This window comes from Neovison vison, chromosome 9 (genome assembly GCF_020171115.1).
Source record: "Neovison vison isolate M4711 chromosome 9, ASM_NN_V1, whole genome shotgun sequence".
Taxonomy (NCBI): Eukaryota; Metazoa; Chordata; class Mammalia; order Carnivora; family Mustelidae; genus Neogale; species Neogale vison.
In genome coordinates, this window is record NC_058099.1 from 1,443,094 (window position 1) to 1,720,428 (window position 277,335).

Below are 277,335 nucleotides of genomic sequence, written 5' to 3' on the forward strand. Positions count from 1 at the left end.
ACCTCACTCCCTTATCTCTAAAACAGGGTTGCAGGTTCGCCGCCGGTGCCCCGCGCACCCTGCTTGCCTCTGCCTGTCTGTGCCCCCAGGGCCCCGACCTGAGCTGGGTAAGCCACAGGCTTGTGCCAGGCCCCAGCGTATCCAGCGGGCTCCTCCGGAGGGATGCAGGGCTCCGGCCAGCGCCAGCCCGTCCAGCTGCAGCTTGTTCCCTGCCCGCCCAGGGGTGCTCACGGCCCTCGGAGGCAAGCCGGGGCAGTGCAGCTGTCTACCTCCCGCCCTCCAGGGCTGCTGGCCCCCTCCATCGATCGGTCCCAGCCTCTGGTCTGCCCACGGCAGGGCGCCCTGCTCCCCAGGCCAGGAATGCCTGCCTCCATCTGACTGCTGGGGAGCCCTGGGACCAGAGAGGGAGCCAGCTTGCCTCCAGCCACACAGCAAGCCGTGGGGGCCAAGGGCATTCTGTCTACTATGCCCAGAGGAGACACCCGGAGGCAATCCATGAGCAGGACGTACTTATACCTCTGGGTGTGCGAAGAGTCAGGACGGGCGTTGGTATAAAAGTGGGCCTCCTCTTCCCATGGATCAAAGGAAGAATCTGGTTAGCAATAGAGCAATGTTGGCTACTAATAGAGGGGAACCGCGAGCAACACACTGTAATTAATACCAATGAGACAAATAACTGTGCTCTTTTTTTGTGTTCTTTATTTCAATTTCTTAACTGTCCAACTGTCTTGCTGCCAGTTTCTCTGTCCTCTACATTTACTGAGCACCTACTATATGCAAATCATGGCTGGAAGACCCAGAGACAACTAAGGCCCTTGAGGGGCTCTGGGTTCTGGAAGAAGACAGATTCAGGGCGGTGGGAGGGGCGGTTAGCCACGAGGCCGGCTGGGACAGGACGCGCCCCGCAAGCTGCCCCTCCTTCCAGCATGTTGGGGGAGGTGGCCCGGCTCTGGCCTGGCCAGGTGCTGCTACAATTCTCAGTCCCCGTCATGTGGACAGAGACTCTCACTCACCTCCTGAGGAAGGCTGCCCCAGCAGCGTGAGGCCTCCCTGGCACGGTGCACAGGCTCAGGGCACAGAGAACAGCCTGGTCACTCCACAGAGGGGGGTCCTGGCCAGTAGCGTGGGGCCAGGCTGCGCTCGCTCGATGAGTGGAAGGACAGGTCGGAGAGGGTGACAAAGGAGCATGGCTGCATCCCCGTCAGAGCCCTCAACGGGAGTAGCACGGGCAAGGGACACAGGGGCCCCTACAGCCCCAGGGCAGCGGCCGAGGCAGCCCAGACCTCTCCTGGCCCCGCACGCAAAGAGGAACAGCTGGTATGGAATGGTGCCAACCCAGGCAAGCGGCAGAGTTGCCCTGGACTTCGGACGGGGGCGGTGGCTGGAAGGGCGGGCAGCTGCGGGTCAGCGCTGTCGGAGATGGGATCCATCAGGTCCCTGCTCGGACCTGGGAGGGGGGGATGGGCCACCTCGTCTCCCCTGGGCACTGGAGGGCACAGGCTCCAGCCAGGGACGCCGAGGCAGGGTCCTGCTGCCAACCTGCCGTAGCAGCGCTTGGGCAGGTCTCCTGTGGCCGAGCCTTGGTCTCCCCATCTGGGAAACAGGGACTATACCCCCTCCAGTGTCAGTTTTAGGGAAGTTTTGTCATTTACTTATTGTACATTATCTTCCACTTTCGGTGCACTTGAAAGAAAACCATGGAGCCAAGGGAAGTCCCAGTGGCCTGGAGGGTGAGGGGTTACCTCGGGTCCAGCAGGCCTCCTCCTGCCCCTGGGCCTGCAAGCACCTGGGCCAGGCGCCTCCTTCCCCAGGGCGGCCCTCTCCACAGGCCTCAGCCGCCCCTCCGCCCCCGCTGCTGGCGGGGCTTCCAGGACAGAGGGAGGCAGCTGAAGGCTGCCCTCTGGGTGGGCAGACATCCAGGCTGGAAGGGGGGGGTGGACCGGGGGAGGAGGGTCCCCTGAGGAGCTCTGTGCGGGGTCCTGCAAAAGAGGGATAGTAAATACCAACAGCACTTCGTTGACGAGGGACCCAGGGGGAGGCAGCGGCCGGCCTGGCCCCCAGGGCCTCTGCGAGGTGCCCCGAGGCCCTACGAGGGGAGGGGAGCAAGCAGAGCATTCTACAGGTGTCCGCTCAGAGAAGAGATATGACTGCCGCAGAACACAGCCAAGCGGGGGCAGACCCAGACAACTCGGGGAGCAGGGAAGTTTCCAGAACGACTCTGACAACTGGAATTATACTTCCAAGATTTTATTTCTCCAGTAAAGACCCTCAAAAACACATCAACTACCCCCATGCTTTCATGAAGACAGATGTTTCATCATCCGGGGCTCAGTGGTGGTCCCTCTCCAGGGGCAGGGGGCCCCTGTCCCCTCCCCACACACTCAGGGCTGCCGCCACCTGGAAACAGATATCCCCAGGAATGGAGGTTCGAGTGCCCCTCCACCCCTGGGACACTTACGGCGGGGTGGGCAGCCTCCCGCAGGGCCCTGGGGCCCCCACTCCACACTGCGTCTGGTTCCACAAGTTATCTGTGCGAGCACCGGCCGGGCCGCTGGAGCTGGTCCCCCCCGCTGCTCAGCTCGTGCCGGGCCCGGCCGGGGGTCAGCACCCGCAGCTTCAGGCACGACTGCCCAGCGGGGAGACAGGACGCAGCCTCAGAGAATCTTCCTGCCGAGGGTGTTGGGAGGCGAGGACGGGGAAACGGTGGCCACGGGCGCGAGACCCCCACTACCACCACCCGGACCCCCGACCCCGCCCGCCAAACCCGCCAGGCTCTCACACTGGCCGCTCTGAGGGCAGGAGGCCTCCACACACTACCCCATGATTCAGGCCGTGCTTACAACTTCCTATGTGTTACCCTGGAGATTCCTCTAAAAATCCAGGTTTGCAAGCTCTTCTAGAAAAACTGGGACACACAGGCCGGTCTGGGCCCACACCTAGCCAGAGGCACTTAGATGGGCCTGTTTTGTCCAGTTGGTCACTGTCCCTCCCCTGCCACTTCGCCCTTTCACACCCCCTGCTGGCCTCCCCGAATTTTGCTTTTTCAACCCCTGACCCAAATCTCCTGGCATCGCCCCAGGTAGAGCCAGCTTCCTCTCCCGCTCTGGGGGGAACAGAGCACCCCGTAGCCGGAACCCAACCCAGCCGAGGAAATGTGGGTCTTGCAGTGAACAGAGAGCGAGAGGCCTGTGCAGAGATGTCCTGGGCCTGGATCTGAAAGTTCTCTGGGTGCCTAGGTGGGGGGAGCCGCTCACGGTGGGTGGGGGGCTTGGTCACCCCGAGGCGGGCAGTCAACCCTCCAGGACGCTGAGCCTTCTCGGGAAGTATCGCCCCTGGTGGTCACATGTGAGTACGACACCCCGGAGACCCGGAGCCGGGACGCGGCCGCAGGACGGGAGCGGACACACACACACACACACACACACACACACACACACACACACGGGCAGGCTGGAAGGTGGCCCCCGCCGGGACCGACAGCCTGGGCTCAGTCCGGCTCTCACACTGCTCTCCCGGAACACGCCCTGGCAGGGAGCTTCCTTCCTGATGGCTCTTGGCTTTGTCCTGGTTTCCGGGAACAGCGTGGGACGCCCTCTCTCCTAGTGGGACGTGTCCATTTCTCCCTAGAATTCGCCATTTTTTCTCTTCTGTACTTTAAGGCGATGCTGTGATGTCTAGTAAGCTCAGGAGTGTAGTAGCTTCGCCTTTGATTGTCCCTTTTTGCCATGAAATACGGACCCTCTTCATCCAGTGGGGGTGCTGCTCCGTGTCTAACCCTCGGCTCTCGAGGTGGGGCGTCGGCTGGGGTCTCTGGTGTAAACATTCCCACCAGGGTCAGTGTCACGCTGCCGGCCAGGAATCACCGTCTGGAGCGGGAAAGCAGCACATGGGACCGGCTCGCGTGAGCCGGAGTTCACACAGAAGAAAGCTTTCCGCCCCGAAGTGCTTGATGTCTGAAACCGACACTGGTCTCCGCCTTCTCTGACGCCTGCTGGTGCGTCCTGCTCCACGGCTCTGCTTTCAGCATTTCTGTGACATGAAGTCTCAGGGGTGTCCAGGACACCCCTACTTCGGAGTGTGACACGAAGCTGCGACCCTCCCCAACAGGCGGCAACAGCTTCCCCCAGGAGCTGGCGGAGCCGAGTGCGGGACCCACAAACAAGAGGCTCTCACCAGGCCCGGCTGCCTGTCCCGACCCTGGGAGCAGGATCTGTCGCTTCTGTGCTGAGCCTGCCGAGGTCACTAACCAGGGAGGGAAACAGGTGCACGCACACAGCACGTGGGATAAGGTTTAGGGTTTACAGGTTGTGTCAGAAGAGACTTCTCCTAAGGAACAAAATATGCCAGACCAAAAAGTCACCAGGGTAGTTGAAATAAAACCCTCTATTATCCCCCAAGTGTGCACAGTTTTGCCCCCATACATGGCACAGGTAGAGCTCGCTTACGTGAGTGGGTGGGGAATTACTCAGGGTGCTTTTCAGGTTCCAAATAGGCTCGGATAGAGGAGAGTCTGGAAGCTCATCGTCCTTTTCCCCATGAATCCAGATTATTCATCTGTCCTAAGACATGCCTCAAGGGGGTCTGGCCACCTGTCTTTGCCCCGCAGACCCCTCACGGTCATGGGTCCTCATCGGCAAGGCTGCCGTTCACCTGCCCGCCTCCCCCACTCTCTCATCCTTCTAGGGTCATCGGACCCAAGATAAAGACTACACTTCCCAGCCTTCTTTGCAGCCAATGGGAGTTGGTGAGTGAGGCTCCCAGGTGTCCTTCAAAAGAGATGGTGACACCCCTTCCCTGCCCATTCTCCTTCCTGCTGGCTGGAATGTGGATTCAGAGGTTAGGGCCGAAGCCCCATCTTGGACCATGAGGTGAACTTGTGAGGCCACACCCAGGGAACCAAAAAACCCCCCAGAAAGACCCCTGACACGGTTAACCAGGGTCACTACCTAGACTATTAGGTGAGCAAGAAATAACCATCTCTTGTCTTACAGGCTGTCTATCCCCCACGGCCAGATCGCCACCCTAACAGACCAAGGCTTGCATCGATCAGTGAGGGGCTGCCGAGCACTGTGGCTGGGGGTCCTACTGGGCCGTCTGATTACAGCACAGTGAGAGTCCGGATGTGGAAGGATTATCCAGAGAGAATCCAGGTGAGCAAAACTCCCACAGAGATCCCACGGGCACACGTCTAGGGAAAGTAAAAGATCAAAACTAAATCGTTAGGGAATATAAACACCCAGCCATGACTAGAGAACAGGAGTCCCGAGCTGAACTCACGAATGTCAGATCTTATCACGGGACCTCCCCACCGCCATCCCTCCTCCAACGGTGGGGACGAGTCACGGGCAGACAGAACCATTGGAACGAGCTGCAATTTCAAAACCCTGTAATTTGTGCCCATTTAATACATTTGTAATTTTCTACTTGGAAAAATTACATTTTAAATAGATAATGTGAACATGCTGAACGGAGACATAAAACTATTGTTCAAGGAATCAATGCTGTGTTTCGGCCTGAAAGAAGGAAAGCCTACCTCCAGGCCTCGGCTCTTGTAATACAAGCGGTCAAGGTCACTGCCTTCAACTCAAGCTCAGTTTCAGTAGCATCCTGCAGGTTGTGTTATCAAGTACCTTTATCCTTCTAAATTGAGGGATAAATTGGAAATATTTTATCATTTTCTTTTTGGTTATTAAAGATTTAGAAGTAGATTCCTTAATTTGCCAACATACGGACATTTCTTGTGTATCTTTTACTACTGATTTTTCTTCTTCTTTTTTTAAGTAGGCTCCATGCCCAGCGTGGAGTCCAACGTGAGGCTTGAACCTGAGATCAAGAGTCGGACGCTTAGCCGCCCAGGACCCCCTTTGTGACTGATTTCTAACCTCACTCCTCATGGTGAGACTCACTTAGGATTTGAAATCCATTGAGATCTGCTTCCTGGGCCAGGATGAGGTAAATCGCCACGGAGATGGTGTGTACTCTGCAAGAAGCCAGTGTTCTGTACACACAATAGCTAATTATGTTATTCTACTCTCTATTCTTACCTTTTTTTGTTTGTTTCAAAGTCTGTTTGACTTTTTAGTTAGAGAGGAGAGAAAGTTGTATTAAAACTTCCCATCAATGATGGTTGGTTCATCTCGTTCTTTTTGCTCTTCTGTCAATTTTGCTTTATGTATTTTGGGGTTATATTATGAAGAGCATAGTAGTTTAAAATTGTGATGTTTTCTAATCAATGAGAACTCTATCATTAACATAGTAAGCCTTTAAAAACTAGTGACAACTTTTGTTTGTTTTGCTCTAAAATCTATTTGCTATGACATTAAGTTTTAAATTGTCTACATTAGTGATTTTTTTAATCTTTGAAGTCCAGGGTTAATCATTGTGTTAATTTGTCCTAGGGTATGGTACGCCTGAACATTTTTATTTCTGAAAGTTAACAAACCAATCGAAATCTTTGTCCCTTTCTGTGATTTTGATTTTATCCATGTGTGTTAATTTCCCTTTCATGATTGGGGGTGTTCCTCGAGATGCCCAGCTTTGCACAGGAACCCTGTTCTGGCTCCTGGTCTCCAAGGTCCTGGCGCCAATGCCTTGAGTGTTGGAATCCCTGGCGTCAACCCCAGAGGGCCTGAGATCCTAGCAGCCGCTTGGTGTTGGCTCCAAATATCTGCTCTGGCTTCGTGTCTCTCCTTTCCGAGACTGGTCACCTTGTTCCAAGCTCAGCCTCTTCTCCTCTTGTGTTTTGTATGGTGTTCCCATGTTTGTAGTGCAGGAGTGGAGAGAAGTGCCTGCCTCACCTCAGGAACTGGGTGGTTCCCGTGTCTTGTCCAGGGAACTTTCCTAAAGCTCCACATGGCGACCTCTGCAGTGGCCCCACTGAGGGAAGTCCACTCTTTCGGAATTAAGGGGCCTGATGCCTTGGTTCCCAGAGAGCCCCACAAGCATCAGGCCCTCTGACCAGAAGTGTGCGGCTCTGAGATGCTTTCTCACGTTCTGGGGTAACCTCAGGCAGACAGGCTCCTCGTCCCTCCTGGCCTCCAACCCCCATCCACACACAGGGCCTTGAGGAGGCCTGGGCTTTCCCGCCCTTCCTGGGTCTGGACCCCACAGCATGTGCAGTTGAGGTTCTCCCTTAAAGCTCCCCACCCCCCAGCACCCCTCAGTCCACCCACACTTCCCTCCAGGCACCGTGGCTCTCTGCTTCTTGGCCTGGGCCTCTTTCTGACTTGCTGCTCAGGGCAGCTGGAGACCACTGGCCCAAGGGCTGCTGAGCAAGCATCTGGGTCCATCCATCTCCAGCGTGGGCATGAGAACTCAGCACAGGAGCTGGCTTTCAAGGGAGGTGGTGTTGGGACAACCAGGCCTCTAGGGGCCTTGTGCCTGAGAAATTTGCTCAGAGAGGGGGCTGCTCCAGAAAAGGCAGTCTCCCCCGCCTGGCTCTCAGGGACCTTAGAGTGAGCCTGCACTCTGGAGCACTGGGTCCAGGAGAACAGGACTGGGGTGGGACCCAGCACTCGCTTGGGTCACCTCAAACACCTGCACTTGCCTCCCTGTTTTGCAACAAAACCTGACACTTGCTGAGCGCCAGCTGTGCACCAGGCTCCGGGTCTCAGTTGGTTCTCCAAACCCCAGTGTAGGTCCCGGGGGCTGGTCTCCCACCCTATCGGTATTCTCCTGTCCCCTCAGTAACAGTGAGAAGGTGTGGCCACGTGTCCAGCTTAAGTCCTGCAGTCCCCAGCTTCTGCCACAGCCAGGAGTGGCCATATGTCCCAGCTCCAGGTAAGGAGCTAACTGTGCTAACCTCTGCCTCTGCCCACAGCCTTGATGGCAGGAGCTCCAGCAGCCACTTTGGACCATGAGGCCACAGCAAGGATAGAGGTACATGCTGAAGAGGGGAGGAGCCTCCGTTGGGTGGGTGGGGCCAAGCCATCCCTGGTCAACCTTATCTGGACAAAAGAGAAGTCAGTCTCGGCCCGACTGTTCTGATTTTCTCTGTCAGAGGCCACAGACCCAGACTCCAGAGAGAATATTATTTTTTATCTCCAACATATACATAGAAAGAAACAGGCTCAGGAGCTGAAGGACATGACTGAGCAGCAGGGCTAGGGTTGAATCCCACCCAAATGGGAAGACAGAGACACTGCCCTAGGCCTGTGTCTGACCCAGGCCAGTGAACCCTGGGCTGACCGCATGTAGGTGTGGCCGTTTCTGCTGGACACAGAAGGTTCCAGCCATGCCTGCAGAAAAGAAGTTAGGTTTATTTGCAATAAAAACTGTGGTCTGAAAAAGCCTAGTGGCAAATGTACAGTTTGTGTTCCATTTGGGTCATCACCAGCTGTGGGACCCCCGGATCCCTGACCCGCATGCACCAGGCTCCTAAGTGTTCACAGCTCATCTCAGGCCCCAGGTCCAAAGCCCCTCTGGAGGGCCTCCCAGCCCCTGCTGAAACCACCCGCTTCCCAGCCTGCCCCCAGCCCCCCGGCCCTGCCTCACACAGTGTAAAGCCCAACCAACCAGATCCAGGTCGCAAAGCAAACAAAAACCGAACAAAACATTCGCAAAACCCAGGGTTCCGACGTCTGTCTCCTCAGTGTCCTTCGTTGTCGTGAAGACTTGTTTCACGATGACCTCAAATATACATCGTTTTCTTGCTATTATAAAATATCTTCCTTATTATTCACAGACATACAATGGAGCTTTGGATGAAATAATTACAAACTGTTCTCTTCCCTTAAAAAACAAACATGTCAAACCAAAAACAAAACAAGAACAAAACCTCTTCGACAACAGTAAACACGAAAGGGGCTGGCTGGCTCCCCCCACCCCGACCCCAGGCTCATGGCTGGGCCGGCCGAGCCCAGGGCTGTGCGCAAAGTGCTGGGTGCACCCTGATGATGGGGGCTGGGGCCTCCTCTCTCCGAGACCGGCTCTTTGCTTCCCTCCCCCTGGCCTTCTGCCCCCGGACGCGATCTGTTCACCTGCAGGCGGCCTTCTCTCTTGCCCTTGCTGCTAACTGTCCCCCCACTGCTCCCCACCTCCTCCGCATTCTGGGACATGGGGCCCGGGAGCCGCGCCTGGAGGCCACAAGGCTGACTTCAAAGAAAGCCCAGGAGGGCAGAGTGGCAGCAGCTCCCACCACAGCAGGAGCTAGCCCTCCCCACGCCCGGCCCTGCCCACACAGGGCAGGGCAGCCCACCAAGGGACAGGGGACGCGTGCAGCCAGGTTTCTCCCGCGGCTGTGGCACGGAGCCCGCAGGGAGACAGCGTCCCTAGGTCTCATGCAACATCCAGGTGGAGGTAAAGGATCTGGACAAAACAGCCAGAGCTCAGAGGCCAGGAGGAGTCAGGAGGGGGAGTTCAGGGGAAGGCCTCCCCCAAGAGCCCTTATTTCGAGCTGACCATAGGCCCAGTTCGTGGGCTGCCGGAGGAAGACTTGCCAAGGGCTAGAACTAACATCCTGTGCAAAAGCTGGGGAGACCCTCAGGAACCACAATGCAGGACACAGAAGACCCAGAAGGGCCGCCTGCCGGGGGGCACTGGGGGGCCTCCTCTTGGAGGGGAATGTGAGCAGCAGGGCCCAAGTGAGGGGAAAACTCCCATTTTCTTCTCACCCGTATCAGGATTTACAAAAGGTGTATCCACCTGGCAGCAGGACAGGACAGACACACTCCTAAGATTCAGGGCAAAGAACAGTACCGTTGACTGAGAGCAGGGGTGGCAACTTCGTCGTTCACTAAGGCTCCCTCAGGAGAGGGGGACCTGCCCTGGGTACTCTCTGCACACCCCGAGTGCAGAGTGCCAGGAGGGGGTCAAGGGGCCCGCACAGTCCCCCCTAGCAATGCTCTCTTCTCCTACGCCCGAGCACGGCTGGGGCTGAGCTGGGGCCGGGCAGGGGCTGTAGCAAACGGCTTGGCTCTGGTCCCTTCTGACTCTCTAGGCCCAAAGCTTCCCCCCGGGAGCAGCAGGAAGGAGGCAGGCTGAGCGTCACAGCTGAGCAGGAGGGGAGGGGGAAGGTCCCTTCTGCCGTCCCAGGCCTCCCTGGGATGGCATCTACTGTTCAAACCTAGGCTCCCGAATGCCGTCTCAACAGGACAGGGCCAAGAAGAGCTCTGGCCTCAGCTGTCATCCAGAGCCCGGCTCAGAATGCCGCTGGTGCTCCCTCTCCTTAGCGCTCTGGTGGTGGCAGCCACGGCAGGGCTGGCCCGACTCGCCTCTATGTACAAGTAGCGTACCCAGGACAGGCCCCTGATGGCAGGTGGACAGCAGGCCGGTTCCCATTTAGGATTTTGAACACCCTCCCCATCCCTACGGACTGTTGAGGACTGGAAGGTTGGCGGGCATGTCCCCTCTGCGTCACGGGGCTAGAGACAGACTTCAGAGCTGGACTCTCATAAGAAAACCCACGAGTCCTATCCATGCCGTTGCCGTCACTGGACGCCCTCCTCCTCTACGTACGTCGAAGGAAACCAGCCAATCTGAAAAAGATGGCAAGATCACATGAGAGTGTGCGTGCGCCGGGGGTGTTGGGAGAGGGCCGGCAGGGGCTCGTGGAAATGGGGGAACCTGCAAAGGGCTGGCGTTCTAAGCCGAGAAGCCGGGTGGAGCTGCGGCCCAGGGGTAGGGGTGACCCCAAATGCACCAGCCCTGAGCAGTTTAAGGTGACCAGAAAGAAATTCAGTCCTCCCTGGAGGAAAGTTACATCATCCCAAGTCTCAGTGGTGTTTTCTACACAAGCTCATCATTCAGTCAGGACGGAGTGACAGGAACTAAGAGAAAACACAGTTGACAGCAACGAGCCCACCGGCCGTTCTGGGATAGGAGTCATCAGTCAGAAAACGTAAGTAGCTGTGGCACCCATGTTCCAGACAGCCCAGGATAAAGCATAAAAACATACCAGAGAACTGAAACCAGAAACCACAGAGAAACAGAAATCCTAAAGTGGAAAATAGGACTGAAATTTGGAACCCAATAGGGTTTAGTAACAGATTAGACAGAGAGGAAGAGAGTATCGGTGAACTGGAAGATGGGCCGGTGGAAAGCAGCTAGACGGGAAATAAGGGAATGGGTGGAAAACACGTCAAAGAAGGTCAATAACATCTGGGCTAGATGAAAGGATGTGACACCCATGGGAATACAGCCCTGAAGGAGAAAAGGGAAAACAGAGCAGGTACACGGTTGAAAGAAACGTCCAGAACTGATGAAGGACATCAAGCCAGAGAGTTAAAGATCTCAACAAATGTCAACAAATGTCAGAGTGAATACAGAGTGAATACAGAGAAAACAACACCCAGGCACATTATAGTAAAACTGATAAATACCAGACCTTTTTTTTTTTTTTTTAACATGTAACCCCCCACTGGGGAGTAATAGCAAAATTTCCTGCAGAAAAGCAATACTGAGAAGTTGGCTGGCTCTTGGGGCACCTGGGTGGTTCAGTCCATTAAGCATCAAACTCTTAATTTTGCCTCAGGTCATGATCTCAGGGTCATGGGATCGAGCCCCGAGTCGGGCTCTGTGCTAGGCGTGGAGCCTGCTTGAAAGTCAGTCTCTCTCTCTCTCTCTCCTGCTCTCCCTCTGTCCCTCCCTGCCCTTAAAAAAAAAAGTTGGCTGGCTCTTTACAGAAATGATGGAACCAGGGACAATGGAATGATATTACCAAATTGTTAAAAGAAAATGCTTGCTAGCCTCAAATTTATCCCCTAAAGAGTACTATTTGAAAATGAGCTCGACATGATTCCTCATGAAAAGGAAGCAGGTCCCCCTGGAGAGATGACCGACCCCCCGGGGGATGACCAAGAGAAGGGAAGGCTGTTCCCTTACAGTCGGATGCCACCTAAAAAGTGTTAAAGAAACAATGGCTGGAAAAATCAACCATGATACGAACAACTAATGAGACAAAATTCACCAATGAATGATAAGAATAAAACTCATAGGTGAAAGTTAGATGTGGAACAGGATATTTAATAGTTTCTAAGTATTACCCTGGAAGTTACTAATTAATTACAATAACTTCACAGTGGAGGAACTCGGCAGATTATCACCTTAACCAAATGATCAAAATTAATGTCACAATAATAGGACAAACTGACGTCATATGCCTCTGGGTAAGACACTACAGTACTGAAAAGGATAGAACATATGTACTGTGTTCCTACAGGAAATACATAATAACCTAATCACAAAGAAATATCAAACCTAAATGGAGGAAAAGTCTACACAAATGACTGGCCTGTACTCTTCAAAAACGTCAAAGTCATGTAAGACCAAAAAAGGCTGAGGATTGTTGTAGAACAAAGAGAGTTGAGGGCCACATTCATTTAGGGTGGACGTGACACAGTTGGGACACTTGCTGACATCTGAATATGGACTGTGGATTAGATAATCATATTCTGTCAAAGGGAAATGTCTTTGATCATAGGACAATGAAGTATTTAGGGGCTGTGGGGAAAGGGTAGGACTTCTGCAATTTACTATTGAACGCTTAAGAGAAAGGTAAGCAGAGAGGGAGGGAAAACACAAATGATAAAGCAAATGTGTGAACCACTCTTAATTGCTAAATCTGGGCATGTGGAGCTCTTTGTGCTACAGCAGCTTCTCTTTAGGCTTGAAATTGTGTCAACATACGTTACAAACATTTTATAATGAGAACATAAAAAGAAGAAAATGAAATAAAGAGGTGTTCAGCTCCAACAAAAACTAAGAATTTATTAGTAGCAGATTCACACTCAAAAAACAACAACAACAACATACCTACAAGAGGGAATTTCAGGCAGCAGGAACATGGTTTTGGAAGGAAATACAAGAAAGCAGGAAGGAATGGGGGAGCCCTGGGGAAGGTAAATATGTAGTAACTTTAAGCAAACACTAACTGCTTAAAACAAAAATAATGTCTCACGGGGCTGAGAAATACGAAGAATTAAGATACATGGCAACAGCTGCACGGAAGTTGGGAGGAACACAAGTACGGCCAAAAGTTGTACAGTCTCTGTGTCATCTGGGAAGGAGTAAATGTACTAATTTAAAATGGCTCTTAGAAGTCAGAGTGCACACTCTAATCCCAAGAGTAACTACCTAAATAATAGGAAAAGAATGTGTGACTCACAGACCCGCCAAGGGGCCAGGAAGTAGAACAGCAAACAAATCAAAACAAAAAACTGACTAATTCATAAATAGGCAAGAAAAGAGGAGAAAGAAGAAATGGATGTGACAAATAGAAAATAAACAGAAAGATGACGGCTTTAACTCTCAGCAGCTCAGTAATTACATTAAGTATAAACGGGCTACATGCCCATTAAAAGGCAGAGACCGCAAGATCAGACTAGCTCTCAAATTCTGTTTTAAGGTAACATTTTATCTTACATCTACCTTAAACATAAGAATACAAAAAAGCTGGAAGTAATACAAGAGACACTGAGGTCTGCCACACACAGCACTAACTTCCCCCACAAAAGTCGGCTTGTTCTAATAGCATAGTAGCCTTTAAAGCCAGAAGAACTGCCACAGCCAAAAAGAAACACTTCAAAACAGGGTCAAAGCAACAGGACTATCTACACCAGCAGTTCTGAGTCACCTGGGAAACTGGAAACCAAGGGCCACTTTGACAGCCAGTGGTTCAGCCCTTCAGGTCAGCTGCCTAAGACTCGATGGCCTCACACTGCTGAAGGGCTATGGGGTGGAAGATGGATCTGACCCCAGGCCTCCAAAGGGCAGCCAACATGCTAGGAGGAGGTGGATGGGATGCCGTCACCCGGCAGCAGAATGGTGGGCAATGGGGCCAAGGCAGGTGGACCTTCCACAGCCCAGCGTGCCTGCCTGCGGGCAGCGCGGCCCCAGGGATAGCTGCACATTCCCAACTCTGCCCCACGTGGGGCTCCAGTGCCCAGCTGGATGAGTACTGACAGAGCCAGGTCGAAGCCAGGGCATCCAGACAGGGCTCAGCAATAGGGAGCCATGGCGTGTTGCAGGGTCACAGGGTGGACAGGGAACAGAGAGTCATCAGGAAGAGCAGGGCAGGTGGGAACACGGTGTGCCCCTCCCATCTCTCCAGGGTGCAAGCGAGGCCAGTGAGGACTCCTGGGCCCCGCTCGCATCCCGCGGTCTCTCGGCTGCGCTGGGGGCTCGGTAGGCACGAGTGAGCACTGCCTGGGACGCGCTCCCCTGCCGTGGCCACAGAAGACCCCGGGGCGGGACAGAGCACAGATACGGTGTCAGATGGGTCTGGGTCCAGCTCCGACGGGGACAGCCCAGTCTGCGGCTCAGAGGCTGTGGGCACGGTGCTGGGGCAGGAACGCGGGGACGCCCGCCTGCCCGAACCTGGCCCAGGCTGCGCCAGGCCCCTGTGCCCCACTCACCCGTCCGTTGGCCTCGCCTTTCCACCAGCCCTGGTCCCCGCCGATGCGGCTGTAGATCTTCACCACATCGCCCTCCCGCAGCGAGAGCTCCCGCATGTCCCGGGCAGCAAAGTTGTACCTGGCCACGGCCGTGCCGATGACACGGGGTGTGAACACTGTTGGGGGAGATGGGCAGGGTCACACAGCGGGCGGCGGGGCCAAGCCTGGACCCCTGGTGCCTGACCCTCTGCCCACAAAAAGGTTCTCATGGCACAGACTGCTTTCCATTTCCACCCAGACCGACAGGCAACGGCCTCTTGGAGCCTCCCGTGACGGCACCCGGGGCAGGCGCCGGCCACAGTGGGGGCCGTCGCAGCCAAGTGCGATCACGGGATCGGAGCAGAGGCTCGTGTTCTGACCACGACCACTCTCGCAGGGCCTCCCCCTGCATGCCTGCTGCACTGGTGTCACCCGGCCAGCGGTCAGCCGAGTGACCGCTGCCCAGCTCCCAGCCTGCGCTCTGATGGAGCCCCTGACGCCAGACCCCAGGGTCCCGGGGCCCGACTTCAGGATCCCCAAACCAAACTGGACACTCGCTAGGCCAGCTCAGTGGGGAACCCAGGAGTCCTGAGAGCAGGGGACGACGTCTGTGACGGAAGGGACACACACAGCGGCTGGGGAGAGGCTCTGACTCGGGCAGCGGAGGGCCGTCGGGGCAGACTGGGACCCCGTCCCCCTACCTCCAGGGCCCGCCCAGTGAAGCCCGCCCCATGTGCGCCCGCCTTCACCCCGAAGGTGGCCGCCCAGCTACTTGCCACCACCAGAGGCAGAGCTCTCACAAGTGAGGAGGGGCCGCGGCTGCCAAGCTGGGGCGTGGCCGTGGGGTGCGCAGCCTGAGAGGCGATGGCAGCGAGGGGGGCCCCGCCTGACCGTGTCCGGCCCTGCCCCCGTGGCCAGCCCTTCCCTTCCCTGGCCCCGGCCCCTGGGCCCCGCCCCGGGCCGGCTGCGGGCAGCTGCGGGCGTGGGCTGCGGCCGGCAGGCGGCGGGCCGGGCCCCCCCACGCCCCGAGCACCAGCGGTACCTGACCAGAAAGGAGCGGAGGAGCCCTGAGAAGCAAAGCTGAGGCCCTGAGGACTGAGAAAAGAAAAGTTGTAGGAGGCGCAGGAAGCTGCAAAGAGGCGAGAAAGGACGTGAGAGCCGGGCGGGAGCAGGCAGGGCGCGGGGCGGGGGCGGCCGGCGGGGGGCAGCCCGACAGCCTTGGAGCAGCCCCTCCCTCCGCCTCTCTGGGCCTGTTCCCTGCAGAATCGGGATCTCCTCCCGGCGGGTGGGCGGCCTCCAGGGTCTCAGACACCCCTCATCCAAGGAGCCCGCCCAGCGCACACCGGTGCTTGCGGGAGGTCCACGGTTCCTCTCCCGCCCTGCTCTGCCCCACCGCTGGGGCCGGGGGCTGGTGCGACGGACAGTCACGGGCTGGACGTCCAACACTCTAGGCTCGCCCTGCCTCTAGCTCCAGGTGGGTCTGGAGCGAGGTGTTCTCCTGTCCTGGGCGGTGAGCCTGGCCCGCGGACCGAGGCACCAGCTCCGGCTCCCTCACGGGGAGGGCCTCGGGGGGCTGGGGTGCAGAGGGAGGGACCGAAGGACAGGTGGGACCTGCCTCGCTCTCTGCCTGTGTTGACTCTGCACATGGGTGCCAAGCCCCGGAGCCCGGAGCGGCCGCCAAGAGCCCACACTCCCCACCCGTCCTGGGGACCAACCGGGACACCCCGGCTCAGGAGGGTCCCTGTGACGGGCTGGGGGGCCTGAGCCACTGCTCCCGGGGTGGGGACTGGACAGGGGCTCCTGGCGTCAGTCCCCCAGACAGCGTTCCTCAAGCTCAGGGATGGAGTGAAAGCCAGGGCCGTGGGAAAAGGGCGGACCGGTCGCGTCCGGGTGAGCGCGGGCGTACCAGGAGGTGCGGGCATTACCTGGGGACCGGCTGGAGGCCCTGGAGGCCGCGCGCTCCTTGGACTTATAGGGGTACTTGAGCGTGGTGTCCAGCTGCTTGAAGCTCTCCTTGAGCGAGTGGCACTGGTAGTACTCCACCAGCTCCTGCGGGACACACGTGCTCACTGCTGCTGCCACCGCCTCCAGGAAGTCCTCCCAGTCCTCCGGGAAGTCCTAGCCTCCCTCTCCTGCCTCAGTTTCACTTGGTACTCGTCCTCTCTGCCCAGCACCCAGCCAGGTCTGTATCTTAAAGACCACCGAGCCAATGTTTCTCTCCAGATGCCGCTCAAGGAAAGTCAGGGGTGATGGCCAGGACCAGGACTCAGAGGCTCGGTGCTGCTCTCTGATGGAGACGCCTGAAACCCCACGCGTCCGACAGCAGGGAAGGGTTCCCAGAAAGAACAGCAGGTGCAGGTGACCGAAGGCCGTGTGGCTACCAGCCCAGGGAGGAGAGGGCTGTGCCAATGGCAAAGTCTATCGCCTTGAAAAGCAGGCTGACAGCTCAGTATAGCCAACGGTTTTGTTAGAAAGCCTGGCAAAAACCACACGTAAGCTACTCTTCAAGGTCGGGAGGACTCACCCTGGAAGGTTCACACTGGGTTTTAGGGGGTGGGAGACCGTGGAAACGTTTTACTTTGTGCTTTTCTGCGGCCACGGCGGGCCATCTAAGGGCTCAGGGGCTCAAGTCGGATCCTCTCGGTCCGCGGGATACTCGCAATTTAGAAAACGCACAATAGGTCTCACTTTAAAATCAGGTTAAGGTGGCCTGTGCCTGCCTTCTGGCTGGGGAAGGGGGGGTGGGGGAGCAGGCTGGGCCCTCCCCTCACTGTGCACCCCAGGGAAGCCAGGAGTCCCGACGCGGGGGCCGTCCCGAGGCCCGAAACTGTCCCAAGGAGCCTCCAGACGCATTTCCCTGGTCTTCCCCAGCGACGCAGAACCCCTCGGGCCCTGGTGCTCCGTGAGTGCAGCCTTCTGGGAGCGCAGTGCAGGAAGCCGCTCCTCCTTGCTCCGGTGTGGAGGCACCCGGGCCCTCCCCTCACCCCGAGGACCAGGCCATGGGAGCCACAGGACCACATACCAAGAGGTTTTCAAACTTCTTCGCTTCCGTGATGTGGACCCAGCTGTCCTTCTCCACAACCTTGATGTGCTTCACCTCGTCGTGGAACCTGGTAAAGGGTCCGGGCCGCCGAGTCACCACTCGGGCCAAGCGCCCGCCCGCCAGGGCTGCCCCCGCCATCCTCACCTCCTGGGCTGGCGTCCTCCATCCAAATGTGACCTTCAGAAAAGCCTCCTCATGCCCCTCCTCCCCTAATACTACTCTAGCCCTCGCCGCGGCTACCGAAGCCAGACAGACATCGCCAGAGAAGGAAACACCCCAGCACCCACTGAGACTCTAGACACGGAAGTCCTCAGTAAGCCCCGGCGAACTGAGTCTCTGCCCTGTGCACGCCTACATAAACCCAGTATTAAGAAGGAGTCTAGGGGCGCCTGGGTGGCTCAGTGGGTTGAGCCTCTGCCTTCGGCTCAGGTCATGATCTCAGGGTCCTGGGATCGAGCCCCGCATCGGGCTCTCCGCTCAGCGAGGAGCCTGCTTCCCTCTCTCTCTCTCTGCCTGCCTCTCTGCCTACTTGCGATCTCTCTCTGTCAAATACATAAATAAAATATTAAAAAAAAAAATCTACCATAATGATTTAAAAAAAAAAAAAAGGAGTCTACACCGCACCCAGTGGGCCACTCCGCGAGGCTGGTTTAACAACTGGAAATCCACTAATGGAACCAACAACCGGCAAATATTCCCACGCCGGCTGGCCAGCAGCCCCTCCTGGGGGGGTACTGGCTGACCACCCAGTTTCTCCGGGACTTCAAGTCAGCCGGGCCAGGGGGTGCTCACCCCACCCCCAGCTCCTGGACGGCTCTCCGCCCCACAAGGCAGCCCTGCAGGCCAGGCTCCCAGCAGGTGCCGCACGAACTATCAGGTGAGGGACGTCTCTGCCACTTCCCGGCTGGGTGCCAGCCTGCTGCCCGCACCACGGACCGGCCCCACAGCCCGCACTCCACTCCAGCCCCTAAGCTCTCAGGACATCCCTGCCCCACTCCGGCACTGCACTTGGCTGGGCAACCTAGAGAGCCGCGGCACCAGGCCCACCGAGGCTTCGGGCAGGTCACATGTGTCCCGGGCCTGCGACCCTGTGCAGACCCACGGGCACACTTTCACCTCCAAAGTGTCCTGCTTCGGGCAACGAAGTCCACGGCCACCGCAAGCCCATGGGGGCATGGGCTCGTGGTCCAGAGTGGCCCCGGGGAAGGGGTCTCCCTGCCCCCCCGGCCACCGCGTACTTGATGCTGATGGCGAAGCGCTCCGCCTCGGCCGGCCGCTCCCTGATCAGGTAGGTCCCGCTGGCGTGCGACTTGAGCAGGTTGTCCGTCTGCTGCCTCTCCATGTTGCCCGCAAACCTAGCAGGGGGACGAGGCCGGGTGTCAACGGGGCGCCTCCTGGAGGACGCCCAGGCCTCTGCGACACGCTGACCTGCACCGGGAGCCATGGGGGGAGGAGGAAGCTGAGCCCCTGGAGGGGGGCGCACACGGCGTGATACCATCCTGGGGAGGAATGAGGTCCCCGGCCTCAGCCCGGCCCTGGGGGGTTTTCTACAGAACCCGATGTGCCAGCGAATCTGGAAAAGCTGGTCCTAACGACACACATGGGTGTGGGGCTCTGACTTCGCTGCTACACGCGGGGGTCCCCGCTCTTCTCCGTCACCGGGTTTCGGGCAGACTGACGGACGGGCAGCCCAGCCCAGACACAGTCAGGCGAGCGCCACCGTCCCCTCCCAAACAAACCCCTCCACGGGCACCACCGCCAGGCCGACTGGGGACTCGGTGCACTACATGCAGCTGGGCTGGAACCCGCACTGGGAGACGAACTTGTCTGTCAGTCCCTCCCATGCATGTCACAGGCCAGTCCTGTCCCTCGACCCCAGACGGGAGTGCGGGACGCACGGCACCAGGGGGATGGAACTGCGGCATGTTGGGCTTGGAGGGGGCGGCCAGGCGCAGGGGTGGAGGAGGCCCGGACCCCGAGGGTGCGGCTGTCACACCCCTGGGCATGGGGTGAGCCCCCAGATGGAAACCCCGAGGCCAGACACCCCCGGGGAAGGGGTTAACCACATCTGAGCTGCCCGTGGCTCCGCGGCCATGCAGGGCACGGAGCACAGGGAGTCATGACCACCTAGGCCGGTCCCTCGTCCAAGACAGTGTGGGGGACAGGCAGGCCGAGCCGTAAAAACCGGCCCCCCGAGGTGACCCGTTCTGTGACTCACTCCCAGAACGCTGCCTGTCAGGCTCTCGTTAACCAACCGCCCAGGTTCCCATCGAGCTGCCCCTCGCAGACGTGCGTGATTTCACGTTTGGCCCCACTTTCCTGTATTTTCTATGATGAAGCTCACATAAAAAATAAAGGGGGGGCTTCACTCTCCCACGATAACCCGATGATCTGTTTTCCGATGGGGAAAACCTGCCTCCCCGGGGCCCCGGTCATAGGGCCAGCCAAGGCTCAGCCCTCCCCAGACACAAGCGTCGGGCAGCTGGGGCCCCCACTCCGCCTGCTCGCAGGCTCACGGGACCACTGTGACCCCCCACTCACCAGGGGTAGGCGCTATAGTCGATGTCGCGGGATGGCGGCCGGCTGATGGGCGGCTGCGGGAGACAACATTCAGGTTAACGTCCCCCGGGGGGGCTGCCCCGAGTGGGGCCGGGGCGGGCACGTCCTGATCGAGAACCTGACCCTCGGGCCCAGCATGGGCTGCCGTGGTGTCTGTGGACTTAGCCCCAGAGCCCTGGCGACCCCGGGGGGTTTGATGGACTCTGCAGCGACCAAAGGCTAGGGCACGGGTCCCCGCAGAGACGGGAGCACGATCTACAGCGACAGGTCTGTGCCACAGACGGGTTCACGGCCCCGGGGCCCGGTGTCCTCTTGTGGGCAGCAGCCTGTCCTCCAGGGGGCGGGCCACACACTGGCCCAGCAGCCTTGAGACCCCACACCGTGCCCTCACCAGCCAGAGCCCCCAACCCTGGCCTCCCCTCACTGTGCCACAGGCCAGGCAAGGCCTCGTGGACTGCCTGGCCCCTCCCACCCCATGCACCATGTGGGGAAACTGAGACCCAGGGCAGGGATGGGACCTGCTCTATGGTCCAGTCCCCTTGACACGGGCAGACGGGGCCAGAGGCTGGCGGGGCCTAGAGGGTGTACCAGGGCTCCCGTGGTGTCCCCTACCCCCTCCTGCTCCCTCTGGAGAAATTTCCCTCTGGCACTTTTAAATGCCCTTTTTAGAGGGCGGCGGGGTGACTCCATGATTCGCGACTGACGGCTTGACGCCTTTTGTAACAGGAAGATTCACTCCACGCTACTCAGACGAAAGGCCTTTTTTCCAAACATGCTTAAGCCTAACTCTGAATCCTAATGTCTGGGGGCGCTCTCCCCTGTAAGTTTCCCCTTTCTGTAAGGCCCAAAGACTGAGTCCCTAAAATTTGAAGAAAGGCAACATTTTTGGTCTTCTGTCCATTACAACGGCTGCAGAAATGCCCAATTTTGTGTTTCTAAAACCATGAAAAATGCAGCACCCAACTAGCTAGCCCTTCAGGCTGACGGCAGCCCCTGCCCCTCGGCCCCCCCAGTTCCCAGCTCTGGGGCCAGCTCACGACGGCCACCTGGCAAGGAAGTGCTGAACAAGCCCAGACGGCCCTGGGGGACCCCTCGGTCTCCCGGCCACGTGCTGCAGAAGCTTCTGTGGGGAAGTGCTCACCCTTCCGTCCACGGGGCAGGGCTTCACGGATGAGCTAGGAAAGTAGCCCGACTTCCTGGTTTGCACCAGCCGACCCTGGAAGGAGACAGACGATGGGGCCAGGCCAGGCCAGCGGGAGCGCGTGGGGCGGCCCAGCCGTGCGGCTCAGCTCGCTCTAAGGACGGGGGGATGGCAGGTCCTAAGACGCGCACGTGCTGGCAGCACCCCTGCTGCGGCCTCAGCTGCCCTCCTGACCGCCGGGCCGAAGGCTGGGGGCGTCCCCACTTCTCAGAGGAGAACACTGAGGCCCAGGGAAGTCCTTGAGAGACACTCGGAGCTGGGGCTAGAGCCCCGCCCCCGCTGCCCTCCAGGCCTCGCAGGGACAGCTTCTCAAACGGAAGGGGTGCGCCCACTGGGGCGGGGGGCGGGTAGAGGCCGGGGAGGGTCTGCAGGGGCGGGGCTCGGCCTCTGCTCCCCCCACCCCTCCCCATGCCCTCCCGGCAGCTCCACTTCGGCCTCCCCTGTGCACGCCGGCAAAACCTCTCTGCAAGGCCACCCAGGACTGAAGGCTCTGGGGACGCGTGAGCCGGGCCACGGGGGTCAGCGTGGGACACTTAGGACCGCAGACCGTCCTCCCTCCTGCGCCTTCTGAGCACCCGGTCACACGACGGCTTGAGCACAGCAAACTCATCAGGAAGCGGGTAGTGACAAAGGACGGTCACGAAGCAAGTGACCGCACTCACGGCCACGGCAACACCAACAAATATTCACTCTAAGCAGGTCTCCGTCCCCCGGGTCGGCCAGGCTGGACCGAGCGCCCCGAGCTCCCGTGGCACCACAGGGACCCCGTGGGTCTCGGGGGCCAGGGAGGTGGCACAGGAGGGCTCCGCCTCTGAGGGCCTGTTCACAGAACAGGGTCGTGGCTCCGAGCTGTCACCAACCCGGACACGACCTGTGTCCACGGCTGTCTCGGCTCCCCCCACGCGGCACCTCCTGGGGGGAAGGCGGTGGGTCTCGGTCCTGGGGTCTCCCCCCGCCCCACCCCGGAGCCGGCGTGAGGCCTGACCACCCCGTCGCCGCAGGAGACCCACGGCAGGGGACGCTGCGCTCCCCCCGTGAGAGCGGACACCCCGAGGAACACAGGGCTGGGGACCCCCGGACTCCTGCCCGGGAGGGAGCGCAGGTCTTGCCGACAGCCCGCCTCCCTCCCCCCGCGCGTGGTCCCCTCCCCAGCCCCGCCCTGGGGCCCCGGACCCACCTCCCACCACTGAGACTCAGGGTCGCCTCTCAGCAGCTCGATCACGTCGCCCGTCTGGAGGGTCAGCACCGGCTTCCCCGGGGGGGCCGGGTTGCCGTGGTAATTCTGCACGGCCACCATCTTGGGACCTGCGGGCACAGGGCGGCGTGGGGCCCGCGTTCGGTGACTCAGTCCTGGTGGCAGCTGGCCCACCACTGACCTCGGCCCCGGAGGGCTCCTGGGTGAGGGACCCTGCGTTCTTCCCGGGAGACTCCAGGTCCCCTTGGTAACTGTCGCAAGGAACCCGTGGGACTAACGGGTTCGGGGCCTGTTACGGTGGCGGCCACTTACTTCAGGTGGCACTTGCCGTGCTTCCCCAGCCCCCATCCCAATCTGTGCCTGAGTCGGTGTGTGGAGCAGGACACGGGGCGCCCCTGAAGGCAGAGACGGGGGGCCAGAGTGAGCGAGGCCCAGGGGCTGGCTAAGGCCACCTACAGCTGGCTGGGGTGGCTCCGGGGCTGAAATGGGGGTCCTGGCTGGGCGCTTCTGGCCCGAGCCCTGCTCTGACCCTGCCGGCCGCATGTGGGCCCGTCTGCAGGCCGGTCCCGACACGGGCGTCCCCCGGCCACAGTGTGTCTCTGTGGCTCTGGTTTTGCTTCCTGACATTCGGGCCATGGGGCCCGGCTTAGGCTGCGGCTCGGTCCGTGATGCCTTCCACCCTCGACAGCCAGAAGCCACGCTCCAGGCACATGGTGCATAGCAGGGGGCACGAGGATGACGGGCAAAGGGACAGCAGCGGCTTCTCTGCGGCCCACCCTGCGGGGGGGGGGCTCTGACTGAGGCCCCCCCCTCCCAGAAGGACCCTGACCCTCTCCATGCTGGGCAGTCATCAGACACTACGACGGCCCCCGGGGACATGGCTGCAGAGAGAGCACGCTCCCTGGGAGCCTGGAGCCCAGAAGGCCGGGTGAGGCTGGGAGGTCACAGTGGCCCAGGAGTGACCATGGACCTGGACGGCAGCTGAGAGGGGCCGAGTCCCACAGACTCACCAGGTCCTGCTCCGGAGGCGTCCTGTGAGGATAAGGACAGACCACAGTGATCAGGGAGGGCTGCCCCGGCACTGACACCCCCTGTCCGCCCCCTGCCCCCACCCCCCGAGAGAGAAAGGTCGTGGCAGGAACAGGGGGAGGAGAGGGACCCATCGCAGACTCCCACGGGCAGCTGTGACACGGCCTCACTCTGGGACAGCCCCTCCCCCATTCTTACCTCCACCCTCCACCCTGGTGCCCCTCCATTGTCCTAGGACATGTACCCATTACCATGAACTCCCACCTCCTCCAAGAAGGCTGCCCTGATAGCCAGCCCTGGGAGGTGTCCATGCTCTGAGCCTGGGGCTTGTCCTCTGTCTGGGACACGTCCTGCTGCCTGCACGCAATGCTAGCTCCTCCCTCCTCCCCGAGGGCATGTTCGTACCACACGCAGCCTCCGCAAACACCCCGTAAGTGCTGGTTACTTTGACTGAACCCAGTGGGGACGTCTGCCCTACGTCAGCCCTCAGAGGGCTCTCGGCCCCATCAGGGTGGGGGCTGGTGGGTGGACGGCTGTCACAGAGCTGGGTACCCACAAGCCCGGGGCAAGCGAACAGGTGGGCAGCCGGGCCAAGGTGACGCGGTCAGGGCCTCCTGTGACACGGGGACCCACTTCTACTGAGGGCCGTGAAGGAAACCGAAGGCCCCAGGCGAGCACCAGAGGCCCGCGTGCCAGCAAGGGCGGCCGCGGGCCCGGAGAGATCAGGAACAAGAGTGTCTCTGGCTCGGGGACGCAGGGCTGCGCGGGGTCAGAGTGGCGGGAAGGGAGCCGTGCGGAGGACTCACCAGGTCTGCAGGGGAACCTGAAAAGGAAGCATGTGAGGCGTCACCACCAAGGCCCCGAGCTGGGGGGCCCCACCCACAGGCGCCCGGCCGGCGACCAGGAGCGTCTCTCCGTTCCGCCGGCACGTTCGGAGCGCGGGCTGTCAGGGCTCCCGGGGAACACAGACGGGCAAGCGGGCTTCCTGCCTGGGCCGACTCCGCTCGGGTGGTGGCAGGTGCCGAGAGGCGTCAGGACGCACACCACCCGTCTGCCTGCTTCCAGACACGGATGTCCCAAAGGTTCTTCCTGCCTGCCTTGGGGTGCCCCCGGGGAAGAGGCAGCCGCTTGGCCCAGCCATCCACGAGCGGGGCCGCCACTGCACCACCGGACAAAGCAAGGACCCCAATGGCTAACGCGCGTGGCTCACGTGACCATAACGCCATGCGACACGGTGGCAGACGGCTTTTGACAGACGGTTTCGGACAGTCCCTACGGCCCCGTGGGCACTGGGCGGGGAGGGCAGCGCGGTCACCGGGGCCCACAAGGAGGGCAGCAGCTAGGTTCCCGGGGAGAGGCTGTCTGGGGGGGCAGCGCCGTTCTGGGACAGCCCGGCTCTGGCGGCAACGGTGAAAGCCGACTTGCTGTGGGTCACAGGCACGGCCCGGAGCCCGAGCCGAGCACGGACGGAGAGAGTGCTGGACTAGCACGGAACTTTCCAGAATAAAACCAGGTGCCCACCGTTGTCTTTTAATGACGTGGGAGAATGCCCATGAAAACTTCAGCTTAAAAAAGATACGAAATTGCCCGTAAGCGTAGGCGACGAAAAACACGCGAGCGTGAGAACAGACTGGGTGGGGGAGGGGCGCGCCGGAGAACGGCGGTCCCGCTGGTGGGGGGGTGCGTGGACGATCGGCTCCTTCGCCCTTCTCTGTGTGTCCCCAACTTTCTGTGGGAAATGAGTATTTTTAATCATCAGGAGACTAAAAACCCAAAAGGTTCATTCCGCAACAGAAAACTTGAAATGTATCACAACGCCACATTTGGTTATTTTCTTAGAAGTTTGGGGGTGCTATTTATTTTCTCCTTTATTCAATTTCTTCTCTTTTTGTCCCCAAATTTTCAATAAGTAATTATGTTACCTTTAGGATCAGGGGAAAAAAGCCAAAAAGAAACGGTCCCGTCGCCCGTGTGAGGGACCGCGGCCACCAGAGGGCAGTATCGACGGGCAAAGCTGAAAAGCCGCATTTGTGCCCGCGGGCTCTGGCCGGAATTTCCAGCCCAGAGGAGGTCCCTGGTGTGGAGGGGGCTGCATCAGTCAGGCCAGCGGCCGCAGAGAGGGGTCTGCCTGACCTGTCGGACCCCCCTCCCAGTCGGGGCGCCGGGCCAGAGGTCACAGTAAATGGAGAAGGGACAAAATCGTCTCTTCTGCGGGTGGTGTGTGGGGACGAGCGGGCCGGACGGTCGTCCATCTGCCTGCAGGCAGCTGACCCTGTCTCCGAGGGCAGCTTCCCCGAGCATGGACACAGGGCAATGGACTGTCTCAGGGGCCTGTGGGAGGATCGGGGGTGCCCACGTGAACTGTGGGGGGCAGAGCTGACCCCCGGCAGGTACCCCGGCTCCCAGGCTCACGCCGCAGCCTCCCCACCCAATCCAGCCAGCCCTGCCTGGGGCGGCTTCAAAACCTTCAGAACCGTCTCGGGCTTTCTGGCTGCCCATCCAGCTGTTGCAGGCCAGGCGCTGCCCCAGAGGCCTCCCCCCCAGAGGAGCCCGGGCAGCCTGGACGTCAGTTGGGCAGGCTCAGGTCGCCTCCCCTCCCCGAGCCTCAGCTTTCCCCCGACACGCAGGCACGAACAGCACGGGAGCCCTGTAGGTGCCATGTGTGCGTGTGTGCGTGTGTGTGCGTGCCCACGTGGGCACACTGACGTGGCCGTAGCCGTGGCTCAGCAAGGCCAGACCCGTCTGGGTGCAGGAGAACCAGGGGTAAGGAACAGTCACGACCGGCGTCGCTCTGTGATCAGAAACCACGCAACTGCCATGACCGCTCCGTGCCCGTCTGGGGTGGGGGCCCTACACGTGTAAAGCCGGAACGGGGCCGGGTGCAAAGAGGCAGAGAAGAGCGCGGGAGCCCCCGGTGAGGACCGACGCTACGGCAAGGAACGGCCCCACTGGCGGGACCCCGGGTGCCGGGTGAGCTGGGGCAGGTGTCCTCCCCTCTCTGGGCCCTGGTCTTTCTCATCGGGCCCCTGCCCTGTGGGGTCTCGGTGGTGGGACAGGAGAATGCGCAAAGAAGGCGGGGCCAGGAGCAAAGGACAGGGGCAGCTGTGAACCAGGGGACCCACAGCTCGGGGCGGGTCACAGGCGCTGTGTCAGTCAGGGGCTCGCGTGCGGGGGGCCGGGCGGGGGAAATACTCACTGATCTTACAGGGGGGCGTCACTTCCAGACACTCCTTGTGAGCCCCGACCCCGCACCTGGTGCACAGGTAGCCCTGGTAAAAGGTGCCCCTATGGGGTCGTGGGTGGGGGGGCAAGAGCACGACTCTGAGCCAAGGGCGTGGCCCAGAGACCACCAGGCCCACCTCACCGTCTGCCCCACGGATCGCCCGACCCTCAAAGCCCTGGTTCCGAGACCCTCGCCCTCCTGGGGGCCCGGTACTGGCTCCCCTCCCGGACCTCTGCTGGCCTTGCCAGGCTGCTGTGCACAGCAGGATGGGGTCACTGCGGGGACAGCCCCTCCCTTCCCAGCTGGATCCAAAACACCCAAGGGCCCGGATGGTCGGACACCAAAGGGACCCTCCCCAGCCCCTCTGGGCCCAGCACAGGGCTGGCCTGGGGGACGGAGGGGCAGGGCCAGGGGGACACGGGGCAGACACAGCACCAGGCTCCCTGAGGGTGGGCAGGTAGGGGCTGGGCCAGAGGGCCGCCTCACCTGAGGAACATTCTACAGGCTTTGCAGTTGGTGGTCTTGTCAAACGTGTACATCTGGAAGCTGTGGTGGTTGGCATTGGCTTTGTCTGGCTTGATGTTGGACCTGACCGGAGGGAAAGAGGCCCGGATGCCCTGAGCGACACGGAGCTAGGGCGGACCTGGGGGCCAGCCAGGCTCAGGGGCAGGTCAGGCTGGACGTCAGGAGGCCAGGCCTCAGGCTGGACCTGCCCCGACAGCCCGGGCAGAATGAGGGTCTGGGTGGGGGCTCACGGGCGTGCCGCGCGGGCACGTGCTCCTTCGGGGAGGATGGTGAGGGTTTCTGGCAGACAGGTCGCCGCTCGGCCACGTGCCCTTAGGGATCTCACCGTGCGCAAGCCAGAGATTTAAAATCTGAACAGGCAGAGCGCTTAGCTCAGGGTGAGGCGGGAGGCTTTAGGGGGCATGCGCGGCTGCCCAGCGTTCATCCCCTCCAAACACGCCCGCGGCCAGACGGCGCGAGAGCTGGAAGCACGGGAAGCGACAAAGGCAGGCCAGACGGAGACGCAGAACCCGAGCGTGCTTCCCAGGGAGGGGGGCACTCCTGCCCGGGGGACCCCGGCCTGCCTGACCCCAGGACCCACTGTGGCCTCAGCGGCCGGTGTGTCTGGGGACCCCAACGATCCCTTCTCTGTTGGATGTGCGGGGGCTCCTTCTAGATTTCGTGGGAAGAGCCCCGAGCCTTCCCGAAACGGTGGCCGTCGCGCCGCCCGTAAGGCGTGGGGGACGCGGGTCACCCGGCGTCCCCCGGTGCCGCAGCCGCCCCTGCCCCTCACTTCCTAGCTGGCCGGCCGTGCCAGGCTCCGCCTCGGGGCTGCAGGGGTCCCAGGGGAGGGGCGCCGGCCCCGGGCAGATTGACAAGCAGCGAAGGTGCTACCGAGGTGAGCCCGGGTCTCGGGGTGACGCGCCCCGTCTCGGTCCCGGGCATCTGAAACCGGCCCGGCCCGCGGGGGCGCCAGGGCGGCACTCACATGGCCATCTCGAACTGCTCCATCCACTTCCGCTTCATGTCCTCCGTCTTGCAGAAGAACTGGAAGCCCTGCTTCCCTTGCAGGTGGATGAGGTAGAAGCCGTAGGACCACTGCGGAGAAGGCGGCAGGCTCGCAGCTGGCCTGCGGGGCACGCGGACGCACGCGCACCTGTGCACCGGGCCCTCGGCCCACCCTGATGTGCCCACGCGTGTACGGGACACTCGTGCCCGCGCCTGCCCATACGTGTGCGTGTGCGTGTACACACGTGTGCACACACCCTCTAACGAGATGTCGCGGGACGCCGCTCCCACCCGCTCCAAGCTGTGCCCTCCGCTGAACTCTGTGGGCTCAGCAGGCCGGTCTGCGGGTCCCCAGGGAGCCTGTGCTCCGAGCCGCGGGGGCCCTTCTGCCACCTCGGTGCACCCGCTTTCAGTTCCTAACTGGGAGCCTGAGAAACTCCCTGCTCTGAAGGGAAACGACCACCAAACCAGGGCTGGGAGCGCCTGCGCTGGAGCCGGCCGTGGCTCCCTGGACCGCCCGCCAGGCCTGGCCACCTCCAGAGGCCTTCGAAGGGGCCTGGGAAGAAGAGCGTGGAAAGTCTGAGCCCGCTGGTGTTGGAGAAGATGGAAGGAGAAAGGAAGGAGGGAGGAGACGGGGAGGGAGACAAGGACTGGGGAGGGAAGCGGGGAGGGGAAGGGGGAGGAGGGGAAGGGAGAAGAGGGCCTGGAGGAGGAAGAGGGGAAGGCGGAGAATGACTGGCAGCGACACAGCCTATGGCCTGTCGTCCTTCGCCTCTGGGGAGTGGGAGAGGGCGGGGCCGGGGCGGGCAGGTGGCCCTCCTGTCTACCCTCTGTGACCGCAGCGAATGCACAGCCACATCCTGATGAGGGCACAGGACGCAGGACGAAGGAAGAAGAAAGCCAGGAGCCTGGCCCTGCGCGGGCCTAGCCGGGGTCCCCACGGCCGTTCAGGCTCGGAAAGGAAGGGCTGGCTGGGCCCTGAGGGGGTGAAGGCCGAGGAGGACCCAGGCGCTTACCATTTTCCCGTGAGACTAGGAGGCATGAGGAGAGGGAGGAAAAGGGGAGACAGGTCATTAAGAGTCTCAGCCTGGCCCAGCGCCAGGTGCCACAGCCCAGGACCAGCCACCGCCCAGGGCAAAGGCTCCGCCTCCCCGAGGAGAGGTGCCCGGGGCCGAGACCCAGGAGGGACTGTGCCTGTGGCCCCAAGGCTTAGCAGGTGTTTCGGACATCCGAATGTCTGAAATGTCCATCAGGAGGGTGGGGTTGAGTGGGTCACTCCCGACAGCCCTTCCAGGTGGAACCTGCATTCTGTGTTGCGAGCTCTGAGGTCCAGAGTCTGGGATTTTTAGCACATTGGCACCTGGACCCCAGATCTAGCAAGGGATCTGCACAGCCGGTGCTCAAGCCCTGGGGCACAGTGGCCTCTGCTGAAGCAGGACTAAACCAGAGGGGGAGGCAGCCGCACCCAGCATCCCTGGTCCCACCTCCCAGAGTCAGGGTGGCACTCTGCAGTAGCTGAATGTCGCCCCCCACCCCGCCCCTGGCCCCACCCCTGGCAGTCACAGCCCCGCCCCCAGAAGCCCCGGCCCCACCCCAAGAGCCATTGCCCGCCCATTCCTAGCAGCCATGGCCCCGCCCCCAACAGCCTTGGACAACCCCCCTCCCCCACCAGGCTGGACGTGGAGTGGAACACCCCACAGTCAGCCCTGCCCAGAGCCCCTGTCCAAAGAAGGCTGCTTCCGGCAGGGGCCAATGTGGGCTGCAGTCAGACGGCCCCAGTGTAAACTCGGGCTCTCCGGGGCCACCCTGCAGCCCCTCCCCCATCCCATGATGCCCACCCCAGGCGAGAGTCAAAGACACAGGGCCTGGGGCAGCCCAGAGCCGGGGGCGGTCAACAGAAGGCACAGTGACGTGAGGGTGACAGAAGGCGGTCCCTTCACTGTGCAGAGCCACCAAGTCGGGGTCCGTGCTGACCTCCCTTCCGGCTGACCCTGCTCTCGCAGCCACCCCGCGACAGCCCCCCGGCCCCAGCAGGCGCCCCAGGGCCCACCTTCTTGACGTCCTTGTTGTTCATGGGGTCGTCGGTCATCTTGTGGAACAGCAGCTCGATGACCTCCTTCAGCTCGTAGCTGTAGCCTCTCCTCTTGCAGACGATGACCACCTTGTCGAACAGGAACAAGTACCTGGCCCAGCGGAGCGGCCAGGCGGCCGTCAGCGTGCCCCAGCGGGGCGGCCAGGGGCCCGTGCTCTGAGGCCCCGGGGCAGCCAGCGAGCCCCTGCGACGGGCGGTGGGCGGGCTGTTCCCTCCCCCCGCCTGAGTCCCATCCCGCTGCCTGGCTCAGCTGCCTCCTCTGAGCCCCCAGCAGGTCTCAGCGGCTCCATACACCTCCTCCAGGAAGCCCTCCTTGGCTTCCCACCCCCACGGCTCAAGGTTCATATGGGCTCCTCAGGCCTCCATGCTCCATCCCCCCAGTGCATGGGAGCCCCAGAGGGACGGGCCCCCTATCGCCCGTGGCCCCTGCCACAGCCCCAGGCCTTGCGCAGAGCAGGTGCACGTGAAGGGCTCTGGACAAGCGGGGCCACGCTGGCTCCTGCGGAGCCTTCGCCGTCACCTGCCGGGGCAGTCCCTCGCAGGCACGTGGCCAAGAGCTCATGTGGCCGCTCTGCCCCTGCCAGCCCCGGGGGAGCCTGGGAGCTCACCGGCCAGGGCTCTGGCTGCCCTCTAGCCCAGCCCAGGGCCACGGACAAGGCAGCCTCTGGCGGACGTGGTGGGGATCGTGTCAAGGAGCAGGGAGAAAGCGAGTGAAGCAGAAGCACACGGGGCTGGGCGGACAGGCAGCTCTCTCCATGGGAAAGGCTGCTCCCAGGCCGCTGGGAAGTGGGGCCCGACTGCAGCCCGGGGCCAGCCCGCTCACCTGTCTTGCTTGGTGTGGTTCACGATGGACCGGACCTTCAGCTCCCCGTCGATCTTCGGCCTCCCATACTCCTCCAGCTTCACTTGCTGGAAAGAAAGGGCCCGGCGGTCAGCCCCAGCGCCCCAGTGGGGTCCCACCTGCCCCGCACCTCCGCAGAGAGGAAGGGTGGCAGCCCAGGGCCCCTCCAGGTACGCTGCCTGTGGACGCAGATGGCAGAACCGGGTGACGCGAGCCGGCGGTTGCTGGCTTGGGTGCAGGTCGGGGCGGGAGAGGACGGCGGGGACGGGGGAACGGGCCCTGCCCCAGCCATGCTGCGGGAACAAGGCGCGATTGACGGCCTGGGTCGTGGCAACAGGCCGCCCTTGTGTGGAGCCCAGAGCCGGGCCCCAGTAAGAAGGGCCCGACGCCCAACCCTGGGAAGCCAAGCCGAGGAGAACAAACGGGGCCTCTCAGAGGGAGGGCGGCTTCCAGTCCAAACCCCCTCTGGTCTGCCGGGATGCCGACTGGCTTGCCTCTCCCCCTGCTCTGACTCAGAGAAGGCGCGCCTTGACGCCTTGACTCATGCCCTGCATGGCTTGCAAAGAAACCGCCTGTCGGGACAGGAAAGGGAAGAAGAGAATGTTCCAGCACACGGACAGGGAGGGGCCCGTGGTGCCATGACGGACAGTCCTCAGCGGATGTCTGGGTTGTCTGAATTTTGCAGGAGCCGCGGGGCAGAGGCTGAGAGCTGCACAGCTCCGGGGTCACACACGGTGGGGTGAGCCCCCGCCCCGCTGTCTGCCTCCAGGGTCACACATGGTGGGGTGAGCCCCGCCCCGCTGTCTGCTCCGGGGTCACACACAGTGGGGTGAGCCCTGCCCCGCTGTCTGCCTCCGGGGTCACACGCGGTGGGGTGAGCCCCGCCCCGCTGTCTGCCTCCGGGCCCCTGCTCCATCTCCTCTGCCGGCCAAAGGTGGGCTCGGCAGAAACCCGCGGGCTGAGCGTGCACCCTGTCCCCAGGACCGGTCTGCACCTGCTCGCCGCCACTGTGTTCTTTTGGTTATTTAAAGAACACGATGGCTCACATCTAGAAACTTCAAGAACACCAAGACTGGCATCGTGTACCCCTTAGAAAGCATCAAGGATCCCCGGGGAAAACATGACAGCTCCGGACCCCGCCGGGGGCTAAGGCCACAGCCGGGGTGCTGGGACACCTCTATCCTTCCCCTCCTTTACACGTGGGCATTTCTAGCTCTTCCTAAAAAGACAGAACAGTGGGATCCCATCGTAATGCTGTTTGCCCAAGCTTCCTTGTCGATGTGCCCCAGACAGACTCACCCAGACTCTGCCAGTTCAGGGGGCCAGGCAGGGAAAGGGTCAGGGGCAAACCCAGCGGGCTCTGCCGGGTGACTCTGTACTCAGGCGATGCTCGGGGAGGTCTGGGATCCCCGAGGGTGGGGTGCACACACAGGGGTGCTCAGTCCCTGCAGTGCACGGGCACAAACCCCACAACAGAGTGCAGCCCGGCTGCCGAGGTCAGCGGTGTCGGGGTGCGGAAAGCCGACACACCCGGCAGACCTGAGACCTTGCCGCAGGCTGGCAGAGAAGCAGGAGTTTGCTTTCTGGGACCACCCAGCTCCTCCTCCTGGCAGGCCACAGTGGCTCGCCCGATGCCCCAAGGCTGAGCTTCTGATGAACCAGGCTGGGGAGAGGTCCTGGGAGGCCTCAGCCCTGACTAATGAAGGGAGGGGGAGGGGAGAAGCCGAGGGCTGCTGGGAGACAGAGCAGCCTAACCTTCCCCACTGTCCGTCCTGGGGACAGCGGAGCTCAGGGCGGGCAAGGCGCCTCAGGGTCCCCCAGGAGCCACAACTTCTGTCCTCCGTCAGGCCAGGGAGGGCGGGAGGGGTCGGCACCATTCCTCCCCCAGCACCTGCCCCTCGGCGAGAGGCCGCCTCTGTGCATGGCTGCGCCTGCTTGCCCGACCGGGACGGGGAGCGTAGGGCCCCCGCCGGCTTATTTAATACGGAGAGCGTGGAAGTTACTTCTGAAACGTGCTGTGGGGCCCTACTTAATCTCCACTCTGGAGAGTCGGCCACACTTACCAGGTTTTCTATAGAACTCTGGAACTCGCTGATTTTCTTCAGGGTCTCCTTGTCCCGTTTCACTTCGTTTATGTACATCGCTAAGTCCTGAAAGCAGCGGAGGCGGGGGAGGGGTCAGCGGCCGACCGCCAGCCCCGGCCCCAGCCCCACGGTCAGGGCACCGCCACCAGCCACCGCGGCGGCAGGCCTTCGAAACCCCACCCGACACACCGGCAGACTAAGACCGGGGACCGACCCACAGGCTGCGCGTCCAGGGGTGAGAGCCAAGCCTCCGCCGCCCGGAACGGCTTCCCTCCGCCCGGCCGCTCGACGCCCCCAGCTCAGACTAGAAGAAAACAGCGCCTCGACCTGAGCAGCGTCTCGGCTCGGGGGTAACGGGCACCCGGCAGGCCCTGAACTCCCATGGAGCTGCGCAGACCTGGGTGACCCCGCGGTCTAGCTCTGGCTGTCCACGCGCCGCTGCCCTCCCGCCGGCCACCAGGGGGCGGTGCCCGCAGCAACCCGGGCAGCCAGCACCAGCCTGGCGGCTAGGGGACCCCAAGCCCTTGCGGAGAATCCAGCCGGAGGCACTGACCCCCCAGCCGGGCAAGCTGCCTCGGGCGGAATCCCTGAGCCAGGCGGGGGTGGGAGCCAGTTCCAGGCTCGCCTCAGCACCTCCTGCCGTTCCTACACGGAGCGCCGCTGGGGCAGCCTGAGGCAGAAACGTTCCCAGATGGGCCCGGCCCGACGCAATGCCAGGGATAGGTTAGGGGACAGGGTCCAAGCCACAGATGGAGGCGGACGCCTGCCCTCTGGAAGGAGCTCACCCAAGAGGGCACAGAGGTCAGCATTCCCCCTGGGAGGTGCGGGGACATGCTCGTCCCCCTGCCCAGCAGCAGCACAGACGGGACCTACCCTTGCTGGGCATTGTGCTTGGCTGGGGACACAGGTGACCGTGATCAGGGAGCAAAGAGCACAAAGGGGCGATGGCATTGTCCTGGCACAGCCACCCCGAGGCAGGGGACAAACCTCCTGGGAAAGGTCACCTTGCAAAGACCGAGAGTGTGCAGGCAGGACATGGCCAGGTGACAAGGAGGAGGTCCAGCCCGAGCCCACAGAGACAGAAGAGGAGGGGCACATACAGGAGTGTGGGGGTGGCCGAGCCTCCCTGGGATTGAGGGCATGCGTGGCAAACACAGCTGCGCAGCCAGGCACGTGGGAAGCCTTAGCCCGACTCGGCGGCCGTGGGGGAGCCACAGGAGGCTTTAGAGCAAGGGGGGGCACCAACGGAGCTCTCTTTCCAGGGACTTATCCGACAGTGGCTGGCAATGACACAGTGGGGAGAGGAGAGGAGGTGGCATGGCGGGGTGAGGAGGGCATTTCAGAAGCAAAAGCCATAGGCCGGGGCAGTGGGCAGCACGGGGCGGCCCAGGCGGCCCAGACTGAGTCCAGTGCCTGGGACCTGGCAAGAGCCGTGGTGGGCGGTCAGGACAGCAGGAGGAAGGGATGCGCCGGGAAGTCACCACAGGTCGGGGAGGTCAGGGACCTAGATGCCTGGGGTGAGTGCCTGAAGCCCCCACCACCCACCTTCTCTGCCCTGGGGCAGCTCCCACCCCCTACCCCTACCTCCTCTTCTCTCCCCCCCCCCCTGCCGCCCCTCTCCTGTTGTCTTCCCAGGAAAAGCTTAATCTGTGGTTACAGAACGAGGCTTGTCAGCGAGTCCCGTTCCGGTCAAAGCACGCAGACTTGGTATGTGAAGCCCCACGCTGGCCTGGACCCTCCCCTGCCTCAGTTTACCCACCTGCATGGCTTCCAGCGCTTCTTTGAGCTGCTGCCTCTCGGGCCGATCGGTGGAATGGCTCAGAAGTTCCTGCAGGGGCAAGAGAGATGTCCAGGACATGATGCAGACACGCTGCCCTCCGTCCTTGACCACCCCCCCCTTCCAGGCACAGGGTGTGGCTCAGAGCCAGGCCCTCAGGGTCACGTCCTCACCCGCCGGCCCGGATTCCAGTTCAGCAGCCCAACCCAGCACAGACAGCAAGCCCTTACCCAGGGGACACACTGCTTTGCAAGGAGGTGTCCCCAGACCTGCCGGGGAACGGGGAGCCCTTTAAAGCAGCATGAAGCCAGGCTCTGGGCTCACGGTGACGGGTGAACCCATGGCAGGCACCACCGTCGCTCCCCCGGGCCTGTCTGGCCATGTCCACCGTGGCCACCAGGAGGCTCAGAGACTGGGTGAAGCGACCCCCACCAGGCCACTCTCACTCCTGATCTGGGGACGCATTCTGTCTCGAGTTTTCGGCTCGCTCACAAAGTTCCATCCCAATTTCCCTTTGTCCGTTTCCGGTGAAGCCCCGTCCTGACAGACGCCACGCAGGCCATGAGTACGGATGTGCTGGCTCCTCCCTCACGCCGGCCCAAGGTGGCCCGTCCCCACCGCGGCAGGCAGCCCCGGAGCACGCGCACGGCCTCACCTTCAGGAGGAGGTGGTATTTGAGGACCCTCTGCATGGGGACCACCAGCAGGTCTTGAAGCTTAAACTTCCCATCCTGGACCTTCAGCGTGCATTCCTGGCAAGAGGAGAGCAGCAGGGGATGAAGACTCCGGCCCGGGATGCTGGACCCCAACGCTTCCATCCCGCAGCAGAGGCGGTGGGCAGGGGCGGACCTCAGCCCTGACCTGGGGCCCAGGTGTCCAGTCCCTCCCTGGCCCAGCTCCCCAAACAGGCAGCATGTCCTGCAGGCCCTTCCCAAAGCAGGTGCACACACATGGGCGGGCTCCCCCGTGGGCAGGCAGGGTCCCACGGCCACTCTGTAGCCCAGGTGTCTGCAGCGGGCCCCTGAGGGCTCTCGGATTCAGAGCCAGCCCCGGCCGGCCTCGGCATCCTCAGAGAAGTCCTCTTACATGAGGCAGGGCCTCCCCCAGGAACCAAGTCTCCCAACTGACTTCCCAGACACACGGGCATCACACATCTCCAGGGGTCATGTCCCCCAGCATTGCGAGAGCAAAGGGTCCCTGCGCCAGGATTCACCCTGGAAAGGTTGACTGGCTGGACGGGACACGGGCATCCCCACCTCGGGGAGCAGCTCAGCTGCCCCCGGCAAGCGGGATGAGAAGAGGGGTCCCGGCGAGGGGCCCACATGGGCGCTTGGACAAGCGTCAGAGATTGGCCCTGAGCCTGGGGTGGGGCAGTGTTGGGAGGGAGGTTCCTGGGCTCCCAGCAAACATCGTCTCCTGCGGTCCCCAGGGGTCTGCATCGGCCGGGCTCAGGGCTCACTCATCGCCCCTTGCTGCACTGGATCTGGCCCCAGGGGTCTGCCTCGGCGGCACGCAGGGAGCGCGGACCGGGACGGTGACCTGCATCTGCCTCCCCGCCACAAGTGCACAGGGAGAAAAATCCCCGAGAAAAGCACCTCCAGAAACTGTCCCGTGGCTAGCCCACGCCATGGGCGAGGAAGGGGCGGGTGAGCGGGGCAGCAGCCGGGACGCCCTCACCTCGACCTTCTGCCTGACGTCCTCCCTGCCGGCGAGGAGCTGGTTCAGCGTGTTCTGCGCGTGCTCCATGTGGCTGCAGTAGTCCCCGTAGATCAGCAGCCTGGAACAGCGAGCGCACGTGCGCAGCTTAACGAGCCGCCGCGGCTGCGGGCCGCGCGGAGGCCCCCGCGGAGGACGCGGCAGGTGTGCGGCGAACGGGTGTCTCCCGAGACGGCTCCTCACGTCAACCCGCTTCGTGGCTCTGCTCTTTCCACGTAGCTGCCTTCTCTGCTCCCGAAATAGCGCCAGGCAGGAGAGCTGCCGAGACGCTGGGAACGAGGGGCTCCCCCGCTCTCCCGAACCCAAGGAGGTCCCCCTTCTTGGCTCTCTCTCAGGTCAGGACTGGGTTTGGAATGGGCTTCTCACCGCCACCCCATCCTGCCCCTGGAAAGGCCGAAGCCGGCCAGGAGAGAAGCCCCGGCCTCCCCAGAGCTGGGGGACCCCTGGAAGGTTCCGACTCCTGCCGGCAGGCTCTGAGCACTGAGGCCCATCCTGACTCTGCGCCCACCTGGGGTGGTGGTCCCCGGGCTGACATTTCAGGGCGTGGGGACCCGGGGGTCAGTCCTTGTGGCTTCCACGTGACACCGACACTCTCCGCCCGAGTCCCAGGCACCCCCTCCCTCGGGACACGGTGACGTCAGCCCCGAACGCTGCACGGCGGGGGACGGACAAGGCCGCGCAGGCCGGGGGTGCGGGGAGCAGCCTCAGGCCGCTCCCTCCTGCCCCCAACGCGCTCGGACACCACGGCGGACCCCCCCGCAGACTTCGCAGACCGAGCCCCTGGCACCAGGAGCCCAGCGCTCTCCAGGCCTTGGGTCACTAGCCTGACACTCCGGCTGTGACGATCCCGTCGCATGACTAGAGTCGGCCTGGGAGGACCACGCGGTGACAAGAAGCACGAGAGGCCACAGACAGCGCCTCTGGGAGCGGCTCGTGCCCAGTGGGTCGCACACACCATCCTGAGCCTGTCACCCATTTATAAAGGGCGGGGCCATCGGCACCATTCTTCAGGTGGGGAAACTGAGGCCCCGGCGATCTTGCTGAGAGTCACCCGCTGATAACAGGCGAGGGCCTGGCTGCCGACGCAGCTTCTTCGGGAGGCTGGGCCCCGTCCAAGGCCTCCGGTGACACCCCCCCCAGGGAGGTGGTGGGAGAGCAAACATCCAGAGGCCACTCCCGGCCTGGCTCTGGGAGCTGGGGACGGTCTCTGGGACGAGTCCAGATGGGCTCAGGCTTCTCTGTCTGCTGCGGACACTGCCTCCTGGGGAGCAAGCTCGGAGCGTGTTTCCAACCCAGCGAGCCCGTGACTTCAGAGCGGCCCCAAGGTGGGCGCAGATGGCTCATGGTGGGGCACCCCCCGGCTCCCGCCCGCGTCCGGGCCACACTGTGTGCCATGAGGCTCCCCGGCATCGAGAGGTTGAGATTCCAGGACTCCAGCGGGGGGCGGCCCTGGCCCCGGGCCTCACACCGAAGCCCACCTTCCCTGCCGCGGTCAAGCAGAAGGTGCCACGGCCGCACCCTGCCACACTCCAGCCAGGCAGGCTTTGCATGAGAACCTGAGCCCCGGTTTCCGCTTAAATGAGCCTGTTATTCAATTGAAAATCTGAGTATAAAAGCTGATTAAATCTCATCGTCTCTGGGAGCATCTGGGAGACTGGAGACTCCAGGGTTCCCCTCAGTTGCCCTGAATGAGCAGACTGGGCGACAGCCCAGCTGCTCCCATGGAGGGAAGTCTGTGCGGCTTCTCCTAAGCACGGGGCCCGCGGCGCTGGAGCCGGCCAAGGCAGCCTCAGGGGCCCTCCCTCCACTTCAGCACACCCTGGCTCATCTCGGCCCCAGGTCTGTGGCAAAGACGGTGGATGGAGAGTGGGTCCCACCCACGCTGTCCTCACAGCACACCCCGGAGCCACACACTGTACTTGCAACCTTCTCCGGCGAGCAAACTTCTACTCAGCCCTCAAAACCCTGCCCCATCCTTTCTAGCCCTGCAGCCTTTCCCCTCCCAACTGTGTCCCTGGGTCTAGCGAAGGGAGACAGAAAAGCAAGGAGATGGGTTGGGGGCCTCAGGGCACAGGCCTGTGCTAAGTCGAGTAAGAGGCAGCAGCGGGCCATCCCCTCTCTGAGCTCCGCGGACGGGTCCATCTGTCCCCATATCCCAGCATCCAGTCTGGAGGCCTGGCCGGCTCGGGGCCCGACACGTGGCTGAGTGGCCATGGCCACACACCCCCGCCTGACCACGGGCAGTGCAGCTATGGTGGCTCCAAGCAAGCGGGGGGCCCAGCGGGGAAGAGAGCAAAGCTTGAAGGGCAGAAGGAGGGGACCAGGGTGCACACTCGCACCCCAGCTCAGCCCGGCCTCCAAAAAGCCACTTACTCAACCGTGTCCCTGAGGCTCTGAGACGTGACATGACTTCTAAGGTCGCCCAGCAAGGGAGCATCAAGGCCAGACCCCTACGTGCATCCAGGGGTCCCCCAGACCAGTCTTCTGGTCCCCACATGCTGGAGACCCGGGCCACCCCAGGGCTGAGCTCTCGTTCACCTCCGCCAACCCCGTGGGCGGCCGGAGATGGAGACGAACTGCATGAGGGCGGAGCAGAGACCTGGGCGGGGGCACAGGACAAGGGCCACCGGGAGCCACCGGCAGCTGGCAGAGGCGGGAACCCTCCTTCCCTAGAGCTCCAGAGGGCGCGCCCCCTGCCCACACCTGGATTTTGGCCCCAGAACCGAGAGGGACCATTTCTGTCGGGACCGTCAGGCGTCTCACCGCACGCGCTCCGGGCCCTGCCGCGGGCCACGCAGGGAAGCCGCTAACGTCGCGAGAGTCGCGGGCCTCAGTCTAAGCACAGCATCTTGTGCTGCCGCGAAAAACTACCGAGCTTTTGGAATTAGAGCCACACACATCCACGGGGCTTCACTCACGGTTCGAGGGCTCAGCGCGAGCGCGTATGTCCCGCGTTCCCGCCTCATTTGCGCCCCCGCCCCGCCGGCTCGGCGCGCCAGCATCTTGTTCCGTCCTCTGAACGCACGGTGTCAGCCTCCCGCCCCTGGCCCGTGCCCCGGCGAGTGACACTACCCTGCCGCGTGTCCGCATGACGGTGTCGTGAAGCTTCCTGAGCACGCAGCTCGGACCCCACTCCGGGGGCAGACGTGAGTGTGCGGGGCCGCGGGGAGACCCGCCCGTCTCCTGACTGGATCCCCGTTCCTTGTCAGGAACTCCCAACTCCCACGGCGCCCACGGACCGGGCAGAGCGGGTCGCGGACACAGGAGGCGCTCCCGGGTACGCACCGGAGACACGGGACGGAGCCGGGACCCCGGCCGAGTCGCCACGGCTCTTCCAATCCCCGACTTCCGCGTCTGGGCAAGGAGGCCTGGAACGAGGCCCAGAGCCTCTCCAGGGCAGAGGGCCTCACGGGGCTCGAGGAACTCGGACACAGGGGCTCTCCCCGGCACGCGCTGACGGGGTCACCCATTCCCTGACACGCTGGCCGGTGGGCGAAAGACAACCAGCGGCAGTGTCCCCGGCCCGACGCCCTCCGCGGCCGAGGGCACAGAGCAGAGCCGGGCTGCGGCAAAGCCTTCCTCTCAAGGCTCCTGGGACCTGGGCGGGCGGGGACTTGCCTTTTGTCCTATCCTGACGCCTGCTCTTCTTGGAAGCACTTGTGCAAGGCTCCAGGGAGTTCTTCCTAAGAGCTAGATCCCACCTTCTCGCTGGGCCACAAAGTAGCTGTGGAGGGTCCCCTGGGTAGTCCTTTGGCCTGACCCACCGACCCAGCTTGGCCAACCCCAGCCACAGATGAAAACCACGCGGCTCTCTGTTACATTCACATCTGCAAAATGCAAACCTTCCCTCCGTGAGGGCTTGTCCCCTCAGGCCATGGCCAAGAGGAGCATCTGCTTTGTCTGAGAACAAGGGCTATATTGACTGCATTAATGGAAGTATTAGCTCCAAAAAGAGGGAGGTGATTATCTTCTGCCACTCCTTCTGGTCACACCACACTTGGATGCTTCTCTGCCCTTGATCTGTGATGAGCTGCCGGGTCCTGTCCTGAGAATTCCTCAGTGGCTTCCTCCTACCCTCATAAAAAAAAATCTAAGTCCCTACCTTGGCCTTCCAGTCTCCTACAGAAGCCTCGGGTCACACCTTGGATAACCTCCTCTTGGCCCACTTCCGCGTCTGCTCCTCTGGTCTCCGCCAGTTCCTGTTCCGGCCTCACCCCGGGGCCTGCCCGGCGACTTCTGCCCCCCCCCACCTCACAGCTCCTTGTCTCTCACCCTGGTCCTCCGCACCCCACTCCTCTCCCTCTTCCCGTCCTCCCACTTCCTTTGTCTGTGAACTTGCTTCTCATTCCTTCCTGTTCCTCTCTGCCCAGTGAGAGCTGAGGCTGTTCTGTTCCGTACACAATAGGCGCTCTATAAATGCTTGTGGACTCGGTGTATAAATGAGCCTCGGGACCGTAGACTCAGAAATTAGAAGGCAAAGGGGCAGAAAAGACGGATGTGGGGACAGACTACAGGGACTGGGCATGTGAACTCCAACAGGACGCAGCCAGGCCCCTCCCCAAATGAGCTCCTACTTGATCCCGGCCCCCGAGGCCTGCCGGGTACAAATGACAGTCTTCCCCACTGGAGCAAAGCCCAAGAGCCAGGGGAGGCCCAAAGCTGTGCGCAGAGGCTGGTGGCCTTGTTAAGGGTGGGCCTGGCACGTGGAGGATTCCAGGGAAGGGCAGGTCGTCCGTCTGTCCCCTGGCCACCCAACCCATCACTGCGGCCCCGGGGGCAGGTCCACAGGCCTAAGAGGCAGCCCTGCATGGTCTGTGGCCTCCCCTCCCTCTGGGCAGAGGAGACGTGTGCAATGGGCCTGCCGCCGGGGCGAGGGGGCGTCTGACGGCTCCAGCCTGAGTTGCCCCCCACCCCCGACACGGGCTTGCAGCCAGGTCAGAGGAAAACATTGCTGTGACAGGGGGCGGGGAAGGGAATCAGCCTGCCCCCTGCCCCTGGGGCCCGCCAGCGGACTCACATCTGCCCCCTGTGCTCCGGCACTGCCTGCTCCCTCATACCTCCCGGGGACCCAGCCCACGGCCCCCAGAAAGTGGGCTCAGGGGTCCTTGCCTGGTCACGGGGTATGCAGGCGAAGCCCCTCAGGCAGGCGCCCGCAGGAGAAGGCACGTGGAATCCAGCCCGGGGACGGGCTGCCTGGCCTGGATGGCGCGTGAGCGGAGCCAATGGTCACCTGACAGTCCCCCCACTGACGACGGGATGGACCAGGCTCCCAACCGGCCGCCGCGGGGCCTCCCCCCAGACCCCGCAGAGAGGACCGAGCACCGGCATTTTTAACGAGCCCCCAGCTGGCTTTGCTGAGCAGCCGGGCGCAAGAGCCTCAAGATAGAACCTTCCGGCGCCTTCTTCAGAGCCTGAGGGCAGAAGGCAGGGCGTCGTCCCCCAAGGGTCCTCTCGCGACTTCAGTGGCCGGACCGCTGTGGTGGGTGCTCCCGCAGCACCAGCACCCGGCCGGGGCTTCACGGCATCGGACTTCGTCCCGGCTGTAAAGTTGCGGCTGCCCAGGCTCCGTGAAGAGGTACGGGGACAAAGAGCCGGCAGAGCCGTCCTGACAGCTGCCCCTGCGTCGGCTCAGAAGCTTCCAGAATCCCCGTCCTCGCCCACCGGGCTCCCACAGGACATGCTGGAGCCCCGAAGGCGGCTCTGTACCCCTCCGTCCGTCGGGGTTACACACAGAGAGGCTTAAAGCAAACAACCAAATAGCTTCGTGGGGGCCTCCGACAGCAACGTCATTCCTCTTTAAAAAGGATCCCACGCTGGCTTCTAACGAGCGGCCACCCTCCGCTTGACAACGCTTGTCAAGGGGCGCGGGCAGTCGGCGGAGCCGCGATCGGGGGCGCGGGCGGACCTCTGGCCGTAGGCGGCCCGGCGGCTTCTGCGCGTCTGGACGCGGCCGGACCAGCTGGACGCCATGGGGAGGAGAGAGGCCGCCTGACACGCAGGATATATGTCCCCTCGGGCTTCGTGGACATTTGCCCGATGCCACAGAGACGTGGAGGACCCCAGGGCGCTATGGAAGGGCCCAGGACTGCCCTCCTTGGTGCCAGGAGTGCCGTCTCCCCGCACTGGGGACCGGGGCTGGGTGATGTCAGGGCAGCTGAGCGGCTGTGCCCCCAGCCGCCACTGAGAGCCCCCCAGCCCATCCAGCTGGCCTGGGCCCCTGCCTTCCCAGCCACCGAAGCCCTCAGTGGACACGTGTAGCCACGTCTGCGGCACAGGCACGACCCTCACAACACCACATGGCACAGATGCCATCCTCCTCCCTGAGGGACGGATTAGGAAATCAAGGTCCCGTGACATACGCAGGCAAGGAAGCAGGGAAGTGGCCTTGAGCCTAGGAGCCCAGACCCCCAGAAGTGCCGTACTCAGCCCTGCGGGGACAGGTTTGGCTTTTGCCTTCAAGCGGCGGCCACCCGGGCCTGGAGCTGGAGGGGCGCGTCCAGGTGCCGGATGCCTGCGGGGCAGGTGCACTGTGCTGGGGAGAAGATCCCCAGGCAGAGGCAGAGGGAGTGGGTGGAGCCCTCAGGAGGCCTCCAGGGGACATTCCTCCAGGCTGTGATGGCAGGAAGGGTGGGCGGCTCTCGGTCTACAAGTGAGGACGCGGGTGTGCAGGGCCACAGCCACGGGCCTTGGGAACGTCCCCATGAGACCTGCACCTGAGAAAACCCCAACCGGCCAGCTCTGCCCCACCCCCAGCATAGGGCCTGTGGCCCCGCAGACGGGGAGGGGGAGGCAAGGTGGGCCTGCCACTCACCTTTCCTTGAAATCGAGGAAGACCTTGGCCAGCGTGCTGCCCCCCGCCATCATGGACACGTCAATGGCCCGCAGGAAGCTGTGATGTACCTTGATCAGGTCCTGGGAAGAACCAGCAACCCATGCGTGAACGGATGTGCCAGGCCGGGAGGGCCACGGGCTCCCGAGTTGCTCCCTCCTGGTGCAATTACAGACACGCGTGGGAGGGGCCGGCGCCGGCACACGACCCTGCGCAAACACCAGGGTCTCTCCCCACTTTATGCCGGGCACATGAAGGGACCTGCACGGCCTGTCCGGACACGGGGTTGCCAAACCGGCACAGGCCCCAGGGCCAGAATGGGACCAAGACGGCCCTGGGGTCTGTGGCTGCCCAGCAGCCTCGTCACCCTCCTGCTGTGCACAGCTGCATGGGGCGCTCTGCCCTGGTCGGGGGCTCCAGGGCAGACTCTCTCCATGGGGACACGTTTGTCCCATGTCCAGCCCATTTCAGAGCGGCTGGACAACTGGCAGGCAGCCGTCCAGGGCTCCCCACAGCCCCCAGTCCGGCTCCCACTCTGCCCATGGCCATTTGTGCTGGTGAACACACGCGACAGCACAGACTCCGGGTAGGGGACACAGAGCACTAGAGCCCCCGAGTCCGGCTCAGCCTCCCCTGGGAGACCAGCACCTGCCCCTCGAGCTCGCAAGGGGCCACGGGAGGTCGGTAGGAGCCGCCACACCTGCCGGGCACTCCTGGAGGAAGCCCACCCGCGTGTAGCTTCTGGAGCCTTCCGCCGACCCCTCCCCGCTCTGCTGGCCGCGTCAGGGTGAGCCTCCTCACAGGGCATCACCTCTCCGCGTCCGTGTGCACGTGTGCCAAGGGGTGAGGGGCTCTCCTCAGAGGGCCAGAGGGGACCCGTTGCTCTCCAGCTGCCGACAAAAAGCTCAAACCCCTTCCAGGGCACATGCATCTGAGTGACACTCCCCAGCACACACAGCAGGCTGGAGAAGCTTCCAGAAACCTCCTGTCTCCTGAGGCCAAAACTCTCAGAGGGAAGGGTGGCTACTCCCTTCCTGTCAGTCCGAAAAGCATCCCGTAGCACTAGCCAACAGGACCCCAGCAGGGACGCCCCTCCCCAGGACTCACGGGGACAGTCGGGGGGAACCTGCCGCCTGGAACCCTTACCTCCAGGTTGATGAAGATGGCGGTCACGTCTGCCGGGCTCAGCACCTGCCTCAGGGGCGTCATGTAGTTCTGGAACAGGAAAGCCCCCACCGTCAGCTCTCTTGGAGGGTACCAGCCCCCTTCGAGGCCACAGTTGCCAGTGGGGGAGAGCGGCTCTGACGACCTCCCCAAGACGCAGGGGCAGGGTTCTCCGTGGGGCGGTAAGGCAGGCCCAGAGCACCGCCGGGGCTCAGTGCCACTGGAGGACCCCTGCTCTCTAGGGAGACGCGGGCTTCTTGCTGCGGGTAAGAATGGCACGGGAGAGCGCAGGGCTGGGACGCCGGAGCCAAGCGCCCACACCCACCGCACGGGCAAAGCCCTGGCGTATCCCACGGGCTGACGTCAACCCCACGGCCACCGGGCTGGTGCCGATACAATGGTTTGAGACGTTTCAGGAAACGGAGGCCAGAGAGGTGAGCACAGCAGGGCCTCGCTTCTTGCCCGGCACTCAGATCCCTGAGCGCGGCCCTAAACCTGCCATCCAAAGAGGTGCCGCCGACCCCAGAAGCCCCACCGTGGCAGGGAGGGGTCGCTCCAGAGTCCTTCAGGCCTGCCTCCAAGGAGACATGCACGTGGCAAACAGTCAACTCGTGCCCCCGAGGCCTGGCTGGCCAGGACCTGCCACCCTCTCCCTACAGGACGTTGGCCCCTCACAGTCTCCTTGGTCACGGATGGAACCGCAGGTGGGCGGCCCTGCATGCGGCCAAGCAGCTTTCCCTGCACCCGACGCAGACTGGCCCCGGCCGGTGACTCGGTGTTCTCGCCTGTGACGCAGGGGCTGGGACTGGCAGAAGGAGGGGGACTCCCCAGGGACAGGTGGGTGGAAAGCAAGCGGCGGGGAGGGGGCTGGTATGTTTGCAGAAAGGCCAGTGGCGGGGCAGGCACACAGGGCTGGCTGAGGCAGGAGCCGGGGAAATGTCATTCTGAGGCCTGGGCAGGACGGAGGGCCAAGGGGATCCTAGGCCCCCAGCGAGAAGCTCCACAGTCACGGCCGCACGTGGCCCTACACTTCAAGCAAGAAGAGCCAGGGAGACTCCACCTTAAAGACAATGACGGATTTTCAGCCAGTAAGCACCAGCAGCAGGCACCAAGGATTCTCAAGTGACAGGGAAATGTCCCTGAGCCAGTGTCGATGGGAGGCCAGAGGGGGTGGGGCAGGAGAAGCCCCCTCGCGGGTCCTCGAGGAGCTCAGGAGGCCAGCAGGGAGAGAGGACCGACCGTCCGTCACTGAGGGAGCACAGGGTCTGATATGGGGGCTCCACAGGCTGACGTCATGGGGCGTGTGTCCTAGTGGCAGGACGCTCACAGCCACCAATTCAGAGTGGGAAGCTAAGGGCAGAGAATGCCTTAGGGGAGAGGGTATACACAAAGCGCTTAACCTAGCACCCAGCCTGCAGGACAGAGTATACAGCAGGAGCTTAGCCCGGTGCAATCAGGAGCGGAAGCCGTGACAACACCCAGCTCAGGCAGGAAGGAGCTGCAGAGACAAGCTCAGGAACGTCCCAGGCCAAGCTGAGGTCCGAGGGCTGGGACGTGGGACTGGGGCCAAGGGACACAGCCCACGAGGACACTGGCCAGCCGGAGCCCACGGCCTGTGTGAACAGCAGAGGGCAGGGGGGGTGCCTGATGACAGCCGTGCCCCAGGGACTGGTGGCATCAGGAGGGGGGGCCACACCCACCTTCTCGATGTCCTCCAGGGTCCGGTAGTACTTGGCCTCGGTCTCCTGAATCTCCAGCAAACAGCAGTTCCTCTTGTCATCCTCAGACATGCCCATTTTCTACAGGAAGGACACAAGGCATGAGCCAGGCCTGGCCGTGCGGTCACTGGGAGTGACATGGGGGGCCAAGATAGGAGACGGAAGGGGGCCCAAACCCCTCCCTCCCCGTTTCTGCAGATGAGGAGACTGAGGCACGGGGTGTGTGTGTGTGGCATGAACCTGAGCGACATGAACTAGCATGAGTGGCATGAACCTGAGGACTGGCGACAGCTTGGAGAATGACACGGAACCTTCTAGAATCCGTGCCCCCGCTGCCCTGCTCTGAATTTTACCAGACCAGCGTGGGGCCCTCAGGAGTCAGCCCCTCCAGCATAGACAACAGGTGTGGCATACTTAAAGCACCTACTATGTGTTCAAGGAAAGGCTCTGACCAGCTCCCCGGGGACCCGTGTCTGCTTACTCAGTGCCAACCTGTTACTGCAGGGCTGGGCTTTCCCAGGGTCCTCTGCCCCCCCCCTCGGGTCCTGAGGGGCCAATTCAATGGCAGGGGATACTAGGGACACACTTCTGTGACAAGGCCTGCCCGCCATCTCTGGGGGAAACGTGGCCAGAGGCAGGATTGACCAGGAACCTGTGTGGCCACAGGGATGGGTCAAGAAGCTGCCAGGGGGGCCACAGTTAGAGGCGCTCTGGATTTCCAGACCCTCTCCTTGTGTCCTTTGGGCTGAGTGAACTACATGGGTCCCTAAGTGAGGCTTTGGGGAACTGGGGCTGGGCCACACGCCACGCCACGTGGATAGCTATCGGCCCTAACCCCATCCTCCTCCCCTAAGAAAGGCCCCAGGAATTTGCTGTGCCCGAGGGCTCCAAAGAAACATGCCGAATGGGGCCCACCACCCAGGGGGGCCCAGATCAGGCTGTAGGCTCCCCAGGGCTCCTTCCCATGCCCCAGTGCTCTGGGCACTACTCTGCTGCCCTCAGGGCTTCAGGGGGTGTTGGGGGCCCACGATCCCCCTAAAACCAAGTGTAAAAACATGGGTCTGACAGCATCTCACTGAGGACAGGGTCCCAGGCTTTTCCCAAGAGATCCGAGACCCCTCTGGGAGGCGGAGGAAGACAGCGCTGGCAGAACTGACCGGGCCTCCCTCCCTCTGCCACTTACCTGCATGTATCTGATCTGAAAGCGTGGGGAAATCAATCACAGACAGAACCAGTTAGCGGCGTCAGCTCGTCACCCGGGCTGTGCTCCGCAGCACCCGTCCGCCTTTCCCCCACAGCCCCAGGATCCCGTCACAGCCCTTTGCCCACCAGCCCGAGCATCAGCCTGGCTGCGTGGGGAGGGACAGTGCCTGGCCCTTCCTCGCGTGTGGGCTCTGAGAGCGGAACCTGCCATCCTCCGGCTTTACCGCCCTTTGCAAAGGTCTCCGTCTACCTTCTGCTTAGCCTGTTCACAATGCTCCGGACATGACCAGGGAGGAAGTAAAACCCCCCGTTTTATCTCGGAGGATGGGCAGGAGGCAGAGGCCCCCCCTGCCAGACGGCCAGGACAGCATGAGCAGCAGCACAGAGCGCGGTCGGGACACGGAGCGGAGCTGGGCGGGCGGGATGCCAGCCTGTCTCCCCCGCAGCCCCCACAGGTCCTGCAAACAGCCCGGGTCCTGCCTGCTCCAGGTGCTTCAGGACCAGGGACAGCAGCAGGCTCTGGGGACAGCCCCCCCCCCACCGACCCCCGGGGGCCAGGGTCTCTGCAGGACGGACACAGAGGGGGGCTTTCTGGGCAGAGCAAAGGATCTCCGTCTGTGGGGCAACGGCTTGGCCTTCCAGCCCTATAAGTGGCCCCCTGGACCGACTCAGGGGCACGGCTGCCCCACTGCAAGGCTGCCTGGGGGAAGGGCAACATTGGCCCTGGGCAGACTTGGGGTCACAGAGAGACCCCTGGGAATGGCGGGGACCCCTCAGACCCTTCAGGAGCATGACGAGAAACCCTTTCCGTTCTAAAGAGCAGAGTTAGGGGGCTGTGAACCCCACTGTCACGTTTCCCTGTGCCTCTCCTGGTGTGATGCTGGTGAAGGGCAGGTGCCACCAGGGAGGGACGGGCCTCTCCGGAAGGCCTCGCTGGGGAGCTGTCGCCCCAGCTTTGTTTCTCCACCAACAGCTGGATCCTCCCCCACCGAAGGAAAACACTGCAATTTGCTTCTTGAGAAACTCCCCCCATTTCCTCAGGGAAAGCAAACAGCATCACAAGCCTCCAGTCAGCAAGCGGCGTTTGGACCATTGCCCAGGAGCGTGGGGGCCGGGGGTCAAGGCCTGTCATCCCTCTCCCCTCTACCCCAGGGCCCCAACTTCACCATCCCAGCTCGATGGGGCCCTACCCTCCGCACAGCAGCTGCCAGCAATAAGCCCGCCCGGCAGCAAACTGGTGTCCGAGAGATGATTAGCCAACGTCGGCTCGGAAATAAATATCCTCGCCGCATAGAGGACGCACAGCTGGCTGATTGCGCCAACGGCCGTCTCCTTGTTTCCGCACAAAGGAGTGAAGCGATGCTCGCTCGGGGCAGCTGAGCAGCTGTTTCCAGGCCCCCGGGCAGGAGGGACTTGGGATCCAGCACACACGCCGGAGAATCCCGGGATAGCAGAGTCCACCTGGCTCCTCGGAACGCCCCGTAGAGGGAGGCCTTGGCCCGAGGACAGGGAGGAAGCCCGTGGGGGCCGGGAAGAGCTGGGGTGCGGCCTCAGGAGCTCCCTCTGCCCTGGAGAGCCCCCACCCCCCCGCCCCCTGGAGACCCAGGGCTCCCAGAGCCGGGCCCTGCTGCGGGTGAGGGGCGCTTACCATGGGCTGCCGCACCTCCACCTTGATAATGTCCTCGTAGATGTCGTCCCCCTCGTCCTCGCACGGGACGCAGTCGTAGATGTCCTCCCCGAGGTCATGCTCGCTGCGCGGGAGGGAAGCAGGTCAGGCGCACGGAAGGGAGGGTCCAGCCAGGTCTGCGCGGGGATGCGGCCCAGGGGGCCTCACAGGGGACAGCTGGGTCAGGACTGGCGCGAGCCCCTCGCACTGGGCCTCCATCTTCCGGTCCGCAGCATGGGGTGGCGCACCTGCCTCCCAGGGCTTCTCAGTGTTTAGACCGGGCAGCATGGACAGCCTCCCCTCATGCTCTGCTTCTAGGACCTACGGTGACCACAGCCCCACGTCTCCACCCTTTAGCGAATGCCGGGGACTCACGCCGCCCCTCCCATGACCGGGAGCCCCGGGAGCTCTCGGCCCACCCCAGGCACCCCCAGCGCCTGCAGCGGGGGTGTGCGGGTCAAGGGGCAGAGCTCACACATGGACACCTTCCCTGCCCGGTGGTAAGGAAGCCAAGGGAGTAGAGAGGGACCCAGAGCTGATGATGCAGCTTCGAGCACGAGTGTAAGGAAATCACCGCTCACTGCATACTCCAACCTCGTTTCGCTCCTGACCATGCTCTGGTTCTGCTTCACCCAGCTGTCCCCTCAGCCGAGCCAGAATTGGAGCCTAGGACACCTCCTCCAGGAGGCCCTCGGGGATCCCCAGCCCAGGCTGTGACCCAGGACCCACTCCCCTCAGTCTTCTCATACAAAGCGCATCCTTCTTGCCGGATCTGCCATTGTTTTCTAAGCGTCTGTGGATGAGCCTGTCTCTTCCCTGGACAAAACCCAACTCCTTAACCCCTTCTGAGCACCGTTCCCGATGGACAGCAGGTGTCCCAGCACAGGAGCCAATCCAACCACATGCACCGAGGCCACCAGGCCCTGGGCCCCAGGCGGACAAGCTCTGCAGTCCGGCGTGCGGTCCCTCCTCAGGGAAGGTCGTCCTCGGGGGTCAGCCTGCCCTGGGGGCCTGTGCCGTCCCCGCATGGGCTGGGACACATCTCAGAGCCCAGGCTCAAAGCAGCACCCGGCAAAGCTGATTTCCAGAAGGCACAGAGATTTGGCTGAGCACCTCCCCTCCCCACAGCACCAGGCAGCCAGAATTCAGGGCCGGGGGCAGCAGGGGACAGAGAGAGCAGAAGGGATACCCAGCAGCTCTGACCCTGCCCCAAACCCGGCTTGTCATCGGACGGGCTGGGAGGGTGGGGGGCGGGGTAGAGATCGCTCCAGATCTTGAGATAGGGAGAGAGTCTGTACTCAGGAAAGGGCCCTGCAGTCAGCCAGAGGGGGTCTCCCCAAAGCCCCGGTGCCTCCCGTGAGACCAAGCATGACTGAGAGGACACATCTGGGCTTCCCTCTGCGGGGAGGGGGGCTCGCACAGGGGGTAAGGGAGCCAGTTCCGACTTGATGAGACCCCCACAGGCAGCCGACGACCTGGGAAGGCGAGGAGGTAGGGGAAAGGTCACACCGCGCTAGCCCAGCGCAGGGACGCCGGAACCAGCACGCGGACTCAATAACCATCGCCACCACGGGGCCCTCCTGCGCTAACACACCTGTCAGGAACCTGGAAACCATTTCTCCTTTCACACCTCACCACCCCCGGGAGGCGGAGAGCGCCGCAGTGCAGGACAGTGCCCCAGCGGGGACAAGGCTCTGCTCGGACCCAGCAGGAACCCACCGTTTCAGAGGCCCTCCCCCTGGGTGGGTCACTCGCGTAGACACAGATCACCTCCCCTGCCTCTCCAGAGCCTGTCCCCAGAGGAAACGGCTCCGGAAGCCCAGCCCGCCACATTAGCGGGTGTCCGGGCAAGTATCGGCGAGGTTCTGTCTGGCTGGGGGGTGGGGGGTGGGGGGTGATGAGCCCCCCCCCGATTTCGATCGTGCAGAGAGCGAGCCTGCTGACAAAGCCACTGTCGAGAATTCTGACAGCGTGGAACCGAGGGGAGAAAGGGACGCTTCTGGGCTGCTAAATTAGACACCTCGAAGGCAGCTGAGGCCATGGGCAGCGTCTGGAGACCGACATCGGCTTTGCTCTGGCAGGCGGGGAAAAGATGTGGGGGCCCGTGACCGTTCCCAAGAGCTGATGAAACAAGTGAAAATCACTCGAAGGAGGCCTGGAGAGGGGCCTCAAGGTCACCTGGTGCAGGGACGGCCAACCGCCCGCACGGGGCCCCTCCTCCACCCACGTCGCCACACTCGCGTTCTGCATTTCCCTGATGGCCAGACGCTGAGGACTCTCCCGCGTCCTTCTGGACATTGGTGCATCGCCCTCTGTGCAAGGCCTGCTGGAGACTTCCCTCCATTTCTAAATGCTAGCTGCCTTCTTCTTACTGAAAAAGAAACAGAACTCTTACATGTTCTCAACACGAATTTCATGTCAGGTATGTTTCATGAATTTCTTTTCCCAGTCTCTGGCTTTGTCTACTGATTTTCTGAGTGGTGTCTTTTTGAAAAACATTCATTTTTAATTTAAAAAAAAAAAAAAAAAGCAGGGCGCCTGGGTGGCTCAGTGGGTTAAAGCCTCTGCCTTCGGCTCAGGTCATGGTCTCAGGGTCCTGGGATCGAGTCCCGCATCGGGCTCTCTGCTCAGCGGGGAGCCTGCTTCTCCTTCTCTCTCTGCCTGCCTCTCTGCCTACTTGTGATCTCTATCTGTCAAAATAAAAAAATAAAATCATTAAAAAAAAAAAAAGCTTAACTTAGCACACCTTTCTCCTATGGTATCCTGACTGTCCTGTGTCCCATCTAAGAAATCGCTGTGTCTTCTCTAAGAAGGCTTTGTTTTCCAGGATTCCAAGGTTCCAAGGTTGGTGTCTTTCTCCTTCTAAGAGCTATGTAATTTTAGTGTTTATGCTCAGACCTCTGATCCGTCTCAAGATGTCCGTGCATGGTTTGGGGTAGAGATCGAGGTCCGTTTCTCTTTGGGGACATTCTGGAGTTTCAGGACAATTGGCTGAAAACTTTTTTCTTCTCCCTGGATCACTTAGATCCCCTTGACAAAACCATGGCCCACACAAGGGTGGGTGGGTCTATTCTGGAATTCTATAATCTTATTCCATCAACCTATTCACCGATGCCTGTGACAATAGCAATTTGTTTTACTTTTTATTTTTTAATAGAGAGTTTCCAAACCAGATGCTTTAAGTCCCTAGCTTTGTTCTTTTATGAAATTGTTTATGACCATCCTAAGGTCCTTTGTATTTCTCTACAAACTTTACAATAATCTTGTCAACAACAACAACAACAAAAAGCCCGCTGGGAGACCAGGCACCTTAACACTATCCTCTTCCAATCCATGAACATAGTATATACACCACCATTTTCAAGTCTTCTTTCATTTCTCTCAATATTTTGCAGTTTTAGGTAGTCTGGGCCCACCATGTTGGTCCACTGTCTCTCTCTTCTCCTTCTGCGGTTCCAGTTACACGTATGTTGGACCCCTGGCATGGCCCCACGTGTCTGAGGCTCTGCTGGCATTTTCTTGTCTCTCTGTTCCTTCAGGTGTCTTCCTTCCATTGAACAAGCCTTCCGTTGACCTCCCTCCTCTACTGTCAGCATCTTGTATTAAAGCAGATCCGTGGCTGTTCAGCTCAGCTATCGTGGTCTTCAGTTTTAGTGTCTTCATGTGGCTCTCTTCGTCGCGTCTCCTCCTCTGCTGAGGCTCCCCATCTGTTCATTCACTCTGTGCACACTTTCCTCGAAGTCCCTGACCATGTTAATAAAAGCTGCGGACTGTAACATCGGGCTCATCCCCAGGTTGGTTCCTATTGACTTTTTTTTTTTTTTCTGAATATGACATTTTTTCTGTTTCATGGCAAGTCTGATGACTTTGGACTGAACATCAGACGTGACAAAAGATCCATTACGGAGATTCCGTTATTTCTACCTAATATGTGTTCTAACAAACCGTCAATTTGGTTGGACTCAAACTTCAAACTCCGTCTTTCCAGCAGGGAGCAGCAGCTGGAATCCTGCTGAATTTTGGTTTTTGGATGCCAGACTTCCCATCCCCCTCTGGAAGCCTCAGGGTCTTTCTTGTGTGTATGACGTTGAATGGCCAGACAGGGATTTTGGTGGATTATTAGATCTGGGGGCTCTGAGGTCCCTCCTACCCTCTCAGGTCCCTCCCTCCCAGCATTTCCTTCCTAACTTTCTGGCTGCTCTCCCAGCCTCAATGTCTTCCCTCTGACACCGTAACTGGCAGGAGTGCAGCTTTCTACCTGGACTGGGGAGCACCCTCAGGCAAAGGCCACAGACTCTCTAATCCCGCACACAGTGAGCACTCCTTGAAGAACCTGGGGTTCCTGCATGTGAAAGTGACATGAGGCCCTCCCCTCTCCCTGTACTCACAGGAGAGACATGACCACACAGACTAGGACCCTGGGAATACACCCAAGGCAATTACCCCAACACATATCCATGACCACGCTCTCAACCTGTTTCCTTCCTCAAAATCAATAAAGACAAGGACCACTCACTCGTAGGGGATCCCTCTTCACGCACCCCTCCCTTTCACCTCTTCCGACTCACTCAGGGCTGTAGCTATAAACAACAAGAAACACGAGATGAATAGCTGTGTTCTGGTGTCTTAACTTGCAACAGAAAAATCTAAAAAGCGCAGCCACCATCCCTTCCCTCTGCTCTGCAAGATGTCTGTTACCCAAAGCCCGCTGAAGACCAGAGAAGCGAATGGTCAGTCACCTGCCTATAATGGCCTCAGTTTCCCCTCCTCTGGGGTCCTCATCCTACAGCTGTAGACCACTCATACTCCCGTGCTTTCTACATTTATCCTTCTTTCACATTTGAAAACACTCTCCCAAACGTTCTCTAAGTCAAGCCAATGAGCCCTAAGAAATACATGTTCTTGGTATTATTGGAAACGATAAAATGGCGTCCACTTTGTGCGTGGTGAGAACGGAGGGGAATAAAAGTAGCAGCAAAGAAGTGGGTTTCTTCTTCATTCAGACAAAATTATGGGGCTGCCTGGCTGGCTCCGTTGGAAGACCATAAGGCTCTTGACCTCAGGGTCATGGGTTCGAGCCCCATGTTGCATATAGAAGCTACTTAAAGAGATAAACTTCAAAAGATATTATGAAGGTAAATCAAACACATTTGCTTAGCTCGGCAACTAAGATAAAACAAAACACCCATCACACCTGGTTGGTTAAATCGATACCTCTCCTTGGACGGTCTCTGTGCCAGCAACTGGATGAAGGCACCTCACCATCTAGGTGGGGAGACGGACAGGGTAGCAGTTACGCCTGAAATACAGGTGCTTCTGGAATGCCATGGGGTCATCGGCGCGGGGTAACAAGCTCTGCTTCCCAGTAGTTCTGACGTCTGGCCAACGTGGGCGTGGATATCCCACTGTCACTTTGCTTTTCAGCAAAGTCCTCATCTCCAAAAGTGAGTTTCCTGAACAGGGTAGGGGACACCCAATACGTCTCAGGCATCCCTCAGAACAGATTAGTCTATGCCAAGACCAGCTGAGTCCAGTGCCCCGACAGCCACGGCTGCTGGACAGGAGGAAAAAGAAATGACAGATGTGGCTAGGGAGGGGAGTGTGAGTCCCCTGAGCGTCGGAGCATCCCAAGTGCCGCGCACTGACCGGGAGGGAGTGCCACCTGCACCAGGATCCTGGTCTCTGGCCTGCTGGGTGTCGGCTACAATCCAGCACCCGGATCTGGGGCACAGGGTCCCATAGCAGGGAGGGCCTCCCACCGGGGCCTGGCACACTTGACCCCACCCCAGCCCCACATCTTACATTCCTACAAAATCCAAAAATACCTTCCGAATCGGCAGAGGCCAATGCCATCTGTTCTGTGTCATTTTTGTGTCACACGGTCCCGATTACAGCCTGATTCTTTGCCAATCAGTCCCTCGGGCTGACAGAGACTCACGTCGGGGACACTCTAACGTATCAGAGGCTACAGGTCACAGAAAACCTCGAGGTCCGTGCCCCACGGAAGCGTGCGCGTCCCGGCCCTTGGCAGCACCAGACGACAGCTGGCAGGTCCCCACCTCCTCGGGCCAGTCGGGAGCATGCCAGGTCGCCGGGGGTAGGAACGGGACTCACCAGTCTGCCCACCTCGAGGGGAGGCCGCCGGGCGAGTATAAGGTGAATCCTGGGCTCGGCCAGTCTCTGGCTGCGTCACTCTAGGCAGGAGGACCCCAGCCTCAGTTTCCCCATCTGTGAAGTAGGAATAACCTCATCCCCCAGGCGAGGTGGTCGGAAGGATCAGCCTCGATGAAAGTGACCGGCACAGGCCCGGTATACAGTAGGCGCTCAGTAAGGGGCGGCGGCCTGTTACCCTCGAGGTGGGAGGGGAGTTCAGTGGGACGACAGCCCAGGGACCTGTGCTCAGTAAATACACAGACACCGTCCAGGTTTTGAAAGACCAGGAGGCCCGGTCTCAGCGCTGACGGGGCCTTCGCGGGCCTCAGAGACGGCCTTTCCCTGTCCCGCTGCCCACAAGCGAGCCCAGGGACAGTGCGAACGGGGCGGGTTCGGGGAGAGAGCCTGGATCAGATCAGAAAGGGCAGGTGAGCCCAGGGCCAGGGCCAGACCCCGGCTCCAGGGAGACCCTCGGGTTCCCTTCTCGCAGGGACATGGACACACGGGTGGCCCTGGCCCCCCCGCCCCCACCCCTGCTCCACCCTCCCCGCCCCCACTCTGCGCCTCCCCAGGCTCATCGTTCCCTTCCTGCCATTTTCTAACAGGCAGCCTCCCTAACAGATGCTAAATCCCAACAATTATTTTCGTCCTCACCATGGCCTGCTGCCCCCCCAGAGAGGGCAGAAACCCGCCTCCCTCCCACCCCAGACCCCAGGGCCCGACCTGCCCGATTCTGTTACAGAGTCAGCTGCTCCGAGAGGGCCCCCCCGCCAGGAAAATCAAAGAAAGGCAAACAGACCCTCTGCTTTCGGCCTCCGGGGAGCCTGTGCGTTTAGCGTGGACATAAAACACGGCTGGTGACAGGCGCGGATGTGCGTTCCGGCCCCGGGCTGTCTGACGCTGCCAAGCCAGACGCCGAACCACCATTCACTCGCTACTCAGAAACCAAACCAGACATTTCCTGACCTCGGTCCATGCTGAGCAGCAGGGAGGGGGGCTCCAGGGAGCCAGGAGAAGCCGGCTACGGGCTGGGGGGACGCACATAGGGACAGACACATGGACACACCTCGGCAGACCCTCACCCCACCCTGTGAGGGAGGCGCTGCTCTTCCTACAGCAGAGCCCAGAGAGGGCAAGACAGGAGCCCGAGGTCACGAAGCTGTGTAGGAACACACCAAGTCGAAACCACGGCTGCCGTCTGGGAGTGTCCCGGAGGGAGCCCAGTTTGCCTGGCCCCGTGCTCCCCACCAAAACTCTCTCTTTTCCCAGGACACTTTCTAAGCAGTAGAAGCAATACAACCTCACCACCCCGGGCTGGGTCATACGGGTAAGACTCAGAGGAATGTCCTGGGCCACAGCAGCAGATGGCTCAGGGGTTCAGTCCCTGCATTGTCATGTAGCGTCTGCTGTGTGACCACAGGCCAGTCACCTACCCTCTCTGAGCCTTAATTTCTTCAAATGCAGAATGGGGACAGGACCAGCTGCTTTGCAGTGTTGTGAAGGCTGAGAAGACGGGGACAGGCTCCCGGGGACCGCGACTCAGGTCCCCAGAAAGGCTCCCAGGGACCGCGACTCAAGTCTGCAGAAAGGAAAAACCGAAGGCTCAGGCCCTCCCCATGACCACCAGATACGTCCTCTGTGCCCGTGCGCAGAGCTCAGGTCAAGCTGCCTGCCCTTAGGGGGAACTCAGCTCCGGGGCTGGGGGACAAACGCAGGAAGACATGGTGACACGGTGACAAAGACAGTCCTGGTGTGCTTTTTTAATCTTCTGTGGAAGGAGCACTTCATTTGGCCTCATAAGGCCAGGGTGCCTCCCTGGAGAAGGTGACCTCCAGGCTGGCTTTTGTAGGACGCAGGTCTGTAAGCCGTTACCGCAGGTTCCATGCACGTGACCCAACCTTTCATGGAGAAACGCGGGATGTTATGTGTGTTCATGTTTTAAATAGTTTTTGTTTTGTTTTTTTAACAATCTTTATTCATTTATTTGAGAGATGGAGTGTGCAAGAGAGAGGCATGAGTGGGAGGAGCAGAGAGAGAGGAGGAAGCAGGCTCCCCGCTGGGCTGGGAGCCCGACGCAGGACTCAATCCCAGGACCCCAGGATCATGACCACAGCCGAAGGCAGACGCTTCACGGACTGAGCCGCCCAGGCGCCCCCCCTTCCCCAGGCCACCGAGTCAGGCATGTACTGAGCTCAAGGGCAACGATGTTAAACAGGCCCAGTCTTCCCACACATCCGAGAAGCAAGTACGGAGAACGTGATTCAGAGACGCCCTTATCAGACGCAAGAGAAAGCTCTCCTGGCCACGCCCAGCCGCTCCCTGCTTCCTTCCGGAACCAGACCAACAGCCCATCTTGGAAACGTCCCTTCCACCCGCCCCCCACCCCACCCCCGGCAGGGACTGTTAAATCAGGCCACAGAATCACTGCGCCCGCCTTGGTCCCCAGAGGACCCGGGTCTAATGAGGCAGGAAGAAGAAAATTCACCGAGGTCTGGGCCCTACCGGCGGGTGGCAGGCACCAGAGTACACAGCAGGGCAGAGCGGCAGGGGGGCATCGGCTCCGCCCTCGTTCCTCGGGGCCCCTTGTGCCGACAGAGAATGAGCAGACCGGGACAGGGGGCACAGAGCAGGGTTTCAAGGTCACCCAAGCCCTAGGCCAGCCGGGGCAGCTCAGGCCCGTGCGCCAAGGGGCCGAGGCGATCCAGGAGGGCGGAGGGCGGGGAGCAGGGCGCTGGGCGGCCGGTCTCGCCGGCTGTGGCCAGCTGTCTCCGCACCCAGAACGAGACGACGGCCCTACGAGCCTGGTTACCGGGCAGGGTTTGGACAGGCGGCCTTCACCCCAGCCTGTCCTGTCGCCAGCTCTGGAAGGGCCGCGGGTCTAGACCACAGGGGCAGGAGGGAGGGGCCAGGGCTCCAGGGCTGCGTGCCCCGCCCCCGGGCTGCACAAACAGACGGTGACTTTGAGGGCAGGACGGCCAGCCCTGAGCTTCTGAGTAACCCACAGAGACATAGCTGAGACCCAGACCCTCCCCAGACCCTGGCCCAAAATAAGGCAGGACGCAGCCCGGCGGGGTGAGGAAAGGTTTCCTAAATCCCACTTTGGCAAGTCCTATGCTCCCTCCAAGGGCCCTGGAGCAACACCTCCCCCAGGAAGCCCTCCCAGTCTCTGGCCTGATCCCGCTCCCTCCCGCCCCAGACAGCTTCTGGAATGAGGAGAGCAGGTCCACGGGGCCCATCACACAGACCCGTTCAAACCGCAGTTCTGCCCTTCTGCAGCTGAGCGCGGGTGCCTCGCCTCTCAGAGCCAGTCCCGGGTCCAAAGGGGAGGTCCGGGACGCATCTGCAGGGCTCCACGTGGGAACAGACCCCGCGTGGGCTCCGCGGATGCTGGCGTCACGCCTTCTACTCGGCCAGGCCCCACGGCCGGAGGCGCCTCCCAGAGCTCACATGAGGATGGAGAGACTGTCCCCAGGCTTGGGGCCCCCGGGCTGCCAAGGACACCTGGCCAGGGACCACATATGCCTGGCCGGCTGTCGGCACCCCTGTTGGTCGTACAAACGGACACCTGAACAGCCAGAGGAGAGGCAGCCCAGCCGCACGGAAGGTGGCCTTGCCGAAAGAGGGCTGTGGCGGGGGTCACCGCCTCAGCAGCCCAGAGCTGGAGCCCTGAGTTCTGGGAGGCCCTCGAGCAGGGACACCACAGAGAAAGGGGACACCTGCGCAGCGCCCAGGACTCCCCAGACTCCCCGCCCCCTCCACCAGCCTCCTCCCGCCATGGGCCTAGGGACGGCGACCTCCCAGGCTGGCCCAGGGCAGCGTCCACCAGTGCCTCAGCCCTGGGGCGGGGGGTGTTTCCTTCAACCTCCTTCAGGCTGTGGGGCCGCTGGGGTCCTCCCCACTGGCCGGGAGGGGCGGCCCACCCCACAGGCCGCGGGCTGCTCTTTGTTTTCAGCCCTGTGGAAGAGCCATCCTTTGGGGCGAACAGCCGATGTCCCCAAACCCGGCACTTCCTGACCCAACACGGACGCCCCCACGCGTGCAGGTGTCTGTGAGATGCTGAACTTTTACACCAGCGGCTCGAACGCCTGTGAACTCGGGACAGTTTTCCAACACGCTTTCCGTGCAGTGGGGAGAGGCAGACGGGCAAGGACGGCGGTGGGGAGGGTGGTGGGGGCGGGGAGGGGCCGCCCCTCGGATGAGGGTCCCAGTCAGGCGCAGCGACTGTTCCCATTCCCTGCAGGTGGGGGACCGGGCAGCAGGCAGGTCCCCGCCTCCTCGCGGAGACCAGGAAGACCCCTGCTGCGCGGCGACGGCCTCGTGCCCTTGAAGGAGCATCGGCGCGGGGCGCTCCTCCACATCACGCATCTTAAAGAATTATCCTGACGCTGCTAACATGACACGTTTAAAGCTGTGAAGTCATTTTACGATTCAGCAAAGCACGCAGCTATACATTTAGAGACAAATTATACCTCCCGCCGTGCCACAATCACATTTGTTTAAGCCCGAAAATCACTCCGACTCCCAGGGAAGTGACGGGAGGGCTGAGCCGCGGGCTCCCAGATCCTAACGCCGTGGAGCCTTCACGCTCGAAGGGACCCACACTCCGCCAGCTGCCGCGTTCCCTTCAGACCTGGGGAAACTGAGGCCCTACGGAGGACGTGACACACCCCGAGCAAGACAGAACGTCGCCTTTGCTGCTACTCTGGGTCCAGTAAGCAGACGCTCGCCAGCACGGCCCGAGTGAGTGGCATTGTGTCACCGGGTGACTGAGGGCCCTTGAAAGCATGGGAATTTTACGGAGCAAAACCAGAGCCGGGGTCGCAAGCCCCAGCGTCCGGGGCCCGTATTGCAGGGAAGCAGCCCAAGGCGACGTGCCCGTGATCTCTCTGAGTTCCTGCCGCAGGGAGCTCCCGGGGACCCTCCTAGACACGAGCCCCCACGAGTCGGGGCATCACTACCTCCCTGCGCAGCTGAGGGACCAGGCACCCTCCACATGGTTCTGCCCCTCACAGCCTGACATCTGGCACTGTGGGCTTTGGCACCCCGTCCCTGACCCCCGCCCCCCAGGACCCCCAAGCAGGGCTGCTGAGCAGAGCTGGAGTGACTATGACCCACCCAAGCCCCCTGGCCTACTGTGGGGCAAGAAACCCTTCCATCCCTTCCTAGCTCCGAACACAGAAGGGGTGTAGGTTCCAAATCTCCAAGCGGCCGTGTTAGATGCCAGGAGAAGACCCCAAGATCACAGCCCCCCCCCCCACGGCAGCAGAAGCCAGCAGAGGGGGCTGGGAAGAGAGAGCTGCGTGCTTCTCCCGCTCCACGGTCAGGGACGGCGCCCCGGGAACTTGAAATGGACCATTTAAGCAGCAATATTTCGTGTTAATTTTTTCAACCAGCTGCTCTATTATTTGATTATACATTATTCAGTGATCTCCAAAGTGAGCGTAGAGCACTAGAGAACAAAACGTTAGTCCAGCATCACCCACTCAAACGTGGGGAGGGCCCCACACCCGCTCCTGGAACCATGTTTTTTTGGATCCCAGATCTGTGCCACCCACATGGGGGCCACTAGCCACAAGTGGCTGTGAGCTCACAGGCGTGGCCCAGTGGACGGGGCTGTGCCGTTGGCATCAGGGACGCACCACACTGGGCTCTGTGCCACGGGGGAGAAGGCACATTACCGCACCAGTGATCGGAAACGCGGGCTTCCACGCTGAGTTCCTACCGATTCTGGATAGACAGGAAAATAAAAACACGTTCTTACATTTAATTTCACCTATTTCTGTTCCTACTAGAAACCCTACAACTGCACCCGTGGCTCGTGTTCCTTGCTCTCCCAAAAGGCGCTGCCACGGCCGTTTGGGAACTGGGGGGAAAAAGCCACAATTTCGGTGAAACGGGTGGACAAGAAACACCACCTTTGCCTGCAGGCTCCGTGTGTGCCCACTGGGTGCTGAGGCCCCCACGGTGTCCCTGGCGGTCTTCCTGAAGCCAAACCTGATGCCTACGGGTGACACGTAGGGAAACGGAGGCACAGAGGTGGGTAACTTGTCAAAGACCACGTAAGGAGGAGGTGACAGAGCCCAGGCCACGTCCGATGGGACGGGCATTTTGCTGCTTCAGACAGAAGACGTGGCGGCAGCAGGAAGGACGGAGTGCCCTGAACGGCCGACATGCCTGCTCCGAGGGGCCCTTCTCAGAAGGGGGTTTCCACTGTGCAGTGGTGTCCTATAGGCTGCGGACACTGGGGACACTGGGGACAGCGAAGGCTCTAGACAACCCCAGTAAGAATGACCCCTCTAAGGGGTATTCCAAAAGGGCCCCAGGGGAGACCCACATGACCCCAACCTCCTGGGGTCCTAGGGGACAGGGGGTGGGTCTCATCCCCGTTTCCAGCTCCTGACCCCGAGCGGACACACAGGAAGGGCTTCGTGTCCCGCTGGTCACTGAACAGATATGTGATCCACTCAGGGAAAGCGTCCAGGGTGCCACCCACACGTGGCGGTCCCTCGCCGGAGCCCCAGAACCACACCAGCTTCCCTGCGCTGGGGGGGCGGGGACAATGTCCAACCCCCTCAAATAGCTGCGTGTCTGAGGTCTGGGCAACCGGCAGGGCCCTTGGGAGCACAAGGGGACCATCGCTTCGGACCCCTGGCCGCGCACTCAAGGCAAAGAAGCAGCCGGCCACGCCTGGGTGGCCTGGCGCGCTCCCTGCCAACACCGGGCGTCGGATCCGAGCCAGGGCCCCAGTCCAGCCTCGGAGACCCGCAGCCGCCTCCCCTGCCCGCAGGGTCGGCAAAGAAACGGCAGGTCTGCGTGCGTCTTGTAAACTGCCATAATGGATAAATCCCAACCCCGAGCCCACGGGGAACGGACGCGAGGAAATCGTGCTTTTCGGTGAAAGGAGAAAGGGGAGAAAAGCATGAAAATTTATTAAACGGGAACCACCGGGGCCAAACCGTGAGTTAGAGACAAATTCATCCTCCTTCCCTGTAATTTAGGATTTGCGTCGGCAAGAACCACAGTCACGGGGACTCCTTGGCGAAGGACACGCACGCTTCAGGTCACAGAAAACGCTACTAGCTCGTGCCCCCTGGCCTGGACTCTCCGTGGGAGCGGAGTCAGTCCCGAGTCTCCGGGGGTCGGTCCCGTGGCTAACAGGCACCCTAGGGCCACCCCGGGACTCGGGGCCCAGGAACACGACACCGCCAGAGTGGGGCAGGGGTCCCCGCATGGCCGTGGAGGGGAGACTCCCTGGCTGGTTGGAGGACGGATTTCGCACCTGGTCTGGGCTGCCCGAGGCCAGTGTGACCCTGTCCTTCCAGTGGGCCTCCGAGCCTCCGTTTCCCCACCCTTTACAAGGTTGGGGGAGCAGCCTCTCATTCAGGCCCGCTCCCCAAGAGGCCCCTTTCTCGACAGCCATGTCCCTCTGTGATTCCTGGGGCTGGTCGGGGCAAACAGGCAGGGGTGCTCCAGGACTCGGGCACAACTCAAGAGGACCCCGGCCCCCACATGTCTCCTTCAGGGCACTCTCCGGACGTCGCACCTGCACGGGTGCCCTGAGGAGCCCCACACGTCACAGCGGGGTCATCTCAGGACCCTGGGGCCAGCCCGGTGTCAGGAAGGTGGACCAGGGGCAGTCACTTCCACCGGATGGCAAGGTGCCTGATTCACAGACTCCCCCGAGACTGGGCCGCCAGCTCGGTGCTGACATGTTGGGTTTTGGATAACTCAGACTGTTGACATAGACGGGGATCCCGCCCCACACCCCGGAGGCAGCCCCGGCCGGAGGGCAGGCATCAAGCACAGAAAACACTCTGGGCTGACGGGCTGAACGCCAGCTCTTCCTGGGTCTCGTTCCAGGCTGTGCTGCAGGATGAGGGGGACAAGCACAGTAAGTCCTCCCGGAAGGTCTGGAACAAGGCCACGTCTGTTGTCAAACGGGAACGGTGGGTCTGGTTGGCAGGAAGCTGGGAAGGGCAGGGGCCAGCCGGGTCAGGAGCCCCCGGGCACCGCCCCACACCCGGGACAGGCCCATCGCTTCACGAGCCTTCTCGCCCGCAGAAAATGGGGGTGTCCCCTCCTCCTCCACCACGGCCCCTCCTCCCGGAAGCTGCCCGGAGCCTTTCTCTGAGCCGCAGGACTCCACCCCCGGCCACAGCGGACCCCGCAGAGCCGAAGGACCTCTTCAAGAGCCTCGGCCCCAGGCTTCTCCTCGGTTCCTGGGGGCTCCGGGACCGTGAGGCAGAACAGCCGGGAGGGTGGCTGGGTGTGAGCTGCGGAGCACGGCGCAGGCGACATGAGTGTGGGGTCCTGGGACGGGGGATGCCCCCCACGGCCTCAGGTGGCCGGGTCTCAGCTCCTTGCCCACCCCTGCTGGGCCACGAGACACCCCTGAACCCGCAAACTGCCTCTGCTTGTAGCCTGAGCTCCAGAGGTCTCTGCTTCTGGAAACACCAGCTCTCCCCACCCCAGAAGATGCTGGGGAACCTTCCAGAACACGGAGGGAGGCGTGAAATGAAGAAGCACTCGTCCACCTGAGCTCCCATGGAGCCGGGGGCACCCGTGCCACCACCAGCCGCGTGGAAGGCCCCGGGCGGGACAGCAGGACGGCTCTGCCCGGAGGGGACCGCAACGCCCCCGTCCCTGTCCCCGTCCCCGTCCCCACACCGTCCCGCGGGTTCCTTACTCCGCCAGCTCCTCCAGGCTGCGGTACACATCATCGTCGTTCTCCGCCGTCTCCTCCGAGGGGAAGGGCCTGTGGAGACAGGAGAGGGCGGTGAGCAGGTCTGCACGCCCCGGTCGGGCACCCAGCCCGAGCGCCCCACGGCCTTGCTGGCCCATGAGGGAACCGGTTGGGGACAGCAGGAAGCTTTCGCGCTGGGACTCTCCTGCCTCTGCACGTCGGGGGGATGTGGGCTCCCAGGACACCCCATGGTTCGCACAGGCCGGGGGGGCTGCTAGCTCCATGCACCACAGGACAGGACACAGGAGGGCACTGTGGCAGGGACCACGGAACTCCAGGCGACCCACCCTCCACCCCCGGGGGCAGCGGCCGAGTGTGCGGTGCGGGAGGCTGCCCACGTGCCGAGCCCACGCCGGGGCTTCTGAGAAAGCTGGTGCTCCCCAGCCATCCTGCACACCAGCCCACTGGGGCCGTCTCGGGTCAGAGCACATCCTGAAAAGCGCTGGACCTTCTGTCAGGGGCTGCCTTCCCAAAGGACCTGTCTCCCCTCTGGAAAGGGAGCCATGGGGGGAAGGGGCCCCAGACGGAGCCTGGCCAGTCCCAGTAGTGTGCACTGGATGCCCGCACGGATGTTCCCTAGCTCCTGGGTCGTCCCCACAGGTAAGCCGTCCCCTGAGGCCACACCAGGGCCCCCAGCCCCTGTCACAGTCCCCTCCCGCGGCCTCGTGCCCCAGGAGCGGTCACTTCACCTCCCGTCCTCTCTCCCATGCCGACTCCTCTCCGGCCCATGAACCGACATCCAACCCCTCCTCCCGACAAGGGTGACAGTGACCTCGGCACTGTGGAACCCTAAGGCTGACGTCACACGTGGTGAACTCCTGCAGAGAGACTTCCTGGGGGTGGGGGGCGGGGCGGGGGCAGCTCAGAATCCAGCGGAACCGAGTCCGCTCCTCGGAGCCCAACACCCTCGTTCAGGGCCATGAGCCCCTTGAGAATAGAGCCGCAAACCCCGTGCGCGTCCGTCACGGCCAACGACAGACGACCACGAGGGGGGCCCGAGCAGGAGAGGGAGGGGCCGCCCCCCAGATGAGACAGGGACACACAGGGTGGGGGTGGCCTTGCCCCTGCCCCCGTCTCGTGCCCCCGTCCCCTCTGCCCCACGTCCCCAAGACCCAGCCTCCGTCAAGATTCCACTCACTCCCGCCTCATGGCAGAAGACCTGACCGGGTTCTCAGCCTGGGTCCACGTCCGCCCAGCACGGAGCCTGGCACTGAAGGCAGGGACAGACGGACAAAGGGGTGGATGGCGGACGGCTGTCTAGAAGGAGGTGAATGGGACAGCGGTTGATCTTGGGCCAGCGGACACATGAAGGAGATGGGGGTGGACGAAAGAGTGGCCAGGAGGCCAGGGAGCGGACGGATGTCACAGTCGCAAGCCGTCGTCCACAAACGGCCTGAATCAGCTACGGGAAAGCACCTTCAAGAGGGGCGCCGAGAACCCAGCGGAGGTATTCGAGTCTCCCCTGCGTTGTGACTTTACAACTCTGACCCTGGTTTGGCACCGGGGACGGCGGTTTGCACAAGGGCACCACGCGGGGCTCCGTCCGTGCTCTGTCCTGAGGCCCGAGGGGTCGCATTACGGCAAGGACCGGCTCCGTCCTCCGGCCCCAGGAACTGCAGCGAGCCCCTCAGCCTCTGGGCCTCAGTCTCCTCCTCCGTGAAAGGGGGACAGCAGTCCCCACTCCTGCTGGACCTTCCCCAGTCGTGTTGGACCCTGAGCATCCCGGCTTCACTGAGCAGTAGAGTCTACAGGGACCAGCGCACGCACTGCCGTGTGCACCACTGCCACGGCGGCCGCTCGTTCCCACAGGAGGCCGCCCGCCAGCCTGGCTCCGGAAGCAGGGGGCCGGGAGCAGCAGGAACAGGTCACACACGCTCGCTGCTGGGAGGCGCCAGGACACGGGCTGTCCATCACCGCCGCAGAAGCCGGTCCATCCGGACCAGTCCCAAGGACGGAGAGGACAGGTGACAGCCACAGTGAGAAGGGCAGCGTGGGGACGTGGCGTGACGTGTGGCAGAAACGGTCGCTTGGCTAGAAGCCCTCTGCCCGTGGTGAGAGACGCCGCCTCGGGCTTCTGAGCTGGCCCTGCGCGTCCCTGGACATGCCCAAAGCACCAGGAAACCTTTTGCAAAAGCGCCACGGTGACTCTTGCCCTGTTCCTGACGCATCTGCCTGGCACGGGGCCGTCCCCACCGCTGGGAGCCGAGCTCCAGGCCGCAGACGGCACAGCTGACCCCGGGCCGCAGCCTGTTCACGACAGTCCCCGCCCCGGGCCGCCACGCAGCTCCGTGGCAAGCAGAATGACCTCACCGCCCGTCTGCACACGGGTGCGTCCTGCCGCACGTCCTTCCTGCTCCGCCTCTGAAACGAGCCGACGCTGTCGCACGGCGGCCCTGACCCATTTCTCTGGTGGCGTCTGCTGAGACGCGGTTGCTGCTTCGTCTCCGGCGCAGCCATCGTCACGCCCCCGAGGGTGGGGCAGGACTCGCCAGGTCTCTGGACCCAGGATGTGTGGACGTGCTCACTGGCCCCAACAACGAATGCTCTGGGGACAGGGCACCCGTGGAGGAGGAGCCACAGTCCCTGGAGGGCCTCCCTCCCATCCCTGCTGACCGGCGGGGGTCTCTGAACCCCAAGACCCCCACTGCCGGCAGGTGTCCATGGCAGCAGCTGCAGGAGGACAGGGCTTGGGCTCGCGGGGACGCTGACCGGCGTCTGGGAAGGGCGGCATCAGCCCCACACACCAGGCACGCTGGAGGGGCCCCCCCATCTGGCCCCTGTCCCGGAGCCCGCTGCCCAGCCACACAGCCCATGCTAAGGTCCTGGGGCCGCCGAGGACCAAGTACCACGAACCAGGTGGCTTAAACTGGCAGAAATTCACGCTCTCGGTGCAAAAGGCCAGAAGTCCTAATCAAAGTACGGGCAGGGCCACGCAAGGCTCTAGGGAGGTGGGCCTCCTGCCCATCCCGGCTCCTGGGACCCCAGCAGTGTCCCTGGGCTGTGGCCGCGTGCCTCCAGCCTCTGCTTCCATGGTCCCACTGGCCCCCCCCTGCCGGGGTCGCTCCTCCCTGTGTCGTCTTACATTAAGGCCCTGGGGCTTTCCCCAGTGAGCCCCATTCACAGGTCCGGGGTGTATGTTCCTAAAGCCACGTTCAGCCCACACCCACTTGCACCGGGCTCGCCTTCGAAGGCATCCTCAGGCCCCACCAGAGAACCACCTCGCGGGGCTGCTCCGGTCCTGGGCCCTCACCGAGGGCTCTGACCATCAGAAACCGGGGGCCTCCCTTTCAGAGGCCGGGAGGCAGGCGCAGGGCTAAGGCACCTGCTGAAGGTTGTACCAGCAGCCCAGACTCGAGCGCCGCCGGCCAGCCCCTCACCCTGTGCTGCTGGGGCTTGGGTCGTGTTCCCCACTCACCCCACCCTGCCCCGGGTCCTACTACGACACACTCAGCCATCTGTGACCCAGGTCCTGTGTCCATTTCCCCACCTATGGGCAGAAGCCCTCTGGGTCTCAGTTTCCCCACACGTAGGAGGAGGGACGAAGGGCTGAGCAAAGGGTCTGAAATCCAGCCCATGGCCCTCATGAGTCTGCAAGGGTCACGGCGAACATGGCAGGTCCAGCCCCCCCTTGCCTCCCGTCCCACCGCCTGGCGCAGGAGGTCCCCGCCCAGGAGGCCGCTGGTGCTCCCGGGGCTTTCATCAGGCAGCAATTCCCCCATCTGGGCACCGGGGACATCTGCCAGCAAGGACAGGCCAGTGTGGGCACTGGTGACAGCTCCCTGTCGTGATTCTGAACTCGGGCACCGAGCGGCCCCAGGAAGGCCCGAGGGGGCTGGGAAGATGCTCGTGAGCCACAGATTGGAGCAGATGCTTGCGCTTGGATGCCCGCTGTCCCCTGACATCTTCTCCGAGCACCTCCAACAGAGCGGTGACCCTGGGCTCCCCGAGGCGTGGGCACCACGGAGCTCGCCCCCAGGCAGAGCCCACACATCCTCCATCAATCGGGAAGCGGGAAACGCACACAGTTCAGCCCACTCAGCCCTCCAGGTGGGCTCCGGCAGACCCCCGCTGGCAGGAGAGGAAACCGGGGCACGGAGAGACGCCCCCTCCCCTACCGTGCATCGGGGCCCGGGCTGCGAACTTCACGGAGCTTCCCTGAGGCTTCACAGCAGCCGGGGAGGGAGCTTCAGCTGTGACACTCCTTTTCCAAAGAGGCCACAGACGCTCTTTGGGAAGAAACTGACCCGGCGTCCCACCACCACGCAGGTCGGCGGGGTCACACCTCCGTCCGCCCCCTCCCCAGCGTGGAACCCGGCTGAGTGCCCGGGCTGCACCGGGGAGCAGACGGGGCCTCCCGTTCTCACTGCCAGACCCTGACCGGGCCAGAGGCCGTGAGCTTCCCCGCGCCACACGGAGACCCACCACCCCACACTGGTGTGAAACAGGCCGAGGGAGGACGGGTGGAAGACAGAAGGGTGGACGGAAAGACGGATAAGCGGACGGACAGATCGACAGATGTGTGGACAGACAGGTGGGCGGCAGGTAGGGGCAGGACAGACACACGGACAGATGGAAACACAAGCAGAAAGATGACGGACGCAGGGACGGGGACACCGAAGGGAAAAGGGAAGCACAGGCAGGTGGGCGGGTGGGTGAGAACAAGGAGGTAAGTGTGGAGATGACAGACCGACGGACAGACGGGACAGACGGGTGTGTGGAGAGCGGGCCGGCTGCACCGACAGGGGCTGGAGGGCGGGGAAGGGGAGCCCGCGGGAGTGGGGGGGGCGCGGAGGCCGCGTGAGCAGCCAGGTCAGCGTCCTCTGTGCGCAGGTGCGGCGCCCACCTGACCCCCAACACGCAGGGTCAGAGCAGGGACAGGCAGCCACACTCGGTCTTTTTAAAGGCTCTGCCCGGCCGTGGAGGCTCCAGCCGGCCATTGGCGGCCCTCCTGCCGGGCAGCCCCCTTGCTCCCTCTGACCCATTCCAGCACAACTCAGCTCCCCGCTGCCCTGGCACAAAACGACCCCGTTAACGCATTTTCAACCAATATGGGTCTCTCCAGCTCTGGGGGTGGAGACGGGCGCAGGCGAGCGTTCCTCAGGAGGTGGGCTCAGCGGCAGGGGAAGGATGAGAGAGCCCCCCCACCGGCGTCTGTGTGCAGACAGACGGACTCGCTGGACGTCAGCTGGACCCCTGTGCCGGGCGCTCCCCCTGCCAGGCCCCGTTCACGGACAGCGGCTGCGGCTCACCTGCAGGGGACACTTGGGTGTCCCGGGGAAGGACAGTGTAGGCCCTGGACAGCGGGAAAGGTTCAGAGCCTCGGGCCCCCACTCGGGAGCTCTGTCTTTGTGGTCAGTGTGGACAGGACATGGCCATGGTGCCCGCCAGGTCAGTGTCTGGTTCTCCCCTCCTCCCGGGAGTGGGTCACGGTCCCAAGTGGGGGCGGGAGGCTGAATGGAGCCACAGAACGTCCCTTCCCAGGAGGCGCGTGCCAGAAGCAGGAAAAGCAGGGGTCCTGCTGTCAGATGAATGGAGAAGGCCCCCGCGGTGCTGGTGCCACCCTGTCCCCTGCCCTGGGGGCCCCTCCTGCTTGGAGGCAAGGTCTGTGTCCACACACCTGCTGGGCCAGGGTCGGAAAGAACCAGCCAAGCAGAGCCACACCCACATGAGAGCCCCCGCACTCCGGGCCTGGCCCACACAACACAGGCCCCTTTGCCCCGCCTAGCAGCCCCCCTGCCCCCAGCAACAGCCCTGTCACCAGCCCAGCAGCCACTGGCTCTCCGATCTTTAAACCCAGTCCCTCCCTTCCCCCTGCGCTCGCCTTCTCTCCCCAACACTTCCCAGGCAGGATGGCCACACCCCACCTTCAGCACAAGGAGGGCCATCCCTTCTAGAACCGTCACAGGAGCCCCCGGGGGAGGGTCTGGAACACTGCGGGCACCCACTGTGCCAGCGGGCATGAGGCCGGCGTTCAGATTCAGCCGCTGGCACACGGACGGACAAGCTGTCAGGGTGCGGAAGCGGGCGTGCGAGGAAAGTGATGCAGCGACCACGTCAGCCACAGGCGCGCACCAGCGGACACGGCTGGCTCTGCCCACGCCTGGAGGCCCAAGCAGGGGCCGCGGCAGACGTGGGGAGAGCAAACCGCCGAGGCGGTGGGAGTGAGGGGACAGCCAGGCCGGGGCTCTGCGCTTGACACGGCCGCCATCACCGGAGCCGACACCTGACCGGGCAGCCACCCGCTGGACGGAGCCGCGCTGTGCGGCCGGGACACGCTGGGAACGGCCGGACACAACCGTGACACCCAACGGCCCACGGGGGGCCTCGTCCGAGCCCCTCCCAGAAGGAATCTCAAGTCTCCCAGGGACACTGGCAGCCCACGAGGCCGACCCCATCGTCATCAGGGAAGGAAGAGGGACACGGGCTCTTCCGACGACACGTGGCCAGTCACCAGGTGGGACAATTAAAACCATCTTTCTGGCAGAATGAGCTAATAAGCACACGAAAACAGCCACTTTCCGTCCAAACCACTCACACACAGTCCAGTCGCCTGTATGAACCCGGGGGCACCAGATGGGAAAGGGACGTGGGCAGGAGGGGCCCGTAGGGGGAGCCGGGAGTTGTGAGATCCGTGGCTGGCGTCCGCAAACACAGGACGCCTCGAGGACCGGCCGGGGCTTCAGGGCAGGACGGGACCTTTACTTGGGGACGGCCCAGTGAGGATCGAGGGAAATCGCGCTCCCTCCCCAGAAACGCAGAGAGCAGCGGACCCCCCGCTCCCACGAGACCCCGTCAGGCAGCAAGGGTGACCTCCTGGCAAGGCGGCTTTGCCTCTGGCTTCACCCACAAGAGCATCTGGGCCGAGTCTCACTCCCTGTCCCCTGGCACCCAGAAGACCCAGGAGCGGGTCCTCCACAGCCCGGGACAAGACGGGGGATGTTTCTCTTCAGTACCAGGCGCTTTCCTGGGCTCAGATTTGGATCGGGTGCGTCCGACATCCTGAACGTTCACTTCAAACTGAATAAGGACATTCCCTCTGCTGGGGGGGGGGGTCCCGTCGCTCCCACCCCTGCCCCCACCCCACTCCCACCCTGCAGCCTGCCCGCAGCCCCACCCACCTCAAATGGGGCTGGGGTCTCTCAGACTGAAGGAAAAGACCAAGCCTAAGGACCCCCAGGCACCCCAACAGCAGAGTTTTGGGGCAACAACAGCAAGCAGGAGGCAGCAGGCTGGGGCGCCCCCGCGGCCAGTCACAGCAGCCACTGCCCCGCTCGGAGCCGCCCTCCAGGAGACAGTCACCCAGGCGTGGCGCGTGTCCCCACCTCCGTGCAGCCGTCGTCCGTGCCGTGGACACCGGGATGGGACCCAGCCTCCGGCACCCGGGCACGTCCAGAACACTGGGGCTCCATGGGCTTGTGTGGGTAGAAAATTATCCAAATGTCAGAAAGCAGCCCAAAGGCCTGAGCTCAGGTTTGCCAACAAACGTGAAGGTTCACCACAGTGGGATTCCCCATCGCCAAAGGGGGCAAGCGGCCCAGCGTCCACCCGACGGGTGGAAACCCACACAGCGGGTCTCTATCCCGCGCCACAGCCCGGAAGAATCCGGAAAACTCGTCACCGCGGGAAGGGAGCAGGTCACGAGAGGCCGTGCGGCGTGCGATGACGCCATCAGGCCCATCCACGAAGCTGAGTGCCCGACCCCGGGGGAGGCATGGGGGAGGGGCGTCGGTGCTTATGAGGGACGTGGTTTCCTTCCGGGTGTGAGAATGTTCTGGAACCAGACAGATCATGGGCACACGGCACGGAGAAGGTGCTAAATGCCACGGAACCGTACGCGCTAAGAGGTTTACTGTTATGTCACGTGAGGTTTTCTTCACGTGGTAAAAAGGACAGTGGCCCAGGATGGGGGAGCCGCGACCTGGCAAGGACCCGGTGTCCCCTGCCCCTGCCACACCAGGACCCTTGTGAAGCCGCCCGCGTCCTCCGTCACTGCGGCCCCGCGCCCCACGGCTTGCTGTCCGGCGGCTTTGGAGGTCAGCAGTCTGGAACGGGGCCTCACGGGCTCAAGTCGAGGTGTCAGCGGGGCGGGGGGGTCCCTTCTGGAAGCTCCGGGGAGAATCCGCTGCCCACCTTCGCCGGCTCTGAGACGCGGCGTTCCTCGGCTGTGGTCCCGTCCCCGCGACCACCACAGGCCTCCCCACTCTGCTCTGACCCTCCCACCTCCTGCTTCTACTGACGGCGACATCTGCAATGACTTAGGTATCCCTGCGGGATCCCCTTCCCTGTCCCTCCAGGTCCAGGAGCCAGGAGGGGGCTGTAGCTTTGGGGGCCCCTCTCTGCCCACCACCCCGGCCCGCCGTGGGCATCCACAGAGCGTCAGGGGCTCACAGCGGCCTTATGCAGCAGGGGAACCTTCCCGGCCTACAGAAGATGGGACACAGGCCCCAAGAACATTCCTGCCCAAGGCCATCGGGTGAGCCGGCGCCTGACAGAGGAACCTTCCTGGGCTGAGAGCTCCTTGGCCTCCCCTGACCCCAGGAGAGGCCCGCCCTTGGCCCCCTCCCCTGCCACTGCCATTCAGCGTTGCGATGACCCCAGATGGGATGTCCCCCCCTCAGGAGAGCCAGGTCTGGCTGTGACAAGGACCCACAGTCACCCCCACACACGGCGCTGGAGGACATCCAGGCAGGGAACCACCCCCGCCCCGGACCCAACCTCACGTCTGACCCTCCAGCCGGCACCGGGTGGGCGGGGGGGGGGGCTCGGATTAAGTCCCCTGTTCATCGGCCTCTGAGAAGTATAATTAGGGCTTTTGTGGAAAATCAGCTCATTAGGCAAAGCGCAAAGGCTGTAAAAATGATCATTTTACTAAAGGAGCACGCTGGGCTCCCGTCCAGCCAGGAAAGAAACCAGAAGACTCTCTTCGGGGCCACAGGCTTGGCTGGTGGGTTCTCAAGAGAGGAAAGGGTTTGGCCGCACGGAAACCTCTGGTAAGGAAGGTCGTGAAGAAAAGCTCTTACATGAGGAGCTACCTAGTGTCACCAAGGCCGGTGGTTTCCAGAACGCCCCGCTGGCTGGGGAGCTCACCGCGTGTCGGGGGGAAGTGGGACCGCCCCACTGTGCTGCCCTCCCCTGAGTTCACGGCATGGAAGCTCCTGTCCCCGGGGCGGGGGCTTTGAAGGGAAAGGACCCCAGGAGAGCTGTGGACCAGGGCTTAGGTGAAGAAGGGAGAGTGCAGGGGGAGGTGCAGCGGGGCTGCCCCACAGAGGGAGCCCTGCCCTGCCTGGGGCTGCAGACCCCTCCCTCCTTCCCCTAGGGGCCTCCTCCTCCCCACCCCCCTGCACTGAAGGATGACGTCGGCCTGGGACTGTGGAGTCTGGAACCACAGCAGGCCCGCCGTGTCCAGGGCAAAGCTGGGGGTAGGGGAGGCGGTCACTGGCCCCAAGAATGAGCACATACCCGGCTCCCGGGCCAGGCCCCGCTTCGGGGACATGGATACAGAGCAGAGATGATGCTCCGCCCTCCCGGGAAGGAGCAAAGAACGCACTAGCTTCTGTTGCACGAACTTCACCCCTGTCCACACGGACACACGGACGCGCAGACACGCGGACAGATGAGGCTGCGCTGAGCCGGCTGGGAGGTGCACCTGGCAGCAAGCCAGCGGGCACACGGACCGCGGATCGTTTCGGGAGGAAACCCGAACTGCTTGCGGTCTCGGTATCCGGAAGTAACGCACGGCTCCTAATGAACGTTTCCAACCGTCCCTATTACAGACCTCACGAAAGCTTGGCGGGGCCGGGGAGGGGGCAGACAGGGGCCCTGAGGTGCCAGTGATGTCCCCGGGGTAAGCCGCCTGGTGGGTGCGGGACTTGACCCTGGAAACATCCTCCTGCGCATGTTCAGCACACAGTCTAGCGACGGTTTCAGACGGCCTCTCCTGCCTCCGAGGCTAGAAACCGCGAACAGACGTCCCCAGTTCAAAGGAATCTCTAAGTCCTCGGAGAAGGCAACAGACTTCCCGGATGGGGGTTTGGGGGGGCCGGTCCCTCACCCTCGTGCCTGTCCCAGTGACTCTCTGGACCTGGGCAAACAGCCCGCCCAGGGGGCAGCTCGGCTGACCTGCCTGCGCCTAGCACCACAGTCCTGGGACCCCCAACCCCAGGCATGCGGTGTCCCCCACAGACAACACCAGGGGGTGACCCCCTGCCATCATAGAGACCCTCGTGATGTGGCCCGCACCCGGGCGTCACCCCGCCCGCTCCACCCTAGGGCAGGGCTATTTCTGTCCTCCCGACCCTGCTGGTCCATGTGCCCCGGGGACATTGAGGAAGGGCAGGTCCTCCGCTGTGCTCACCCAATCTGGAACGTGGTCCCCATTTAGATGTCTCCCTGACCCCACGCCTGTGGGTCGAACGGGCACTCATCTGCTCCCACCGGGGCTGCCCTGCCCTGTCCCTGCTGCCTATGGCCCGGCCTGGTGTCAGAGCCTGGACGGACCGCAGGGGTCGCGGTATCCTCTGAGGCTGAGCTTGAAGACCAAGGGGCCTGGACATGGGGGCGGGAAGTCCTGCGGAGGGACGCGCAGCCCCCGGACGGGCCGGGCCCACTGCTTGGCCACCACGCCGCGGCCTTCGGGGTGTGGTGCGTGGGGAGGACACTTAGGTAAGCAACGATCTGTGAAACCATTAATTCGCTGACCTAGCTACCAAGATCGAAAGAGATCCTGCAGCCGTCAGTGGACACACGTGCAGGATCTCCCCAGCGGGAACCGGAGGAGCTCCTGCCTCCCTGCCCCTTCCTGCCCGCCCCTTCCTCCCCGCCCCTCCCGGTCCCGGCCAACAGGCAATGCAACACCACATTGAAAATTCATGAGAAGGACACAGGGCAGAGGACCTCGGCTTCGGACACGAACCGCGGGGGCCGGCCCGGGTGGCCCAGGGGTGGCAGGGATGACAAGGGGGCGTCACTTGGCCGCGCAGCGAACTCACCTGATTCCTTTGTTCTGAGCCACATGGTGCAGGGAGAGTCTGGACACGGCAGAGATGACCTGGGGAGACCAGAAAGACGCTCTGTAATTCCACAAGAAACCAGACAGTCATCCCTAAACGGGAAGGCAGGCGTGTGTGTTCACAGCTGTTCCCCAAGCAATTTTACTTCATAAACACACACACTCAGCGGAGCCCCTGCGGGCGGGGGCTGGGCAGCTCTCTGGCCTGTGTCGCGCTAAATGTGCCATTTCCATGCGCTGAGGGCGGCTGGGGTCCCCCCTCCCCCCCCCGCACCAGCCGCTCGCTGGGCCCCGTCCTCACCCACACCAGAGTCGGCCTGGGCAGGGCCGCGGAGAGCCGTAGCACCCACACGCTGACCCAGGGCTCCCCCCACCCCCCTGCTCTGGAAGCCGCCAGATGCTCACAGCAGGTGCTGACCCGGCTCAGAGGCCACTCAGAGGCCCAGAGAAGTGACGTGCCCCAGGCTCCCCAGCAGGGTCGACACAAACAACCAAGCGTGGTTCTCCTTCCTCGTGAGCCCCTCCTCTCCCTGTATGACCACGGACACCGGTGCCCAGCTCCCTCTGAGGGTCAGGCGAAGGCAAACCAAGAGCTCCAGGTGCGTGAGGGGACCCGAGCGGCATCTCTGCAGACGGACGGGCCCGCCCAGCGAAGCTCTGACGTGCTCGGCAATGAGCGGCAGCAACTCCTTCTCCGGCTGCCCCAACCCTCCGCCGTCCTGTCCTGCGACCCAGGGCCCACCTGTCTCCCGGCCTCAAGGGCCCCAAGACAGAGACTCCACGGGTCCTTGCGACAACAGGCAGCAGGCAGGGAAGAGGTTCCTCAGGCGATTACGGGTAAACCGAGGCAGGGAACGGGAGGCCGCAGCCCCACGAAGCCGCTGGTGATTCGCTGCGGGATTTCCGGGGCCCCCGCCGCGCCAGACGCCCCACCCCGAGGAAGGAGGCGCAAGGCTGGACCTGGAGACCTCCCCGAGTCAGGGTGCGCGAGCCCGTCTGTGTGCGTGCAGGGGTGCGTGTGTACAAGTATGTGCAGGGGTGTGTGCACCGCACGCTGCGGCTGGGGCCCGTGTGCGTCCGGGGACCAGGAGCGTGAACGTGGCCCGTGAGGACCACCGCTGAGTCCACAGACACCCGCTGCCGGCGGCCGGCGACCGCAGGACCCCAGCTCACGGGCCTCCGAACCCTCACATGCTACAAGGCCGGGCCAGCCTGGCACGGTCGGGAGACTGGGAAACTGAGGCAAGGTCTCTGGCCCAAAGCTCCCCGCTGAGACGCGTTCCGCAGGCTCCCTTCTAGGCCGCTCTCCCTCTCGCCGCCATTATTTTAGAGGGAGGGGAACACCCAAGCCACAGTGAAGGCCCTTTCTCGGCCGGCGACAGGCCCGCCTCGGCCAAGGCGTCCAGTGCTGTGGTCGGTCCTCCGGTACCTGGTCACACGCTGGGGGCCGGGGCCTGGCAGTCAGGAATCCACGGAACGGTGGGGTCCCTCTGCGGCTTCCCAGACGGGACTCCGGGGGCTCGCGGCGCAGATGGCCCGTCCGGGGCCCCGAGCTCACGTGCGACGCGGGGCCTGCCCCAAGCAGCAAGCAAGCTGGCCCTGCTCCTCCCGACGCGGGGCCTGCCCCAAGCAGCAAGCAAGCTGGCCCTGCTCCTCCTCTTGGCGGTCGCAAGCTCTCCGCGTTTAGGGCGAACGGCCATTCGAGCGCCGTTGCTGGGACACAAGTGAGCATCGTCGGGGCCTGGAGGCTTTGGGCACACACGCCTCGCCCTCCCGCACCCCTGAAGCCGATGGCCTTCACCACCTGCCCGATCGTCCCCGGCCGGCCAGACACAGGCCAGGCTCCTGCCGGCGAAGCCTCCCGGCCACCCCAACCATCGGTCAGCACGGGCACGAGGACGAAGCCTGTTCCTGCCCCGGAACACGGTGCTTCCTACACAGGCGAGACTCAGGCTGAGGGGAGATGCCGCAGAGGAGCGTCCCAAAGCCAGGGCACGGGTCCCGGTGCGTCCACGCACTGCGCTGCGGTCCACACACACGGATGCGCACGGCAGGCTCGGCCCCGCGCGCACTCGGCTCCGGGTTCCCGTCCAGCCAGAGGCAGCTCCTTATGTGGGGTTCCACGCGGCCCTCTCTGTCGGAGGGGACTGTCCCTGGGTGCATCTAGGCCAAGGTCCCTGGCTGGCGTGTGTGCAGGAAGGGGAGTGCTCCGGCCGGACCCCCCCACGGAACCCTGCTACGGTGACCGAAGGCAGGGGCAGCTGGGAGCGGGTGTGGGGGCCCCTGTCGTGGGGTCAGACGTGGGGTGGCAGCAGTCCCACGTGGGAAGACGCTGTAGGGCGCACCTCCCTGCAGGGGAAGCGAGGCCCGTATGGCTCCCACGGCACCCCTGGCCAGGTGGCCCCATCCCAGGACGGAGGGGCCGGGCCACGACCAAACACCTCCCAGCCCACAGCCCCTCCAGCTCTTCTGAAAGCACAAATGTCAGACGATGACATTTTACCAACTTTTATCTGCACTTCCTGCCCGCATCCCAGTTAACGAATGGAATGAAAACGCACGTAGTGTCTTCCCCTCGTCCCCACATACTCCAGGCTCCAGCCTCTGGGCTCAGGGATCCACCAACCCCGTTGCCGGAATGTGCGCACGGGGCAGGGCAGGGGGTGACGGCAGAAAGACGTGTCCACGGAGGGCCAGTCCCACGCGGAAGAGCCACACGCACCCCCAGTGACGGCGCAAGGAGCGGAGGTGACAGCCAGGAGGTGCAGGGTGTGCACGCCGGTGGGCATCTCTGCTCTGTGCCCACCCAGCACGGCCTGCTCTGACCCCGCGCTCTCCACCGGGTCTGCATCAGGGTGCACAGACTCCCCAACACCAGCAGCCGCGCTCGCCGGCGGAGTTTCAGAACGCAGCCCCCCAGGTCCACCCCCCCGGAAGGCTCTGGAGAGGAAGAGAGCGGGCCCGGAATCTGCTCATCTTTAAGGCCCTGCGGGGCCCAGATGTAGAGCCTGGGTCAGAAATGCAACAGCACAGACTCGGTCAAGGTGTTTCGAAGGGCAAGGAGGGTGCCCGGGAGTCCGCCTCGGGCCAGTCTGCAAAGCACGGAGTCGCTGAAGGGGGACGTGTGTGGAACGGACAGACAAGCCGGGGGGGCAGCAGGGATTTCTGGGGAAAGGACACGTGGTCTGGACCCCAGGAAGCTAACGGGGGACCCAGGACAGAGCAGGACCGGTGCAGACCGAGCTGAGCCAAGAGTTCAGATCGGGGCTTCCAAGACCTCTGCCACGGGGGGCCCAGTGCCTCCCCTCACGAGGCTCATGGTGCTGGACCCCGCAGGTCCCCGAGCCAGCGCAGCACTCCATGCTCAGCCTGAAGCTTCAGCTTATCGTCCTGCCCAGGCATGGAGAGGTGGGTGGGCAGCCCACAGGACATGTCCCCGAGGGGCCGCCAGCAAATCCTTCCAGGAAGGGCAGAGCGAACCACCCGCTCTCCCGGCCAGAGGAAGAAGCCGCTGCTGCTCCGGGGGCACGAAGAGACGCTCAGCTTCCGCGCCGGGATGCGCGGCACACTGTAGTCCCAACCCGGCCGCAGCCTGACTGCCCGCCACCAGCGTCCAGGAACAGAGAGGCAAGCGCACCCACACGAGGGCACCTGAGCCGCCAGCTGCACTGATGCTGCAGGAGGGGATCCGCTCACATAAAATACACTCATGATCCCTTAAGTGAAAGAAACAGGTTACGAAACGTGTACAATCTAGAGAGTCTAGTTTTTAAAATTCTATACTGCCGGGGGACCGGGCTCGTTCAGGCGGTGAAGCGTCTGCCTCCAGCTCAGGTCATGATCCCGGGGTCCTGGGATCGAGCCCCACATCTGGGCTCCCTGTTCTATAGAAGAGTCTGCCTCTCCCTCTGCTCCCCCGCCCACCCTCTGGCTCGTGTTCTCTCTCGCTTGCACACACTCTCTCTCTCTCTCAAATAAATTTGTAAAATTTAAGATTATAAACTGCTTAAAAGGGCCAGGCAGAAATGAAGAAAATGTAGGCAGCGACTGGGTGTCTTTGTGCAGTCTGCCTCCTGCTCTCCCTTGTCTTTGTGCAGTCTGCCTCCTGCTCTCCCTTGGCTGTTATATGACAATTTCCTACAATGCAGAGTAGGAACAAATGTTATTTTTGGAAAAAAAAGTCTGCGGGTGGCCATCCCCACTGCCACCCCCCAGGGGCAGACCTTCCCTCCATCCTCCTGTCACTAAAATATGCTATTCAAACCGAAAGGCTCGGATTCCGGGCCCTGTGGTGGAAACTCCACCACACCACGGCCGTCACAAACTGGCCAGAAGACACGGCCCTCGCACCCCACCCAGAGCACACAGCGCCGAGCCCCCATTCAGGCCGCAGCCAGCACGAGGCCAGCCAGGTCCCTCACGCTCGTGGAACCGAGGGGCGCTCAACACAGGACACGGGACCTCCTAGAGACATATCAGCACGTGAAGCTGCATCTTTGACCCTCATGTTCCAAGTACCTGCCCCACGGACGTCACCTGGAAAATGTCAACGTGGCTGGATAGCTGGACGGACGGATGGACGGATGGATGAACGGATGAACAGACAGAAGGAAAGGAGAATGGATAGTGGACGGACGGATGGACGGATGGGAGAGAGGATGGATGGATGGACAGACGGGAGGGGGCTGCATGCATGAAAGATGGATGGGCAGGGGAAGAGAAGGTGGACAGTGGACAGTGGACAGTGGATGGGTGGATGGAGGTGTCGGTGGACGGACGGGTGCACGGGTGCGTGTGTGGGCGAGCAGGTGTGTGTGCGGGTACCTGGATGGGTGGGGGGAGGAACGGATGGGTGCACGGGTGGACGGTGTGAGAGTACGTGGGGGGGTGAGCAGACAGACGGCAGAGGGACACGCAGAATCCGCAGCCAAAGTTCCAAAGAGAACCTGCCTCCGGGAGCACCTGGCGGCTCAGCCTGTTAAGTACCAACCCTCAACTATGGCTCAGGTCAGGATCCCAGGGTCATGAGATGGGGCCCCGTACTCAGCACGGAGTCTGCTTGACAGTCTCTCTCTCCCTCTGCCCCTCTCCCCACCCCCCAAATAAATAAATTTTTAGAAGAGAGAGAGAAAGAACCTCCCAACCCCCACCTCTCAACCGTCAGGACATGAGCCGGCGTTTGGGCGCTGACCGTTGGGTGCTCAGTCGAACACGACGGACGCTGCTCCTGTGCACTACGCCCCCCACCGACTCCCACTGTCAGATGCAGACTGGGTTAGAACGAGGACCTTGTCCCGGTCACCCAGCAATCAGCAGCCAACCGAGGAACTACACCCAGATCTGCACCACCCAGACCTGCGTTTCTACCTCGCGCCCCACCCCCGGGGGCCCACGTCGGGCACAAAACCACACACCCCTTCCAGGCCTGGCTGGACCACAGCTTCCAGCCTCTCCTGCAGCATCTGACGCCCACCCCGTGGATGGGCACGGACGTCAAGTGGGTCACTTGAAACCTCCCGCTCCTGGGTAGCCTCGAAACACCCATGTTAGAGGTAGCGAAGCCACCATCAGCCGGGGCCCCTGAAGGTCTTCCGGGGCAGAGGCCGTACACGCGCACACACACGCGTACACGCACACGCCCACCTAAAGGTTCGCCGTCTCCCAGGTGAGCCAACGCTGCACCACACCTCTCCCCTGCAACTCACAACATGAACCAAGGTTTTGCTTTAAAGCCTTCACTATCCTGACCATGAACGACCGACGCCCGCCAGGAGAGGAGCTCGTTACGTGCAAACAGTATTTCCTCCACGTGAACAATCAGTACCCCCAGGACGAAGGCTTCCCTGGGAGCGCGCCGTGAGAAAGGCGGGTTGGAGGCACCAACAAATGTCTCTGCGAAGAAACAAGGACACACGGGCAGTACGGACGGCTCGCGCGGGAACCACGGTAAAGGGGCCGTGTTCGTCCTAGCCTGCAGCTGGCACGGACCCCGGGAAGGCCCAGGGTCCCCGGTGGAGAGGCACGGGCAGGAATGATCCAGAAGAACAACAAAGAGGGATACAAGCCGGCCTTTAAGAGGGGCTGCTTGGTGCGGGCGATGAGGTTCGCAGTCGCAGGCCGGCCCCGGGCCCCCTCCGACCCCGCCGGCTCGCAGACGCTGTGCGGATCGGGAGGGCTCCCGGCCCACCCCTCTCGCTGCCACTAGCAGTCAATGAGCAGGAGTCGCACGCTCCGGGCTCAGGCCACAGACCCTCCTTATCAGCCACTAGCACACGTCTGGAAACACACACACACGCACTCACGCGTGCGCACGGCTCCGTGGGGCCACATGGCAAGATTATGAACCTCATTTAAACACGTTGCCCGGGAAACCCCCCTATCTGCCTGGGGGATCTACAGCGAACAGGGCTGCACGCGTCGAAGCAAATCATCGTAAACTGCTTTCCGCGGCTCAGCCCCGCACTGCCCTTCTGTCTTCTTCTTTCTTCACGGCGAGGCCAAGGTCAGAAAAGCCTCCGCGCCGGCACCTCCAGAACGAGCGGCCGCCGAGGTGGGATTCATCACGCAGGTGCCCGTCACCGCCCTGTGTTCGAGGCCCGCCCCGGGGAGGCGCCGCGGATCCGAGGCGAGTGGGAAACACGGCACTTGTCAGCCGCCACGCTCTGCGCCAGGCGGTGGCAGCACACGGGCACCTGGCAGGTGGGCCTCCTCTTCGGGGGCTTGGGGGAGGGCAGGACGGCCAAGGATCCAGAAGAAAACCGCCACATGCAGGGGCCGGCAACGCGCGGCAGCTCGGGCGGGGGGTGCGGGGCGCGGAAGGAGGGTTGGCGCGCAAAAGCAATGTCGGAGGAAAGAGAAAAGATTTTTTTTTTTAAGATTTATTTATTTATTTATTTATTTATTCATGTGACAGACAGAGATCACAGGTAGGCAGAGAGGCAGGCAGGGGTGGGGGAAGCAGGCTCCCTGCTGAGCAGAGAGCCCGACGCGGGGCTTGATCCCAGGACCCTGAGATCATGGCTCAACCCACTGAGCCCCCCAGGCACCCCAGTATATATATATATCTTGGAAAGGAGAGCCTGCAGACTCTTGGGCACTGGCCCTTTCCTTTCCTGAACTTGAACCCAGGCTCCCAGGTGATCTGAAATGAAGCCCAATTCTAGCTGCACGTCCTCAGTCTGAGCCCGGGCAGATCAAGACCTCACAAGCACGCGGGGCAGGCCCTCCTGAGGCTCGGGGACCGGCAACCTGCATCCTCACGCCTTGTACTCCGCAGGTGCCGAAGAACGTAATACATACGGACGGACGGATGGAGGGATGGGGGATGGGTCTGAACTGAACTCACCTATCACATGCCCCTTTGTGCCAGGCACGATCCAGGACTCTCCTGGTTAAGTTGCAGTCACGAGTAAACCAGAGAGCCGCAAACCAGGGCAAGATGGCAGGGATGAGGGCAGGCAAGGAGAGACCTGAGTCCACCCCAAGAAACACCTAGACCGGGCCGTCTCAAGAATCCCTCTGGGCGCTACCTACTGTCCCTGATCGGAAACATCAGGTCAAAGGCTCCGTGGTCACTGGGTGGGGAGAGGCATGAACCTCAGCTCTTCCAGGACCAGGAAGGTCTGCAGGAATTCATCAGGGAAACTTAAAATCCTTAGTGGAAGAAACTCAATGACCATCTGGCCCAGATTCTCACTTGATGGGTGGGAAAGCTAAACCCGGCGAGGAAGTTGTCCGTGGTCTACGAGGGCTGCCCGGGGACTCCAGGCAGAGTCTGCCTGGAGACGGAGCTGCCCCCCGGCACTCAGGGCTTTGCTCTCGCGGGCAGACCTCCGTTAACCGCGGCGGCTGTGTATGGAGCCCTCTCCCAGGCTCATTTCATTTCAGTCCCTCAAACCCCCACGAGACACTCCTGCTGTTCCTCCCCTTCTAAGCACGAGAACTGAGGCCTGGGGACTCGCAGCAGACCAGCAGGGACCTGACAGATTCGGCTCATGCCTCCGGCTCTGGGGCCCCAACTCTCTCTGCCCCCACCCTACCCCAGATGGGGCAGCTCTGGACGGAGGTCGGCAGCGGTGGGCAGGGTCAGGTGGGGCCAGCAAGCCCGTGCAACCACAACGGGAGCTCTGGGGAGCTGGCGGGGTGGGCTGGCGGCGGGCCACTCACCGGCTGTGAATGCACACCCCCTCGTGCCCCGGCACGCCCTGCGGCTGCGGGAGAGCAGAGACCCACCTCCCCCCCACCGCCAGACAGGTAAAAGGGGTGAAGGCATGTCATAGAGAAGCCACAAGCAGCAACACGTCTCCCCTTGGATCCTGGCAAAGCCACGGAACAAGAACCCCGTCTGCTGTGCAGTGGCGTGAACCACTGCTCAAGGTACAAGAATCCCCACGGCCCGACCGCCCTGCCCCAGGTCTCAGATGCCAACGGCATTACAGACACCACAGGGCAGAGCAGGAAGGAGCCCTGGTCCCACATGGAAACCTCACCCTGTCTGCAAGGCTCTGGCTCCAAGTTTCCCTTCCCTCTTCCCTGCAGCAGAGACGGCGAACCAAGGGTCAGAAAGCAAGCATCTACAGCCCGCTCCTCGAGAGGGTCCCCTGCCCCGTCAGCCCACGCCAGCCTCTGCCTGTTAGCACCGACCATGTCCCACCCGGGCACACGTGCCCACAATGGCATGGGGTCAGGACCGCCATCCCCACTTCCCAGAGGAAACCAAAGCCCAGACAGGCAGGGGACCTCACGGGTCACGACACAACCAGAGGCAGCCCCAGGACTGAAGCTGGCGTTGGGCTCGGCCCTGTCTAAGCACGGTCTGCATTCCCACGAGGAGGGAAAGCCCTCCCGCCTTACGTTCAAAGAGTTAACAGAAACGAGAAATGGACTCTGGTTTTCCCTCACTGTCCTGAGTGCCTAGAACCAGTCCTGGGGACACCCAGAGCTGGGAAGTGGCATCCTCCATGTGCGATACAAGGGACGCCAAGCCACAGCCCACAAAGGCTGGGATCCGCACGCCCTGGGCACTCGCACTGTTTGCCGCCCACCTGCCAATCCCGATCACGGCCCAGGAGCAGAGCTCGGGGCGCAACACCCACCCGAACCCCCTTGAACGAGCTGACGCTAACGTAAGCCCGAGACCTGACCGCGGGCCTGGCCCTGGGCCCAGAAGGAACCCTCTCACTAACTCACTCAATCCTCCACCACCCAAGGAAGTCTGTGTCCCCGCGCCCCTTGTCAAAGGAGAAAACAGGATCAAAGCAGTCACAGTGGCAGAGATGGTCAAGACCCTGGATGGCCTGATTTGCACTCACGGCTCTTAAAAAGGAAGCACCCAGAAGAACTGCCCGGCCTGCCGCGGGAGCCTCGTCCTGGAACCCCTCCCGTAACGTCTCCGGCCCAGCCTCTTGACTTGGGGCCTCACCCTCGGTCCAGCCCGGCTTACTGACGGGAGACGCGACAGTGGCCGTTACCTGGAGCGCGCCGGTGCCTTTCAGAGCTCCCTCGCTGCCTCCCTGATTAATGGCCACTTTAACGGGCAGCGGAACAAAAACTGTGTGTCTTACACCACGGCTATAATTTCTCAGCGTGCACACTTACCTCTAAAGCGGTGACTTAGTGACCCGGTCATTAAGAGCAAGTACGCGGCGCACGGAGCAAGGAGGCTCTCCCGTCGGCTCGCTCTCGCCAGCCCCTCCCTCTGGGGCCGGAGCGCCCGGGCAGCCCCCCGCAGGTACCTTCTCCCCAGCTGACTGCAAGGGAGGGCTCCTGGGTGTCTGGACATGCCCAGCAGAGCCCCAGGCAGGGGGCACCTCCACTGGCCTCCGGAGGGGGAGCGGGCTCAGGCTCAATCAGGGCCAGGGTCAGCACAGCCGCAGCCCACCACCTGCGTGAGGAACAGGCAGCCACCGCGCGACAGGACAAGCCATAAATCCAAGCATTTTCAGTCGTGAGAGGCCTGTGGGTGAGCGTTTCTGGAAAGATGGGACACGGCTGAGGATCAGAGTCCTCTAGGGCCTGACAGTCGTGGGGCGCCGCCGTCCCCAGCCACGGTGGGGAAGGGGAGGGCAGGGCAGCTCGGTCTGTGTCCTCCACTGTGAGGCCCCACGCGGTGAGGAGACCCCACGAATCCACGCCCCGTGGCCTCACCACCTTGTCGTCATTCCGGCCCCTCCTGGGGCAGCAGAGGCCTTGCTCCTGCCACCGCATCTCCGTGGCTGCCGCAGACAGCGCTCAACCTCTGCTGCGGACTGCACGTCTGCGCCCCCCGACTCCTGTGTTCGAGCCCTCACCCCGGTGCGAGGGAATGAGGAGATGGGTGTTTGGGGGATCAGGACATGGGGTGGGCCCCGAGGGCAAGATCAGTGCCGCTTTGGAAGAGACACAGAACTCTCTCTGCCATGAGTTCTCAGCAAGAAGGCCGCCCCTCCCAAACCAGGGCGAGGGCCTCACAGACCCCAACCCTCCGGGCACCCGGTCGGACGTCCAGGCTCCAGACACGTGAGAAATCACGTCTGCTGTTGCAGTGTCTGGTCCGTGGGACGTTTGTTACGCAGCAGCCGCTGCTGACTGACACAACCTCACAGAGGCAGCCCCTGCCCGCCATCAGCCCTGCTAGGACCCCCGGGAAGCCACACCTCGGGAGATTTCCGCTGCCTGGAGCAGGAGCCCCTGCCTGGGCCAACGCCCCGGAGGTGGGGGCCGGTGGGGGGAGGACCAAAGATGGCAGCCGGCGGCTGGGTGTGGAGCCCTCTCCTTCCTCCCTTCGCACGGTGGGAATTCAGCCTCCGACGCCTGCAGGAGGGAGCAGGGTGGGGGGGTCTCCCCCAACCCAGGAGTCGGCTGCGTGCCCGCCCCATCTCAGGGCAGCCTTCCAGAGGGTGCGGAGCCCAGTCTGACGTCACCAAACCTGGCTCTGCGTCCCGCTGCAGATGACCCCCTGGCCCTGGGCCCTGCCCTATACCGTGGCGTTGAGCGCCCCCAGCAAGGGGTCTCACCCCCCCACCTGTGTGCTCAGTAACGCTGGGTGAGCAGCTAGGTCCCAAGTACTGGGGACCAGAGGCCAGAGGTGGCTCCCAGAGCACTGTGTGCTCAACGCTCTAGGGCAAAGGGTCTGACTGAGCAGGGGCGTCAGGGAAGGCTCCCTGGAGGAGGTGTCCCTCGGCCTACACTGCCAGGCTGTGGGCCCTTCCCCCACCTGGCAGGGCACCAGGGCCGTGGCCGGGGAAGCATAGGGCGGCCTTCTCCAGCTCCAGCAGGAATCTCATCCTTAAAACCATCAAAGGGGAGGGCTGCCAACTGCCACAGCCCAGAGGAGCCCCAGGGGACACGATGATGAGAGGTAACGTGGGGACCTGACGAGCCCCTGGCAGAGGGATCCCCCTCGTCACCAAGCCTGAGAGGGCCAGCAGCCCGACCGGGCCCACGGCCCAGAGTGACCAAGCCCGGCTCTGAACCGGGCCCCCAGCTCGTCCCACCCACGGCGCAGCTGGGAGAATTACTTCCATCAAAGCAGTGCCGGGACCCGGGGCTCCGGGACGCGGTGAGACGGAGGCTTCTGCAGGCCCAGCATGGGCTGCCTGCAGCTGGGCGTGTGCTGGGTCTCCCGGTACCTGCGAGGCCCCTCCCAAGGGGAAGGGAACCTGCCAGCAGGACCCCCCAGCTCAGCGGCTCCGGGAAACAGCCTGGGGGACACGGTTCTCCGCACCAGGCTCTGTGGGTTCCCGCTGCAGCCCGAGTCTCTAGGTGCTCTTGAAATTCTCCTTCAACGGTTTTCCCCGGAGGTGCTGGTGGAGGTGCTGGTGGCGGGTGGAGGGGAGGGACCGCAGGACCCCAGCTGGAAGCAGGAGCAGGAAAAAAAGCAGGAGAGAGACCACAGCCAGGGGAGCCCCGGCCTCCTCACACGGCCGCTCTAGGATGTGCGCATGGGGCAGGGGGCAGATGTGGCCGGACTGGGATTGCATGGGACCCCCTGAGGGGCCCAGATCTCACCCTGCAGGTCACGAGGGAGGCGCAGGGTGGACGCAGCATGGAAGAGGGACGCAGCGTGGAAGAGAGACGCAGGGCAAGGCCGGCCTCGGGCCCCGCCGTGAGCACGCAGTCATCCTGTGCCCCGCACCAGCCCACGAGTCCGGGCTCCCCAAGGGCAAGCGCCCTGTCCACTCTGCCTTCAGAGCCTCCAAGGGCAGCCCTGTCGTGCCTCGCACAAAGGACAGGTCATCTGACCACACTGCTGTGACGGCCAACGAGGTCCGTGCCACGCCTGAGGGTCCCCAAAACTCACACCCAAGACCTCAGGTGGTGGCCTGATTCGGAGAAAGGATCACTGCAGACACAGTGACTTAAGGCAACAGCCACCCAAAAACGAGGGTCCCAAGCCGGGGGGCGTAGTCAGTCAAGCCCCGGACTCTTGACTTAGATCGTGATCTCAGGGTCAAGAGATCGACCCCGAGTGGGCTTCAAGCTCAGCCCCGAGTCTGTTCGTCCCTCTCCCTCAGCAACATGCCCCCCAACTCCCTCTCTTTCTCTCAAATCAAATCTTTAAAAAAAAGAATGTCCCAAAGTGACACTCGGGGACCCTGGGACCCCCACACACAGCAGAGGGCAGTCAGTGACCGAGGCAGGGCTCCCACGGAGGTGACAGTCACGGCCCAGACAGACAGACAGACAGATTGGCTCTGCCCGCGAACACAGGTAAGGTGGCACGGCACATCGCGGCCACCGGAACATCCATTCAGCTTTTCCCGGAGGCCCCGGCACCCCGGGTCCGAGCCGCACCCCCACATCCGGTCCGTGCTGGGCCTGGCCCCACAGTAACTCCCCGTCCCCGGGAACATCTCCCTCGGCAGCAGCCCTGCACCCCCTCCCCTCTGCTCACTGCGGATCCTTCCCCGAGTCGCAGGGCGGGACAGCCCAAGCCCGCTAACGCCCGGACGCTCGCACACGACGCTCTTCCGGCAGACGGACCCTTTGTCGCTGGCTCAGTTCACGCCCCCTCGTATCAGAAACGAGTCCTGGTGACGGTACTGCCACTCGGCGTAGAGCCAACGGCCCGCAGGACCCGGAGATGTCCCGCGGGGAGACGGCGTGCCCCGCCCAGGGGCGCAGCGCAGGCGGAGGCTAACGGCGGGAGCGACGGGAAGGGGGAGAGGGAGCGGCAGCGGCAGCTCGGGGGAGCACAGAGCCGGCTGTGGACCGGCTGCAGGAGCTCAGGCACCTACAAATTCACAGGAACGTACTGGAACAATGCGGCGACACCAGCGACCCGCGCAGCGGATGCCAGCCACCCCCAGACAAGGCGGGGGGGCTGCCAGACAGGAGGCGAGCTGGGCCTCCGTCGGAGCGGTCCACCAGGGCCCGGGCTGCAGCTGGGGAGTGAGCACCCCGTCGCCCGGAGGTATGTAATACACTGGTGCTAGCATCGTACAGGTGATCAGACGAGACGACTTCCCAGGTCGTGCTCCTGTGAAGGTCAAGGGCACCCAAACCCTCACCGGAGGCCCGCGGACCACCGACAGCGGGGTCTAAACGGATTCTGGCGCTTGCTGTGGACGAGGCGAGAGAAAAGTCAAAGCGAACGACATCACCAGTGACCGCCACGTGCACGCACACCACGCACACGCACACGCACACGCGCGGGACAGCACCAGCGGGGAGCTCAGAGAGCACAAGGCCGCATAAGTAGGTTACACACCCCTCCGTGCACCTGCTCTGCGCTCCCTCGGTCGGCAGGGTCCTCCCCGCCCCCTGCCCGGCCCCAGCTTCCTGCAAGGTGCCCCTCGAAGCTCACTCATCAGGTCCCTTCTGCCCCCCGGAGCCCCCGACCGCCCCTGCCGCATCCCCCAACCCCCTCCCCGCACTCCGGACTGACGCGCGCAGCCACCACCCTGTGGGCTGCAGTGGGAACCCGGGCGCTGGACAGATGCGGGCCACGTCTGTCTCGCCCCCAGCTGCTTACCTGGGCGGGGGGCGCGGGGGGGTTACTGACAACTCACCGAGCTGTCCGCGTACGACAAACGGGATGCTTCAAAAGGAGTTTATGTTAGAAAAAGAAAAAAATCCTCTAGCTTCACGTCTAGAGACTCTGCAGACGCTGAATCGTCTTTATGACTTGGATAAACGCAGCTCCGGGCCTCCGACGAACGGACGGCCAGGGAGGGGACGGAACTGCCCACGGGCTGGGCGGCCGGGTCGCTCAGGGCCGCCCGGGGGGCCCGCCAGCAGGGGCGCCTCACCTCCCCGTCCCGGCGCAGCCGGAGGAGCATGAGGGCAACCGCACGCGGCGGGGGGTGGACCGCAGCACGTCCCCACACTTGCAGGGACCCCCTTCTTCCAGAAGGGGCCTCGTCCGCCTCAGGCTCACCGACCGCCCGAGGTGCCCCGGGTGACGGGCAGAGGCTGGGAAGCCACAGCCATTCGCAACGCACCACGGAAATCCCTTCTGAACCCGGGAGCCCGTCCAGCTGGGGGCGGCCCAGCACGGGGAAGGCATGTGGGCCCAGCCGGTCCAGCAGCCGCGGGAGTACCCGCACCGCCTAGCCCCTGCGTCTCCCTGCTTCTCCCCTGCCATTTCAAGGCCTCCCCGTCCGCAGGTGCGGGTCGCTCAGAGCTCTTCGATTCCCCCAAACAAGTCTGGATCGAGGGCACCGGCTGCCAGCGACTCCCGCCAGCCCACCGTGAGCTCCACGGGAGTCCCGCAAAGTCGTGCGGCACGAGGAGCGTGGGAGGACCTCTCCCCGTGCCCGCGGGCGCCGTGCCCGGGTCACTCATCGCAAGGGTGCAGGTCGGATGTGACCCAGGATGGCGTGGCCCTTGAGCGACATGCGACCTTTCCCCGTGTCTCCCCCGTCCCCCACAGCCGTCTGACGGCCGAGAAACGAGCGGCCTTCATGAGCCCTCACCCCGTGATGCTTGGGAGCCCCAAGGTGCCAGCAAGCACGGGCCGCCCGCTGCTCCGATCTCCCGCGGCAGAGGGACCCGGCATGAGGCTCTGATCTGCAGCTTTCCTCCAGCCTCCAATGAGCTGCCCTGAATGTCCAGTCACCTTCCAAAGAGACTCAGTACCTTGGGCAGCTCACTCCCTGTCCGTCCCACCCGCCAGCCAAGGCCGTGCTGAGACGGGCCTCGCACAGACAGCAGATCCACAAGTGCCCGGTCACCCCCCGCAGAGCTGCCCAGCTACCAGGGCCGCGTAGGCCTGGGACCCTGGCCTGCACCCTGCTTTCCCGCGGCCTGGCTTGGAGGCTCCCCTCTTCCAGGCTGGGCTCTCAGAGCCCAGGGGAGGCAGCAGCCCCCCGACCCACGCTTGACCCAGCGGGAGATGCCAGGTCGGCTGGATGAACAGACAAGCTGGCGTTGTGCCAGGATTCCTGTGAGGCCCAGGACCCTCGGCACAGGCTCCCAGGTCAGGAGCCAGCAGAGGGGCCCCATCACCCACGGCCAGCAGCCGGGCTGCCATCCGTCTCCCGTCCCCATGTCCCAGCACCAACCTTGACCAGAAGGGGAATCTCGAGGAAAGCACACAGGCTGGGGCTTCCTGCTAACCAACCCCCCTCCATCCGAGCCTTCCATGGAGAAGGCACTGGCTGGTCCCCCTTAGCGTGGCCAGTTCAGATTCAGACAAGCCCCACAGTGACCTTGCTAGAAAGCAGACGATCCAGGACTCAGACCCTGGTCTGTCTGAGCTCTGGCCAGGGCCCAGCCTGCGCCCGACTGTGGCCGAGAGGCAGCCCCAGACGGGAAGACCCCGTGTCCCCTCTCCCTTCTGTGCCTGCGCCCGGTGTTGGGGTCTGCAAGGGCCGAGGGGCCGGTGGGTACAGACAAGGAAACCAGACACCGTGGGAAGCCAGGAAGAGCCAGCCGGGCTCCTAGGGGAGATGCAGGCACGGTACATCCCCCTTGGAAAAGTTCATCCTCTGTGGGCCACGCACTGGTCTAGATCCCAGTGGATCCATGAGCAGCTCTTGGGCACCCGGAGATGAATTCCCCAAGTTACAGAGCCTGCTTTCATGCAAACAGCCCAGGAAATCTGCTGGCGTCTGGAGCCACCTGCCTTGGGGCAACACAGAGGCGAGGTCAGGTTTCCAAAAGTGCAGAGACCGGTTTAGGGGCTGGCCTGGCCCTGCAGACCCCAAGAGGACAGGATGTCATGTGGAGAATGGGCTCTGGTGGGGACTGGGGGGGGCACAGATGATGGGGACACCAAGGCGGGTGCTGAGGACCCTGGGACCCGTCTCTCTCTTCCCCAGCGCCCGGAGGTGGGGGTGCTCGACCAAGGGGGGTTTCTGGGGCTCGGGCCCACTCAGAAGAGAGCCAGCGGGTAACCTCCAGGCAGGGGCCAAGGACCGCAGACCCAGCACTGAGTCACACCCTCCTCTGGGGTGGGGAGGGAAGAATGGGAGCCGGGTAGGGCCCATCTGCCAGTCCCATTCTTCTGGAAGTGACCTCTCCGCCCCACAGAGCCCTCTGGGATTCCCTTCAGAAGCTAATTGCCTGGGAGCATAAATAACACGGCCCAGGGCCAGCGTGGGGCGGGACAGCGAGGCCCCCACAGGTGCCCTGAATGGGGAACAAAGCAGGCCTCAGCTGCTCAGCGCCCACCCACCCACCGTTCCCAGGAAGGGGTGCCCAGAAGGAAACCAGGATTACAGACATGGGACATCTGGACCCAGGGAACTCCCTGGGTCCTAGAAACACCTACAGCAAGTGCCAAGCAGCAACCCCTGCACCACCAGACCCCACTGCCAGCCCCAAACACACACACGGGCCTCCTGGGCTTCCCGGGAGCCCACATCCCTCTGTGTGACGCCCTCAGCGCCTCCTGCGGGAGGAGCACGGGAGGCGGCCCATCCTCATCCCCCCCACCAAGTTCCCAGGAGACCTGGGGAGGGGAGAGCCCTTCCCCGAAAGATGAGGCCGGAGGTCATCCCAGGTGTGAGGGCGACAGAGCACCCAAGCCGCCCCGGGGGCCCCGCTCCCCACCCAGGCCCCGGACACAGGCCGGAGGGGTAGGCTACCATCTGACCAGCCTCCTGCCGCCTGGCTCTGCCTGGAGCCAAGCCCCGGGACCCTCAGAAGCAGAGAATGAACAACGCCCACTGTGCACCGATTACTCTATTAACGATGATTCAGATAAGGAAAGTCCTGGAAACTCCACCCCAGAGGGAGCCACACCCGGGCTCAGGTCCCGCTGTGCTGCCGGCCAATGGCCCTCTCTGTGCACCTGGGTTTCCCCGGAGACGGAAGGAACACATCCTGGGGTCCCTGTCGGCAGGTCCCGGGGGAGGCCCCGGACGTCCGAGCGGGGTCCTTGCGCCCCCACAACACCCCGGACGTCCGAGCAGCGTCCACGCCAGAGCCCTGCGTCCTTTCTCCGGGAGAGCTGTCGCTTCTGTTTCTGCGGGGAGGGCAGGGACTCAAGCGTGTGTGCCTACAATTAATGTCGCTAACGGCGGCCTCTCCGGATCTGGAAACCAGATGTTAAGTATCTCGACACGGGCTGATGGGACGCGCCCTTCAGAACGCATCAGTTAGCTCATGATGCTAACTGGGGTACGATCCCGGTTTGCTCAGCGCTGACACTTTGAAGGCCGCTGGTCTCCTCGTGGGACCCGAGGCGTGAACGCGGGGGAAGCCCGTCCGTGTCGCAGAAGGTCCCGGTGGTATCTGTGGAGGCTGCCCTCCCTTCCACGGGCGCCCCTGACGCTTGCCAGGGCCCCCCCGCCCCCGCCTGCCGGGAAGAGGCACAGCGCGTCCCTGGCCTTTGCCGCGGAGCCGGTGGGCTGCAAGGAGCAGCAGCTCTCCGTGAGGACGCGTGGCCAGTCACCTTCCGCCGCGCTGAAGGGCGCTCAGGTCGTCACCCAGCACGGTCGTCACCCAGGAGGAGCCAGACCCGGACAGTAGCTAGCGGGGAAAACAGATATCTCGGTGCTGCTGAAACAGCGGGAGAGGGACCTCGGCACAGAACCGGGCTCGACTCCGAATACAGCCCAGGCGGGGAGAGCCCGGCAGCCGGTGCAGGCTGGGGTAGAAGGTCGGTGGGGAAGGAGACCATCGCCAGCATCAGCCGTCCGAGGAGGGGCCGCCAGCACCACGCAGGGGTCGGGCCTGACAGCCACGGTCCCCGGGAGAAATCCTACCTCCAACCTACCCCCATGCGGTCGGGCAGGGGACCGGGACTCTGGGCTCGAGGGGGAGCCGTCACCGCCCATGCTCTGCCCTCAGTTTGGGAAGTGAAGGCCCAAGGAGCCCAGGGCTCAGACCAGAGGCTGGAAAAGCCTGGAGCAGGTGCCCTGGGACCCCCGGAAGGGTCACCTCCCACTGCCGGGCCTCGGTGATTCATCCAGAAAATAAGAAAAACCACAGCCCCCAGCCATCGGCCTCCGTCCGACATCTCGTTTGGAAAAACGCTGGTTTCTTCTTTCTCCTCCGCCCCCATTAGACCTCATCAGGCTCTGCAAACGCGACGGCGCTTACTAACGCTTCCAGAGTTAATATTGATACAAGGCTGGGGACCCTGCGGCCTCCGCCCAAGAACTCGGCCTGCAATATTTAGTATCGCCATGAATAATCCATGACCCGGAGGGGCCGCTCCGGGGACGACCCCGCGAATCATCATCTCTGCCGCGGTGGGGGGAGCGGGCTCCGGCGGAGGCACGGCTGTGCACACACGGAGCTCCGGGCGCAGGCCAAGGTTCTGGGGGATGAAGTGGGGTGTGAGCCAAGGCCGGGAGCCCAGGCCACGGCTCCTTCCATGACGCCAGGCAGGCCCGGGCTCGCAGCTAGCCCCGCACAGCCACACGGGGCGCGCTCTGCCTCGGTCTCCCCATCTGCAGTAAAGGGGCCGCTGGCGCCCGCCTCACCGCATCTCAAGGATTCTGCAAGCAACCAGCCAGCAGGCTGGACACACACTGGTTTCCCAGCCCCCGATCTGCTGTCAGCCCTTCGAGAAAAGCAGAGGGAAAAAACCCAAGAGCAGGCAGTGACAGGAGCCCAACCGTCCCTACCTGTGGTGAGAACACTGGCCATCACTGCCCCCGGGGCCCCTCTCCTTCTTCTGTGGGAGATGAGTTGCAGACAGCCACATGCCTGGGTGAAGACCCCACCTCCTGTCGGCACCGCGGCGAGACGTGGGATGGGTGGGATGGGTGCCGCAGTCTGGACAGCTCGTAAGAAGGCACAGCTCTGAGGCAGGCCCCCGCTCTTTCAGCAAAACCCCGCCTCTCCCTTCTTCCATGATGCGCGGAATGGAATGCAGATGCAACTGCAGAGGCTGAGCAGCCATCCTGCGCCATGAGGTGGGGCCCCACGCAGGGCATGGGGCAGCAGAACAAGGGGTGCCGGGAGCCTGGGTTTCTGTGCTAGCGAGGGACAGCGTCTGGCCTGTTCAGCCACTTTCACAGGGTCTCCTGTTTCGGCGGCCTCACCCTTCCTGCCACTGGCCACTCATCCTCTCCAGCCAGCAAGGACGGGCCATCTTTAATACACAACGTGCAAAAATGCTCAGATCTAATATCCATATGGGTGTTTTCTGGTCTAAAAAGAGTAAGTTCACTTGCAGGATGAGAGACCCCCAGCAGGACCAAAGCCATCCTTCCAAGGGGTATCCCGGGATGGCCAGCCGCCTCCTGGGAGGTGTGGACTCACCCGACCCCCTTCCCAAGGCTTCCCCAGGGGTCACTGTGCCCACGAGCTCAGTCTAGGAGGCCCAGAGAAGCAAACAAGACAACTGGTCCTATCGTCAATGGGGAACATTCCAGACATAGTGTCTATACCGCACACCAGGCCTGGGCCTCTTAGGGACCAGGAACCACAGCAGAAGCAAAACAAAGAGGCAGGGGGAGGCACATGTGGTCGGAAGAAGGGGAGCCATGGTTGGAGTTGGCCTTTCCCCAGACTCGGTGCCCGGGGGCAGCCGCAGGGTAACAAAGGGCGGACAGGCAAGCAGGCCCCGGGGGGGTGGTGCTGAGGAGGAAAAGGACAGAGAACAGGGATGCGGGGGAAGGACGCAGGGTGGGGTGGAGGGATGCAGGGGAGGGAAGACGGCAGGGAAAAAGACAGGAGATCCTATGGGAGGGCCCAGCTAGGGGCCTGCCCAGGTAGGAGGGGAGAGGCTGTCCCAGGGCGCGACTGCGGGGCCGTGCAGTTGGGTTCGAGGCCATCTGGCTCCGGAACAGAGGCAAGCGGTCTGAGAGCTGGGGAGTGTCCTCAGAACACAAACAAGCCTCTGTTGATTTTGGAAACACGGAGGAAGCTGGGGCCGGGAGGAGACACAGACACCCAGTAGAGAAGGCTCGCAGGGCAGTCCGTAAACACACACTCCGGGAGGATTAAGTCACTTGCCCAAGGTCACTCGGTGAGTTGGCCCTGGGGTCCCTGAAAGTCAGCCTGGGACTCTCCCCAGTTCCCAGCGATTCCCGCCACCTGACGCGGGGCCAGGCCAAAGGGCAGTGGATGTTAGTCCCAGGTCTCCAGCCCTGAATTAGACATCAGGGCCGAGGGTAGTGGCCTTAGGGACAGAAGACAGGAGCCCAGGACCATGGAACAGCCTGGACCGAGGAGAGGAAGCCTCGGTGGGGTCACACAGGGCCCCGAGGCCACTGGGATGCAGACACCAAGGCTGGGCTCAGCTTCGGCCCTTGAGAAACACGTCTAGGCTCCTCGAAGACTGGCAGGGTGTCGCCAGGACGGGGGAAAGAGAGCCACACTTACCCACTGCCTCCGAGCAGACCCCGAACCCCGGGGCCTCTCGCCGGAACACAGCTGCCTCTGGAGGCCCCAGCCCCCGGCCCCCAGGGAGAGAAGGAGTTCGTGGTCTGGGGCCCCGGAGGAAGACCCACACCGACCCCCTCCGGGCCTGCACAAGGGCTGGGACTGCCAGGTACAGCCACGGCTCTGAGCACTGCCCGCACAGCGGCCGCACCGGCCCCCAGGCGGGGTATTGAAGGTTCCATGGTCAGAACCAAAAAACAGCGTGTGTCTTACAGGTCAGACAGCGGAGGTGGGGGGGATGGGGATCAGGGAAGGAGGGGCGGGGGCCACGCTCTGGAGATGGAGTGTGGCTGTCGACAGAGAGAAGTAGCAATGGTGGGAAACCATCGGGGAAGGGAGGGGGACAGGTGCTGAGCTCCGAGAGCAAAAACCAGAGTCAGGAAATCAGGAGCTGGGATGGCAAGCGCGTCCCGAGTGCCACAGAGGTGACCGAAGGAGACGGAAGACAGAGCACAGCCCCGGGGGCTGGGGGGTGGGGGCTGCTGCCGGTGGCGGGGCTGGGGACGGGCCACGTCCTTCCTGCCAACGTGACTCTTCTCCTGCCCCGTGCGTGTGTAATCACTTCGGCAAAAATACCAACATCGATCAATACATGACGAACCCAACACCCGTCTGCAAGTGAACGGAGACGCAGGACGCGGCCGAGGCACACAGCGGGATGCCACCTGCACCCTGTCCGTCCCCAGGACGCCTCCATCAGGAGCCCGAGACCGCGGGGATGGACACTGACCTGCTGCACAGAGCGACAGACGCCGGACCCGGAAGGCCACGTGCTGTGTGATCCGCTCACCTGCGCCGGCCCCGAAGGCCAAGTCCGCAGACCCAGAGAGCAGACTCGCGGCCGTGGGGCCACTGACGTGCCCAGGGTGTCTCCACGGCAGAACGTCCCGGAACCACCCCCACAGAGAGCGGGGACCGCACGCCTGCAGGGCAGCTCCGTGCCGCGTGGCCCTGGCTCCGTCAAGCCGCTAGTTACGGCCAGAACAACGGCCAGAGCCGGCGCCCGGAGCCCTGCGTCCCGCTTAGTGCCCCACGCACATCGTCACAACAGTGGGCGACGGGCGACGGGCGACGTGCTCCGCTGCTGCGGGGCAGTTGCGGCCAAGCAGCCGGTGGGTTCCTGGGCACCGTCCCGCCCGGCCTGCCGCGGAACCACCGTCTTCAGGCATCTCCGCTCACACGGAGAACCGCAGGGCGCTCTGGGCAGCGTTCCCTCGGGAGCCACTCGGCCCCCAGCAGTCGTGGTGGAGACGTGCAGGGCACCCGCCACTGGACAGGCCGTGGGCCCCCCACCTCCCACCGCCCCGCTCCGGGCTCTGTCACCAGCCCGTCAAAGGGTAGCGAACGTCCCCATCTCACGGCGGGGACACTGAGGCAGGTTGAAGATGGCTGCGGAAGACTCCCCACCCCCACCCGCGCCTGGGTGGGCCCCTGACCCCTGGGACCAGGGCGGCGTGGTGCGAGGACACCCAGGAGCTGCAGCCGAGCTTGAGGAGGCCTAGAAGTTTCCACCTTGACCTCCTGGCGTCCTGAGCTCCCCACTACAGAGACAGAGAAGCCGCATGGAGAGGCCCAGAGCCCCGCGGAGGGGGACAGGGACCCACCACGGCCCGACACCCAGCTGTCCTCTCCAGGACGCCGGTCCCAGGAGACCCACGAGCTGAGTGAAGCCAACACAGACCCTGCAGACCAGACCCGCCGCGCAGTACCCCGAAGATGGCGGCTGGGCCTGGATGTACAGGCTGCTGGGTCCAGCCTTCTGGGTGTTTCTCTAGGACTCCTGCACTGGGCCTTCCGCACGGGCACAGAGAACCCAGCCGCTTCCCGCAATGCCGGCCTCTACCCACAAGCCTGGCATGGGCAGGTCACTGAGGCACCGAGATGCCGCCCTCTGACGGGGCCGGGACAAGGAATCCAGCTCCGCCCAGGGGTCCGCAGGGCTGGGTCTAAGTCTCATCCCCACCACATGTAGCCGTCCGACCTCAGGTGGTTCTGGGAACATCTCAGAGCCTCAGACCACAGCATCCCCACCCCTCGGGGCCAAAGGGACCGCAGATCCAGCAGAATGGGGGGACGCCAGATTCAAGGGCATCACCTTCGCCAGGGTGTGCCACGGACCTCCCTGAGCCTCGCCTTCCTCATCTGTCAAGGGGGACAGAAATGGGCACCGGCCGTAGGAGGACCAAGAAGGGGACACACAAAGAACACGCACGGGGCCCCGCACAAGGGAACAAGCAAGCCTCTGAACCTGCCCATGCTTCTCACGTGCAGACACAGCCGTGCCCGTGGGACCGTCACACGTCGGGATTCAAGAACACGAGAAGCAAGCAGACTCGACTGGGCTGAGACTCCCATTCCTGCCCCCGCCCTGGCTCCGGCCACTCTGTGCAGGGCTCCCTGCAGCGTCCAGGGGCCACGGTTCCGGGAGCGGCTCCCTGTGCTGAAGGGACAGGCTGGGAACACGGATGCCACGTCCAGGTAAAGGGGGAAGCGTGCATCTGCCCAGACGCGTGAGAAAGAGAGACCGGACAGAGAGAGCCGCACAGAGAAGATGTGAGGACGCAGGGCTGGGACGGCCATCGGCACACCCGGGCCAGGGGCCCCGATGCGTGAGGAAGCGAACTTGCACGGGGTCAGGCCCAGGGTCTGCGCTGCACTGTCCCGGCACCCAGGTGCCCTGTCGTCCTTCAGCACCCCCACTCAGAGAGTGCTCCCCGCTGGGCCCTGTGTCCCCCCTGCCACCCCATCATGATCATCCACTGCTCTCCACCGCAGCTCTGCACTGTGTGGCCATGTCGGCCTCGTCCCCGGGACCCCGCATGGCGGCCAGAAAGCCCATGAGAGAGCTGCCCCCCTACACCTGCACGTCAGGAGCTGTCTGTCCCTCCAAAGTAGCCCCTGGAAACAGCGAGCGGGGGAGAGAGACCAGCCCACCTCGGCCTCAGCCCGTGCGGGGCCTGGCGGCTCCCGGGGGTCACACCATGGACTTGGTTTGGAAAAGAAAGAGACACCTGGCACAGACCCACTCGGTGTTCCTGGGGGGCTGCTCTCCCACGTTGGGGGTGTTGCTGAAAAACAGCCTTGGAGGGGCTCCTGATGGAGGCGTCCTGGGGAGGGACAGGGTGCAGGTGCACAGAGCGGTCCCCTGAACCCCGCACAAATTCCCCTCTCGGGTCCCCGGCCAAGCCCGTGGAGGGGCCCAGAGGCCACAGCGAGGTGACGCCTCCCCGGATGAACAGGGCAGGTTAGGAGAAATGCATTTCACTGATTATGAACAGAAAAGAGTAATTTTATAGTAACTTGTTCTTTTTATAAAGATTATTTAAAGATTGTTATTTATTTATTTATTGGACAGAGAGAGATCACAAGCAGGCAGAGAGGCAGGCAGAGAGAGAGGAGGAAGCAGGCTCCTCGCTGAGCAGAGGGCCCGATGTGGGGCTCGATCCCAGCACCCTGGGATCATGACCTGAGCTGAAGGCAGAGGCTTAACCCACTGAGCCACCCAGGCGCCCCTTATAAAGATTATTTAAAGATGTAAATAGATAAAGCATTTCAGTAAACATTTGACCACTTCATCATCTTATAAAATCACATTGACCAAGAAATGCAAAATCCCCTCATGGGGAGAAGGGCAAGCCGGCTTGCGTGTGGCATTTCTTCCCAACCCGGCAGACCGTGGACTCCACGTCACAAGGTGTGCCCGGAGCCCGTGGCTACTGGGGCACCTGTGGTCCCTGGATTCTAATGGGGGGTCCCCACCACACACAGCTTTGTCCTTCTAGAGACTGGAACAACGAATCCTTTTCCCAGGTGCTCAAAGAGCCTGCAAAAGCAGAAAATAATCCCAAAGCTTCCCTTTCAAAACCTCAACCTCTCTGACACCCCAATAAAAAAGGACAATCCGTGCCCCAGCTTCCAAGTCCCTGTCCTCCAGGATCCCATGAAATTCAAACCAGGAAGCACCTCGGGTCACTCCCGACAGTGGCCGGTGAGCAGGGGCACGAGGCCCACCCGGGGGGCCGCACAGGCACCTGCAGGAACCCACAGCCTGGACGCGTGGAGCACAGGTCCCGTCCGGCCCAGCCTCACGGGGGTGGGGCACATGTGCTCCCAGGGGGGTCCCCTAATTCCTCGGGGGACCCTCGATCTCTGCAGCCCGTCATCTATAAATCACCTCGTGTTCCGACCATGGCCGGGGTGGGCATGTGCTCAAACCAGCTCCACACCTGCCTCCCTCACCGACACTTCAGTGCCCACGGAGGAGGCCACGGTCATCATCATTGCAGAAGACGACACAGAGGCAGGGTCCCTCCGGCCGCACACCTGCCATCCAGGCTCCCCCCACTCAAGGGGCCATCAGCTGGCAAGTCTGCGGCCAGGGCCCTCGGTCTGATCCCCCAGACCTCCTCAGTATGTCCCCTACTGTCCCTGGGCCTCGGGGCCACTGCCGAGTTAGCCCTCTGGACGGACTCGTGAAGCCCACTTCCCCGATGAACCCCCTGGACGCTGAGCTGCAGACACAGGACACTCTGGGCCTCGGGGTCTTAAAAATGTACACACTGAGGGACATAAAGACATTTCCCACAGCCACAGGGTAAGTGACAGTCCCCCTGGGGTAAGCAGGCTCCGCCCACCTTCCGGGGACCGACCTCAGCTTAGCCGGTCAGTGAGCAGCTCAGGGCAGGCCTGGCTCGGCTCCTGGGGCGTGCACACCGCAAACCCATCCTTCCTTCCACCAAGGCCCGGAACGCAGAACACCGGGGAGTCAGGCGATGGCTGCCCGGCTGGACTGCGGGGCCCGGCCCGCGTGCGGGTCTGGACCCTGCATCACTTACAGAACGTAGGTGCCGTACTCAGGCCCGTGGAACCAGCCATCCGACTCCCAAAGCTGGGGAAGGAGCCTTCCTCCCGGGAGTCCCTGAAGACCCCCTCAGGGGGGCCACCGCAGGCTGGCCACCGTCTCTGGTCACCGCTCCGGATTCAGGCCGATTGGGGACAGGTTCCTGGCACATAGAGGGCGGAAGTCCCCGCAGCCCGGGTGACCAGGAAGCAGGGTCGGCCCAGCGGGTCCAGCAAAGCCGAGACTAACTGGGCCACCAGGCGGCTCGCTCCAGCCTCGCCAGACCCGCAGAGCCCCTCGGAGCAGATTTACAGGGTCGGAGAAAACTCGCTGGCACCCCGGCTGATTTACAGACTCCGGGGGAGAGGCTGACATTTCCTAGATCCGCCGCCGTCCTCATAAATCAGTCCCCGTCTCGGCGGTCTCCGTTCTCCGACGGCTCGGGCCGGGCCAGCCTTTGTGAACAAATGCCAAGCCTAATGAGTTTCAGAACCGCCCGGCTGAGAGTAACAAAGGGAAGGACCATCTCCCAGCCGCCCCAGTCCCGGGCTTGGGATGATCCCAGGCGCAAATGAAGCGGTGGGTGGGTCCTGGGGGGAGGCCTCCCTCCCGCCCCTCGCCCCTCGCCGCCCACCCAGACAGCGGGGGAGAATGGAGGCTGGAGAGAGGGGCCCGGGGCCCCCTGGCCCTCCCGTGGGCAGGGAGGACGGGGAGCCCGGCCTGACAGTGTGAAAAGGCAGAAGAAACCCCCTCCTACACGGTCTCTTCACTGACCTGTCACCTCCCATGCCTCCCCCTCCCTGATGCCCCCAGACCAGACGAGGACCCCCAGGGCCCGTCCCAGCCCCTCCGGCATCCCTGACACCGTCTCCCCACGCGGAGCTCCCCGAGAGCAGGACGGTGTCCCATCTAAGGCAGGACAGAAGAGGCGAGTACGTGGCATGAGGTTATGAACCGAAACTGAAACCCGGAGAGGGGGAAAGCACTGGAGGCTTCGTCCCTTTTCCCTCCCCTCCATGGCCTGTGGCCTCGTGGCCCCGTGGCCTATGCCACCTCTGACACCGGGGGTCACAGGAGGGTGAAACTTCCAGCAGCGGTCTCTGCGGAACAGGACACCCGGACAGGGAGACGGCAGGAATGACGAACAAGGACAGCCCCAGTCAGCCCACTCACAGAGAGCCTGACAGAACCCGGGACGGAAGGGCCCCCCCAGGGCATGCAACAGGGAACCGTGACAATGGGAAAGTGGGGCCCGGGGGGACCTCCACGGAGCCCCAGGCCACATCCTCTCAGAAGGAACCGGGACCAAGAACGCTGGCTTCCTCCTTCCCATCCGCTGTCGGGAGCACGAAACCCAAGACTGCACAGTCGGGGGAGCCGTGAGGGCCTCTGGGCCTGTCCCGTGTCCCCGCTGCCCCTCCCAGGCCGCCACGGCCCTGGCCACAGTTACTTTCCTCTTCCAGTATCACCTAACAGCCACATCGAACCGTGCGCACAGAGAAGGGCGCACTAATCTGTGAACGGCCGAGTCGCACTTTCTTCCAGAGGCCGCGAGATCCGGTGCGTGGGCACCGTGCCCTTGGTGTCACAGAGAAGCACCTGCCAGCGCATCCCCAGAGACGAGCCACAGGGGGATGGATGTGGGGGTCAGCATGGGCACAGAGCTCCCACCCCCCAAGTATGATGCCAGAAACCGTGGGGACGCCACAGTGGCTGTCACCTCCCCCAAACGGAAAGCCCGATTCCCCAAATGGCAAATCCGTGGAGGCTGGGCGAGCTGTGCACCCAGACCACCGCCTTCCTGGAAAATTCTGGAACCTCTGCCCTTGATGGCCCAAGAAGGCTCAAGCAAGAGGGGGCTTCAGGTCAACTCTGAGCCCTGAAGGGGTCACGGGGAGGGCCCCCCAGACACCCTTTCCAGTCCTAGGTCCCTCTGAGGCGAATTCATCTACAAATGAGGTGTGGGGAGCCCCCGCCCGACAGCAGGAGTGTGCCCACCCCCTGGGCTGGCTTTGTGCCCGGGGGGACCAGGTGGGCCCTTGTCACCAGCATTGTGACGATGCGTCCGCAGCGCCCTCCTCTGCCGGGATCCCAGGACGAGCACCCTTTCGGCTAGAGGGAGGGGCACTCCAGGAATAAAGGTGGATTCTGGGAGCTAGTCCACACCTCAGGCTCAAAACTGAACTGGGAGTCAGAACACCACGACGTCGGCCCCGGTCCAGGCACCCCTAGGGATCCGTGGTGAACAGGAAGCACAGGGAAAGCCACACTGTCGGATGAGTCCACCAAAGTGCCTCCCGCGGGAGGCCGGGGGGTGCGCGGGCGCTGGGTGGGGCGTCCACACCTCGCTAGTCCTCTGCAGGGCAGGGGTGGGGGGAGTGGCTGCCTCTGCAGAGCTCCTGGCCCGAGAGTCACTCATGGCACCGGCTGCACCCTAGCGCCCAGCAGCGGGTTCAAAACCCAGTTCCTCCGCGGCTGAGCTGTGCGGCTGACAGACCCGCCCAGCAGCCGGCAACCTCCGGGCCTGTTTCCCTACCTGCAGCGTGGGTCAGAATGTCCAGCTGTCACAGCCACCGGACACCGTGCCCACGTACCACCCAGCGTATTTCTAGGTCCTTGACACGGGGGAGGGTTGGGACACAGCCAGACAACGGCACGGCAAGCGTGGAGGGGAGGCCGGGGCCTGGCGCCCCTCACCGCCCCCACCCCGTTCGCGTTCCACCCGCCCACCCGTGGCCACGCATGTCTGGAAACGCCGTCTCGCCAGGGGACCTGCCTCAACAAGCTACACACAGAAAATGTTTACAACGGCGCCCGCCGGGAGCTAGGCTGTGTCCTGTGCCCCTTACAGACCAGGGGCGCTGACAGGGCAGAGGACAAGAAGGCCTGCAGGGGGACACACGGGGCCCTGGGCCGGAGGAGCACTCGGAGCAGACCTCCCCCTCGATTCCAGAGCTGCACCTGCGGACCCTGTTTCTACTCATCGCTAAGGCCTCTTCTGCCCTGGACATGCGTTAACTTGAAACTCCTCGTGCACAGCCACACGAACGAGCTGAGAAACCCCCTCCCTGCTAAACTCAGCTGCCTTAGGGCAGGAACAGCTGGTGGCCTCCCATCTCCACCCTCGCCTTGTGCGTCAGCAGGTGCACGCTCCCGCATTGCCAGGGACAGCCCAACATGAAAGACCACACTTCCCAGGCTCCCTTGCAACCATGTGAGGCCATGTGATGACCACCAGGCCAATAAGGAGGACTCAAGCCGTGAGTGACGTTTCTGCAAAGTCTGCATGAGTCAGCTTCCCCCTTCCCCTTCCTCCATACTGCCCGGAATACAGAAGAGATGGCTGGCGCTCTTGCAGCCATTCTGGACCATGACCCTGAATATGGAAACCAGTGATGAGGAGGCAGAGAAGAAAGATGGGAGGCGCCTGGATCCCCAAAGACTCGATGGCACTGTCACACCTACCCAGCTGTCTACTTCCAAACACCCTCACAGGACAAAGTCAGTCCTCGTGGGTTTAGGCTGCTGTTGTGTCGGGTTTGTTTGGAAGCAGCCGAGTCCATTCCAGCTGGAGCAGGCTACAAACCTCCATGGATGGTTCCACAGAAGACACAGGACCGACAGCACTGTGGCATGAGCTCCCTAATTTAACCCCAACTGACCCGCCCCCTTTCCAGATGAGGGACCGAGGTCCGGTGAGTCACGTGGCCAAAGTTATAAGAAACGGGGGAAGCACATGGAAACTGTCTGACGAGAGCACCCACACCCATATGAGGGCTGGAGGAAGTCTAACCAGGTCCTGCAAAGAGCAAGGCCATCCTGAGACATCCAACGCCCACATGTAAGCCGGGTCACTGCCCCAGTGGGACCCGGGCAGAGACGAAGCCACAGCTGGGCGGGTCACGGTCCCAGGGCTGTTAGAATCGGAAGCAGCCACGGGAGGGAGGCTGGGGGGGCAGAGCCACATGCCAGGAGCACAGGGCCCATCTCACAGTCTTGCTGTTTGACAAATACACTCACACATTGGCCGTGTCACCGGAGGTACATCGCTATAAAGAAAAGCAACAAACCCAGCGTGCCTCACTGACAAACATGTCCTAGCACCCTGCTCCAGAGCGGCAGTGCCCCCAGAACCTTCTGGAATGAGGGCAATGCTGCGTCTGCGCCTCTCATCCAGGTTCCCCAGCCACCGGGGCCACGGAGCAGCAGACCGTGGCTGGGCCACTGAGAAGCGCATGGAGAAGCCGGTTTTTCACAGATTTACTGGCGTGACCAACACGCACCAAACACCACGTACTTAAAGTGTTAAATCTGATCGGTTTTGACACAGTCATCCACCCGTGAAACTGCCACACGATCCAGGCAAGGAGCCTCCCCCGCCGCCCGCGCCTCGCCCGGGTTTGCTCTGCCCCAGGCGCTCCCACGCTCCATCCTCTGCGACTCCCCGAGCATCGAGCAGGGACACTGTCTTCTCCAGATCTGGGAGCCCTTCCACCCAGGTTCTGAGCCTGAGGAGGGGCCGGTGAGAGCTCTGAGCGGCTGCCCGTCAGCCACAAGCCCCGGGGACGGTCTGGAACTGGCCGCTGGCACGCGGAGTGGGGGCCTGAGCCCCTCGCCTGTGGGGCTGCTGGGAAATGCACCCACCCATGGGAACGACCCCGCACACGCTGGTGGTATCACCGAGGCCTCCCAGAAACAACTCCTCAAAGCCCTGTCACATCCTCCCTATACTCTGGTCCTGGACCAACGCCCGACATGACCTCAGCAGACACCACGGGCCACTGCGCCAGCCTGGGTCCATGTTCCCGACCCTGTGCGGACCGCCGTGTTCACTGGGAAGGCGCCCCCGGCGCTGGCGGAGCCCCCACGGTGCCTGCAAACAGTCCTCACCAGCGGGACACAGTCCCGGCAGGGGTCCTCTGAGACCCCAGGCTCTGAATGCTCGGCCCACCCACAGGCCGTCCCCGTGGAGCTGTTTCACGTGGCCGGCGAACGGAGAGCAGGACGCAAGAGCTTCTGGAAGGCCCTGGCCAGCCTGCGGGGGCACTGACACGGTGTGCGCTGCCTCGTGGCCCTGATGCTCCAGCTGGAGCTTCATTGCCCGCATGAGACGCACGAGTCAATAAAAGGGTCTGCTCACGCTTCCCGCTTGTAGAGAGAGCGTGCCAGCCCCCCGGGGCCCGGCCCCGCCTCCTGGTTCTGCCGGGAGCCGTGGGTCTGTTTAATGAGCCCAGAGAGAGAATGGATTAAACCAGTTGTGCTTCGGAGAGAAGCAGGCCCCCGAAGGGCGCCCTGTGCGTGTGGGGAGGACAGGAGGACGCGCGAGGCCGTCCTCCAGAAACTCCTCCCAGTCATGCCTCACTCACTCGTTTCTACAAAGCTCTACGGGCCGGAGACGACATACCAGGTCTGCTCTGGTTCTTGAGATCAGAGATGGAGAAGAGACACAGCTCTGCTCTCGTGGAGTCCGTGTGCTCTGGGGACGGGGACACACGTCAGTGAACAGAATGGTTACCGTGTTCTGCAGGGAACACGGCAGAGGACACGGAGCAGGTATGGGAAGCGGCGGTCAGAACAAGGCAAGGGGTGGTGAGGACCTGAAGGAGGGGACGGTCAGGCCGTGCAGCCGTGTGGGGAAAGTGCAGTCCAGGCAGAGCAACCAGGAAGTGCAAAGGTCCTGGGGTAACAGTAGCCTGGCGTCCTGGAGGACCTGTGAGGGGCCGGCAGAGCCAGGCGGGGTGGACGATGCAGTGAGGTGGGCGGAGGGACAGCACAGTCCCCCAGGCTGTGATGCTCATCGTGGGGACGCTGGCCGTTCCTTGGAGTGGGAGAGGACCCGAGGGAGGGTTGGCGGGTTTGAGCAGAGGAGGGGGGCAATCAGACTTGCATCCGGAACAGGTTGGAGAAGGGGGACATGGTGGGAAGAGGGACAGAGTCCAGTCCTGGGAAACCGTCGACTACCAGCGGGGTGTTTGGTGCGTTGAGACGCAGGGGGAGCGGGGAGCGGGAGTCTCAGCGGCAGGTGCAGAGGGAGGCAGCAGGGGTGGAGAGGGAAGAGCAGGGCATTGAGGACAGGGACGGGAGGGACAGGGCAGATGCTGAGGGATGGGCCTCCAAGGGGAAGCCCACCTCTCCAGTGCAGCTGGCTTTCCCGGGCCAACGGCCACTTTGTCCCCCTGCAAAGCACACCCTGGAGGCCTCCAGTCTTGCTAAAGCGTTTAGTCAGTGCCTCCTGTGTGCAGATGCCGGGGCAGGTCAGGTAGAGACCAGAGGGATCTGATGTTGGTGTCCGATGTCCTGCGTGCCCAGAGCCAGTGGCTCCACCTCTCTGAGCCCTAGCGTCCTGGTCTGCCGAGTGTGAGGCTACAGGGGGCCCCACACACAGACGCCCCACGCTTCGGAGCTGGGGTACAGTAAGCGCTCAGCAGAGTATGGATAAGAAGGACAAGTTGTTACCCTCCTGGGGCCTGAAAGCCCCACAGTCCCCAGCCTGGTTTTCCTCCTTGACGGCACACAAGTGTCTGCAACAAAGCCAAGTAGCCCGCACGCTAGTCCTCCCTGCCCGGGCCGGCGAGGGGCCAGCCCACATGCTCATTCCGTTTTCTGCTCTTCTCCTCCTCCACCCCTGCCTGTCCTCCCCTTGGAGAGGCCCAAGTCCCTTCTCCACTCCCGATCAGAAACCATTCTCCAGAGAGGATCCAGCAAACTCCTCAGCACAGAGAAATAAGTGATAAAGCCTAACAGGTTACCTACATCAATAGGAACGTTAGAGTCAAAGGAATAACTCCCTAATGGTGGAATATCGACTGGAGTATTTTTTATGACATATCAGAGAACTGAAAAGTTACCATGAGAAAAAAGGAAAACTCTTTTTTTTTCTGCAAGAGGCCTTTTTATGTTCACAAGAGCTAGACCTATTATCCAGCCAGTTGCAAAAGCAAAATCTCCAAAGTGTCCTCAGCTACTCGCAAACAAAATAGTGGCCCCACTGAAAGTGTATACAGCGTACCAAGGGGCCACAGCTGTTGCAAATGCACCAGACCTAACTCTGAGCCCAGGCCCTCGAGGTTCACTTACCCACTAAGCCCCCCAGGCAGGTGCCACCCTCCCTTGTAGATGAGGAGACCAAAGCTTAGAAGGGGAGCGTTCTGCCCAGCCCTCAGGCATCTGTTAAAGAACGGAGCTGTTCTGCCCTCCCCCCACCCCAGACAGAACCCTAAAGACCCCAAAGGGAGAAGCCTGGAGACAGAAAGGGCTGGTCGAACCCCACGCCGTTTTGTCCACGGAGGCTGGGACGGAGCACCGTCCATGGACCCACGACCACAGCCCAGGGGGCTCCTAGTCCATGATCCCAGTGCCCAGAGTCCATGTCTAGTGGGGCCGCTCCCCGGCTCACAGATATGACCTCGCTGTGTCCTCCCACAGTGGGAGCGGTACAGGGGGGCCCCTCTGGGGTCCCTCCCTGCAGCTCCACCAGGCGACCTCCCCCCGCCAAGGACATCCTGACACCTTCACCTGAGGTGGAGTTAGGTTTGAACACGTGACTCTGGGGGTGACACCCACCCAGCCCAACGGCAGACACTGAACCCATGAGACAGAAGGCCCCCCCAGCCCTGGATCCCAGCCAGCTGCCTGCCGGCCACCAGCCCTCCCTGCCTGAGCCCCCAGGCCTGGCCCAGCCCCACCCCCGGACTGCGCCTGGTGCTCCGTTCCCCAACCTCCTTCCGAGGGCGTCAGCGACCCCTCATTTCCCCGCTTCGCTGCCTCCATCTTCCAAAGTGATTGAGATTCTAACACCATTAAACGTGATTTAATTTGCTTTTCGTAATGATAGGCCCACAGTATTAGGGCATCTCCTTTTCCACTTGAAAGACATCTCAGGGTGATTTTCACCAGTTAAACTAATAGGGAAACCATTAGAAATGTTACAGAGGAATCGGTGCCTCGGGCTCAGCTCGAAACTCTTACACGGAGGAGGAAAGTGGTCCTCGCTGGGGCAGAGAGACAGAACGGGGCAGAGGGCCCACGCGTCCCCGTCTCAGTCCCGCGTTTTCCAGAGCCTCTATTTGCCCATCAAACCCACGCCCAGCCGCTGCCCCCGGCTGCCTGCATCACCAGGCCGCATCTAGAAATCCGGGCTGCGGCACCTGTGGGGAGGCACCTCCAAGCACTCACTGGCTGGCACGCTGCGCCCTCCACACGCACGCGTCTCGCTCACATCTCGGGTCCCCACACGGCTGAGGTCATGTCCACTCCCGTTTCGTAGATGACGGAGGCCAGCAAGGCTACGCAGCACAACCGAGGTCCCCCAAGCCCGGGCCTGTCTGACGCCAGCCCGTCCTCAGCCCCTGGGACCCAGGGCCTCCCCACGGTCACAGTTGTGTCCTCCAGTCGTACCCCCCACTTGACTTTCCCCCCATCCCCCCGTCGCCGGCCTGCCTGCAGCCCCCGTGGGTTACAGCCGCACTGTCCACGGCGGCCTCCTCGCCGGCCTCCCTTGCTGCCACGTCTCTGCATTTCCGGTGCCGAAGGATAAAACCTCCACGGTGCCGGCTCCGAACCTTCCACGGAAGGAGCACCATGGCCACGCTTCCCCTGAGCTCTCACCGCCCACCTGCACAGCAGGTCCTCGTGAGGACCGGAAGGCCCGGCCCGGCTGCGGTGGGCCAGGGGACCCAAGGGCACTGTGGAGCTGCCTCCTGCAACCTGTCCCAAAGCCACACAGCCCTGGGCGGGGGCTTCACGGAAACCGGGCACCCGGACTCCCAGCCCAGGGCCTCCCTGTCCCCAGTGGCCGGGAGGGCTGACCGATGGCACTGCCTTTCTAACCCCCAGGGCAGATAGGGCCTCTCATTGAGGAGAGGCGCCAGGACACTGGATTTTTCCTGAACGTTCCTCCCATCTCGGGAGGGAGAAAGGGCACTTAGCCATTTTTGCCACCAGCTAAAATATTTCAGTCTCAGATCAAGAAGGAATGCAAGCCGGAAACAGCACACGGCTCCGCGCCAGACGGATCTGGTCTGTCCCAGGGAAGCAGGACAAACAGGGCGCTCTTGGAAACCCCGGGCAGGAGGGGAAAGGCCCGGCCCCTCCTTCGTCTTGAGCCCAGAACCAGCTCCTGCCAGCTTCAGACCCCAGTGTGGGCCTGCCCTCGGCCCAGGCGAGGCGCTCACACGTGTGCACCCCACCACGGGCCAGGGGCCAGGCTCCCCTAACTGCATGAGTGCCCGAGATTCAAAAAGAGCAGCGCACACCCGTGAGGGATCTCGCGTCAGAGGCCCAGCTGACAGCCTCATCCGGTCATCCTGAAAGGTCGTCCTTGGGGCCTCCCCTCACCCAGGGCCTGGGCTCCCAGGGCCAGGAGAGAAAGGCCAGGCCCTGCCTTGGACCCCCCAGAGAGCCAGGAGGCAGGCCTGTGTCCCCATCGGCACAAGGGCTCAGCCTGAGGCTGCTAAGGCCCACCCTTCCACCTCCTGCCTCAGGGACCGTTCCTCCCCACGTGCCTGCCCTCTGAGCACCCTGGCTGGCCCTCTCCGGACCCCAGGACACAGGGGTTGGCCTGGGGCTGGGGCTGCGGTCACCCTGAGCTCCCTCTGCCATCTCGCACACCTGCCAACCTGCCACAGTGCCCGGTGAGGACCAGCCGTGCCCTCCACACTGATGGGAGCCCCACCTGGGGGACCTGAGGGTCACGGTCCCCGTGGGCTCCAAGTACCCTGCACATGCCCAAATGCAACACCCCCAACTCCGAGCTTCCTGGCTGGCCAGCCACGGGGCACTGGCACCACGTACGGATCAGAAACTCTAACTGGAGATGTAACTCATAATTAGCCTTTCATTAATTAAAAATGGGAAAACTAATTACTTAATAAATGCCATTGGCTTCATTTGCGTCAAATTTGAAAACGTATTTTCCTAAGAGGAGAGAATATTCACAAGGGTCCCCGGAGGGCAAAGCCAGGCACATGGACTCAGCAGGTCCCCTGATGACCTTGGCCCTCAGCCTCCAAACTCCACCCCCCCTGCCCCTCCCCAGACAGCCCGCCACATAGGAGCAGAGGCTGGGGGTCTGTCCCTCTCAGCACTCTGTCCCCGGCATCTGGCCTGGCTGGGCACTCGCCCCTAGGTGGCTGTGGAAGAGGGGCAGGGGGTGGCTCTGGATGTCCAGGAGGAGAGCTGAGTCTCGCTCTACGGTCGCTGGCCTCTGGGTGCCAAACCCAGACACAGTGGGACCCATCTCCTGACCGCTGTGTCCCCCGGCCAGACCGAAGGAATGACGGCTGCAGCCGGGCTCCAGCCTGAGCTCGGCCCTTCTTGGACGTGACACGGAGCGTACCCGGTGCCTCCGGTCTAGACAGACCCAAGAGTACCCGCCTTCCCTGCCCCGACCTGTGACCTGCACTGCACGGAGCGGGAGACCAGGATCAAAGGTGTCCACACCTTCCATGCCACGCACAGCAGGCAGCCAGCAGTGCCACCGAGGCTGCGGTCATAGCCACTTCACTCCCAGGAGGGCCCCATGATGGCCACCGTGTTTGCAAGGCTGTGCTGAGTCCGGTACGTCCACACAGCCTGGGCCAGGGGCGCACCTTCGCAGGACAGCCGGGGACGGTCCCAGTGCTGGCTGGACCAACGTGAGGGGCTGGCCTTGACCTCCCGCACCGGGCCTTCTCGTCTGCGGACTCAGCCGAGCCCACCCTTGTTCACACTCTCTTTCCACGTCCGCTGAGCCGCCCGTCACCAGGATGACCAGCCGTCCCCGGGAAGCGGCCATCGTATCTGGCACCAGGGACCCCTGCTGCGTCTGGGGGCAGCCCCTCGGCATCCCGGAGGCCACCCCGGGGAGCGGCCCCACCGCGTTCCCACGAGCTCCTCCCGCTCTACCTGGCTCCGTGCAGAGGCCGGGAGGAAGCCCCAGGCCCGAGCACGAACAGCAATGAGCCGCTGATTAACACGGATCTCCACAGAGCCCGTCCGCCGAGGCGCTCACGCTTCATGGAAATTCAGCCACGAGCAAGCACCGGACGTGAGGGTTGTTCAGTGGCTGCAGGTAGCAGTCGCCGTGATGCTCCTAGCGCCGGCGGGCAGAGGGGCCGGGAGACGGTGAGCCTCTCTGGTCCCAACCAGACAGCACACAGGGACAGAGGGGGCTCCAGCTGCCGCGAGCCCTGGAATCCCGGGGCTCCTGGTCCGTCTGGGGCTGGTGAGGGGCCCGGGCACCCTGAGGTCTCAGCTCAGTCTGCAGCTGCTGGAACCTTCTCCTCCGACTCCTCTGTTTCTGGGAGGCTCGGGGCAGCCCCCACCTCCCCTACCTGGCTCAACTAAGGGAAAAGAATGCCCACCAGGTCATCTCTGCTTCCTTGGCTCTGGCAAAACTGTGACCCCAGAACTCTCTTCCCAGCCGGGGTCACACACGTCGGGAAGGGGCCTGACGCCCCCATGGGAAAGCAGACGTGCCCTGCGGACCAAGTGCCCCCCACGGGGAAGGCGCTGGGGGTGGGTGACTTTTAAGGATGGGGACCTTGAGGCCGGTGAAGCGGGGCCTGGACGGGCTCTTCTCAGACTGACAAGCAGACGTGGCCACCCGGCAGACACTTCTGTTCCCTTCCTGTTTGTCTTCAAAACAAACCACTGCCCTCCCTCGAACAGATGCTCCCACGACTCACTACAAAAGGGGCCAAGACCGCCCAATGCAGAGGGCAGTCTTTTCAAGAAACAGAGCTGGGAAATCTGGATGTCCGCATGCGAAGAACGGGACAGTTGGACACTGACCTCCACTGCATACAAAAATTAGCTGGACATGGAACAAAGACCCAAATGTAAGACCTGAAACTATAAGGCTCTTGGAAGTAAATGCAGGAGGGGCACCTGGGGGGCTCAATCATTAAGCTTCTACCTTCGGCTCAGGTTGTGATCCCAGGGTCCCGGGATGAAGCCCCACATCAGGCTCCCTGCTCGGCGGGGAGGCTGCCTCTCCCTCTGCCTCTGCTGCTCCCCCTGCTTATGTGCTCACTGTTAAATATGTAAACAAAAAATAAATAAATATATATATAAAATCTTTTTTAAGTAAGAAGTAAACGTAAGAGAAAAACTTCCTGACACTGGATTCAGAAATGATTTATTGAGCAAGGCACCAAAAACAGAGGCAACAGAAGAAAAAACAGCTACATCTGACTTCAAACCCTGTCTTTCATGCATCCAAGGACACTTCTTGGGAGAGTGGAAAGCAAGCCACGGCATGGGACAGAGTGCCTGTGAATCACGTGCCTCTCAGGGGTTCATAGCCTGAATATATAAAGAGCTTGTACCACTCAACAACAAGGAATGGATTAGAACATGGGCAAAGGCCTTGAACAGACATCTCCCCGAAGACGACATGAGAAGGTACCCAACATCTCGAACCATGAGGAGAATGCAAGTCAAAACCACAGTGAGATCCGACCTCACGCCCTCCGGGGTGGCTGTATCTATCTATCTCTCTCTCTCTCTCTCTCTCTCTCTCACACACACACACACACACACACACACACACACACACACTAACCAGTGCTGGCGAGAACGTGCAGAGCTTGGAGCCCTCGTGCCCTGCTGGGAATGAGAAACGGTGCAGCCGCTGTGGAAAATATTAGAGCAGTTCTTCAAAACACGCACAACCGCCATGGCATCGGCCGGTCCCCTTCTGGGCAGGCGCCCGAAACAAATGACAGCAGGAGCCCAAACAGCGACTCGCACACCCGCGTCCCCAGCTGCACTGGCCACAACAGCCGGAAGGGAGAGATGGCCCAGATGTCCATCCACAGGGGACGGGCAAGCGGCACGTGGCGTAGCCGTACAAGGGCATACAACCCGACCTTTACAAGCCGAGGGACGGGACGGACCCTGACAGGCGCCACCACGTGGGTGAACCTCGGACACGGGACGCTGAGGGGAAGACGCCGGACGCAAAAGGCCACGCGGGACGGGATTCCTGCCTCCGGAAGAGGCAGAGACAGAGAACAGATGCGTGGTCGCCGGGGGCCGGGGCATGACACAGGAGAGACCGTTCCCTCCTGGGGCACCGAACCAGTTCTGAACAAGACGGCGGTGGCGGGCGCACCGCGCCGTGAATATGCAGAACGCCTCTGGACGGAACCCAAAAATGGCTAAAATGACCCATTTTATGTTCTACCCATTTTATCACAACAATTTCTTTTAAAAAATTAAAGTCTGGGCACCTGGGTGGCTCAGTCACCGAAGTGTCGCCTTCAGCTCAGGTCACAATTCCGGAGTCCTGGGATGAGCTCCGCGTCAGGCTCCCAGCTCGGCAGAGACGCTGCCTCCCCCTCCCTCCGCCTGTGCAGGTGAGTGCACACAGCACAAGCTCCCTCTCTCCCAAATAAATGAATAAAATCTTTAAGAAAAAGAACAGATTTTTAAAAATAAGGAAAAGAAGAAAGAAAGTCAAAAAGGACCACCCAGGCAGGATACATAGCCACGGGCTCCAGCCCAAACTCCCTGATCCTTGAATGGGGCAGGGGGGTGGAGAGCCCAAACGATGCAGCCTTCTGGGGGGCGGGTAGGAGGGGGTAAAGTTTTTGGAACCGCCATGGGGCCTTTCCCCACTGGGTCCTGGCAGCCCTCCTTGTGATTCAGAGGAGACGCCCCGCCCCCACCATCTCAGACCCGACCCTGCTGCTGGTGCCTGGTCGCTGGGGGTGGCCGAGCCCTCCTTGCCTTTGCAACAAGGAACATTGCCCGGGAAGGGCCTCCCAGGGTGCCAAGAAAGGATACCTTGTCGCAATTAATTATTCACATTTTGCTACTTTTTCCCTCTCCCCTTAGCCCTGCTCTGCATTTTTTGCTGCAAACATCAGCCTGTCAGGCTTCAACAGAAACAGTGCCTTGGAGCCCTGGGGAGAAACAATTAGCCAATTAATATTTAATTAACTGCGGACAGACAAAAAAGGCACGCATGAGTCACTCCAGGCCGGGCTGAGAAAACGCTAACTCTTGGCTGCTCGGGTAGGGCTGCTGGCAAAGCCAGACACAGAGGGAGGAGGACTCCGACAGGGACAATGGGCGCGCCCAGGATGACCCCCACCAAGGGATCACAGATGGGGAAACTGAGGCCCCGATGTGCGGCCTGGGCGCTTCCTCCTGGCCCACCTCCTCCATCCCCAGCTTCTCTGTCAGGTGTGACGGAGTCCAGAGTCCCCACGTCCTCTCTCCCCAGAAATGAATCGTGAGCAAGAAGGACGTTAAAAGGTCCCCATGGCTCCTCAGCCGAGGCCCCTCTTGGAGAACTCTCGGGCCAGGTGTGGGCGCCACCCCCTCCCCGGGACCCTGCCCAGGGGTTTGGAGGCACTGTCACAAGGGCGCAAAGGCCCCGGGCCTCACGCACAAGGGCTGCCCACCCCACACCGGGGGCCCTGGGGGCAGACGCAGGCCTCCCAGCGCGGCTCCGCACACCTGTTCGTTGTCAGGACTCGGTACAGAAACCGAAACGCACCCCCCACTCCCTCCACCACCACGAAGGCGGGGTCAGCCAACAGCTGGGGTCTGGAAGCAAAGAAAACCACTTCCAGCCGAGTTAGGAGACAGCGGGTCAGCGTGTGCACAGATGTGTGCACACGTGTGCATGTGTTACACGTGTGTGTGCGCAGATGTGCGTGCACATGTGCACATGTGCGTGCGCGTGTGTGCATCTGGCTGTCCGGGTCCCCGGAAAGCAGGTGGCTCCTGGCAGCAGGAAGGGACGGTCCGCAGACAGGAGGAGGCACGGTTTGGAGCAGGAAACCGGCACCACTAGCCCCACACTGGGCCCTGCTCTGCCTGGGGCTGCTCCTCCCGCATGGCGGCCACGTCTGAACAGTGAGTGTGCAGCGGACTCGGCGTCCGGAGTGCCTTGCTGACGACACACAAGCAGTCGCCACAGGGTCACTGTCTGTGAGTCCTCAGACGAGCCTTGAGGGAGCAGCCAGGGCTCTGCACCCCGCAGGGGAGTGAACACACACCGGAGGAGCCGGGCGAGCACGTGGCAGTGCAGGGCCAGACAGAAGGGGTGTCCGATCGATGTCCTGAGGCTGCCTGCCCCTCCTCCCCTGACCAGACAGCACCCCAGGGACTCGCTCATCGATGCAGACGCTAAACAGAGAAATCAATGATGGGGCTGACGCAGCACAAGCTGGACGGGGTGAGGCTGGTGCTGGGCGACAGGAACCACCGGCACGCCCCGCCCCCGCCAAGGCCACCAGCCACCTGCTCAGCGGGGCAGGGGACAAGGGCACCACCCTGAGAGCAGCAGGTTCCAAAACCAGCGCACACGGCCGCACCTGCCAGGCCCTCCTCCGCACTCCTCAAAGGGACAGCCGGGCTGCAAACCCATTTTACAGATGGGGAGACTATGGCCCCAAGAGGTGAGGTGACTTCTGAGTCCCGCTAAGTGTCCTCTGGGCACCACTCCGTCCGGAGCTCTGAAAGCCGTCTCAATGGCTCCGTCCCCACCTGGCTTCTAGAAGCATTCGTGCTGCCAAGAAGCCCTAGGACAGTGGTGAGCGGGATTGGTGGGAGAAGCAGAGGGGGTGATGGCAACAACAGGAACACAGGGAGGTCTGGCAGAGCAAGCCGGCTCTGTCTCGTGGGCCCACTCACCAGCAGACCGCTGGGGTGCTGAGGTCTGTGCTGATGGGCTGAGTGGGAAGACACTTGCCCCAAGCACGAGGGGAAGGGCCCCTGTGTCCTACAGACAGAAGTTAAGGGGGTACGGGGTGAGGCCACAGGTCCAGGCTCTGGACCCAGCCAGGGCAGTAGGAGGGCCGGCAATGCTGGCAGACGTGCCCCTGCTTCCCATGCCCAGGACATCATCCCGCATCCCACAGCTGCAACCAGGCCTGCCACAAACCGCCCCCACCAAAGCCCCAGTCCTGGCGAGGGCGGCCTGGGCTGTTACGGACCACTGGTTTCAAACTACATTCTTAGCCTCTTTGGAATCCTTAAAGCAAAATGCCAGGCAAATGCACCATGGAAAGCAGGTAAGAGCAGGCTCACTCTGACTCAGCAGACCCTGCCCTCCCGGCCTCCTCCCGGCCTCCTGAGAGGCCAAAGTGGTTTGAAATCCCCTGCAGGACGGGGAATTGGCTGCACCTGTTCTGACCTTCGTGTGGGAAGACACGAAGTCGCTGCCCCGCGCCAGCGCTTCCTTGCTTTGGTCCTCTTGTGGCCTCTCCCGCAGCAGGACAGCCCAAGGGCCTCCACTCGGCCCCTCCGGCCTCCACACCGGCCTCGAGCCCAGCTTCCCGACGCCCCCTGCAGGCGGCAGAACCCCTCAGGGCTGACCACGGCCTCTCCCCGCGTAAGGCCGCCTCACCTGGAGGAAAGGAGGGGGAGCCAGAATCCGCCAGCAGGACCCCCACAGCCCCCGACCGCACCATCACTGTGGGGCTCGCGTACCTCCCTACTTCGTGAGGTCCCTGAGGGCTCGGGGAGCCAGAAAGCGGGGACGGGGCAGCCGGCGTCACACCCTGACTACGCAGCGGCCTGTGGGTCCACCCCAGCCTTGCCGACGGCCGGCTCTCACCACTGCTCCAGTTTCTGAGCCTAGAAAATGTCTCCGTGAACCATAAATTGGAGAATTAGGCACACGTGTCGGAGGCCATGCAGACCTTCCTCGAGGGCCGTCCGTTCTGCCCAAACGGAGGCTAAAGTGAGCCCCACTGACCGGGGCACCTGCGGGTCCCGGGCAGGTAGGGAGGCCTGGGCTGGGCTGGGGCAGCGCCCACTGGGCACTATAGGGTGTCCTGTAGGGGGAGGGCCTGGAGGGCCACCAGATGCCCAGGCCCCCCAGGCCCCTGCAAGGCAGCTGACCCACCGAGGGCTCCAGGGTATCCTGACCAGAGGCTTCCCGGGCTTCTCCTGTAAGAACCACGTAACCACACAAAGGCAGACCGGCAGGCGCCCCACGTGCAGAGTGAGATTCTGGACACCTGTGGGACGTCAGTGACCCAAGTCCCCACGGCCAGGAGGTGGACGGCGACAGGCACCGTGGTGGTGCCGCGCTCCAGGGAGCCGGCAGCGAGGGGCACGCCACCCCTCAACAGTGAGATCTGAACAGAGACCCCACAGCGGGGAGGAAAGCAGCCCTGCAGCCACGGGAGAACGTGGCGGGCGGGAGTGGGGGGCCTGCAGGCGAGCCCAGAAAAGCGAGTGAGTGCAGCAGAAGCGGGCAGCGGGCCAGGGAGGGCCATTCCCTGCGGGCTGGGGTCGGCATCCTGCTGTGAGGGGCGGTGAGGACGCCCCACGTCGCCACGCATGGGAAGATCACGTGAGCCGACCTCGGGACCCAGCGCTCTCCAGGGACCAAAACACCAGAAAAAAAATCACAGAAACTGCGGTCTCACCAGGATCTTCTCTCCAAAATTCCCAACCACCTTGCAAGCCAGGGCCGTGGCGTGCCCTGGAAGACCCAGCCGAAGCGCGCCCCCTCCGCAGCCCTTCCCACGCCCGCTCCCACGCTGGGCCCCGTGCACCCGACAGAGGCACGAAGGGGCAAGAGGAAGGGTCCACCTGCCGCAGATTTTCCTACCGGCAGGCCCCTCGGCTCACGCGCCCCACACGCACCGCCCAAACTTAATCCCTTTACGGTGAAAACACCGGGGGAGCCAGTTCTCCCGTCCTCCTGCTCCCGGGGGATGGAGCCTGCTGGGGGCCCAGCGGGAAGAGGAGGAAACCAGTGCCACCCCGACCGGGCCCCGCGCCGCCCGACCCCGCCGAGACCTCACACGCCGCGCGAGGGGCCACAGTCTTCATCCCATCCCTGCAGAAAGGAAAGCTCGAGGAGCCCAAACCTTCGCAAAATCTGGACCCCCACCCAGGTCTAGAGGACAGGAAGTCCCTCTCTCTCTGGCCGGCCACCCCCACCACCTGGCTCTAACAGAACCCACACAAGAGAAGGCTCCAGAAGGCAAGCACCTGGCCAGCTTCCCCTGGTGAGCCGACCGGTTCCTTCGTGGCTGGCCGCACCCAGGGCTCCCGCAGCCCTCGAGGGTCTCCAGGGGTCCACCTGTCCGCCACCCCCACCAAGGCCTCTGTGCGGGGTTTCGCCAGGGAGTAGAGAATCCGGCCTGCCCCTCCCAGCACTGCTCCTGGGTCAAGTACACACCTTCTGAAGCTTCGTGGGCCCCAAACGCCAGCTCCCTCTGCACCTGCCCTGCTCAGCCCACTCTGCCCCCTCAGAGAGGCCAAAGGAGAAGCCCAAGGGCCTGGGGCCGGGCCAGTCTGTACACAGGCAGAACGCAGGAACCCGCCCCAGCTCTCCAGAGCGGGGAGGGGGCTTAGTCTGCCCCATGACACAAGCCGTGCTCGCTCTCAGTGCACGGGATCCTCCCCGCCACGAAATCACAGAGAAGGTCCAGTGTCACGGCTGAGAAGTGGGCCAGGGCCCGGCATCTCCTGGGGAAGTTCTAGGATTTCCACTCTCTCCGTTCTTCTACAGTTGATGGTGCAGGAGCTAATCTGGGCCTCCCCGTGGAGGGCAAAGACCACGTCTCTCCCTTTTATCTCTACCATAGTGAGTGCTTCACAAATGCGCAGTATATTAAGTGCTTAATGGCTGGGGGGGACGGTAGATGGTGCGCGGCTGGGCAGGTAGGTGTGTGCACGGGTGTGCAAACGGCTGGCTGGGTGGGCAGAGGAATGAATGAGTGCACCAATGCCTTCTCTCCCCAAGGAATGACTCCAGCAACACTGGAGATGGGAAGCTGAAAAGCAGCTGCTTGGAAACAGCACAATGAAACCCGGACAAGGACAGGGTCCGCCTTCCTGCTGGCGGGGACTCAGCGCTCGGGGGCCAGCAGTGGGGGTCCGGGGGAGGGCAGAGGGGGCAGTCGCGTCTTCACGGTCTGACGTGAGTGAGGGCGCCCAGGCCCACCCGGAAGAGTCAGGCTGAGCCGGTGGAGCTCCTGGAGGGATCCTCAGAAGGCTTAAGCCGGGCCCATGGGAAACTCCAGAAACATCCCTGAAGAGACACACAGAACCTACGCTCCGTCTCTGTGCCCAGACAGAGCTATGCACGGGGACCTCCCTGCCAGACCCCTCAGAAGAAAACACCCGAATAAAGACCAGACGCACTCCTTCTCACCAGCATGCCAGCAGCCTGCCCTCCGGCCCGCCGCGGCGCCCCACCCAGCACCACCCTCCAGGGGAGGAAGAGTCCCTGTGCCTCTGGGTACCAAGCCTCGGGCTCTGAGGCTCTGCTGGGATTGTGGTTTTTCCCAGGGCATTCCATCCCGGGACATCAGGAGGGACTAGCCGAGCAAACACACTTGGGGCAGTGGGCGCCTACAGGGGCAGCGCATCCCAGCGCCCCAAGCTTCTGCCGGTCCCCAGCTTGGAAAGTCTAACCACAGGTTTACTTCAATGAGAAACACATGTGGGGCAGGACGAGCTAATGAGGAGACGCTTAGCCAGATGGACGGGCAGGAGGGGCCGCCATGCAGCCAAAAGGAGGTCAAGGGACCAAGGAGAAGGGACGCGAAGAACACAGGGACCCGGGGCGTGTGCGGGGCTGAGCTGAGCTCCGGAAACACAACCCCACTTCCTGCTCGGCACAGCTCGGAGGGCGGGAGTCTCACCACCCTCTCACAAGTGGGATTTGGAGAAACTGAGTCAGCCACTTGGGCACCGAGGCTTGCCGGACTCAAACCCAGCCCCCAGGCGTCCGCAGTCCGTGTGCTCAGCCCTCTGGCTCTGTCTTCCAAAGGTGCGGACTTAACGAGTAAAATAATAGAGGACAAAAATCAGAGGACACAGGTCTACAAGGGTCTAGTTCTCTTTCAGCCAAACCTGGGGCAGAGACAGTGACAAACGCTCGGCATTTCAGGAGCCCGTACGGAGGGCTGGACGCCTCGCCACCTCCCACAGGGCAAATGGAGGTCAGAGGCACCGGGGTCACCTGCCAAGTCACCCAGCCGGTGAGCAGGGCCAGAATGTCAATCAGTCTGACTCGAGGGTCACAATGTGGAAAGCAGAGGGCGGTGGGGGAGCTCTCCCCTAGCCCTGCCCCGCCCAGAGCCAAGGGGCCTCGGTGCACGGCATGAACCCAGGCCCCCCCGCACACAGCGCCCAGGTCCGAGGCGTCACAGCACCTCCATTCCTGGCAACGCCCCGCTGCAACTGCAAATGGAGACAAATGACAAATGCACAGCCCACTCCCGGGTTCCACTGCAGAGGCCGCGGCGTGGCAAAGCAGCACCGATGTCCGTCACTGTGTGATGTGGGCAGACCGGGGACCAGCGCTAGCCGCAGCCCCGACGCAGCCCCTCTGCGTGCTGCTGGGACACCGCCCTGGCGCCAAGCAGCCTCCCTGAACCTCTGAGGAGCACGAGGGCCCCCCCCCGCTGCACACTGCACGGCCACACAGTCGGTGGGTCGTGTGACGGGAGCCTGAGCTACGTGAGTGGGCGTCTGTCTTACACCGTCGTACTCAGCGGCAGCACATCAAAACCAAAATGCAATTATCGACTGTCTCCCCACCCCCCGCCGGCCGAGAAACGAGCCTGGCCAGGGTGTATCCTGCCTTGTCTTCCACGCGGTTATCGCAAACAGCAGCTCTGTGCGTGAGTATACACCACGTACGTGCGTGTGCGTGAGTATACGCCACGTACGTGTGTGTGTTCGTGAATATACGCCACGTACATGTGTGTGTGCGTGAGTATACGCCACGTACGTGTGTCTGCGTGAGTATATGCCACGTACGTGTGTGTGCGCTCCTGGCTGCTACGTACGTGTGTGTGTGCTCTCCCGGCCAGGGCACTGCCGTACACAAGGAGGAAGAACGGGAGAGCGGCTCCAGTCCCTTTGAAAGCAGCCCCGGGAACTGAGAAGCCCACTGATGGGACAGGACGCCAGCAAGACCCAGCCCAACCTCGGTGCTTCGGCCCCAGCTCACGTGCCCGGGGGCCCAGGGAGGCAGGCGGCCGGGAGCCCCAGACAGGGACATCGCAGCAGCAGGGACTCCAGTGAGCCCTTCTGGGGGAGTGGAAACCGCTCAGAAGGGGCGATCGCACAGGGATGGGTTCTTGTGGGGGTCTGGGAATCTCCTGTCTATCAAATTCCAGAACGCGGGGAGGGGACCATCAGGCCAGGTGTCTTATGGGCTACTGCCGGTGACCGCAGCGCCTCGAGGAGAGGGTCGTCTCGGAGCCCACGGGGCGGCACTCGCAGCGGCAGACCCAGAAGCCCCCCCGCCTTTCATAAATGATGCATCACAGCACATTTCCTCAAACACCCAGTCCCCGATAATGCTTCTCAGACAAATTAAGCAATAAATATCTTCTGATGTTTCCCATCAGCAGGTGGAAACGGCTCCTCGGGCAGTCCGGGAAGCGGCGGTCTGGCAGAGCCTGTGCCAGCAGCCCGGTGTGGGGGGAGGGGGCAGGACGCGCTGCGGGGGGAGGGGGCGGACACAGAGAACGGGGACCCCCGGATCGCAGGCAGCACAGAACCACTTCCTCCCTCCTGCCCCCAGCCTCCACGCAGCGGGAGATATCACGGCCCCCCATCCCAGCCACGTCCAAGGAGTGGCCTGGGACCACACGTGAATCTCACGTGGCTGTGAAGGCAGGCTCGCCACGAAGCCAGCTCAGAAAGGAGCTGAAACCCCCGGCCCCCGCCAGCCCGCAGACTTTGCGGCTGCCCCACCTGGGGTCGTCCCTTGGCCGGACCCAGCAGAGCTTCTGAGTTGTCTGCCACGGACCCAGGGGAACCTGGGGCTTCGGTCATCAGCGACCCCCCCCCCCCGCCCAACACACGCTTGCAGCCAGAGACCGCTCCGCTTGCTTCTGGCATAACCACCATGGCCCCTTCCACACGCACCCCGATAACCAGAGCACCTTCCGCATCTCGGCCCCCTCGCAGGAGCTGGGCGCCCCGTCAAGAACCGGAGATCCCGGCAGCACGTGCCCCATCTCCACCCACATCCATGCCCGGCTTTCCCTCCAGCCCCCTGGACTCTCAATGCCTGATGTCACCTTGGGTGTCCTGCTACCCTCCGCCCCCCACGCGCCCTCCTGACTGTAATGCGTCCCCGCCTGCGGGTGCAGGGCACGGCCATGTTGGAGGGGCCAGGCCTGTCCCGTCCGGCCCCCCTGCACTGAGCCAGGGCTCGGCCCCCTCCGCCCGGACCCTGGAGAAGAGAGTACTCACCTTCCCAAAGTCCCGGACGTCGAAGAGGTCAAAGGGGTCAAACAGCTCGCTGTTTCGCAGCCCAAATTTGTCGTGGCAGACTTTCAGGAACGTACGGATGTTCTTCAAGCACAGGAACTGGAGAAGACAAGAGAAGACTGAGCCTCTGGGGTCTACGAGAAGAGCCACCGTCACCGCGAGCTCCCGCTTCCGGGAGCGGCAGAGACGCGTACTCCGGCCCTGGGCAGCCTCGCCCCCGCCGGCCTGAGGGTCCAGACGTCATGGGTGCCCCCGGCTCACCTCGGCCACTCATGACCCTTTGTCCCATACCCTGCCCAGAGGATCCAGCTTGGACGATGGGGACTGGAAATATGCTGGTTTGAGTCGGCAAAAACAGAGCACGATCCCACACGCACACACACTCACCACCTACCCCGGCACAGACCTGCCGCCATGGAAGCCGTCCCGTCCGCGGCACACCCCAGGAACGGCACACACCCGTCTCGGCGGGAGGCTAGGGGACGCACCAGGGCCAGAGCCCCACAGCCACAGCCGGGGCATCTCCTCCACCCGGCAACCCCACCTCTGAGCTCCCACCCGCACTGCGGTTGGTGGAGCCGCTGGGCTTGGGGGCTGAACGGGAAGGCCGGCCGCAGCCCCCGTGGGGAAGGAGCTGGTAAAGAAGGCAGGAGGGCAGCAGGCCAGGCGGCCTGGAGAGCAGGATTCGGAGGGGGCCCAGCCCCAGAATCGAATCCCATCCACTGATTCCCACCGCAGGACCAGTGACAGCAGCTTCGGCTCCTGAGGGCGGCTTTCCAACCGCATGTCTCGCTGGGCCACGGTGAGCACTTGGACAGCCCAGCAGTCCAGCTGGCGAGGGCGTCCCCGAGGCAAGGGCAGCGGCAGGCATGGCCCGGGGTCCCGGAACCGCAGACGCTCGTCCTTCCCGGCAGCCATTCCCTAAAGGCCAAGGGCTGGACAGCAAAACTGGAGCGCGTGCCGCCCACCGGAAATGCAGATGCAGGGACAGACGGAGACGAAGGGCAGCAGAAGTCCCACGCTACGGCGGGCCCGGCATCAACCGAGTGGCCCTCACCCCCGCCGCGCACCCCCCACGGGCCGTGCCCACCCCCCACCCGGGCTGGCGGCTCCTTCCGCCCCGGCCGCGGCTGGTCCCGGTCACGGCCAGCACGGGCTCACTGGCCTTGTGCGCACACGGTGTTCTCTGAACATGCGAGAGCAAACCGCAGGCGTGACCCGTCTCCCCCACACATCCGAGGCCCCGAAGAACAAGGACCCACTTCCACAATGAGAGCACCCAGGTCGGCGAACCCACACGGACCCCACCCGTCCTCCTCGACAGATGTACTTCCCCACGTTCCCTCAACAAAGGCAACCGCGATGTCCTGACAGCAAAGGACATTCCGACCCCAAGCCCAGTAATGCTTCTTGTCATGTCTCTTTCACGTCCGTGAGCCTGCAGAATTTTCCAGAAGGATGGATGCATTCCAAGCACCTGCTGCCCAGCAGGGCAGCCACGAGACCCACGTGCCACTGAGCACTTGAGATGAGGCTAGTCCAACCGAAACGGTACATTGTCGATTTTGTTCTGATTAATTCCTGTTGAGCGGCTATGGCTGCCGGTTTGGGCCTCAGACGGTCCTAAGTCTTGTCCTCCGGGACCTGAAGCTTCTGGACCGCACGGACGCAAAAGGACAGACGGGCGGAGCCCACGCACACGAGGCCAAGGTCACTGAGACGGGCAGCACGGCGGTGGGGCGGGTGGCTGGGCGCGCCTCCTGGGGACAGTGTCCGTTTGGGACGAGGAACAAGTTCTAGAAGTCAGAGCGATGATCGTGACCAACACCGTGAAGGTGCCTAACACGGCTCAGCTGTACACATAATAAGATGCTTAAACTGGGGGCACCTGGGGGGCTCCGTGGGTGAAGCCTCTGCCTTCGGCTCAGGTCATGATCTCAGGGTCCTGGGATCGAGCCCCGCATCGGGCTCTCTGCTCAGCGGGGAACCTGCTTCCCTCTCTCTGCCTGCCTCTCTGTCTACTTGTGATCTGTCTGCCAAATAAATAAATAAAATCTTAAAAAAAAAAAAGATGCTTAAACTGATAAATTTGGGGGCTCTGGGTGGCACTGTCAGCTAAGCAGCTGACTCCTGACATCGACTCGGGTCATGATCTCAGGGTCAGGGGATGGAGCCCCCATCAGGCTCCACACTCAGCGGGGAATCTATCCGATTGACATTTTCCATCTCATCTCCCTCTGCTCCCCCCCCAACAAAAAGGTCAATCTTGTGTATCCTGATTATACTGCAATAAAACAACAATTTTTAAAAAAGGGAGACGGAGAAAGAGACCCCACAGGAAGGCCACGTGCCGGTGGGGGCAGCGATCTGGGGGCGCTCCGTGCATCGAGAAAGGCCAGCGAGGGCTGGCAAACCGCCAGGAGCAGAGAGGCGCCCAGAGAGCCCAGCCCCCCTCCCAACCAGGCGTCCAGCCTCCAGAACCGGGAGGATGCATGTCCTCGGCTTCACGCCCCCCCGGTCTGTGGGCCAGCCACAGGCCGCCCCAGCCCCCACCCCCGGGTCCCGGCCAGTCTCAGACCTTCCCTCCCGCCCAGTAGCCTCAGCCCGGCTCCAGCTTCTACTAAGTATCCACGTTGTGCCGTCCTCGGCCTCCCATTTTTAGAGTTAATTACACGGCTACAAACCATAATCGCAGCCGGCGAGGCTTCCTCTCGGGGCTCAGGACGGGCGGGCACCCCTTGCCCTGCAGGCACAGCGTCTGTCTGCCTGGCCTCTCCCCGTGACAGCCGCGTGGGCCCCGTCATTCCAGGACCCGGCCCCACGCAGCTCGCAGCCCACAAAAGGCTGTCCCTGGGGACACTGAGGGACACAGACGGGTTCAGGCCCCCGGGAGAGGGATGCGGCAGCACCGGGCCCCACAGCAAAACAAGAGGAGGAGGCCTCATTCCCGGGGCGCATCTGTGCACCCGGCCGGCTCTGCCGCTCTCTGCCACGGACGCCTTTACTCCCCACCCTCCCATCATTCACCCCACTTCTCAGGAGGGGAAACTGAAGCTCCCTAGCAGGAGGTAGAGCCCAGACTGGATCCCACATCTGCTGCGAAGCAGCAAAGGTCCTTGGAGAGGACGGGCGTCCGTGCGTTCCAACACACTCCTCCTGTCCACTGCGCTCAGCACCTGGGTCCCTCTCGCAGCCGGCCTGCTCCAAAGGAGGAGATGCATGGTCCCCCCCGCCCCACCGCACCGTTGTACAGTTAGGGGAGTGGCCGGACACGAAGAGGGGCAGAGCGTGGAAGGGCCGGCCCTGTGTCCAGACTCCTGGCCCCTTCTCCTCTTTCCACTCAGCAGGGGCAGCGGGCCTGCTGTTTCTGCAGCTCAGGTCCACTCCTCTGACCGCCGGCCTCTCCCTCCCCACCACCCCTGGACGCAAGAGGACATGTGGCCGAGGCCCGGCCCACCCCAGCAGGGACGGCTGCAGACTCTGGGAGAGAGACTCCCGAGGGCCAGATGGGGAGAGGACACCATGGGCACAGCCCAGCCACAGGCTGAGTGACCGCAGGCAAGGAAAGGTCCAGACGGTGGCCAGTGCCAGGACGGAAGCTGCCCATCCTTGTCCTGTGACCAGAGAAGGTCTGGCTGGGGGCCGTGTCCCTGTGGCCACAGGCGTGAGTGCCCTTCTCTTTGCTGGGCCCTCCAGGCCCTCTCTGAGACGCAGCCGTGGCTCCACCAGCATCTGGAGATTGATGCTCAGCCCCAGAAGTCAGCTAAGTGGCCACAATAAGTGTCTGTCCCCAGAAACTGGCCCCTGACAAGCCGCCAGCAGCTCAGAGCGGAGTCGGCCCCCACTGTGTTTGTTCAGGGCACCACCCCCCGTCCCCCCAGCCCACGGGGAGGGCCCTGGCCACTGCTCCAAGAGGCGGGCCGCCCGTGCAGCGGACTCCTGACCCCCTCCGTCCCGCCCACTCAGCAGGCTGAAATCAGATTAGCGAGAACACATGGGCTCCGGGCCCAGCCACCCCCCCACTAGTCTCGCAGGGCCTGCTGCCCACTGTCATCTGTCCTTCACCCCCAAGAAGCCCGCCCCAGCGCGGAGATCCCGGACGTGGGAGGCAGAGCAGGCCCTGAGAGCCCAGATCCCACGTCTGAGCCACGAGGCCTCAGAGCACCCCTGGGGACCGGCTTCCTGGTCCCCCATGGCCACAACTCTTTGGTGGCCCCGAAACCGACTTACAGTCGGGGAGACACTGCCTGCTCTACGGGGAGACGTGGAGGAGACCTGGAGGGCTGGTGTCCAGGCAGGCAGGCTTCAGACCTCCGATCCCTCTCCCGTGGCCACTCGCGGGCGAGCTGGAATGGGACGTCGGACACCCAGGCCCCCAGAACTCACATCCACCTGGCTTCTGCCACCCACGCCCAGGGCCGCGGCTCTGCTCTGTCCCCTCAGGGGCTGCTCATATTCTCCAGCACAGAGAGGCAGGTGCGAAAGGGGAACTGAGGCCCCGCAAGGCAAAATCCTGGGTCAGCAGGCTTCCACTGGGGATGTGCGGTCTGAACGAAGCGTCAACGGAGGTAATGGGGTAACAGGGGGCCGGTGCTCCTGCGTGGCCGGCGGCATGCAGGCGTGGTCTAGCGCACGATCCCACCCAGCGCCTGCAGTGGCCCCGGGAGGCGTGGAACGAGACAGACCAAGTGAGGCTCGGAGAACTCGCGGGGAGGAGGGGGACCTCTTAGGGTGCCCCTCGAGGGAAAGTCTCACGGCCGCCTCGCCAGCTGGGTCAGGAGGCCGGGGGTCTGCTGTGCCCCACAGCAAACCCCGCAGGGAAAGCCCCAGGTTAGGCTCCCTGGATGCCCCCGACCTTCCCCTGGCCCCCGCAAACTGCCACCAATATGAAAAGCCACTCCCCAGGTCTCCCGGCCCTGGGATCCGGGCTCCACCTGGGGCGGGGCAGGGGCTCAGCTGCAGACCGGTGTCTGGTGGGGACAGGCCTGGCCTGGCGACTCTAGAGCCACAACGCCTGTCCTCTCCGTGCCTGTCTCTCCATTTGTAAAATGCGGAAAGAAAACCCCACCCCGAATTCCTGAATGCTGGGCTCTTCCCTCCCTCGAGGTAACTGCTTTAGGCAGTGCTAGCTGACCCGGCCACCTCCCTCAGGACATCCCGAAGTCCCTGATCCCGGAGCTTCCCTGCCCTGTCACGCCCTGGGACAGTGGGGGCAGGGGACCGGGCCCTGGGATAGGCACTTGAGGCCAACCTCTCTGCAGGCCACGGCCAGCTAGAGAGCTGGGGAGCGCCCACACCCCAGGAGGACCTGGGCCCTTCGTCCACACCCCTGCTAGCCTCTCGCCAGCCTCAACGCTGCTGCCGGCCAAAGGCCTCCGGGAGATGGTGTCTGAGGCTCGCTGCTCACCGCCAACCCAGCGAGCCACAGGGGAATGTACGGGACCCTGCCCGTGCCCCCTGCTCAAGAGAGACCCACGGACACCACAGTCCCCACGGGAGCTGGGGGAGACGGGGTGTATCCGCTTCCCGCCTCCAGCCACCCACAGAGCAGGACTGCCTCTGACCACCTCTGCCTTTCGGGGGGGGCGTCCTCCGTATTCAAATTTCCACGGACACCGTGGAGTGTCCCCTAAATGTCTCTATGAGCAACAAAGAGCTGCATTTCCCCGTGATAAACCACATGCTGTCCCCGCTGGAGTGACCCTGGCCGCCCGGGGCCGCGCCCCGATCAGACGCAGTGACTGGCAGCTGACATGCCTTTGATCAATAAAAAATGGGAAATGAATTAACTTCTTGTTTTATTTATACCACGCTCAATCCAAAAGCCTTTTAAAATGGCCTCATTATTATTTAACAGATGCGGCGTGCTGGAATGGATCTCTCCGACTTGGGGCCCTGGGGTAAAGAAACAGGTGGCCCGGAGGTGACGGGCTAGCCAGACACCCCGTGGATGGAAAGGGAGACCGTCTGCTCCCCCCGGGTCCCAAACACCTGGGACAACAGAGGACCTAGGTATCTCGTGACTGAGGCAAAGAGGGCTTGTCTGGGAGGCACGCCTCGGTGTCCCGAGGGTGACCCTCCAAACGGTCCCTGAATTCCCCTAAGCCACCAGGACCCAAGAAGGCTGTAGAGCCACCGGGGGACCCCACGAGCCAACGTCCCTACGTGTGGAGGCTTCACTTCCTGGAGCTTCTCTTCCAGAAACGAACCCGGGGTCGGCACACCCACCTTCTCCCGCACTCACCAGTGGCCCCCATGGGCCCCTCTGCACTGCCCTGCGCAGGGCCAGGCTCCCCTCTGGAGCGGAGAGCGGCGCTGCCTGCGTCTCACGACGGTCCACCGGAGGCCAGCCTCGCCCCAGGTCAAGGGCAGGTCGCGTCCAGCACGGCGGCACGGTGCCCACCACCCACAGCCACTAGGCTGTGTCACCGAACGAAGTGACCAAAAGGCCGCAAGGCCGCAATGTCTCTCGCGTCCCCATGTGGCACAGGCGTCCAGCATGTTAAGTCTCGCACGCTCAGACGTGCTGGGACATCACTGGGCGGCATTTCCACTCTGTCCAGCGATGAACAGCCCCGGGGCCTGCGCCGGGCCCTGCAGGTTCACTGTCTGGCTCACTTCTTAACATGGTCCCCGAGCTGTCACATGTCCCCATTTTACAATGGAAACACAGCATGAGGGGTGCCCACCTCAACAGGTGGCCAGGGGAGGGTCCAGACCTAACCCAGGTGGTCTGGTCCAGCCCCGGGTTGGGGGTTTTCACTCCTGGCTTCTGTCCAGGCCGATTCCTACACGCACCTGGCTTTGGGGACCTCTGGCTCCCAGCAAGCTCCAGAATAAACCAAGTCCCCAAAGCCCAGTGCACCGGGCTCCCCACCAACTGCCAGGCCAGTCGGTTGGTCTGTCTGTCTGCAGCCCCTGAGCCGTGGGCAGCGGGTTCCGATCAGTGAGGAAGTCGAGCTTTCCAGCGGGAGGCACGTGACGGCAAGCAAAGCCGGGCTGTGCCGCGCCGCGGATGGCTGCAGACGGTTACCCCCTCTCTGACCTGAAGGTACTTCCTCGTCAGGGCTTGGGAGAAGCTCACCAAGGAAAGTAATCCTGGAAAAGTACCAGCTTGGAAGCCCGAGCAGAGCAGGTAGGCAGCTGATGCCCATTCAATCCGCTCAGCAGACACTTAATAGGCGCCTGCTGTATCCCGGGTCCTGGCCTGGGGTCCCAGACTCAAGGACACGAACAGGGGTGCAGCGGGGAGCCCTGGAGAAACCACAGCTGTCCGAAGGCAGTATCTGGGATTTCCGTCGGCTCCCTGGATGGAAATTTTTCCCAGCAGTCCTCAAAAGGCCGGCCGCTCCGCCGAACAGCCTGTGTGAGTCGGAGGGATAAGGCAGGTACCCAGACTTCAAGGCCAAGGTCACACCAAAGGTTTTCTACAAAGCCAGCAGGAAACTGCTTCTCTAGGAGTTCCCTGCACAGCCAGCCACCTTCCCCGAGCTTCTGAGCACCTGCGGGTTCAAATCCTGCCTGGTCCGTCCCCCCACCCCCACCCCCACCCCGGGGCACAGATTATGGCTGGGCCGCCTCGTCCCCCTCCCCCACCCCGGGACCACCGCCCCTCTTGTCTCCCCTGCAGCCCGGCCCAGACCACTAACAGCCGCTGGCAAGCCTCGGGTGACATCGCCCAGAATCCGCCCAGAGTCCGGCCGCTCCGTTTCCACCCCCCCCCCAGAGGAGCGGCCTCGGAGGTCAACTGCAGCCCTGGCCCCTCCCTCCGGCGCAACGTGGACCGACGGACTCCGGAGCGATCCGAGTGGAACACGTCGGCTATTTTCGTTTCCCTGTTGCTGCTGAAATTAAACCCAAACGCGTCCCTGAACGGGCAGCAACACCAGGCCACGGCGCTCGCGTCCGATCCCGAATCTCATTACGGCCCGACCCCGCCGGGCCGCGAACGTGGAGGATAAACAACACGGAAGGTGGAGGGAGCTTCCGCCCGGAGAGGCCACGAGAGCCTCTTCCGAGCTCCCAACCAAAGGCAGATGGCGGGGGGGGGGGGGGGGGAGCCTCCCCCTCCCCTGCAGGGGGCCCCTCGCCAGCTGCCTGTGCAGTCGAGTCCCTGGGGGCGGGGGTAGGGGGACGAGGGGGAGCCCCTGGGGGGAGTCAGTGCAGAGAGGGAGGGGGCTCTGAGGGACTCCCTTATTGAGAAAGACCCCTCCCAGCAGGTCCCCAGTTACAGCCCCTGGTGGGGCAGGCCGGGTGCACCCCTGGGGCACCCGCCTCCGCTCTGGAGGATCCCCACAAAGCCCCAAGTGTGGGGGAGCAGCGGACGCCCACTGGGCTGGGCCCAGACCCAATGGGGCAGACTCACCCGCTTCCCCCCACAGTCAGTGTGCTCCATGACGCCCATGGCCAGGAGCCCAGCCTGGACACAGGGACCGCCACTTCACCTCTCTGCGCCTTGGTTTCCCTCCATCAGATGGGGTGGTACCCCCGGCAGCCAGCACCAGGGCAAGCCACGTGCCCGGACCAGGGAGCACACTCGGACCTCAAGCTGACATGAACACGATCAGGGAAGCACGGACGTGGTCCCATTTTACAGATGAGAAGGCTGAGGCTTGGGGAAGTTAAAATCCGCAAATGTGATCTTACCCGGAAAACGGCTCTAAGCAGATTTGATTAAGGATCGCACGGGGAGATCATCCTGGGTAGGGGTGGCCCTAAAGCCCACGGCAAGGGTCCCTTATAGGAGCCGCAGCGGAGTCACAGGAAGAAGAGAGGCCGTGTGAGGACAGAGCAGGGACGGGAGGGACACTGCCCCGAGCCAAGGACACCTGGGCCCCCAGGAGCTAGGAGAGGCCGGGAGGACCCTCCCCGAGGCCTCAGGAGGGAGCACGGCCCGGACGACCGCTGGATCTCAGCGCTCCGGGCTCCGCAGTGGGCCGAGTGTTGTTGTGGACCCCGGTGTGGTCGCTTACCACGGCACCCCCAGGTCGCTGGGCAGGCCGAGGCAGCCCTCCCACCCTGAACCGCTCCTCCATGACCTCACCACGACAGGCATGGCCCCCACGGGCCCTCAGCAAAGATCTGTGGGACGGACGGAGGGACGGACGGAGGGATGACGTGGGTTTTGATGACACACGAAGGCAAGAGTTCTGTCTCCACAGGCGCCCCCACGACCCCCACTCCGGTGGGACCCCTGCAACCCACAGCTGGCACATGGGCCCCCAGCTTTGACTCAGGGCTGTGGTGGGATGCGCCTCCTCCTTCTGAACATCAAGGTGCCCGGTCCAGCTCCTGACACCCCTGAATCGGGGGGTGGGGCTCAAACAAACCCAGCCAGCTTTCAGGCAGAGACTGGGGCTCAGATCTGAGCCTTCCCCCCCGCCACACCCTCCAGGGACGCCTGCCCCCAGGACCCTAGCTCCAGGTTAAGGGCACGCCTAAGGCCTCCAAACCCCCATCCAGTGGCTGCGTCCATGTTGCTACAGGAGGGTGCCCAGTTTGAGCACCCCAAAATCAGGGGACCAAAGCAGGCCTGTGGCGCCCCAGCCCCAAGTGTCCATTCCCCCTCTCCCCCACGCTCTGTGAAAGTCACTCTCTCACCCAGGGGCTGTAGCCCAGCCGGGGGCAGCCGAGACCCCCTCTCCCTCACCCACCGCCGGCTCCCGCGAGCAGACTCCCGTGTGCGGCAACCTCGTGCCTCACAGTCGGCCCTTCGAGGTCCCATCACCTTAGGGACACCAAGGGACACAAGACATCATCCTCCGCCTGCCAGCAGGGCAGCCGAGAGCCTCCCTCAGAGCAGCACACGGTGCTCACGGGGAACCCTCAGGTGGACCCTCACCAGGCAGGAAGGGCCAGGTGTCCTGCTCAGTTGCCGTCCCACAGCTCCCGGGGGTTCCTGAGAGGACCTGGGATCCCCAGGGACTGCCACTTCCCCCACACGCAAAACTGACATCCATCCGTCCATCCGCCCAGCCGTCCACCCGTCCCCGTGCGCACAGTCGAGGCTGCCGAGTCAACTCTGTCGTCGTGGGGACCGGGGTGGGTACCACCCAGCCAGCCAGCAAGGCCCCACCAGGGGCAACGTCCACACAGCACCCAAACTGGGGAGAGGTCTTTCGGGGGCTGCCTCTCGCTCTGCAGGGGCCATGAGGCCTCGCAAGAACCCCCCCTCCCCAGATGTTAGCCAGGACCCCAAGTGCCTGGAGCGGGAGCAGCAAGGGCGGGCCGTAGAGGCAGCTGAACCTACCGCCCCCCCATCGATCGCACAGCGACGGTGAGTGGGATGTGCTCCACGTGGGGGGCACGGGGGGCGTGCGCACGTGTGCACCTGTGCGTGCATGTGTGTGAGCTGAGCAGGTCTGCAGGTGGACAAGGAAACGTGGTCTGAAGTCAAGACAGGTGGAGGGTAAGACGAGAACACGTTCCTTCTGTGTTGAAACGCTCTTGAGAGACAGCGGTCTGTAAGCCACAAAGGCCAGCTGAGCGCGGGGAGAAGAGAGGAGGGCGCAGCTGGAGAACCCAGGAGGCTCCGCCAGCCCCGGGGGCAGGGGCCAGGGACCCTCCCAGGCTCCGTCTGCAGGGAAGACGCCAGCTCCCCGGTGGGGCGGGGCGGGGGGGTCGTGGAGACCCTGCTTCTCTGAACAACCATTGTGGGCTCTCAGCCTGTTGGGAGCCCTGGTCCCTTCAGGAGCTTCACGCAGTCGAATCTCACCCATGCCCCAAATATCCACGTGTCATCCCTAGGCAGGAGGGACCCCACAGGGAGCCACCTCTCCACGAAGAAGTCAGGCAGAGGGTCCGATTCCCGATACCAACCCTGGTGCCCCCCCACTCCCCAGCCTCCCTGGAGCGAGGGACACCCTTTACACGTGAAACCTCAGCTGTGCCTTCTGAAGTCACTTCTCTCCCGACGTCTGCTCCCACCTTGACTGCTGCCACCCACGGGCTCCCCCCCAGGCTCCAAGGGACCAGCCGTGACCTCAGGCAAGAGCTGTAGCTGCTGCTCTCCATCTGGGGAAAATGCACGCAGGAACTCGCCCGAATCAGGACCTCCTGCCCCATCATGGCCACCCTGGCAGCCAGTGGGGACAGAAAGACACCGGACACGCACTCTCTTTTGGCGCACAGCTCACTGGGGACCCAGGATAGGTCTCTGCGCCCCTCAAAGCCTTGGTTTCCCCCATTCGGAGAGCCTGACTGCAGTCCCCGGGGCTCGGGGACAGAGACCTCCAGGAGAGGGGGAGGGAGGGGTCCTGCAGCTTCGACACGGGTTTGAACGAGACCCCCACCCCGCCCAGAGGGCGACTACTGACCACACAGACACACGCGTGGGCGGGCACCCCTGTGCAGAGCGGTGCCGCAGCGTCCCTGGAAATACCAACCGCGGTGAAACCAGGAGACCCGGCCAGTCGGCGTCCGGGGCTCCCCCACGGCAGCGGAAGCAGCTCAGAGACCAGAGCACGGCCGCGCTCACCGCAGCGAGACGCGAGGCAGCCCCCCCGTCCACGGACGTGGGCAAACGAAGCGTGGTCCGGCCACAGCGGCCTGTTACTCAGCCTTAAAGGGAGGGAAATCCTGAGCCCTGCCCCGGCGTGGACGCGCCTGCAGGACGCAACGCTGAGCGGAAACAGACCCGAGAGGACGCGGCGTGGCAGGACCGGCTCCCAGGAGGCCCCGGAAAAGTCAGATTCACGGGAACAGAGAGGGCGGTGGACGCCGGGGCTGGAGGGAGGGACGCGGGGTTCGTGGAGGGGGTGCGCACCCCAGTTCTGCGAGAGGAACACATTCTGGAGGCGGATGGGGGGGGCGTGCCCTTAAAAACGCTTAAGACGGTAAACCTGCGGCTCTTTATTTCACCACGATAAAAACGGGATGGATCACCAGGACCCGCTCCCGCACCCCTGCCACGTGAGTCACTGACGAATCTGGAGCCCCGAACAGTCCCTCCCTGTCCCCGGCCCCACAGGAGGGTCTCCGCTGTCTCAGGAGCAGCAAAACCAGCCTCCGACGGAGACGGGGGACCTGGGGGCCTCAAAGTCCCCATGACATGGGCCTGCCCAGGGTGGGAGTCCGGGAACTGCCCTAAATGGTCTCTTCTTTCCGTTTTTCCAATGATCGGGCAAGATGTTTAGGATTTCTTCAAGAGCCTCCCCTCTGGGTTGGCTTTGGGAGACACGTGTCTTGTGAATGCATTAATACCAGCCAGGAGGCCAGTGCAGACTTCCCTTCTCTTCTCCACCGGAGAAGCTGCACTTTCTGGAAATTCCAGCAGCGCCAGCCCCAGGGCAGAGCCCCGAGGGGGCACAGGGAGCAGGGAGCAGGGGCTCCATTGTCTGCCAGGAGCAGCTGGGCTCTCTCCCCTGAACCGGGGTCAGGAATGTTCGCAGCTGCAGACTCACCCTCCGCCCCCGGTCGGGCGGGAGCCAAGCAGGGGAGGGAGGCTGCAGGGGAGGCCTGGGGGGCAGGGGCGGGCACACCCCCAGCTGTCCCCACACGGGAAAGCTGAGCCCGGCCTGGCCTTTCGGCGGCCAAGCTCCCGCCGCGCCCCATCCCCCCACTTGCTCCGGGGGCCCGGCGAGGACAGGCAGCGGACTTGGCGGTCACCTGCCCACGGCACCCAGGAGCCTCTTGGGGCTGGGATAACCAGCACCAACGGTCTCACCCAGCGGGGAAACTGAGGCCCCGCACGCAGAGCCGGCTGACTGTAGCGGAAGGAAAGGTGCCTGGGACGGCACTCCAGGGGCAAAGCTTGGCTCTTGGTCTTTTCCCCCAAAATAGGAACGGTTTCTCCTGGGTAAGGGGGAAGTCTGGAGTAAAATGAAAGCCCACATGCGCTCCAGCCCTACAGCACCACTGACCACGTGAGGCCTTTCTGCCGTCCAGCTCTCGACCCTGTATTTTTACTGTCACACAACAGCACTGCTGGGAATAGCGCACAGCTCTGGGCCCTGGCCCTGGCTCGCAGGCTGCGTGGGACCCCCGCGCCGGGCGTCTGGGGCTGTCCCCGGGCCAGGGCCGCACACTCCAGCGACGCCCGGCCGCTGGGCCTTGGGGACGTTCCCACAGATCCACCATCACCGTCACACGACAGCGAACGACGCCGCCCCGCACGGGCCCTTCCTGCAAGCGAGCCCAAGGCTCCAAGTCTGCTACGGGGGGCTTCCTGGTGGAGCCCCCGTCCCGGACGGTCGCCACCGCACAGCCCGGGCAGCGACGGCCTCCAAGCGAGAGCGGTCGGGCGGACGGGCGCCCCGGGAAGCCCCCGGCACGGTCCCCTCCGTCCTGTGTTCACTCACGTCTCCCTCCCCCCACGTCCTCACGCCAACGGCCGCCAGGCCCCGCGCGGAGCCAGGCACAAGGGCGCCCCGAAGGCACATACCCCAAGCCCACCCCCATGGGGAGAGACGGTTCGAGCTGGGCTCCTGGGCTGGGCCTGCGAGGCGCCGCCCGCCCGGCTGTTATTTTTGAGAGCAGGGGGGCGGCCGAGGGAAGTGAGAGTGCAGCCGAGCGGCGCAGGGGTGGGGAGGGCCGCGCGGCCCGCCAGCTGCAGAGCCACCGGGTGGCCCGGGGCGGCCCAGAGCACGGGGACCCGGAGGCAAGCCCCGGCGGTCAGAGGCTGATGGAGACACACAGGGCAGAGAAGGCACGATGCAGGCAGACACGGGCGTGTGGGGTCTCGAGCCGCAGGACGCCGGGGGCCCCGGACGCCGACTGGGAGGGACTGTGCCCGGATGCCTTCGAGGGGGCAGGGCCCGGCTGACACCCAGAGGCCCGTCCTTCCCAGGAAATGCCGCTCGTGGCTGCAGGGTCACAGGGAAGAATCATAAACCCAGCCGCCCCAGGGAGACGGGGTCTGCTCCCACACACCCTGTCGCTGGAGCTCAGGGACGTCAGAGCTGCCCCTCCCAGGCCCAGAAAGTTCTGGCCTGTGGGGGATTTCATCATCCGGCCACTAAAACGCTAACCACGAGAGACTGAGCCGTCCTTCCCCGCCTCCCCGGGTCCCTGGAGAGGCCTCCACCACTGATCCAAGGCTGGTGGCCCAGGGGCTCGGGGCGGGCAGCTGCTCACCCGGGAGGCTGGCTCAGGGAGCTTCACCCCGAATCCTGTCTCCCAAGTACTGGCACTGCCAACTGCTTCCTCGAGCCAGGAAACCAAGCAGGGACCGGAGAGGAAAGGGGAAGCTAAGTGCCCTCGCTTTCCTCCTCTCGAGGAGGCGGCTGACACCAACAGTCACAGAACAGGGAGGTGCTCCTCGGTCAGGGCGAGGCACTTTCCTCTCTCCAGATGCTTACTCCGTGGGACCTTCTGCCAGCCCAGGCCCGTGGCGCTTCGTCACCCGACTAGAACACCCTCCGTTCAGTAAAGGAGTCCGGGACCAGGAAGAAGGCATCTCTGGTCAGAGAGACGGGGTCCAGATTCAGGGTCCCGGACTCTGAAAAAGGGGTCCTGGACCCAGAGAGGAGTGTCAGATCCAGGGCGAGGGAGGCTAGTGGCAGCTCCCCCATGGCTGCACTGAGCCAAGCCCCGACCTTGCCAGGCCAGAGTGTGAAAAGCCCCCAGGGCCAATACCAGCTGAGAGCGGGGAGCACCAGGCAGGGGAGGTCATGGGGAGGTGCTTGAGCCCAGCCACCCTGGAGGAGCCCAAGAAGGGGGAAGCAGCAGGTGCTCGGAGAAGAGGGCAGTCACACGGCTGGGCACCCCGGGGCCGTTCCAAGGCTGACCGCAGATGCTTGCTCCAGGAAAGGCACGTAAGCAGAGGGTTCCGCTCCATCGCCCACGCCCCGGCAGACATCACTGATACACACAGCCGCGGAGCAGCCGCATGCAGGGACCCTCCCTGACCTTCCCAGGGCCGCTCTTCAGTCAGGCCGGGCCCAGGACCAAATCGGGAACCCTCCACAGAGGGCTAAAGGTCTGTCTGTGCCTGAAAGGCCAAGGGCAGCACAGGAGGAATGGGGGCTCTCGTGGACAGTCCAGCTCCCTCCGGTGAGAACCTGGGAGGAAGAGGGCGAGGGTCTAGGGCCCCACAGTCTGGAACGCCCTCTCCCCTCTGGCCAGACCTCCGACTACCTTGGGATGGAAAGCACCAAGACAGCGAGTGCCCCCGCCCCGTCCCCAGGCCCCACACTCAGGACACGGAAACCACATTCACTGCTGGGGGGGGGGGGCGGAGGGGGCGGGAGGGGGGTCTACACAGGAGCAGAGGCTCCAAAACTCATGGGTGGGCACAGAGAGAGCACTGAAGAGCAAGGAACCGACCAGGGCCCAGGGGCTGGGTGCAGAGCAGCTCTGTCCCCCACAGTCACCACCCCCCCGGGGTGCCTGGGCTGCCCGGGGGGCCACAGGTTGGGGGGCCGCAGGCTGGGGTGGCCGGGGACGCCCACCCACACCCCACCTCTCATCTCTCCAGGCACTGGCAGGAGAGGTCTCGGCCCCGACCCTGCAAGGCTCCCGGGAACCAGAAACCCCACCATCTCAGGGATGAGTTTCCCAACAAGGAGGAAACGGAGAGGCCGGTCTGGGATGAGTGCTGCTGGTCAGTTAATTCCTTGAACTGTTTTCTAGAAATCGTCGTTTCTGATTTTTCGGGGGGGTCTCCCCTTCCATTCCTGGTTTACTAAACACGCCCTGCCGGCCTCAAGGTCACGGCGCAGGCTGAACCCACCGGCCAGGTGTTCCCCGTGCTTCCCGGCACCTGAGGTCCTTCCTGGGCCCCAGGGTCTGACGCACCTGTCCCTGTGAGGCCCCGAGGCCCACGCTGATTTCACAGCGGTCGGGACACGGTGAAGGTCTCCACTCGGCCCACGTGAAATAGCGGAAAGCCTCAGGGGACAGGCGTGGCAGTGACAAATCAGGCTCCCGGGCGGAGAGGAGGGTGACGGCCCCAGCTCCGCGGGGACGCCCACGACACCAGCCATGCGCACAGCGTCCTCCGGGCCGCAAACAGACCAGCGAACCTTCACTCTGTACCCACGTGTCTCTGGTCCCATCCACACCAGGGCCTGCGGAAAGCAGGGACCACACAGGGACAGGCCATGACCCTCCAGAGTCCTGGAGCAGAAGGCAGAGCCCAGATCCCCCTCAAGGGACACGGCACACAATCACGGTCCCCTTTCTCCTCCCTGCTAGGCACCGCCTCCAACACAGGCCCTGGTGGCTCTCGGAAGCGGAGGACAGGGTAAGGGGCATCCCGGGTCTCTGACACCAATGCACTGTCCACCAAGGGTGCCCCGTGCTCTGACAGCCCAGGGCTCAGTCTCGGGGTCCGCCCCACCCGAGCTCGGGCCTTGAGAACGAGGCACCGGGCAGCTGGCTCACGTGCGGCCCCCGGGGTCGCGGCAAACACTCCTGGCTGAGACAGTGACGAGGCCGGCGAGTGACCCTCCCCGGAACCCGCTGCAGCGTTGTTTCCTGATTAAAGCCTTACTGAATCGATAGCAATAAAGCGGTCTCAGAGAAATCGATCGAAGCAGAGCCCTTTTTAAGAAAAACCACTCTTTCCACAAGCAAAAATCACTTAAAAATAACCCACGCGACTATTTAGGGTTTTGCGGCAGTCTTGCTGGGTCTGCAAAGGCCCTCGTGTTACCTGGAGATGAATCCAGGACCCCGGAGATGAACCCGGGGACCCGCACTTCCCCAGGGAGCCGGATTCGGCCGCGCCGGCCGCGTGCTTCTGAGAAATGAGGACACCTGTTTACAACCCGAATAAACCGTGCGCTTACGGAGGCAAAACCCTTAGTGATTGAGAAGGTCGTGCTCAGGGAGAGTCTGGAATGGAGCCCCATGCTAGGGGGAGGTGTCCGTCACCCTGGCCGGGGGCCCTGGCCCCTTAGAGGCCTGCAGAGTTTATCCCACCAAGGCCAGGGCCAGCCCCTCAACCCCCAGTCCAGCCTGGACACTGACATGGTCAGCCACACAGAGACCGGAAAAAAAGCAGGAAATCCAGAGCCAGACGGAGAACGGGGCGGGGCTGAAACGTCCCCCAACCCCCGGTCAGGGCAGATTCCAGACAGACCGCTGGGGGAGCTGGGCCTTCCCGGGCCGCTGGCCAACAGCAGACCTTGAGCCCCAGGGGCGAATCTGGACAAGCCCCACCAGCTCCCCCACTGTCCGAGCCCAACATCAGGGCACCCTCCTCATCATCCCACATCCGGGCCGCCACCGGCCCGGCCCCTGACTCCCCCAGCACCCCAGAGCCCGGAGCTTCTCTCCCTTCTCCAGGCGCGGGCCTAAACAGTTTTCCTGCTGGGGTGACCACATCCGTGTCCTCCCCAGCCTCAGGCTCCCGGACTGCTGACTGTGGCCTCCGATCCCGTCCCAGCGCTGCGGCCAAGCAGAACCTTCTAGAGCCAAACCCAGGACATCATACTGTCTCTGGCCCCCTTCTGCACCCCAGGTGAAGCCTCTTGCCCACCCACTGTCCTGCCTACAGCCTGGAAGGCCGTGGCTCCGAGCTCCTCCAACCTCCCCCAGAGCTGACCGCGGCTCCCCTTGGCGGCCCCCCAGAGTCTGAGCTCCTGGAAGGACCTGCCGGGCCTCCCTCATCTTTCACTCGCCCTGAGGGCCAAAGGATCACAGGTAACAGGTGCTCGTAAATGTTCCCGGTGAGCTGCGGGGCCTGTAGGAAGAGCCCCAGGGAAAGGCCTGGGAAGAGGAGGCCCGACAGGCAGCCGGGCAGGAAGCCGCCACCCCCAGAATCCGGTTGCCGGGAAGACCACCACCCCTCCCAGAGAGGCCTGGAGCCCTATTACATCCCACAGGGACCCGTATGGAAACCAGTGCCCGTGGGTCCCCAAAGCTCCTGTCACAGGAAGCAGCAGTGTCCAAACCACAGGAGGGGCCGACCCCCAGGCTCCCGGGCCTCTGGGGACCTTGCCTGCGCACACGGCAGCACGTCTCACAGGTGAGCCCACTGGGGTGCGGGCGGGGGCAGGGGAGGGGTCACTGAGAAGCGTGTCCAGGGGCGCACGTGGCCACGTCAGCGGTGGGACAGGTCCCGGGCCCAGCCCGGTTCCCGATGCTGCCATGATGGCCCTTCTTCCGCTGAAGGAGGAAACACAGCCAGGGCGGCCCGTGGATAAGGGTCCCCTAGGCCCACGCAGGCTGCAAAGACACGGGCTTCTCCCCTGAGCCACGCACACCAGCAGCCGCCCTCGGACCCAGCAGGGCAGGGACAAAGGCTCCGGCCTGCACCGTCGCCGGCACGGGGTCCTCAAGGCCAAGCGCCCCTCCATGTGCGGGGCAGGGGGTGGGCGCGGCTGGTCCCGAGCCCCGCGCAGCGGACGGCCCGCTGCCCCGACTGTCCTGCCAGCCCCAGCTCTGCTGCCCGGCAGCCCGGCCGGCGAACAGATGCTCCATTTAAGCAGCTGAATTACCACAAGATACGCCCCGAGCGACGGCAGGCCGATTTCCCCCAAGCTTTATTTGCATGAGGAGGTAGTGGTACGCGAACATTCTCTCTTCTCTTTTTTTGACAAACAAAAAAAATTCACGACACACACGAGTTAAGAGAGAAAAAGACACCGGCGTGCGGCACAGCAGCTGCCGAGGGACGGCGTCGACGGCCCTCCCCCCCACACACACCCCGCTCACACAACTCAGGAGCCCCAGGGCGCCACGTGGGATAGGGTGCCGGGCGCAGGTGGGCGGGTGGCCACGGGTCTGAGTCCCGCGTCCATCCCCTCCCTGCGAACTCGGACCAGCTCCCGCGCTCCCTGAGCCTCAGCCTCGGAGGCTCTCCCGGCCGCCGATGGCCTCCGCCCTCCGGGCCGTCCTCCGCCGGGGCCAGGTCCGTGACCACCAAGCACCTCAGTCCTGCGACGGACTACCACCACCCACGCGCCACGGGCAGCCCGGGAGCGGCCCAGACCGGGCACAGCACAGCAGGTGACACGTCACGCCCAGGGAACGCCGGCTGGATCCCCCGCCCACCACCCAGAGGCAGGCGGGGTCCCGGCACCGGCCTGCACGTCCCCGGGGCCACCGCAGGGCAAAGCAACAGAAAGGCTGAGTACCGGAGCTGCTCCGCTGGGTGCCCAGGCCGGGGCTTGTCCCACCATGCAGGGCACAAGCTCCACCAGCTGGAGGCTCAGGCAGGAGGGAGGGCGTGGGACGGGGACCCGGGGACCCCCGTGCTGGTCCACAGTGTGGTCCCTGGCATGAACGGCAGCAGCCGGCCAGGGGGCAGCCAGGGCTCCCACAAGGAGACAGGGTGGGCAGAGTTCCACAGGCAAAGCCCGGAGCCCTCCGCCACCGCAGGAGCGTGGATGCCAGCCCCAAAACAGGGGGCAGAGGGCATCGCCCAGACTTGTCTGGACTGCGGACAGGCACGAGACGGGAGCCTCTGGCCGGACAGCCAGCCCAGACAGCGGACCGCACCTGGCCTCCTGACCCCAGCGTCCCCTCGGAATCGTTCACACTCGCACCTAACTCCAGAAACGAGCCCCAGAAATGCGGCTGGGCTTCCGAAGCCCCTGCGGGGCCGGAGCAGGTGCGCACCCGCCGCCTGCGGACAGCGGGGTTCACAGCCTGGACTCGCCGGCTCCGGCATTCACTCCCAGACACCGCGTCGGCCCCCGTGGCCCCCGTGGGGGAGACTGGCAGGAGCCCCAGGCCGGAGGGAAGACCCACGGGAGGGGCGGCAGGGAGGCTGCGGGAGCGCGGCCGCGGACGTGGGGAAACCGGCTCTCCCAGAGACACGGAGAAGATCCACATCCCGACTGAACGCCGAGGCCTCCTCTGCGTGGCTCCCGGACACCACCGCGGCCATCGCTGCTCTCCTGCCTTTGCCGGGTGGCGGCAGGCACGCGACGTGTGAGCCAGAGCACAGACTCCCGCAGCAGGCGCGGGCCGGCTTCCCGCGAGAGAGGACACGCGCGCAGACCCCCACCGCCTCCTGACACCCGGGCCGCGGGACCCCTTCTCGTTCGAGGGGAGACTCTGGGTGCCCCACGAGCCCTGCTCCCATCCACCCACGGAGGCACCGAGAAAGGACAGTCCCACGCTACGGGGGGACAACCGACGCCCGATGCCTCACGGGCTCCCTGGACCCATGTGTCTTGGCCCCAGCTCTCCCGGCCACCCTGTTTCACGGACTGTCAGAGCCTGGAGCAGAGGCAGCCGTTCCCTGACTCCTCACTCCTGGAGGGGGAAGGCACCTCGGGGCATGCCCGCCCCAGTGCCCTGCGTCCTGGAGCAGCGCGTACCCAGGGGTGCACCCACCCAAGAAGGGGCCCGAGAAACGGGCCACGTGGGAGGCCACATGGGGTTGACTCACCCTCCAGGCCCAGCAGGGCCTTTCAGGGGCCCAAATGTGTGCGAGCTCAAAGACGATATTCAAATATATGCTATTAGTATCCTGACCTTGACGTCAACCCAGTCATAAACGCAGGACTTTTAACGTCTCTTGAGAAAGGGGGAGGCCACGGGCAAAGGCGTGCATGGCCCTCGAGAGTCACACGGTGGCCCTGCGGGTCCCCACCACGGCCAGCACAGGCTCCAGGCCACGTCCCCAGGGCATGCACTCACCTGCCACGGACTCCTCCCAGCCCCACAAGGAGATGCTACTTTTCTGGGTCAAAGACACGTAATGAAATCTACGGTCAGCGACTCTGTTCCTTCGCCGTGATGTGCCACCAGTGCCACGATCTGGATCCAGAGCCTTGTGGCCCCAAACACAAGGCCACACCAGCCCGGTGCAGCCAGCCCGGGTGCCCTCTCCCCAGCCCAGCTTCCACCTGTGCCTGACACGCGCGAGCAGGGAATCACGCCAGCCTCCCCGGCCCTCGCGCTCTCCAGTCCGGCTTCCCTCCCCAGCACGATGTCTCTGAGGCTCAGCCACACTGTTTGCCTTTGCCTGTTCATCCACTGAGAAGGATGCCAGTTTTCATACCCATCCTACAGAGGGGGAAACTGAGACCCCACAACAGTGCAGCGCGAGGGCCCACCGTGGTCAGCAGGGAAGCCAGGACCCCAGCCCCGAGCCCTCGCCACCCCGACTGTGCCCGGACACCTCGGGGGGCGGGGAGCCCGGCCCCCTGTGCAGCCAGGAGCACGGAGGCCCGGGGGAGCAGCCCTGGGGCAGGCCCCCAGGAGCCCGGTCACACCCCACTGCCCGGGCGCAAGCCTGCTTCCGTTGAGCTCTGGGCTAAAAACCAATGAGACGGAAGGTTCAGAGTCAGTTCCCACGCGAAGCCCGTCATCCACGGAGGAAAACAGCTCGGATCGCAGTGGTCTCGTCCCTCCCTGAAAGGACCGTCCGTGACGTTCGCTCCTGTCCCCGCAGCCAGATGAGCCGGGGGCCGGGGGGTGGAGCCCAGTCCCCCATCCCGGGCGTGGAGGGACAAATTAAGAGTGGCAGGAGCTGGGACGCCTGGGTGGCTCAGTTGGTTAAGCAGCTGCCTTCGGCTCAGGTCATGATCCCAGCGTCCTGGGATCGAGTCCCACATCGGGCTCCTTGCTCGGCAGGGAGCCTGCTTCTCCCTCTGCCTCTGCCTGCCTCTCTGTCTGCCTGTGCTCGCTCTCTCACCCTCTCTCTCTGACAAATAAATAAATAAAATCTTTAAAAAAAAAAAAAAAAGAGTGGCAGGAGCTGAGGGCAAGGCGGGGAGGGAGGGTGTCAGGATGTGGCTGCCATGAGCACCGGGACCAGAACCTTCTGCCACCCCAGGGGCCCGACACGGGATGTGAACAGACGAAAGCTTCCTGAGGTGTCCTGTGTGCCCGGGACATGTGGCGACGCCCCCAGGAACCAGACACCTGCTTACAGTTAAAAGCTGGGATGGTCCCTGCTCCAGCCGTGACCACTGTCACCAGGGCACCTCCCCGTTCCTGGGGCAACACGGAGGCCTCCCAGCACACAGCCCGCCATCCCCAGAGGCCAACGCTCACAGAAGCCGTGCCACGAACCACAGCCGGCCCCCACGGGGAAGCCAAGCCAGAGAGGCCAGACGGGGGCTTCGGAGCTCTGGCGTGGGAAAGGCCAGGGCCGGTGGGGCCCCGCACCTCTGAGCTGGGGGGACGCTGGCAGGTGGCTTCGCCCGTGCACCTCTGCAGAGGCCCCCCTCCTGGGGCCATGGGGCCACACCACCGCCCCCGGCAACATCCTGTGTCTAGGACACAGCTATGATAATCAAGTGAATGTCGGTGCAACGTGTGTCCCCAGGAAAGGAAGGGGTGCTCAGGGAGGAAGCCAGGCAGAGCAGGGCTGGGGCACGGGGGCAGCACAGGAGCAAGCGGACGCCCGGAACCCCAACTGCCCACCTACACAGGGACGCCCTCTGGCACCCGCCCGCCCACCTTCCACGCGTCTGAGACGCACCTGTCAGGCCACGGCGGGACCTCGCATGCTTCGGGGCAGACAGCAGGAGACCGGCAGGCGCCCCTCCCCGCACAGACGGCGGCATGGGCTGGGGGGGGGGGGCAGGGGGCGGACCCCCCCACTCCTGTAAAGACCTGGAGGCTGAAGAGCCCAGCGGACAAACTGGAGGACAGGCGGCAGCCCCCGCACGGGACCACGGACGCGGCTCCTGTGAGGCCCAAAGCCCAAAACACGGCAAACCTCCAAAAGCGTTCCCAAGCTCAAGGTGAAGGTGACGCGGGGCAGACACGCAGGGGTGCTGAAGCCCTTCTATGACCTCTACAGAGACGGGCACATGAAGCCCACGGAACAGGGAGGTGCCCCCACCCCGGAGTCCCGGGGCAGTTCAAGCCCAGCCCCGCCGCCTCGCAGTCACGCGTTTGTTCCTGTTTATCTTCTGGATTCAGAAACCGAAACAGTGGAACAGCTACAGGATGAAGCCCAGAGGCTCGGGGCTCCTCCGGCTGCCCCCAGGCTCGCCCTGGCCTGAGCAGGGCAGGCCTTGTCGGGGCAGGGGACAGAGGCTCGTCCCACGCAGCTGGGGGGGGGGTCCCCGAGCCCCGCGGCGCAGGCGGTGGGCAGCGGCTGGAGCATCCGCTCCGGGCACCAGGCCTCCCCCGGTACGTTGAGAGCCCTGTCACCTCCCCAGGAAGCCTCCGCTGGCAGGCCTGCTCGATTCCTCCGCATCGGGAAGCACCATGTTGTTTCTCCAGGACCCCTCCCAGACGGTCAGGGACACAAAGTCGGGGGTCTCTGCCGCTCTCGCCCAACGCCCACGGGCAAGTGAGCGCGAACACGCAGTCGACACAGAGCGTTCCCTCCCAGCGACCGGCAGCAGGCGAAGGGGACGGCGGTGGGTTGGCAAGAGGCCTCAACCTCCACGTGGCCGTGGGACCTCAGGCAGCCGCCTCGGCCTCTCCGTGAAGTGCCCAACCCGGTGTCACACTGAGTGTCCTGACGCGGGGGCGTGCTGGCTGGGCAGCCAGGGACCCAAGCCTCCCAGCACAGGGCACAGCCGGCAGCTATGATCTAGAAGACCTGGGGGGCATATCTCTGCAGCAACCACCCATCTCCACCCTTCAGTTACCCAAAGGCATCCAGTTTCCAAGGCCATCTCAAGGGCCACCTCCTCCATGAAGCCCTGCACAGTCCCTTCCCTCCAGGATCCAAGCATCTGTCTCTGATAAGAACCAACACAGCCCTCAGAGAGGACAGCAAATCACGCGTCTGTCCCCACCTCCTGCACCGTCCAGCACTGGAGCTCCTGGGACGGAACCAGCAGAGAAAGGGGCTGAGACCCTTCCAGCAGGCACCCAAGGTCGCCGGCAGACGGAGGGGCAGGGCTGCCATCCGGTCCTGGGCCCCGTCTCCTTGGCCAAGGATCCTCCATCTGTCTGGGCGTCACCCAGCCGGGGCTGGAGGGTAAGTGAGGGGCGGGAGGGCTCGGAGGCAGGGCAGGAGGGAGGGTCCAATCCAGGCGCTGGCCGCCCACCCTCTCTGAACCTCCGTGAGGCTCTGCTGCAGCTGGGCAGCCAGAGGTGAGGGGGGGCCCACTGGCCAGGGAAGGAGGCTGGGCCAGCCAGCAGGACCACGCCGGCCACCTGGGCCTGGGGAGGGAGACTTATGGGGCCAGATGTGAGGCAGGGACAGTGCCGGGCCCACATTTTCCCACCAAATCCTCCCAGCAGCCTGCAAGGTGGCCACGGGCATCCCCGTGCAGACGAGGAGACCAGGGCTCAGCCCGGCCCACGACCCTGTGCCACAAAGACCCCCACCGCAGCCCAGGGGCCGATGGCCATGGACCCCCCCACTGCCCCTCCAGAGGCCAGCAAATGTCCGCGCCATTCCAGACACTGGGGGACTCAGCCCCAGTGGCCCCTGCTGCCTCTCCTGTGAGATGGGGCTGAGGACCGAGCCCCATCACAAGCCCTCCACGGAGGAGATGAGGTCCCGGCCCCCAGCGCTTAGCCCAACTTCTTAGCCCAACTTAGGCCAACTTCTGGCGCAGGTGGAGAGAGCTTTATCCTTGCCAAGGACGTCCAAGGGCCCTGGATACAAATGGAGATGTGACAGCAGACTCTGGGAGGGCGGGGACCAGGGACCAGGGCTCCTTCACAGGCCCCAGGACAGGCCCTGAGCCCCGCAGGCAAGCCCACCCTCCGGTTTGTAGAGGCCACCAGCTAAGGAAGGTTTCTACGTTTTTAAATAGTCAAAGGAAAAAAATCAAAAGAATATATTTCGTGACACATGAAAATGATAGGAAATTCAAATTTCATTCTCCGTAAAGTCTGCTGGCCCCCCACCCCACTTCCTCGTCTCCAGATCAGCCCGACTGCCTTCGCACCAGGAGGGCAGAGCTGAATGGTTACGACAGAGCCTGTCTGGCCCACGAGGCCCAGATATTTACAGTCTGGTCCTCGACACAAGACCAGTGCCGGCCTCTGCTCCGGGAGCAGGAGACAGGGGCGCCGCAGGACACAGGGACAGAGTCAAGGGGCAGTCAGGACGGAGGCCCACCCGGCAAAGCGGCCAGACTCGGGTCTGGGTCTCTGCCTAAACCAGGGCCCTGCCACCCCGGCCCTGCAAGCGCTGTCTGTCCCAGATATCCCACACCTAGAAGCCACGAAGCCGGGGACACAGACGTGGCCTGGACATGAGGCCAGGAGGAAGAGGCTGGAGGATGTGATGCTGCCGACTACCCAGAGCAGGACCCACCGCAATTCTGGGAAAGATGCTAGAGTCCCTCTCCAGGGTGGGGACACCCCTGGCCACCCTACCTTGTGCAAGAAAGAGCCTGAATGAATGAGGCACGGGTTAGGGCTCCCCATGGCTACACAGGCTCATCAGGCCTCCAGCAAGGCTGCTGCACACATGACCCCGGGCTCAGCGGAGCCCCCATTCTCTGCACAGGGACACCACATCCAGGGCCCAGATGGCCTCCCCACCAAATGCAGAGCACGCTTCCAGGCTCCAGCCCAGCCCAGCGACACCAAAGCCACAAACAATCCACCAACCACCACGGCCAGGCGGTGCCCTCCCATGACGTGGGCTGCTGATGCCCACGGGCTCTGCCTGACGAACCCACACGCAAGCTTCAGGACCCCCCACACACAGCCCGGGGTCCCTCGCAGCCGGTCAGGCCAGCGCCAAAGATGAGACCCCAGCACACTGGCCTCGGCCACCAGCCCAGGCCCCGGGTGGCCCACTCAGAGCCTTAATCCCTGCCACATGCGAAAGCCACGGTCAGGGAAGTCCACATTTCTCCACTTTCACCCCTAAGAAGCCTTTCTGAGCACTTTTCATGGCCGACCCCCCATACGATGCCGCAATGCCACAGAGGTACCGTGTGTCTGTTTTATACTCTGGGTACATCTGACCTCTGTACGTAAAAATAACATGATTTCCTCACCCCCAAAGAATTGATTTCCGCCACACTGGAGGCCATATCACCCTGCTGAGAAGGCAAGGGTTCGTTAAATTGTGTTATTAAAATTAACATCATGCATTTCTTTTTACCTTTTTAACCGGGTCACCAGAGATTTTGCAATATGGAAAGAATTCACGTGTTTCTATTTGGCAGCCGTGATACAGACAGAAAACAAAGAGAAACGTGCACACAGCACACCCATCTACACCTGCGCACGTGCGCACACACACACACACACACAGACACAGCACCAGCTCCCACCGCGAGGGCCGCGGGGAGCAGGGACAGCCCGCAGCGCTGTGCACACCAGCACCCAGATCTTGGCTTCTAAACACCCATCCCCACGAGGGAACCAGAGCTCCTCAGAGAAAGGGCTGACTCCTGAGCTGGGACAGAGAAGAATGCAAAAAGCCATCTTGCTCCAGAAAGTGGCTGAGAACACGGGGCGCCTGGGTGGCTCAGTCGGTTAAGCATCCGACGACTCCTGATTTCAGCTCAGGTCGTGAAATCAGGGTCGTAAGATTGAGCCCAGAGCCGGGCTCTGTGCCCAGCAAGGAAGTCTGCTTGTCTCCCTCTGCTGCTCCTCCTCTCTCTCTCCCTCTCTCAAATAAATAAATAAAATCTAGGAAAAAAGAGGAGAAGAAAGAAAGAGGGAAGGAAAAAAGGAAAAAGGAAGGGAGGGAGGGAGGAAAGAAGGAAAGAAAGAGGAAGGAAGGGAAGGGAAGGGAAGGGGAAGAACTGCTGGGAACACCTTAAAATGCATAGCAGCTGCCTTGAAGCAGTTCCCGGGTCAAACGTGGGCGTGGAAATAAACGACAGTAACAGATTATAACCCGCGGAATAAAACAGGAAATCATAACGCAAACTGGCAGGAAGAGAGGACGAGGAAAAACTGGAGGTGCGCTTTGTCTGAAATCCCTTCAAGAGAAGAGCCCTGAACAACAGGGGACAGAGCAACGGCACGGAGTGGACAGGCAGACAGACACCGCCTGGGACAAGGCTGCACGTGCCACCTGCAGGCCAGGAGCCGGAGCCGAGGCACCGTCGCTGGTCCCCCCCGGCAGGCGCACACCCGACACGGGGTGTGGACCCAGCGGTGGGATGCTCTGCCACAAAGGGTGCCTGGAACCCGCAGGGTGTCAAGGTCATGGGCACCGAGGGAAGGCTGCGGAGCTGCCCCGGACCGAGGGGCTGAGGAGGACCGCAGACAGCTCCCCTGCGGTTCCCCTTCTGCTGAACCAGCACTTCCAGGGGACACATGAGTGGGTCACGCCTGAGACGGGGCTGAGAGGCTGAGCTGCGCTCCCCGAGAACAAGGCCCTTGTTTTGCGGGCGACGCACTGAAACGTTCAGCGTGGGGGCCCCAAATCTCCCCCTCACCTCCACTGGGGCGAGCCACACGGAGCTCTTCTGAAAGTCTAAGATATTTTCCAAAATTTGGAAAAGGACAAGAGGCTTCCTGTTTCCACAGAAGCGAGGGCTCCTCGGTGCTGCGCTCTGCCCTGGTGTCGCACGGCTCGGCCTCAGGGCCCAGGCCCCGGCAGCCTGCCCTCAGGAGCCCCGAACACCTGCGGCCGCCTGCAGCCCGGCGTCGGGGCGACAGCACCACACCCTCGCTCCTCCAGAAGCGTCATGAGAGCAGGACCCCGGCCACGCGGCCCCAGCCCCTCGCCAAGCACAAAGCCTGCCTCGGAAGCCCCCGAGATGACATCCTAGAGGAAGGCTCGCCCCAGTCCCCCTCCAGGCGGGGCTCTGCAGAGGAGGCAGCAAGAGTGTGGCCCCCACGTGCTGGCTGGAGTAAAAGCACCCGAAGTGCAGGGTTAGCAACCTACCCCTGGCGCACAGGGGGCCGCAGCCAGGCTCGCCACACCGAGAGCCAGGAGAGTGCAATCAGAGGAGGCTTCCTGGAGGAGGGGCCTCTAGACCAGCTCCTCCAGGAAGAACCAGGCCAAGAGAGGGGGAGTTCGACCAGCAAGGGCACAGCTCACCATGGATGCTGACGGCAAAGGTGCGGAAGAGGAGAGCAACAGGCCTGAGGCAGGGATGGGGGGCGTGGGCAGAGGAGCTATCCTGGGGGGACCCCGGGTGCCAGACTTCCCAATCTGTTCTCCGGGGAGGAGGCCTACCGGGGCGCTCTGTGCCCTCCGGGTTCAGACCGAGGACACAGCGCAGGGGCTCTCTGCTGGCGTCAGCAACTTCAGGATGTCCACGGCCAACGAGAGACACACAGGATCTCTCGTTAGGATCAGCGATTGCGGCCATACCTAATTATCTTAATTAAACCCAAAGTGGCTTCCAGGCATTTTGGAATAAAAAAAAAAAAAATTAAAGCGCAGCCTGCCAGCTCCAGGAGGGCACGACGGAGGGGCCTCCCAGCTCTCTGCACGAACACCCCCCAGCCTCCGGCTCTGCACACAGCAGATGCCCCGTAAGTGCACACGCTCTTGTGCTCCTCTGGGGCCAATAACCCAGCTGAGTTCAGCTCAGAGTGAGGGACATTCCAAACGCCATCCTCTGAAAACAGGATGTCACCATGAGAAGCCAGCACGGGCTTCTGGAATAAGGGGACAACATGGAGGCCTCCGGGCTGGACAGGCGGATCTGAGCGTCAGCGGCCTCATCTACGAAACAGGAGCGGCGCGGCCTCCCCAGGACCCTCCCCAGTGAGAGAGGGAAGCCCCCACTGTCCTTGGGATCCGAGCATCGGGGACCAACAGGACATCTTTCGTCCCCCGCTCTAGGGATGGCAAGCTCCCTGAATCACAGAGACCGGCCACACAGAAAGGCCCCCGGGCTGTTCTCCCAAACCGGCACGGCCAGACCTGCCAAAGAGAATGATTTCCTTAACTGTGAATATACAGACGGAGCCAAGGCGTAGACCCAACGAATACAGGTTCTCACGGCGACAGAAAAACAAAGATGGGGTGTCCCACCCTAACCCCTACAAGATGACCGGTGGGCTGAGGTCAGGGAGACTAGCCCTCAGCCTCAGCCAAGACGGTGGTCCCTGCCAGCGTCCGAGGACCCACCCAGAATCACCAACGTCAGCTCTGCGCCGCACTGAGGACGGTTCCACCTTAACCTGGGGGAACCCTCAGCAGGCAGCATTAAGCCACTTACTGTTGCTGTTCCCATTAAACAGATGGGGAAACTGAGGCCCCAAAGGTGGTCAACTACCTAGAATGTGACTTCAGTGAGCACATGTCCACGAAGACACACAGACGCTCGCCCGTCTGCTTCTCCCCAGCACCGAGTCCCCCTTGATACCCTTCACCCAGGCTGTGACACGGGGGGGGGGGGCCTCAAAGGGACTGTGCTGCTGTCAGGGCTGCTGCCCCATCGATGGCTCTAGGGACCCCGGGATGTCTCTGTACTTCCAGCACAGCAGCTGAGCCGAGCCACCTGCACAGCCGGGGCGCCCCCACTTCCCCCGCCCTGCCCAAACCCCAGCTGGGAAAGGGCAGTCCCGGGACCTAGAGGCCAGCCAGGTCCAGCCTCCGTTGTGTGGACCTGCCCACCCCAGGCTGTGTCCCGCGCCCCAGCCTCCGTGCCAGCCAGCCAGGAAGCCCGCCAGGAGCCAGCAAGCCTGGGCAGCCCCTGCCGTTGACAGCCAAAGGCAGACACTCCCGCCCATGGCCGGCTCTACCCTCTGCAATCCTTCCTGTCCTCAGTTTCTCCGGCCCAGCCCCGTCCCCACCCCCAGCAGAGGACAGAGGGGAGGAAGGGACTGATGAAAGCACCATGCAGCAGGACATCTGGCCCGGGGAACTCCGGGTTCCTTGGCATGAGAGAGCCTAAGGACAGCGCCGGCGTCGGGGGAGCCCTGAGACCGCACCCCTGCACGCAGAGGCTCCCTCAATAGGCCGCCTGCCTCCGGGGTCCTGGGTTGTTACTGCTGAGTGGGACAGCAGCCCCCCACCCTCTCAGGGCTCCTCTTTGTCAGCAGCCACCCCCCCCAGGAGGGAATGCCCTCATCTCCTTGGAAACGCAGTCCCAGCCAAAGGGCAGAGGCCGTGCAGCCCAGCCTGGAAAAGCCGTGACTCACTCCATCCCCGTTCTCCCTAGCGGGTTTTCCGATGTCACACAGGAATCGCTGTTGTCCACGCGGACTTGCTGTGGGCCACAGAGGAAGGGGCTTCAGGGCTAAGAGGAAGGTGGATCCTGGACTGGGCTGGCCCCCCTTGGGCGCCCAGGACCCCTTCACATGGAGCTGGGTGGAGCGAGCTGTGTGACTGGGGGAGGGCCAGGCCCAGCTTCATTCTGCTCAAGTCTTCGCCAAGTTCCCTTTAAGGGGGCAGCCAAGCAGCTCCTGCCGGCTGCGCAGACATTTTCCTGCCCGCCGGCTGCCACACGCCCCGGCCACGACAAAGGCCACACTTGACGGTGCTGCCGAAGCCTGGGGGCTGCTGCCGCTCGCAGCAAGCGGCCAGGCCCTATCCAAGGGGAGGCGGTCAGCCAAGCCCTCCCGCTCCCTCCCGCCCTTGGGGGACGGCTTCGCACCCCACCGGCTCCCCGGGCGCCCCCGGCGGGTCCCCCACGGTCCCGCCACCAGGCCACCAAGCCGGGGGACACGACGCCCAACGAGGCTCCCAGGAGTGGCTGGCTCCCCGGGGGCGGGAGGGACGGGAGAGGGGGCGGCGGCAGCGGGTCCCCCCTCACCCGGGCGCCGCACACCCGCCCGGGCCGCTTCCCGGCGGTGCCCACGGGCGGCGGCGGCGCACCCCGGGCCGGGGGGACTTTGGTCAACTTCGCGCCTCCTGGGGCGCGCCCCTCCGTCCCCGCGACCGCCGCGCGCCCCGCCCCTCACCTGGGACATCTGCGGCCGGAAGTTGATGTCCTTGAGGTCGATGGAGCCGGGGGAGAGGTTGTGCAGCAGCTGGCAGAGCAGGACGCCGTCGCGCAGCGCCTGCGCCAGGTCGAACACCACGGCCGAGGGCCACACGACCCGGTGGTTGGGCGGCAGGACCTTGCAGTCGATGAGCCAGCGGCCGCACTGTCGCCACTGCTCCATGGCGCCCGCGGCGGCCGCTCCGCCGGTCCCGCTCAGGGCAGCGCTCGGGCCGAAGTGCGGCGGCCGCGGGGCATCCCGCCCGCGCGCGCGGGGCTCGGGGGCCGGGGCGGGGCTTCGCGCGGGCGGCCCGGGGTCCCCGCTGCGCCGCCGCGCGTCCCCTCCTCTTCCTCCGGCTCCGGCTCCTCGCGGGCCGCCGCTCCCGCCCACGTGCGGCCGCGGGGTGGGCGCCGCGCAGCACGCGGGACCCCCTCACACGCGCGGGCGCCCCCGGGCCCCGGGCCGGGCTCCACGCCGCCCGCCGCCGCAGCGCCCCGCCACCCGCCCCTCCGGGCGCCGCATGCTGCGCTCCGGGCGCCCCGCGGCCGCCGCCGCTCCTGCCCCGCCCGAGACAAAGGGCCGCTGGGTCGCTCGCTCGGCGCGTCCGGGGCCTGGGCCGCCCTCGCCGCCGCCGCTTTGTTCGCCCCGCCCGCGGGCTCCGCGCTCTGCGCCGGGCGCTCGGACTCCGCCGCTCGGCGGCTCTGGGGTTGCGGGGGCGCGGGGGGCGCGGGGGCGCGGCCAGGGGCGGGGCGGGGTTGGGGGCGGGGCCGGCGCGCGGGCCTGGCGCCGCCCCCACCCCCACTTCCTGCCCCGCCGCCCGCCAAAGTTGCGGAGGGCGGGGGCTGCGGCGCCGCCCCGGGCCGCCCACTCCGTCCGCGGGGCGCAGGGACTTTCGGGGAGCGCCGCGCCCGGGGCGAGCGACCTCGCGGGGGGAGGGAGGGCCGTGTCTCGGTGGCTGCGTTGTTCCTGCGTTCCGCCCGCCGGCGATCGGGCGCTGGCCCCTGTCGCGCTGGGCCCCTCCGCAGGGCCCTTCGGAAAGGACAGATCCAGGAGGGGGCACCGACTGGGCCGAGGGTCCCCGCGTCCCCTCCGTCCATCAAGCCGTCCCGGAGGGATAACTCGATAACACAGGCGGGGGGTGCTCCCAGGACCCCCATCCCATCCTCTGCTCTGGCAAGGGACCCGAAAGCAGCCCCCCACCCACCCCAGACCCCGGACCTCCGCACGAAGGCCGGGATTCCCCTCTTTTGTGACCCAGAAGCCTGGCCACTTGCAGCTGCCCAGAGGGCAAATCCTGGCGTCTGAGATGGAATATGCGAGATTAGTAAGTGAGAGAGAGGGCTGGTCAGCAGGCCAGAGCTGCCTAGGCCCTGGGTCCTGGCCGGCCACTGGCTGACTGCAGGGTCCACTGACCCCGCCCTGAACTCCTTCCTGAGCCGCGCCCTGGGGTGGGGGCCGTGTTTTCAGCAATTGGCCTCCCCCGCGACAGGGGCACGCTTCAAGGACATGAAGAGCCAATCTGGCAATGAAGTGATGTGGACCCTGGCTCAGCTCGGGACCTGTGGGCTCCCATTACGGGTGTGCTGGGCCACCGCGGGCGAGACACAGCCCCCCTCTGAGACTCTAGGCCATGCTGGGGTGGGGGTGGGGCCATCCACCTGGACAATAGTGGTTGAGTTCTGGACCTGTGGCCCCCAGAGCGCCTAGCCCCTCCTCCGCTGGGTGCCGCCCCCATCTCCTTGTGAGCACAGAGAGAATCCCCCAGGCCTTCTGCAGAGCTCAAACCTGCCCCTTCCCCAACTGAGGAGGAAGCCTGGGGGTGGGGCAGTCCAGGGTCCAGCCCATGGAGAGAAGCAGGAGAGGAGCTGGACTCCCGGGTACCCCCAGGTCCTGGGAGGAGTGGTCACAGCCGGAGCCAAACCAGGCCGAGTGGTCAGGGAGCTCCAAGCCACGGTGCAGGTGTTGTTTCTTTGAGGAACCCACGAAGGAAGGAACCTGCCTCCGTGGGGTGCACTGAGCCTGCGTGGCCTGAGGCAGGAGCAGGTAATTCCCCCCAGCATCACCCCAAGAAATTGAACCACGGGACATAGTGGGAACCCCAGCCCCTCCGGCCCCTCTCTGAGAGCCTTGCAGGCACCTTCCCCTTACACCGCCCCCTCCCTCTGCAGAGCCGGGAGCCCGAAACTCCCCAGAATTGTCTGAGGGTCAAGGGCACCTCGCAGGGCCTGGAGGGGAGTGGGGCACCCGCAGCCCTCCATCTGGGGTGCCCTATTCAGGGCGCCCCCTTAATGCCTATGTCTCTCTCCCACAGGTTAAGTGCCTCAGCAGAAAAGGGTCTCTGTCCTCACTGCCCTTCATGACCTTTCTGGCTGGGCAGAGACCCAACCAAGATCCGGAGCCCAGACCGCGGCTCAGGCTGACCCCGCAGACAGTCGCCTGCTGCCCCCTGGTGGGCGCAGAGGGCACTGTCGCCACCTGCCTGCCCTGCTGGACGGGGAAGCTGGGGTTTAGCCTTAAACATGGTCACCTCCGGAGACTCTGACCTGGTTGCCGCGCGGTCCTGAGCCAGCCCCTGTCTCAGCATTCCCAGGTTCCCAGACTGTGCCGACTCGAAGCACGGATCAGAAAGAGGGGACCCTGGTCCAGAAAACGCTACTGCCATCCTCATGCCCCGGGACCCAGAGCTGTTGGCCAGGACTGCCTGTGGCACACTCCAGAGGGCGGGGGGCGGGGAGCCCAGCTCCCATCACATCCTGTGGACATGGTGCCCTGGAGACGTGCTCACGGACAAGGAGATGGTTCCCTTGGGGCTGCACCTCAGCATGGCCTGCCTGTAGCACGGCCAGTGATGGCTTCAGTGGGAAGGAAAAGCTCCCGGCAGCCCACAGGAGAGGCGGGGAGCCGGGCCCTGGTCCAGGGGGCAGGGAATGCCAATACCAGCCATGTACCCCAAAGTAGAAGAGGAGGGACAGAGCCCCTCTCCCCGCCCCACCAACACCGTTGCCCCCTTCCATCCATCCTTGGCAGACAGCAGGGACCCAGGGAATTGGGTGAGACCCTGTCACTCTCCTGGCCAAAGAGGTGAAAGCGAATTCCTTCCCTAGAAAATCCCCCATGAGGTGCCCCCTCCTTGGATGGCTTCATTTCCCGCATGAAGGAAGGGAACAGCCCCACCCGGCGTGCTCCTACCTCAGGCCTTTCCACTGGCCACGCCTCCGCCTGGGGCTCTCGCCCACAGAGCTCACACCCGCACATCCTCTGCGACCCTCTCCGCCATCCTGACTCGCTGAGCCTCATGCCTCTAGTCAGTGAGCCCTGGGGCCACGGGGACCCTTCTGCCCTGTCCCCAGTTCACACCCAGCACAGCAGACTGGGCTCCGCCCGTGGTAGGAGCTCAGAAAGCACTCGCCAAACGAAACGCCAAATGAATGAAGCAACAGTTTGGCAGAGCATGGTTTTTATAAGCCCCAGAGCTTCTCTCCCGGAAGTCACAGACGTGCGCGCAGTGGATGCCAAGGTTTTCAAACCAGGCTGTGCCATCCGTGCTCGGCCGCCTGTTCTAGCAAGGTCTATGAGGATCTTTAACATCAGCACGTGCGTGTGTGGCAGCGTGCGACAGGCGTAGCCCACTCAGCCGGTTTGGCCCTGACCACACTGGTGATGGTAGCAGATGCCCTGTGTCCTGAGGGCCACGTGGCCAGCCGGGTCCCAGCACCAGGCCTCCCCTGCGCCCGGCGAGGGGTTTCCACTCCGCCGCCCTTCCTCAGCCGACTGATTTGGGCGGGTGGGTGAGGAGGGAGGAGGGAAAGTGCTGCGGAGTCTGCAACACCCAGATACTGAGTCAGCATCGGAGGGCAGGCCTTGAAGACACACACGCACGCACACAGCCCATTGCAGAAACGGGGCGGTGGTCTGGCAAGAGCATCCAGATGACCGGAAAGTAGCTGCTGGGAGTCACCTTGTATCCTGGCTGAAGTGGGGGGCAGCGGGTAGGGGGCACCTCCCGGGAGCCTGGTGGCTGTCGAGTCCCTGGGCGTCCCGGAGAGGAGGCCTGTGGAGGCTGAGCTGAGCTGAGCCCGGCGTCTGGCTCCTGGGGCTCTCCTGGGACAGTAAGTCATGCAGGGAAGGGTGGCCCAGCTGCGGTCGGTGGGGGGGGACACCCCGCGAGCCCAGCAGGCTCTGCACCGAGGCACCTCCGCCCTAGCAGGGAGGCCCTTGGACCAGACCTGCCCTGGAGGTGAAGTCACAGGACTTGCCGGGCTTGAATCCCCGTCTGAACAGGGACTCTGTCTCCTGTGGTGCCTCTAGCCGAGGACTTTCCTTTCCCTTCTGGTTGATTCCATGGGTCCAGGTGGCAGTGCAGGGGGAGTCTACCCTCATGAAGCCCCCAGACTCCCACAGAGGCGTCCTCCTCGGCTGGAGCTCGGAAGGGGAACAGCGCGTCTTCCTACCCTGCACATGGGGTGTGCCAGGCCCTGGAAGGGGCTGGGGGGCTCTCTGCCCGTCCGGACACCCGAGAGCTCTCCCTTCCACACAAGCCTCCTCGGAGAGCCACACGCAACCCACCCGGGGGCTCTCTCAGCCTGACTGCCCAGCCAGCGCCCGGAGCTGCCGCAGGGTCCCTGTGCTTCTCCTCAACAGGACCAAGGCTCAGGGGGCCTAGTCCATAAGGCGGGGTCCCAGACACATGCAAGACTTGTTCTGCAAAGGCCTCCACAGAAGCTGGGGGCCGCCTACCTGCTCTCGGCCATGCACCCACCCCTGCTTCCCTCCCTGCATCCTGCCAGCCCTCTCTCCAAGCCCCACTCATCCTGCCCCTCCTCCCTCCATCCCTCCCTCCCTCCATCCCTCTCTCCTTCCTCCCTCCCTCCACCCCTCTACCCCCCATCCCTCCAGCATCCTCTTTCCAGGGGGTTGTGTCCCTGGGGGAAGGGGAAGGGGATGTTCTGACTCTCCCCAGAGCGACTGGGTGAGGGACTCGTTCTCGTGTCCAAAACCCCATGAACACACAGTTTGCAAATTCCATTTGTGGTTACATCATGCAAATTCAGCTGTCACCATTTCCTGGGAAAGTATAGGTGTAGAAAAAGACCATCTGGCCTGCCGTGGACTCCGATTACGCCCCACTGGGTTGTTGGGTGTGGGTTTTCTCACGTTACGTTTAAAAAGGCACAACACGGACTTGACGCGGCTTGTGGTTTCAACGATCACAATGAAGTGCAAGGCCATGGATTGGACCCCAGACCGATTGCCAGATGGCCCACCTGAGACTGGTCTAGGACATTGCTGGGGATCCTCCCAAGAGGGGCTGTGAGCTCTGGGGGACAAGCTGCTGCTCCAGGCTCTCAGGAAGGAGGAAGTGTCGCCAGGACTTCCACCATTTGTAGGCATGAAACCAAGAAGTAGGGATTTGGGGGAGATTCTGGATTTCTGCGGAGCCCTCATTGGGGCACTCATGGCCACCTACCTGCAGGAAGGACGGAGGTGGACACCCAGGCCAGGCCGTGGCGGGGAAGATGCGGGCCCCGTGCAGCTGGGTTATGGGACCTAAGGACTGACCGGGGTGCCCTGCTGCCACCGAACGTGCTTCTCCGCAGGCTCGGCTGTGACACTCTGGCAAAGTCTGCTGCCAATACTGATGTTCATGCTGTCCTTGGACCTGGGCTCCTCTGACCCACCCGCAGCCCTACCCCTCACGGGAAACTAAGACAGCAAGGGGAGGTGCCTGCTAGACCCCACCGTAGGCCACAGCACAAGTGTTCTGAATCTAGAACAATCCCCATAAGGCGCCCCGTACCCGTTAGCTGTCATCCCCAATATACCGCCTGGCCCAGACCTGGACGGTTCTTATCAATAGAACCACGACGTGCCACCCTCGGACCTGGCTTCTCTCTGTCGGCAGGATGCCAAGGTTCCCAGAGCTGTGGCCGGGGTGGGGGAGCCCTTCACACCTCCCTACACTGTACGTGGAATCCATGTTAATAATATGTTGTATCTGAAATATTACCACTTCAGCATGGAATCAAGCTAAAAACATGTGAAGGCGATGTTTTACATTCCCGTTTCCCTGCCAGAGTCTTCCAGCGGGGGCGTGTCCTTGACCCTGACCGCCTGTGTCAGCTTGACCACACCCACCGTCCGGGCAGAAACTCCTTGTCGAGAAAGCAGATTTGATATCCAGTCGTCTCGAATATACTTAGAAGTTTGCCGAAAACAGGGGCGCCCGGGGGGCGTCGGCCTTCGGCTCCAGTCGTGATCCCGGGGTCCTGGGAACGAGCCCTGCATGGAGCTCCCTGCTCAACAGGGAGTCTGCTTCCCCCTCTCTCACTCCCCCTGCTTTGTTCCCTCTCTTGCTGTGTCTCTGTCGAATAAATAAAGAAATCATTTTTAAAAAGAAGAGGAAGAAGAAGTTTGCCGAAAATGAAACTGAGTATCCAACTGTAAGTTGATTACAAGGACCACAAGTAAAAGTTCCATCCCTCAGTGCGGGGAGCCGCAGCGAAGCCACAGAGGCCACGCATGGCCCGGCCCCGCTCCCCGCGCGGTGGGCAGGAAGCCACAGCTCCCTCCCCTGTGAGGTGGGCTTCGCAAGAGGCTCTCCGGGAAGCAGGGCAGGCCCCCCCATCAGGGTGCACAGGGACCAGCTAGCATGGAAATTCTCAGTCATCTTGGAACCCCGCAGACTGGCCTGTCCCTGGGAGACTTGTCACAAGAGCCAGGCCCCGGTGTGTGAGCTAGGAGCTGAGCGGGGCTGGGCCTCACGCTGCCCCGAGGCTTGACCACATCTTCCTGGTCTGTCTTCGGCACCTGACCCCGCACCTGACTTCTCTCTTCCACCCGACCCCAGCGGGAGGGACCCTTCGCCTTCTCTCCCGCCCCTGGCCTGGTGCGTCCTCCCTGCCCACCCTCCAGAGTCAAGACACAGGTCAAAGGCTTCACGGTCCACCCCGTCTGGGCAGCCTGGGGCATCGTGACCCGCGCTCACCTCGGCTCCCGGGGCCCAGACCCTTGATTTTCCTTGTCGTTGCTGTCAACAGGTCCTTGTACCCACAGGTGCCAGCCGGGTGGGCCCAGCTGTGCCCGGCTCCTCCCGCCATGGCCGGAGAGGCACAATAGCATCTCGGAGCCCAGGGCTGGGAGTGGCCGGACGACTTCTTAGCCTCCCCCGCCTGCCTTTCATTTCAAGCAAAACAGACCCTGCTGTCCACCGTGCTCCCCCCACACCTGGGGCTGTCCTGCTCCCCGCCCCCGCACCCATCCTTGGGGCCGGGAGGTGTCCCAGGAAGCAGACTCTAGACTCTAGCGTGCTGGCACAGACCAGATCGCTCCAGCCATCAGAGGCCCCCTGTGCTGGCACTGAGTGCTGTCCTGAGAGTTCCTGGCCCAGGGGGAGCGAGCTCTAGAACTTTCTCTGGTGGTGAGCCAGGATGGGATAGACACCTATGGGAAGAAAATGTCCTGGGGGGCAGGGAATCAGCTGCTCCAAAGCCGGGGTGACAGCCACGACCAGAACCCCGGCAGCGGATGCAGGCGGCTGGGAAGGAGCTGGAGGATGTCAATGGACCGTGGAGCGGGTCAGCCGCCCACTTTGGGCCACGGCTGGAGCAGCGATTCAAAGCACAGATTAGGAGGCCGGCGGCCCTGTCGCTGTAAGGCAGAGAGAGAGGAGGGCCTCCAGGGAAGGCTGAGTGTTCCCACAGGTCTCCCCGTCAGGAGTGGGGCCTGATTGGGAGGACCGGGCCAAGCGCCTCGGGGGTGGGACAGCTGGGGCGACCCACTGCAAACTCGGCCCCGGTCCCCGGGCTCCCTCTGGAACCTCTGGGCTGGCAGAAGTGGCCACGCTCCGTGCCGAAGGCCAGCCAGCCTCTCCCCTGTCTCTGCAGAGACCTCACGTCTGCTTCTGGCCGAAGGCATCCAGCAGCCTCAGGCTAGCGGTCTCTGTCTTGGACAAAAATGGAGGAATCTTGGCTTTTTTTTTCTTCCTTCAAAAGTCACTTTGGAAGTGTCATGCACCATGGCCATTCACTGCTCTGGGGCACGGTCCCTTGGTCCTCCCGAGCCTTTCCCAGAGCTCGGCACCCCGGGTGGCCACAGGAGCCGGCGTGCGTAGCTGGGGCCTCTTCTGTGCTGTTGGCTAAGACAAGCTGTATCCGCGTTGCTTTGAGCCACAGCCTGACCAAATAGCCCGTCCTACATCGCCTCCGTTTTCCCTGCACCGATTTCCGGGTTAGGGTTTAGAGCGGGCTGCATGGTGGACCCCCCAAAGATATGTCCACACCCAGTCCCTGAGGCCCCTGACCTTATTCAGAACGGGGGCCTTTGAGCGCTGAGTGGCTCCATCGGTGACGTGTCTGGTTCTTGGTTCCCGCTCAGGTCACGATCTCGGGGTCGTGAGATCGAGCCCCACATCAGGCTCAGCACTGGGTGTGGAGCCTGCTTGAGCTTCTCTCTCTCCCTCTGCCCCTCCCCTGCCCCCGCGCCCTCTCTCCTCTCTCTCCTCTCTCTCTCCAAAAAGGTGGGGGAGGGATCTTCGGTGTAACTAACTGACACTCTGGACATGAGGAGATCATCCTGCATTAACTGGGACCAAAATCTGGTGGCAAGCGTCCTTACTAGAGACACACAGGAGGGAGAGGCCATGTGAAGGCTGTGGCGGCCATCCAGGTGATATGGCCACGGCCACGGCCATGGAAGGTGGAGCATACTGGGGGCCACGGAAGCGTGGAACAGACTCTTTCCCCCAGAGCTTCTAGGCAGAGTGAGGTCCTGCCAGCAGCTGGGTTTCCTCCTGGTCACGTGGGGGAAATCTTTTTTTTTTTTAAGAATTTATTTATTTATTTGACAGACAGAGATTACAAGCAGGCAGAGAGGCAGGCAGAGAGAGAGGAGGAAGCAGGATCCTCACTGAGCAGAGAGCCTGATGTGGGGCTCGATCCCAGGACCCTGAGACCACGCCCTGAGCCGAAGGCAGAGGCTTTAACCCATGGAGCCACCCAGGTGTCCCATTTTTTTTAAAAAAAGATTTTATTTACTTATTTGACAGAGAGAGAGAGACAGTGAGAGAGAAAACAAAAGCAGGGGGAGTGGGAGAGGAAGAAAGCAGGCTTGCCACTCAGGAGGGAGCCTGATGCAGGGCTCGATTCCAGCACCCTGGGATCATGACTTGAGCCAAAGGCAGACACCTAAGCTCTGAGCCAGCCAGACGCCCCACGTGTGGGAAAGCTTGAGCCTCAAACCCAGTATGAGTGCAACTGGTCGAAAGATATTGAATAGAAATTCATGAAGTCATACTGCTATTTAAAAAAACCCAAAACCCTGCTTTTTAAAAATTCCCTTTGGAGGCTGGTAGCACATCACCCCCATTCTTCTGAAAACTGCCAGGTAAAGGGAAAGAAGAAAAGAAGAAGGCATTTATTCAGCATTTCCCATATGAACCATATTTCAAGACAGCCAAATAGTTGAGGAAGAAAGCTCGTTCCTGTGGAAGAATTCCAGAAGTAAAGTTAGACTCAGAGAATCGACGATTTCCAACCTTAATGGTCTGTGGTGGCAGGTTACCATGATCCTGTGCGCGAGGGATGGGGAAATCTGGGAGGGTCAGCCCAGGCTGCTGAGACCCCAAGCCCCTGGTCCACCCTAGTCCTGAAAGACAGGGGCACCTGGGAGGCTCGTTGGTTAAGCGTCCAACTGTTGACCTCAGCCCAGGTCTTGTTCTCAGGGTCGGCCAAATCCAGAACCCGGATTCGCCTACAGAACATGGAGCCCGGCTTCTTCCACAGTTACAGGGCAAGGAGGCAACGCCGCAGCGAAGGCGGTGTGGAGGAAGACAGGGTTGAGAGACATGCAGCCAGATTACTTCAGCCAAATGTTCAGATCCTGTTTCCAGCAGATTAAATACGTTATGGCATCCTCGGGTCACCTGGGAGCTCCACGGCCACCGAGCAAACGTCCGGGAGCGGCGCGTGACGGCCACGGAGATGGGATCCGCCGCGGCGGTGGCAGATGAAAGCACCAGCGTGCTGGTAGGTGGCAGAACGTGACTTCTGGCCTTAACTGGTGTCTGTTTCCTCACCGTCTATAATTAGCTTCCTTCGAAAAACCTTCTTCTCTGAGATATGACACGCGGGGATGTGGCCACAGCCAGTGTGCGGCTCAGGGCGGCGTTATAGTAGAAGACCGCAAGTAACCAGCCCCGGGTCGCGAGACAGCGCTGGGAGGCGACCCCGTGGTCCTCAGCCTTTGCCCCGTGCTCTCCTCTCCCTCCCCCTACAAGCTGGCACCTGCCAGGCTCACTCACTTTTTTTTTTTTTTGTACTTTTACCATCGAAATATGCAACCCGAAAGGCTATCATTAGTGCCTCTTTCTGGATGTTGCATAAGTGGGATCATTCAGTAGAGTGTTTTAGGGTGTGGGCTGGCTTCTTTGCCCTCCGTGGTTACGCTCATTTGTGGGTCCACATGGACTACAGCTCTTTCGTGGTCAGGGTTGCGTGTCCGGGGCTCCTCAGACTCTAAGGAGTCTTTCCCTCTGTCTGAGAGCAGGACGCCGGTCGGGTTCTAGTTTTAAGCTCTGAAGGCTCAGGGCTGCTGTGTGCAAAGTTCCCGGTGGGCACAGACGCCCGCGGCTTCCCTGGGTGGGCCCCCGGGAGCGGAACGGCCGGACAGCAGTTCCTGAACCCCAGATTGTGTCGGTGCGCACAGGCAGTGCAGGCCCTCGCAGCGCTCACGCCGCGGGCGTCGCCGGCACGTGAATGGGTCAATCTCATTTGCTCTTAGACATTCCTGTGGATACGATGGTCTCACACTGTGATCTTCATTTGGATTTTTTTTTTCTTTTTTAAGATTTTATTTTTAAGTCCTCTCTGCACCCGACGTGGGGCTCGGACTCACAACCCTGAGACCAGGAGCCGCACACTCCACTGACTGAGCCGGCCGCGCTCCCCTTAGTTTGGATTTTCTTGATGATTATTTTTTTTTAACTGTTGACTCATCTCCTTCTCTTATTGAATTGCAGGAGCTCGTTCCCTATCCCGGACGTGGGATGTGCCCCAGCGGGAGGGATGGAGGTGCAGCTCAGACCACTCCACCGACCTCCACACCAGAGCTGATCTGTGTAGTGCCACTGCGGGTGGGGAGGTGCGCGTCCGCCCATAGCCAAGGTCAGTGCTGGACCCGCCTTATGATGCCGTCACACAGGGGCCAGCCAGCCAGGCGGTGACAGGCTTCCTACACTGGACCGGTCTATCGTGGAGGGGACAGGAGTTCCATCCGTCTCGCTGGAATAGATACTGATTCTCGATGTGGATTGGCTTTTCCTGCCCTTCATTCTCCTGCCAGCACAGCTGTCCATATCCATGGAGCTGGGCAGGGCCTTGCTGGCCATCATGTTTCCCACACAATAGCGCTCCTGAGCTCATTCCTGAACAGAAGAAGGCCAAATAGTGGACTCCTGCTCATGGAATTCACTGGTCGTAGCTGCACCCCATCCCCCAGAAGTGCCCGCCTTCTAATGAGCGGGGTGGCCCACCGAGGACACCGTTAGAGCACCACTTGGGAGCAACGCCACGGAAGTTTGAGGTCCTCGTTCACAGATTCAGGTGTGTGCTTTGAACTGGAGACAGATACAAGGTGCTGTCCCCCCACGGCCACATGGCTGGTCTCCAGGACCCAAAGGGCACAAAGGGCAGCTCCTCTGACCGCTAATAAGTCTTCACAGTGCTTTTTTTTTTAAGATTTTATTTATTTATTTGATAGAGATCACAAGTAGGCAGAGAGGCAGGCAGAGAGAGGGGTAAGCAGGCTCCGTGCTGAGCAGAGATGCCCGATGTGGGGCTCGATGCCAGGACCCTGAGACCATGACCTGAGCTGAAGGCAGAGGCTTAACCCACTGAGTTCCCCAGGCGCCCCAGCAGTTTAGCATTTCTGCTGCGAAGTAGAATAGAAAGCTTAGAAAGCTACCACAAAATAAATAAGAGCGTTAAAGGTTCATGCCCTCTGGGAATGAAGGTGTAAGTCGCCCAGTAGTTAAAGAAACCTCGCCTAGCTGAGATGCTGCTGAGGGCAGAGCGGTCTTGGACAAAGCCAGTGCAGCAGCAAGCACGTGACAGCTCTCCATGCTCCCCTCCCGCTAACCAGCTCATGCCCCTTATTATTTTCAGGACCTATTGTTGGAAGTGAACTTTGCAACTTTGTTTCAGGGAGGATATTCAGAGGGAAGGAGACCCTAACCGGAAAGGTCCGTTGAGATGTTGCATCTCCTCCAAATGGGCAGGGGGCCAGACTGTCTCACTCTAGTATGAAAGAGAGTGGCATCATCTCAGGCTCTTAGTAGAGCTGGGTTTTGGGGTTTTGCTTCTGTTGTATGGAGTTCCACTATGCATAGAATGTGTGTACCGCAGTTGAAGGAACAAAGGGCGGGACCACAGCCGTCTGGAAGTTTTGGCTGTCACCTGCAGCCTTTACCTTAAACGTGATCCAAACATCCTTTCCACTCTGCTTTGTGATGCTCCGACCAGGACTCTGCAAATCTCATTTCCCCCTTTGCCAGCGTCTTCCTGGTAAGCTCTGGGAGACAGACTAGGAGCGGGAGGAGGGTGTGCTCCTTCCTCTCGGCTTCCTCTGGGCTTCTTGCCAGCGTGCACGCCCCCAGCAAAGATTCTTCATGGGTTTGTTTTGTTTTTCCTGAAGCAGCTGCTGCATCCAGTCTTGGGTTTTCCCAACAAGCACAAAATCCACTTTACTGTGTTTCCTCCGCTCGGAGGCAGCAGCTGGCTGGCGTCCCTTCGCTGGGGTCTGTGTCCCCGCTGCTCCGGCTGTCAGCGCAGACACCAGCTCAAGCTGCTGGTGCTCCCTCCCCAGAAGTCTGCGTTTCAGCTCCGAGCTCCCAAGCTCTCCTAGAGTCTCCCTACTTCTTTCCGTAACAGGACCCCCCTTTGCTCCTTGAGCTTGGAGCAGCTCTAGCTGCTTCCGGCAGTTGGAACTTACGGGGCCCTCCAGACGTTACCTCGTTGACCACTCTGTGCCTCCCAACGACCCCTTCTCTTAACGCCTCTCCGGGCCGCTCACTGGGGGGGCTTCTGTCTTCCACCTGGGCCTACGTCCCTGATCAGTGACACACAGACTGCCAGTTTCCTCTCATCTCTGCGACCGTCCTTTTCACCTGTTTATTTTTTAATTCCAGTTCGTTAACGTTTCCTCCACTTTTAAAATAAACGTTTAATTCAGGAAAGTTTGAGCGTGACCGAGCGGCTGCACACAGCGGGCAGTTTCCGCGCCCCGGTGCGCGCCGCCGGTGCCCTCGCCCGCGATCCGAGCTCCGGCCGCAGCAGCCCACGCGCTCTTACGTTTTCATCCGCGTTCCGTTCCGTGCCCCGCAATCCGTGTCCTGAGTCCCTCCTTGGCCCACGAGGAACCTAGAAACACGTCTCCTCGTGATGACAAGCGGCCGCTGTCCCGCGGCCACAATTCCCCGCCGCGCGTGGGCCGGCCTTCCCGGGGCCCGACCCCCGGACCCGCGCTGACCCGGCTCGGGTGTTCGCTGGACGTCGGCGCCCGTGCGGGCCGCGCTGGTGGGGCGGGCGCAGACCTGCGCGTGCGGGGGGCGGGGCGCTCCGGCGGGCGCGGGGGGCGGGGCGGGCAGGGGCAGCGCGAGGGGCAGCGCGAGGGGCAGCGCGAGGGGCAGCGCGAGGGGCAGCGCGAGGGGCAGCGCGAGGGGCAGCGCGAGGGGCAGCGCGAGGGGCAGCGCGAGGGGCAGCGCGAGGGGCAGCGCCCGTGGACCCGCTTCCCGACCGTCTTCCGCGTCGGCGCCCCAGCCGGCGAGGGCCGCGCGGAGGCCCCGGGAGGGCGCTGTTGGCGAGCCTGGAGCGCGCGGCGCCCTCGGGGGCAGCGGGGCGGGGGCCCAGGACGTCATTCCGAGCGCCCGAAGGCACGAACGCGACTGCTCATCTGCACTTTCGGCCCGAGCTCTCGGGCGGACTCGGTGACTGATCGCGGCCCGCGACGCCAGTGCCCGTCCCCCGCGCCCCCGACACCCCCGCCCGTCGGCCGCTCCCCCAGCATCGTGTCCCGAGGCCTGCGGGTTCCTGGGAGCGCGGAAGCGGGGAGCAGAAGCTGCAGCGCGGCCGAAGCCGCCCGCGCGAGGGCGAAACCGCGGTCGGGGCCGGGACGGGGACGCGGCCGCTCCGGCGCCCTGGGATCGTGTCGCCGGCCTGCCCCGGCTCGGCGCTCGGCTGCGCATGCCTGCGCCGCTGCCATGGAAACGCGGCCCGCGCCCCGCCCCGCCCCGCCCGGCCGCCGGCGCATCCCCGAGGCCCCCGGAGGCCCCTCCGCGCGGGTGACTGGGCGCCGGCCTGCGGCTGGGGGCGGGGGGTGCGGGCGGGGGCGATGGGGGCGACGGAGATGAGGGGGCGGGTGACGGAGCAGAGGGCGGTGCGGGCGGCGGCGGCGGTGGGGGGCGTGGGCGGGAGGCCCTGGAGCGCGGGAGGCGGCGGGAGGGGGCGGCGGTGGGGGAGTGGGCCTGCCACGCGGGTCGCGGGGACGGGGGCGCGAGGCCATGGGCGCAGGTGGAGATGGGAGACGTGGGCAGGGTGACAGATAGAGCGCGGGCACGAGGAGGCCGTAGGTGGGGGACCCAGAGGTGCCCTGAGGGGCTCCTGGGCTCAGGCCCGGCGACTTGGGGAGAACCTGTGGCAGCCACCGGCGGCTGCGTGACCGGAGCACGGGGCGTGCAGAAATCCTGCAGCCTGGGAAAGCATGGGGGGCGGGCGGTCAGTGGATGCTTCGTGCTTGGTTTCCGCATCATTTCCTGTCCATTCCCCCTGTCCGCCCAGGGGCCTCCGGCTGCCTGAAGCAGAAAGGGCCCTGGTGGCCGGGTGAGTCCCGCGCCCCCTTAGCAGCCTGAGCAAACCCCCTCTTGGGCGGGCGCTTGCTGGGCCGGTCCCAAAACCTGCGCCCGCTCAGGTTCTTGGGGCTTCATTTCCCTATCTCGACACTGGCGCGCCCACAGACGGCTCTCCCAGGACCCCCGTTCGTTCATAAAGGCACTGGGAGGGGTCACAGGTCTGCCTCTTAAACGCAGGCTCACAGTCTGGGGGCCCGGGACAGCAGGTGAGGTCGTGCCAGGGGCCAGTAGCTTGGCTGGAGGCTGTGATCCCCAAAGAGCTGAGACCGGGCGCCGCCAAGCCTCCCCTCGCCGCCCGGCCATCTCCCCGCACCTGACAGCGTGTTCATTTCTTTGTAGCAACAGCCGGGCGAGAGCTGAGGACGCAGGACTGAACGGACGCCGGCTCCATCAGAGTGGCCCCGTGGTGCCGGAAGCCGACAGAGGCTTGGATCTGGGCGGGCAGTTATGGAGACAGAGGTCAACATCTGTCCAGCTGTGCGATGTCCTCGCATGCAAGGCACCAGATACATTGGTTCCAGTTGAGTGGGCCGGGCCGTGGTGTCGGAATCGCAGTCCACGCCCGGCCAGGGGCCCCCAGGTGGGAATCTCGCCCGTGGCAGACGCGGGTCTGACAAAGCAGGGGCCCGGGCGACACTGCACGGCTCACAGGTCCTTGGACGTCTCCACGGCGCCCCAGGCTCCTCCCCAGTTCCCTCGCAATGTCGCGCTCCTGAAGGTGTTGCCTACACCTGGCCTGAGTTCGTGGTTTTCACCACTGAGTTAAATGAGGGGTCCTCAGCCCCAGCAGCTCACAAGGCAGCTGATGAGTGTACACAGTGTAAAGCAGTGTGCGGCCGTCCACGCCGGCGACTGGCTCGGAGAGGCCTGCCCTGCAGGCACCCGGGAGTGGGGAGCTGCCGACCAGTGATGAGCAGCCGTGTGCCGCTGGCAGAGAAAGCTCTGTCCGAAAGCTACGCCCGGCTGCGGTACCGGGACACGTCCTTGCTTATCTGGCAGCAGCAGCAGCAGCAGCTGGAATCGGGGCCCCCCGGGACCTACCTGAGCAGGAGCCGTAGCATGTGGTACTCACAGTATGGAAACGAGGCCATCCTGGTGCGGGACAGACACAAGCTCGGAGTCTCTCGGGACACAGGCCGATCCAAGTTCTGTACCATCATGTAGTTCTGTGGGATACCCTGGGCCCGGGCGCGGAGCTGGGCGGAGATCAGGCCATGCTGCACTCAGCGAGTGGCCTTGTGGTCCCCAGGCCTTACTGGGAGATTCTGGACAGTGAACAAGGAGACCCGCATGTGCTTCCAGAATCCAAGAATGCTCGCAGGGGCTCCTGAGGCCTCTCCACATACCACGTGAGTGGCGGACCTGGCTCCCGGGCTTGGCGGCAGCCCTGCCAGCACTGGGGACAAGGCCTGGGTGGGGACACAGCTAGATGTGGCTCTTCTGTTTCCAAGAGGCCCAAGCAAGAGGGACAACCCTGGCTCCAGACCTTTTCAGAATTTTCTAGGTCGTCTCCAGGATTGCCTTCTTTCTGGTAAAGAACAGGACAGACCTAAAAAAGATGAAGGAACCAGCGTCAGGTATGGCCAAGCGTGGCGTGCGGGGCCAGGTGGGAGTAAGGGGCCAGTGGCAGCCTCGCAGCAGGGCCTTCGATGATGAAAATAGGAATTGTGTGCGATGCACTGTAGTAGCTTCTAGAAGGTTCTACACCAGCTTCCACATACTTGGGGGCGAGCATGTGAGGGCATCCAAAAAAACAGTACGGAAACCGAGATGTATTTTCAAGTTTCACATCAGCTGCTTCCTATGGGATCTCACGGCCCCGTGCACAGAGGCGGCGGACAGTCAGCTCTGCGGCGGCCCCACGTGGACCGTTTGGCATTTGCAGTGGACGTGCCTTCGGCTGTAGGGACCTCTGCGCGGTTCTGCAAATGTGGGGATGTCTTTTGTTAAAGCCGATTTTTCTAAATAAATAAGCTTTGGGGGATTCCTTCCTTCTTCACTCTTATCTGTTTGTTCATAATACCTTACGTTGGCTTTAGGTTAGGTTTTTGCAACAGGAGAATCTCACGATTGCTACAAACCCCGTTACAGAAATCCATAAAGGACAAGAGTGTCCTCCGCAGGCAGGCAGGAGCAACTCTGCACGTGTCCCCGTGCAGGTTCTAAAGGCACGGCCGGCACTGCGCATCTCGTCCTGAGGGTTTCTTCTCGCCCAGCTGTCCAGACGGACATCTACGTCCTGCTCTGACTGTCTCACTGGCAGCACTCCCGTGAGCCCACAAGACGCTCCTGTGGCCGCCCTGCACACAGCGTGTCCCGAGCTTCGTCGGACCTGGTTCTTCTTGTGGGTGTGCAAGTTCCTTCGCAAGCGTCCTGGAAGCGGAACTGCTGGGTCAGAGCTCGCTCCCCGAATGTCCAGCCAGAGGCCTGGTCTCAGCCATGGACCCTAGGCTTGCCTGCTGAGTGGGTCGGGGGGTTTGAAGTCCCGTTTCCCGAGTCTCCTCCTGGTGTTGCCCCGTCTCCACCGAGTAAGACCTGCCTGCGTCCGGCCGCCCTGACACCAGGATTACCCAGGAGACCGTTCGCGCGACATCCTTGCAGCTCAGCAAGTTCTGCTCGGGAAGAAAGCAAAGTGCAGACTCCTCTGGAGTGCCCCCCCCCGCTGGTGCGCACCTCGGATCACCCTGAGCACAGGTGCTGGTTACTCCGACCCCAGGCATGGAGAGCACCTGGGAAGACAGCACTGGCCACGGCCAGGGTCTGCACAGATCAGGGCGTGCAGGGGACCGACATGCGGCGGCTGCCCAGAGGACAGCAGGCGCTAAGCTGCTTGGAGAATAGGAAGCCACCATCTGGTGGAGGGAAGCCCCGGCGCCTGGCTTCCTGGCTGGGGCTGGGGCCACGGAGGTGGACACAGTCCAGTCCCCGTGCTTGGGGAGGTCAGCCTGGATGAAAGGGGGGTGAGTCCGGACAAGGATGGCACGTGCTACGAGGATGCCGGAAGGGGCCTGCTGACAGTCGGGGGGTGGGAGGGTGGGTGCGGTTGAGACAGGCGCTAACAGCCACGACTGCTCAAAAAACAGCATCAGGGCACCCACCCGCCGTCCATTCCTTGCAGAAGCCTCTCTGCCAGGCTCTTCGGAGTGCTGGAAAACTCCAGCAGACCGGCGACTGTGCCCGCAGGACAGCGTCTGCTGCCGGCCGCCGGCAACCGGCCCTGGAACCAGCCCCCACGCAGCCGGAGTGCCAGGGGAGGCATCTGCGCAGAGAGGAGGGACAGCGAGTGAGACGCAATGTGACCGAGGCTGTGCCTCTACAAAGACCAGTCCGCGGAAGAGAAAGGCTACGGTGATGTGCCCTCCTGCCCAGGCGGAGGAGCTGGGCTGCTTCAGCAGCTGGACGGTCCAGGGTGTGAGCCGCGAAGAGCCCGAGGGCAGCGGGCGGCCTTCACGGCACCTCCACACGCGCATCCGCGAGGCTGGGAGCCACCAGAAAGCACAAGCAAAGGCACACACAGGCACTTTTTTTTTTTTTTTTTTTTGGTTTTATTATGAAAACAAAACAAATGCCCCAGGAGAAGGGTCCATGATTACCAGAAACATCAAAGAGTACTTTCTACCATTTTTATTCTGTTGTGTTGAGGCCAGCATTGCAATAAACGAGCTAAAACTACTTACATTGGACTCAATTTTCAGTAACTGACATTTACAGGAATATACTAGAAACGGCACTAAAAAGTAAGAAAAGTTACCGTAAACTTGCATGCACATCATACAGAAAAGTAACATTTTAAATATAAAAAAGAAAAACTTCTGGAAGCATGATGTCAGTATTGAGGGACAGGCTACACTTGGGGGGAACGCATCCTTTCTCCGGGGGATGTTTTCCCCAGAGAGCTGTCACAGACATGATGTTGCTTAAGAACAAAAAGAGAAACGAAAAGATAACATATCTTACAGTTTGTACGCAAGATGACACTGCCCATCGCACGCGGGGGTCTCTGTCCCCTGGGCCTCCGGGGCTCCCAGGAGACCAGCCTGCTAACCGCACGGTTCCTTCTCCCTCGGGAAGAGGCCGTGAAAGCCGCCCTCGGGTTCTCCGTGCCTCAAGAGCCCGGCCTGTCCGACTGCGGTCTCCCCAGCACAGAGACGTGGAGATGGCAAACGCCCACAGGCTGACCTCGAGGGGACTGAGGACGTTCACCTGAACTCGGAAGAGACATCGGCTTTGAAGTCTGCACAGAAAGCCCTAAGAAACCAGCACCATCGAACTACACTGCTCCGACAGCCGGCAGCCCTCTGCGCCATGGTGGCCGGCGGCCTCACTAGGGACAGGGGAGAGGGGCAGAGTTGTTCTGGAACCCAGGTTTCCCGCAGAGCCAGCGGACAGTGAAGTGATCTGAAATGCTTCCACTGTGCCGGGCTCCCGCAGGTGACCGCCCCCACGACGCCCGCAGCCGGACAGGTGCTCCCCAGGAGCCCCCCACGCACGGCCCGGCAACCCCTGCTCGGGGAGGCATGCTTGCTGCCTGTGGCCAGCGAGAGCTGCTTAGAGACCGTCCACCGTGTCACGGATTAAAGTCCTAGTTTAAATATTCTGTTACAGATCTGCTTAGAAAAACATCTTTGAAACACAAGGGTAACTCTAAAAAATGGCAAGTTGAAAAATCCACATATATTTTTATTATAAACAAAACTTAATGAAAAGTTTAACAAACTGGCTCAAAACTCACCAAGCGTCAGAATCACCAGCAGGTAAGAAACATGGTAACCCGCCACCCACCGCCTCATCAGTTCCACGACCAGCAAGGGCACCCTTGCCTGTGACCGTTAAGGGCCGGGGGAACCTGATTTCATTTTAAGAATTTGTAAAGACTGCACCCCCTACTGGGCTACCAATGACCAGTTCCCCCCTGTCCACCTGGAAACTCCCCACCAGACCCAAGGCCAGCTCTGCCCCCAGCACCCACCTCCAGGAAGTCCTCCCACCAAGGTCTGGGAGAAGGCCCTGCCTCAGTCATTTCTGTGCTAATGGAAAACGCTTGAGCAGGGAGCCTGGAGTGGTCTTCCGGGAGCAAAGCCGCCTGTGGCTAAGGGAGGGCCAGAGGCTCCTCCTGCCCCTGGGGAGAGCCTGGCCAGGCCACTGCTCCTGCCTTCGGGGCTGGAGGTGAGGGGCGCCCGGTGGGCAGGGGGGACTGGCTGGCGGGCCCGGCACTCGCGGCCGGAGCCAGAATGCTCTGAGTTCAGGCGGGCAATGTGGGGTGTCCCTGTACCCAAAGGCCGCAGGGCAGCCTCTGGAAAAAAACAAAACCAAAACATAACCTTCTGTTAAACTCTGTATATTATTATTATTATTTTTTTACAATAGAAAGTTAAAAATCAAGACTTAGATTTACTATACATTTTTTTCTTTCAGATTACAAAGTTTATATTATATAACTGGGGTTCCCTAAATTGATTTCTTTTAAAACAGTCCTAGAGAGACCAGAAGTGAGTACAAAAGAACTGGACACACAGAACGAAGACTGAGCATGTGCTGCGGCTGGAAGTTGTCTGTGCCTGTGCGTCCGGACCCCGCGCGCGCACGCAGACAGACGCGGGCCGCGGGGCCGGCGGGGAGGGCGAGCGCGCGGGCGCGACGGAGCACCGGCACAGGTGGCGGGTCGCCAGCACCTGGAGGTCACAGTCCGCCATCCGGGCAGGGTCTGGGCTCTCCTTCCAACCACATAAAAGGCCTGCGTGTGCGTGTCTGCTTTTTTTTTCTTTTTTTTTTAAATGCATTTCTTTTGCAGTTTTGTTTTTCTTTTTTTAAAAAAAACGACCAATGATGTTAATAAATAAAGTGTTCCTATATACACGAAACCGGGGAAAGGTCTCCAGAGTGTGCGGCACCGGCAGCTCACGGGTTGGGGACACACATGGGGCTGGACTTTCGTAGAAAATTGAACCTTACAAAAAAAGTCTCCTTTTGTTTTTTGTTTTTTAAATCTTTTCTTTTTTTTTCTTTTTTTTCCTTTTTTTTTTAAGTTGAGGTAAAAGTTTCAGTGTATGGAAAGCTGCGCTGGCACAGGCGGCCCCCGTGTTCCCTCCCGGGAGCTCCTGACGCCCCTCCCTCTGCGCCCTCCCGCCTCTCCCCAACCCTCCCCTGCAGAAGCCAGGACTGGAGCCCACGGGCCCCGCCCCCACACCTTCGGCCCCCCCGCAGCAAGAGGCAAGCCTGGCCTGCAGCAGGGCTGAGCGCCGGGAGTCCAAGGGCAGAGACCACACCCATTCGCAAAGCTGACAGCCTTCAGTATGGTACCATCTCAGAGAAACTTCCTTTCCAACAATTCTTTCTGGAGCTACAGACCAGGTCGGCCTAAGAAAGGGATTTTTGCAAGAAACTTCAGATCCCATCCGACATGGTTGTCTACGGTCATCAGGTCAGCGTTGGAAGTTGCCATCTCCAAGCAACTGAACTCAGTTACGAAGAAAGGACTTTACGCGGTCTCACCCCTGCTCAGAAAGCCTCACGGACACACAAGAAAGATCTTTGACCTATTAAAGCAAAAACTGGAAGATACCATAACACTGAGTTAAAAAGAAAACCTGCACACCGTGGAACGAAAGTAGTATATTAACCAGAGAAGGGAACACTGCAGAGTCTCGGCGTGTGCGACGTCGCTGCTTCTGTTCTGCTCCGAGTGCAGAGCTCATTCCGAGTCGCTGCTGTCCGAGCTGGATCCGCTGGAACTGCTGCTCCCGGACCCGGAGGAGCTGCTGCTGCTGAGCCGGGACGGCCCTCCCGAGGGCGCGGAGCCCGCTTTCTCTGGGGGAGACGCGGCAGGTGAGAGGCGCGCTCCCACGCACCCCTGCGCTCGCCCACCAAGCTCTTCCGGAGCACCCCCCGCTTCACACCGACACGTCGTGAGCCTCGACCCCCCGTTTCCACACCCAGTCGCTCTGCCAGCATTAAACCGAGGTTCGGTGGGATGCACGCCTGCATCCATGAGGGTACCGGACGGTAAAGAATGTGTCTGGCCTTTGTCCGGGCTCCAGGCACAGCGCCCCGAGAACCCAGGCATCTCCGGGGTGAGCGGAATGTCTGCTTATTTACAAGCAGCCTCCGTGGCTCACACCGGAGTTTAGGCTCATGAGAGACTCGGGGTGGCGGGTCACCAGGAAAACCGCGGGACCGGGGCTGGGGGCTGCGGGCAGAGAGGCTGCAGGAGAGGAGCACCAGGACACTCTGGACGCTGAGCTTCTGGGCTCAGGGGCACACGGACGTGTGGGGAGGGGGCATGCACAGAGAGGGGAGGGAAGCTCCACCATGCCTCTCCCTGCGCCTCTGCCACTTGCTACTCCGGACAAGGCGGTATGCGGCAAGGACAAGGGCTTCCTAGCAAGCCGCCAGGTCTGAGCAGAGGGTCATGGGAGCCCCCGTGCACAGCCTGCTGGTCAGTGTAAGGCAGGCCTCGGACTTGCAGCTGGCGTTTGGGAGAAAGGTGGTCTTGTGGGGGTGAGCCTCCCACCTCTGGGCTCTGGGCTAACCCTAAGCCAACAGCGTCGGAAAGGAACTGAGTCACCGGATCCCACCTGCATTGGGACTGCAGAGCTGGCGCGAGCAAAAGCCCACACAGCTGGTGTGGAAGTGCAGGTAAACATGGCGCAGAGGCCCACAAACTATCGAATACACCAGAGTCGAGAAAACACGAAATAGTCCACCACGAGGAACCGATGCGGCGTGGGGGGGGCCAGCAGTTTGAAGACGGGGCCTACTCTGCCCTTCCCAGGGGAAACCAGAGGGCCCCTCCCTGCTTGGAGCAGGCAGGGCCGCAGCATCCAGCCACCCCGTGGCCGTGGACTCTGACCGCTCCCTACCTGGGGCTGGGAAAACGGGATCTGCCCTTTCTCGTGGCTCCAGAGGAAGGAGAGAAGCAGTGAAATCACCTGCTCACCTAGAGTACGAGCCCTCGTCCACAAAGCACAGGGCCTGGGGGCAGGGAGCTGGAACGGCTCTCCTGCCTGGGGACAGCCAGAAAGCCTGACGCCAGGGGTCAGGACCCCAGTCCCTCTCAAGCCACGGGGTCCACCCGCAAAGACCACAGCTAGGCCCTTCCAGAAAGTCCTCTGCGGGGGTGCTGGGCAGTTCTGGCAGGGGGAGCTCTCCCACACGCCGCCATGGGCTCAACCTCCCTGCAGGAGGGAGACCCAAAGGACCTGCGGTTTCAGGGTGTCAAGAGCGTCATCTAAGGGCATGCGGCCACCCCGCTGAAGCCCCAGACTGAAGGCTGGGTCCGCAGCCCATGCCCCGCCCACCCCACCCCGCCCACTGCCAGCCCCGCCCCTGCCACGCCCCAACCCCACCCACCGTCACGCCCGCCCCGCCCCGCCCCTCGGAGCCCAGGGAAGCGGGGGCAGCAGCGCCGCCCGCAGGCAGGTACCTTTCTTGGCCGGCTTCTTGTTGTTGCTCAGCTGCCCGCTCACGTCCTGCAGCCGCTTCTCTAACTCCTTCTTCTTTTCCTGAGCTAACTCCTCCTTCGACTTGGCTGCCTGCTTCTTCCCGCTCGTGGCTGCAGAGGAGCACAGAGCTGAGCCGCCGGCGGCCACCCCAGGAGCTCAGCAGGGCGGCCTCGGGGGCCACCAGCCCTCCCGGGTGCTCACAGCCCCGCAGGGCTGCCGCCCGAGCTCGCCCGTGCAAAACTCGCAGGTGTCTCCTCCCGCGCGGATGCGGCTCTCCCTCAGCCTCAGCAGGGAGGCCACCACCTCTCAGTCCCAGGGGAACTTACCAAGGGTCAGCGCAGCTGCCTGCGGGGGTCCCGGGACATCCAGGAGGAAGCAACTGACCCCTCCGAGGAGGCGAGGAAGCCCACTGAGAGGGCCACACGCAGGCCCAGGCGCACCCTGGCTGTTTCCTGGGGCCGGTGTCCAGCTCTCCTGCAGCTGGGGGCTGCCTCAGGCCTGCCCTTCTCAATCCCCAGGACCCACTGCCCCAGGCAGCGCCTGGTCCCCACCCAGTGAAGTCGCTGACTTCCAGGACAAGCCTGGGCCAGTGCCGATGTCTGTCCTGGGAGGTCTCTGGACCCTCAACTCCAGGCAAAGAGGAACTGTTCTGCCCTGGCAGTGGATCATCAAGAGGTCACCTGCAAGCCCTGGTCCCAAATGTAGCCTCAGGAAGGCTCATGGCGAAGGCTGGGCTGGGGGCTGACCCAGGGCTCCTGCCTGTCCTCAGGCTGGCCAAGGCACGTGAGCACCGCCTGCCTGCCCAAGAGCAGGGAAGAAGGGCCTGGCTGAACACAGACAGGTGTCTCTGGGGCACATGAATGGGCAAGGGCAGGGACCCGCCCCATGGCCTAGCTTCCCCCCCAGGCCTGCAGGAGAGGGGAGGAGGGGAAGCAGGGGAGAGGGTAGGGACAGCGAGCACGGTGTTCTGTCCCCACAACTTACAGAATGGCTTCCTTTGCTTTTTCTGTAAACAAGACTTGACGTATCTCTCTAGCTCCCGCAAAGTGGTGGGTTTCAGAGTCTCAAAGTCAATCTCGATCTCGTCGGGATTGGAGTCCCTGAGCGAGGGCTCCCGGGATTGGATGATGTGCACCACCCGGCCCAGCTTCTCCCCGGGCAACCGGTTGATGTCCAGGCTGAGCTGGCGTTTCTCGTCATAGCTCATGGGCAGGCCCTCTTCCTCCTCCTCCGAGTCGTAGGAGGCTGATGCCTGCTTGCCGCCCTTCTTCGGCTGCCTGTGGCACAAGGCAAAGAACATCATGACACAGAGCCCCTGACCCTGTCCCCGCAACCCCTGTAGAGTCCCTACCTCTACCCCCCCACCCCCCGTGGAGCTGCCAGTCCATGTCCCCCCAGCCCCTGTGGAGCCTGCCCCTCGCTCCTGTTCTGCCTGGCCTTCCACCTCTCCAGAACGAGGCTCTTTCACCGAGAGGCAAGCCCTAAGTAGTGCCCCACGCACAGAAGCCAGGTGGACTGTCTAAGGGCTGCATATGTGTCTGCAGGGACACAGAAGACCGTTTCAGAGGTCAGAGCAGAAGCTGCTCCCCACTTGGGGGTCTCTAAGCCTCAGCCAGGAAAGACTGTAGTGGTCAGCTCCCCTCAACACTCCACAGGCATCTCAGATACAGCAGGTAAAAAACTGGTCTCCATACTCAAATAATCCAAAAGGAGGCAGAAAAGGGGGACACAGGAATAAAGCCTACAGGGAAGACAGATAACGGAACGGCAGACTGAAATGCAATTTCCATAAGTCATTACATTAAATATAAATGGTCTAAACACACCAACTAAAAGACATAGTCGGATTGGATAAGAAATAAGAGCTGACTCACACGAGGTCCACCAACCCTATGTTAAACACAATGACAGAAGATTCAAGTAAAAGCAATGGGTGTGGGGACTGTACCACACAAACACTAACGGAAAGAAAGCTGCAGCGGCCGTGTTGAGAAAGTGGAGACTTTGGAAACAGGAACAGTGTCAGGAAGCAGAGGGACATGGCATATGAGAAAAGGATCGAATGACTGAGAAGACGTGAGAGCCCTCAACCTGTATAAACCTAAAAACCAAGCTTTAGAGTGTCTGAAGCAAAACTGAGAACTGAAGGGCAGTGGAAACATCCACAGTTTCCGCTGCGGACCCGGCGACTCTCTCCCAGTGACTGGTAAAGCCCGTCAGCAAGAGGGGAAAAGTCCCGAGCCACGCCATCCTCCGAATTAAGCTAACTGACACGTTTCTGGTTTGTTTTTTCCCTGACATTTCAGTTAACATTCTCAACCCAAGAGCACGAAAACACATGTGCAAGTCCACATGGAACATTCCCCAGTTCCCAGCCATAAAATAAATCTTAATAAAAGTACTGTGATCACACAAGGTATGTTTTCTGACCCTACCAGAATCAAGCCAGGAACCAATAACAGAACCATGTCCAGAAAAAAAATCTCCAGATACTTGGAAATTAAACAACATACTTCTGAGCAACCCGTGGTCCAAGAGGAAGGCTGAAGGGAAATAAAATATTTTGAACTAAATGAAATCACACACATCAAATTTGTGGAAAACACCGAAAGTAGTGTGCAGACAGAAATAAATAGTACTAAACGCTTACGTTAGAAAAGAAGGTCTCAAATCAATAATCTAAGTTTCTATGTTAAAAAAGCAAATTAAGTCCGAAACAAGCAACAGGAAGTAATAAAAATAAGGCCATGAACAAAAAGAAGTGAAAGCAGATAAAACCCAATGTCATCAAATGCTGGTTGTTTTAACAACCAATAAAACTCCTCCATTCTCTCCAGATTCACCCCGAAAAAAGACAGACTTCCCCAAAAAGGACACATCACTAGAGGCCCTACCGATGTTAGACAGCAAGGGTACATGGCACACAAACCAATGTCCCAAAATTCCATAGTTCAGGGGAAATGGAGCAATGTCTCGAAAGCACAAATCCCCAAAACTCACTCAAGATGAAACTGAAAAACCTCACTAGTCCTGTATCTACCAAAATAACTGAATTCATCATTAAAAACCTTCTCACAATGAACACTCCAGGCCCAGAAGCTTTCACTGGGGAATGCTACTCACTAGTTAAGAATTAATACCAGCTCTATAAACTGACCCAGAAATAGGGGAGAACACATCCCAACTCATGTTCAAGGCCAGTGTTACCTGGACCCCAAATCCAGGCAGACGTTACAAGAAAACCTGATTCCTGCCTCCGCTCGGAAAGGGGAGGGAGGACAAAACACCCCCACCCCTTGTTGATGCCGCTGAGCACCCAGCAGCCAAGGCCCAAACCCCCGGTTCCCTACGCCCTGCCCTCCTGCTTCCGGGCCCTGAGGGCTGTGCTCCCCGCCTCTCCGTTCACGGCCACCCTGGCCTCTCACCCAGAAAACCTCCCAAGGCTGAGCCTCCTGCCATCCCCGCACCCCACTGCATTCCCCACGCAGACCAGGATCTGACCACTTCCAGCTCAAACACCTCACGACCTCCCTTCACCTGCTGGGGGGGGGAAACGAGAGGCCTCAACAGAGCGGGCCAACTGCAGCAGCCTCTCCCAAGCCCTTTTCCCAAACCAGGCTCCACTCCTCAGTGGAACGGGCTTTGTCCCAGTTCCCACTAATTCCCACAACACTGCTGGCGTCCATGGCCCTGTCCCCACTGTTCCTGTCTCTTGGAACCCTGTCCCGACTGCTGCTGGGCTCCCTCCAGCACAGCTGTCCCCCTGCTCTGGGGAGCCCTTCTTCTACCGGGCAGGAGCGGCCGCCGGCCAGAGCACCAGCCCCCATGCTCATCTCCCTGTCGTCCTGTCCGTGGCAGGCCCTCCTCACGGCAGGGCCTGACACAGGAGAAGGGAGGACAAAAGGCAAGTGGACCGGGAAGTAAAACCCGTGTTAAGAGGCAGTGCCCCTAGAACTCCTTGGCCCAAAGCAGGAAAACGGCCCCAAGGGCTTGAGATGCCGAAGTCTGTGGCAGAGAGTGCGACCACGCAGTGCCCAAGCCCGAGAGGCTAGCCCCACGGAGAGCTGTGGGGTATCTCCAGAGCTCAGTCTTGCCACCAGAGGCCTCACTTTGTCCCAAAAGCTGGGAGAGACAAGGACAACCCAGCCCCCAGCCCATTTTTCCACGTATCAGCCCAGTCTCCGTGTCACCAGGATTTGCAGCCAAGGTGTAGAGGCCCAAATCCAGGACCCTCCCACCACACAAGCACCTAGGACATGTGACACTGGGCTTGCCGGGGCCTGAGGGCGCCACAGCCCACCTGCTGGCCGCGGCCGTGCTGCTGGCCTTCTTGGCAGGCGCCTTCTTCGGTTGGGCCTGCTTGGCAGGTGGGGCCACCTTGGCCTTCTTCTCGTCCTCGGACTTTGCCTTGTGCCTCTCCTTGTCTTTGTCCTTGTCCTTGTCCTTGTCCTTCTTCTTCTTCTCCTTCTCCTTCTTCTCCTTCTTCCTCTTTGGCTTGTTCACGGGCGCCTGCGACAGGGCGGCCAGCTGCTCGTGCACAGCCTTCAGCTGGAAAATAGCACGTGGCTGAGCAGGGCTCCCTAGGGGCTGGCCCAAGGGGGCTTTGGGGTGCCCTTGAAGCCACTTCAAACACGTGGGGAGGTTGAGCCGGGAGCATGGGGCCACGCTCTGCTGTCGAAAGCCAGACGGGTCCAGGGGCAGAGGGCATCAAAGGCCCCCTCTGCCCTCACGACCCCAGCCAGGGCTGGAGAGCTCCCGGGCCTCACCGTCCTCGCCGGAAACGTGGCGCGTGGGTGGCCGAGGGGCCGACCCCGGAGCCTGGTGGTGCACTCAGGCCAGCACAGGGGCACAGTCGCTTTTTCTCCCCGCTTAGGATTCTTCTGATAAAGACAACCCCACACGGAGGTTTATGCGTCTGCACAAAGGTTTCCAACGGCTCCGTTTAGAAGCCACTGCCACGTCAGGTGGCAGACACACCAGGTTAAACAACCCAGGCCGGCAGCTAACGTGTACCCCGTGCCAGGGCCTCCCTGGCCATGTGCTAAGCGCTCCACGCACTTCCCATCTCTGTGGGCCGTGAGGGGCTCCCAAGAGCTGCATCATCTCCCAGGGCAGGAAACGGCGTCACAGGCCCTGGGCTGCCGGGCGGCTATGCCCAGGACCACCCTCCCTGTGGTGCCCCCTCTAAGGAGGCTCAGCCCCCCGTCAAACACCAGCGCCACCCCCGTCCCCCGCTGGTGACCGCGGCCGCTCATCTCTGTTCTCTCCTCCCCGTCGGAGGCCAGCGTGGGGCCAGCGTGGGGCCGCCTCCTCCCTACGGGAGCCTCAGAGCCGCGCCCACTAGACATGACCCCTCGGAGCGGACCCCTCCCCCGGCCCCCGGCCCCGCCCCAGCGCTCACCTGCTCCTGCAGCTCGGCCAGCCGGGTGGCCCGCTCCTCCTCCGAGTCGGAGCTGCCCGAGTCCGAGGAGCTCTCCTCACTGCTGCGGCTGCTCTCTGCGCCCTTGCTCAGCACGGGGGCCGCGGGGGCAGGCAGCGCCGGCGCCTCCACGGGCTCGTCAGGCATCTTGGCAAACCGCATCTCAAACACGTCCTGGGGGGGAAGCAGGGGCCGCCTGAGGTCCTGGACGCCCACGGGGCAGCCCCGGGGGTGGGGGACCCAGACCTTAGCATCCGTGAGTGGCTCTTGGAGCAGCACCCGCCCCATCTGGCTCTCCTGCCCTCCCTCCCTCGTCCCTGTCCTGGCGCTGAGTGCCGGTCCAGGGGCAGGGGCCACGGGGCCAACAGCCACAGACACAGCCTTCTAGGAACTGGCCCGCGAGCCCTCTTTATTAAGGACACAAGCCTCCTGCGGGACATCTGCGTGTCCTCTGGGCCTCGGGGTCAGAGACCCTATGGGCTGCCGCCCACTGCAAAGCAGCCAGAGTGCCTCTGTGTCATCTGTGACCTTTACGGGGCCCCCGGCTGCCAGGTACGGAGGCCAGTGGACGTTCTCTCCCACGCCTCGCCCAGGGCTTTACCACAGCATCACTTCTTGTTCCAAGTTAGGCCCAGAAGTTGGCTCCAGAGGCAAGAGTCCTGTCCCGTCAAAGCTGGCTTCGGAAAGCCCCAGCTCACACGGAGCAGGACCCAGGCCCTCAGGGGCACCTCCCAGCCAAGGTCCCCTCTCCTGGAGGCCCAGGTTCATTTCAGATGGGGGTGCGCAGCCACGTGGGGGCTCCCTCCCCGCTGAGCTCCCGTTCACACTTGTGAGATGCCAGCCCCCGGTCCCGGACTCTCCTCCTGGGGTGAAGACACCCCCAGAGGCAGAGATGTGCACGGCGGTCCGGTCTGCCCTTGGCCCACGGCTGGAGAAGCACGGACAGCAGAGGCTACCCTGTGCGGGGCTCCGACCCCGGAGCTGGACGGCCATGACTGCTCAGTGCACTGGGAATCGTGACTCACAGCCTCTGTGGCCGAAGCGCTGAGAGCCAACCCGTGGGAACAGAGCCGAGCCGCTGCCAGCCACACGCTGCCGGCACCCCTGACCGGCACCAGCGCCGCCCGCTTCCTCCTTGAGCTCCAGCAGGCTCGGGAGAGGCACAGAGCCAACGCGGAGCCCAACTGGGCAAAGCCCTCTTGCCCCCAGACACGGTGGGGCGTGGTCTAGCGTAAAATCACATCCCCTGCCGGCTTCCGGCCAGACCGGGACCACTGGGCCTGTTGCGCCAGACTCCGCAGGGGGAGCCGGTCCGCGGAGGGTGCAGCCCGCGTCCGCAGAGCCTGGGAAAGGCCCACAGGACACGGGGGGACTCAGCAGCATGAAAGCGCTTCTCCCTCCTCCCTCCTCTGGGCGCTGGGTGGACACCGTGAGCTGCCTCACGGGGTCTTCAAAAGGGTTCTCCGCAAAAGACCAGGACCTCTCACACAACAAACAGCCTGTATTCTGGGGAAAAAAACTGCTGGAAGCGTATAGAGATCCACAATTTTTACTCTTTCTTCCAAAATTAAATCTCCCAATTATGTAACATTTAAACTTTTGGTGCTGCTGGGGGACCAGGGTGGTCCAGTCGGTGAAGTGGCCCACGCTTGGCTTCAGCCCAGGTCATGACCTCCGGGGGGGGGATCGAGCCCCGTGTCGTACTCCGTGCTCAGCGGCCAGTCTGCTTGGGGTTCTCTCCCTCTCCCTTCCCCTCCCTCAACTTGTGCTCACTCTCTCTCTAGGACTGACAAAAGTATCTTTACTATTTCGATGCCGCTGTTAATAAAGGCAACAACACACATCACGAAGGGAGCAGAGCGACCCGCACAGGGACAGGAAGGCAGCACCCAGACTTCGGCAGAAGGTCACGGGACCCAGCCTCCGGCAGCCTCACTGGAACCCCCTCGCACAGAGACCGAAGCCGCGGGAGGAGGGGCACCCGGCGTCTTGGCCTCTGCGCTCCCTGCGGGAACGTGGGCCTGCCGCTCCTGGAGGGCAGAGGCTGGCCTGTCTGCCCGTGTACCCGGGAAGCAGGCCTGGGGCCTGGCCAGCGCTGGGCGCTACTCAGGAGAAAGGCTGCTGTGCGGGGCAGGCTCTCCCGCGGCCTTCCGGGCCCCGTGTTCTCCGGGAGGCCTGCGTCTATCCTGGGCACCTGCCCCGGGATGCTGGTCACCCCCCCACCCCCGCGCTGTGCCCAGAAGGCCCCTCCACCTGACAGCACCTCGGTTACCTGGAGCTTCCTGGCCATGGCCACCACCTCGTGGTCCGGGGGGTTGTACTTGTAACAGTTGGAGAACATCAACCGGACGTCGGCGGCGAAGCCCTGAGCATCGGGGTACTCGCGGCTGTCCATCTTCTTCTGTAACACACGGACGACGGGGGTGAGGCGTGGCCCGGCACCGCAGGGAGACCCACTGCACGGCCAGCCTCGCGCCATGTCCCCCGGAGCCCAGAGGCAAGTGTGGGAGCGGGACTTGAGGGCTCGGAAGGGACGCTCCGGGACCCCCGGAACCCTGGCTCCCGCAGCCACCACGTAAGCTCTCCTCGCCCTGCCAGCTGCACGCGCTGCTAACCTTCCACACAGCGAAGGCCCTGACAGGAGGAGCTCCGGGGGGACCAGGAGCTTCCGCTGCCAGCGCCGGGGCGGGGGCTGGGTTTGGTCTCCCCAGTTCACAGGTCGAGACACTGACTTCGTCTCTGTGAGAGCTCAGGCGCTGTGGGCCAGCCTGCCCCTCGCAGCCCAGCAGGACGAGGTTTGGGCTTGGCGGTGGTGGACAGAAGCGCGACCACTGACGGCCACCGCGAGGCAGCCCTTACAACGAGCTGTCAGTCAGGGCAGGTGGAGGGGAGCTGCTCGGTGAGGCAGTGAGCTCCCCGTGTCTGCACGGGTTCAAGCAGAAGCTGTCCGTCAGGGACATCCTGCCGGCGAGGGGCCCCCTGTTCTCCTGGGGACTGTGCGCCACGGGAGCCCGACAGCATAGGTGGGCGCCCGACCGCTCGTCTCCCCTGCACCTCAGGGACACTATCGTGGATGTGGGGGTGGAGTGCAGCCTGACACCAGGGCCTGCAGCCTCTCTTGTGCCTTGGGGACGCACCCCTGCTGATCACAGGGCGTCGGACAGCTCCCAGGCTGCATGGCTCCGGCCCTCAGCACAGCCTCCCTAACCTGGGGAGGCCCAGCTCAGGAAGACAAACAGGCACACGAGACCCTCTCAACTTCTGCCAGAGTTTCAGGCTCTGGCCCCAATGTGATCGCTGGTCGCTCTCCCGGGGGGGGGGGGGTGGCAAGGGCCCAGGAGCTGGGAACACACGGGCTAAGGCGCTTGAGGGGCCCAAGGACAGGTGGGCAGCTGTGTGTCTTTCCTCACTGCTTCCCAGATGACGGGTGTTTCTGAACGGGAGCACCACAGCAAACTGCCTGCATGCAAGCAGCACCCCACCAGGTCCCCCGCAGGACACAGGCTCGGCCCACGGGGACACCGGCACACCAGGGCTGCCCGCGGGGCCAGCGACTCACTGCCAGCCCAGAGCCGGGAGCCCGCAGACCCGGAGCAGGGAGAGCTCGGCCCCGGACATGCACCTGGGAGCCCCATTCCTACTGCCCCAGAGTCAAGACCAGCCAGGAGAGCCTCCTCGGCGAGAGCAAATCCAGACCACGGCTAGGAATCCCCCCTGGGTGAGAGCAAATCCAGACCATGGCCAGGAATCCCCCAGGATGAGAGCAAATCCAGACCACGGCCAGGAATCCCCCAGGATGAGAGCAAATCCAGACCATGGCCAGGAATCCCCCAGGATGAGAGCAAATCCAGACCACGGCCAGGAATCCCCCCGGAGAGCGGGCGGCGCGGTGCTCTGCCCTGCTCCAGCCTCCGCCTCTCTGGACGCTTCGCACTTGCTCTCAGCTGGCGCCAACTCACGGGGACGAGGCACCGTCCAAAGGAAAGGACGTTACGAGGCTCCCGGCGGGGCAGGACGGAAGGTATCGGTCCCCATCGCAGTTCGCCAGGCACCAGCGCCCCACACAGCCAGGTCTGCCCTCCCGAAACCCCCAAGAGCCGCGGGGGAAGGCTCCCAGTAGGAGACTCTGCCTCAGGCTGGCATCACGGGGAAACCAGGCAGAAGGCCAGAGAGCAGCCGTTCAAGGGCCAGACCCTCTTGATGGAAAGAGGAACAGCCTCCTTCAGGGAGCACCTTCCCGGGCCACACAGGCAGCTCCCAGAGGAGGCGGGCTACTGTCCCCAGTGGCCAGAGACCAACGCCAGCTCGGAATGCCCCCCGAAGGAGGGCAGGTGGACTGGGACCCCAGCCGGTCGGGGGGGCAGGAGCCCCACCTATGTGTGCCCAGCCTTCAGTCTGCAGCCGCCCAGGCTCTCCGCCCTCACGGCCCAGCACGAGCCCACTCTCTGCCTTACACAACCAGCCGGACCCAGAACAAAACCCACTATAAAGCCCAGGGAGAGGGGCACCTGGGTGGCTCAGCGGGTTGAGCCTCTGCCTTCGGCACAGGTCATGATCCCAGGGTCCGAGGATCGAGCCCCGCATCGGGCTGTCTGCTCAGCAGGGAGCCTGCTTCCCCCCCTCCCCGCCTGCCTCTCTGCCTACTCATGATCTCTCTCTTTCTGTCAAATAAATAAATAAAATCTTAAAAAAAAAAAAAAAAAAAGCCCAGGGAGGAGCCGTGGGCACGGGAGGCCAGGCTCTGGGCCTCAAGTCCGTACTTCCCCCGCTCCAGGGCCCCTCCCTGGCTGGGGCAGCGTTGGGGGCGGGGCGGGGCACCGGAAAGCCCATCCTTGTGGACAGTACGGAGTCCACCCTCCGAGACAGGACACGGGCTTCCGCGGGGCAGAGGGTGGCGAAGCCCCAGGTTCCGTGAGGGCGGGCGGGACGCACGCACCTTTGTCCCAGCCCCGTCCGGACCCGTGCGCCCGCCCTGCTGAGCGCCCCGGTGGGCCCCGGGCAGTACCTTGACGGTGCTGAGGTCCATCGGGTGCTTGACGATGTCGTGGTAGTCATGCAGCTCCAGGGCCTCGGCGTCCACCGGCTTGTAGAAGGGCCAGGCGTAGGCCGCGTGCTTCTTGGACAGCATCTCCTTGAGGATGCTGTCACAGTGCCGCAGATGCTCCGACAGCTTGCCCCTCTTGCCCGCGTGCTGCGGCACCTCGCCGTCCTCCAGGTCCTTCTTGGGCGGCTTGATGGGGCGGCCCCCACTCTCCCGCCGTGCCACCACCTTGGCCTGCTTGGGGTCTGACAGCGGCGGGGGCGACTCGCTCCGGCTGGCGGTGATGGCGGACGTCGTGGGCGTCGTGGTGTCTGCTTTCCGCTTCACGCCCTTTTTCTGCGACGGCGACACGACCGGTGAGCCCGGGACGGAGCACGGGGCCCGGGAGCGTGGACGCTCGCAGCCAGAGCTCCCAGAGCCCCAGCCGCCGGGCACCGGGCCAAGCCTCGCTCGGCCCCGGGCGGCACCCCGCGCTCCATGGGACGCCGAGGCTCAGAGGGGCCGCATCTCAGGCCCAAGGTCACACAGCTGGTGGTGGGAAGGCTGGACTCAGAACCCACCCCCCGCCCCAGAGCCACCCCCTCCAGGGTCCCCTCCACTCGCCCCCAGGGCTCCAAGAGCACGCCTGAGCGGCGTGACGGGGGGCATGCAAGTCACCTGCCCGAACCCCGGGCCGTGCGGGGGTTCCAGAGACAACAAGACCGAGGTGGACCTGGCACTGGGATCGTCCCCGAGCGGGACTCAGGCTAAGGGACAGCAGGGACAGACGGAAATCCCTGCTTAGAAAGGCCAGTGGGCAAGGCCAGAGGCCTCCAAGCTGGAGCACCAAGGGCAGCTGCCGTGCCGCAGGCCGAGGCCGGGAGCGGGGCCAGCATGCGGGGCGGGGCTGGGGCTGGGCAGCAGCAGTGGGTTTGGGACCAAGGACTCCCGGGAGCTGACTGGGCAGGTCTGGTCTTGAACCCCAAAAGCAGTGGGAGCCACAGAGAGCTGCTGTCCGTAACAGGAGGGAATGTTAAAAGGTCCACAGGCCGTCTGTGGGTGCGGGGCAGACACTAGCACGGGCTGTGCCCTGGGCACGAGGGTCCCTTCGGGCACCGCAGCCGGGGCCGCGGGCATCATGGCGTGCCCCACAGCCAGGGCGTCCCCGAGACCAGCTCAGCCAGCTCCCCGCCTCTCAGACTGGCAGAGGGCCCCCTCAGAGCCACAACACTCAGGCTGACGGCCTGACAGCGACCTGCTCTCTGGGGCGCCACCGTGGTCTCTGCCCCAGCAACGCCGCCGCCCCCAGGCTGGCAGGGGCACGGGCTGGCTATCCACAGACACGTGTGGGCACCCACAGGACATCAAGCGTGCGCCACAGAGGCCCGGGGGAGCTCACCCGGCCACGGCAAACAGGACATGCTCCAAAAACAGCTGGGCACGGTGTCAGGCGGCCTGGCCAGGCGCCGCCCGCAGGTGCAGGCAGTGAAGGCCGCGGGGGAGGGAAAGCAGCGGCGGGGCGTTACCTTGGGGGGGGCCACTTAACCCCCCCGAGCGCCTGCTTCCTCATCTGTAAGATGGGGGAACTACTGTCTGCCCCACAGGGCCGCTGTGAGGGGCAAATGGAAGACACACGTCAGCGCCCGGCCCGGGGCCTGCCCTGGATCTCACAAGGAGCATGGGCTCCGAGCCCGGACCCGGCCAGGACAGGCCCTCCATGAAAGCTGCCGGCCAGACCGGGGAGGCAGGCGGGCTGGAGCTCATACTACCGGGACGCACGGGGCAGGCCGCGCGGCTGCTGGCTCCTCACCATGCACCTGGGCCGCTGCCCTAAGTCCACGTGTAAGCCGGGGGCTCCGGGACCCGTCCACCCTCCTCTCCCACACCTTCCCACAGTGACCCATGCGCTGCAAAGGCCCGGGCTTCAGGGCCAGAGAAATGGGGTTTCAGCACAGCCCGCCCTCACCAGCTGTGTGACCTGCAGCTCCCTGAGCCTCCGTCTCCCCATCCACGGCAGGGGCGACGGCCCGACCTCGGGCACAGAGAGAACCACTCCAGAGCCACGTGTACCAAACACCCACTAAGGAGGGGGTGCCCAGGGACAGGTGGCAGATGGCTCCCCTGCTCACCCCACACCTGCCCGAATCCAGGAACCCCGGCCTGGCCATCGGATGGCCAGCTGACCTTGTCCCCGGGGACACTCACCTTGACTACAGGCGGTGTGGGAGGGACCACGGGGATGATGGGCGTCGAGGGAGGAGGCGGGGCAGCGGCCGGGGGAACGGGGACCGACGTGATGTTTGCAGTGATAGTTGGCACTGGGGTGGCAGCGATGACAGGCGTCTGGGAGACAGCGGGGGGGACACTCTGGAAGGGGGTTGCTGGGGAGACAGAGGACACGGCCGCCACTTGCTGCGTACCTTGAAGAGAGGGAAAGGACGTTGAACATGCTCGGCTCTAGCTACTAGCTAGCTTCCAGAAGCTTCTTAGACCAGACCCTCCAGCCAGAGCACACCAGTCCAGGGAGTCCCCCCTCCTGAGACCCCGCACCATGGCTGCCCCCACAGAACCTCCACAGGCGCTCACCCAGACCGAAGTCTGAATGAGGACACCTGGAGCAGGTGCGCACCGGGAAGAGCCAGGCCTGGGCCTGAGAAACCTGGGGTTGACTCAGCCTCCACCAGTAACCAGCTGGACGTCCCGGCAGACCTACTTAGCCACCCAGAGTCCCATCTACAAAGCGGGGTGGCTGGCACTGGTGGGGACCCACCCCGGCCTCCAAGGGCTGGGGTGCCTGGCCAGTCTCTCCATCGGGGCACGCCTCTGTTCCCTGTTCCTGGACCAGGTAAGACCCCCAGGGCTCCTAGTGCTAATTCTCATCCCGCACCCCCAGCCCTCCCCAAAAGGTGACGCAGCCCCTCTCCCGTCCCAGAGCATACAACACCTGCTAGAAAGGCAACGTCCTGGGGGAACAATGGGACCTCCTGTCCAGACTTCTGGAAGAGGTGGCCTCAGCATGGGGGCAGGGCAAGACCAGTGTCCCCAGCAGAGCAGGCTCAAAGGCAGATGCCAGCCGTATCGCCCCAACTTCACAGATGGGGACACTGAGCTCAGAGGGGCCGAGCGATTTGCACAAGAAATGCTGTTGTCACACTCCGGGGGCGGGGGGAGGTCAGGACAGAAGGATGGCACCGTCCACACCATTACCTGCACTCTGGGTTCCTGCAGCCGGTTTCCGGCCTTTGCCCTTCGGAGCTGGGGGTAATAATTCAACTTCCTCCTGGGGCATCTGGGCCACTTTCTGCAGAAAAATTTTCTCTAAGGCTTGGGCCATTAGCACTATGTCATCTGTGGGCTGAAGACACAGGGAGAGCCAAGGTCACTTGTTGGGCAAGGGGCCACGTGTTTGTAAAGACATCACTGGTGTGGCTCAAGAAAACATTTATTCAAAAATCCCTTCAGAGATGTGGTAGGGCAGGCGGTGGGGGAGGCGAAAGGAGCAGATTTCACTGTGGAGACTCTTGAAAGAATCCAGAAAACCAGGAGAACAAGAACCACCCTTCAGCCGACCCCGCGCGGAAAACAGAACCTTCCGCTCAGTTCAACTCAACCCGTCCGTGCGGTGTCCCATCACAATCGAGAACAACGCAAGCCCCACCAAGTCAGGACTGGGTGGGCCTCCCTCATCTACTCTCTCCCCGAAAGCCATCGTGACCACGTGCTCCCTGGTCGTGCAGTGGCCTGGCCACGTGGGGCGGCTGCACGTGGATATCACGGCGCCGTGAGCGTCCCGACAGCTGGGGTTTTGAGGTCTGAGGGCACGAACAGCTTAAGTGCTTGGTCTGTAAGCTCCCCGCAAAAAGGCCGCTCCAGGCTTCGCTCCCCCCTTGGGGGGAGGAGGGCATGGGCAGCACTTGAGAACCCCGAGTGGTGACTGTGGCCCGGGGGTGGCATGGCCCCCTCCGCACCCCCCCCAGCCAGCAGTGGGGAGCCGCGAGCCTTCTTACCTTGTTATAAATGTAACAATTTGTAAACATGGTGTTGAAGTCCTGCATACACTCACTGGCGCTCCAGTAGTAATTATTCTCTAGTCTCTTCTTAATAGTCCCCATGTCCATCGGGTTTTTTATGATTTTATGATAATCCTGGGAAAGAGATGTTCAGAGGGACGTCAGCAGACTCTGCGGCACAGGGTTCACCAGGGTCCGGTCAGCTGAGGGCCGGTGTGGGTTCTGGGGCGAGTGCCCGGCCCACGTGCACCCCCCGCCACACCTGTCGCCCAACAGCTTCCGCCTGGACGGGTGGTTCTCAGAGACGCTCGGAACTGGGCAGCGGGGGCAGGAGCGGCTCGGCACTGTGAAGGGGCCGAGACCCCTCCAGACTCCAAATCCAGGGCCCGCTGGTGACCGATGTGCCAAGCTGGGCCCAGAACCCAGGCCACCAATGAGCGGCCCAGGGATTCCCTGAATAATGCTCGGGGTTTTCTCTATTTGGGTCCAAAGAAGAAACCCATCAGATGACCTGGCCTCCCCCCGAAAGGGGGCCACAACCCGCACTGAGTACCTGACGGCACGGGCGGGGGGGCAGAGGCAGGGTTCTACAGGAGGGTCCGCGGTTCAGCAGGGAGGCACGCCCCCCCCCCACACTTAGGGACCACCACACCCTGAGTAGCCCCATTCGCTCCTCTGTCACCACGGGCCCTGGGCTGTGCCTGGCCCCAGAGGCAGTCCTCCTGGGAGGGGGCGACAGAGGGGCAGGGATGCCGGTGGGTGGGGGAGGGGAGGGCACTCACGGGCAGGTTCAGCTTGATTGCGTCCACCGGCTGGTAGAAGGGCCAGGCAAACTGGTGTTTCCAGAGCGTCTTCACCACCACATTCTGCATATACTGCAGCTGGTTGGTCTTGCGGCCAGGCTTGGCGGGGTTGGAGACCTCCGGCGGGGGTGGGTTGACCGGGCCCGGGGCCGCCGAGATCCCCGCGGGGGCGACTGTCGTCGTGGTGGACATCCTCCGCGGCGCGCTCACTGGCCGTCACAGCAGCGGCTCGGGGAGGCCCTGGCTTCCACTGTGCTCCTTCTGGAGGCCTGACATCCCATTTCTGGGCCCGAGCGGGCAGCACCTACGGGGAGGGGGTTGGCAGAGACAGGCCGGTCACCCAGGCCCCACCGCCTCGCCCGGCCACGCCCGAGGGGTCACGGGGAGACCGGCTCCCGTCCCTCGTGCCGCTCGCCGTGCTCAGCCCGCCCCTCACCTGTCACAGACCCACAGTCCAATCACTGCTCTCCGGCCGGGGCAGGGACGTGATGAGGACACGGGCTGCCTGGGCGGTGGGGGGACAACGCAAGGGCGGGAAGGTGGCGGTCCAGGCACACAGCCAGCAGTGGGAGGCGGCGCCCGGGATGTGGCCTCTCCTGGCTCCCTGCCCACCAACGGCCTGCCGGCTGGGGGCGAACTCGGACTGTTCGTGATCGTGGCAATTTTGGGGGAATGACACACACGTAGAGAGCGCTCCGGCATCGACCCCACAGAGCTAAGCCAGCCAGGCAGAGCGTTCGCGGACCCCTGCGCAGCGTGCGGAGCCGGACCCTTCGGGGCGAGTTCCGACATCAGCACGAGAACCAGAGCAGGTTTGTGACGGCAGGCGGAGTGTGACACGCCCAGCCCCAGGGAGAGGGGGCGGGCGGGAGGAGACGCACCCCACGCTGCCCTCTCAGCGAGTGGGGGGCTGCTCCCGTCCCCCAGCAGCTTTCAGGAACGCCGGCCGGGTCAGGCTGGGAAGGAAGACAACCGAGGGCGCCCCAGAACCAACAGGCCGGTCCCAACGCCAGACGCCCCGCTGTTTCCTGGCTGGAAGCCGCTGGCCTCGCTCTTAGCTGCTGGGCCCAGAGCAGACGGGGGTCACACGCGGAAGGGGAACACCCTGCCACGCTTTGGGTCCCCGTGTCCGCGTCATGACATCCGGACAGGCCGGGGCTGAGCGGCACAGCACCCTTCCTAGGACTCGCAGAAGCGGCTCGTCCCGTGAGCCGGGTAACACCCTGCGGGTCGCTCGCCACCTGCCACGCGGGCCTGTACACCCGGTGATGGGCACCTGCTCCATGGCACTCCCGCCAGAGTGAAAGGGTTCAGCAGGTGCATCTTGCCCACCAAGGAGGCCTGCTCTGCACTCCAGGGACACCCTGGAGCCCCGCGGGCTGCCACGCCCCTCATCCCGGGGAACCCACAGCCCCTCCCCTCCTTCTCCCTCCGGCCCCAGTGAGCACGGCGCCCGCGGCCCCCGCCAGCTGTGGCGCTCTGCCCCGTGCTGAGGGCAGCGAGGGTGGGTCTTCGCTACCAGGAAGCGTGGAGCCTGGAGCAAGCCTGGGTCATCCCTCGTGCCCGCTGGCCCGCCCCCGCCCCCGCAGCTCAGCGAGTGCAAACCTGGCCTGACCACCAGCACCACCTGCGGGGCTCCCCCGGGCCTGCCCTCCCTACATGTCCAGCAGGAACACAGAAAGCCAAGGAACACTTAGAGTGCGGCCAGGGCCTAAACAAACACGGTGGGGGGGGTCACGGGCCAAGGTACGGGCCGGCCTCCTCCAAGCACGAGGTCGGACAGGCATGCTCAGTGCAGGGACAGGCTCGGGTGGCCACCAGGACTTGAGGCTGCCTTAGGGCCTCCCTCCTCCAACTCCGGCCACAAACAGGGGAGCGCCTCCCCCAACCCCGCTGTGAGGTATGTGCCCGGGGCAGCACAGCAGCTGCCAGACCCTGAGCCAGGCGCCTGGAGGGGCCTCCTGGCCTCCGCCGCACACCAGACCTACCCACCCCCCCCCCACTGCCCAGCACGTCCAGGGGCTCCCAGACCCCACTGCTGGAGCTCCCAGCAGAGTGCCCGGCGTTGGCACGAGCTCCCTGGAGGCACAGGCACAGGAGTCCCTCCACAGTGGCCCGAAGGAAGCCTGGCTCCAGCCCGACATCACCCTCCCCAGCGGAGTCCGTGAGGCCCAGAGGGGACATGTGCAGAACGGGCCAAGCACCCTCGAGCGCCCGCGTGCCCACGCTCTGCGGGCCTGTGCGCGGCGAGGAGCCCGCGCTCTCCCTGCAAACGCTCCACTGACACAGGGCAGGACACCCTCCACGCTCGGACTCCTGCGACCCCCCGAGGACGGCCGCACGGCTCGTGGTGTCCCTTGGGGTGGCGGCGTCCAGTCCTCCGCCTCTCACAGCGCCCGGCAGCCCAGGTACCAGCTCCAAGGCGGGGAGGAAGGGCAGCCAGAGTGTACGAGGTTGGGGGCTCCCTGGCCACCCCCGGTGCCAGGACCCACCTCTCAGGAGGAGACCAGCAAGGGGACAGTCAGAGAACTGGGGCCGGATACCCCCCGAGACTGACCCCGGCGAGGGAGGACTCAGCGAGGCTCCCTGGGGCAGAAAATGGCACAGGTCACCCTGTCCCCTCTAGGGTATCAGGCAGAGTGAGTGAGTGGGCATGTCCGGGCGGGAACACACACACCATCACCCTTCAAGGGGGGGGCCAGGCCTGGGGGTCAGTCCCTTCTGCCCCAAGGACAGCAGGAGGGCAGGTCCCGCGAGCAGAGCAACAGCGTAAACCTGGCTTTGCCCTTTTTCCCCTGGGCGCTTCTCCAGGCCGGACACGGGCCTTGTGGGGGCCTGCAGGCACCAAGCCCACCGCCACGCACCCCGGCCCGCGAGGACAGGGGCTCTCCCCTCCAGGTGCATTTCTGAAGACGCACATCGTGTTCGGAACAGGCTTCTTTCGCAACAGGAAGAGAGTGCAAAGTTACTCCTACTTTGAAAACCGGCTGAAGCACGCATCAGACCTGCCCGACCGTGCACTTGCCCAAGGGCTTCTGCTTCTCTTCCTCCAGGGTCTGGGGACTCCGCCTGAGGGTCTGGGGATGGCTGAGCGGCCCAGCGTGCTCCCTGAAGGGGAAATCCTAGGACCACCACGAGCCCGAAGAAGGGACTTGCAGTGAGCAGCGCTGCCCGCCCCAGGGGTCCAGTTGGCCAAGGCCGGATGGCCTGGACAGAGCCCACCTGTCAGCGCAAAGCACAGAGACAAGACGGGAACAAGGCAGGCCAGCCACGGCTCCGGGCCGGCGGCACGCGGATTCACACGGCTGCCCCCCAGCCTCCCTTGTCCGGATCGCTCAGGGCTGCACTCTGAGACCGGGAAGCGAATGCAGTTCCAGAAAGAAATCAGAACCTGGAGAGACCACTAGCCAGCCCTCCCACAGGGTCAGCTATGAACTGAAAGTCAGGGACAGAGTGCAAAGCGACATGGGGTTCAACACAGTGTGAGGTACAGCTGCGTGGAGTCATGCGACACCGGTCTCAGGGCCCCAGTCGTCCCCCCAGATGCCCAGAGCGCCCCAGGATCCTCTAGTGTCCTCAGGAACAGCCTCTCCCTGCAGCGTGTCCAGCACCCGTGTGATCGCCCCAACATCCCTGGCCCGGCCCTCCCTGCTGCCCCCCGGGGTCAGGCTGGAGGGAGCAGACAACGGCAAAAACAAGAAGCATGTTGAGTGGCTGGTCACGGCCACGAGCCCGTCACCCGCGCTGGTGCCGAGACGCTCGTGCGACCCGAGGTCAGAGTGACCGGGCCCACTCACATGACAACGCCAAGGCTCCTCCCGCCTTGGGGTACTTCCCGAGCCCACACAGGCGCTGGGGGACATAAGCCACGGTGCCGGGGAGGGAGGGCAGGGAGCCGAGGAAGGGAGACGGTTCCGCCGTCCCCACACCAACCTCAAGGACACCTGGCAAGGAGGGCCGTACAGAGGGCGGCCGGGAGCACCCACGGGGCCTGCCACAGGAGGGTTCTGAACTCCGCGGCCCCCACGGCTCCCCTCCGGCAGTGCTGTCACCCGCCAGTGCTCCCAGCCCAACCCCAAGGACAGAGATGCGGGGGCCGTGGCCCTGCAGCCCCAAGCATGTAAGGCCGGGGAGCCGGGTGACACCGGCATGCGGGGCTGTAAGGGAAGGAGCTGTCCTGGTTCCCAAGTCACCTAGGGAGGGGACACGGCACAGCCTCGGGTCTGCGACCAGAGCCTGAGGGTCTCTCTACGCCCACGTGCAGGCGCCGCGAGGTCACACATGGGACAGGTACTTCACGCAGGCTCGCCTCCGATACACTCAGCCCTCCTCCTCGCCTCCGAGTCCCAGCGGAGCAGGACCTGCCCCTCAATGTCCTCCCAACTGCACGTGAAGGCCGGCACGCGCGGCGGTGGCCCGCCAGGGAGGCAGACAGGCTCCTGCCGCACCCGCCGCGCTCGCCTACGTCTCCTGGTGGGCACTAGCCCCCCTTCGGCCCACCAGGCTTGGGGCCTGTGCGGGAACATGGGACCCCTACCCCGCCCCTTGGCCATGGCAGGCTGGGGAGAAACACTGGGGCAGAAGCCTGGCCCCACGGACGGGCCAGCTGCACCGGCTGGGGACAGGCATGAGGACAGACAGAAAGCTGCCACAGAGCCCGCGCGGCCTGCTCCTGCGTCTACTGGCGAGGACGTCCAGAACCTACTCTCTGAGGGAGTCCCTAGTGGGACACCCCAGGCCCCCCAAATCATGAGGAAAATAAAGGCATTCTGGGGCCCCGAAAGGGTCTGGCCCCATCTTGTGGCCCAACCCTGTTGTGGCTGGGTGGGGGACACCAAGACGGGGGGGTCACAGAAGGAAGAGAAAAAGCCCAGCTGGGACCCCATTGTCTGGGGCTCCCCCATCAGCCTACGGCAACACGTAGTGCGTGCTGGTCACAGAAGGGAAAACCGAGGCCCAGGGCTCTCGAGCTAACGGGGGGCAAGGCCAGCTCAGAGCTTCACACCACGCATGGCCTCTTGGGCAACCAAGGCCCCCAAGGACAGCCCTGCAGACAGCCTGAGAGCCCCCGGGGACACCTGACCTGGCCTGAGGTCCAGCACCCGCCCGGCTCAGGACATAAGCGGGAACGCGTGCCACCACCACGCCTGCCCGTGGCCGAGACCCGGCGGGATGGGCCGGCGTCTGACGCTGCTCATCTCCTCTCCCGGGAGTCAGGCGTGTCCGGATTGAGTGTCGGATTTCAGAACCAAGGAGCCCACCGTTCTGGGGGGGGGGTCTCTCACACACACCCCCCACCCCCAGAGCCTGGAATAACATCCCAAATCAAACATACTATTCCACAAGGAAACACAGGAATTTTCACCCGAAGGATAAATAAAGATCACACCCTTTTCTCTGCGGCCAAGGGTCAGGTTCTGCAGCAGAAGACTGAGGGGGAAGCACCATCCCCGGAGTTTCCAGCGTCCGAAGTGGAGCGGACGTGGCCCCGTGAGAGGGTGGCAGCCCCGCCCCGGCCCCGGCCCAGCCTGGACTCCAGCACACCTCACAGGGGGACAGGCCTGGGCTGCTCCAGTGGGTCCGGCAACCACGGGTGGGCAAGGGCCAGTGGGCAGCAGCAGGTCCCCGACCCCGGCGGCTCAGGCAGAGACGCCCGCGGGGAAGGGAACGGAGGGACACCAGCCGCGACTGTCAGAGCCGAGGTTAACGCCCCCAGGCGACAGTGGTGCTGCGGTCCCTGTTTTCTAGAGCTTCAGAGACAGGGACGCAAAGTCTTCCGAAGACATGTCCAGAGCTCGAGTCCCGACAGTGGGGTGGGGCCCGAGAAGGAGCCGGGGTCCGGAGGAGACGGGATGGAGCGGAGACCGAGCACGCTGGGGGCCGCGCACGGGCCTCTGCTTGTGTCTGCACCGAAAGCTCCCACGGCCTCAGAAGGAAGAGGGTGAGCCCCGCTTCCCTTGGGCGTTCGCGGGCCCTACATCCCCTATGCCTTCACAGCAGCGGTGAGATCCGGGGACCACAACCTTGCTCCCCACTCACCCGGGGGGGAAGAGGACCCCGTGCCTGGGCCGGGCAAGCGCAGGGGCCAGAGAGACCTCAGCACCTGGAGACCAGACACGGATAAAACCTGGGAGCTGCAAGGTCTGCCCTGCGCCCCCGGCTGCCCCCAGGGGAGCGGGTGCGGGTCCCGTCTTCGGGGGTCCACACACTGGAGCAAAAACGTGCGGCTCCAGTTCGCTGATGTCAGAGCCCACCGGCCCGCCTAACGCCAGCTGGGAGCCGTGCTTCTAGCACACGGGCCTAAAGGTCTGGAGGCCCCGTACCGCGGGAGCCGGGAATTTCACCGTGAAGCCACCCGGTGGCCAGGGAGCCTCCAGCCTGTGCGCTCGGGACTGTCAGAGCACAGCGCCCGGCACGTACCCGCCGGCTGCCGCTTCACTCCAGAAAGCTATTTACGGCAGACAACACCCCCCTGGGGCGGGCAGCCCTCCCGGTCAGGGTCACGGAGCCGGGACTCCCAACGCGGCCACGGCCGGCAGGGAAACGGCACTCCTTCCACGGACGGCCAGGAAGCCCTCGCCGAGTGCCCGCTCTGGGCGAGGCACCGCCGGGCAGGGATGGAGCCCAGTTTCTCAGCAGGGAAGACGGAGGCTCAGACAACCTGCCCCACTTCCCGGGGGGACACCCGCCAAGCCAGGACGGCAACACGTGCAAACCGGGTGAAGGTCAAAGTGCAGACACGCCGCCTTTGACACAAGAGGATCTGAAACTGCCCAGAGCGGAAACTCAGGCAAACCACAGAAACCCTCAAACACAAGTGAAAGCTGGAGATCCGGAGTCCTGGCGAGACCCCGAGGAGGGTTTCTGAGGTGGGCAGCTGGCAGGAGGGCAGGGGACACTGCCTGGCCAAGCCAGCCACCAGGGCCACACACGCCCCACAGCGAGGGGCTGTGTCGTACGCTGGGGGGTGGTGGGAGGCAGCCCCCGGGCCCTGAAGGCTGTGGGCCACCTCCCCACCCCATCCCAAGGGCCTGGACTCAGCCTCTGGGACTCCCTCCTCCAAGGGGAACTAGAAACCTGGAGAAAATGCAAACGTCCACCCGGAGGTTCGCTCCGCCCACAGGGAACATCAGGAAAGACCTTATCCAGGGTCCCTGGACAAATGAGGACTGGGGGCCTCTGCCCAGTCGCCACTGCGAAAACACCCCCCTGATGGGGCAGCAGACGCAGCAGCCCTCCCCAGCACGGACAGGACATCCTGCCCCCGGCCCACAGGCGGCACCCACAGGCAGCACCCAAGGCGGGCAGGGCTGGACGCTCCGGGCCGGCCAAGACCAAGACCGAGGCCAGATGCACCTCCAGCCCCCTGCGGGGGAGGGGGTGAGGCTGGGAGGGCACAGGGCTGATATGGCTGGAGGGCATTTCCAGGCTGGCCTGGCCCAGAGCGAGGAGCCCTTATTTGGGCCTGGGTCGGGGAGACCCAGCTCTCAAAGGGAGCGTCGAGGGGCCGTGGGGAAGGGACAGGATGGGGCAAGGCTGCACAATCCGGGGGGCCTGGACTGCAGAAGGGCAGGCGTCAGGGGAGGTCCTCAGGAGGCTCCTAGTTTGGGGGCACCTTCAGGGGCATCTGGAAGGAGACTACGGCTCGTCCTGGGGGAGAGGAGGCCCCTGGCCAACGCTGCCACAGAGAGGGGTGATCAGAGGTAGGAGGGGGTCCCCAGTCAGGGCTGGGGAGGGGGACCTGGGGCAGGGCCCGCCTTGTCCCGCTCAGATCCACTGCCCCCCCCCGGCACCGAAGGCACTCCTCAAAAACTCAGCCTCCCGAGGTGGGTGCGGGTGGGCTCACTCTCACTCTCTGTGCCCCTGGGGGCGTCTGTGCCTGGGCGGGGCTCCCCCACTGCCACACTCCAGTCCCGGACTCCTTGTAGCACCCCCACGGCCTGGCACGGCATCGGAGGGGGTCACGTAAGCTCCATCTTCTGGGTGGGGACAGAGGCTCAGAGGCTCCGGGGCACAACCTCGCCCAGCCAGAAAGAGGCAGGGGCAGGCTGTGAACAAGGCACCCCACACCAGACTCCCCGCCTCCGCCTCCCAGAACCGTCCTACCCACCCAGCGGACTGCAGGCTGCGCATTGCCCCAGAGTGGGGGCCTCCGCCCCCAGGCAGCCGGGTGAGCCTCCACGGGGCTCAGGCTGACCAGCGGGCGCCCTGGGGCTGGCCGTCCAGGTCTCGGGAAACAGGATCCGTGAGGCCAGGGTCGGCTTCTGTGACAGACGGAGCCAATTGCATCCTCCTGTGGGGCCAGGGGAGGGGACCCCCGGGGAGCAGACGGGCAGGCTGGGCCCACCGCCCGCCTGGCCCATCTGGCCCGCCACACCCAGCCCAGGCAGAGAGCCGTGCGGCCCCAGTCGGGGCCCTGAGCCTGAGAGGTCTAGGTCACAGCAGCTGCCCAGCCAGCAGGGACCTGCCCCCCCGCTGGCCCAGTCCCATCCAACGTGCGGGCCGTCCACCGGGTCTCTGGTCCCCAGGTCCAGCCTGCGCCGCTGTATCCTCCGGGCTCCACCCACACACCACCTGCGGGGCCCGGGCCCCCAGCCCAGCTCACGCGCCCTCGAGCCCGTGTTTGCTAACGTCATAGCCCTCTCCGACCCGCCGGCCCTCCGTGGGGAAGCCAAACTCTGAAGGCTCCATTCTGACCCGAACACCTACCCCAACTCAGACCTGAGACCCCAGTGCAGAAGACGCCTCCAGCCCTGCCAAGCAGGGCTCACGCGCGGGGAGCCAGGCCCGTCGCGCCCCCTCACCTCGGCGAGGCTCTGTCCCTGTAGGTGTCTCGACGGTGACCGCTCCCCCCCACCCCAGGAGAGAACCCAGACAGGGCACCAGGGATGCCTCTGAAGGGGTGCGAAGCCCGGGGGTCGGGGGAGCCTGCGTTCGGGCTGCCGGCTGCCTGCGCATTCCTTGGGAGAGTCCCAGCAACACCCACCGGCGCCCCTGCAGGCCGCCCCGCACGGCCAGGCCACGGCTGCCCCGAATGACCCTGCCACGCGTGGCCCGCAGCTCAAAGGAAACGGTCCCCAGCGGACAACGTGAGAAGGCCGGAGGGACTGGCATCCCCGCTTGCGCCTAGACGGGGAACGGGAGGCCCATCCTCTCTGGGTCCCCTGAGTCCCCCTGAGGACGCCAGAGGGCAGGGGATCCTGCATACGCGTGGATGTGGCCCGCGGCTCCGCCCACCCCGCAACGTTCTAGAACAAGGCTCGGGTGGGTCTGGCTAGTGTGGGGTGCGGGCCTCGGGCTCTGGTGGGATCGATCCCAGGGAGACGGGAACATCTCTCCTCTCCGCGGGGCTGACGGGACCAGGCCAGGCTCAGATGGCCGTCACGTGACCACCCACCACAGCCCTGGGCTCCCGGGGCGGCATTCTGCGGACGACAGAAGGAGCCAGGCAGTGGACAGCCATACTGGGCGGGTACTGAACCTAGCTTGCCCCCAGCAAACTAGACCTCGGCCCCGAAACATGTCCATCAAAACAACGGGCATGGGGCAGACCTCCTGAGTGTCCGCCTCCCCTCGTCATAAAGTAGGTGTTACTACAGCCCAGACGCACCGGAAACACGGCCAAGGGGGCGAAGTCCCTGCAGCCCCAGGGTTCCCCGGATGTCACCGCCCAGGGCTGGTGTCCCCACAGCCCCAGGGCAGCATGTGTCCCAAGCTCCTCCTCCCCCCGGCTGCTTCAGCCCCTCCTGACAGGCCTGCAGGAGCGGGGGCTCTGTCACCCCATCCCTGAGGACAGTCACATGGTCGTCTGCGTCCCTAACCCCGGCCCCACTACTGGCCGGGCCAGGGCCACCTGGAGGCAGCAGAGAGAGGGCCACACAGGGGGGTGCACGCCGCCTTATCTGTGAGCCCACAGCCTTCGGAACCCAGGCTTTAACGCCCAGCCCTGGCACTGGGCTGGCACCGTGAGCGCCCAGTCGACACAGGGGCCGGCAAGGCAAGCAAATGGCTAGAGCCGAGGGAGTGCCCCTTCCTGGGGCCCCGACCACTCTGTCTGCCCCTCACGCCCACACTGCACCCTGGGACACCCGCCAGTCACAGGCCCTGGCCGGGGGAGGCATCCCCTCAGCTCTCAGTCACAGACCTGAAACGGGTCCTCCTCCTCCGGGCAGCCTGTACAAGGGTCCAGACACACAGAACTGCGAGCGGGCTCCTGCCTGTGGGCAGCGGCCACTCGGACAACGGCCAGCAGGGAGAGTGCTCCCACCTCCGAGTCCTGGGGCTCCCCTCGATCAGGGCCCCAGAGTCCCAGCTCCTGGGACATGGTACCCCCACGCCTGCCACCAAGCCCGACTTCAATCACACGCAGAGAAAATGGATGAGGGACACCCAAACGGTCACTGCACTCCAGCTGACATTTTTCAAAGAGCCGGGAAAGTACCTCCAAACACCTCGTTAGCGTCGGACGAGGACCCCCATAAGTCCTGGGGCCTGTGGCAAGGAGGGAGGGGCCTTCCTCCCAACTGCATGTCTCAGCTGGCTGTCACTGGAGGTCATGCAGGCCCCAAAAAGGAGGTCAATTCTAACTCTAGAATAGCTAAAAGCTGGCGAAAGAAATACACACTCATCCACAGCACTGAGCCGGCAGAGCCAAAGGCCTCCGGCCACACGCAGGTCCCCGTTACCTGCACTGAGTACACGTGTCCAGGAGCCAGACTTCCAATGTAAACCACCAGAGTGAATGATCCTGAAACGTGACACTCTGCCTTTAAGAGCCCCCAAGCTTCTCAGGTGGCAGGAGCACAGGCACCCGGGTAGGACTGCAAGCGCCACAGTGCTTCCTGGCCATGCCAGCCACCGCCTGGGCACCTGGACCGTGACCGGTGTCCCCTGACCCGAACACACCAGGCAGCCAGGGGCCGCCTGGCCACCTGTCGGCCTCTCCTGCCCAGACGAAAGGGCTAAGCCTCAGATGGGAGGGAAGAAGCGCTCCCAAGAAGATGCAAGTGGCCGGGGCCCCCCAGGTTCCCAAACGCAGGTCTGCGGCGAGCAGGGAGCGGCTTTCTGCCACGATGCGCTCACATCTCCTCGCGAAACAAAGAACACTTCAACTGGCTCCGGCCTGCTGATGCAAGGGACACGGGGCCTTTGGGGTCCCACTGGATATAGTTCAAAGTTCAGCTGGGGAGGGGAAAAGGAGGACCGGGCTACCTGCCCAGCCGCAGCGCTGAGCCGGCTGCCTGAACCGGCCCCCCAAATGGACGAGCTGCAGAGCGGCATGTTCCCAGCAGCAGCCGTCGCCCGGTGGGCCCCCACCCCTGGCCTGACCCCCTGTCTCCTCCTGGCCCAGCTGCAACGACCCAGCAACTCGAAGGGGCTCCAGGTCAGCGCCGGGGCCCTAACTCTGGAAGGAGGCTGCCCCCGCGCCACTCTGAGCTTCCTACGGCTCCACAGAGGGAATACGGCTCTCCCAAGAAGAAGAGGGCCACCAGGAGTGGACAGAAAGCCAAAGAGACACCATGGCCGAGCACAGAGGCAGGGTCCTGTTAGTCCTGTGCCAATCACTCCACTCCGGGGGCCCGTGCGCCCCAAAGAAAGCTCCCGCCACCCAGAACCAGGAAGTGGCCATGCACCTCACCACTTGCTGGGCACAGGGCTCTAGTGCCTGGCAACTCGCCAGCCTGCAGGAAGAGGGCACAGGAAGGAGCCGCTGGCTGCAGCAGTGCGCGGGGCTGGGCGGCGCACGCCCCCCCCCCTCCCCTCCACTTTCACTTTCTGCCCAGGACTGCCCGTGAGTCAAAGGCGGGAGCAGAGTGTTTACGATTCCATCCTTTATGCCAAGCTCACTTCCAAAGCACGCGTGAGCTGCTGCTGAAGGAAATCAATTACTCTACTTCCTAAAAACAAAACAAAAAATCAAAACGGTGCCGAATGTCCACCCGGAGAAAGCATCATAAATCCCTCCTCCCCGGACGTCCCATGGCAGGGCTGGGGCTGGATGGAGGCCTCCGAGGAGCTGCTGGGAGGCCAGCTTCCAGATGCCCGGGGCGGAGGCATGCCCCTCCCACCAGGTCTCCAGAAAGGCCAGAGAGACAGGCCCCTCGCCTCCAGGCGTCACCTCCTGTCCCTACCGCCCCACAACAGCGTGTGCCCTATCTTTCCTGATCTGTAACCACCAGCACACATCAAGGCCTCAAGACAGAAAAGGGCAAACACAGAGCTTTATTTGCAAATGAGAGGCCACACTAGGCTGCTGGGAAGGGCCCCTAAAAGCAGAGAAAGAGGTCCCTAACTCCTGAGGACTGACCCCCCTTTGCACAGATTCAGACTTTTTCTTGACTACTTTAAAAGAAAACGACTCCCCCCAAGAAACGCCAGGCCAGGCCACTTTCTGTAGACTCGAGGGCCTCCCCGGGCCACTCCACGGCCCCAGGAAAAGAACCCCTATCTTAAAAGAAGGAGTAAGGGAGACAACCGACAAAACTCCCTTCTCCATCCTCTGCGGGGTTCGGGAGCATGAAGACCAGCCAGGGCGATTCCTTCCCTCGCTTTCCTTCTGTTCCTCCAGCCCGTTAGTCTGCCTACAGACACACAATACCCACCCTCCTAAGTTTGCGGCCCATAACCAAGTTTACCAACAAGGGAGGGGCACCAGTTCCCCACCTCTGGGCGGAAAGCTTTCAGCCAAAATGAAGGGTGTAGGGACACTCAGGGAATGGGCCCAACAGAGGGAACTCCCAGGAGGAACCTGTCCCAACCCCATTCTGTGTCCCAGCTTCCATCTTTCCAAAATTGTCCCTGGGCCCCGAGAGAAAGGAGGTCGCCCAAGGCCTCCACGCCAGCCCTGCCCTCAAAGGAGGAGCCGGTGGAGAGAGAACTCCCCCCTGCCAAGGCCCCCAGGTTTATTCACCCGGGAACCCAGCAGGGCCAGGGAGACGTTGGAGGTTTGCCTGGCGGGCATTCCTCCCCGACGGGCTTGGGCCATGGTCCCCCCGGTGCCCACCCGAGGGGAAAGGAGAGGAAGCACCCCGCTCCTCCCGCTCCAAGTCGCCCTCGCCTGGATTAAGCGCTTTTCGGGCTGATTTGAAAACGGGAACTGGGTCTCCTCCTGGCCCGGCTGCAACGACCCAGCAACTCGAAGGGGCTCCAAGTCAGCGCCGGGGCCCTAACTCTGGAAGGAGGCTGCCCCCGCGCCACTCCGAGTTGGGCCCAGGCCTGGTCTCGCCCCCCGCCCCGGCGACGGCGCCGGGCCCCCAGCGCGAGCCCCGAGAGGCCGGCGGCCAGGGCGGGCGGGCTCCGGGAAAGTGGCGCCGGGGCGCACGGCGGGCCCGGGACGCCGCCGCGCACCTTCCCCTCCGCGGCCTCCCTCGTTCCCCCTCCGAAAGATGGCGGGCAGAGGAAAAGGGGGAGAAAAATCCCTTCCGCGAGGGAGCGCGAGGGAGGGCGCGGGAGGCCGGGTTGGCGCGGGGCGCGCGGGCCGTGCCAACTCTGGGCTGTGCGCCCCAGCAGCGGCGACGCCCCCAGCCCGGGGCGCGGGAGGCCGGGAGGGCGCGGGCGAGGGCGAAGGGGAGGGAGCCCGCGCCTCCGCCGCCGCCGCCGCGACCCCGGGCGGCCGCCGCGCTTTGTTGCATCGTGGCCGCGCACAAAGGCGGCGGCGGGGGCCCGGGCGCCCGGCTCCCGGGACGCGCCGGCGGCCCGCGCGGGGCGCACGGGGCCGCGCTCCCCCGCCCGCCCGGCCCGCCGCCGCCCGCGCCGCCCGCCGCCCCGCGCGCGCAAGGAAGCAAGAGAAACGCGTACTTGGCCTCTGCGGCTCCGGCGGCCGTCCCTCCCGGCCCGCGCGGCCGGCTCCTCTTTGGCTCGCCGGCCCCGGCAGCATAATAGACGCGCCGGAGCCGAGCAGGGCTCATGCGCTGCGCCGCGGCGCCTGGCGGGAGTCGTAGTCCGCGGCCGGGCCCGCGCCGGGGCCGCCCAGGGGAGGCCGCGGCGCGCGGACTACATGTCCCGGCCCCGCCGGCGCCGCGCCCCGCCCCGCGCGCCCCCGCCCGCTGCCCGCCCCGCCGACCCGGCCGCGAGCGGGCCCGGCCCGGGGGGCGCGCGGGGCGGGGCGGGGCGGGGCCCCCCGGAGGCCGCCCCCAGCTCGGGCCCGCGCGGCCCGCCCTCCGTCCCCGCCGCCCGCCCTCCCGCGCGAGGGGGTGTGCGCCTCCGGGCGAATTTCCTGTGCCCGCGGGAGGCGTGGAAAAGGCAGGAGCGCAGCCCGCGCCGGCCCGCCCGCCGCCACTCCCGCCCGCGGACCCCGGAGCCCGGGGGTGGGGGTCGGGGGCGCCCTCGAGTCCCGGCCGCGCACGGTTGGGGCGGCGCGCACCTGCGGAGCCCCGTGTTTGTAAACAAACCGCGCGCCTAATTAGCCCCGCGGGGGCGCGCGCGGAGGGCGGGGGCGGGGCGTCGGCGCGCGCGCAGGGGCGGCCCCGCCCGGGGAGGAGCCGCGCTCGGCCGCGCCCCCCCTATCTACCCACCCCCGCCCGCGCCCGCCACCGGGCTCGCGTCCCCCCTGCGCGCGGGTAGAGCGCCCAGTTCCGAGGTGGTGCGAAGGGCGCCAAGCCGCCGGAGCTGGCGAGGAGCAGGGGGTGGGCCCGGCCCTGACCAAAGACCGCGCCCGCCAGCCTCAGTTTCCCCGTCTGCCCAGTGAGAGGCTAGAATGAGATGAAGGTCCCCCATCCTGAGATTCCAGGAGTGGGCCACAAAGGTAAAAACGAGGCGCCTTGGGCCTTCTGTATTTTGAAAGGCTCAGCTCGCGGGCACGTTTCGGATCTTGTTTTGGGTAATGTAAGGTGGAAGCGTGTTCTGTGGGTTAGACCCCTATAAAAACGTCTAAAACAAAAGAAGTCTTCCCCGGTGCTGGCTGAACCTGCCAACTGGAAGGTCGAGTTTCCTTATGTGGTCTGGACCCATCCCAAGCCGCTGGGGTCACTGGGTTTACTTTCAGGGTGAGCAGGAGTTCTGCCGCCGGAAATGCACACATCTTAATAATTCTGCAGTGAGTGCGGACTCCATGGGGCCCACTGAGCCACTCTGTGGTGGTCCCAGGCTCACAGGGGAGGGAAATGAGCCTCTGGGAGGAGCAGTGACCTGCCCAGGGTCACAGAGTCAGTGAGTGGGAGAGAGCTGAGACGCCACAGCCCCCAGGCCTGGGAAACAGTTTGCAGGAGAGGCTGAAACGTTCCCTGGCCCTCCAGGCTGCCCCTTTGCTGGGAGCCCGGGACCCTTACACACACCCCAAGAGATATTCCGGAGCAAGGTGCTGGCGAGGGCAGGACCCTCCCGTTCTAGTTTACCAAATGGGAGAAGGTGGACAAGTGGATGGTGAAAATCTGCAGGCCCTGATCCAGCTGTGACAGCCCAGGGTGTCAGATCCAGGGTCCTGGTCTCACTGCTCCGGGTGCCCTGATTTAGTACCCCAGGTTTACAGACTGCTGTGCTAGTCACCCCCAAGGCTATGTTCCTTTCCTGCCATCTGGGTCTCATCCTGTAGGACATCCTAGGCACTCGCCATCAGGGTGACCCCACTTCACTCCTCAGGCCAAAGCAAAGAGCCTTTCCATCTGGTCCTGGCCTTCCAGGGTCTGGCTGGGGTGCCCCTGACCAGCCTTGCTGTCAAGACCACTGATGGAATGCCCGGGGCCCTGATGAACCTTCGTGGGCCTTCTGCAGGCCCAGAAGTATCCCCATGAAGAATACAGAGGAACCCGGGCCCTCCCTGGGGACCTTGGCTTGGATGGAAGGACCTAGGTCCCCACCTTTCCCTTCCTCGTGCCCACTGGTCGTGCTTGCCACTTGCGTTGTCCAGGTGACCTGGTGGGGTGGCCTTCTGTGAGGCCGGAAGTCTCTAGGAAGCAGACCCTGCAAAAGGAATGGGACAGAGACTGTCTTTGGGCATCTCAGGCCCCGGCTAACCACCTGTCAGGCCTAGTGCAGGGGCTCCTCCTCCCTGGGGCCTCCTGAGAGTCAGGGCTGCCTCGGGAAGAAACTCGGGGTGACCCCGATGCCCATCCCCCCACCAGCCCAGGCTCCTGGAGTTTCATCACCACCGAGGTTGGGCCTCTGGGGACTGCTGAGGGCCCAGAATAGAGTCCCTTAATCTCCGCAAGGCTGGTTTCCTCATCCGTCAGAGGAGTACAAAAATAGGACCTAAGTCTCCCTCTGTGGGAGGCAAAAGAGGTACATGCCAGAGGCCTGGCCTATGGCCCCTTCCTCGGTCAGGGTTCCCCTCTGCACCTCCATCTCTTCCTTACAGGGTCTGTTGATCAGCTGACCCTACTCCACGGTGGCGGCCCCATGAGGGCAGGTCTCCACGCTCAGGGCCTACGCGGGCTCTAGCGTGAATGGATGAATTTCCTCTTCTGCACCCCTGTCCTGTCCTCCAGTCTCCATCTGCAAATTTCAGTGCACCCCGACAGACACCTCCTGCTCAGCAGGAGGCCTTAAAGCTTGCCCTTGGCCTTAAACCTGTGTTTGGGCCAGAACAGGGCCGGGGGCTCAAAGGCCTCCAGCCCTGGCACACAGTCTTTACCCAGCATGGCCCTGGAGCCACCGAGCCGTCTGTATTACTGCATTCACAGTTCATACACAAGTCTCTTGGAGGTTCTGTTATTGCGAGTCCTTCCCAGGAGTCTGATCATCCCTCAGAATAACTTAAAAAAAAAAATTTTTTTTAAACAGGAGTTTCTGTCTCTGCGAACAAAGGTGGGCTGCAGAGAGCTCGGGTGGTGAGAAGCAGAGGCTTCTAATGACACGGTCTTTTCGTGACCGCTTACCGTGTGCCAGACACGGCGTCGTGACCTTACATGCACAATTCCACTGAATCCCCAAACACTCCAAACGCCCCATGTTACAGATGGAAATGGCCGCGTGAGGCCACATTCCCAGCCTGAGCCAGTCTGAACCCAGGTGAGGGTTCGCACTTCACCCGCAAGGTGTCTTCCGGGAGCCTGTGTTTTCGTAGGAGAGATGAGGTGTGTGTTTGAGGACACGGATGCCCATGGTCACTAACTGAGGGTTCCCCTACAGAAGTGTGGGGAGCCCCCGTCAGGGGATGGAGTTGGAGGTGAGCTTACTCACTTCCCATTTTCCCTGGCCCCAAGTGGAAGATCATTTGCATAAAAGCAATAGTAATGTCCTTAAAAGCACCCAGGGCAGAGGTCTTAGGTGTGATCTGGGAGCTTAGGGGAACAGAGGGAGTGGGCTGCAGCCACAGAAGTGCCGTCACAGATGGGCGGCCCGCAGGAGGCAGCGCAGGGAGCCGGGGAGGCCCCCAGAGCCTCAGTCTGCTCATCTGTAAAATGAGGCTTGCTGTGAGGACACCTGTGGTAGAAAGACACACTCATGAGACAGTGTCCCCATCCGTTCATTCATCCGCCGCATTGGGACTGGGGGGGCATAGCGCCCTGTGTCCCACTTCCAGGTAGGGCGGATCCAACACGGAAGAAGACAGCCAGTGGCGCTGGCGCGGTCCTGGGACACACAGAAAGGCATAAATCAGCACAAGATGCCGTGTGCCTCCCAGTGCTCAGAGCGGTGCAGAAAATTCAAGCCGGGGAAGGAACCGGGAGCCGAGCGGTACAGTCATGGCAGCTACCTATGGGGACGTGAATGATTTCACTTGATTTTTCTCAATGGCCATTTCCTTCTTCCACGGCAAACAGGTTTACTACGTACCAAAGCTTGAGTTTTGTTCGAAGAAACGATTGTTGTGATGTAATGGGCGAGGGGGACGGGCCTGGGACGTGCTCCGGTCTCTGGGCCCCTGGAATCCTCGCTCAAAGTTGAGGTGCTCCTGGTGTCAGAAGGTGATGTGCCGACCTCTTGGTCTCGTGACACATGGGAAGGTTCTCTGCACTGATGTCCTGGGACATCATGGCCTCTTCGCATTCCCTCCTCATACGCCCTGTCTCTGAGAAGGAATCCCAAGATTACAGGACAAGTGTGTTCAGAATGATTGAAGATCTACAATAAGTAATTTTTTTTTTTAAAGATTAACAGTGGGCGTCTGGGTGATCTGCCTTTAGCTCAGGTTGTGATCCCAGAGTCCAGGGATGGAGTCCCACATGGGGCTTCCAGCTCGACCCATCTGCTTCTCCCTCTGACCGCCCCCTTGTGCTCTCTCCCTCTCTCAAATGAATATATAAAATCTTAAAAAAAAAAAGGGAGGGCATAAAAATTTGAAATTTTGAGGAAAAACCTTAGCAGTTCTAGAAATCAGAGAGAGAGACTACAGGGGAATTTGAAACTCAGAGGAAGGGATACTTGGTGACTTAGACAATGTCCCAGAGAGAATTAGTTCCTAAAATTAGTTCCTTTCAGCTGATGAAATCAACCAGAATGGACTTCACAGGAGCAAAGATATGGAAAACTTAAAAACTGGAAATTTCGGTGAAGAAACAGGAAAATAGTGTTATGTCATCTTTCTTTCTCTCTCTCTCTCTTTCAAGATTTATTTATTTATTTGACAGAGAGAGACACAGTGAGAGAGGGAACACAAGCAGGGGGAATGGGAGAGGGAGAAGCAGTCTCCCCGCTGAGCAGAGAGCCTGATGAGGGGCTCGATCCCAGGACCCTGAGATCATGACCCGAGCCGGAGGCAGACACTTAACGACAGAGTCACCCAGGTGCCCCATTCTGTCATCTTTCTAATAGGAACTCCAGACAGACCAAATTAGGAATTAAGGGAGAGAAGAAATCTTTGTACAGATAAAAGATGAAACTTCAACAAAATAGATGGGAGAAAAGAATCCTTGGAGTCAAACACAAGGCACAAGTAGAATAAACAAGAGTGCATGCACCCCTAAACGTATCAAAGAGGAATAAAACACATCAAAGACAGAGACATCTGACCAGAAAGGGGCTGAGATGAAGTCAGCAAAATGGCAGAGCATGGAACGGCCCGTAACTCCACAGAAACATCAAACACGACTGGCAAAAGATGTCAGAATAAACTTTATCTGAGCTCTGGAAACGAGTTGAAGGTTTATATTAACTGGGAAAACAATCAAGAAGAAGGCAGCTTGATCTGAGCATTTAAGGAAATTCCTGTTGAATAAACTAGCTGACCATTGAGCCAATCAAACGATACTTTACCGGCCACACACAGCACAGAATGCTGGATTTACAAATAAGCTCAGGAACATCGAGCAACAGCAGCACCGGCATCAGCAAACCTCGGGGAGGGGTTTGCTGGAGCAGAATCTGCTCTCTGGAGCCACCGCATTATAATATTCAAAATGTCCAGTTTTCAACAACAACAACAAAAAGTCATGAGGCATGCAAAGAAACTAGAAAGTGTGGCCTGCACACGGTGTGTGTATGGCGGGGGGGGGATAAAAAGAAACTGTTCCGCAGGAAGCAAGCCAAATGTTGGACTTGTTGGATGGAGACCTTAAATCAGCCCTGTTTTTTTGTTTTTTTTTTTTTTAAGATTTTATCTATTTATTTGACACAGAGAGATCACAAGCAGGCAGAGAGAAGGAGGGGGAAGCAGGCTCCCTGCTGAGCAGAGACCCCCCCGATGTGGGGCTCGATCCCAGCACCCTAAGATCATGACCAGAGCCAAAGGCAGAGGCTTTAACGCACTGAGCCACCCAGGCGCCCCTAAATCAGCCCTGTTAATATGATCGACCGCTATGGGAAACCAAGCCCAAAGGATAAGGGAACCACAAACACGACATTTCACCAAATAGACAACACAAGTAGATAGAAATTATTGAAAGGAACCAAACAGAAATTCTAGAGTCGAAAAGACCAGTAGCTGAAAAAAACACAATCAAGACCAGGTGCCTTGCCACAAACTCGAGAAGGAGAAGGAGCGATCAAAGAACTTGAGATAAGCCTATTGAGGTGATCCAAACCGAGGAGAAGAAAGAAAAGCGAAGAGAACCTAAGAGACCGCAGAATACTGTTCAGCATGTTAATATATGCACCATGGGAGTTCCAGAAGCATGGGGAAGAATGGCTTTCTTAAGAAATACTAGCCAAGGGGCACCTGGGTGGCTCAGTGGGTTAAGCCTCTGCCTTCAGTTCAGGTCATGATCCGAGGGTCCTGGGATCGAGCCCCGCATCCAGCTCTCTGCTCAGCGGGGAGCCTGCTTCCTCCTCTCTCTCTGTCTGCCTCTCTGCCTACTTGTGATCTCTGTCAAATAAATAAATAAAATCTTTAAAAAAAAAAAAAAAAGAAAGAAAGAAAGAAATACTAGCCAAAATCTTCCCGGATGTGATCAACCATAACAGTTTGCATAGGCAAGAAGCACGAGAAGTGTATCCAAGGTGGGGTAAACTCAAAGAAATCTGTAAGCTGTAACCAAAATGTTGAAAGGCAAAGACAGAGAGAGAATCTTGGAAGCAGCAACGGAGAAGGGAGTCCTCGTGTCTGGGGGTCCTCAGTAAGGTCAAGAGCTTACCTGCCGTCGGAAACCACACCGGCCAGGAAGCAGCATGATCACATATGCCAAGTACTGAGAGAAAGCCAAAAATCCCGTCAACCGGGAATTCCATATCCAGCAAAACTGCCTTGCAAAAAACAAAAACAAAAACCAAAAACCTGAGAAATCAAGATATTCTGAGATAAACAAAAACTGAAAGGGTTTGAAGCTAGCAAATCTGTCCTTTGAGGAATGAGTGGACAGCAGAGAGTAACCTGAATCCACACAAAGACAGGGCAGGACAGGAAAGGGAACGGCTTCAGTAGAAAGAAAGTCAGCAGTAATATAGTTTGGCTACTAACACCTCTTTCTCCTCCTATATTATTTATTTTTAAAGATTTTATTTATTTATTTGAGAGAGAGAGAGAGAGAGAACACTCATGAGTGAGGAGAGGGAGAAGAAGATTCCCCGCTGAGCAGGGAGCCCCATGTGGGGCTCGATCCCAGGACCCTGAGATCATGACCTGAGCCAAAGGCAGAGGCTTAACCCACTAAGCCCCAGGTGCCCTTCCACCTACGTGATTTAAAAGAGACCTGCATAAAACTGTAATTATGTCCCTGGCCAAACAGTGTATAAAGGTGTGATTTGTAACAGTAACAACATGAGGGAGGTATATAGAAACAACCTTTTTGTATGCTATTGAAAGCAATCCAAAGTACCTTTATTACCAGTTAATATGTCGATTGTAATCTCCACGGCAACCAATAAGAAAACAACTAAAAAACATTTAATTTAGAGAGGAAAATGGTACGGTAGCAAACACCTAACACAAAAGAAGACAGTGGTGGCAGAATTGGCACAGGAAAGGGATAAGACATATAGAAAACCCGTGGCAAAACAGCAGAAATGCTTCCGTATAGGTAATTATATTAAGTGTAAATGGGGTGCCTGGTGGCACAATGGGTTGAACATCCAGTTCTTGGTTTAGGCTCAGGTCGTGATCTCAGGGTCCTGAGATGGAGCAATGCGTCGGGATCAGCACAGAATCTGCTTAGGATTTTCCCTACCTCTGACCTTCCCCCTCCCATAAATAAATAAATAAATAAATAAATAACATCTGTTTTTTAAAACAGTAAAAGATGGGGTGCCTGGGTAGCTCAGTCGGCTAAGCGTCTGCCTTCAGCTCAGGTCATGATCCTGGGGTCCCAGGATGAAGCCCGGCATCGGGCTCCCTGCTTGTCAAGGGATCTGCTTCTCCCTCTCCCTCTGCTTCTCACTGCCAACCCCCCATCTCATGTTCTCCCTCTTACTTTCTCTTGCAAATCAATAAATAAAGTCTTAAAAAAAAAAAAAAGAGGAACCATCTCAGGTCAATCACCTGAACTCCCACTTAAAAGAACTAGAAAAGGAATAAACTAAATTCAAAGCAAGCAGAAGGAAGGAAACAATATAGACCAGAGGAGAGGTGAATGAAATAAAGAACAGAAAAGCAATAGAGAGGACCAGTTAAACTGAACAACAACAACTCCTCCAGGGACGCCTGGGCGGCTCAGTCAGTTGAGTGTCTACCTTCAGCTCAGATCGTGATCTCAGGGTCCTGGGATCGAGTCCCACATCTGTTAGGCTCGCTGCTCGGTGGGGAATCTGCTTCTCCCTCTCCCCGCCATGCTCCTTCTCTCCCCGTCTCTCTGTCTCTCTCTGTGTGTCTGTCTCAAATAAATAAATAAAATCTTTAAAAAAAAAAAAAAGTCCACAAAACCAACCAGCGTTTAGGTAAATTGGCCTAGAAAACAAGAGAGGCGCTCATACTACCAGGTTCCTGCTTCCTTTACAGAAGTAATCGGGGCCCTAGGAGAGCCCTTGGAGCAATGGCAGGCCAACAACTCAACAATGGAGAAGAAGCGGATGGACCCTTAGGAATTCACATGCTGCCAAAACAGAGAAGAAACACAAAACCTGAATAAACCTAAGATAGGTAAACAGACGGAACAGGTGTTCAACTTCCAACAGAGGAAACCCAGGACCAAATGGCCTCATTGGCGGGTTCTATCAAATGTTTTAAGGAAGATGGGACACCAAAGATCCTCAGCCCCTTCCAAACATAGAGAAGGGGGAACACTTCCCTGTCACGTGTGAGACCGTCATGACCCTCAGCCAGACCAACACCCCTTGTGGACACAGGAACGGATCCTCCCCCAGAGACTCGCAAACAGCAGGTGTAAAGGATTACACAGGAACAGGATTTATTCCAGGAATGAAAGACGAGTTCAACATAGGAAGATCCGTGAATGTAATACCACCATATTAAAAGGACTAGGGGGGAAAACGAGGCTCGTGTTATGGTGTGAATCCTGTCCCCCCTCCCAACTCATATGGTCATAAATTGTAACCCTCGTTAACCTCAGAATGTGACTGTATTTGAAGATTGGGTCTTTAAAGAGGTGATTAAGTTAAAATGAGGTCTTCGAGGTGGGCCCTAATCAAAGGCGACAGGTGCCCTTATAAGAAGAAAATATGTGGACATCGACGTAGACAGAAAGGACAATCTTCTCAGCAAATGGTGCTGGGATAACAGGACAGTCATGAACAAAAGAATGCAATTGGATCCCTTCCTCACACCATACACAAACATGAACTCCAAGCTGATCAAAGACCTAAAAGTAAACAGTAAAACTATAAAACTCTTAGAAGAAAACATGGGAATAAGTCTGCATGACCTTGGATTTGGCCGTGAATTCTTAGATATTAAGGCAAAGCACAAGCAACAAAAGAACAAAATAGGTAAATTGGATTTCATCAAATTTAAAAGCTTTGGTGCCTCAAAGGACACCATCAAGAAAGTGAAAAGACAACCCAAAAGAATGGGAGAAAACATTTGCAAATTATCTATTTGGTAAGAGTCCTGTATCCAAAATGTACAAAGAACTCTTATAAGTTAGCAGCCCAAAGACCAGCAACCCAAATTAAAAACAGGAGAAAGGCTTGAAGAGACCTTCATGCTTGAGACCTTGATAAGGTTTGTATCTCCAAGCACTGTCTAGAGACGGCCAAGAAGCACACGAAAAGAGGCTTGAACACCATTAGCCATCAAGAGTATAAAGGTCAAAGCCGCAGTGAGAGTGTCACTTCATACCCGGGGGGGGGGGTTAGAAAAAAAAGAGGGGGAAGCTAGCATTGTTGGAAAGGATGTGGAGAAATTGGAGCCCCTTGTACATTGCTAGCGAGGATGTGAAATGGAGCAGCCCCTTTGGAAAACAGTTTGGTGGTTCCCAAAAAACATAGCATTACCCCATGACCCAGCAGTTCCGCTCTCAGTTATGCACCCAAGAGAACGGAAACAGACGTTCGAAGGAGTATACACAATTGCTTAGAGAACAGCCAAAAAGTGGACCCAACCCCAGTGCCCATCAAGCGATTCACGATCCGCAAAAGGTGGTGTGTCCACACGTGGGATATGATTTGGCCACGAAAAGGAAGGACCGACACCTGTTACAACAGGAACAGATTTAGATGATGCTGTGTGAGTCCAGGAGACCAGACAGAAGCTCCGATGTTGTACAGTTCCGTCGATAAGAAACGCCCACAGGTGGCAAGTCCACAGAGCTGAGTGGTCGCCGGGGCTGGGGGGAGAAGGGAGCGCGGGAGCGACTGCTTCATAGGTGCGGGCTTTCTTTGGGGGCCGATGCGTCACGTTGGACCTGGGTGACCTTCGCTCTGGGTCTGCAGGAGAGAAGGGGCCCCCACACACCCGCCCTGGCCCCCTCCCTCAGAGTTTGTTCACGGTGTGTTACTTTGGGCTTCTGCCTCTCAAAGCTGGTATTAACCCGGATTGATCTAACAGGAGAGAGGGGAGCGGAGCGGAGAGGGGAGACTCAGGCCTCCCTGCACTCAGCGGGACGGAGAACTGGAAAGGCACCCACAGAGAGAACAGCAGCTTAGCTAACTTACAAACCATTAACAGGAAACCAAAAAAGTGAGTTATTCTCTGTCACATGCACGTGCACACGCCACGCTGCTTGGGGATGAGGTCAGGGAGGGTTCGGGACAGTGACCCGAGGATGTCGGCCGTTGAGAGGCAGCACCAACGATCAGGAGGGTTTGCATTTCTGGGTCGCACCCAACTGTCCCCCTTGTGTGGCCTCCAGCTCATTGCTAAACCCCTCTGAGCTTTGGTTTCCGCTACTGTAAAGGCGAAATGACAGGGAACTTACCTGTCGGGGTTCTGGGGGGCGATCGAGATGGTGCTTGCATAGCCGGATGGAGCAGAAGGGCTCTGGCCACAGCCCGGGGGCGTGACATGATGACCTGGGCCTGACAGGGAGGGAGGGAGTCCTGAGAAGTGGCAGATGAAGGGCAGACCCATGGGGCTCCCCACTCTGGGCAGAGGTACCCCCGTCTCGCCAATGCCCCGATTAGGAACTGGTGTCATACCCTCGGCTCCCACTCCCTCACTCCCCACACCCAGTTGGCTGCCACCTCCTTTGGGTTCTGCTTCCTAAATGTCACTCCAGTATGACCACTCCCTCCCTTTCCCTGTAAGACAACGACCTCCGGCTTCGGCAGAGCAGAGGGAGGGAACACGCCCGGGGAGGCTGTGCGGGCTCCAGGCTGGCCCGCACCACCCACACGCTCCAGCCGATCACATCCCGGCCCTCAGACTCACCAAACTCCTTCCTGCTTCAGGACCTTTGCACAAGCTGTTGGCTCTTCCTGCTTGGAACACTCCTCTCTTCTGCCTGGTTTTCCCTGGCTCCTGCTGCTGACCTTTCCTGTGTCCCCTCAGGCTCTCAGGGGTCTCCTCCTCGGGGAGGCTGCCTGACCATACCCCCTCTTTTTATCCCTCACACGCATCACGGGACTCACCGCCTCTGTGGTGCACAGCTCTTTGGCTCTGTGTCCCTCTCAAGGGCTGTGGTTCTGTGGCCGTATTAGTCTCCCTGTCCACACCTGTGCTTAATGAGCTCCATAACATGGGGCGCCTGGGTGATTCAGTGGGTTAAACCTGCCTTCGGCTCAGGTCATGATCTCAGGGTCCTGGGATCGAGCCCCGCATCGGGCTCTCTGCTCAGCGGGGAGCCTGCTCCCGCCCCCTCTCTGCCTCTCTGCCTACTTGTGATCTCTGTCTGTCAAATAAATAAATAAAATCTTTAAAAAAAAAATGAGCTCCATAACAACGTTTGGACTGATCTGTGGGGTCCGGCTCTGGACCATGGGCTGTGATGCCAGGTGGGGCTCTGCGCAGGGCCCTTGTCGAGGGGTGGAGAGGGGACACCAGGACGGATGAAGTCACTGTGGTGGCCCTCGATGCGTGGCTGCTTTCGTCATGAGAGCTGCTCGTTTTATTTTATATATATATATATATATATATTTTTTTTTTCTTTTTAGGTTTTTTTTTTTTAGTCATCTCGACCCCCAGGGTGGAGCTCGAACTCACAACCGCACTGACGGAGTCCGCAGGAGCCCGTACAGTTGCTTGTTTTAGGAAGATTTGTGGAGCTCTTTGAACCAACAATAGTTCCTCCCTTTCCTTACGCGGGAAAAGAAGTCCATCTCCACCTGCCCGCTGTGCCTCTGTGTTCTCCAGGAGGGGGCTGTGACGCCAAGCTGGACCTTCTTGAAAATACGGAGGAGAAGACGGTGTGACATGCTCTGGAAAAGCCGTAGGATGAAGCAGAAAGTCAGTTTGTGCGGGAGGGGGTGTGGGGAGGCCTGCGCACCAGCACACCTGCCTCTCCCTCCAGGCTCTCTGTCCCCGTTGTCACCTGGCTGCCCTCCCTGAATCCCCTTACACGCAGGAGCACAGCACCCCACCCAGATGGCCCTTTCCCCAGCCCTGCGCTGGCCAGGACCCCCCACTCCGCATCCGACCCCCCCCACCGCCCACCCCCACCCGGAGCGTGTTACTGACCCACCTCACACACAGACGAGAAAACGCAGGCAAAGGGGAAGTGTATGTCAGGAGTGTTGGAGCCAGGATCAGCCAACACCCGTGGGCTGAACCACGAGGCTCCCCGACTCGTCTCCATGCTCCCAAAGTTCTGCACACAACAGCTGGGGGTCCACAGAAGCGGGGGGTGCGGGGACCCTGGTCAAGATACGGGTCAGTAAGTGCAGCAGGGAGTGGGCGCCGTGCATGACGGAGGTTTCCGCGCCCCCCCACCCCCGCCCAGAGTTTGCAGGGCTGGGACAACACTGCAGAGGGAGCTGTAGCCTCGAGAGTCACCCAGGGGCTTCCTTGGGCCCTGCCCAGGGCCATCCAGGGGCACAGTGCCACCTGCAGCAAACGAAGATTCGAAGATTGGACTCAAAGAAGGAGGGAGACCAGCCTCTGATGTGGAGTGCTGCCTCACCCGGGGAGCCCGAGCCCCGGCCCCTCACGCTCTCTCTGGGCGCCATGAGGGTCATGTCCCATTCTTTTCTAAACAGACTCTATTTTGCGTTGGTTTTAGATTCACAGAAAAGCTGCAGATAACAAGGAGTTGCCCCATAGATGCTTCTCCCAGATCCCCCATCCTTAAGGCCTCATAACGCCAAGGTGCGTGGACAGCTAGAAGTTGCCCTTGGCACAGGCTATATGTGGGTTTCTCTGAGGATCGGATCCAGAGGCCATGTGTGTTCTGTGGTTGTCTCCTCCCATCTGTGACAGTGTGTCCACCTGTTCCTGTTCCTCGGGAGCCAGGACAGCTGGAGAAGAACTGGCGAGGTAGCTTCCAGAATGTTCTGCAGTCTGGCGTTGCCCATTGTTTTCTCGTGGTGAGTCTGGGGTTATGGCTTTTGGAAAGAAGGCTCCAGAGATGAAGAGCCCTTTTCACCCCGTCCCACCCACCCCCCGGGGCCCCGTTGTCCTCGAGGTGTCCACGTGTCTCCCAGGCAGTCACGGCGCACACCACCTTGGGGACACAGAGGCAGTGGCTGCGCTGGGAGCAGGGCCCCCATGAGGAACGGCTTTCTGTCCCCTCCCATGTGTTCTCACATGACCCAACCCACCCTTTTGCTTTTCGAGCAACTTCCTTACTTTCTGGCAAAACAGCATGCGCGAAAGCTGTCACCCCAACTCTCCAGCTCATTAACTTGGTCTCTTGGTGAGTCATTATTAAGCACCTCCCGCATACCCACTGTGTCATGGCACCAGGAATAAAGTCAGTGTTCATCCTTCGGTTCAGCAAAGAGCGGTTGGCCAAGCCACTGCTCTGTCTCCAGGCTCGGACCCAGCTGGGGGGATTCTGGGGAACGTGGTGGGAGGAGGGTCCTGCCCTTACAGAACATACCTTCCGGAGGAGCAAAGAGACCCAGAACCACAATCACAGCAGCACCTATGTAGTTAGAACGCTGATGGGGTCTGTGCAGAAGGAAGTCGGGGAAGTTTGGAGCCGCGCTCTGTCAATGGAGACAGTGATCTGGCTCTACAGTGGCTTTTTGGAGCAAACCACCATCACAATCCTTTTGGTGACCACATGGCATGTGACAGCGTGCAGAGATCCTTTCCAGAACCCTTCCCCATGCTGTAGGGGATGGGGTGGGGGGTTCTAGGACAGCGGAGAGGACTTGCACACAGGTCCGTCCGAGGGACCCCGTGCGGGATGGCAGTGCTGGAGGAACAGCATCACCATGGAAACCAGCCTCGTATCCCGGCGGCACTTGGTGGACCCACTGCAGTCTCCGGTACCAGAATGGGGACCCAGGGCTGGCTAGCAGTGCCACATATAAGGCAGGCTGGTGATGTGCGTTGCTGCGGGAGGCTGGCCCTGACACCCAACTGTCCACACACATGGTGAATCCAGGATTAGCACAGGATAAGATGCTCATTCCCTGGAGATGAAATGAAGATTCCAGAGCCTCTGCCATTAGAGGAAGGAATGCTTCCCATTTTCACCGAACTGAGGAGAATGGAGGAAAGAGAGAAAAAGGAGGAATGTATGCACTTATTTATTAATGGTTGGGGAAACTGAGTCAGAGGAGGGCTGCAGGCAGGCCTCAGGACCCCCAGGAAACACAGCTGCCTGGCTTGGTTGGCTGCTGAGTTTCTATAGATGCCAAAAGCCTAACTCACAAATGCACAGACTGGATGTGCTGAGCTGGGGGTGTGGGCTTTCCCTCTTCTGACCCTAAGCTATAGCCAGAGCCGAGCATCCCTCAAACCCTGGGGTCATTTCCTCCAGCTTGGTCCCCCTCCCATGGTCTAGATGCTCCCCACTGGCATTTGTCACTACTCATAGAATCTTCAGGACTGAAAGGCTGAGTGTAGGGCAGGGCACCAGAGAGTGGTTCTGCCCCTTCTGCTTACAACAGGGGGACTTAGGGTGGGGGAGTGTGAGTTCAGACCCTCTGATGTCCCTGGGGTAAAGATCGCATTTGTCCTGTTGCTTACGGTGTACCCTCAGCCCCTGGCACAGAGCTCAGCGTAAAGCGAGCTCTCGATTGATATTCGTTGAATACACGAACACAGCATAGCCTGGGTTTCCGTCTCAGGGAGAAGATTCTGAAACGCGCTCAACCAACATTCCCTGGGGCAGGAAAACCTCTGATTATCAGCAGGATGTTCTGGCTTAGTCAGCTCCTTGTCATCGGGATTTCTTCTCCCAGCTGGACAACTGGATGGGAGAGAACAATGGGGGCACCTTGTGTCCATGAACCGGGGTCTCTGGGCCTGAATCTCAGCTTAGTACCATGTCTCTCTGCCCATGTTTCCCTCCTCTTTCAAATGGACGTATCTCATCTGTGGATTGAATGAGATCGTGTGGCAGAAACGTTTACTTGGCAAAATAGGAAAACTCAGTGATGGCTGTTTGTACTACGGCCATCACTGGTGTTGTGGTGTCTTGCCTAGACTGTGTACTGGCCTCCTGATGGCCTTTCCTGTATTCTGTTCTTCCATCCATGCATTCATCCAACCATCTGTCCATCGCTAATTAACGACAACAGGCAGGCATTGGGATTTTGGTTAAGTCCTAGGGACATATCTACATGTATCTGTCTACAGCAGACTCAGGGCATACCATTTCCTAGTTCAAGATGAACCAGCAAGATTTCTGGATGGCTATTGGGGATGCTTATCAAATTTAAATGACTTCCATTTCTGGGACAATGGAGTGGAGACAGACTTCTCCATACTCCTCCAGCTAAGTACAACAAAGAACCCTGAGCATTATACATAAAACATAAGAAGACTCCAAAAAGCAGAGAGAGGAAGGCCACTGGGGATCTCAGGATCCAAAGAATGCCCTGGTGGTGAGCTCCCCAGGTTTTCCTTTGGCCTCCTATGTTGTAGTTGAAAATCCAGCAACCTGGAAATGAATAGTGGGCACAGACACAAAAGTCTGACAAAAACCTGCTGTCTTGAGCCAAAGGACCAGAAAAGGGACAGCTGAGCAAGACAAAAATCTTTTAGACAGTAGTGACTCTTCGTTAGCCCAATACCACCAAAACCATGGTGGCACCACCCTGCCCCAGCTAGCAAAAGGCCAATTAGGTAGCTAACATCCCCCCTCACCAGGCTGTACTGGGGCACCTCACCTCCACACACTTTGCTGGAGTTATATCTGAGAAGGATAATTAGGGGGCCAAGAATTTCATTCCTGCTGGCTGGGGACTCCCTCCCCTCACTGTTGCAGTGTGTGGATGCCATGTGGGGAGCAGGACCAAGGCACCCCTACCTCTTCCAGCCAGGGAGGCATCGATGGAAGCCCACTGGGGAGCTGGAACTCTGACCCCTGGCACTAACAAGGGGCAGGCCCCTCAGGTGGGAGCCGGACTTGTTTCTCCACTTGGCAGCAACAGTGAAATGGTACCCTTCATCCCACCTCCTTACTGGAGCAAAGCCAGAGGAAGCCAGCTTAAACAGGTTCAAATAAGACTTAGGGCCTCATAACACAATACCCAAAATGACTAGGTTTCAATTAAAAACAAACAAACAAACAACAAAACAGTGGTCATGCCTAGAGCCAGGCAGATTTCAAACAGAATGGTGGGGGGGGGCAATTAGGGCGCCTGGGTGGCTCAGTTGGTTAAGCCACAGCTTTTGGCTCAGGTCATGATCCCAGAGTCCTGGGATCGAGTCCCACATCGGGCTCTCAGCTTCCCGGGGAGTCTGCTTCTCTGTCTGACTTTCTCCCCTCTCGTGTTCTCCCTGTCACTCTCTCTCTCTAAAGGAAATAAAATTTTTTTAAGAAGGACAATTAATAGATGTCAACATTGAAATGACAGAAGTCGTCCAATGATGTGATGAAGATTTTAAAGCAGCCATCATAAAAAGTCTTTAGTGAATAGTTGCAAACACACTCAGAACAACTGAAAAAACAGAAAGTATCAGCAAAGAAAGAGAAGATATAAAAAAGAAACAAATGGAAATTTCAGAACTGAAAAATACAATAACTGAAGCTTAAAAACTCAATGGATAGGCTTGGACTCAAGAGCAGAATGTGGAGAAGAAAGAATGATGAATTGGAAGATAGCACATCCGAAATCACCCACCCTGAACAAGGGAGAGAAAGTAAACCAAAAAAATAACAGCAACAACAGGGGCGCCTGGGTGGCTCAGTGGATTAAAGCCTCTGCCTTTGGCTCAGGTCATGATCTCAGGGTCCTGGGATTGAGCCCCGCATCAGGCTCTCTGCTCGATGGGAGGCCTGCCTCTCCCTCTCTCTCTGCCTGCCTCTCTGCCTGCTTGTGATCTCTGTCTGTCCAATAAATAAATAAAATCTTTAAAACAACAAAATAACAAAACCAAAGAGCAAAGTCTCAGGGGCTTGTGAGACTCTAATGGAAGATCTATCCTTCATGACACTGGCTGGATTCCCAGAAGGAGAGGCCAGAGGGGCAGAGCATAAAAAGTAGTCAAAGGAAAAATGGCTGAAAACTCCCCAAATCTGGCAAAAGACACAAACCTGGCTATGGATTTCAGAAGCTGAGTGAACCTCAAACAGCTTAAACTTGAAGAAACCCACACAAGATGCAGCAAGTGCCAACCAGTAAACACGAAGAGAGCATTCTTGAGAACGGGGAGACATAAACATCCCTTATCAAAAAATATGGAAGGGAAAAGAAGAATGATAGCAGACTTCTCACTGGAAACTATGGAGGCCGCAAGGGAGTGGAACAACATTTTTAATGCATTGAGAGAAAAAGCTGTCAATTCCACAAAAATATCCTTCAAGAAGGAGAAAGACTTTTCTCAGGTGAAGAAAAAGGAAGAATTTGTGACGAGCAGAACTGCTTAAGTGACGTTCTTCGGCAAGAGGGACACGAAGCAAGGGGGGATTTGGAAATGTTGGGAATGATGGAAGAGCAACACAAATTGTAAATATCTAGGCAAATAGACCATTATTTTCCTTTTAATTTAATATTTAATTTAATTTAATATGCATGATAGTTGAAAGGAAAACCATTTCATTGTCTAGTGAGATTTTCAGTGCACTTGGGTCTGATACATGTGACAACCATAACATAAAGGCAACGGGGCAAGGGAGGGACGTGCTGGTGAGGATCTACGATCTACTCGAAGTGGTAAAATATTGACGTGATGTAGACTGTGAAGTAAACGTAGAGATATACTTGTTAGCCCCTACAAAATCCACTAAAAAAGTGCACACACAAAAAACATAGTCAAAAAACCCAACTGATAAGTTACAGCGGAACACTGAGAAATTTTCAGATAATTTCTTAAGGGCAGGAAAAGACACATGTAGGTTAAAAAAGGCAAATAGAAAAATAATAATGCAATGGTAGACCAGGATCCAGACGCGCTAATAATTACATTAAATGCAGTGCTCGTTTCAGCAGCACGTATACTAAAACGGGAATGAGATGGAGAATGGAGAAGATTAGCATGGCCCCTGCTCAGGAGGGCATGCAAACTCATGAAATGTTCCATAGTTTTACTCAACACCCAAAGGACAATCCAGTCAAGAAATGGGTAGGAGACATGAACAGGCATTTTTCCAGAGAAGACATACGGATGACAGACTCACAAAAAGATGCTCAACATCACTCATCGTCGGGGAACTACAAAAGCCATCCATGATGCGATACCACCTCACACCTGTCCGAATGGCCAACACACGAGAAACAACAGGTGTCGGCGAGGATGCAGAGAAAGGGGAACCCTCTTACTGTTGGCGGGAACGCAAGCTGGCACAGCAACTCTGGAAAACAGGATGGTGGCTCCTCACAAAGTTAGAAGTAGTACTGCCCTATGATCCAGCAACTACACTGCTAAATATTTAAGCAAAGAATACGAAAATTACAGATTCAGAGGAGTCCATGCACCCCAATGTTCATAGCAACATTATCAACAAGAGGCAAACTATGGAGAGAGCCCAAGTCTCCATGACCCAATAAATGGATAAAGAAGGTGTGGGTTGGACTTACACACACACATAGGAATACTACTCGGCCATCAAAAATAGTGAAATCTTGTCATTTGCAATGACCTGGATGGAGCTAGCGTGTTTTATGCCAAGTGAAATAAGTCAGTCAGGGGAGGACCAGTACCCTACCATTTCACTCATGTAGAGAATTTAGGAAACAAAACAGATGAATATATGGAAAGGGGGAAAAGAGAGAGAAACTAACCATAAGAGACTATTCACTACAGACAAGCAGCTGAGGGTTGATGGAGGGCAGTGGGTGAGGCAGGGGCTGGACGGGTGGTGGGGACTGTGTGGGGTCATCACGCGCGATGACCGCTGGCTGTTGTAGGGATGTGATGAGTCAATGAATTCTACTCCTGCAGTCAATATTACACTATATGTTAACGGACTAGAATTTAAATTAAAAATTTTGAAAAGAAAAAATAAAGATAAAACAAAATGCTGTAACGTCTGTCAAAAAAAAAATAAGTGTAAACGGCTTCCCTATAGTCAGTCAGAGCAGACTTCACACTTACAAGTTTAAGAGGGCAGATGCCACGTGAAGTGTTCGTTACACAACAAAGTAAAACATAAATGGCCTGAACACACCACAGAAAAAACATAAATTGTCAAAATGGACGAAAACCCATGACCTGGTAACAGGCTGTGTCCAACAAGCTTCAGATATGACAGAGGAGGTTACGAATCAAAGGTAGAAACGGATAGACAGACACGAGTCAAGGAATCCGGGGGGTTGGATTAGTGTCATAGCAGAGTCCAGAGCAAGGAAAACTACCAGGGATAAAGAAGGACATTACATAAGGATTCAAGTGTCCAGTCACAACGAGATGTCATGAGTCTAGATGTCTGTGCACCTGATGATATACTGTTAAAATACACAATGCGGAAATTGCTGGGCCTTAACCCATGCTTCACCCATATAGAAATGCTAACTCAGTCCGGATCATAGATCGGAATACATGATGGAAAACCCTGACTCTTTTGTGGCCACAGATTAGGCAGAATGTTAGCTATGATGTCAAACACACGATTAATAAGAGAAAAAAATCATAGAGGGGACTTCATCGAATTCAAAAACCCTTTGGGGCTCCAGGGTGGCTCAGTGGGTTGAGTCTCTGCCTTCGGCTCAGGTCATGGTCTCCGGGTCCTGGGATGGAGCCCCACATCAGGTTCCCTGCTCAGTCCCCCTGCACCTGCCTACTTGTGATCGCTCTCTTTCTCGCTGTCAAATAAATAAAATCTTTTTTTTTTTTTAAAGAAAGACTCAGCTAAGCAAATAAAGGCAAAATACACACTCACAGGAAACGTTTGTAACTTGCTCGTCCTACAAAGGGTGGTGTCCGTGCTCCAGAAATAACACTCACTAGTCAACTGTAAGAAGACAAATAACCCATATAAAAAAAAACAAACAAAATATTTCAACAGACACTTCGCCAAAGGAGATACAGGGATCGCAGACACACACATCGTTAGCCACTGAGAGCTGCAGAGAAAAACCACAGAGAGAGGAGAAGAGGAAGTGGGGACTCAAACAGATATATGTGTATCCAAGTGCGCATCGGGGCTTTTCACAACAGCCCAGAGACGGGGGTGACTCAATGGTGGGTCAGCAGATGGATTCGAAAATGTGGTCTATACACACCATGGAATGTCACTCAGCTGTAACGCATATGATGTCCTGACACCCGCTTCCACAGGGATGAACCTTGAAGACGTTACGGCAACAAGCCAACACTAAAGGACAGATTCCATCTATGTGAAGCACCTAGAAGAGCGAATCTGTAGAGATGGAAAGCAGGAGCAAGGTCACCAGGGCTGGGGCACCGGGGAGGCGGGGATAGGAGGTTTTTGTTTCACTGGTGAAGTCCAAGATGTTGCAAAAGTCGGGGAGAAGGGCTACTCACGGCTGTGCGAGGCGCTGTGTTTGCCGCTATGCTAAATTATACCCTTAAAAAATGGCCAAAATGGTCAATTTTTATATGATATGTATTTTCCCCACAATACAAAAGTGTTGGCAGCAAACCCGCCGTGAGAAACCACAGATCTGCAAGGAGGGATGGGGGGAGGTGGAGGGCACAAAGAAAATCCGCCTGAGCCTAAAACCGGTTTTGCCAAAAGACCCAGCAGCCCCTGTCCTCGGTATGGCCTCGAGAGGAGTGAGTTTCTGGTCACACGAAAGCGTCTGCACAAATACAGATAGCCGTTCTGTCTGCCATCGCCTTAACGGAAGTGATCCGTGTGTTCTTGAGCAAGGAAAGGGTTAAAGGTGGTCTGTGTGTGCAAGGGGTCACCCCCCAGCAATGAAACAGGACAGACTTGATGCAGAACCACCTGGGGGACCCTCAGACGCGTGCGTGATGCTGCCCAAAGGCCAGTCTCGAAGGTCACCCACTGTGTAATTCCACTTCTAGGCCACTCTGGGAAAGGCAAACCTTAGGGACCTGGACCCCGTTGGTGAAGGGGGAGGATCTGACTGCCAAGGGGCGGTGGGATGGGATCTGGGGGTTCGGAAGTCGACAGTCCCGAAGCTGGTGCTGGTGACTCCGGTCTACCCGTGTGCCCGACTCTCACAACTGTGTAGACCCCACCCCCCTTCTTTCTTTCTTTCTTTTTTTTTGTTTAAGATTTTATTTATTTATTTGACAGAGATCACAAGTAGGCAGAGAGACAGGCAGAGAGAGGGAAGCAGGCTCCCCGCTGAGCAGAGAGCCCGATGCGGGGCTCGATCCCAGGACCCTTCTGAGCAGAAGGCAGAGACTTTAACGCACTGAGCCACCCAGGGACCCCAAGACATCCCCCTTTCAATTTTATGACCTACTTCAAAAGGAACAAGAGAAAAGGAAGATTTGTGAACAACTGTACCTTCTGCATGCTTACTGGGTTCTAAGCCGTGCATTGAGGGTCCCACGGTATTGGTATAAGCATCCTCAAAACGCCGGACAAGTCGGTCTGACCATTCCCACTTTACAGATGAGAAAACTGAGACGTAGGGAGGCGTCTGAGTGTGTCTGACTCCAGAACGCAGGCTTTTAGTCACTGTGCAGCTCAGAGCCTCGTGAGGATCAACCACCATGCGCACACCGCGGCTCCTTGGGCTCAGGGCTGCATGTGGCAGCAGGATTCACTGAGAAGATGTCTGTGGCCTCCTCAGGGACCGATGTGGACTCTGGCACCCGACAGACCATCCGGGGGCCGAACCAGAAGCGCGGGAGGAAGGAGGGACGTGCATCCAGGACCGCGGGAGCCCCGTGGACGCTGGCCCGGCATAGCCGCTCCCCAGCCCCGCGGGGCTCCTGCAGGCCCTCCCCACCCAGGGCGTAGAGGTGGGGAGGGCTGACCAAAGGGGACCTCCCACAGGCTTGCCACTGGGCAGGGGATCTGGGAGCTCTGGAGAGACGGAGGCTGAAGGGGGTGGCAAGGGAGACCCGGGCCGGCCAGCATTGGAAGGAGCAGAAGCTAGGGGTGCAGGGGAGACCCCGGGCCTGGCTGAGTTCTCTGCCAATGGGCGGACAGCAGGATGGACTCCCCAAGCGTCCGAGTCACGTTGGAATGGACGCAGAACCCTACAAGGGGCCAGTTAGAATTGCAGGCCGAGGCCCATGGGATTCTGCTGTGCCCAGATGTCTGAGATGTCCTTCACCCAGTGAGGAGCTTAGCGGCCAAGGCCTTCCAGGGGCTGCTTCCTGAGGCCATCCTCTGCACATCCTGGCTTCCTGCTGCTGCATCTCCAGGCCTCAGGGTGCAGGCAGCTCTGAGAACTGCCCGGCTCCCTGGTCTCCCTCTGAAGGTCGCATTCTCCCATGAATGGAATCGCTGGTTGGACTCCACTCCGGTCTCCAGGCCCAGCCTCCGGCTCCTCCGGCCTCCTCCCCTGGCTGCCCCACACCACTCACTGGCCTTTGTTTATGTAGCCTGTTGGCCCCCAAGATGCACACATCCTGCTCTGGGGGCGCAGCCCTGGCATTTCGGGTACCTCTGGTCAAACACCGTCTGGGAAGGCCTCCTTGACTTTCCATCAACCCACCCGCCCGCCCTGGGAGCTGATTCTAGAACCCTGCACCACGCTCCGTGACCCTCAGTGGCGCTTAGGAGTGACTCCCCCAGGCCCAGAGTTCCACGAGGGCGGGACCATGCGGGGCCGGCTTCAGAGCCACAGCTCCCCGCAGTCCCGGGCACGGCGGTCCCGTCCCGAGGTGCTGGTGGGGGAGTGAGGGCCGGGGCCGGGGCTGGACAGGAGAGGAGGGCAGGCGGTGAGCCTGCCGTGGCTTCGCCGAGACTCCCCCAGTGTCCTTCCCCCACGGAGACCCAGACTTCTTTTCTCTGGTCACAAAAGTGGGACATGGGTTGGATGGATGTCGGAGACATACAAGCAAAGCTGAAAGAGGCTCCCCAAAGTCCCTCCCGAAGTCTCCTCCCCTGGGCTTCCTCGGACCGTTGACGCGGCCCTGCAGATTCTTTCTCTCTCCGCAGAGTGGCTTCACAGAAGCTTCCATCACTCGCTTCTTTGCTCTCAAAATGCCACGTCGCCCCTCCAGGGCACGACCTCCCAGCCGCCCCGTCTGATGGCTGCGGAATGTTCCAGCATTAGAGGGAGCCGGGCCCACTTGCCTCTTGCCTGGGGGACAGACCTTCACGGTGTCTCCACTGACTTCATCTGGACGAAATAATGTCCCGAACACCCTCCCCAGCCTCGAGCCGCCGCCCGTGGCCCTCTGGGAGGGAAAGACCCCTGGGCGAGTGGCCGCAGGGGCTGTGTTGGACGCGGGCCCTGAGGTGGCTCTCTCATTTCTGTCTTAGGGACCACGGTTTCTTTTCTTTGAATGCCTTCCTCCCCCTCGTAGTCCCTCCCTCGTGGGTCCCCGCCAGCTTTAACAGGAGACCCCGTGAAGGATAGGGGTTCTAAGTCTGGGCCTGGAACTATCCAGAACCATCCACACCCGGCCTCCTCTGGCCCAGACAACCAAACAGCCCCTGTGTCAAGCCTGCCCTCACCTCCCCAAGCAGAAGCTCAAAGAGCAGCGCCCACCCCAGCCGCTTGCGTCCTGAGGTCTGGGCTGACAATGGGGCCAGGCCTCCAATTCCGGGCCCCCAAGGCGGGGCCACAGGAAGACAGCTGCGTTAGCCCAGGTCTCGGGGCGGGGGCAGCCTGGCAGAAGCCCGCTCTGCTCCTTCCCTGCAAACGCTTAGCCCTTAGCTTGCGGGAGGAGGGGGGGTCTATTTAAAGGCCCTGGAGAGAAGGGGAGGGCAGAAAGAAGGGCCACCACCGGGGCTTGGGGGAGCCAGGGGGGGCCTGAGCCCGCTCCAGCTGGCAGGGAGAGCAGCTGGGCACAGCCCTCGGACTTTGGCCCCCGGTGTTTCCCGGTGTCAGCTTTTCTATTTCAGGCCTTCGGGGATTCACAGCCAGACTGAGAATCCAGAAAGACGGGCGCTGGGGCCCTGGGGGCACCCTGTGGGCTTCCAGGCCCAGGTGAAGGCCTTACTCCAATGCTCCCGCCTCGTGACCCAGTTGGGGCCCCTGGATCTCATCCCACATTCACAGTCCTGAAGCCCCAGAGACAGTCCAAACATGCCGCCAGGGCTCTCTGCCGGAGGGGCTGGAAAGTGCTCATTGGGGCGACAAGCCGTAGCCATCAGCAGAGAGGGAGCCCCAGCGGGAAAGCTGCCGGATTACGGGCACTCTGTGGAGGCAGAAGTCACCCAGGGAAAGGGCTCTGTGGGTTGGTCTGTGGGTCTGGTGCAGGGTGTGCAGGGATGGACTCTGGGGCCAGAAGAGCAGGGTCAAGCCCCAGCTCCATCACTTCCTTGCAGGGTGGCCTGGGGCAAGGCAGGAGGCTCTTGCAACCCTCAATTTTCCTCCTCCCTAAACATCAGAATAGCTTCCGAGCACGTCTGGGAAGGTACAAGACCAGACTGGAAGTCCTCCGTGGAGGCAACGGCGAGGGCACACAGTAGGCGCTCAGGAGAACAGCTGCGGGGGGTGGGGGTGGGAAGCGGCTGAATAACTCGGACAAACGGAGACAGTTGGACGAGACAGGGCCACACAGGTGGAATGCTGGCAGACGCACCGACATTCCGGAGAAGGACCCAGTAAACCGCTGGTGCCTAATACCACCCCCACCCCCCCCACAGCTCTGAAAACAGCCCTCCTTTTAGACCCCTGATTTCTGCGGGGCACGGGCTGTCGCCGGAGCTGACTCCCCGCTCTGGTGCTGGTCGGGACCCCTCTCTAACCGGGGGGTAGGGGTGGGGGTGTGCTTAGCCCAGGCCGAGGTGGGGAGGGGATTTGCAGACCGGAACAGGTGGGGCCCGGCGCTGGAAGTCTGAGCCGCATTCCAGGGATTCCTGCTCGGAGACCCGCCCAGCCCGGCCCGGGGGCCAGACCGGTCCTCCACACCCACCACCACCTGGAGGGGGCTCCCGGGAGCCCTCCCGGCCCGGAGGCCCGGAGCGGCGTGGAAGCCGAGGGCAGACGGAAGGGGCTGTGGGGACTTGGAAGCAACGGTCGATTAGACTGAAATCCAACAGGAAGGGAAAGCGAACACGCCAGGATTCGTTCCTTCGGACGGTGTACCTGCTGTGTGCCCCTCCCAGCAGGCTCTGCCCGCGCGGGTTGTCCCCGCTTCCCTGAGCCCAGAGGGTGGGAGACGCTGGCGAGGGCCCAGGGCCGCGGTGCTGGTAGAGACAGAAAGGGGCAGACTACTGGGGCAGCCCTGGGCTGAGCCAGGGGCTCAGCCCGTGACTGGGGACGGTGCCAGTGACTGTCCCCCGGGACGGGGTCTTTCATTTTTAGAATGGTAGGACCAGGCCAACTGGGCTCTCTGTCCCCCTTGGGAGAGACACCAGGAAGGGAGCTGATGCAGGGCGATGAGGCTGAGGTGCTCTGTAGCCGGTGGGATGGGTGAGGGAGTGAGTGAAGGGATGGGACATGGGGGAGGCGCACCTGTGGCAAAGGCTGAAGGAGGGAATTTGCCTTTAGGACCCAGTCCGACCTGCTCCCTCTGGACCTGGGAAAGAGACTGGGGAAGGAAAGGATGATAGCACGGCCAGGACGAGAAACGGTCTTCTGGATACTGGGGTTGGGAGTGGCCATTCTGACTCAGGGTAGCTGAAGACCCACTGGACCCCAGGGGATGCTGGGCAGAACATGTGTGCCAATGGACCCTGGGCAGGGGCAGGGGCAGGGGCAGGGAGAGAGAGCCCAAGGAGGGGAAATGGGCACCCAAGTCTCCCAAACCAGCTGCCCCGGGGTAGTTATCGGAGAAGGGGAATGAACACGACCCCCGCTGACCTGGGCTGGTGGGACCCCTAGGGTCTCTGGGTAGCTTCAGCAGCTGGAATGGTGACCCAGCAGCAGAGGTGGTCTGTCTAGTGTGGAAGCTGGTGAAGGGCTCCTGGAAGCCCTGAGTCCTGGGCATCCCCTTGGCCCTCAACTTCCAGAACCCTCCCTCATCAATTGCCATCAGAATCCAAAGCTCTGGGCTTGGCACTAGAGGACTAGTGCTTTCCCGCCCCCCATACCCGGGAGCACACAGCGTTCCTGCTGCTGCCCGGTGGAGCCCTCCTGGGTTTGGCAGACTCCGCTCCCTCGCTGGGAAAAGGAGTAAAGGCCCCCCCTTCACAGCCTCATTGTGACGGTGCGACAGAGAACACGTGAACACATGTAACACGCCGAGCAGAGAATGGAACCCCCAGTGCACCCCCTTCTCCTCTCAGTGCCACCTGCCGTGAGCGCCGTGGCGTGCCTGCCTGCTGGAGGGACCCGGGCGAGTGCGGAAGGTGCCCAGACAGGTCTGAACTCTGCTTGATGAGACAGCCTTGAGAAACATTGTCTTTATAAAAACTGCTCATGGAAACAGGTTCATTTACCAACTAGCTCCTGTTGGCCAAAGCACAGTTAATGTTCTGGAAAAAACGTTCTCCAAAACGTTCTCCCCCTCTCCGTAGTTTTCATCCTCTCTTCCATTTCTAACTGCGATTTTTCTGAGCTGACCACATCTCAGAAGGGATATAAAAGGATTTAAGACTTCGCCAATAAAGCAAATCACCTGCTTTTGCTACATTGCTTTATCTGCTGTGTTCTTGGGTTGTGTTTTAGGTATGGCCGCCAGGATGGGTTGCAACAGCACTTAACGGGGCTTCCTCATTTTCACAGGAAGGATGTCTCCTGGGGAGAGAGGAGGGAGACCAGTTTACTCCCGGGTCTTAGAACCGGGTCTGAGTTCTGAGTTCTGGGTACCAAACCTTATCCAGCTCTGCCTGGAGGGTTGGAGGTATTTTTGATTTGGGGCCGCGATCTGGGGTGCGCACATCGGGGGTGTTGCTAGGCTAGAGGGGGGAGTCTGGTAAACTCCGCCAGCAGACGCTGGATTTGGACTTGAGAGCAATGGGAGCTGGCTCTGAGTCTTCTATGGGGCGGGGGAGGTGACAGATCCAGCACTGGGGGTTTTATTCTGACTGAGCTTCCGGAAGGTTTGGAAAAGACCCCTTGGGAGACAAAACCTGGGGCCAGGATGGAGAGAAATGGATGGCTGAGCCCCCCGGAGTTGATGGAGGGGAGACACGGTGGGCTCCGATGCTGGCCCAGGTGGCCAGGTAGAGGGACGTGTCCTTCACCCCAGGCTGGTTTCGTTAACCGCCGTAAGATCGGCGGCCCGGGGTGGCGAGGCTCCGAGGCACGGAGATCCACACGGAGCTGGGCCAGGGCCAGAGAGCGGGCCCGGCATCCTCCTTGGGCTGCCCTCAGCTCCCGTGTCCGGGACAACCACGCGCCCTGCTCCCTGGGCATTGCCCGTCGAGGGCGTCCTTCCGTGCGCGGGGCTCCTGGGGCGCCTTCGGGGTCCCGTCTTGCCCTGGAGATGATTCCGCAGGTCGGGTCGCGGCCGCGGAGTGGGCGGACCGGGACCACAGCCGGACCGGGTGTGCGCGGCGGCCGAGAACGCGCGGGACCCCAGCTTCCCGGTTCGGCCGAGCCCTCCCCTCCGGGCCTCCCCTTGCTCACCTGGACTGGCGGGGACACACGTCGGCGACCCGCCTGGGTGACCGCAGAGCGGCCGGTCCCAGACCAGGCTCTCTGCGGGGGGGAGGGGGACAGTCGGGCGGGGGTGGGCAGCCGGCCCCGCGTGGGGGGGAGTCGGCCCTACGTGAGGGGGAGTGGCCCTGCGGGGGGGGGCAGCCAGCCCTGCGGGGGCCGCACAAGCCTGCGGCTCAGGGTCCCCGCTTCCGGGAGGGGCGCGCCCCGGGTCCGGGCCGGCCGAGGTGCCAGGCCTGCGTGGGGGTCGAGCCCGCGCGGACCGCCGCCGGCAGCTGCGTGCGCCCGGGGAAGGGGAGCGGCGGCCCCGGAGCGAGGGTCCCACCAGGAGCGCCAGGGACCTGCCGCCCGTCGACTCCCAGGGGCGAGCCCGGCTGCTCCCTGGGGCGCCGCCGCAGGCCGAGCGGGGCGGGGAGCTCTCGAGGGGCGCACCGGCACTTCCCCGAGGTGTCACAGACTTCCGTTTTTAGAAAGTGCGCGACAGGGACCGACGCCCGCCCACGCAGAGGTTACCGCTCTGCAGAGGAAAGCGCTCCGCAAGCCGTCCCTTTAAGGCGTTGGGCCCGCCCGAGGCTTTCTGCCCCTCGCCGCTTCCCGTAGTGCCCCTCCGAGAGGCTGGCTTTGTGCGCTCGCCCCGCCCCGCCGCCGCCCCGCCTCTCGCGCACGCGCACGCGCACTGCCGGCGCCCCCCCGCGCCGCCTCGTCCAGCTCGGCCCGGCTCCCGCCCAGGCGGCGGCGACGCGACGCCCCGAGCGCCCGCCCCGCCGCCGCGGCCGGCAGGTAAGCGGGGCCGCCAGCCTGAGGACTGCACCCGGGGTGCGGGCGGGGGCCGACGCTGGCTGCCCCCCCCGGGCCGCCCCGTCGCCGCACGTGTTCCGGCGGGCCAGGCCCAGGTCCCGGCCCAGCCCCGCCAGGGCCCTCCCGGTGCAGGCGCCCCGCGCCCCCACCGCCTGCCTTCCGGGTGCCCGCTCTGCGCCCCTCGTCCGCGCCCGGCCGCGGCCCCGTCCCCGTGCTCGAGTCCCGGGCCCCCTCCCCAAACATCCCCCCACGACCGCCCTGCGGGTCCCGGGGACCGCCCCCCCCAGCGCCCACCCGTGCGGCCGCTCCCCAGCTGCCCCTCCCCCAGCGGCCAGCTGACAAGCCCTCAGCCCGGGGACCGTGACTTCCCTCCGCAGCCCGCGCGCATCTCCCCCTTCCTCTCCGCTGCTGCTCCGAAGACAGACCCCAGACCCCCGGCTGGCGCTGGCCTGGCGCGCGACCCGTCCGCTCTCCTCTCCTGCAGAAACGCCCCCTACCCCGACCTGCTGCCCGCCCTCAGCCCAGCCCGCCAGGCCCCGTGTCTCCCCGAGAAGCGGGTCCCCAGGTGCGGTGCGCCCTCACGCAGCGCGAGCCCCGGCGCCTGCCCTCGCGCCCGCTCCACCTCCCGTCTGGTGTGCCAGAGCCATTTTGGGTGATGGCAGAGTCGCTCCCTGCAGCCTTCTCATTCCGGTTTCCCCTCCCAGGTCCGTTTACCAGGCCCTTCAGACACCCTGGCAGGTGCTGCGCCCGACGCTGCCTCCGAGGTTGGCCCGCCCCCCAGAAGGCAGATAGGTAAGGTCGGATAGAAGCTGGAGGCAGAACCGGTGGGGCGGCGGCACTCCCCCCACTCTTGGTCTGGCCACCTGCGCGTCAGGTGACCTCACCCGGGGCCCAGTCTCTGGCGGCGGGCCAGGAATCTGCATCTGAGAAGCAGTGCCCGGGAGCAGTCAGGTTTGGGAGGCTGGGGGGTGGGTGGTCAGGCTCACCTGGGTGAGAGACCCGTGACTGCAGGCGGGGGGAAGGTGGCATGTGGTCTGGAGGCCACACACGTGTTCCCGCAGCACAGCTGCCTTCCCGGTCGTGGACTCCCCGCAGAGCCGGTGACCTGCTACCCCGCTACCCCAGAGTGTTGATGGAAGGTGCAAGGCTTTTCCCTCTTAAGTGGAAACGGGGGGGGGGGGCGGAGGGCGTTGAGTCAAGAAATTGTCCTTTTGCAGTCCCCCTGATTTTTTGCACGGTCATATTTTGCTAACCCAAGGGACCGCAGATTGGGTTTGAGCTGGGAGGGAGGGGTTTGACCCCTTCTCTGGGAGATTGTTGTGTTCCCGGGTCCTCACCTGAGGGCAGGGAGTCACAGCTCACCTCCTGGTGGGTCTCAGTTTTTGTGTTAAAAGGAGCAGGTCTGCCCCGTTAACCCGGAGGAAGCCTCTTCTGTTCCCACGGCCCTCTCTCCCCCACCCCTCCCTCGGCTCCTCCGGTACCTTCTTCAGATGCTGGGTTCTGTGAAGTCCTTCCGGGCTGTCCTGTTTGCTCCCCGCTTGTCCATCCCACCATGGGGAAGGCAGCACTTGGGTTAGCTGGCACGGCCAGGTCGCACTCGATTGAATCACCAAGCAGCTAGCACTTACTGGGCACCAGCTTTATGCCGGCAGGTCCATCCCTGGGTGCGATTCTGCGACCTGCCCCTCCCCCGCTCCAGCACCTGGGGGCTCTGGGTGCAGCACCGTCCACCCTGGGGTGGGAGTCCTTGCCGCAGGTGGCCAGCCGGGGCCACATCTGTTGTGCTCTGCACGGCTGGGTCGTGTTGTCATTTCCCTCCCCTCCCGTTGGATAAAGACTTCGAGACATGTTCTTTATCGGCGGCTTCCATTTTGCCTCCGTGCGACAGGGAGTCGCGCAGGAGCTTTCAGTGTGGGGCGCCCCGCTAGCATTTACGCTGTAAACTCATCCGCTGAACGGCGGTGCGCGCTGCCATGATTGGATGGGAGCTGGACGGCCAGCGACGTCTGTGAGGACGCCCTGCGGCTCCCCTGTTTCAGAGTCCCCAGGTGTGCTTCTAGGAGGCGCAGCCAGGTTCTGGAATCCTGGGCTCCCGCACCGCTGGCAGCTCCCCTTGTCACGCCTAAACCTAATTGAGCCGCGGTCTCCCCTCCTGCGGGAGCTGGCTGCCGCCCTCCGTCCGTGGGCTTCGGGCCTCCGCAGGAGGCACACTGGCCCCGGTTCTCGCTTCCCGGCTGTGTCTTGCCATCGGCTCGCTGGGGACAGGGCGGCCTTTTGAGCTGCGGGGGTTCTGGAGGCAGCCTTGTGTCTGCACCTGGTGGCAGGGGGCGCGGACCACGGGGGCGTCTGTTTTCGAACATGGCAGCTAAGCTCCGTGGCATCACTTGTGAGGGTTGGACGAGTTCCCAAATTTCTACACCCCGGAGCTCAGTCTCCTGCAGTTTGGGTTGGTTGGGCTTTTTTTTTTTTTTTTGACATTTCAAGGGCTCTTTGAAGGAAATTGCGTTTTGTTTGCCTCCATGGTGCTGCATTCTCCCGCCGAGGATAACAGTAGGGAGCACGTTGAAGGTGGGGCCGGGGATTCCGTCGACAAGCGGGGCCCGGGCCTGCTGTCAGCCTGTGCGAAGGGTTAGGGCGAGTCGGGCCCACGGAGGGACGTTTGCAGCGGCGTGTCCGCTGCAGGGCCCAGCAAAGCAGGCAGAGGTTTTTCATCCTTTTTTCTGGGAAGTAACTTGTAAAATTTGGTTTGTTTATTGGCCTCATTCTCCCGCTGTAGGTTTCGTTAGCAGACAGCTCTTTGCACTCGGGGACCTTGGTGGAGCTGTGAACTCCGCTTCCCGCGTCTCCCTGCCTGTCCCCCTGCCCGGTGGGCTTTAGAGCCATGGCAACGGAGGAGAAGAAGCCAGAGACGGAGGCCGCCAGAGCACAGCCCACCCCTTCCTCCTCGGCCACGCAGAGCAAGGCACGTCCCTGAGGGCTGTGGGGGAACCGCAGGGGGTGCCCAGGCTGCACACTCCCCAGAGAGGCTGCTTCTCAGACTCTGCGTTTTCAGTCATCAACTGCACGCCTAACCAGTGCCTGTTCACGTGCCGGGGCCCAGGCCTGTCCCCTGCGGAGGGGCTTTATCTCCACCAAAGGTCCCTGGTCCTGATCGTAAGATCCTCTGTGGGACCCAGAGAGCCTCCCGTGAAGCCCACTCCCTGGCCCCACAGGTCTGGTGCCCAGGCAGGTTTGCCAACCCCCTTGGTGGACACCAGACCGTACACTCGGGCCTCTGAGTGAGGCTGTGACCTTCAGGCTGTGCTTGCTGCACGTGGTGCCGCAGACGGGGCTTCCGGTCGTGTTGGGGGTGGTGAGGCAGGGGTGGAGGAGCAGGGGCACCGAGGAGGGGGCTGCAGGAGAAGCAGGGCTGTGGACGGGGGATAGCCCCGATGGAAACCCGTCCAGTTTGAAAGGCAACTTCAGAGAGCATAGCAGGCGCCTGGAGTGTGGATTTGGGGCTCAGGAGGTGGGCTGAGCCGGAGGCTGGCACCCTGGTTACTGCCTGATGACTGCCACTGTCTCTTCGACAGCCGACCCCCGTGAAACCCAACTATGCTCTGAAGTTCACCCTGGCCGGCCACACGAAAGCCGTGTCTTCCGTGAAGTTCAGCCCGAACGGGGAGTGGCTGGCAAGCTCGTGTACGTATCTCCAGGGTGTGCGCTCCTGTCAGAGGCCGTCTGCGCTGCCCCTGGAAGCCGGGCCCAGAGGGCGGATTCGCTTCCTGACACTGCCGCGGGGGCATTGCAGCCAGCTGTGTGCCCCTCGCCCCAACTGGGGCCCTTTGCCACTCTGAACTGCCGGCCCTGGGGGCGAGGGGAAGGGGTGGACGGCCTGTGCCCGAGCGCTGGTGGTCCCCGTGCGTGGAGCCTGCTCACGGGGGTTCCCGAGGGTTTCGCACTGTTCCCGGGGCTCTTACGGGAAGCCCCGATGTTGCACTCAGGATGACTGACCACCCCGGTTCCTTTGTCTTCCTTTCTTTCAGCTGCTGATAAACTCATTAAAATTTGGGGAGCGTATGATGGAAAATTTGAGAAAACCATATCTGGTCACAAGCTGGTAGGTATGAGCCCCGCACGCTGAGGCTGGCCACGGGCCGCTGTGGGTCCCCCGGTGCGGGGGGCGGGGCCCATCCCCGGGCTCATCCGGTGGAGCTCTAACCTCCCCATCCCCGCCCCCAACCCCCAGTTATTTGATCGTTGTTTGCTTCCTGTTTTTTAAGCAAATGCTTTTGACCTTCCCAGACAAGTTTCTGCCGGACTGCAGAGAGCACACTTCTGCTTGGGGGGCCGTGTAGTGTCCGCCTATGTGGTCTGGGTAGCCTGAGGGTCTGGATGGTGGAGCCATACGCTTCCTTGTCTTGGGGCGGATGATCTGCCCTTCGCTGGTTCGCCGTATCTGTCCCGTCAAGGTGGTAGCTCTGTGTTTTCACTCCCCAGGGCATATCGGACGTGGCCTGGTCGTCAGATTCCAACCTCCTTGTTTCCGCCTCCGACGATAAAACCCTAAAGATCTGGGACGTGAGCTCGGTAAGCCTCTCCGGGTGCCGCTCCTGGCTGAGCCCGTGCGTGGACGAGGGGCACGGCGTGGGAGTCCGAGGGCAGTCTGGGGACCAGCTGGTCACGGGCGGCCCCACTTGGGGGGAGATGTGCCTTCGGGCCCCTGTGGGCTCGGTGTTGAAATAACCACTGGGGAGTAACTTCGGCTGACAATACTTGGTTTTAGGGCAAGTGTTTGAAAACCCTGAAGGGCCACAGTAACTATGTCTTCTGCTGTAACTTCAACCCCCAGTCCAACCTCATCGTCTCGGGCTCCGTAAGTGCGATGCCTCGGGGTGTGGGGGGCTGGGGGCCTCGGAGTTGAGCCTTGAGTCTTCTCTGCTGTGCTGGGGAGCGAAGGGGGCAGTGGTGGCAGGTCTTGGGTTCCAGAGGACCAGGCATCCCCCCCGCCCCCCCGCCACGGAAGGGCCTTAACCTTTTCCTTTGTCTTCAGTTTGATGAAAGTGTGAGGATATGGGACGTGAAAACAGGGAAGTGCCTCAAGACTTTGCCTGCGCACTCGGACCCAGTGTCCGCGGTAAGTCCCAACGGGCCCTGCATTCCGCGCGCAGGACCGGGTGATGCCCGGGGAGGGGACACGGGGGACCCTGAGAGAGACCTCCCTGTCCTGGACCCCTGAAAGCACAGGTGGGCGAGGGCCCGTTGTGGTGTCCCCCAGCCGAGTCCTACGGCCCAGGTAGGACGGCCGGGCTTGGAAGAGGGCCAGGCATTGGGCAGTGCGGCCCCAGAGACGTGAGTCTGGAGTGGAGAGGGCTTCGGTCCTGGGGTGGCAGCGGAGGAGGTCGGGATGACCTAGCTGAGGCCGAGAGCCCGGGGAGGGTGGTGCCCACGCGTGCGCTGTGTGTGCTCCGCATCTTGCCTGGGGCACGTGCCAGCCGTGTGCTCCACCAGTGTGCGGGGTTTGAGGACCCGTGGGATGGCAAACCTCACCGCTTGACAGTGGCCAGGAGACCCCTCTGTCAGCAGAGGGCCTAGACTCGTTTCTTAGCCAAGTTTGCCTTTTTTTGGAAAGGGGAAGGAATCCTGTAAACAGCTTATTTTTACCGAGCAGATGGTCCTTTTCACTTTCCGAAATCGTGTAGGTGCGTGATTTTAAGCATTTTCAGCCTTGGAAGGGCTTTTTTCCCAGCCGAGACCATTTGCAGAGCCGGATGTGTCGAGGACACGTATCGCACACTGGTTGCCGTGGCCTCGAGGGGCCCTCGCCGCCCAGAATCCCTGCCAGCACTTAGGGCTCCGAGGAAGGCCGTGCGCTGTGGGGACGGGCCTGGTGCTCTGCCCTCCGCGGGGGACTCCCAGTCCAAGGAGAGCACGGCAGCGGCGTGGGCTGGCTCCGGGAAGTGAGCTGGAGGAAGGCCGGGAGGTGCCGGCCTGCGAGTTGGGGGGTAGGGGGTGCGTTGCGGGTCGGACTCCTAGCCTGAGCAGTGGCAGGGTTTGTCCAGTGTTTGTCTCCTACGGAAGTGAGACGTCCTTTCAAGAAAGGCAAACAGGTGAAGCGAGGAGAGAGTCAGACTCCCGCACCCGCGCTGCTCAGCGCACTGCTCGTAGCCGGCCTCGCCTCCGAGGAGCCCTGGTTTTTATGTGTCTTCCGCTGTCTGTCCTCTGAGTGGCGGGGCGCTCCACAGCTGCTGTGCGTCCCCGTGGGACGGTTTCTCGGGCACCCGTGGTGTCTGTCCCCGGGCTCCTGAGGCACACCTGGCTTTCCAGCAGATCAGTCTGGGAGCTGGAAGGCTCACGGCTCGGACTCTGCTGGCTGCCCCGTCCCCGCCCCTCCTCCTGCCTGGGTCTGGCCCCGTCTACTCTTGTCCGGACTCCTGTCCACTTGCCTCATCCTGTGGCCCTCGCCGCAGCCGCGTGGCCTGTGGCTTTTCCTTGTCCTCACCCCGCTTCCTGCTTCGCTGCTTGTGCGGGAGCTCCCTGCTGCCCGGTGTTTGCCCCCACGGAGCTCCAAGTGACTGTCATCCGAGTACGGACTCGGCAGCCCCGTTAGGGTCTGACTTCTTGCCTTTGTTGTGTCTTCATAGTGCTTCTGTTTTGAGTGTGGGGATGGGCCAGGAGGCCCCATTGCCGTTTGCACCTGAGTGTCGGTGGGAGGGAAAAGCCAAGCCGCATTCATTGGTGGGGAGGTCCCGATGCGTTCGGGAACAAGGCAGAGCACAAGGTTGCCATGGTAGCTTCTGGGGACCCGTGTCCGCTCCTTAGTGTCTGGTGCAGTGGCCTTGATAGAGGGTTTTGCAAATCCAAAGAAAGGGACGAACATGGTCGGAGAGATGGCAGCGAGTTCGACGGTCACCTGGAGGGGCTGACGTGGGTGGTCATGGGTAGGTATCTGGCCTGCGAACCCGTCCTGCCAAGACCACCAGTAGGGAGGGACGGACACGGAAGAGCCTCTCGAGTATGTCCTGGATTGCACGTGGAGCCCAGCAGTCCGGCCCAGAGGCTGCCAGCCGGACAGCCGGTGGCACAGCCTGTGAAGTGCCAGGAGCCCGGATGGAGACGTGCTGGGTGCGTGAGGTACTCTGTGGGCGCTCAGCGCCTTCGACGGATCCGTGAGATGGAAGGGAGTCAGGAGGGGCTCGTGGGTGACTTCAACACCAGCCACGTGGTGGGTGGCACTGTAGAGACTTCGGGTTAAATAAAGCCAAGTTCATCCCACTTGTTACCTTGGTGCCATAGCTGCTAGAGAATCGTCTTTGTGGTGGACGGCGCCCCGGGAGTCTAGCGCCCGACTTCTCTGTGTCTCCCGGCGCGTGTCGCCTGCGTCCGCCGAGAGTGCGTCTGCAGTGTGACTCGGGGCCCCGCACCCAGTGCAGCCAGCTCTCAGGTGCTCCTGGACATGTGGCTTGGCCCCTGGGGATGTCCAGCAGAGTCTGGAGACAGTGTGGCCATCACGGCCACGGGCAGCTGGCATCTCGCGAGTCGGGTGCGCTTTGGCCACACGGGCAGCCCCAAGGCCAAGAGCCCCGAGCCCCGAGGAGAGACAGGGCCAGCTGGGCAGTGGCCTGGGGCGGACCAGCAGGCGGCCACAGCCCCACCCCCACCCCGTGCCCCTCGGTCTCACGTGGGAAATGAGCCGTGGGTGGCAGGGAGCGAGGTGGTGTCTGCGAGGTGCTGGTGGTCACGGAGAGGCTCGCCCTGCATGACGTGGGCCCCAGTCTCCGAGTAGCGCGGTGGGCGTGGGCGGGGGACTCGTCTGGCGGCGCGGCTCCTTCGCTCCCACTGGGTCCGGGGAAGGCAGGAAGACGCGCAAAGACAGTTTAGCCCTGAGACGGGGGCTCGTGGGCCGCGGAGGTGTGTGTGGCGATGGGGCCACGGGGGCTGGGCATTGAGGTGACCGAAGGTGTGGGCCGCGGGGGCCGGTCGCGCCGGGCCTTCTTCCGGTGGTTACCCAGCAAGTGAGTTATTCTCTCTCCTGGTTTTTCTTTATTTAACGTGAGGTCAGGCGAGATGGTTTCGGCCAGGTCGCCCTGGTCAGACACCTCCTCGCCACCAGCCAGCGCACGCCTGCCCGCTCGGGCTCTCCAGGCCCGGCCTCTTCTCCCCGGGGCGTGGTCCCTTGGGCACGTTTGTTCCGTTTCGAGAGCACGTTCTGTAGTACGTGATTCTGCTTCTCAAGACGTGTTTGGACTCAGTTTTCCTCCTAAATCCAGTCCTGCGTTGTGAAACAAAGGGCCTGTTGCTTGAGACACCCAGGAAAAGTCACTCCGACGGTGTCGCTCGAGTGTCCGCCAGCATCGGCACGAAGCCGTAGGCCCCGTCGCGGCCAGTGCGGGCGAGCGGGGCGTGTCTGTGGGGGCGCCCCTGCGCGGGACGGCACTCGGGACGCAGTCTGCGTTGGCCACTTGGAAGTAAGTGTCTTCTTCTCCCCACTCCGTTCCTAGGTTCATTTTAATCGGGACGGATCCTTGATAGTGTCAAGTAGCTACGATGGGCTCTGGTAAGTGAGGACGTTCACGTCCTTTCTCAGCGTGCGTTTGTTGAAGGGTGGTGTTCGGGCCTCTGGGGACAGCCACGAACACGGGGCAGGGGTCTGCTGTCGTGGGCTGCGGCAGGCGGACGGACGTGGGGCCGGAGGGGGCCGCTGGCTCAGGGAGGCCGGGGGCGCTCTGGCTCCAGAGTCTGCTCCTTGTGGGCGTGGGGGCGTGCGGGCTCCGGAGCCGCCTTGCATCCCGCGGGGGATGTGGCGTGGAAATGCCACCACAGAGGGACACGGTTCCCCGTGGAACGTCCAGCGTGGCCTGAGTGAATACCGCTGTGCAGCTCGGGGCTCGTCAGCGGAGCGCCGAGGGCTCTGTCAGAGGCACGAGAGAAAGTGTCGAAGTCCGCGTCAGCCGACATCGGCAGACACCGGGCCGGGGCCACGCGAGGAGGCTGGGCCTGCGGGGGGCCGCCTCCTGCCCATCCCGTGCGCCCCCTGGGAGGAGGCCGGTGGGCAGTGGCCAGCGGCTGCAGGATGCCCCGAGAAGAGCTTCCCGGTGACAAGGGAGAGCGAACGCGCGGCTAGAATTCGTCCGTATTTAGCAAACAGGAAACGAGAAAGAGGAAACGGAACAGAAAGTATCCAGTAAAAACGCCGCGGAAGGGGGGAAGCGGCTGCGCCGGGCGTCACAGTGGCAGCTGGACACCCTTGCCGCAGGCCGTCACGTTGCCTGAGAAACCTTCTGCCTCTTGTTCTCAAGAAGCAGAGCACAGGGAGGGCGAAGGTTTGAAGCCGACGGGGGGCGAGCGGTGTCGGTGGGCAGAGTGCACAGTCGGGTGCCACAGTCGGGTGCGTGTCACCGGGGCTTCTGGACGGAGTGTCCCCCGAGGGGAGAGACGCAGAGCGAGCCGCGCACAGCTGCCGGGAGGGGCCTGTGCGCTCCCGTCGTCCAGGGCGCACGCGGGGCCTGGGGCCGTGAGGGCCACGAGGCAGCAGGCGTCGCTCCTAGACGTCGCCTGGAGCGTGTCCGGGGCTCGGCTGCGTTTGCGGCCTGTGCTGTGTCCTGCGAGCCTGGACCGATCTGGGGGTTGTCTGTGGACGGGCTTTGCAGACCTTCTAGAGAGGAGGGAGAAGGAGAGACACGTGAGAAGGCTGCGTCTTTACTGAGGCCGGCCTGGTCTTTAAGGCTTAGGAGCTCCGGTAAGGAAGCAGGGAGGATCAGCAGGGTGGAGGCCGGAGGAAGCGGGGAGCAGGGCACGTCTGGGGCGCTCCCGTTCGCTGAGTCAGCCGCGGAAGGTCTGCACGCGGTCGGGCTGTGAACTCCCACTGGAGCTGGGCCGGATCCCGCACGCCCGACGCTGGGAAGCTGTTCCGGTGACCACAGAACAAGGAGGGGCCCTGACTGACGCACCCCGTGGGGCTGCCTGACCCTCCACCCCAAGCCCTGCAGCGAGTCCAGAAAGAGATCCAGGCTTCGCTGGGGAATATCGGTGCCGGAATTCCAGAGGAGCCGTCGGGCCCAGCAGCGCCCCGGGGGTTTCTCAAACACTGAGAGGGTTGTCATGGCGTGATGGACATCCGGAAGTCTGTAATCTGGTGAATGGTGTCTGCGATGTGTCACCGGCAGAGCCCAGACAGGCGCTTGCGAGGACCTGGCAGCCACCCCTGATGGAGATTCGAGCGGAGGACGCCGGTGGGGCAGACTGGTCACCTCACCGTCACGCGCTGAACCCGTGTCCAGTTAAATGGGGAGCACACCAGGCCCCTCTGCCCCTCGTTTCATGGGGTTGGGAGCTCCTGGCTAACGGGATAGAGCTTTCTCTCTTCCAGAGGGTCTGTGTTTCGAGTTAGGAGCCGTGGACACAGCGGTTGACCAGCACCGACTTTAGCCTCCCGGCAGTGCCGTCCCCACTCGGCAGGAGGGGAGCCGAGGCATCTGAACTCGCTGGTTGTCCTCCCAGCGCGGGTGGGTGGGTGGCAGCCAGGATCTGTGCCGCACGCGGGCTCTGTGCCCCAGCTCCGAACCGCTGGGCCCTGCTGGTTACAAAGCGAGACTGAGCGGGGAGGGGCAGGTGCGGAGACGGACGGCCTTCCTTGGTCCCGGGCATTAGTGGTTCGCAGGTGAGCAGGGCAGCGGCAGGGAGGTGCGGGAACTCAGGATGCGCCTAACGCGGAAGGGGACAAGGACGTGGAGAAGGTGACGAAGTGTGACTGGAGGACAGGGAGCAGTGAGCTGGGGCTTGTGGACACGTCCCTGGTGGGGACCCGCCCCCTGCCTGGCAGACGGGGCAGTTCCACAGAGGGGGCCCCCCACAGCCTTTCTGCAGTGAGAGGGTGCGGACTGCGGGCCTGGAGGGCACGCGTGAAGCTGGTGCCGGGAGGGGGAGGACTGGAGGCCGGGGGGGTGGCTGGGGCCTGGGCAGCAAATCCAAGGCTTGGGCCCTAGCACCCAGCCCTGACGTGTGCTGCTGCAGGACACGACACAGTGCCCGGTGCCGGGGTCCCTCCCAGAAGAGGGGCGTGGTGGGGCAGGCAGAGCGCAGCCAGGCGCAGGAGCAGACTCGCCAACCCCGCGCCCACCCCCAGGCCCCCCGCGGTCAGGGAGTCAGCTGTGCGGAAGTGTCCCCCGTGGCCAGCGATGTGGGATTCCGGGCCAGGATGTCCCCTGGCCGGGGTAGGCAGGTGCAGGGTCACCCTGTGAGCCGGTGTCCCCGCTGCTGGGCCTTGGCGCAGACGGCCAGACACTCACGCGCATCTGCTGCTGAAGCCACGTCCGCATGGACGGAGGTCACCGACACGCCGGAACCGGCACGTCTGTCTCGGGCAGCAGCTCCTTGAATACATTCTCTTGCCCCTGAACTAGAGGGACGTCCAGAAAATCCGTATGGTACTGTGGTTCTGTGGAAACAAGCTGGAGTGTTTGCGCCGGAAAACAGGCTCCCAGCGCCTTCCTCCCTGGCCTCCGTTCCCATCACGGTGGCCAGGCCCCTGTGGGGGGGCGTGAGGGCTGCTGCTGAAGGAGCAGCCGGGAGCTGAGACACGCCTCACCGGGCTTTCGTCGCCACGTCCGTGTTCGCTGGGAGCCCACGTGCCTCCAGTGGCTCCTGTCTTGCTTTGTAAAAACTTGCTGCTGTTTTGCGTTGCAGTCGGATCTGGGACACCGCCTCGGGCCAGTGCTTGAAGACGCTGATCGGTGAGTCCCCCGCGTGGGCTCTCTGGCGGGCTGTCCCTCCCAGTGGTGGTCGCTGTCCCCTCCTCCGTCACGTGGGGTTTCTGGGAAGACGTGCGCAGACGCAGACGTGCTGTCTGCGGTCAGCCCTTACTCGGGACTGCCCGGCCGTGTCCTCAGCCCCATGAGCCCCTCAGACCCTCTGCCTGCACTTGGCAGACCCCTGGTGGGGACGCCCCTTGCATCACTCCTTGAGCACACGGGATGAAGCCCAGCCCTGAAGTGAACCCCGTTTGCTGGTGTGTCACGGACACTGGGGTCTCTGCAGACGGACGGGGGTCGGTCGTGGAAAGACAGGTGTTTGTGTGGCCAGAGGGTGGGTGCTGAGCCTGTGGAGGGCCCCGAGCCCCTGAAAGTGATGGGGAGGCAGCCCTGGGTTTTGAGAATCCGCCGGGAGGGTCCCCGCAGTTTCAGGTCAAGTGTGAAGCAGGGTAGCTGGTAGAGCTCCGGGTGGTGGGCCGGGGCAGGGGTGGCGTACGCCCTGTCCAGGAGGTGGCGCCCCTGAGGCTCCGCAGCCTTCCCTTGGGCCTCGGGGACACATGTGGCTTTATACATTGGCTGGGGCCACCTGGGGCCGCCACAGCAAAGCACCCCAGCTTGGGCGACTTACCCAGGATTTTTCCCTGCATCCTGGACGCTGGCTTCCGAGACCCAGGCGTGGGCAGGCCTGGTTTCTCCCGCGGCCTCTGCTCGACGGCCCTGCTGTGTCTTCCCGTGGTCGTCTCGTGGGCGTGCCCCCGGCGTCCAGTCGTTTTCTCTCGTACAGACGCTGTTCAGACTGGAGCAGGGTCTCTGTAGCAGCCGCATCCTAACCGAGTCCACCCTTGCGAGGCCTGTGTCCGTAGGGAGCTGAGCTGCTGGCGTTGGGGTTCCAGCACGAGAAGTCGGGCAGGGATGCTGTCAGCCCAGGGCTGGCCTTTGTGCGGTTTTTGCTTCATGAGTCCACGCTTCTGATGAAGTGACATACGCCGAGTCCGTGGCCTCTGTCCCCAGAGGCCGTCACAGCCCCCGCGGGAGCTGCCCGCTGCTTGCTGTGTCCAGCGCCGTGGATGTTAACACGCATCCTCGCGGCCTTCCACCCCGCAGCCGGGCAGGAAGCCCTGGAGGGGCTCGTTAGCTCACTCCAGGCTGGCAGCCGGCAGGTACCCGCGCCAGGCCTCAACCCCTGCAGCGTCCACGGGAGGGAGGGCAGTGCGAAGCCGTGTTCCCAGCCCGTTCGTAAAGTCAGGTCTAGGGGGTTAGAACTTCGCGGACCCTGTGACACTTTGGTCCTGGCGCTTGGGTCGGAAACACCAGCACTACCTCCCCTATCGGAAGTTGGGGGCCTGCCTTCCTGGTGTGGCCCCTGTGCCCCGAGGAGGGCCCTCTGGCCTCACGCCTTCTCATGTGCCTTTGCAGTGTCTGGGACGTGTCAGAGGGAGCAGCGGCCCCCGGCGTGCGGTGGCCAGGTCCCTCGAGGTGGTAACGCGGCTGCCGCTCCCCTGCTGCGGCACCAGGGTGCACGGCCCTGGTTCTGTCCTTCTCACCTGGGGGGAAACGCGCTCCTCCCGATGTGAGGGTCACAGGGCTGTCACACGGCTGCATGTGCTGGCCTCGCCCTGGGCAGCCCCTGGCGGTGGCTCTTACCGAATTCCTGGGCCGCCCAGGCTGAGCTTTCAGACCGAGTGTAGAAGCCAGGGCGCGGTGTCGTGCCTGCAGGGTGGTTTCTAGACGGACTTCGCAGACCTTTTGCTTTAATTAGGCAGCAGAGAACATCTGAGCTGCCTCACCCGAGTCCTTTTTTCCTCAGCGGTGATACTTTCTCAGTCCGGTGGGGCGTTTGCAGACCGTTTCACATGAGGAAATTGACCCCATGTTGGCGGAAGGCCGGGCACCCCGAGTTTCACTGGCCGCAGGCCCTTTGTTCCTAAGCCCTCGTGGCAGAGGGGGTGGTCGGGCCCCCGTCAGGGACCCGAGAAACATCGAGGAGAACCGGCCGTGCCAGGGACGGGCGAAGGGAGGTGTGCTGGGCTCCTTGGGGACCCGTTCTAGGTGGCGGTGTGGGCACCGGTGGCAGCGTCCGCACTCGGATGGCCCCGTGTGGTGATGGGAGGCTGTTCTCTCCGCCCCCCCCGGGCACAGGCCCGGCGCTCCTCCCGTCAGCCCGTCTCTGCTTCCCGCACAGATGACGACAACCCGCCTGTGTCCTTTGTGAAGTTCTCTCCAAACGGCAAGTACATCCTGGCCGCGACCTTGGACAAGTAAGTGCCACCGCCTCCCATGGGGTGGGGGGGACGTCACTCCTACCAGGGGCAACGCTGGTAAACATGAGCGGTTTAAGTCCTGTGCGTGCGTGGGCCGCGCTTCCGGTGGGTGTAGGCTTCCGGGGTGCGGGTGCCATGCTGGGGGCCTGGTGTCCAGGTTTCTTGGTGGCCACCGTGTGGCCAGGGCGGCTCCTCCTGCTGGCCCCCCGTCTGCAGGAGTGGGGGCAGGGGCGGCCTCGGAGCAGCTCCGGCTCTGCCCGTGAGCAGCTGGGTTTCACCCCAGCAAACTCTGGTGCTGGTTTTGCCCCCTCTGGGCAGGCCTTCAGGCTTTGGCTGCCCCGTGTGCACTTCGGGGGGGTCTCTGGGGACCCGCACCTGGCCCCGAAGCTTGCCAGAGGGCCCCGCGGCTGGTGCTTGTCGGGGCCTCGGGAAGAGGGAATTCCCGCCCAGGGAGAGGGGGGCTGGTTTGTGGCCATGAGATCGGGTCTGGACGTTTCCGTTTCCCTCTCGGGGCAGGAGCCAGCCACGGGCTGATTCCCGGGGGCCCAGCAGCCTCTTCGTAGCAGCAGAGCCGTGTGGGGTTCGCACACTGTGCTCGGACGGGTCAGAGGACGTGCCCGCTGTGAGGGGCCCCGGGCTTGCCAGGGGTGGGGCTCAGCCCTTGGCTTTGCTCCACACGTGGGCGGGCGCACAGTGGGGGCGGGGACTGGGGATCAGTGACTCCCCCCCTCTCTGCCTTGTAGCACGCTGAAGCTCTGGGACTACAGCAAGGGGAAGGTGAGTGCTGGGGCAGGGCCGAGCCGGGGTCCGAAGCAAGAGGGGCTCCCAGAGCCGCCTCCGCTGGGTCGGCGTGGGGCGTGTCTGTCAGACTGGGGAGTCCGCAGCTCGCTCGGCCGCGGGGAATGCTTCCGCCCCGTGGTGAGGCGCTGAGGGTGTGGGGGGCGCTCTCAGGGCCAAGGTTAGTCGGCTGTGAAATGCCTGCTCTCCAGACGCCCAGAACCGTCCACAGTGCAGGGAAATGGGGACTCCATGGACACTCCGCTCCCCTTGCCTTTGCAGTGCCTGAAGACGTACACCGGCCACAAGAACGAGAAATACTGCATTTTTGCCAATTTCTCAGTCACTGGAGGGAAGGTGGGTTTTCTGCAGGCTAAGGAGCTCCTCGCCCCGCCAGCTGTCCCTTCTGAGCGGTGACCCCATCGCCGGTTGGCTTGTGTGCCTGGGGCGTTCCTCTGTGCCCACAGCAGGGTACCCGTCACCGGGTTGGTCGTCCTCTCCCTGGCGGCGGCCGAGGGCGCAGCGTTGTCTCCGCGAGGCTCTGCTGCCCAGCCCGGGACCCTATTCACGCGCTCGCCCCGCTGGGACGTGACTTGAGTGGGTGGTGGCGTTCGGCAGTACCGGACGTGACTTCGAGAGAGTGGCGATTCGAGGAACGATTTCGGTCCCAGCGGGCTCTGATGGCCAAGCGCGGCCTCGCGGGCAGTGCGGGGAGAGGGAGCGTCAGGGCGGGTGTGGGCGGGTGTGGACGTGCGGGGAGAGGGCCTCCTGCTCACGAGCCTGCTCTGACCGGGCTTTCCTCGTCCGTCTTCCTGTTCCCAGTGGATCGTGTCTGGTTCCGAGGACAACCTGGTGTACATCTGGAACCTGCAGACCAAGGAGATCGTACAGAAATTACAGGGCCACACAGGTGAGTGCGGGCCCCGGGCCGGCCGCACACCCACGTTTACACAGCCAGGGTGCGTTGTCATGCCATCTGCTTCTCGTCTTCCTCGGCCTCCTGGTGGCCCAGGGGATGCTGCTCGTTCGGAGCGGCTAGCCCGTGGTTTTGTCCAAGTTCCCGTCTGGCCAGGGCCGGGGCTGGCTTTAACGTCTCTTCGTGGCCATCTCCCTGGCCTCAAAGTCCACGTAGGCTCCGTGTGTGGACGTGGCCCATGTGTGTCCCGCGTCGAGACCGGCGTGGGTCCGAGGACGTGCACCGTGGGCGAGAGGCTCTGTCGCTCTCATGGTTCTGACCCACCTCTCTGGGGGCCTGTGCTTCTGCACTGAGGGCCGCCTGTGTTGGCACCTCTGTCCCCTGGAGGCTGCCCCAACCCTGCCTACTCTCGGGGAGGCCGATCGTTGGGTCCTTTGAGTGCGCTGCTCCCTCCCGTACAGCCACCTCCACCCCCTGGGGACGCAGCCTCGACCTGCAGGTCAGACGCCACGTGGCGTGGTCTGCCCACGTAAATAGCTCCTTGGGAGCAGCCCCGGCCTCGGTTGCTGCCAGCCCCCCCACCACTTCGTAGCTGCTGGGAGGTGGGGACTTCCTGGTGAGGCAGAGCCTGCCCTGGGGAGTGTGCCTGGGCCCAGCGGGGTGTGTGTGTGTGTGTGTGTGTGTGTGTGGCGGGAGCATGGGTTCTGGTCCCCGTGCGAGCGGCAGGCTGTCCACACAGCGAGACCCGTGCTGCGCTCTAACCACTGGGGCCCGCTGCGCTGGGTGCTGGGCCGGGCTCCCGAAGCCGGCCCTGCTGGTGCTGCTGCTGCCCCCGGTGCTCGCGGAGGCAGCTGCGTCGTGCGCCCGCCACCTTCCCAGTGCCGGGGCCGCCGCCGTGCGCCTGCTCCCGGGGGTGGGCGGCCGTGACGGGGGCCCTGGGGGCGGTGGGAGCGTGACCCTGGGGCGGCGGAGCAGGGCTGCAGCAGGCCCACAGGGCTGCGGTCTCGGTTGCAGACGTGGTGATCTCCACGGCGTGCCACCCGACGGAGAACATCATCGCCTCGGCGGCCCTGGAGAACGACAAGACCATCAAGCTGTGGAAGAGCGACTGCTAGGCGCGGGCGCTGCGGGCGGGCGGGACGGTGGCCGCGGTCCGGCGCCGCGTCTGGAAGGGCGCCCCTGCGTCTGGGCTGGGGGTCGGGAGGGGCCCGGATTCGGCCGCCTCTGAGGACGGTGTGGCGGGGAGGGGGGTGCGGGGGGGTCTCCCACCAGAAAGTTCTCGAAGTCACTGGTGGCATTTCCTGCCGATCCCGCGCTCACTGTCGGGGGAAGTTTCTAGTCCGTGTTGTGTTCAAATAAGAGTCAACAAGAATTTTTAATTTTTTATTACAGAAGAGTGAAGTTCACTTCATCATGAGTTGTGTTTTTTTCCAGTAAACGTTCTGTACCTTCTTCGGTATCTAACCCCCCGTGCAAGCGCTGTGAGCCCCGCGGCGGCCCCCTTGTCTGTTCACAGACGCCCCGTGACGCGGTCCGGGCCACTGGTTCCTGCTGTAGTCGTGCCCAGTGTGTTCCAGTCTTTCTGGAAAACGCAGAACACTGTAAGGTTATCTCCGTGTAAAAGCCCTTTGTGTGTGGGAGTTCGTGGTCCCCGGCCCACAGCCTGGCGTCGCGCTTGTAGCTCCCCACGTCCCCCGCTGGCAGCCCTGGTAACAAGGGGGCGTGGTGGCACCGCCGTGCCGGCCTTCTCCTGCCGAGCCCCGGTGCCCTTGGACCGTTTTGAAAAAGTCTCCGAGGTGGCAGGAAGTTGAGGACGCCTGCGGGAAGGACTCGGCTCTCCCTGTAGGTCAGTCGTGCATCGGGGCTGGGGACACCCTGGGGACATGCAGCTGGAGAGGAGTTAGCCACCGGCCATGTCCTGCCTAGCGCTGCCGCGGCCCAGTGTGGGCTGCGGAAGTTCGGGCCCAGTGCCGGTCTGGGGACCTGCAGGCTTGCTAGGGACCCTGGGGCCAGCCGTTGGGTGCTGCCTGGCCCGGCGTGTGTTGTGGGAACCTGCGGTGGTGTGGCTGCTGGTGACGGTGGAGGGAGAGCGGGACCGGCGCCGGGATCGCCAGGCCTGGGGCCCAGTCTGTGGCCCAGCCCCCCTCTTCTGCCAGCACCTGGTGGCTGAGGCTCGGGCTCTGCCAGTGTGGGGTCTGCAGATGGAGCTGCGCCTGCCCTGCCTTTCCTGAGCCCTGCGTCCTGGGAAGGGGTCCTGGGGCTGTCCTCGGTGGGCTTCCGGGACCCGCTGCAGGAGCCGCTGTCCCGGGGCAGTGCTGAGCATTCCAGTAGAAGGTGTGCGGACCCAGCTTCCTTCTGTTTCCCCGGCCTCTCCCGGAGGTGGGCTGCCGCGCGGCAGCGACAGACGATCAGCGCGGGAGCCTGGGGGGCTGCTTTGCCATGTGTTTTGTAGGAAGCCCGAAGGGGTTAGGCCCAGCCCTAGGAGCAGAGGGTGTGGACGTGAGCTCTGTGCCGTTGGATATAGTTTATTTTTTCTACGTTTGAATTCTCTGTTGTAGATTTGTGTACAAATACATTCTCTCTTTTAAAAATAAAAATTTTCATGTCTTGTACATTTGTCCGGTAAGACTTTCTCACCTTTCTGAATGTTGAACGTGCAGCTGTTCCCGAGGTCGGGGGAGGGCGGTCACGACTGGGAAAGCTGGGGTTACTGAAAACACCGTTTCTTACTGGGAAAGTCCCTGCTTGTGCTCGTTGTTGACCCGTTGACACGCAGGGAGGAGCCCAAAGCCCGGGTGGCCCGACGCTGGCCTTCGGGGGACTGTCGTCCGTGTGATCATCAGGAGGGAGAGACTCCAGCGCCCAGGCCGTTGCAAGCTCACAGCCTTGCTGTCTGTCGGTCACTTAAACAAAGCTACTTCCAAAAAGATTGGCTTAGAGAAAGCGAGCGTCTACGCGGGCAGAGGGAGAGAACGGCACGCAGGCGCCCCCCGGCCCAGGGCCCGCTGTGGGGGCGCAGTCCGCACCCCGAGATCATGGCCTGCGCGAAGCCCACCAGCGAACCACGCAGGCGCCCCTTAAAGCTGAAGTGAACCCTACGCCCAACCCCGAGGTCGAGTGGCTCCGGGGCGCCCGCGGGCTCCGCTCACCCAGTCCGCACCGGGTCCTGCTCCGTGCGGGTCCGCCCGCGCCCGCATAGACAGAATATAGGAGAGTCGCTGGCTCTGGCGACAGCCCGCCGGGCGCTCAGCGGGTCCTGTTCGCGGGGGGCGATTCCCGCCGCTTCTGCAAGTTTCCCGGAGCCCGCCGAGCCCGTCACGCCTCCGTCCTTCAGTCGGAATCTGACGCCCCGACGCCCCGCTTCTCCCGCACCTCCGTGTCCGCGGACGCGCGCCCGGACTCCGCGCCGGGGGCCACAGGGGCCGCGGCCAGGCCCCGCCGCAGCGCTCGGCCGAGCTCTGGAACCCGCGGGCGCTGGCCGGTTCCCTCCCGGGGCGCGGCCGGAAACACCGCGTCCCAACGGCTCCCGGGTCGGGGCAGCGGACCAGGGCGACCCCGGGCCCCCGTCGGCGGGAACTGGGCGCTGCAGGCCGGCCGGCCCCAGCTTTTCCCCGCGCCCGCGGACCGGGTGGGCGCTCCTGCGGCCAACGCGCCCCGGGGACCCGTAAGCCCCGCACCGGGGAGGGCCGGCGGGGACGAGGCCGCGTGCGGCTGCCCCGGAGGGTCCCTGCGGCCCGGGGGTCCTGCTCCGCTCGGGCGGCGGCGGCCCCGCGGCTGTGGCGCCCCGAGCCGGCACGTGCGCGAGGGCCTCGCCGGGGCTCGGACAGGGCCCGCGGGCAGCGCCGCCTCGGACCGGCCCGCAGGGGGAGGGCAGGGGGCCGCGGGCGCCGGACCCTGCCGGGGCGCAGGCGGGGCAGAGCGGGCAGCCGGGGCCGGGGGCTGCGTGGGCCCCGGGAGGACCCGCGCCAGCGCCCTGCCGACCCCCAGACGCACCGCGAAGGTCGTAGCTCCTGCCCCAGGACAGCGGCCGCCCGTGCGCGGCTGACCGGCCAGCGCGGCGGCTGCGGGGCCCCGGGTCGGGGACCCCCTCGTGCTCCCAGCCCGCGGCGCGCCCAGCAGGGCCTGGGGGGGCCTCCGTGGGGGGCGGCGGGGGCGCCGGGTCGGCAGAGGGAGGGGCGCGGGCGGCCACTGGGGAGTGCGGGGCGAGCGCGGGTCGCGGCGACCCCGGCGCCCCCGTCCCTGCTGCCGACCCCGCCCCCCGCACAGGGGCCCCAAAAACGTTGGTTAGATGCCACGAAGTAGGTGGCAATGCCTTAACCGTATGCGTGTTGTCAGGCCCGAGGGCCTCTTCCATCCTTGTCAAGGGGAGTGCTAACCTTCTCTCCTTTCATACAACACGCTGCCCGCCGCGGCGCGCCCGCCATTTATACTGCGGAACCCGCGCCGCCTGTCGCTTGCGGCGACTGCGCTGCCGCGGGGCTGGGCCTGCCGGCAGGATGCACCCCTCCAGACACCTGCCCGCGGCGCAGAGGCGCCACGGTTCGCACACTATCGCCCACATCCCCGCGGTTGTTACCGCGCGTGGAAAAATTCGCCATTCCCGGCCCTAATGTATTCATAAAACTAGCCAATCAGAGGCTGGGAGGAACACGCGGACGTGCCCAGCGTCCTCCAGAAAACGAGATTCCCCCGGAAACAAAATAGGACTCGCGCGCGCTTCCTGCAGCGACACGCCTCGCGGACGGTCGGGCAGAGACGCGGAACTTCCTGCGGAAATGGCTGTGGTTTAGAGCGAATCAGAGGACGCGGAACGGAGATCAGCTCCACGGACTTCCGGACGCAGGCCAGCGCTTGGAACTGTGGGTTCTGGAGGCGGGGGTGGGCGGGGGGGGAAGAGAGCGGGCGTGCGGCCTGCGCATGCTCGGAGCCGTCTTCGCACGGCTTGGCGCGTGCTCCGTGGCCGCGGTGTACCGTCCGGGGACCGCGGGTTCGAGCCTCGGAGCGGGCGCTCTGCGCACCACGGGCCTCCTAGTCTCCGACCCGCCCTTTCCTCGGGCCTTGAAGATTCAAGCCCGGTGCTCCCGGCCTCCCTGACCCCCCGGCCCCTGCCCCGCGGCTCGGGCCGTACGCGTGCGGGCTGCGTGCGCACGTGTGCGGTCAGTGAACCCGCGTGCGCACGTGTGAGTGCAAATGTGGGGGTGCACGTGTGGGCAGCGACTGTGAGCACGCGTGCGGCGGGTGTGAGCACGTGTGCACGTGTGGGTGCGCGGCGAGCGGGTGTGAGCACGTGCTCCCGTGCGCAGGTGTGCGCGCTCACTCCGCACGCAGGTGCCCCGGTGCGCCCACCGGCCCGCGTCTGGGCACGTGGGTGTGTCTCCGGCGGGGGCGCCCCAGGCAGGGGCTGGCTCGGGGCTGTGGGCCGGCCGGGGTGGCGCGTCTCTGTGCTGCTCTGGACGCCCCCGCACCCCCCGGCTGCACCGGAAAGCTCAGAAAAGGTCTGATTGTTAGAAAAAGCGAAACATTGCTGGTTCAGGCAGTTCTTCGTTTCCCCGACGCTCTCAGTCTGGAGCCCGCGGCTGCGGCTGCGGAGGGGGTGGTGGGTCCGCGGGAGAGGTGCGGGGTGCGGGGGTGGGGTGGGGCCGACCCTGCCGGCCAGAGGCCAGCGTCCCCGCACCTGCCGGCTGGTAAGTTGGGGCGAGCCCCTCGTTACAGACGCAGACCCTGGAGGGCGCAGGAAGGACCCCGCACTTGGGCAGCGGAGCAGCTGCGGGCAGAGGAGCTCGGTGACCAGGGCCCTCAGCAGAGAGGCACCTCCGTCAGGGTGCCTGGGTGAGCTGTGGGACCTGGCATGAGAAGGACCCTCCGGCTCCCCAACTCCCATGCGCAAGAGGCCATCCGTACCCCTGTTTCGTAGCTGAAGATGTCGAGGCCAAAGGCTCTGGGTGGTTTGGGCCGGTCGCCCTGAGTGTGAGCGAGAGGACAGCTGGGTGCCGGCCCGTCTGCCTGTGTCCCACGCTCGGGCTGCACAGTTGCTTCCGGACCCAGCTCTCGGCCTCCGGCCTACCCGCGGCTCAGGTCTGGACACACAGGAGCCTCCCCACAAGGCAGCTGGGTCCCACTCCCGTCTCCTGCCCATCTCCAGGCCACGTGGGGCCTCCTTCCCTCGGGTTCACAAGTTCCTGGTCCACGTGGGCTTAGAGCCAAGGGCCACTGGGCTCCTCACCCCCAGGTGGGGCCTCACAAGCTTTAGCGTGAATCCGAACCACCTGCGGTCAAGATGCAGGTTCCTGGGACTACCTCCCTGGTCTGAACCAAAGGACTGGGCAGGCCCAGGAATCTGCATTCACCAGACACATCTGCTTCCCCAGACGAGCAGCCTGTCTGCTCCGGGTGGAGGGTGGGAGGCACCACGTCTTCCAGGGGACTCAGCAAGAGTGGCAAGTCCGGGAAGGTTTGTGGAATCAGGTCTTCGTGGGGTTGGGAGGACCAGGCGGGAAAGTCCCAGGAGACAGCAGCTCCGTCCCAGGACCCAGGTTTGTTGGCTGCATTTACTGGGGCTGCTGCAGGGGTGTCCAGGACTCGAGGCCGAAGAGCGCCTCCTTTGCTGTTGAACCAAAGGGCATCCCATAGTGTGTGCGGAATAAAGGCGTGGTCAGCCTTGGGGTCACCGCTGCGAGAACCCTGCCTTAAGCCCCGGTCCTGGCCTGTCCTCAGCTCTGCTCCACAGAGCGACGCACTGGCGGGGACAGTGCTCCTGGGCTGGCGGGTTGCTCTGGGCCAGAGGGAGGGTCACCTGCCTGGTGTCCTGGAGGGAGGCTGGCTGGGCCAGTGGAGGCACCCAAAGGGGGGGCGGGGGCAATTTGCTGTGGACTCCCCCTGAGTTCATCAGGGACTGAACCCACTGGACCCTCCCCAGGGGCCATTCCTAAGGGCCCCACATGAAATCCAGAAGTAAGAGAAGGTGAACTCCCCTTGCTGACCTGTCCACTTTGCTCATGGTGAAACGGAGGGAGGCACTTGCCCGAGGGCTCCCAGTGGGTGGATGCTCGTGTTTGGGGTGAGGACCCAGCCCCAGACCCCCAGATGGTGCAAGTGGGTGGGATATGGGTTCCCTTCCGGCCCTGGTAAAGCCCCAGGCCCGTGTAGACCCTTCTCCGAGTGTCCTGTGAAGTTGCTGGGTAAAAATACAGGATTTTATCAAACAGTAATGCTTCTGTGTAGGTATGCCCCGAATATTTTGTGGGATATACTTATGCTAAAAGCTATCCATTGGTCTTCTGAAATTTAAACTCAGCAGAGGCTCCTGAAGAAGCTTTATTTGCTCGGTCCTGCAACCCTGGCAACGGGGAAGGGACTTCAGTCATTTGTCCATGAGGCCTTTCCTACAGGGTGCTCCAGGAGACCACTAGCTGTCCCGGTAGAGAAGCAGCTTGTTTGGGAAATTCTGCGTGAAACAGAATTGTGTGACACCGCCTGCCCTCCCCTGCTCCCCCCTCCCCGCTGCTGGAGCTCGTGGTAATAGGAGAATGAGGCTGGGAGCAGCGTCTTGGCTGATGGGCGGGGGGTGGGCGTCTGTGCAAGAGACAAGAGAATGCAGGGAAGGGGGGAAACAGCCGGGGGAGGAACAAGGCCACCTGCACGGACGGACGGACGGACGGACGGAGGAATGATCCCGACCAGCTGGGGCTTACCCTGAGAGCGTCTCCTGGCGGCAAAGACCAGGTTTGCCGGCACTCTGAGAGCTGGGCTCTGCAGACCCAGCTGGGGACGGTCCGGTCCGCTCCGGGACCCCTCGCTCAGCAAGCTTCAGACCGTGCTCCCCGTTACTCAGAGCAGAAAACCTGTTCGGCCCGGCCTCCGATACTCATGTCCAGGCCCAGTGGCTTCGGAGCCCTTGAACTTTCCTGAGCTCAACCAAGTCTCTCGGTGGGATCTGGAGAATCCTGGACTCAGGTAGCAAGTCTGCGGCCGCTGGGGTCTCCCATGCGGACTTTTCCCTCCCCCAGAAACCCAGCCGTGTGACGGCCCAGGTCTGCCGGCTCTCCCGGCTCAGAGCTCCTGGTCCCCGAGCTCAGGCAGGGCCAGAGATGAGAGCAGAGTGGGAACGCGGACCGCCCGGCACAGTCCCGCAGGATCAGGGTTTGGTGGTGGGACTAGGGCTACAGCATGACTCGGGACTCGCTCTGGGACGCGCATCTTGCTGGCAGCCCCTGGGGCCTGCACGGGGTGGTGCTGGGGCAGCTTGGCCCCCTGGTCCCCTCCCCTCCCCTGCCGACTGTCCAGCCGGCCCCAAAGGCCTCTCCAGGTTTCTGGGAGGATCTCCGCCGGGAGGGGAGAGCGGTGACCTTCCCAGGAAGAGCGACAGGCCCTGAGGACTCATTGCCTTTTGGAGCGGAAGGCCTCGGTGACCCAGAACCCAGCTGGGGCCATCGTGAGCCTTTTTGACCGCTGGGATCCAGAGGGTCTGTTTCAAGGCCACCGGTGATGGCCACCGAACAGACCAGGAGCCTTTGGAATCGGGTAGGCCATGGCCTGTGGATGCCCGCGTCCTCTGGCTCCTGTCCTGCTGGCCTAGGGGTGGCAGGTGGGCTGTCCCTGGCGCGGTGGGTTCCTGCCCTTCCCTTGCGCTTTGCGGACTGTGGCAGGGACGCCTGGCTGGGCAGTTCCAGGAGCGTCCACCAGGGGGCGGGCCGCACCGCTCAGCGTCCAGGCGGCGGGTGCGGGCGAAGCAGCCCGGCCGCCGACCTTCCCTAAGCCTCAGCCCGGGAGCACAGCCGGCTTCCTTAGCTCGCCCTGGCTCCCCGCGGCCCTAGGAAAGTCCCCTAGCCCTCGGGTGCCTCAGTTTCCAACAGGACCTGAGGTCGGGGCTTGGTCCAGGGAAGGCTCAGGGGGTGCCGGCTCTTCCTGTCCCATTTCCCAGATGGAGAAACCGAGGCTCCGGGCGTTCACAGGATGTCTGAAGGCGGGACCCCAGAGGGGCAGGCGGTGGGGTCTGCAGTCCAGCCTCCTGAGCCCCAAGAAGCACGGGGAGATGCTGGCAGGTGCCACGGGCTGGTGGGTTTGTGGGGTTCCGGGAAGGTGCCCGAGCGGCGCGGCTCGGGGCAGTCGTGGGCCCAGTCCTTCCGCAGCCCACGCTCCTGTCCGTGCGGGGATGCCGGCTCGGCACGCGCTTCAAACCGCGCCGCGCACGGCAGCCCCGATCTCACACAGCCACGCGGGGGGCAGAGATTTTGCATTTCTGCAGACGAGAATGATTTTATCAGTTTCCTATTTCCTGAACGTGGCAGAGTTGCGAGCCTTTGAGCTGCGGCGGTGGGCGGCGTGCGAGGCCGGCCGCCTGTCAGGAGGCTTGGATGCAAGGGGGGGGGTTCCCAGATTTTCCAGATTTTTCCCTGGGTGTTAATGGGCCCCGACGGCCTTAGAACTGGCTACTCCTTGTGGTGCAGACGGGTTCCCTGCCATCCCGGGGAGGGGCACGTGGGCAGCTCAGTCCACGTCCAAGGCCAGTGCGCTTTCTCTCTGCCACCGAGAGCCGTCTTGGGCCGATGCTGTGTCTTGCCGTTGACGGCAGAGAGAACGTGTGACTTTCAAAGCCACGTTCCTCTGTCGGCTCGTCCATGAAGGACCCAAGCGGGGTGGTGATGCCCCCCCAGCCCCCTCCCCACCCCCCCGACCATCATTCCCAGGGGCTCACTGACTCCCTCCCAGGGGTGCCGCCAGGCCACTTGGCCGTGCTTGCAGGGAGAGATGACCGTCCAGGGGTGAGGCCTCTCCTTAGGGGCTGCTATTAATAATGTGACCGCTGACCCCCGGACGTGGGGAGGGAGGAGAGGACGGAGTGTTCCCAGGGTTGGCGTTTGGCCGGAGGCCTTCCTTGCGTGACTGGGAGGCCTCCAGAGCGCTCTGGTCCTGCCCTGGCCCCATGGCCCCCTGGCCCGGAAGCTCTGCGTGGACCAAGTGCGGGGGCTGCCCTTCCTCTGGAATATAAATATCCCAGCACCGGCCCCCTGTGGCCTTCCGAGAGGGCCGGCCAGGAAAGGGGGAGCCCCGGGCCTGTGACCCTGAGGGCCTGAGACCCAGGTCATGGCCCTCCAGGAGCCGGCTGGGGGCCGGCCCGCTGTCCCGCTCTGTGTGTGGGGGGCCCCCCCCCGGGACAGAGGAGGGGCACTGCCTGTGGCTGGAGAGATGGGGAGGACAGGAAAACGGTCCAGTCTTCCCTACATCTGTGGGCGCCCCCCTGGGGCCTCGGTGCTTGCGGTTCCAGGACGGGGAGACAGATGAGACACCCCTCCTCGTTCTTGGTCCCGGTGGGCCCAGCTTGGCAGGGATGCTGGGGGACTCGTGACGAAGCGTTAACAAATCCTTCACACGGGGCAGCAAAACTCATCCTTAAACATGCAGTGGGAAGGGTTTACTGGGGAAGATGCGCCGGACGCCGTGTGGCTGACCCTGGAGGAAGGGGGAGGCCCAGGCTACCCGCTCTCTCCAGCCCTGCCTGTCACAGCTGCTTCCACCCCACCCCACCCCGGGGCTCTGTGGGACCCAGGGGCTTACAAGAGTCCTTCTGGCGTGCGACCTGGGTTCTCCGCTCTGCATGTGACAGAGGAGAAAGCTGAGGTTCCCAGAGGACCCCCAGCTAGAAGGGAACAGAGAGGGATTTGAAGGCAGTTCTGGTAACTGCAAAGCCCAGGCTTCCCCCTCCCTCAGCCCTTAAACTGAGACTTCTACAGAAGCCACAGCCCTTTGCCCCCTACAGTGCCACCCGTGGCCAAACACGTTTGGGAGATTCTGCTCATTTTCCCAGAGGGCCAGGGTGCAGAGCAGCGAAGACTCTGAGAAGTCCTGTGTGGAAGCAGTCTGCTCCCCACTGCTCACAGAGTGCGCTCCAAGCTGGGGTACGGCCCATCCCCGGGGGCAGGTCAGGGTAGGGGCAGACCCGATGGTATGCAGGCTGCTGGGAGCGTCTGTGGTCCAGCGGTCCGAAACGGCCCCTTATGAATGAGCCTCAGGGCCCCGGGGCGAGGCCCCTTCTCTCTGCACCATCTTCTCAGCTGTGAAAGCAGGGGAGAGCGAGAAACGAGACCTGCAGGGCACAGGGGAAGTCTTGCCGGACGCTAGTGCCTGACGCTCTTCCTCTGGGGAACCTGTGCTTGTTGAAGGCCTGCTGCGTGTCTTGACCTGCACCTGCCAGGGCGAGAAGACTGTCCTCTCAAGACGCATGGCCTACCCTCTTGGAGGAAAGCCAGCAGCGGACAAAATCCTGACTCGCATTTTGAGTTCCAGGGGCCGAGGGGACTTGTCTAGGAGGGGGCCAGAAAGGACAGGCTGAGTTTATCCAGGGAAAGCGGGAAGGGCTCTGGGAAGAAGACCCAGCCTGTGTAAAGGCCCTGGGGTGGGGAAAAGCAGGACTGGCCCCCCAGACTGGAAGATGGAGAGAAGCAGGAAGGCCCAGAGGCCAGGAGGCTGCTGGGGCTCTGGGAGGCTGTGCAGGTGAGCAGGGATAGGGGACAGATGACAGGATCAGATGCCACAAGGTGGGCAGCGTGGAGGAGGCAGCCCAGTGAGTCGTTATGGTTGCCCTGGTGGCATGCAGGGCCAGCTGGCTCGCGGCCCGATGCTTCTCCAGGCTTCCGGCAGCTCCTGCCCTGCCCGTCCATCTTGTCCAGGGCCCCAGGGTGCTGCACAGCGGGGGCCGGAGTGAGGTCTCTGCATGCTTCTCCTCGGGGAGGTGGCCCGCAGAGCCCGCTCCCACGGACCGTATCAGCCCCCAGATGCAGGTAGTGCTGCTTGGAGGAGGCGAGAAGCGATTTGGGGAGGTCTGGATATGCAGCCTGGCTGCCTCTGGCCCCGGCGTGGACCAGCACAGTGTTAGGCTCCAAGGGAGCCCTGGGGACGACCGGCGGGAGGCGCCTGGCCTGGGTGCCCCTTTTTGGGGCGGGGGGGCTTCTGCCCAAGGGGCGTCAGCGTGCCTGCTCGGGCCTCCCTGGAGCCGTAGGGCTGGGGTCTGCTCGCCTTTGTGAGCGAGACAGCAGGCACAGGACGGGCTCACAGTGGACCGGAATGGGGACTGTCTTTTGGGTCATGTGCCTGGGCCCCAATCTGGACTTTCTGTGGACATGGAGAACACAGCCCCAGAGGCAGGCTTGACGGGGAAGGTCCCACAGGGGGCAGGACGGAGCGGTGGGCCCTGGAGGAGGCCTGGTTGCTGTGGGCCTGGCCCGTCCCATTCTTGGCTCCCCAAGCATCCTGCTCCTGACCCCTTCCCCCCGGTGTTGCCTGTGGCCCAGTAGCCGCTGCTGTTTCCCGTCCCGCTGAGCCTGGGCCCGATCGCGTCCCCAGCTCCTTGCAGGCTGCACGCGGCATTTCCCGGCCTGCTGCCCGCACAAGGGACAAGGACTGTGCCAGAGACGAGCTGCTGGCGAGGCGGGTCCCGGGTCACGCCGCTAGCATTTGCTCTTCCGGAGCCCTGGGTCTGGGGTGGCGCGGGGCTCTGTGGGCCTGGGACTCCGGCGTCCCTCCCACGTGGCCGAACCCCTGTTCGGTCTCCGGACGGGGTTCCTGTGGCTGCTGTCACAAAGGACCACAGGCTGAAAACAGAAACGTGTTCCTTCCCCGGTCTGGAGGCCACAGGTCCCAAGCCCAGGCGTCACAGGGCCATGTTTCCACTGGGGGTGCTGGCCCAGGCTCCTTCCTGCCTCTCCCAGCCTGGTGGCCCCGGGCTCCTGGGCTGTGGTCGCCCCCCTGGTCGGCTCCGGCCTCACCCGGCCTCTCGTCTTCCGTCTCTTGTAGGGCTTCTTGTCCTTGGCCCACCCTAATCGGGGATGCTCCAGTGGGACCCTCAGAGACCCCAGGGCAGGTGGGTCAGATGTCACCGCCCCCCCAACAGGTAAGAGGCCCCGGAGGGAGCGGCACAGCTGCCTTATGGACACATCGGAAAGGCGCCAAGTTCTAGTACCTCATGGTCAGGAGAAAGGCGGGTGAGCGTGTGCTTGCCTACGTGTGGGTGTGTTCATGTGTGCACACGAGTGTATGTGTGCATGCACGTGTGGGGGCGGGTGTACGGTGTGTGCACACGTGTGTGTGCATGCCTGCGGTGGGTGTGCGTGCGTGTGTGTGTGTGCATCCTGCGGTGGGTGAACGGTGCGCAGTGTGGACATGAGCGTGTGTGCAGCTGCGCGTGCACGTAAGCATCGCAGAATCGTGGTTGTTGCTCTCTCTTCCCTTTTCCTGTGAGGTCCTTCTACCATGGGGCCTCATTTTTTTTAATTTTTAATTTTTTTAAATATCCCATTTATTTATTTGTCAGAGAGGGAGCACAAGCAGGGGGAGAAGCAGGCTCCCCACTGAGCAGGGAGCCCAAGGCAGGACTCGATCCCAGGACCCCATGATCAGGCCCCGGGCCCAAGGCAGATGCTTAACGACAGAGACTCCCAGGTGCCCGGGCCCCATGACTTTAAATGTCCAGGAGGCGTCACATTGTGTTAAAGTTTGGCAATTTACCTACCCCCTTCCCCGCCGCCGCGAACCGCTTGACTACCTTTACCGTAGCGAATGCCGACATCCGCGTCTCCGATGGAGAAAGCTGGACAGTGGCAGGTGGCGGGGGACGGCTGAAGCAAGCCGTCAGTCGTGGCCCCCGAGGGCGGCCTTCCAGGACAGTAGGTGGGGGTCGGGGGTCTCCAAGTGCCTTTCCCCTCTGTCTTATTAATTTTAGGTGTTAGCAAAACAAAACAAAACAAAACACTGCCAGTTTGGTAAGGGCAAAGACGTCTGTGTTCTTGTAACTTTTGAATTTTGTGACATTAAGCGTTTTGAAAGGAAGCCGTCGGTCTGAGGAACAGGACACCTTTCCCAGCCGTGTATGTTGTACATATTTCCCCAAATGTGTTCTTTGTCCTTTAGCTTTGTCTGTGGTTTGTTTTCCTTGCGGGGCGTGAATTTTTTCTCTTCAGTCCGCTGGCTCTCCTTGGTCATGACGGTCTCGGCGCGTGGGGCTGGTTTTAGGGCGAGTCTGGGGCGGTGGGGAGGGCAGCCCTCCGTGGGCTGGAGCACGGCTCGGGGGCACCCCGGCCTCCCGGGGACTTTCTCTGGTGGGGTGGGGGGGGGTCAGGCGCTGGGGCCATTGACCTCTTCCTGGAAATGCGTTTCATGGTGGGACGGCTTGGGGTCATCCCTTTTGGCTCTTGTCAACCGAAGAGGACACTCCGCATAGTAACAGAGAGCACGCTTTGTTTGTTTGTTGGGAAATCAAAGGTATGTGAGTGTGTGTGCGCGCGTGTGTGCAGGAAATGGGGCAAGACTCACCCAATTAGCAGTTAAAAACAAAAACAAAAAACAGAAAGCCTCGGCTGTCCTTACAAATCCAAGAACAGTGCGGCTGGGGTGGGGGAGCTGCCCCGAGCTCTCGGCTGCCCCGTGTCACGGCGGGGGGGCCCTCTGGACGGAACACGGCAAGCATGAAGGCGCCGGCCTGTCCAAGGGAGACCGGCTCTCGGGGTGTCCAATGCTCCCCTACCCCACACCCGGGCGCCCCCCGAGGCCAGCGAAGATGGGGTCCTTGGGCTGTTTCCGGGGCCTTCCATCCGGTTAGTCAGAGCTCACGTTTGCTCCGGCCGAGGCCTGCTGGGCCCACAGGCTTCCCAGCAGGACGCCCTCGGGGGCCACGGCTGACGGCTTGCTTCAGACCCATTTGCAGATGGGGAAGCTGAGGCCAGGTGCCTGGGAGGCCTCTGCGGGCCTGGGCCCTTCTCCAGCTCCTGCCTGGTCTTGCCCCGCCTCACCCAACTGCGGGAAGGCGGGGGCCTCCACGTGCCGCCCGGGCGTCCTCCGTCTCACGGCTTCGGGTCTCGCCACTGCAGGGCGGGGGAGGGTCTTCCAGCAAAGGGTCATGATTGCAGGGACCGAACCGGATGGCGAGCGTGGCCCACAGCAGGGCTCAGTCACGACAGAGGGTTGCATCTGTGTTATCTCGTGACCCCGTGGGTGCCGGTGACACCCGTGAAGCAATGGGCCTCGAGAGGAGGGGACAGACTGGCGGCTGTCTTGACGGGCCCTCCTGGCTGGCGTCCCTGCCCTCAGAGCTGTAAGGGTTCAGGGAGCGTCAGACGGGCAGCTTCCAGGGTGGCTCCGGAGTGGGCCTGCTCACCGGTCCCCACCACCGACCTGGGGGGTGAGGCTGTCGTCCGGGCCCCGGGTCGCAGGACTCCTGGGGACCAGGTGCCTCGGAGCAGAGCCCTGGCCCCGTCTTTCTCCAGCTGGAACCTCTGAGTCCGTGTCTGCAGAATGGGTCTGTGGGTCCCACCCCGCTGGTGAGAACCACCGGGCAGGGTCAGTCTGGGTGAGCCCCACAAGCCTCACGGGAAGGTCGAGGGTCGCACTCTTTTCCTACACTGCCTGCCCGCCACTTCCTGGCCCTCCCAGGCCTGGGGACGGGTCAGCCGGTGCTCCCGAAGGTGGCTTCAGAGCCTGGGCCTCGGACTCCTGGAACAAGGAGGCGCGCCTCTGGCCGCTGGCCCGCCTCAGGGAGCACGGATCGGGTCCTGTGCGTGGGTGCCAGCGCCCAGACTCCCCACCGGGGGGCGGGGGGCCGCACGGGCTCCTGTCTGGATGGAGGGCCTGGCACTTTTGGGGGCCGAGGGGTCACCCAGGCGAGAGCAGGGTGCTCCCAGACAGGAGAGTCCGGCAGAGCCGACCCTGGAGCGGGGGTCCTGCCCCCAGCAGGTGCCGGACGCCGAGTGAGGGCGAAGTTACGGGCCCCCAGACGGGGGGCTGTGCAGGGTGGGGGCGGGACCCCGTGGGGCTCTGGAGCCCGCAGGCGCTGGGAGCGTGTGATCCCTCCCGCCCCTCCCCGCACGGGATCCGATTCATCAATAGAAGAAACCTCTCCTGTGGTTCCTCTCTGGGCCCCGCAGGCTCCTACAAGATTGATTAACACAAACATCAATTTCGCGGGCTGCACGCCTCCGAAAACACGGCACTTTTTCAGACTGAATTGCTACTGTGCGCCCGGTGTAAATAAAGGAGGGGTAACGCCGAAGATTTGTGGCTGTTTCCCGCTCGGCTGGTGCTGGAGGGAGCGGGCGGGCAGGGGCGGGCGGGAGGGGGGGAGGCGGCGGGCGCAGGGAGGTCAGGGAGAGGAGAAAACCGAGGGATGCAGGGAGGTGGTGGGGTCACGGGCTGGGGGAGGGGGGCGCTAATTGGATCTTTTTCTCTCTGGCAGTTGGCGGGCGGGGAGGGGGGGCAAGGAGAGCAGACGGGGAGCGGGCACTGTGGGCCTGTAGCAGCAGCCAGTTGGGTGGCCCGGCCCCTCTGTCCTTCCAGCCCCTGCCAAGTGAGGCCAGGAGGGCCAGAGCCCAGAGCGGGGAAGCCGAGCCCTGGTAGTTGCTGCCCACGGCCACACCCTTTGGCGGGATCCACCACCCTGACCCTGCGTCTGGCGGCCTCCCCAACGGTCCCCATGCACCGGTCGCCCCATCCCCATCCCGGGTCCTCTGTCCCGCGTCAACGCACTCAGCTCCCCGAGGTGACTGCGGGAGGCGCCACGCAACCCCACGTGAGAGGACCAGAAACACGAACGTTTGCTAGCAGCCGCATCAAAAAAAGAAGAAACCAGTGAAATTAGTCTCAAGAATGTATTTTAGGTGACCAAACGCACTCCCCACAAGATCGTCTCAACGTGCAGTGAGAAAACAAGGATTTGTGAGGTTTTCCGGTTTTTGTTTCTTTGTTTTCGGGCTCGTCTTTGCGATCAGGAGTGTGCTTCGTACGCGTGCGATCTCGGTCGGGGCTGGCCACGACGCAGGTGCTCGGTGGCCGGCGTGGCAAGGAGGCCGTGCTGGACGGCGGCTCCGGGCCCGCTTGGCATTGGCCTTGGTCTTCCGAGTGCGGGCGCCCTGCTTAGTCCTGGGAGCTAGGGGGTCCTCCTCTTATGGGTGAGGGGCCCGGTGCTGCTGCGGAGGGAAGGGAGGGGGCTGGTGTGAGGAGAGAGCCACGTGCTCAGGGCCACAGTCCCAGCTTGGTCACGTCTGCCACACTCCACACCTGCAGGGGCTCCGGGGCATCTCAGGGGCTGGGAGCAGCAGCAGTGGCTGGTTGCTGGGCTTGTGATGGCCGCCGGTGGCCATTATGGTGCGGTCGCCTCCCCTGTCGGCATCCAACGGTGGTGGCTCAGTGTGGGCAGGACCGTCACCCCTGCACAGGCTCATGTCAGTGGCCTTTGCCATGTGGCCGGGTCCTGGGAAAGCATGAGGGTGTGAGTGTGGCCTGCTCCTGCCCTGTCCTTGCAGTGGGAGGCCGAGGGGACCGTGGCCGGCCCTGAGCTGCCTGTCGGTGCAGCTAGACCCCGACTGTGTAAACATCGGAGCCCCCCACACCCAGCCCCCCAAAGCAAAGCCTGGAGTTCCGGCCTGCCCTCTGCACTGGCGTGCGGGATGGGGGGATGGGGTGGTGAGTTTGGGGGAGCAGCAGCTACCCAGCCCATCGGCTCTGACCTGGCGCTCCCCACCGCAAGCCCTCCATAGCTCCCCAGCGCCCTCAGACCGGGAAGGGTGACACCCAGCTCTGTTTCACCTCTGGACCTCGGCAAAGGCTACTCCTTCCTTCACGAGCTGGCGTCTGCTGTCCCCTTAGGACCTCGCTGCCCGTTATTTTGGCAAACGTTCCCCATGTGCTTATCGACTGTGGGCACTGGGATGCCCCGATGGGACCCTCGACAGGGAGCTCCTGAAGGTTGAGTGGACGTCACCTGGGGGAGGGGAGCAGGCACGGAAGCGCTCAGGGGAGGGGCAGGGGGCTGGAGCGGCCGGCTGGCTGTGGGCAGGGGGGCTGAAGGCCAAGGCGAGTGGGTGCCTGAGGCTGCCGGGCCCTGAGCCGGAGGGGGCCAACGATGCAGAAGGATGGGCTGGGGGGGACGGTCGGAGCAAAGGGCTGGACTGGGGGACCAAGTCAAGGAGGCCAGTGCCTCTTCTATCCATTGGAGAATTTCCCTCATTTCTGGCGGAGGCACTGCCCCAGAACCTTCCTGGGAAGGCAGGCCAGCAAGGCCAGTGTCCCCCACTGTAGCTCCTGATTCAGTGCTTCTGACTGAAGGGAAGGGCCGGGGACTGGGAATATCCGAGCCCTCAGCTACCGTTTCCCAAGGGCCTCGGGGTCTTCTGCCGCCCCGTTTTCCGTTACAGCCCGAGGCCAATTTGTTCTTGAGGGTCTAGGTGAGGCCCCAGGACCCTGGTACGTGTGCCGTGCTCTTGGCAGCCGCGCCTTGAGGGGGCTTCCTGGAACGGGGGGCCGAGGGCTCTGGGACCTGCGGGCTGCCTGAGACTATCCCTTGATGCGCAAAGACACGTTCTGGCCGTAGGAGGCCGCTAAGAGGGCAGCCAAGCTCCCAGTGCCACGGCGTGGTCTCCGCTGGTCGGCCTCTCCCTTCCAAACTCCGCCGGCCTCCCTTCCGCCCTGCTCACCTGTGGGCGTCACTGGGCCTTCCTCCCTCCTGGAGGCCTGGAGCCTCCTCCCTGGGCAGCCCTGGCATGTCCCCAGCATCCCAGTGGGGACAGGTCTGGGCCTGGCCCGGGTCTGGGCCTCCCTCCCTGACTCTCTCCAAGCCTGGCTTTGTGTCTGATGAGCCGAATTCGTGTTTTTATTAAAAAACTATTTTGGGGGGGTGCCTGGGTATCTCAGTTGTTAAGCGTCTGCCTTCAGTTCAGTCATGATCTCAGGGTCCTGGGATCGAGTCCTGCTCGGGGGAAGCCTGCTTCTCCCTCTCCCACTCTCCCTGCTTGTGATCCCTCTCACTGTCAAATAAATAAAGAAAATCTTAAAAAAACAAAACAAAACAATTTTAAAAAAAGAATTAAGGTTAACTTATAAACAGTCAAGCACATACGTCGCAAGTGTGTGGGCCCCGAGATTTTACGTACCTTCCGTGTATAGTTTTTTAAATGTGACAAATCATGGGCATTAGAAGAGTCAGTGGGAATCGCGTCTGCTGTGCGGAGGGGGAGGGAGGTGGCGCCCACCCCGGCCTCCTTGGCTGGGAGCTTGGCTCTTACCCCTCCCAGCGTCCTCACCCTGAGTTACTCTCGGGGTCCATGGGTGAGCGAGCGGGCTCAGGGGAGGCAGAGGGGCAGAGGCGGGGACACAAGCCGGACGCAGACTCAGGTCTCTGCTCTCTGCACAACCACGCGCCATCTCGGGGTCCGTGAGGAGCACCCCAAGGACGGAGGCCTCCAGCCCCGGCGCTGTCAGCCTGCACACACGTCCCTGTTTCCGCTCGGCCTTCCCGCAGACGCCCAAAGCCTGCGACGGGGGCCAGGCCGCGCGCCACGCCCTTTAGATGCCGTGCGCCCTGGTGCGGGGATGCGTGTCCCCGTCTTGTGCGCGGGGGCACTGGGTCCCAGAGAAGGGAGGAGGCTTGCTCGGGGTCACAAAGCCCGGGCGTGGTGCAGTGGGGGAACACCAGTGGGTGTTACCCCAAAGCCTCCAGACCCATTTTCTTCAAGTTCCACCCCTCGGTGTCTTGGCCCCGACCAGAAAGCCTCTGCCACTCCGCTCAGTGCCTTCAGGGGTTCTCTGGGAGGGGGCAGCCCCTCTGTACAGAGGAGCGGCGTGCAGGGTGGGCACAGCCTCCGTGCGGGACGGGCTGTGCGGCTCTTGCTGCCGGATCTCGCCTGTGCTCCGTCTCCTCCAGGCAGGTGAGTCCGTGGGAGCACAGGCAGCGGCTTACCCCCAGCCCCTGTTTTAGGGAGGCCCGGGGCGGGGAGACATACCGCCCTGAGTCGCACAGCAGTGCCCCCGAGCTGGACCTGGCGTCCCATTGTCACAGCCTGGTCATCACGGGGTTGGGGACGGCCCCCGGCTCCCTGCCTGGGAACCTCAAGTGGCATCCGCGAGTGAGTCAGGCCCGCTGTGGGCTCGGGCGCATGGGCCGGCGGGCGGGCGGTGGGCGGAGGCAGGCACTTGAGTTAAGTGTGGCTAATTTGGTATAAGAACACGGACGCCACCGGCAATTTCTGCATCTCGGAGGAAACAAGGGACAGTATGAGGCCTGTTCTAGATGCAGCAAGAAGGTGGGGCTGGCGTGTGCGGGGGAGGCTGCTCCAGAGGCTGCTGTTGGGGCGACTGCAGAGGCCCCGGCAGCCTCTTCCCCTGCCTGGACGCCAGGGTGGGGCACCGGGAGCCAGTGGGAAAGGACACTCTTCCTTCACTGGTTGTGGAAAAGGAAGAGCTGAGCCCCATGCCTGCCCGTGGGCCCCATGAGCTGGCCCTGGGCCCCCCTGAGCTTGATGCCGTAGGTCCTGAGTGGTCCCCATATCCATGTCTCGCTTGTTCTCCTCCTGCGGGGACGCACAGGAGGGCCTGGGGCGAGTGTAGTGTGATTGGCCTGGCAGGGACCCCAAGGAACATGGGGAGCACCCCTGTGCCTGGCCTGGGAGGAGCTGGCCCCCCCCTGCAGTGGGTGTCCCCGCCAGCTGTTGGGAGAAGCTCCCGGCCCAGGACTGGGCATTCCTCCTCATAGACATCCATGTCCTTGGTTCAGAAACAGCTGGCTTCCAGACTGGAAGGAAAGAAATAGGGGACTGGGGGCAGGGCGATGGAGGTCCTGGCTCCCTGCTTCATTCCTTCCCGTGACAATGCTCCCTGAGCAATCTGGGAGCCTCCTCGAGTCCCCTGTCCTGCAGCTTCTGCTCTGACACAGGACCCCATGGGCTCAGTGACCATGGGAACATGGGAAAGGAGCCATAATATTCTCCACTTGAAGGGACTGTTGCAGACTTGGGGGTCCCCAAGGCAGCGCTGGCCTATGGTCCCCCTGGCGCCCAGTGAGGCCTTCTTTTTTTTTTTTTTTTTTTTTTTAAAGATTTTATTTATTTGTCAGAGAGAGCAAGCACAGGTAGACAGAATGGCAGGCAGAGGCAGAGGGAGAAGCAGGCTCCCCACCAAGCAAGGAGCCTGATGTGGGACTCGATCCCAGGACGCTGGGATCATGACCTGAGCCGAAGGCAGCTGCTTAACCAACTGAGCCACCCAGGCGTCCCCCAGTGAGGCCTTCTTGATGGCTGATGTCACGTGTGCTTAGACTGGTTCATGGGGTTGGATCATAGGATAAGTGGTCCTTGGGGGGGTCACGGCTGCCAGAGCGTCAGGAAGGCTGAGTCCCTGATGCTGGGACACCCGGGATGGATGGTGAGCCCCAACTCATTCTCTCCCTTGAACAGCTCCTTTGGGATTGGCCTGGGGCCGAAAGTCATCTTTGCCAGGATGACGGATGCAGAGTCCTGGAGTCCCCACTGGAGCTCTCCTGTGCCAGCCGTCCCCAAACCCTGGCTGCTGCTGCTGCCCAGGGCTGTGTGGCGAGTGTAGGGGAGAGGGCAGAGCATGGAAAATGACAAAATATCTCAAACTGACTGAAAATTAAAACAGCTATCAACTTTGTGTGGTGTGGCTAAAGCAACGTTTAAGGGAAAATCATAGCATAAATTTATTTGTGGAAAATTTATGTATAGGAAGTTCATAAAGGGAGGTTTATAATTAAATACACTGAAAAGAAAACCACAACACCAAAAAGAATCCGAATAATTTGATCAAAAAATGGGCAGAGGACCTGGAGAGACATTTTACCAAAAAAGACATACAGATTGCCCAACATCACTGATCATCAGGGAAATGCAAATCAAATCCACAACAAGATACCACCCCACACTTGTCAGAATGATTAAAATAAAAAGCACAAGAAATAACAAGTGTTGGCAAGGATGTGGAGAAAAAAGAATGCTCATGCACTGTTGGTGGGAATGCAACCTGGTGTAGCCACTGGGGAAGACAGTATGGGGGTTCCTCAAAAATTTAAAAACAGAACTACCCTATGACCCAGTAATTCCACTATTGGGTATATATCCAGGGAAAACACTAACTTGAAAAGATATCTGCACCCCTGTGTTTATTGCAGCATTATTTACAACAGCCAAGACGTGGAAGGAACTGAGTGTCCGTTGATAGACGAATGGATCCAGAAGAGGTGGTGTAGGTATACTATGAAATATTACTCAGCCGTAAACGAGGATAAATGAGATCCGCCATTTGCGACCTCACGGTTGGATTTGGAAAATATAACATTAAGTGAAATAAGACAGACTGAGAAAGACAAATACCGTATGATTCCAATCATAAATGGAATCTAAAAAAGAACGAACAAAAATCAGAAGCAGATGTATAAATATGAAAAATGAACTGATGGTTGCCAAAGGGGAAAGGGAGTGGGGGAATGGGCAAAATGGGGAAAGCAGAAGGGGAGACAGGCTTCTGGTTGTGGAATGAGTAAGTCATAGGACTAAGCATCAGAGCATGAGGAGTACAGTCAATGATACTGTAACAGTGATGTAATGGGACAGATGGACAGTTACTACATTTGCGGTGAAGTTAATACAATGTGTAGACTTGTCCAGTTACTAAGTTGTACACCGACAACTAACATCACACGGTGCATCAACTACAGTCAAGAAAAGAAAAAAAAGAAAAGCCAAAGGAAATCAATGATCTAAGCTCCACCTCAAGGAACTAGAAAAGGAATCAAATTAAATTCAAAGCAAACAGAAGGAAGGAAAGAGTAATGAGCAGACATCAACGAGACAGGAAAGAAAAAGGTTACGGGAAAATACAATCGACAAGGTCAGAGTTACCTCTGTGGAAAGACCATATATAATTGACAAATCTCCAGTCCGACTGACAAGGAGACCAAGACAGAAGACACAGATCACTGATATCAGGATAAAAAGGAGACATCACTACAGATCGTGTAGATATTAAAATGTTAATAAATGTTATTACAGTTGTGTGTCCACAAAGTCTACAGTTTAGAGATAATAGACAAATTCCTTTAAGGATGTAAGCTACCAAAGTTCACTCAAGAAGAAAAAAAAAGATGACAGTCCCATACATATCACACTCCCATATGTTGGAGTTTGTTGTTAAAAACCCTCCAGAAACAAAAAATTCAGACTTAGGTGAGTTTTCTTAACTCACCTCAACTGGTAGTGTTTGGAAAATTCTACCAAACACTTAAGAAAGAAATAATACAAGGCACCTGGGTGGCTCAATTGGTTAAGCATCTGACTTTGGCTCAGGTCCCGCTCTCAGAGTAGGGCTCCCTGCTGAGTTGGGGCGTCTGCTTGTCCCTCTGCCCCTCTCCCTACTCATGCTCCCCCTTGCCCTCAAATTAAAAGAAATATATTTGAAAGAAAGAATACCAGTCATGCCCAACCTCTTCCAGGAAATGGAAGAAGAGGGAAGAATTGACTCTTTTTATGAGGTCCGCATTATTCTGATACCAAAACCCGACAAACACATTACAAGACACATCATCAAAAGAAAATATATGATGGCCAAGTAAGCACATAAAAAGATGCTCAGAATAATTAGTCATTACATCGTTGCAGAATGATGCACTGCTCTAACCTGTACTCACGGCTTGTAAAAACTGACAATGGTGAGTGGGGTTACGGAGCCCCCGGAACTCTCATACCTCACTGCCAGGAACAGAGTGTGGCCCAGCCACTCCGCTGACAGCCCGGCGGCTTCTTACAAAGTTAAATGCATGCTCACGGTATGTCCCAGTTGGTTGCACTCCTGCATATTTACCCAAGAAAATCACATAAAAATCTGTGTGTGAATGAATGTTTAGAGCAGCTCAGTTTATAATTGTTCCAAGCTGGAAGCAATTCATATATTTTTCAAACGGTGGTACGTCCATCTAATGAAATACTTTTCGGCAATAAGAATGAATGAGCTCTAGATACATGCGAGAACAGGGATGAATTTCAAATGAGTCATGCTAAGTGAAAGGAGTCAGCCTCCAATGTTGCACACTGTACGATTTCATTTAAATTATATTCTAGAAAAGGCAGGACTGTAGGGACAAAGAGTAGATCGTAGAGGTTGCTAGTCACCGGCGTGGAGTTAGGGAGGTGATGGTCGTGTTCTCTATGTGGGTTCTGGTGACAGTTACACAACTATTCGAGGTTGTGAAGATTTAGAGAACTGTCCACTAAGAATAGGAAAAATTTTACTCTAGATCATTATACTTCAATGAATGCGATCTGAAAATAATCCATTTGGGAGAATTAACATCTTCAGAATGTTGAGTTCCCTGCACCATAAACACGATCTATGCCCCCTGTTTATTTAGGTCCTCATAAATGTCTATTAATAAAATTACATTGTTTTTTCTCTAGAGGTCTTGTGCATAGAACTAGATGTAGTTCCAGGTACCTGCACTCATTGGATGTTGTGTCAGGAGGTATCATTTAAAAATTCTCACTTTCGGGCACCTGGGTGGCTCAGTGAGTTAAGCCTCTGCCTTCGGCTCAGGTCATGATCCCGGGGTCCTGGGATCGAGCCCCACATCAGACTCTCTGCTCGGTGGGGAGCCTGCTTCCTCCTCTCTCTGCCTGCCTCTCTGCCTACTTGTGATCGCCATCTGTCAAATAAATAAATAAATTCTTTAAAAAAAAATTTCTCACTTTCTATTTGTTTACTCCCACCGCATAGACATAAATCTGATTTTATGTGTCGATTTTACATCCAGCAACCTTGTTAAACTCTTGGTGGTCCTAGTTACCGACCCCTGGGACATTTTGGATCCTCTGTGTCCACCATCACATACTTATGAAAAATGAATTTTCTTTTCTACTTTTCCAGTCTTTCCACCTTTCATTTATTTTTCTTGTCTTATTGTGCTGGTGAGGGCGGCTATTGGAATGTCAGACAGAAAGGGTGAGGGGAGGAATTCTTGCGTCTAAGTTTGGAAGGAAAGCTTTTACGATTTCGCCACTAAGTAGGCTGACTTTGGCAGATACCCTTAAATGGCTTAAGAAATTTCCCCTTTGTTCCTGGTCTGTAAGGGCCGTTTTGCTTTGAGTCGCACATGGATGTTGACTTCCTGCAAGTGTCTTCGCTGGCCGCAGTGAGACCCGGTCTGATTCTCCTCGTGGCGTGTCGGCGCGGTGAATCACATCCGTCACTTTCCTGGCGAACCCCACTCCGCACTTCCGACGCGAGCGATACCTTCCTCACGCACTGTCCTTTTTACGGCTGGATTCCATTTGCTGGCCGTTTGCTTTGTATTGTTGCCTGCGTATCTGTGAGCGATGGTCTGCATTCAACCTCGGTGTGGGGGCTGCCCTGCTCTTTCTTGCGTCCTCCCACAGGCCTGTGACTGGTCCCACCTTGGCTTAGGTCCCCCTCGTCTGCAGGGGTGCCGAGAGCCCACGCACCGCCCCCTGGGCTCCGCAGGCCACGCTGCCCACCATCCCCTGCCTCTGCTCCACCCCTCTGGAGATGTTACTGTGTCTGCAGCCCCTACTGCAAGCTTGGGGTCGCCTTAGTGATGCTCACTCGGTCCCCGCAGTGGGATAGGAGAGACCCGGACGCACGGGCTGTTGTGGTTGGGCGTCCCCCTTTGATCGGGAGCGCAAGCTCCTGCCCGCGCCTATCTCGGCCTCTCCAACCCAGAGCAGATGACGTGTCTTTATCTCGGAAACCAAAGTCTTTCAGAGCGTTTTCTGAGAACCAGCAGCTTTCCCCGCCAGGAGTCTGCCCCACCACACTGGAGTGCAGATACGGCTGTGGGTTGTTTTTTTTTTTTAAGATTTTATTTATTTATTTGACAGACAGAGATCACACGTAGGCAGAGAGGTAGGCAGAGAGAGAGGGGGAAGCAGGCTCCCCGCTGAGCAGAGAGCCGGATGCGGGACTCGATCCCAGGAGCCTGGGACCATGACCCGAGCCTAAGGCAGAGGCTCAACCCACTGAGCCTCCCAGGCGCCCGCGGCTGTGGGTTTTAAGTCACGTTTTTCTTCCGTCTGCGTCTCCCTCTCCCTCGGTGTGTGTGTCCAGGGCACATCTAGGCGGTGCTGAGGTCCGAGGCCTTCTTTCAGTTTCTCTGACTCGCGGCCTTGCCCGCATTCCCGGGCTGGGTCTCCCTCCTCCCTGCCTCCCCCTGGCAGCCGCCCGTCAACCTCACTCCCACTGGGGAGACCCTGGTGCCCCCTCCCCCGTGTCTCGCCTTCGTGGCACCGGGGCCCTCACAGCTACAGGTCTGGCCTGGATGGGTGGCCCGTGGGGCGGAGGCCGTTGTGCTGAGGGCCAGGCCCTGGGGCCAGGCCTGTGGAGAAGCCACGCTGCATCCAGCCCACGAGGGAACACAGAGGACCGGGTGTTTCCCGCCCAAAGTCCAGGCCCCCTCGCCCTCGTGGGTGTACCTCTGCCGCCGGGGGAAGGACAGCAGGACATGGGACCAGGACCGCCGGCCCCTTCCAGCGGCCCCTTCACCTCTGCCTCCCTCCCGCTCTCCGGGAATCCTGGAGAAGCCCCGGGCCACTTCCTGTTTGAGGATCTTCTAAGTTCATGGAATTCGAGAAACGCTGTGTTAATAAGGCAGAGGTGACCTTTGACCCCCTCCCCCTCGCATCCTGCCACAGGAAGCCCCACCTACCAGAGGGGCAAGAACAACATCCCTGGGAGGAAGGCCTGCTGCCTTTTCACCCCATCCTCTCTCTGGAAAGTTCTGTGCCCTCTTCCCGGGCGGGGGGAGGAGCGAGTGTGGCAGCCGCGGCGTCTTCGTCCTGCGGTGCGTTACTAAGGTCCCTCGTCCTGGACGGGCCGAGGTTTGGTCCGTGAGGCACGGGGCTGGCGGGGGTGGCGGGGAGCCTGCGGGGTGCCCTGCACCTGTCCGGGCGGCTCCCCCCCGACACCCGGGGCGGGGCGAGGCCCGTCGGAGACTTTTATTTACCTCGAACGGCTCAGCCAAGCAGACACATTATTTAGGGACTGGAATAAAAAGCCATTCACTTTACTTCAATTGACCATTTAGTTCAATTTGTGTGTTACTGCAGGTAATTACTCCAGTAATAACGCGCGGC

General features: G+C 62.1%; 4 protein-coding genes, 1 long non-coding RNA gene, 1 other non-coding gene and 1 pseudogene across 9 annotated transcripts; 3 read left to right on the forward strand and 4 right to left on the reverse strand.

Annotated features, from left to right (window-relative positions):
- Positions 1-8,914: 8,914 nt before the first annotated feature.
- VAV2 (vav guanine nucleotide exchange factor 2) lies at positions 8,915-153,828 on the reverse strand. Of its 2 annotated transcripts, XM_044264512.1 has the most exons (28): positions 153,528-153,828; positions 122,910-123,026; positions 75,105-75,163; positions 64,060-64,128; positions 49,203-49,305; positions 46,334-46,432; positions 44,616-44,684; positions 43,452-43,552; positions 36,602-36,701; positions 35,581-35,676; positions 34,908-34,976; positions 33,128-33,214; positions 31,047-31,132; positions 30,182-30,314; positions 28,112-28,221; positions 27,106-27,207; positions 26,593-26,681; positions 24,203-24,219; positions 23,378-23,399; positions 22,350-22,477; positions 21,113-21,187; positions 19,954-20,006; positions 18,651-18,767; positions 17,392-17,479; positions 16,295-16,418; positions 15,412-15,498; positions 14,352-14,506; positions 8,915-10,475 (listed from the first exon to the last, which is right to left on the reverse strand). In XM_044264512.1, the coding sequence occupies exons 1-28, from the start codon at positions 153,729-153,731 to the stop codon at positions 10,428-10,430; spliced, it is 2,607 nt and encodes an 868-aa protein (XP_044120447.1). In that variant the 5' UTR covers positions 153,732-153,828; the 3' UTR covers positions 8,915-10,427. The 2 variants fall into 2 exon arrangements, with proteins under 2 accessions (XP_044120447.1, XP_044120446.1); XM_044264511.1 differs by lacking the exon at positions 15,412-15,498 and having other exon boundaries at positions 153,528-153,827.
- A 13,528-nt stretch (positions 153,829-167,356) lies between these two features.
- On the forward strand, positions 167,357-170,438 carry BRD3OS (BRD3 opposite strand). 2 transcript variants are annotated; one of them, XM_044264514.1, is made up of 2 exons: positions 167,357-167,526; positions 168,787-170,438. In XM_044264514.1, the coding sequence occupies exon 2, from the start codon at positions 169,357-169,359 to the stop codon at positions 169,609-169,611; it is 255 nt and encodes an 84-aa protein (XP_044120449.1). In that variant the 5' UTR covers positions 167,357-167,526; positions 168,787-169,356; the 3' UTR covers positions 169,612-170,438. The 2 variants fall into 2 exon arrangements, with proteins under 2 accessions (XP_044120449.1, XP_044120448.1); XM_044264513.1 differs by lacking the exon at positions 167,357-167,526 and adding an exon at positions 167,830-167,880.
- Positions 170,439-171,968: 1,530 nt separating this feature from the next.
- On the reverse strand, positions 171,969-206,013 carry BRD3 (bromodomain containing 3). Of its 2 annotated transcripts, none has more exons than XM_044264517.1 (12): positions 205,938-206,013; positions 192,120-192,444; positions 191,335-191,472; positions 190,535-190,628; positions 189,533-189,747; positions 187,313-187,684; positions 184,580-184,708; positions 182,290-182,481; positions 181,189-181,436; positions 177,873-178,165; positions 176,870-176,998; positions 171,969-175,254 (listed from the first exon to the last, which is right to left on the reverse strand). In XM_044264517.1, exons 2-12 carry the CDS (start codon positions 192,330-192,332, stop codon positions 175,139-175,141), a joined length of 2,139 nt encoding a protein of 712 aa, XP_044120452.1. In that variant the 5' UTR covers positions 192,333-192,444; positions 205,938-206,013; the 3' UTR covers positions 171,969-175,138. The 2 variants fall into 2 exon arrangements, with proteins under 2 accessions (XP_044120452.1, XP_044120451.1); XM_044264516.1 differs by having other exon boundaries at positions 190,535-190,682.
- Positions 206,014-224,311: 18,298 nt separating this feature from the next.
- On the forward strand, positions 224,312-224,424 carry LOC122917895 (annotated as a pseudogene).
- Positions 224,425-232,732: 8,308 nt separating this feature from the next.
- LOC122916824 lies at positions 232,733-234,527 on the reverse strand. Its single transcript, XR_006386310.1, has 2 exons — positions 233,916-234,527; positions 232,733-233,766 (listed from the first exon to the last, which is right to left on the reverse strand). It is a non-coding gene; the product is annotated as an uncharacterized LOC122916824 (long non-coding RNA).
- Positions 234,528-234,669: 142 nt separating this feature from the next.
- Positions 234,670-253,038, forward strand: WDR5 (WD repeat domain 5). The gene is made up of 15 exons (XM_044264518.1): positions 234,670-234,725; positions 235,448-235,535; positions 237,520-237,705; positions 238,316-238,424; positions 238,769-238,842; positions 239,223-239,312; positions 239,509-239,598; positions 239,776-239,859; positions 243,224-243,279; positions 246,408-246,454; positions 248,655-248,730; positions 249,477-249,510; positions 249,793-249,867; positions 250,333-250,420; positions 251,441-253,038. Exons 3-15 carry the CDS (start codon positions 237,625-237,627, stop codon positions 251,539-251,541), a joined length of 1,005 nt encoding a protein of 334 aa, XP_044120453.1. The 5' UTR covers positions 234,670-234,725; positions 235,448-235,535; positions 237,520-237,624; the 3' UTR covers positions 251,542-253,038.
- Positions 253,039-254,698: 1,660 nt separating this feature from the next.
- On the reverse strand, positions 254,699-254,824 carry LOC122917925. Its single transcript, XR_006386536.1, has one exon. It is a non-coding gene; the product is annotated as a U6atac minor spliceosomal RNA (small nuclear RNA).
- Between the last annotated feature and the right edge of the window lie 22,511 nt (positions 254,825-277,335).

Excerpts from the sequence above, each read along its gene's own strand:
- VAV2 (XM_044264512.1), bottom strand. The coding sequence starts at position 153,731 with ATGGAGCAGTGGCGACAGTGCGGCCGCTGGCTCATCGACTGCAAGGTC. Across the intron at positions 123,027-153,527 it reads TCCGGCCGCAGATGTCCCAG|TTCCTGTGCTTGAAGAACAT; the intron begins GTGAGGGGCGGG and ends TGTCTTCTCCAG. Across the intron at positions 33,215-34,907 it reads AAGCGCTGGAAGCCATGCAG|GACTTAGCGATGTACATAAA; the intron begins GTGGGTAAACTG and ends CGCTGCTTTCAG.
- BRD3OS (XM_044264514.1), top strand. The coding sequence starts at position 169,357 with ATGAGCAGCCGTGTGCCGCTGGCAGAGAAAGCTCTGTCCGAAAGCTAC.
- BRD3 (XM_044264516.1), bottom strand. The coding sequence starts at position 192,332 with ATGTCCACCACGACGACAGTCGCCCCCGCGGGGATCTCGGCGGCCCCG. Across the intron at positions 189,748-190,534 it reads TGCAGGAACCCAGAGTGCAG|GTACGCAGCAAGTGGCGGCC; the intron begins GTAATGGTGTGG and ends CCTCTCTTCAAG. Across the intron at positions 176,999-177,872 it reads AAAGCAAAGGAAGCCATTCT|CCACGAGCGGGAAGAAGCAG; the intron begins GTAAGTTGTGGG and ends GCTCCTCTGCAG.
- WDR5 (XM_044264518.1), top strand. The coding sequence starts at position 237,625 with ATGGCAACGGAGGAGAAGAAGCCAGAGACGGAGGCCGCCAGAGCACAG. Across the intron at positions 238,843-239,222 it reads CCATATCTGGTCACAAGCTG|GGCATATCGGACGTGGCCTG; the intron begins GTAGGTATGAGC and ends TTCACTCCCCAG. Across the intron at positions 239,860-243,223 it reads ACTCGGACCCAGTGTCCGCG|GTTCATTTTAATCGGGACGG; the intron begins GTAAGTCCCAAC and ends CTCCGTTCCTAG.